The 278,215-nt window shown below is 44.1% G+C and overlaps 2 protein-coding genes across 2 annotated transcripts; both read right to left on the reverse strand.

Annotated features, from left to right (window-relative positions):
• Positions 1-46,195: 46,195 nt before the first annotated feature.
• Positions 46,196-135,090, reverse strand: LOC120855629 (glutamate receptor ionotropic, NMDA 2A). The gene is made up of 5 exons (XM_040230174.1): positions 134,865-135,090; positions 122,722-122,882; positions 95,672-95,859; positions 63,413-63,651; positions 46,196-57,583 (listed from the first exon to the last, which is right to left on the reverse strand). Exons 1-5 carry the CDS (start codon positions 134,982-134,984, stop codon positions 55,784-55,786), a joined length of 2,508 nt encoding a protein of 835 aa, XP_040086108.1. The 5' UTR covers positions 134,985-135,090; the 3' UTR covers positions 46,196-55,783.
• Positions 135,091-138,632: 3,542 nt separating this feature from the next.
• On the reverse strand, positions 138,633-242,834 carry LOC120882428 (glutamate receptor ionotropic, NMDA 2A-like). The gene is made up of 7 exons (XM_040266431.1): positions 242,808-242,834; positions 236,886-237,478; positions 194,770-194,884; positions 154,652-154,857; positions 145,300-145,468; positions 145,062-145,215; positions 138,633-138,793 (listed from the first exon to the last, which is right to left on the reverse strand). Exons 1-7 carry the CDS (start codon positions 242,832-242,834, stop codon positions 138,633-138,635), a joined length of 1,425 nt encoding a protein of 474 aa, XP_040122365.1.
• Positions 242,835-278,215: the final 35,381 nt, after the last annotated feature.

The raw sequence follows: 278,215 nt of genomic DNA on the forward strand, positions 1-278,215 counted from the left end.
GTTTGGGGAAGGATGGAGGAAGGGGTAGTTAGAGAGTTTAGGATGGACAGGTACCCACTGCTATATTTAAAATGGATAACCAACAAGGACCTACTGTACAGCACATGGCACTCTGCTCAGTGTTATGTGACAGCTTGGATGGGAGGGGAGTTTAGGGGAGAATGGATACATGTATATGTATGGCTGAGTCCCTTTGCTGTTCAACTTGAAACTCACATTTTTAATCTGCTATACTCCAATATGACTTCCCTGATAGCTCAGTTGGTAAAGAATCCACCTGCAGTGCAGGAGACCCCAGTTCAATTCCTGGGTCAGGAATGTCTGCTGGAGAAGGGATAGGCTACCCACTCTAGTATTCCTGGCCTTCCCTTGTGGCTCAGCTGGTAAAGAATCTGCCTGCAATGTGGGAGACCTAGGTTCAATCCCTGGGTTGGAAAGATCCCTGGGAGAAGGGAAAAGCTACCCACTGCAGTATTTTGGCCTGGAGAATTCCATGGACGGTACAGTCCGTGGGGTTGCAAAGAGATACTTCAATATGGGCTTCTCAGGTGATGCTGGTGGTAAAGAATCTACTTGCCAATGCAGAAGACATAGGGAAGGTAAGAGATTCAGGTTCAGTTCCTGGAGTGGGAAGATCCCCTGGAGGAGGAAATGGTACCTCACTCCAGTATTCTTGCCTGGAGAATCCCACTGACAGAGGAGCCTGGTGGACTACAATCCAGTGGGTCACAGAGAGTCAGACACAACTGAAGCGCACATGCATTGGGTATATTCCCCATATTATAAATATGCCCTTGTTGCTTATTGTATACATAATAGTTTGTACTTCTTGATACTCTTACCCCTAAATTGCCCCTTATTTCATTTCCATTCAGTTGCTCAATTGTGTCTGACTCTTTGCAGCCCCATGGACTGCAGCACGCCAGGCTTCCCTGTTCATCACCAACTCCCAGAACTTGCTCAAATTCATGTCCATTGAGTCAGTGATACCATCCAACCAACTCATCCTCTGTCATCCCCTTCTCCTCCCACCTTCCATTTTTCCCAGCATCAGGGTCTTTTCCAATGAGTCAGTTCTTCGCATCAGGTGGCCAAAGTATTGGAGCTTCAGCTTCAGCATCAGTCCTTTCAGTGAAAATTCAGGACTGATTTCCTTTAGGATGGACTGGTTGGATCTCCTTGCAGTCCAAGGGACTGTCAAGAGTCTTCTCCAACACACAGTTCAAAAGCATCAATTCTTCAGTGCTCAGCTTTCTTTATAGTGCAGCTCTCACATCCATTCATGATTACTGTATGTAAATTGCCCCTCCCCCTTTATAAATTGGGCTTCCCTGTTGGCTCAGAAGATAAAGAATCTGCTTGCCATGTGGGAGACCCAGATTTAATCCCTGGGTCGGGAAGATCCCCTGGAGAAGGAAATGGCAACCTACTCTAGTATTCTTGCCTGGAGAATCCCATGGACCAAGCAGCTTGGTAGGTTATAGTCCATGGGGTCACAAAGAGTCAGACATGATTAAGTGACTAACATTTTCACTTTATAAATTATGATTTTGACCATATCTCTTGTATAATGCTTTTGGTAATGATTTCTTAAAAAATGCTTAATTTTTCAGTTTATGTAGATTCAATTTTTACCACTTCAAGTGGAATTTGGAAATATCACTGCCTTACAGGCCTTTCCCCCTTCCTCTTTATGTTGATATTCTCTCATGTGTGGTTAAGATGGTAAAGAATCTGCCTGCAATGCAGGAGACCCTGGTTCGGTCCCTGGGTGGGGAAGATCCCTTGGAGAAGAGAATGGCTACCCACTCCAGTATGCTTTCCTGGAGAATCCCATGGACAGAGGAGCTTGGCAGGTTATAGTCCATGGGGTCACAAAGAGTTGGGCAAGACTGAGTGACTAATATACACACATATTATATTTACACACATCAAAAATCCCACTAGACAATGTTATTACATTTGCTTTTGCTAAATCTGTTTTAAAGAACTCAAGAGAAAAAGAGTAGTCTATTATTTACCCAGATTCTCACCATTTCTGTTGTTCTTCCTTTGCTACCAATATTCCAGATTTCTTTTTGCTGTAGTTTCCTTTAGCCCAAAGAGTTTCCTTTAGCATTAGCAATTCTTTTAGAAAAGATCTGCTGGCAACAAATTCTCTTATTTTCCCTCTTAGGAGAATGTCTTTATTTTACCTTAATTCTTGTTGGATGTTCTCTCTGTACATCAAACTGAGTTTGATGGTTCTTATTTTTGGCACATTAAAAATATTATTCTACTTTTCTTTTGACTTTTATTGTTTCTGATGAGAAATTCATAGACATTTAAGTTGTTCCCTTATAAATAATATACATTTTTCTCCTTTGACCGCATTCAAGATTTTTCTTTGTCTTTAATTTTCTGAAGTTTGACCATGGTATCTGTCTATGAAGTTTTATTCTTTTTGAGGTTCACCAAGCCTGGGTACATTTATGTGGGGGGGGGGCAAAGTTTTCAACAATTATTATTTTAAATATATTTTTCCACTCCATACTCTTTCTTTCATTCTTTATGACATGAATATTAACTTTTCAGTATTGTCTCTGAGACTGTGTTTTTTAAAAATCTTTCTTTTTCTTGTTCAGATTGGATAATTTCTACTGATCTGTCTCAAAGTTCACTGACTGACCTTCCTTATTTTCATGCTATTGCCTTCTTCCAGTGAGTTTGTCTATTTTTATTACTGTATTTTTTCAGTTCTAAAATTTCCATTTGGTTCGTTTCAGTATCTTTTGTTTCTTTGTTGACACTTTTAATTGTTTCATTCATTTCAAGAATGTGTGTCTAATAGAACATTTTTTGCCGCGGATGCTTTCACATCTTTCTCGTGTGTGTGTGCTTAGTTGTGTCCGACTCTTTGCAACCCCATGAACTGTAGCCTGCCAAGCTCCTCTGTCCATTGGATTCTCCAGGCAAGAATGCTGGAGTGGGTAACCATTCCCTTCTCCAGGGGATCTTCCTAACCCAGGGACTGAGCATGGATCTCCTGCATGGCAGGCAGATTCTTTACTATCTGAACTACAAGGGAAGTCCTAGAAATGTCCCTAGAACCCAACTTAAAGGACTGCTCCTGGAGTTCTCTCTGTCTTCACTGATGCTCACATCTTGGTTTGGCTCCAAGCTAAGCAATTCCAGAGGAGAAAAATGCTAAAGTTATCGATGACTCAGTGGCACTTCCAAAGACATAGTCTGTCCGCCAATCTGCTGGCTACTTTTTGCTTTTCATAGTTCTCAAAACCTGGTTCTTACATTATTCCTGGGCTTTACCACTCTGTTTAGCCAGAGAGGCAGGGTACTGTGTGCTTACCCCATCTTACCTAGAATTGGAAGAGTCTGCCTATTTTTACAGCAAGGCAATAGGCTTACACACGAGAAATGGCTAAGAGCTAATTCATTAAAGTCAGAGTGACTCAAATTTGAAACCCTGTTCTTACTTTACAGATTTGTCCAAATAACATGAAATATGTATTATCTCCTTCTAGGAGGGCTTCCATAAGTTAAATAAATTCCTTAAGAGCATACAGCTGGTGATTAGCATAAGCAGAATGTAAGCCCAGTTTGTGCTTGTGCTAGGGCCCATTTTTCTCCCAGCATGAGCTGATATCATATAATCATTTTATTACCTGCAAGCATAAAGCTTATGCTCTCCTTTCTCAGATAATGGTGATTGATGGCAGCCCTTTAAGGCTGGAATTGGATCATCAAGTCCCAATACAATTTTGTTCAATAAAACAATAAAAACCTAAGACAATTCATTGCTTTCTAAGCCTTTGTTCTTTCACAGTGATTTGTGAGGGGGATCACCACCTTCTCTGGCTTTCTGCCTTATCCTTTGAAAACACAGCTGCCTTAGAATCCTGACCCATCACTCCAATTTTGCAGATAACCATTTCGTGAAAGAGAAAGAACTGAAGCTACTCATGCCAAATGCAGTGAACATACTTAAGGTAAAAACAATCCATTCTGTACTTGTGAAAATGAGGGACCTATAGCTGGCAGCTGAGACCCAGAGAAGGACTCAGCTAATTCTATGCCCTTTACCTCTGGAAGGCATCAGGCCAGTAGTTTGGCTCCTTTTGGAGCCAAAGGATCTAATAAATATCGGTCAGTTTTAGGAGAAAACGTTTAATTCACCCAAGCATCTTCCTGACCCACTGGAATAGCTCAGTGACTTGGTACCTTTTCATCTGGTGTCAGAAAAGTCCTATTATATTCAGGCTACAGAGAAAAGAGTGATAAAGATGACTAAAGAACTATGAATGGAAAGTGCTAATGTTATTACAGAACAGAGTGGGGTTCTGAAGTCTTCAGCTGTTAATGAGTTTTTAAATCACAAAGGCAAAGGATAGAGCCCTAAAATAAAATCAGGAGACTGCCTCAGGTTGGATTCTTTTTTTTTTTCACTTTCTTATTTATTTATTTATAATTTTTACTTTACAATTCTGTATTGGTTTTGTTGGTGGTGTTAGAAACCCACTTAAGTTGGTTTTAAGTTAAAAAGTAGAACAAAAATGTATGGGGTGGGGAGGGAGGTTTAGGATGGGGGGGCACATGTATACCTATGGCTGATTTATGTTGATATATAGCAAAAACCAGGACAATATTGCAAAGTAATTACCCTCCAATTAAAATAAATAATTTAAAAACAGCCTAATAACCAAAAAAATGTATTATCTTAGGTCTCTTCAAATTCTAGGAGTTTTACTGGTTTCAGGCATAGCTCCATCAAGGTGCTCAGCAACATCAGAAGTCTCTTTCTACAGACTTTTCTCTCTGTTGGATTTATTCTCAAGATAACTATCTGCATATAATGGGAGATGGTCACCAGCAGCTCCTGACTCCCACCCTAGCTCTTTAACAACCTTATCAGCAAGATGAAAGCAAAAGTGTTAGTTGTTCAGTCATGTCTGACTCTTTGCAACCCCAAGGACTGTAGCCCACCAGGGTCCTCTGTCCATAGAATTCTCCAGGCAAGAATACTGGCATGGGTTGCCATTCCCTTCTCCAGGGGATCTACCTGCCCTAGAGATTGAACCCACGTCTCCTGCATTGCAGGCATATTCCGTACTGTCTGAGCCACGGGGGAAGCCCAATCAGAAAGATAGCATGCCTTTCTTAATAATTCCAGAGAAAGTTTTAAGGCAGATTCTCACTGACTCTTATGGACTTAACTTGAGTTATATGCCTACTTTTAACCATCACTCCGGTCATGAAGTTGCATTTCTCTCATTGTGTTCTTAGTTGCTCAGTCATGTCCAACTCTTAGAGACCCTATGGACTGCAGCCTGCCAGCCTCCTCTGTTCATGGGATTTTCCAGGCAAGAATACTGGGGTGGTTGCCATTTTCTTCTCCAGGGGATCTTCCCGACCCAGGGATTGAACCCGGGTCTCCCGTGTCTCCTGCATTGCAGGTAGATTCTTTACCCAGTGAGCCACAGCATATATCGTTTGATCATTTTTGTAGATACCTAGGAAGGACCAGGGAGGAGGCAGTGGCGCCCCACACCAGTACTCTTGCCTGGAAAATCCCATGGATGGAGGAGCCTGGAAGGCTGCAGTCCATGGGGTCACTAAGAGTTGGACATGACTGAGCGACTTCACTTTCTCTTTTTACCTTCATACATTGGAGAAGGAAATGGCAACCCATTCCAGTGTTCTTGCCTGGAGAATCCGAGGGACGGGGGAGCCTCAGGGGCTGCCGTATATGGGGTCGAACAGAGTCAGACACGACTGAAGTGACTTAGCAGCAGTAGCAGCAGGAAGGACCAGGTCAATATGAATGGAAATCATATATCTGATAAAAGGTTCATTTCAAAAATATAACTTCCATCTTTAGAGTGGACACTAATCATTTTCTTGATAGCTTCTGTACTGATTTTTTTCTTCACATTTTAAAAATTGACCAATTAGAACTGAATGCCAGAGGTTGCCAGTCTTTTTCCTTTCTTTCTTTAATTTTGTATTAGAATGTTTATATCCCAGCTTGTCCCAAACAGTATTTGAGTCAGGTATGAAAGATATATACAATATTTCAAGTAGAATAAATTATAACCAATTAATTAAAATATCTTCCCAACCCAGGGATTGAACTCAGGTCTCCCACATTGCAGGCAGATTCTTTACCATCTGAGCCACCAGGGATGCCCATAATACTGGAATGGGTAGTCTATCCCTTCTCCAGGGGATCTTCCAGACCCAGGAATTGAACCAGGGTCTCCTGCATTGCAGACGGATTCTGTACCAGCTGAGCTACCAGGGAAGCCCCAATTAATTAAAATGTCCAAACAGAAAATACCCCAACAAGATAAAGAATAAATGGAGGGAAAACCAGGAGCAAGATTTGTTACACAAAATCTATATACCAAGGAATCCTAGAGGTTTGCTGGAGATGGATCACAAATTTGCTTCTGTACCTCCTAGCATCTAGAGGAGGCAAAGACAATTAGTTATGAGTTTCATGTCTATACATAGAAGCAAACAGTGGTGAAGGCCATCAACCAAGTACAAACTGAGTACAAGGCTTCTACAGGAATGACCTCATCTAATCCTCACAACAAAATGCAAGCCAAGTATTATCTTCTGAGTTTTAAAATGAAAGAGGTGCTCAAGCTGAGAGCTGAGAGTTGGAAAGTGGTAAGGATGGGGACTTCTCTGGTGGTCCAGTGGCTAAGACTCTGTGATCCCAATGCAGGGAACCCAGGTTCAATCCCTGGTCAGGGAACTAAATCTCACATGGTGAAATTAAGAGTTTGCAGGCTACAACTCAAGATCCCGCATGATGCACCTAAGACCCAGTGCAGCCAAATAAATAAAAATAAATATTTTTAAAAATATTAAAAAAAAGAAAGTGGTAAAGATGAAATTCACATCCAGGTCTGGTCTCTCACTGCACTTCTTTACCATCAGCTGCCCTGGAAAAGTATAACTGTCTCTCGTACTGAAAAGCAGAAAGAATTTCTCAGAGGGCTGTTCAGAGGGAGGGCCCTGTATTAAGGAATGAGTGTAGCTGTCAATAACAGCTTTTGAGCAAACACAGAAACAGTTTACAGGTTATTTCTCATCTGGTTCCTAAATGCAAGCAGATGGCATCGTGCCAAAGTAAAGTTTGGCAAGAAGGCATCCTACAGGGAGAATATCCAAGACATGACAGGTCATCGCTATTTTATTCTTTAAACATGCTGATGTAAAAGCACTCCAACAGAGAGACTTCTGGTCCACAGCGCTGTCATGGAGGCCCTGGCAATCTGAGTCCACGTTCTACCTCTGGCATCTGACTAATGAACTCCTAAGAGGTCAGCTCTGCTTCGGTTAACACCTGCCGGGAGGTAATGAGCTGCAGCTTGGACCAAAGTTAATTACCCAGGTTAGAGGCAGAGGGAGGCTGGGCTGAACCCATTTTAGCCAGACACAGAGCTGTCAAGAACAGGAACGAGACGCGCGTTTGCAAGGAACCTGCAAAGGGGAAGTAGGAACAGTGTGACGTGTTTGGGAGGCTGTGAATTTCAATCAAGCACAACCTTAATTAGGACTGAAACAGCTAAAAAAAAAATTTCTCATGTACTCCCATAAGTACCAGGAATGCCCATCACTATCTCAGCCTGATCCTAGAACCTGGTACTCTTCAATCATTTACCATTTATTTATGAAACATCCTCATTGTGGCAGGGCCAGGCTCTGCCAACCAGATTGGATCCTGCTCTTGTGACGTTTGCTTCTAGGATGTCTGAGCTCTGTCCCTCCACTGGACAGCTGAGGGAAAAGACCTCAGGAGAGTGGATGGAAATGAAGGAGTCCCAGCTTACTGAGTGCCAAATGCTTGACATCCATAAACCTCTAGGCCCCAAATTCTGGGACGAGGGACTAGCTGGTCTGTTGCTGGGTAGCTAAGGCTGAAATTGGAATCCGGTTCTGTCTGGCTGTAAACCCCAATTCATTCCACAGCATCTCACTGCTCTTTGACTAGACCAACAAGAGAGCTAGTCATCCATCCCATTCCTGCATTGAAAATGCCTCTCTGGGACTAATTGTAATGTTTCCCTTTCTTAGGAGAATCTCAAATGAAATAAATTATCTCCCCTTTGTTATACAAATATGACACGGTACTCACATACTAGCAGCTACTCTTATACCAACCTTGATTATTCAAACCCCTAGTGAGGAGTAGAGATTGAACCAGCAATCTTGATATCAAAATATGATAGAGGATCCAAAATGAGGTTGTCAATATAGCTCAAAGCAAACTCTAGCCCCTGAGGTCTGAGTTGGAGGTAAATTACATCACACTTTGCAAGCAACAGAAGAAGGAGATGAGAAGAAGCTTGAGGAAGCAGATAGGAGAAGGGGCAACTGACAGCCCCACCATGGAGGACACAGAAAACCTTGAAAAGCAGATGGACTTCAGAAAGCTCATTATTCCTAAAAGCCAGCCCACTCAGCCCTGGATATTTCTAAAACCTCACAATATCATTGAACGTGATGAAGTTCCCAGAGGTGACTGCGTGCTGAAGAATATTAATAAGGCAGGGTTACCTGGATAGAACATTATTTGTATCAAGGTTCAATGTTAGTAAAACAGGATTGGTATGAGAGAAAATCTTGATTTTTTTTTCCATGCAATTTCCCCTCCTACTGACCAAAATTCTGGTAGATATTTAAAATTATCTTAAAGAAAATGGCCATGAATGCCCATAAACTAACATAATGAATTTTGGTTTTATTTCTTTGGGTATGTCTATGGTCCCAACTAATTGCTTTAAAATACTTCTTTTATTTCCATTTCTCTTGAGATAGGTGCTAAGGGCCATTGATTATGAAACTTACAGACCAACAAGGCATCTTCAAAGCAGATCGATGAATGGTATGGTGGTGTCGTAAACTTTGGAAGGATCAGAGGTCACTTCGGATCCCTTTTGTTACATAAGTTGCCATAGTGATGAGAACCAAGGCTGGAAGGAGACTGGATACTAACAATCACAGTTACCATTTCTAGGGAACTTACAACATGACAGGCATGACGCTTTCACCTTTAACCTTCAGAAGGAGCCCATGGTCTGCTTTTTGCAGATGAGGAAACTGAGACAAAGAAAGTTAAGTAACTTACACAAAGTCCATGATCTAGAGAATGACCTGAATTCAAATCTAGGTGGTCTAGGTCCAGAACTGTTACTGACCCATTAATATCTGCTGCCTGGAAAAGGTGGTGAAATTCGAAGATGCTCACAAGACGAATGCATCAGTCAGTTCAGTTCAGTCGCTCAGTCGTGTCTGACTCTGCGACCTTTCTAGCTCCTGTTACAGGATAAATATTCAGTAAGCCTGTCCCATCTTTTGGAAACCAATGTGGTCTCTTATAAAGTTACCCTGGGACCATGAAGGGATAGTCATTAGAGAGTGGCGCCAAGTACACACAATATTTTGAGATGTGAAGAAAAGCTGGATTCTTCCTTCCTAACCTGTTTTGAAGGCAAGAAGCCAGGAAGGCAGAAATCTGTGGGGTTGAGGGAAGGATAAGAGAGAAGAGGGCAACAGAGGATGAAATGGTTGGATAGCATCACTGATTCAATGGACATGAATTTGAGCAAACTCTGGGAGACAGTGGAGGGCAGGGGAGCCTGGCATGTTGTAGTTCATGGGGTCGTAAATAGTCTGATATGACCTAGTAGCTGAACAACAACAAGGAGAGAAAAGAATGTCTTTTGGTTCCATAATAAGTACCTGTAGGCATCCCAAAACCATATATAGAAGTTCACAGATATCATCCTTCTCTATAACACAGTATCCAATTATTCAAGATCTGGTCAAAGATAATAAATTACCATTTGACCCAGCCATTCCACATATCGGTATTTATTCAAAAGAAATAAAAGTGTTATCCAGACTTGTAGACACATGTTCCTAACAGCTTCATATGCAACAGACCTGAAGCAGAAACACCCAGCTGGGGTTGTGGAGTGAGTGGAAGTGACTGGATAAACACATATGATACAATGCTGTGATAATAAAAGGTAATGAACTTTTGGCACTTCTCTGGTGGTCCAGTGGCTAAGACTCTGAGCTCCCAAGGCAGCGGTCTGGGATTTGATCCCTGGTCAGGAAACTAGATTCTGCATGAGTATGAAAGTGTTAGTTACTTCCATTGTATCTGAGTCTTTGTGACCCCATGGACTGTAGCTCACCAGGCTCCTCTGTCCTTGGGATTCTCCAGGCAAGAATACTGGAGTGGGTTGCCACGCCCTCCTCTAGGGGAATCTTCTTGATCCAGGGATCAAACCCAGGTCTCCTGCCTTGCAAGCAGATTCTTTAGCTTCTGAGCCACCAGGGAAGATCCCACATGCCACAACTACAACTTAGCACAGCCAGATAAATAAATAAATATTTCCTTTTAAAAATAAAGATAATGAACTTTTGATATCTTCAACAATGATGAATCTCAAAAACAAATATGCCAAGTGAAAGAAGTCAGACAAAAAAAAAAAAAGAGCATACATTGTATGATTCTGTTGATCTAATATCCTGGAAAATGCAAGCCAACCTATAAAGACTGAAAGCTGACCCATGTCTTCCTGGGGATGGGAAGGGGTGGGGTGGAGGGAATTGTCAAGGGACAAGAGGAATTTTGGCAGGGGAGTGCTTTCTTATTTAACTTCTGATGGAGGGAACTATTTGTGCCAGACAAGAAGTCATGAAACCCAGGGGTATGACAACAGAACTTTAACTCAGAAAGACTAGATTAGAGGAAGGAGGCACATAGAAGAAATAAATAAAACAAAACTAAGCAACCAGATGGGCTTCCCAGGTGGCATGCATGGTAAAGAACTCGCCTGCCAATGCAGGAGACCTATGAGACTCGGGTTCGATCCCTGGGTTGGAAAGATCCCCTGGAGGAGGGCACAGCAACCCACTCTAGTGTTCTTGCCTGGAGAATCCCACAGACAGAGGATCCTGGCAGGCTCCAGTCTGTAGGGTTGCACAGAGTTGGACACAACTGAAGCGACTTAGCATGCACAAGAGACCGGACAGAAGGAACTGCTGTGATCTGGCTGCAGGTGCTGCAGGTGGTATTAAGCTGGTGGCCATGAGGAACCAGGGGTGAAGACAGAAGTCAAGGAACAGAGTCAGGTGTGGGCAGTGAGCAGTCCGCTGAGGACTGGAGACTAAGGTGCAGTGGGTGCAAACTGGAAGAGACCTGTGGTTCAGAAGTTTCCACTGACACTCTTCAGAGCCAGGGAGAACTAGGTCAGGAGAAGCTCTGGCCAGCAGACACACAGCTTCTGCAAGGAGCTTTGGTTTTCCTCTCCACAATGGAATGTCTGTGTCCCTTAACAGGGCAGGGTAGGCTACCCAGGATCACCTGGGCCGGGAGAAACCCCAAACGTCACCAGTAATTCAACCCCCATGCTCCTCTTCCGGTTAATTCCACAGCCTCTTCATCACTCAGTATTCACGGCTCAGAAATCCCCCAAAGTCTCCTCCCACTCGCCTGCCCCGGGAGCAATCTGTGTAACGAACACTGCTTTTCTTCCTTGAGAAAGTCTCCTTTGCAAAGTGCTTGCGACGCTACCAGCTACTCCCCAGAAATGAAAGAGACCAAGGGGGCAGGCTGTGTGCATACGTGCCGAGTCCCTTCAAGTCATGTGCCGTGCTTTGCGATCCCGTGGACTGGAGCCCACCAGGCTCCTCTGTCCATGGAATGCTCCAGGTAAGAACACTGGAGCTCGGAAGCCACGCCCTCCTCCAGGGGATCTTCCGCACTCAGGGATCGAACCTGCGTTTCTTACGGCTCCTGCATTGGCAGGTGAGTTCTCTGCCACTAATACCACCTGGGAAGCCCTAGAGGAGCAGGCTGGGGGCATCCAATACCCTTGGTAACCAACCACTCCTAGGCCCCTGGAAGAGAACAGAAACTCTATATACCTTATGGCCCCATCTCCATAGGAAAGAAACTCTCTAGGCAGTTTGCTTTCTAAAGCTACGATGTTACAGAGATGTCTCAGTAAAGAAGGGCAACCAGTTCTAATGAAGTGGGGACTGACGTGGACCTCACGCCTGACAGCAGATTGGGTTTGTCAAGTGAAGCCGGGTGACCATCATGCTTGTTATGCCTACTGCCAGGAAAAGAGTTTGCCCTCCTTTCTTGGGCTCTTAGAGCTAGAAAAGGTTTTTTTAGCATCATTCAGTAGACCTCGGACTTGGCCTCAGTCCATGAGGTCGCAAAGAGTTGGACACGACAGAGCGATGGAGGACACATTCACACATCCAGGAAGTTGTTGCTGTTTGCTGTTGTTTTTCAGCATTTGGAAATATTTAAGGCTTTTAAGCCAGAGCAGATTTGGAGTAAAGGGTAGAAAAGAGCCCTTGTTTTCTCTCTGATATTATAGTAGAGCCTCCTTCAGAGAAGTAAAATGGCAACAATTTGGTGGCCAGCATCAAGGGCAGGGCACCTCCATCTGGTTGAAATTGTTTTCCAGCTTATAACCAGAAAATTAGCACATGCTTAGTCTGGCTGGGACATAATTCTCTTTAATAATCGGTTTCCCTTGGCACCTCTGAGCAGCTTATTGGAGAGAAAAATCGAAGGTGCCAAAGGAAGACTGTGGTTTTATGGGTTCTGGCTTCTCAGACATGAGAAAGTGATAAAGGGAGCTAAGACTAGAAGAGCTGTTTATCCAATTTACAGAGAAGAAGCTGCAGCCTGCGAAGCTGCCAGAACTACACAGTGGATAAGGAGCCAGGGCTGGGATTTGAACCCCATACACTGTGGTCTCCAAATCCAGGTTTTTTTTTTTTTTCGGCTACTTAGGGATCTATTTATTGACTCTCCTATTCCTGAGGATCATTGTCTAGCTGTGTTGTATTTATCTCTGCACACATGTAAACCTGGCCAGTGAGTCTTGAAGTCTAAGTGGACTGGGGGTGGACTATGGGAAAGAGAAGTCTATGGAGAAGAAAGACAGCAGACATTTACAACCTCTTTTCTAACCGTGGGCTGCATTGCCTTTATGCAATGCCTGGAATTGTAGCAGCCTTCTTGAGGCTGTGAGATAAGAATAAACCCTGCCTGATGATGGCATTTCAGAAAGAGGAAAAGAACATGAACATTTGTCACTAGGCACATTAGTTTCTCAACCATGGAGAAACCTAGAAGATCCCCTATCCTTGGGTGATGGAAAATAGACTAGATCTGTGCCCTATGACTACCAGTACAATAACTTTGAAAGGAAAACTACAGAAGCCAGAGAATGCCAAGGACTGGCAGGAGCTACTAGAAGCTAGGAGAGAAGCCTGCAACAGATTCTCCTTCAGAGCCTCCTGAGGAAACCAAGCCTACTGACACCTTGACTTTGGGTTTCTTACCTACATTTCTGTTGTTTTAGGGCATCATAATTGTGGTAACTTGTTAGGGCAGCCCAGGAAATGAATACAGAAATCATGACTCAATTGACTCAAAGAGCTGCCATTGTTTTGGTCTGAATTGGGCTACATGTTGGCACCCCATCCAGCTCCTGAGGAATCAAGCCAGATTCTTCTGAGCTTGTCCTTTCTCTGGAAACATCTGCCTCTCAACTCTGAATATTCTAGGAAATGTACAAGAGACCATCATTGTGTTGCAATTCAATACACTTGAATTCACTCCACTTGAAAAGATTACATCTGTATGTTTGAAAATTCTGTTCAATTGTTGAGCGTGTTTTGGCATCCATTCTTGCACCGAGCTCAAATTATCTTTATGGTATTATCAAAATTCAACAGTAGCATTAATTGTGCTGGGTCCAACTCTAATGGCTTCAAATAATTATTAGCAATTGCTCATTATCTCTTTTGGAAATCCTAAATATATACCTATTTTTTAAGACATTCAGTCACTGGGGCTGGAAAGGATACAGATTTCCATTCTTGGGCTAACATAAAACAGGGCATTATTCAGGAAAGTTAAAGTCTGTGGGTGGGTGGATGCCAATTTGGAATATTGATTGTTTTGATGGATAGGCTAAGCCTTGTTGGGATATCAAGCCTCCACTTTCATATGTGAGGCTCAAAATAAGATGTGGGGTGTGAAGAAGAAACTGTTTCACTTTGTTCTCTAGGTCATCTAAGTCTCTCTCTTTCCACTCATTTCTCAGATCCCCATCATCTTGTATTAATGCCTTAAAACATTTGAGTGATCTTGACTGGTCTGAGTCTATGGTTGGTTGACCAGTTGGCTGGGGCTGGTAGATCTAGGATAACCTCGCTCATATGCCTGGATGTTGGCTGGGGTGGAGGGTGAGCCGAATGATGTCATCCATCATTCAGCAAGCTGGCTTGGCCTTGTTCACATGGCACCTGGTGAGTTTCCAAGAACAAGAGTGGAACACACAAGACATCCTGAGACCTCAGCTGGGAACCAGCAGAGTTAATCCCACCACACCCTAGTGACTAAAGAGAATGCTGGGGCGAGACCATATTTATGGACTTTATGGACTTTCAACCAATCAATTTCTACTTTTTAAAAGAAAAGGTTCATTTATTTATTTAGGCTGCACTGGTCTTTGTTGCTGTGTGTGGGCGGGGGTGGAGAAGCAGACCCTTCCCTCTTGATCAGAGAAACTGCAAGGCCACATTGCAAAGTTATGGATGCCAGGAGTGATGAAGACTTGGAGACACTTTTGAACTCAGTCTAGCATACATGTGTGTTGTAGATAAAGAAATCACAGGACTTCCCTGATGGCTCAGTGGTTAAGAATCTGCCTGCCAGTGCAAGGGACACCGGTTCAATCCCTGATCCAGGAAGATCCCACATGCCTCAGAGCAACTAAACCCATATGCCACAGCTATTGAGCCTCTGTTCTAGAGTCTACACTCTGCAAAAGGAGAAGCCACCACAATGAGAAGCTTGTGCACTGCAACGAAGAATAGCTTCCACTCATGGCAACTAGAGAAAGCCTGCACACATAACAAAGACCCAGCCTAGCAATAAATAAATAAATAAATTTTTTAAAGTAGAAATTGAAAAAAAAAATTCCAGAGCTCAAGCGTGGGAACACTACATCATCAGTGGGCACACTACTTCCCTTTATCAGCCCCCTGGGCAGTATCAGGCTTCCCTGGTGGCTCAGCAGTAAAGAATCAGCCTGCAGTGCAGGAGCCAGGGGGGACACAGGTTTGATCTCTGGGTCAGGAAGATCCCCTGAAGGAGGGCATGGCAACCTACTCCAGATTCTTGCCTGGGAAGTCCCATGGACTGAGCAGCCTGGTGGGCTACAGTCCACAGGGTCACAAAGAGTCAGACATGACTGAAGCAACTTATGTTCTAAAAGAGCCAAACATGACTGAAGCAACTTAGCACCCATGCACACACATGGGCAGCATCATCTTTGCCTGATTGGTTGAAAGTCCTAAAGAAAGCCACTAACTTCATCTGCTCCTGAGTCACTCAGAGTCTGTAAAAATACCTGGGATCTTCTGTGTCTTCTCCTTCTTCTCCTGCTCTCTGATTTCAATTAACTATAGCCAGAGATTCCAGGAGGAGAAGAGGGTGACAGAGGATGAGATGGTTGGAAGGCATCATCAACTCAATGGACATGAGTTTGAGCAAACTCTCAGAGGTAGTGAAGGACAGGGAAACCTGGTAGGCTATAGTCCATAAGGTCACAAGGAGTCGGGCACAACTGAACAACAGCAAGAGCTCCCAGAGCACAGATACCAGCAGCTTCCACAGCAACAGCAAACTTCCATGGATCGGTCCTCCCTTTGCCAAGGTTTTCCTTCCAACTAAGAAGTGATGAACCTCCCCATGCAATTTGAGCACTCCTGCCCTTTCTCCACCCCTTTTTCCAGTTCTGAGAGGGCTGAGGCCGTCTCTTGTGAGAGATGAACACCCAGGTCTATGCTTGCAGCCAGGTGATGGGGTAAACATCTAGACCTAATGTTTGAATTGCACTCATTCTTGCTGCTGCTGGTTGGGAGTCTGTTTTCTTAGGAATCTGCGTGAAAAGGAATCCGGAAAGAGGCGTGGGTCCTGGGGAGGAGGGAGAGAATGGCTTTTTAACTTTAATGAAAGGGAAAAAAATCAATCCATGGAACTAGGGCAGAAGCAGACATTGTGGTTTCTGTTTGCCTAGCCTCAAGTCCTCCATGCCTTCCAGAACTGTAACCTTCCTTTGGGCTTCCCTGGTGGTTCAGTGGTAAAGAATCTGCCTGCCAAGGCAGGAGATGTGGGGAACGCATACCAGGAAACTAACAATTTGAAAATGAGTAATATGGATTCCTCTTTATCCACATGTCCATTTCTCCCCCAAATTTCCACTAACCCAAGCACAGCACAGCACAGAGCCTCACGCAGTGCTGGTGGCCCCTCACTCCTCTCGATTTTGGTTCTTTAGCCCTCCCCCTCGAGAGAAGAGCTACGTACACAAGGGGCATCTCTCTATCTCTTTCTGAAACACACCAATAGCCACAAGCTCATCTTCTACCCCAAATGGCTCTCCAATGCATTATTTCAGACACAAAAAGAAATTCATGGCCAGATCTTAAAGCAATATTTTCTCTTTATATCTTCACAGAAAAATATCAAGTAGGAAATATGCTAACATATTAGTGGTGGTTGGTTGGATTTTAGGTGATTTTTATTCTCTTCCTTAAAAACCATGTTTCTAACTAATTTTCAGTGGAAGATATATTACAGTGTTGCATAAGTATCCCAGAAAAGAAAATAAAGAATAAAACTTCATTTGTAGCCCACATAATGGTTAGGACCATTCTTATAAGACCACTTATTCTTAGACTCACAGAATCTGGGCTTTTCTGACAGTATGTAGGTTCAGGGCTCTGGAAGTGACATCTATGACATCTGAGCCTAGATTCTCTGGAAGGACTACAGGGACACTTTTTCCCGCTAAAGACTGATACTCAGAACTCAGAGAGGTTGAGCAATTTCTGCAAGGTCACACAGACAGCAAGAAGCAGAGCCAAGATTCAGACTCAAAGGTCTGACTCAAGATAATGGTCTTCAACAAGGGCTTAATTTGCAAAATACACTAATGGCTCATATAATTCAGTAACAACAATGACAAAAAAGAATCCAATTGAAAAATGGGCAGAAGACCTAAACAGACATTTCTTTAAAAAAGACATATACCCATGGCTGATTCATGTCAATATATGGCAAAAATCACCACGATATCGTAAGACAATAAGCCTCCAATTATAATAAATAAATAAATTTTAAAAAAGACACAGATGGCCAATTGGCATATGAAAAGATGTTCATTATTACTAATTATTAGAAAATACAAGTCAAAACTACAACACAACACCGCTGAACACTGGTCAGAAAGGCCATCATTAAAAAGTCTGTAAGTAATAAATTTTGAAGAGGGTATAAAGAAAAGGGAATCTTCTTACACTGTTGGTGGGAATGTAACTTGTTGCAGCCACTATGGAGAACAGTATGGAAGTTCCTCAAAAGACTAAAAAATAAGAGTTACCATATGATCCAGCAATTCCACTCCTAGGCATATACCCAGACAAAACTGCAATTCGAAAAGATACATGTACTCCTGTGTTCATAGGAGCACTATTCACAATAGCTAAGACATGGAAGCAAGCTAAGTGTCTATCAACAGATGAATTAATAAAGAAGATGTGGCACATAGACACTATGGAATATTACTCAGCCATATAAGGAGTGAAATAATACCACTTGCAGCAACATAGATGTACCTAGAGATAATTATACTAGCCAAGGGAAGCCAGACAGAGAAAGATAGATACCATATAAAATCATTTACATGCGGAAATCTAAGCTACAACACAAATGAACCTATCTGCAAAACAGAAACAGACTCGCAGGCATAGAGAACAGACTGTGGTTGCCAGGGGGCAGTGGGGTGGGAGAGGGAGGGTCTGAGAGTTTGGGGTTCGCAGGTGCAAACTTGTATGTATAGAATGGATAAATAGCAAGGTCCTGTATAGTACAGGGAGCTATATTCAATAGGCTGTGATAAGCCATAATGGAAAGGAATAGGTAGATAGATAGATAGATAGATAGTTAGCTGAGTCATTTGGCTGTGCCACAGAAATTAATACAGTCTTGTAAATCAATTATACTTTGATAAAATTTTAAAAATAAAGGCAATGGTCTTTTCATTACTATAAATCTCTATCGAGAAAACTTGAAGCTAGAGATTCAACGATCCCAGCCTGTGGAGAGAAAGATACCTGAGGACGCCAGAAAACACTTGGCCAGGTTATCATTTGTGATTTTTGCAGGGTTTCCTGACATGAAGTGTGAGTGTAGAGGCACAGGACAGGCTGCTGGAGGGACTGGCCCCTGCCCACTTCACCCCCTAGCAGCATGCCTGTCCAGCACTTCTGATCACCACCTGAAACATTTCACCTGTGTGGAACGATGCTGAGAATAACCTCCAGAGCAATTACTCCTATCAAATGATGTGGCTGAAACATGGCCTTTTAAAAATGAATGTGATCAGACTCAATTTGGCTATAGTCATTCACGACACTGACTCATCAAACTTTTATTAGAACCAGAGGATGGTCATCATGGTTTTCAGCCTGGGAGTTTATGACCAAGTCCCCCCACCCTGACTCTAGAGCAAAAGCAACCTGAGCTATGGAGGATGTGTCTGCATCCGTGTGCGTATTTGTGAGTGTGTGCTTGATTGAGGGGTCAGGAAGACAGATCCCACACTAGGGAGGGCAGATCATCTCCTCCAACTTCTTCCTTCTAGGTTTGAGCTCTGTTGTATCTAGAAGGCAATTAGTTAAGCATCAAATCTTGAAGTGATAAGACCTTGGTTATGAATAATCATGCTAAAACGGTGATATAATATACATAGCTAAGAAATGAATCAGATTGTCTTGTTCCTTTGATGATTCATTTCACAAGCATTTTTTATATATCTACGTGTGCTGGGCACTGGGTTAGGTGCTGGGTCTCGAGTGGTTACTGAGATAGGATCCTTGCTTTCATAGAGTTTCAAGTCAAGTTCAGGAAAAGAATGAATATATGAGCAAGAACATAGCAGACGGTGATGAGTGACGTGAAGAAAACAAAGCTGGGTGGATGTCAGAGGGGTGGGAGACGGTTGTAGGGGAGGGCTCGGGGAAGCCCCCTCTGCAGAAGTGACTCAGCTAAAGCCTGAAGGAGGAGAATGAATCAGCATGGGGATTTCTGGGAGATGAGTTACAGGGAGACACTGCTATTTACTAGTGTGACCCCAGGAAATTTCTTTAGCCTCACTAGGACTCAGTGTACTCCCTTATGAAATGAAATAATAAAAGGCCATTGTCATGACTGAACACCTTAATCCATATGAAGCACAGTGGGTGGGGCTGAACCATAAGAAACTAATGACATTGTTCTGACCTACAAAACAGCTATTTTTATCCCTCACCTGTATGTCTGTTTAATAAATGACAACTGTTACTACTCATGATTCCTGTTTATTGAGCACTTATTATGTGGTAGGCACCATCCAGTCTACTTTTTTTGGACATGGTCTCTAACCTCTACATTTTAATGAAGAACCCATTCAGTTCAGTTCAGTTCAGTTCAGTCCCTCAGTCCTGTCCACTCTTTGCGACCCCATGAATCGCAGCATGCCAGGCCTCCCTGTCCAGCACCAACTCCCAGAGTTCATTCAAACTCATGTCCATTGAGTCAGTGATGCCATCCAGCCCTCTCATACTCTGTCGTCCCCTTCTCCTCCTGTCCCCAATCCCTCCCAGCATCAGGGTCTTTTCCAATGAGTCAGCTCTTTGCATGAGGTGGCCAAAGTACTGGAGTTTCAGCTTCAGCATCATTCCTTCCAAAGAACACCCAGGGCTGATCTCCTTTAGGATGGACTGGTTGAACCTCCTTGCAGTCCAAGGGACTCTCAAGAGTCTTCTCCAACACCACAGTTCAAAACCATCAATTCTTCAGTGCTCAGCTCTCTTCACAGTCCAGCTCTCACATCCAGACATGACCACTGGAAAAACCATAGCCTTGACTAGATGGACCTTTGTTGGCAAAGTAATGCCTCTGCTTTTGAATATGCTATCTAGGTTGGTCATAACTTTCCTTCCAAGGAGTAAGCGTCTTTTAATTTCATGGCTGCAATCACCATCTGCAGTGATTTTGGGGCCCCCAAAATAAAGTCTGACACTGTTTCCACTGTTTCCCCATCTATTTGCCATGAAGTGATGGGACCAGATGCCATGATCTTAGTTTTCTGAATGTTGAGCTTTAAGCCAACTTTTTCACTCTCCTCTTTCACTTTCATCAAGAGGCTTTTTAGTTCCTCTTCACTTTCTGCCATAAGGGTGGTGTCATCTACATATCTGAGGTTATTGATATTTCTCCCGGCAATCTTGATTCCAACTTGTGCTTCTTCCAGCCCAGCGTTTCTCATGATGTACTCTGCATATAAGTTAAATAAGCAGGGTGACAATATACAGCCTTGACGTACTCCTTTTCCTATTTGGAACCAGTCTGTTGTTCCATGTCCAGTTCTAACTGTTGCTTCCTGACCTGCATATAGGTTTCTCAAGAGGCAGGTCAGGTGGTCTGGTATTCCCATTTCTTTCAGAATTTTCCACAGTTTATTGGGATCCACACAGTCAAAGGCTTTGGCATAGTCAATAAAGCAGAAATAGATGTTTTTCTGGAACTCTCTTGCTTTTTTGATGATCCAGTGGATGTTCGCAATTTGATTTCTGGTTCCTCTGCCTTTTCTAAAACCAACTTGAACATCTGGAAGTTCACGGTTCATGTATTTTTGAAGGCTGGCTTGGAGAATTTTGAGCATTACTTTACTAGTGTGTGAGATGAGTGCAATTGTGCGGTAGTTTGAGCATTCTTTGGCATTGACTTTCTTTGGGATCAGAATGAAAATTGACCTTTTCCAGTCCTGTGGCCACTGCTGAGTTTTCCAAATTTGTTGGCATATTGAGTGCAGCACTTTCACAGCATCATCTTTCAGGATTTGAAACAGCTCAACTGGAATTCCATCACCTCCACTAGCTTTGTTCATAGTGATGTTTTCTAAGGCCCACTTGACTTCACATTCCAGTATGTCTGGCTCTAGGTGAGTGATCACACCATCATGATTATCTGGGTTGCAAAGCTCTTTTTTGTACAGTTCTCCTATGTATTCTTGACACCTCTTCTTAATATCTTCTGCTTCTGTTAGGTCCATTCCATTTCTGTCCTTTATCGAGCCCATCTTTGCATGAAATGTTCCCTTGGTATCTCTAATTTTCTTGAAGAGATTTCTAGTTTCTCCCATTCTGTTGTTTTCCTGTTTTTTGCACTGATTTCTGAGGAAGGCTTTGTTATCTTTCCTTGCTATTCTTTGGAACTCTGCATTCAGATGCCTATATCTTTCCTTTTCTCCTTTGCTTTTCGCTTCTCTTCTTTTCACAGCTATTTGTAAGGCCTCATCAGACAGTCATTTTGCTTTTTTGCATTTCTTTTCCATGGGGATGGTCTTGATCCCTGTCTCCTGTACGATGTCACGAACCTCCGTCCATAGTTCATCAGGCATTCTGTCTATCAGATCTAGTCCCTTAAATCTATTTCTCACTTCCACTGCATAATCATATTCAGTTCAGTTCAGTTCAGTTCAGTCGCTCAGTTGTGTCCGACTCTTTGTGACCCCATGAATCGCAGCACGCCAGGCCTCCCTGTCCAGCACCATCTCCTGGAGTTCACTCAGACTCATGTCCATCGAGTCTGTGATGCCATCCAGCCATCTCATCCTTGGTCATCCCCTTCTCCTCCTGCCCCCAATCCCTCCCAGCATCAGAGTCTTTTCCAATGAGTCAACTCTTCGCATGAGGTGGCCAAAGTACTGGAGTTTCAGCTTTAGCATCATTCCTTCTAAAGAAATCCCAGGGTTGATCTCCTTCAGAATGGACTGGTTGGATCTCCTTGCAGTCCAAGGGACTCTCAAGAGTCTTCTCCAACACCACAGTTCAAAAGCATCAATTCTTTGATGCTTAGCCTTCTTCACAGTCCAACTCTCACATCCATACATGACCACAGGAAAAACCATAGCCTTGACTAGACGGACCTTAGTCGGCAAAGTATCATATTACGAGCTGCATTTTCTTCAAGAAGGAATCAAGGCTCTAAGTGGTGAAGTACCTTGCCCAGGCCCACACAGCCAGTACCTGGGACTGTCTGACCCCAAATCAATGCAGTTTCACCCCACACCCACAGCCTTTGGGATCCCAGTACAGCCAATCTGCCCTGAAGATATGCACTTGAGATTTGTTGAGAAAATGGAAATTGGGCCTTTCTATTTCTGTGATGACCCAGGGTCATCCTAAATCCTAAAGGCATCCGTAGACATCCCATAAACTAATTTTCAAAAAGACATTTAAAAAGGTTAAGGAAGGACTTCCCTGGTGGTCCAGTGGTTAAGACTCCACGCTTCTAATGCAGGGTCTGTGGGTTCAATTCCTGGGCGGGGAACTAAGATCCTACATGCTGTGCAGTGCAGCCTAAATTAAATGTAAAAAAAAATAACTAAAAATAAATGAACATGGGATAGTATCTTTAAAAAAATAAATAAAAATAAATAAAAAAGCTAAGGAGCGTCCTGCAAGTGACACTGTCATATCTGAGCTGGGATTTGTTCAAGGTGAAGAACATGCACGTTTAGTCTGCCAGACTCCTCTGTCCATGGGATTCTCCAGGCAAGAATACTGGAGTGGGTTGTCATTTCCTTCAACAGGGGATCTTCCTAACCCAGGGATTGAATCTGAATCTGTGTCTTCTGTATTGCAGGTGGATTCATTACCTGCTGAGCCATCAGGGAAACCCTGGAGGGCCAAGACAGAAAACCCTAAACAAGCCTTTACATGGAATACCCCTGACATCCACTGGGCAGCTTTAAACAAACTGATACCTGGATCCCACCCCGGGGAATCTGGTTTTGATTAGGGCCTGGATGGATATTTTTTCAAGTTCCCCAGATGATACTATCATGAAGCTAGGTTTGAGAACAATATGTAAACAATATGTAACCAGCAAGCATCTAGCCAGTGCAGCAGGGCGTCAGGGCACGGCAGCTGCTTGGGACATGGGGGGGTTACTCTCTTTAATACACAAGACACCTAGTGCAAAGCCAGACAGTATCAGGACCATCACTCCAGAATGACAGTTACTATCTTCTTTTCTGAACTCTACCCTAAGAGAAAGGTAGCAAGGGGGAAATCAGCATATCCTCCTCAGTTAAGAGCAAGAATACTGACTGTGAACACCTGGATCCCTGCTCTGCTCCTTACTTGCTGTGTGACCATGAGCAGGTTACCAAACCTCTCTGACTTTAATTTTCTTATGTGTAAAATGTGAATATTGAAGCCTTACCCATGAAGGTATTACGCTCTCTGATGGAGATATATATATATATATATATATATGAAATGGCAGAGAAGGCAATGGCACCCCACTCCAGTACTCTTGCCTGGAAAATCCCATGGATGGAGGAGCCTGATAGGCTGCAATCCATGGGGTCGCTAAGAGTCGGACATGACTGAGCGACTTCACTTTCACTTTTCACTTTCATGCATTGGAGAAGGAAATGGCAACCCATTCCAGTGTTCTTGCCTGGAGAATCCCAGGGACGGGGGAGCCTGGTGGGCTGCCTTCTATGGGGTCCACAAAGTCGGACACGACTGAAGTGACTTAGCATTAGCATATGAACTGGCAACCCACTCCAATATTCTTGCCTTGAAGATTTCGTGAACAGAGGAGTCTGGCAGGCTACAGTCCATGGGGTCGCAAAGAGTTGGACACAACTGAATGGCTAAGCACACATACACACCTACACATCACAATATCTAACAGTTCACGAAGTCTGTTCTTTAGTGACCTAATTAGGCTAGTTGTCAATACTGTCTTCGGTTCCCAGGTTAGAACAGGTAAATCAAGTCTTCTAAAATCTCCACTTTGTCAACACACGTGTGAAAGTAGTAAAGCATGTTTTGTGGTGTCTGTATACCTATTTGAGGGACTTTCCTCAAAAGATAGTAACCTAAGGAGAAAGGAACATTATTTAAGACGCAGGTTTCCAATTTCTGTGCAATGGTAAGTTTGAATTGCCCAATCAGAAAAATTCTCTGACAAATATATATTTGTCTATATATAAACAAGTATATAATATTATCATTATCATACATATGTATTTTTATTATATATTTTTATGGTATAAATATAAATAATATATTTATATATTATAAACATATTATAATAAATATATATATATTTGGTAATATGCCTGCTTGATGTCTAGTAAGTATTCAAATACTGATGTTATTTTTAAAAGACAGACAGCAGTAATTATGACGTATTCACTCGCCTAGTTGCTGTGATGGGTAATTTCCTGTGTTATACCCCTTCATCCTTACCACTATCTGGAAGCTGGTAGTCATCTTCATTTTACACATGAGGAAACTGAGGCTCAGGTTGGTTAACTAACTGTCGGGATCACACACACAGGAAATGGTGAAGCTGGAAATAGGACTCAGGCGTGACTTTCTGCTCCACCACTGAGCCTCTCAAAGACTCAGCTTCAAATGTGACAAGGGAAATTACTCCCTGAGCCCAACCAGGTGGGTTAACTGTTCAGCCTCATCTCCCTCAGCAGACGGGGCTCTGCCGGCAGGTTAAGAGCATTTCCATTGCCTTGCTGGACCCCATTTCTGATGTTTCTGAAGGTTTCCAACAATGAAGGTAAAGCCAGAGGACGTCCCTCATTAAAACTCCCTCTCCTGTGTTCCAGGATGGCTCGTCTGCCAGAACCTGATTTAGGCACAGAATCCTGGTGAGTGACAGGGGAAAAGTTCAGAAACATGGGCAAGTTCTAAGATCCATGTGCCTCAGTTGGGAGAGCCTTCAATATGCTTTTTTATTCTTCACTCAAATAAGCTCTTAATTAGAGATTCTGATTCAGTACCTATGGATGGGGCCAGAAATCTGTATTTAAACAGGCACCCCTGGCAATGTAGTGTTCATGGGCTTTACCATGGGAGTGAGCAGTGGGGAGGGAGTCACAGGAAATGCTTGGTGCCATATTTAAAACCTCGACTTTGTTCTCTGTGATCCCAGGGGCTCAGCAATTGCTGGGCCAGTAGTCTCCAGAGACATGTGAGTTGGGAGCCAGTCCCTTGGGGAGCAGCTAAAAGAGTTGGTGTCCTAACCCTTTGATTCTCAGTGACAAGTTGGCAATTAGAGATTCCCACCTGGCTGCATGGCATCCCTGGTGGCTCAGAAGGTAAAGCGTCTGCCTGCAGTGCAGGAGACCTGGGTTCGATCTCTGGGTTGGGAAGATCCTCTGGAGAGGGGAATGGCAACCCACTCCAGTACTCTTGCCTGGAAAAGCCCATGGATGGAGGAGCCTGGTAGGCTACAGTCCATGGGGTCGCAAAGAGTTGGACACGACTGAGTGACTTCAATTCACCTGGTTGTACAGACGTCAGAGTTAGGCCATAAAGCAGGCTGAATGCTGAAGAATTACTGCTTTTGAATTGTGGTGCTGGAGAAGACTCTTGAGAGTCTCCTAGATTGCAAGGAGATCAAACCAATCAATCCTAAAGGAAATCAACCCTGAATGTTCACTGGAAGGACTGGTGCTTGAAGCTGAAGCTCCAAGACTTTGGCCACCTAATGCGAAGAGCTGTCTCATTGGAAAAGACCCTGATGCTGGAAAAGATTGAAGGCAAAAGAAGAGGGTGGCAGAGGATGAGATGGTTAGAGAGCATCACCGACTCAATGGACATGAATTTGAGCAAACTCTGGGAGATAGCAGAGGACAGAGGATCCTGGCATGCTGCAGTTCATGGGGTCACAAAGAGTCGGACACGACTTAGTGACTGACAACAATAATAACAACCTGGTTGTATGGTGTTGAGCTAGGAGTGAGATATGTCTCAGATTTTCCTACCCATTTTGAAGAATTTTCTCAGTTACCCCACTTACAGGAGTCTCTCTAGTAGTTTCTGGATTTCTCCAGAGGGAGCTGATCTGTGCCATAGCCAAAAAAACAAAAAACAGTAGGCATAAGGGCTGAATTCACACCTGGCCCCTATGAGTTGCTCAGTGACAGTTAGTCCCCAGGTTCTGTCTGGGGAGAAAGACAATACATAAACTTTGGGCCAAGTGGCATTTCTTACCTGGTTGTGAGCATATCTTGTCTGCATCACTGTATCTCATCTAGAGGTAGGCACTGCTCAAAAACCTCATTTCAGGTGACTCTGCCAATGCATCCGTTTTCCTTTCCCTGTAGGACGTTTGGAATGGCCAGATGGGCAGAGATGGGGATTCCATATCAGTTCTGGTTTATGAATGTCGACAGGGCTGTTTATTCACTGGGACCATTTTACATACGGCTCTTATAGTCTCATCATCACCATCGAAGTGTTTTCCGAGGTGTTCCACTGAACAGAGTCCTTTGCGCATCCAAATGCTTGTAACTGTGGGCCAGGGTGGTCAGGGCAAAGCAGTTATACGTTCCAGCCACAAGTTCTTCTTCCCCTTCCTTGGACATGCCACACTCCATTTTTCTAGAAGGGCTTTGCACAGGATCTTCTCCATGTCCAAATGGCTGGCTTCACCTTCTTCATCTAGGTAACTCCCGCTCAGTCTTCATGTAATCACAGTGGACTTTCCTGACCTCCTAGCCTAGATCTTGTTGCTTTGCTGTGCCCTATTTGATAACCACATTCTTTCCTTCAGAAGCTTTACCTCACTTTGCAATTGGAGGTCAGTTAGTGAGACTGTTTGGGTCTTTTCCATTAGACCAGGAACTCTTCTCATTTATCATAAAGGCTCCCAAGCCTTATGTGATGTTTGACTCAAAGATATTCAATAAACATCAATGAAAAGAATGAAGGAAGGAAGAAATAAATGAAAGGGGGAGGGGAAAATGGAGGGAGGACAAGAAGGAGGAGAAGGGAGGGGTTAGGTTCATGATGAAAAGAGAAACCCTTAGAACTTGGAAGCAAGGTCCTCTCTCTTTTTCTGTGATCAGAAATTGTCCTTCACGTGTTTGTGTCCTGAGATTGTTGACCCTGGAAAAACTCAAAATGAGTCTTATCATTCATTATCTTGGCTGGTCAGACTGGCATTCAAAAATTGGGTATCAGATGAAGAGAGGACAGGTTTATCATTGATCAAATATCTTTCGTGAGCTGTGTTTGGGGTCAGGCAGTTTGCCCATGGGATGTTCTGACCTCTGCCAGCAGTGTGGCCAGCCTGCTCTTTCAGCACTATCATGCTGCTGCTGCTGCTGCTGCTGCTGCTGTTTAAATGGTTAGTCATGTCCAGCTCTTTGCAACCCCACAGTCTGTAGCAAGCTAGGCTCCTCTGTCCATGGGATTTCCCAGGCAAGAACACTGGAGTGGGTTGCCATTTCATTCTCCAGGAATCTTCCTGACCCAGGGATCGAACCCATGTCTCCTGCACTGGCAGGCAGATTCTTTATCTCTGAGCCACCTGGGAAGCCCAGCAGCACCTACCGTACTGTGTAGTAGTTGTCTGCTTGTCAGTCTTCCCAACTAGACTTCAGGCACTCAGAGCATGAGGACCTTTGTTGAGAGGGTTCCACATTAAACATTGCTATGCGGTAAAGGAATGGAGACCAGATGGCTCTGTCCATGATCCTGCAGGGAAACACATTTGAAAACACAGCAACAATCAGAGTGAAAGAGTCCAGACAAAGAGCTCAGAATTGTTTAGTAAATAAAGGAATAGTGCTCCCTGTAAGCACCCATTATGAAAAAGCTGAGAGTTGAAGAGTTGAAGGTTTTGTCTGTTTGCTTGTTTATCTTTTCTTTTTTTTTTCTTTTTCTTTTTACTAGCACAGGAGAAATGAACAGAGCAGAGAAGGCTGGTAATTCAGTTAAGCTACCACTCACAGAATGTGGAACCAGAGGAAAAAACAGAGCCACACGTTAGATTGAACGCCTATCGCACACCTGAGTATTGGGCTGGGCAGACAGCACAGGGTGGTGAATAGGGTATTGATTCTGCAGTCAGGATGATCTGGGCTCACGATCTGGTTCCACAAGTTCTTAGCTCTGTGATCCTGGACACCGCTACCCCATACGTTGGTTTTCTCAGAAAAGAAGTGAAAAAATATGCCTACTATACTGAGTTGTTGTAAAAATTAATAACTGACAAAGATGCAACGAGCAAAAAGAAATGGATTAAAACAGATGGCAAATGGAAAATGCCTTGCATACTGCAGATTGGGTGCTTTGGGGGAGTCTTTCTGAGAAGAGGACATTTACCTTGTGACCTAGAGAGTGAATAAGAGACAGTGGAGGAGGCAGGAGAGGAATCTTAGACTGTCCAGTGCCCGTTGTGGAGGGTCCAATGCATAATGAAGGCCAAAGTACTCAGAGAGCTGATGGATGGCCAGCATGTCTGGAGTACAGAGCAGAAAAGAGGTATATAGGGACTTTCTTGGTTCAGTGGCTAAAGCTCCGAGCTCCCAGTGCAGGGGGCCTGGGTTCAATCCCTGGCCAGAGAACTAGATTCCATACGCACAACTAAAGATCTCGTGTGCCACAAGGAAGATCAAAGATCTTAAGTGCCGCAACTAAGACCCAGCACAGCCAAATAAATATTTTTGAAAAAAGAAAAGTGGTGTACAATTTAGGCAGAGTTTGAATCACATTGCGCCTTCAAGGTCACTGATGGAGGTGGATTTCATTCCAAGACGATGAATAGGAAATAGATTGAGGATGAAGGCAAGGGTGGAAGCAGAGAGACCACTGCTGTTGCAGTGGTGGAGGTAGAAATGGAGAGAGGTGGACGGAGGGAAGGAGGCAGGGAGGGATGGGTGCGTGGGGTGGGGGCTGAGGGAACCAGGTCAGAGAAGGGCTCTCTGCTTTCTGCTTTGGGCTTGACGGGCAGTGCCACCACCCTCTGCGGTGGGGAAGGCCGCAGGACGAATGACACACTTTAGGACGAGATGAAGATTTTAGTTTGGGGAGTGTTAAGTCTAGATTACAGTTAGACATCCAAATGGAAATGTCAAGTAGGCAAAAAAAAAAAAAATTACAAGTCTGAATCTCTCGAGGGAGATCTAGGCCAGAAATATGAATTTGAGGGTTGTCAGCCTATAGCCTGTGCTGAATGTCACGAGACTGACCAGAGATATAGAATACAGGGAGAAAGAATACCCTGAGGAAAGGAGATTGAGCCTCATGGGTTCTGTAATTACACACACACACACACACACACACACACACACACACACATACACACATACACACATACATGTGTGCATGCACACACACACACCCCATGGATGATGAACTGGGCACAAAGCTGTTTGAATTCTGCCTCTGCCCTTTACAATCTTTGAAATTTTGTGCAAGTTACCCCCACCTCTCTTAACCCCATTTCCCTTATCCACAAAATAGGAGGATGTTATGAGCATTAGAAATGATATGTGCTAATACCCTGGGTATGTCATAAAGGCATACAAATGATAAAAGGCTTGGGGGCCGGTTCTTCTCTGATACCCTCCCCCACCAACTTCCCAGCTTCTGTCCCCAACTCTGCAACTCCTTGATTCATGCCATATGCGTCCCTAATCTCCTTCCAAACCCCCAGCAGCAAAAGGCAGATCACTGATAACTCTCTGTGGGGTTTCTTTGATTTCCGATATTCCTCCACTTTCCTGCCTCCGAGTAATAGCTGGCTCATCTGAACAATCTCCAAACTTCTCAAGTGGAAAAAAAAAAAATAGACTATTCAGGATGAGCCACTTTCTAAGCTGCATGCTAATAAGTGGTATTCTTATTGTTATTATATTTGCTTTCAAATCAGTGAGAAATCTTATTAGCTGGGGTAGATGGGGAACAATATTACCCAGTGGTGTGGAGAAAATGCAAGTTATTCTTAGAAAACCTTTCTTTGGATTAGACCCTGATGTTCACTGGGTAGTCAATGATGTCAGTAGATAATCTGGAGGTGATGTTAGTGGGTGTTGGGGCGGGGCTGCAGGAGACGGAGGAGAGTGAATGGAGAATGATGTGTCTGTGCAGAATAATGCTGGCTATGCCTCCTCCTCACCTCCAACATCCCTCAACCTTTAACCAACATCCTTCCACTATGAGACTTGCACCAGGCACTTCTTAAAACTGCACATGAGGCCAAAGGGAGGGTGATAAACACCTCAGGCTCTGGATCCACATAGATTAGGCTCAACTTTGTTTGTTTTTCCCATTGCCCATGTGACCTTGAGCAAGATAGTAATGACTTTGGGTTTCCATGTACTCATCTGCAGCCTGGGAAAAACAATACCACCTGCCTCAGAGTTGGGTTGTGAGGATTAAATGGGACAATTGTGTAAAAAATTAAGGCCATTAGTGGTAATGTGGTTATAACTCCATAAATGTCCATTTTTACCATCCTTATTTAGTGATCCTCTTATTTTTTAAGGCAGATGCTAATATTACCTCTTTCCCTCTTGCCCTTTTCTCCCAACTTACTCAAACTGAAGCTCAAACAGGTTAGAGGCATTGCAGCACTAGTTACAATAGCCAGGACACAGAAGCAACCTAGAAGTCCATTGACAGAGAAATGGATAAAGAAGATGTGGTACATATATACAACGGAATATTACTTGGCCGTGAAAAAGAATGAATGTGAGTCAGTTGCAGTAAGGTGGATGAACCTAGAGCCGTTACACAGAGTAAGTCAGAAAGAGAAAAAAGAATATCGTCTGTTAACATACCTATATGGAATCTAGAAAAATGGTACTGATCAACCTATTTGAAGGGAAAGGATGGAGGCACAGACTCCATCACTTATAGGGAATGGACTTGTGAACTCAGTAGGGGAAGGAGAGGCAGGACGGATTGAAGGCGTGGCATTGGCATACAGACACTGCCATGTGTAAACCAGATGGCTGGTGGGAAGCTGCTGCAAAACACAGAGAGCTCAGCCTGGCGCTCTGTGATGACCGAGACAGGCAGGGGGGCGGCAGGAGGAACACTCAAGAGGAAGCGGACATGTATAACTATGGCTGATTCGTGCTGTATTGCAGAAACCAACATAACACTGTGAAGCAATTTTCCTCCAATTGGAAAAAAAAAAAAAATGAGGTTGGAGGATGGCTCTGGAGATCCAAAGAGACATGTGTCTTATCTGGGATTTGAATCTTAGTCTCCCCTGTTTGCAAGGCTGGCATTGCTTTTTTCTGCACCCCAAACCTGGAATATGTGACGGAAAACTAGTGACCAAACCTCCAGGGAGACTTGGGACTAACTGAAGGAAAGTATCCTGGGGTGGCCGTGGGTAAGAGGGATGAAAGAACCTGATCACCTGAAGACACACCTGCTGTGTTCAGCAACGCACATTCACACATTCCAAAAATGCTGACTGAACTCCTAGGAGTGCCATGAACTGGGCCAGACACTGAAATGAGTAAAAGGAGACTCAAGAGTCTGCCTTCATGGAGCTGACAACTTAGGGGCAGGGGACTGACGTAATGAAGATAGATAATTGCCAAATATGAATAAATGCAAAAATACAATTGATATCACTTCTACATTGAGGAAGTAGAGAGTCCCTAACACACACACACAAACACACACCCTGGGTCCCTGACCTAGACTGAGGGCTTGGAGGACACTCTCCTGAATAATTATAATTGTTATTATGTAATAATAATGATTAGTGCTTTTACAGCATTTCTACAAGCCAAGGCGCTGCACTTTCTTGTTATGTTTTATGTACCAGTCTCAGAGCAGCTCTATTCTATATTGCTACTAGTGTGTCTATTTTGTTGTTGTTCAGTTGCTAAGTCTTGTCCAACTCTTTGCAACCCCATGGACGGCAGCACGCCAGGCTTCCCTGTCCTTCACTATCTCCCAGAGTTTGCTCTAATTCATGTCCATCAAGTTGGTGATGCTACTGAACCGTCTCATTGTCTGTCGCCCCCTTCTCCTCTTGCCCTCCATCTTTCCCAGCATCAGGGTCTTTTCCATTTTAGAGATGAGGAACTGAGATTCAGAAGGTTTGATTGGTTTGCCCAAGGTCTCACAGCCACAAATGCAGAGCTGTACCAGGCAGTTGGCTCAGAGTCGGTGCTCTTACCCATGCTGAGGTCTGAAGGTTGTGTTGGTTTTAACTGAACAGAGGGAAGAGGCAGAGGACGGCCCACCCAGGATCCCTTTTCCACTAGGAGGACAGAGGGTGCTCAGGACTGAACACAGCTGAGTGGAGCTAGAGCTCAGGGAGCTGGGTGCGCAACCAGAGAGAAAGGTGTAGGTGGACCAGGAATGGCCTCCAGCCCACGGGAGAGGCTTTGATTCTTACCAGAAGAGCCATGGGTATCCATGGAGCAGTTTTAAATGGGGGAGGTCACATGATCTGCATTTATTAAAAGTTCACTCGGGCTGTTTCATGAAGCACAGGTTATCGTTGTTCAGTCGTGAAGTCGGGTCTGACTTAGCGACCCCATGGACTGCAGCATCCAGGCTTCCGCAGGTTGAAAGGCAGCAAAAGAAGTAGTAGGGAGATGGATGCTGAGAGAATTCCATCATGCTGAGATGAGATGTGGATGAGATGAGATGAGATGACGGAGCCTGGACCAGAGAGGGGATGGCAGAGCAGGAGCAAAGCTGATGGATTCCAAAAAAAATCCTTAGGAGGTGAAAGGGCTGTGACTTTGTGATTAGGTGGTGCCGTGGGTGAGAGAGGAGGAGGATTCAATGTGTCCTCGCTGGATCCAGGGCATAGAGAGTGGTTCAGCATATCTGAGACCAGGTTTGAAGGTGAAGGAAGAAGGAGGCATTTGGTCACAGTTTGGGCTCCAAAGTGACTCAGTAGGTTGTAGACTAACTGGGATAAGATCAATTCTTGCAGCTGGGCCTCAATAGCCACTGTTCCAGAACATGATGGAGGTGTTACTTCTGAATACAGCATGTAGAGGGGTCCGAGTCAACTGGAAATACTGTATGAATCAGTCATGTGACGTGGCCGTCCCAACACTCATATACTCTCAGGTTGTGCCCTCAGGCGACACCTGGAGTATGATATTTGCAACCTACCTGTCATACAAACAGGACTTGGCAGAGCCCCACCATGTCGTGATGGCAACCAGGGCCCTGAAGGGAAACATATAGAGATGTCTGAGCGTTTGTTTTGTGTCGAGCTCATTGCATGTAGGCCTGCAAATCTCCTCCTAACCTTCTAATATGATAACCCTGTTGACAAGCAGACGGCAGCTCAGATGTTTAAGTGACTCGTTGAAGGTGGTGCATCTTGTAAGAGACAGACGAGACGTTGTAATTTGGGTCAGCCTGACTCAAGCAGTTACGCTCTGCCCATTATACAGTCTTGTCTCTCAAGACAAAAGATAAAGAGCTGATAAAATAGGAGAATATGTAGCTTTGAAAATAAAAAAACTTGGTGGAACTTGATATTTATTTCCTGATACAGATTCCTCATCTGTGAAATGGGGATAATACTACTACCGACTTCCTAGGGTTATTATTCTAGGAATGAGCAATACCGTGCAGGTAAAGCACAGATCTGGGTCTGACACATAGTCCTCCAGACATGTAAGATTTTATTACCATTATTATTATCTTTATTGTTATTACTGAAAAGGAATTAGGGCTTATCTGATAGCTCAGTTGGTAAAGAATCTGCCTGCAATGTGGGAGACCTACCTGGGTTCGATCCTGTGTTGGAAGATCCCCTGGAGAAGGGAAAGGCTACCCACTCCAGTATTCTTGGGCTTCCCTGGTGGCCCAGCTGGTAAAGAATCCGCCTGCAATATGGGAGACCTGGGTTCGATCCTGAGTTGGGAAGATACTCTTGAGAAGAGAATGGCTACACACTTCAGTATTCTGGCCTGGAGAATTCCATGGACTGTATAGTCAATGGGGTCACAAAGAGTCGGACATGACTGAGTGACTTTCACTTTCACTTTTCACTTTCTGGTGGTCCAGTGGTTAAGAATCTGCCTGCCAGTGCAAGGGACATGGGTTCAATCCCTGGTCTAGGAAATAAGATCCCATATGCTGCAGAGCAATTAAGTCTGCATGCTGCAACTACTGAGTTCACGTGCCCTAAAGTCTGTGCTCTGCAACAAGAGAAGCCATGACAATGAGAAGCCCTCACAACACAACTGTGAAGTAGTCCCACTCATTGTAACTAGAGCCTGTGTGCAGCAATGAAGAGTCCATGTACTGAAAGAAAGACCAGTGCAGACATTAAATAAATAAATCTTAAAAAAAAAAACCCAAAACAGAAAGGGAATTGCACTTAGCTGAGATGAATCCAGACGACAAGATGACAGCAAATAGAGATAAGAAGCTGACTTGTCCCCATGGGGCCAGGGGAGTCGTTCAAATAGGTAGAGCTGACCCACAGTGCAAGGAGCAACTTCAGGAAGTGGTGAGCTGTCCATCACAGGAGGCATGCAAATCTAGGCTACATGCCCACTTATAGAAACAACCCATGAATGGTCTGCTCGATCACACCGAGTTACACAACCTCTGTTGGCCCTTTAAGCTGAAAATCTGATTCTACTTCCCGTACCTGCTCTAAAGTGACAACTTTTGTTGTGACGTGGACTAAATCTAGGGCACCTGTTCCAAAAATAGCCAGCGAGTAAGGCAGGAGGAGGAGATGGGGCTTGTGTCCGTCACCTTCCCTTTGACTCAGTCCTCAAGGATGTCACAAGGGCTGATGAGACACTCTGACCCATCCCTTGACTTTCTGCAGCATCTCACCTTGGGCAGCCTCCTCCCCCCAACTCCATCTGCCCCTGAGAAGCCCAGCTTGTGGCTGTCCCTAGGGGAAGATACCCTAACACTGGCCCAGGTGTGCACCCCAGGAGCACCTGCCCTTCCCCTTTTAAGGCACTGATTCAGAATCTCAGGAAGTTATACCTGTGAAGAATGAAGGATGCCTTAAGAGCTTAAGGCAAATTCACCCTCGAGACCTCTTGAGGCCTCATAGGAGGGCTTAACTGACATTCAGACAAATGAGAGCCCCTCTAAGATAGGGATATTCTATTCAACTTAGCCTCACAGTTTAGTAGGGCCTTGCACATAATACATGCTCAGTAAATATCTAATAAATGAATATTAGGAAAAATGAGCAGGGATTTGATGTAATCTATTTATTCATTTGACAAATATGACATCTACTGGGTTTCAATTCCACTCAGTGTTTCCCATAGAATTTAACACAATTGCTAGTGTGCAGTTATAGGTTTAGAAGAGATCTCCAGGCAAAGAACAGTTCCAAACTTCTTGACTGGAAGGCTATAACTGATACTGAACTTTTTATTTCCAGGGCTTGGATGGATGCAGGATTTGCTCATGTGCAGCAAAAGATGAAGTGAAGTGAAGTCGCTCAGTTGTGTCCGACTCTTTGTGACCCCATGGACTGTAGCCTACCAGGCTCCTCTGTCCATGGGATTTTCCAGGCAATAGTCCTGGAGTGGATTGCCATTTCCTTCTCCAGGGGATCTTCCCAACCCAGGGATTGAACCCGGGTCTCCTGCATTGTAGACAGATGCTTTACCATCTAGTTGGAACACTTTGGATAAATGAAGTCAGACACACTTGGCCTTCTCCTGTGCTCAGCTTTCTCTCTCTCTCTCTCTATACAAACACACACACACACTTAATCTGCTCCCCTTGAGCACGGGTTGAATTTAGTGACTCATTTCCTTCCCATAGACTATGTTGGAAGGGCTGGTGGTTCACTCATGAGACTGTTTTATAGTAGATTTCTCTCTCTGTCTCTGTCTCTCTGTCTGTCTCTCTGGGTGTGTCTCTCTGTCTCTCTCCCTCTCATCACTCACTCTCCCCAGACAAGTCAGATATCATGTTGTAAGCACTCGAGCATCCCTGTGGAGAGACCCACATGTTGAGGAACTGAGGACTTCCCCAGCAATCATGTGAGTGAGCTTGGAGGAGCTCCTCAGCCCCAGGCAAGCCTTCAGATGATGGAACCCTGAGTCATCACCTTGACTGCAACTTCACGAGAGACTCTGAGTCAAAAGCACTCAGCTAAGCTGATATTTAAATCCCTGACCCACTTTGAGGTAGTATGTGTTTGAAGCTATTAAGTTTGGGGGCCATTGGTTTTGTGACAATAGATAAGTGATGTGGTTTTCATTCCCACTGTTGATACAAAATTAGGTAGTAGTCAGAGTCCAATCAGATAAGAGCCACTAGGAGATAGATAATAGATAGAGAGGTAATAGATAGATGATAGATAGAGATAATAGATGATAGTGTGTTGTGTTCAGTTGCTAAATCATGTCCGACTCTTCAACCCCATGAACTGCAGCACACCAGGCTTCCTTGTCCTTCCCTGTCTCCCGAAGTTTAAACTCTTGTCCATTGAGTTGGTGATGCTACCTAACCATCTCATCTCCTGCTGCCCCCTTCTCCTTTGCTTTCAATCTTTCCCAGCATCAGGGTCTTTTCAAATGAATCAGCTCTTCGCATCAGGTGGCCAAAGTATTGGAGTTTCAGCTTCAACATCAGTCCTTCCGGTGAACACCCAGGACTGATCTCCTTTAGGATGGACTGGTTGGATCTCTTTGCAGTCCAAGGGACTCTCAAGAGTTTTCTCCAGCACCACAGTTCAAAAGCATTAATTCTTCAGTGCTCAGCTTTCTTTATAGTCCAACTCTCACATCCATACATGACTACTGGAAAAACCATAGTTTTGGTGGAGATAGATAATAGATAGATATGGAGAAAGATGATAGATTTGACCTTAGACAATTGTGGAAGCTGAGTGAACAGTGTCTGTAAGGTCTTGTCTCCATGTCTGCTGGTGAAGATTGAAGACCCCAGGGAAAGTCACTGGGAGGGGCAGATAGATGTAAAAGGAGAGAGGAAGAACAAGGGCAAAGTGGAACCCATGAGAATGAGCCTGGAACTCACGATGAGAGAACGGAAGCTGTGTTATTTCTCACTGCTTCCCACCTTGACGAGGTCGAGTCCTGCTGGAGAAGCTGATATCCTCGACACATCCTTGGAACTCAACATGCACCTGGATTCGGAACTGAAAAAGCTGAAGGGGGACCCAAGGGATGGCAGAGCAGGTCAGCCAGCGACCCTTCCCCAATGAAATGAGTCAGATAAAAAACATATATGCACTACCCTGAAAACAAATGACTGCTTTCTCCCTCCAAATCTCCCTTCATTTCGCTTGTCAACACCCCCGAATCAGGAAGGTGATACGGTATAAAAGCAACATACTCTCTCAAGTGGTCTCATCCACAGCCTCAGTTTTTTGTGTGTTTTTGAAGTTACCAATGCTATTTCAAACTTTATTTCACAATGTTCATTCGACAAAACTTCCTAAGGTTATATTATGAAAAGAAAGAGAACAACTATTTCAACAAATCCTGAACAATGACAGTCCATCTAAAAGTCTAGCACTTCACATAATAGCCTCAACTGGAAAAGTAAGACAACATTATACAGGGAAAAAATAATCTCCTTTGGCAGAACAAAAAGAAAACAAAAGGAATTTCTTGAATCAACTCAGGTTTTGGACAGACTTGATATGGAAACTTAGCTAGTTCAAAGTACTCAGAGAGCCCATCATTAGTGTATGACCATAGGCAAAACTTGGGTTAGTGTTCTGTGCTTTATACAAAAAAGGAGGAAAATTCATATTAGAAAATGAAATTAATCAACTTTTAAGACTCTACAATGTGTAATAAAAGAACTTAGTTTCAAATAACGTAAGGAGAGTCCCAGAGACTAACAGGTTTATAGACTTATCTTCTAAATGATGTGGGACTGAGCAAAAAGGAAGGTCTTTAATAATTTGAAGTGTGGACAAATAATTAAAAATAGTTAACATTTTAGAGGGTTCCCTTTGTGATAGGCATTTCATTGACAGCCTTATCTCTAATTTCTTAAACCTGAAAAGTAGTAATAATTATTCTCATTTTCATAGATAGATCAACTGTCTTAGAAAGATTAATTACTGTGTTCAAGGTCATAATGGCAGTAATCATTGGAGGCTGGTCTACCTCCAACATCACTGTCTTAAGCCCTATCCTATATGATCACCACCTGTGCTTACACACACGCTTTATGTGGGACGAACATTTGACAATCTTTCACATCCAAAGTTTCAATTATGATCTTTATCTTGGTGACTTCCAAGTTGTCTCTAGTTCAGTTCTTTTCCTGTGCCTCATACAGTTTGTTATCTTAAAAAAAAAAAAAACTAAAACCAACACTTTATTGATGTAGGATTGACATGTAAAGAGCTGTGTATGTTTAAGGTACACAACTCGATGTGTTTGGGGATAAGCTCATACCCATGAAACCATCATCATGGTCAAGGTTATAGATAACCATCACCTCCCAAAGTTGCCTTCTGCCCCTATTATTATTATAAGAATATTTAGCATAAAGTCTATCCTCTTGGGGGGACTTGCCTGGTGGTCCAGTAATTAAGACTCCTCACTCCCAATGCAGGGGGTCTGGGTTTGATCCCTGATCAGGGAACTAGATCCTGTATCATGCAGTGAAGATCCCATGTGCTGCTACTAACATCTGGCACAGCCAAAATCAATTAATTAATTTAAAAAATCTATTCTCTTGGAAAATTTCAAGTATCCAATGCAGTGTTGTTAGCTATAGTTTCTAAGTGTAAAGTAGATCTCAGAATGTATTCATAACTGAGACTTCATATCCTTTGACCAAAGGATATGGTCAAAGGATATCCTTCCAGTCCCCTCTCCCAAACCCACCACTACCACTGGGAGTCAACATTCTATTGTCTGCTTCTGTGAGTTTGACTATTTTAGATTCATATACAAGTGAGAACATCCAGTTTTTGTCTTTCTGTCAGGCTTATTTCACTTAACATAATGTCTTCCGGGTCTATCCATGTTATCACAAATGGCAAGATCTCCTTCCTTTTTAAGGCTGAATAATATTACATTGCATGTGTATATACATATAGACACATGTATCTATATCACATTTTCTTTATCCATTCATTAATCGACAGATATTTGTTTCTGTATTTTGGTTATTCTGAATTCTGTTGTGAATGTGGGATCCAGATATCTCTTCAAGGTCCCGAGTTCAATTTCTTTGGAGATATACACTCAGATGTGTAATCGTTGGATCATATTTCTATTTTTAATTTTTTTGAGGTACCGCCATGCTGCTTTCAATAGTGGCTGCACCAATTTACATTCCTACCAACAAAGGGTGAACCAGGGTTCCCTTTTCTCCACAGTCTGGCCAACACTTGCTATTTCTTGTCTTTTTGATGATATCCATTCTAACAGGTGTGGAGGATGACACCTCGTTGTGGTTTTGATTTGCATCTTCCTGATGGTTAACATTTTTACATGTGCCTGTGGGGTCACAGACAATTATCTTCAAGGAAAACCTCACAGTAAGGGGAAGTAGAGAGACAAAGGGATCAATAACACGCTACAATGGAGAAATGTCCAAAAATCCATGGAAGTCCAGAAGACAGTGCTGCTAACTCTGGGGGAACTGAGAAAAGATTCATGGAGTTGACATGAGCTGGGAGGTGAAAGGTAATTATGCATTTGCCAGATGGTTAAATAATATTCATGAAGAAGTGGAAACAGTAGTTTTTAAGGACAAAGTTTGTTTTGGCTGGATCAGTATCTGTGTGCAAGGAAGTACTGGGAGTTAAGATTAGAGAATTTGTGTCAGCAAGAACAGACCAGAAGGTTCTGGGAATTCCCTGGTGGTCCAGTGGTTAAGAATCAGCCTTGCAGCGCAGGAGACATGGGTTCTATCCCTGGTGGAGACTAAGACCCATGTGCCTTCGAGCAACTAAAGCCATGCGCGTCAACTAGAGAGCCCATGTGCAGCAACTACTGAGCCTGAATGCCACAATTCCAGAGTCTGTGTGCCACAAAGAAAGATCCTACACGATGCACCCAAGATCCTGTGAGCTGCAAATAAGACCCAATGCATCCAATTAACTAATTAAGCAAATATTAAAAAATACAGAACCGACCAGGAAACTGCATGGCAGACATGCCAGCAGGGTTGGTCTTTACATGATCTGGTGATGGGGAGTTATTAAAAGACTTTCAGCTGGGGATGACACAACCAGAATTAAATTTTAGAACAATTCTAGTGGCAGGTATATAGAGAAAGAGTTAAAGGTGGGTCAGTATTGGAGGTGGGGAGACCAGTTATTAGACTGTCACAATAATGCATGTAGGAGAAGATGAGAGATGGAAATCAGACAGTGGGAGCAGGAGGCATGTGGGAGGATATAGACAGGGAGATTAACCAAAACTGGAGGAAGGGGGAAAGAGAGAGGAGTCAAAAGACTGTCATGATTTTGGCCTAGTGAGTGGGAGCTGATGGTGCTCTGCTTTGAGATAGAAAACTCTAGAAGGGAAGCAAGTGCAGGTGGGGGCGAGGGGAGGAGGATGCGTTTGGTTTTGACAATGTTGAGTTTGGGATGCTTTCAAGATATGCAAGAGGCAGCTGAGAATGTGTATGTGTGTTATTATTTTTACTTATCTTTGATGAATCATTGTGGGCTTTGTGACGCTGAGCTTTATCCTTTATGGCCAACATTGAAAACTGCAGAAGGCAATACCAATGCTCACACTTCCTGTAAATATCTCTCCCCTGCAGCTTATGATGTAATATGAGTGGTTAAGATGGTGGGAGAGGATTGGGAAAGATGTAGAATTTGGTTTATGGTTTAACCCATGATTGTGACTTTGGGATGCTCTGGATTATAAAGCCTCCCATGCGTGTTGACTGCACTGAGATGGGCTTGTCTCTCCACACTTCTTATTCTGATGACGTCCGTCCATCTTGAAGTCAGTTCAAATATGCTATGGTTTGCTAAGCCAGCTTGGACCCTGGCTTCTTTAGATTAGTCTGAGTGTACCAGGGAGGCCACAGGCAATCAGTCACCTTCTTGAAACACAGCAAGAGATCTGTGTGTTTTTTTCATTGTGTTTGGTGATGGGGACACAGAGTGGGATCTGGGGAAGAAGGGAATGACTCCTTCTTCCTTCCATCTTATGTTGCACTTTTTTTTTTTTAATTCCTTGGTTCCTGTTTCATTGAAAGGCTGCAAGCAATGGAAAGTAACAAAATTGTTGAGCACATGTGATGCCACTAGCTCCAGGGGCCCAGCCTCTGAACTGGGCACTGGGATGTCTTACCTGCTTAGGAAGAAATGGAAGAGGAGGATGATCTCCTTAAGAATGCAGGGCTGCCTGCAGTACCGCTGAGTTAAGAAGAACAAGGCTGCTGTTTCTTCCTCAGGCAGGAACAAAGACAAAGTGAGAGAAAGGCAAGAGAAAGAAAGAGGAAACTTCCAAAACACCCTGGCATATCAGCGGGTGGTGGGAAGCGGGAGAGAGCTGGACACTTCTTCAAGGCAAATAAAGACTTTCAAACGGAAAGTCATAGCACAGTCTCCTCCTGGCTTCTGCCAGCGTGCAAGCTGAATGGAAGTTTTTTCTAAACCATAGTGCACCAGGCTTTGCATACACAAACTTGGAAATTTTAGCATCTTGAAGTTTCCAGAAACAAAAATGTGAACCTCTTGTCTTTCTGCTGTCTAAGGAGAGTAGTGAAGACTTGGCACGTAAATCTTTGGAGCTTTCAGTACCGCGGAGAGCTCAGAAACAAAGCCAGTGGCCACTTTTCTGCTTCCTTAGTAGAAGTATGGCAAAACCAATACAGTATTGTAAAGTAAAAAAAAAAAAAAAGAAAAAGAAAAAAAAAGAAAGTCCTAATCTATGACCTCTAATTCTTGGACCATTCTCACCTCCAAGGAAAGATACCCTCTATCCCTAGAAAAGAAGAGAAGTCAGATGGTCACTGGAAGTTGTTTTTCTTTGGAGATACCTGGAACACAACTCCAAAGTTTTGGAACTAAAGAAAGTACTGAAGGGGTTATCTTTTGTATGCTATAGTTGACAATGCCTCTGCACATGCCTAGGAAGAGGGCAAAGTTGGAGCTGAAAATCCTCATTTCACAGATATGCATGAGAAGACTATGAAAAGAATCAGAGAGGTGAAGTGAAAAGACAAAAGTCACACAGCAAAGATGTGGCCAAGAACTGAGACTTCCTGGTTCTTCTTTCTGCTTCTTGTTTATTTAAAAACTTTTACTGGCCATTTACAATACGTAAGTCATCAGGAACACAGAGGCAGTTCCTCTTGCACAGGACTCTGTGAGTACTGGAATCTAAGTAATGGTGAACACTAAGTAGAGATGAAAATATCATGGGATGTGAGGTCCAGCTGACATGTGCTCACCTCTGGCCCCAGCTTCACAATGACCTGGTTGTATAGTCTTCGGGAAGTCACTTCAACTCTCTGAACCTTGGTTTCCGAATATGTAAAATGGGTATTATAATCCCTGCTACAACGGAGTGTTTTAAGGATTTAAAAAGAGATTTTTACACAGATGGATTAGTTGAAAGAACTTTAATAAACTGCATCAAAACTCTTGGAAAAAAAGATAACTGATTTCCTCCTCTCCCCCTACTCCATTCCTAGCAGAAGATTACAAGGTCTTCCAAAAGAAATATATTTGGTTTTGTTCTCAGAATGATAGCACATTTGACTGGAAAGTGAGAGATTTTTCCCTCCCACAGGAACAGAACTGTCTGTTAATTAAGTTTGCTTGGCTGTCTGGTCATCTGGCTTTAGCCAGCAGAATCTTGAGGGAGAAAAAAAAAAAAAAGAACTGAACCATTCTGGATAGCCACGTCACTGGCAAAAGCAAATGTCCCAAGTCCCAAGTATAAACTGCCTCCTAATTAGGAAATAATTATGACCCAAAATGGGGCTACATGGATGTAAAGGCATCTCACAAATTGCTGATTAGTTTCATAGCAGCGAGGGTATTTAGTGCCACTTCAGTTAATGGAAAATGTGTTGGAAATGGCCCATCGTTGGCTGATCCAAAAAAAGAGAAAAGGCTCTGGAGTCCCTAGACTCCAAAAACAGGGAATAAGGCAAGAGCAAAGGGAAATGTTTGTCTTTTCTTTTTCTCGGAGTGCGACTACAGTGTAAGAGTTTGGGGGCTTCTCTGGTTGTGCAGTGGTTAAGAATCCGCCTGCCAATGAAAGGGACACAGGTTTGATCCCTGGTCTGAGAAGATCCCACATGACATGGAGCAACTAAGGCCAACTACTGAGCCTGTGTTGTACAGCCCAGGAACCACAGCTACGGACGCCTGCACCTTAGGGCCTGTGTTCCCCAACAAAAAGAGGCAGCGCAATGAGAAGCCTGCACACCACAACCAGGGAGGAACTCCCGCTTGCCACAACTAGAGGACGCCTGTGTGCCAACAACGAAGAGCCGGTGCGGCCCAAAATAATTAAAAATGACAAAGACACAGTTTTCAAAAAAAGAGTTTGGGACTTGGAGTTAAAATGGGGAAGAATTTTGATTTTATTCTGACCGTAATGCGAAGGTACTAAAGACTTGAGACCCGGTGAGGGATGTGGTGCAATTCGTGTCTTCCGTCTGGAGAATGGAGGCAAGGAGGCAAGAGAGGAAGCAGGTACACAGGTTAAAAAGCAGTTGCATTTTCATAAATGGGAGGGTGACAGGGAGGTGGTAGAAGTGGTGAGAAGCAGATGGATTCTGAGTGCAGAGAGATGTTGTGGGGAGGGGGGTGGGAGGGGGGTTCATGTTTGGGAACGCATGTACACCTGTGGTGGATTCATGTCAATCTATGCCAAAACCAATACAGAATTGTAAAGTAAAAATTAAAAATAAATAAATAAATTTAAAAAATAAAAAAAAAAATAAAAGTCACACAGACAGAGTTGGTGGATGGAGTAAGGGATAGGGGGTGGGGGTCAGGAGGAAGAGTGAAGGATGACCAGGAAGTATTTAGCCTGAGATGTCAGGTCAGTAGCAGAGCTGTTTCCTGAGATTGGAAACACTGTGGGAGGATAAGAATTCTATGTGTGTGATGAGGGATGGTTCAATATGCTTTTTCAGATATTTTGGCATTGGATATCTTTAAGACCTCTAGGTGGAGTTACACAATACAGATATGGATATGTAAGTCTAGAATTTATAGGGGAGGCCACACAAATATAAAGATGTGGGACTAATCAGTGGCATTTATAGTCAAAGTAGGTAAGGTGGAGAGCAAGGTAAACCAAGAACAGGTTCCAAGGCACTCCATCTATATGCCCAGCCAGCCACTCACCCAAGCATCAGCCACCCACTCTTCCAATTAGCTCTTCTCCTACCCATCCAAAAAGGCCCACTATGTCAGACGCTGGGCTGGGTGCTAGGACTCAAAGATAAAAAACTATATATTTTCATCTAGAACTGAAAAGCCCTGGAAAATCGTACATTAGGAGAGATAGCACACATTAAAAAGTTCAGTGTGTTTGTGTGTGCTCTCAATTGTGTCTCACGCCTTGCGACCCCATGAACTGTAGCCCACCAGGCTCCTCTGTCCCTGGGATTCTCCAGGCAAGAATACTGGAGTGGGCTGCCATTCCTTCTCCAGGGGATGCTCCCGACCCAGGGACTGAATGCCTGTCTCTTGCATCTCCTGCACTGGCAGGTGGATTCTTCACCACTGGTGCCACCCAAGAAGCCCCAAAATTTTAGTTGTTATTGTTGTTCAGTCACCAAGTCATGTCCAACTCTTTGCGACCCCATGGACTGCAGTACACCAGGCTTCCCCGTCCTTCACCGTCTTCCACAGTTTGCTCAAACTCATGTCCATCAAGTCGGTGATGCCATTCAACCATCTCATCCTCTGTCATCCCCTTCTTCCCCTGCCTTCAATCTTTCTCAGCAACAGGGTCTCTTCCAAAAAGTTTAGTGAAGCCTGCTAAATCATTTGATAGATGTGTGTACAAGGGGCTGAATCATGGAAAAGTCAACTGTTCATTCTGCTGCTGGGGGGAGGTTGGGAAGACTAAGAAGAGGCTTCTGTCAAAGATACAATTGGAAGGAGGATTAAGAGTTGACAAGGAGATGAGCAGGAGGCTAGCATCTCAGGAGGAAAGAAGAGCATGAGCGAAGGCATAGAACCCCCAGAGGTCCTGGGGGCTTGGAGAGGAGCAGAAAAGACTTTAGTTGCAGTATAGCCTAAGGCACGTGGTGGGCAGGGATTTGGTGGGGACTGGGAAGACTGCGTGCTTGCCTGTGGAATTCGGGCTTTACCTGTGGATTCTTTGTTTCAAGCTGAAGATTTGAAGTACAGAAGCAGTGAAGTGAACACAGTCAGATTTTGGTTTTAGAAATGTCATTTGATGTAGAGCTGGGAGTTGTCAAATGAAAATTAAATCTAGATTTAGTCAGGAGAGACTTGATTGAGAAGAATTATTTCAAGGAAAAGAAAGGAACTCTTACAACAGGGGGAAGACTATTGGCATGGGGAGAATGCTGTGACTATAAGATCTGCAAGTGTCTCACGCGTTAGGTAAAAGCAGTGTTTCTTTTGTAGGTGGTGGTAAACAGACCTGGAAAGAACAGGATGTGGGGGCATGAGATGAAGGAGAGGCGGGGGGACTGGACAGAAGTACATCTGAGAATTTGAGGCCAGTCCATTCCTGGGAGGAGGCGGGGAGCTTGCTCTGGCAGGTCAACAAGCAGTTTTGTTTCGATTGATCATTGGGAACAAGAAGGTCAGCTGATCATTTATGAGGAAGACACTGGGAATTTGAAGGGTCTGTGTTTGGCCTTGGAATGGAGAAACAAGCAGACATCTGTGAGTCATATCGAAGGCGTATGGAGAAGGGTGGTTCTTTGCGGTCAGCTGTTGCCTGGGATACGAAAAGGAGAGAGAGGAGGGCTTTAACCATGGTTTGTTTGTTTCTTTTTCCCCCAGAATCATAAGTCACAGGCCTCGGTGAACTTCAGTGTGATCAGAGTCAAGACTGTGAGTATGGAAACTACACAGGAAGATGAGATCCAGGTGAAGGACAGTGGCCAAGCTTGCTGCTAAAATCCTGAAGCTGAGTCCTGGGTTCTTCCCAGTTCCACGCTCTCCTCACCACTCCTCCAATGCGCAGAGGGGCAGGTCAAAATGATTTCCCATTTCTGCAAACACGAAGCCCGTATGAAATGTTCCCAATTCCCACAACCGCAGCAGCAGCAACAAGAACAAAGACCACAACTCCATTTCTCATTTTCATATCAATTGGCAGAAATTATCTTTATTAGAAAAATGAAATTTTCCTGTATTTACATTTTTACACCATATGACTGGGCACTTTTGTTGCCTCGGGAATTATGTACATACCAGTTTGCACACACATTTCAAACCCCATTCCTTAAAACAGTTGATAACACGTTGAACAAAAATAAAAGACATACTACAAGGAGACAACCATAGTATCTACTTCCTCTATCATAGAAAGGTGTTAAGCAAACGTGTAATTCTGTAGCTATGCTTGGAAATATTTAATACAGTTATTAGCACTTCCTCATGCAGTGGATTAAAACATGACAGATATAAACGGTTGCGGTTGGTAAGTGAACATCTTATTCCTGAATGAAGACCAGTGAGTAGAGAACGCAGCTTGCTTTGGGCTCCACCAAACCAGAGATCGAGCCAGTTCTGATGTGGGTTTTCGACTGTGTTTTAATGTAGCTGTGAATGGAAACCCTCTGCATACAGACGTGTAATCCTATCCACGCTGTGTTAAAAGTGAACTCAGACACGGACCTTTCAAGCCGCTTAATTAAATTTCTTTCTTGTGGGTAATGACCAGCTTGTGTATTATTAAGTGAGTCTTAGAACACAAGTGAAAGATGGATAGTTTACCCTCTTTTTCTGTCTGAGAAGGCCATTATTTATGATGTTTATGATCTTCTTATTCAAGCCACCGATTAACTCACCTAATTCTTTCTGAATATCTAGCTTGAAATATATAGACTATACGTAAACATACACACAGACATTCTATTGTGATACACTACATTGACTTATCCCAACTAAATAATTTGGAAAATGTATGCTTTTAAATTTGTTTTAGCAAGGGAATGAATAAGATTAAGATTCAGAGTTAAAAACAACTGATAAAAGAAATCTTTGGGGACCCTCAGGCTTGGAAGGCATCTGAGCCATATCTAGCCATGTAATTAGTTTTTTGAGTAGTTTACTGAATTTTCTATGAAAATATTATTCTAACCTTGTCTCTTATTTGAAAAAAATAAACAATTGACATTCTTTCCCAGGGAAAAAATTTAAGAAACATAAACGTCAGGAGTGCTATATTCATCTTCCCAAACCCATCAAGATTTTCAAAGATGATCAACTGAATATGACCCCAAATAGTCATCTGAATCTTATTAATAAATTTTTGCCCAGGAACATTTACTTAATGGTCATGGCCCCAGAACTGTCTACAAACCTAATAAACTAAAGATTTTCTAAGAAAATAAAATAGGTTTAAAAAGTCAATATAGTTCATTTATTCGGATTAGCTTAACTGAGAACAGAAATAATTCAATAAATCTTAGATGGCTAATGTAGAAACCTCAATCGAATTCAAAAGCTTATGACTGTTCTTCATGGAAAAGCCAACAATGTTTTTTTATATTTCTGGACCTTCACTATTTGCTCAGCTATCAATAGTCTTTGATTTGAGCCCTTTTAAAAGCTTGAAACAGCAAAATGTCAGATCAATGAGAAGCATTTAAAATGCCAAAGACAAACTTATGTTTGCTGGAGAACAATTAACCTTATTAATTTAAAAGGCAGCTGTGGTATTGGCTACGTGTTATATTAATATCCTTTTGAAGGCTCAACTTAAATCCTTCCCAAAGGTGTGAGAGAGAATTAACTGGAGGGGTGATGACCAAGGGTTATGGCTAATGAGGAATGTTCTCAGAATTGCCGGGATGCCAACTCATTGTTTCAGGCATGTGGTAAATAAGAGGGATTTATGAGTGATGACCTTGGTTTTGTCTTGTTTGTTCCTACATACTGCTGACACCTCATTGGAGGAAGTTAATTTGAGAAATGACTCCATTTTCAACAATTTGGTTCCTGCTCCCTAGAGAGTTGTGTGCTTTGAAATACAGCCCCAGTGAAGAGATACCACTGGCCAAATTGTTCTCTTGAGTGTTCTAGTTTACGCAAAGCTCAGCATCCCTGGGAGAATGTTGTCATGCATTGTAGACGCAATAACAGGATCTCAAATAACTATTAAGTAACAATAACCTTTCTGTCTTCAGAGACTTTTTACCACCAACTTGAAATATGTAAAGGGCTAGAGAATTTCTCAGGGACTAGGACAACCTCAAGGCTAAGGTCATTTACCCTTAGGTTAATTGACCCTCTAGAGGTTCTGGGTCACAGAATCCCCCAGATAGACATTCCTTCAAACCACTCAGTTTGCTTTTCTATAAAATGGTTCTACTGTGCCCCACCTCGCAGTAAATATAAATGCCAGAAGAGAGGGGTATGGCTTAGAACATGGGAGAGGGGGCTCAAGAAAGGCTTCAAGGGTCATTGCCTACACAATGCATTATGCCCTACATCTTTTCAGACTCCTAGAAAGCCTGGTGGGAATATTCTGGTGCGACATTCTTTAATGAGACAAACCAAACAAGCACTGCAGTGGTTCAACAGTTATCTTAAAGTCAGTGACCAGGGGAATAACATCTTAATAGCTGGCCCTCAGCCATACTGATTACCAAAGCTCCTGGTCATTTATGCACAAACTCTATTTCTTATTCCGTGTCACACCTCCAAACTCTGTTCTGTCTGCTTGGCAAAGACAATCAACAGAAGGGACAGTCACTCGCAAGCAGTATCCTCTTTCTGAAAATGGGCCGCCATGCGTAGGAAGGCTTTAATGGGGCCACAAGGCAGTGTGTGTGTGTGTGTGTGTGTGTGTGTGTATGTGTGTGTGTGTGCACGCGCGGGCATGTGTGCCTGCACACATGTGAGAGCATATTATTTGCATATGTTAATGGAATTATCCCTGATGTCTACTAAGAAAAAGAAGAGATATTAGGAAGGGGATATTTAATATTAGGCACATGCTAAGTAGAGAAAATAACTCCCCAGGAATCAAAAAAGTAAGTGCTGAGTGCAAGCATACAGGGGAGAGACACAGATAGCGTTCAAGTCTCAGGAGAGGCCAGTGAACAGAGGTGGGATCCTGGGCATTCTCAACACACCCCAAAACAGACACTCATCACCTTCTTCACCACAGAGGCGGAAACTCAAGACAGAGCCCCGGGGACCTCAAAACAACACATCTCTTTTCCAGACTTCTATTCTGACCTCCTCCCCCGGAGGAGATCAGGCACTTCAAGACTATGCCTAATAATAACACGTTTATTAGCAGATTCTTGTGGCTGAATGAGGCTGAAACCAACCCGCATCAGTTTTCTTATCTGTAAAAGGAGAGCAATCCTACTTACATCCCCAGGCTATTTTGAGGATCGCATTCTAGGACGTATCCAGAATACAGTCTACACGCAATGTAGATACATTTTGATATTTCCAAATTCAGGTGCTGAACCAAGGCACGTTCTCAGGATGAACGGAGACCCCCGTGTTTCAGAAATGCACAGGATAGGATGGACAGAGAAAAAAATAAGCCCCTTCTCCACCCCACCATCTTTCTGAAATACACCTTAATTCCTTTTGCTGTCTCATCGTCCCCTTTTCTTTCCAGGCACCTGACGCGTTCTTTTTGGCTAGCCACAACACAGAGGCACTTGGGACTCCACAGGAATTCTCTCTACTTTCCTCCCTGATACATTTTTTACCCTGAACTATCCAAAGTACTCTTCACAAATCAAAAACCAAACCAAACACAAAAGCTTTCAGGAAATAGTCTTTTTTACATCATGGTCTATTTCCCAATTCTTTGAGGACTTTTTCCCCCCAACCTTTTCTTAAAGCACATGTCATAAAGCAGACGTGGAAGGAGGCATGATGTGGCAAGGGCTGGAGAACTGAGAGGACCCAGATCCAAGCCTGCCTGTGCAAAAATCAGAGAAGGGCGAGTCTGTTTACCTGATCAATGCCCCTAGATGTCCTGAGTGCCATCATGGATGGGTATCTCCAGGAACAACTATATTCTCTAAAGGTACTTGGAAGTAAGTCTAGGGAAGGGATTACCTGTTTTGTTTGATCACATACATTTTTATCTCCTGATGAAAACTTCATCATTTCGTTTTTTCGTTTGGTCCGTCTTTTGTCCCAGGGCGCTGAAGCTCTAGAGGGTGCTTATGGGAAGAGGCTGTACTTTCTATTCCCTCTGCCTCTCCTCCATCCCAAATTGGCCCTAAAAGGAGAGTGGATACTTAGTCAGCTTCCATCAGCTAATCAAGGTCCTTTGTTCATCCTTGGCTAACGAGAAATGTAACAATATAACCTCAATGATTACTGCCAGTTTTCATCTTTGGTTTGAGATTTTAAACTATATCCCGTTATCCACTCTTCTCAGGGAATAAGTCCCTGGAAAGAGGTTTCTCTTCTCCGGGACTCTGAGGCAAGGGGTTTTGGGGGAGCTTAAAGGAAGACCAAATTCAAAGAAGGGTGCATGGGTCTGTATAAGGCAAGAGGCAAAGACGGCCAGGTCAGTTCTGTGAGGTTTTCTGGCACTGATCCTAGAGGTGTTCAGGGGAACACTCTTTAGAGAAACCCAGGGATGAGATAGCCTGGAAAGGGGAACCAAGCTAGGACTTGGACCAGGACGTCTTGGGTTCTAGACCTGACTCTGACCCTGTCAACTTGATAGTCTCAAACAGATGACTGCTGCCCCTTCGCAACTTCATTTTCTCTTAATTTTCCCATCTCCTTTCTCCTTGCCCCACAACTTGGTGTAGTTCTATAAGTTCTGTTTTTTTAAGACCCTTGTGGGCAGACACTGTTAGCTGATACTATACTGAGTATTTACGGGCACGGGAAGAGTGTGGGTGGGCAAACAGGAAACGCGCCCTTCAGTGGATTTGCAGAAATCAAGTGCGTGTCCGTAGCAGCACTATCTTCTAGAGTAACAGTGAACAGACTACATCCTGCACCCCTAACCCCAGATATTTTTTTATATAAGAGGCCAAGAACTCCAACACACAAATGCCACTTGGGTTCTGTTATCCTCCCTAGAACTGAGATTATTAAAAAAAAAAAAATAGTGCCCTCTTTACAGAAATATCATCCCATCAATAACCAGAATGGGTTTTCCATGTGTTAATATCCTTATCATCGTTTAAATTTTAACATAAACTTTACATTATATACAACTTTATTTGGATAATACACGTACATGTAAATTGTAGAAAACAAGCATGTATATTATATACATGTGTACCCGAGCATTGATATTCACAGGATAAGTGCATTTGGACATCTCCGATCTCCATCAAGGGCCAAGCTGACCTCATCTGATACAATTAGATAGGAACATACACCAATGTAAAGGGGTTGAATGCGAAAGGGTAACTGCATACTGGGGGAACTTTTCAAGTCAAAACTCCAGGTAACCTTTCATTAAACCCTTCCCACACTGTTTACCAAGAGAAGATGGGGTATCTGGAAAGGTCTTATTTTGTCTCAAGGGAAAATAAACACTGCTTTTGGAATGCAAATTGCCTTGAACTCATATTAAATACCAACCACTGAGTTTAGCTTTCACCTATTAAGTTTGGGGAGTTTTTTGTTGTTGGTTTTCCCCTTGAAGTCCAATTATGTCTGTTCTAGCTGCGCTTCATACAAACAGGCACCATTTCAGAGGCAATTCATGTTCCCCTTTGAAGAATTCATAAACAACAGCTCTACGCAAAGAAACAGTATAGGGTGTGCATAAAGTTAACGAATATATTCAGCTCTTCTGAAAGATATTTAGGTTTCTCAACTTAGTATTTATTTAGGTCTTAAACCCTGCAAAGGATTTCAGTTCAAGGTATTGATTTATATGACAACTGATTATTAAGGCTAGACGTTTTTAGGTTTAAAGGAGATAAATTTTTAATCACCATTTAATTAACACCAACTTTTTGTTTTATTTTTCATTAGCAATTCCATTTGCAAAGAATTCGGGGCATTTGTCATTTCCTGAGAAAGATGCAGAATATTAAATACACATCAGTGGTAGACATATCAAATAGAATAAACAATGTATGAACGCACGACTGCCGTGAGTCTTTTGACTAATTAACTGCCTTGGCTGGAGTCCCATTTAAGTGAAACTATTTCATTTGTAAACAAGGTGTAATTTTATTTTTTCTCCCCTGAAAATAAGTGTGAATTGATTTGACTGAGTTTGCTGCAAAGGATGAATTTTAATGCTTTTGTCGGGAAACCTAAGTACAAACACTTCTCAGGCACCTTAACCAAACAGGGAAGAGAAAACCAGGTACAGGCCATGAGACAGTGCCGACTAAAAGAATGCAATGCGATTTGCAAAGGACACAAGCGTAATGAGTAGGACGACTGTAATCCCACGCCTCTCCTGGAAGCCTCACTGGCAGAAAGGCAAACTCATTGACATCTCACCCTTCAGAGCACTAAAACCTGGGATGGCCTAGGAACCTGCAGATGTAAGGATAATGGAAACAATTTTCCAGAAACCCAAAGGTTGCCCAGAGTAGACCCGGCATCCCAGAAGACTCTCTTCTTACACAGAACATTTTAAGTTGGTTGCACATGTGCACTATGACCTATCTGGGTCCTTCTCAAGTGGAGAAAACCATTAAGAGTTAATTAGCATCACAATGGACACCGGGTCCTACTTTGAGTCAGATGAAACTCAGGCACGCCTTTCAGGTCAGAGATCCTGGATCCTCGGCATCAACAAATCGAAGGCCTCAGAGTTGAGATGTGTCTGAGGAATCTTCTGTAATGGACTCATAGTTCAGGGCATTCCCTGTAATTCTTATCACCTCCTGTCCTGAAGGTGTGATTTACCTCTGGATGTTATACTCCTGCTACTGTTTCCCCAAAGAACTGAAAGACTTGGATGGCCTTCTAATAGCCTGACATCACTATCTTTCAACTGGAAAATGACCATCAATCAGTGTTGGTTGTTTTTTGTTTGAGATCACCACTATTCAGTGTCAATGAATCTATGGAGAAAGGAAATGATGTATTTACTACATAGCATCCAACTCCAGCTACTTCTTTTTTAAAAAAACCCTTTCGCTATTAGAGGAAGGGTATAGTTTTTTCTCTTTTTTGGGCTACATTGCTGTCGATTCTTCCCAAAGCCATATATTTAGTTTCTATACCCAGAGAAGTATGGGGTCAACAGCAGAGCTAATGTTGTAATTAGAAGAAGGCTTTTTGATCTACAGGGTCATTCCGAGTGTAATTCTCACTCTCCCTGGAGATCTCTGCCACCTTTGGCAGCTCCTTGCTTTTGAGGAGACACTAGAGAAAGACATATAGCCTCTTTAGATTGGTGATATACCACGGCTATCTTCTGGGAGACTTCAATTCATTTTGTGTCAAGACATGACACTCTTGTGAGGAAATGGAGGTGATCCTGGCTGGGGGCGTGTAGGTCTGGGAAGCAGTGGAAGGCCAAAGGCAGAACATGGTAAAAGATAACACGATCACAGGTGTGGGTGAGAGTAGAGATTGGAGGGCTATTCCGGGTTCTTTAATCTAGGCTTCTCCCTTGCTGGAGAAGCAAAGCTGCAGCATCCAAGCAATGAAATGCGACATTCAAGTGCGTTCATCTTTGGTACCTTGTCAGCCCCTTCTGCCTGTCCACCTCAAAGACTTTCACTGGCTCCCTCTACCTCTCTCCCACTGACCCTGAACTGCTCAGCAACCACTTTGCATCATTATAGGAATATGGTAGATCAGGTGTCCTAACTCAAAGATGGAGACATTTGATGAGTCCTCAAGCTCTAAGAGAATTACTCCTGGCACCTGCCCACTCACAGGAAAATCACTGCCTACAAGACAGAACACGACAGGACTCTAAGACGCGGGTTAACTTTTCAAGCTGTCATTCTGCCCTCTCCTCCAAGAGCCCAGGGCAAAATGCAGGAGGAAGCCCGGGAATGGTCCAGCTAGTTTGCATTAGCCTAGGGCTTCTGTAACAGGACACCAACACAGATCCAGGGGCTACGCAAATCAGGCGGCTACTTAGCCCAAACATCTCAGGCATATTCATGTATTTAAAACACGCTAATTACTAGATTTGAACTGTATAAAATATGTAATGAATGTTGTTTGTAGTTTTTACCGTGTTTAATTTTTAAACTAGAGAATTCTGTTTTGGTGAAGTGTCGTAATGTAACAACTTGCTTGTCATTTGCAGGGGCACACTGAATGTACAGGGTGCTGTGCTGAGAGCTTCTCGTGTGTCAAGATTCCCCAGCCTCGCCCCACAGTGGACAAAAGTGAGTCTCATTTCCTATCATTTTTGCAGAGGTTTGAGGCGAGTGAGAAGGGAATAATGGAAGTGACTCGGAAATGACAGATGCCTCGAGGAATTTTGCGAGTTCTGTTGGTGCTGGTGAGGCAGTTGGCTTTCAACAGAGCAACTATTTCAGAAGAGAGGAATCACTCGTCCCACTGAAGATTATCCACAATTGGGAGGATGCTCAGGGTAGATACATGAGTGTCTCTCCTGTTTTGAAGGCTGTTGATTTAAGGAGGCTGGAGCGGGGACGCGTGTCCTGCCAAATTGGGTTAAGGAAGATCGCCCTACAGCCACGCTGGCCTTTAGCAAGACAGATGGCATTTTACTTTTTAGAGATCACGGCACACATGTGGCTGCTGGCACGTGCCCCCACATTCACCATGCTGGGAACAGCCACGCACAATTAAATGCCATTCGGGGGACTGAATGAGTGAAGGTTCCTGGAGGCAGGAGGAGAGTAACAGATACTATACAACCCTGAGTCATCACCAGAGGAGGGGGGAAACGCAAACTTACGTACACAGGAGTCTTCGGGATCAACTACAAGGGCCGCTGCATCATAGATGGAAGATCCACACTTACGGTATCGAAGACACATGTGTGTGAGTCTGTGCAGCTCTGAGCAAGACCACCGAAGCCAAGGGTGAGAGAGTGTCTGTGAAATACACAAATGGACATCCAAACAGACTCGTCGCTCTCTGCCTGAGGGTCCTCCTGGGCCTTTTACTCCATGTGTCCTGGAAATGGACTACAAGGAAGCTAGCAGAGTGAACCATAACACGCGGGTTTGCTATCCTTTGGGAGAGCCTGGAGTTCTGGGGTTGGGCCGGGGCCATCATGGGAGGCAGAGCAATAAAGCTGAACCCCTTAAAAAGCTGAACTTCCTAATCTCTGGCACACTCCGTCTCGCTACAGTGCGGATGCATTCTTGTTTTATTTTGTGACAGGTTTACATGCATACCATATTGCTTATTCTGTATCAGAGGAACCGTGAGGCATTTCTGATGAGGAAATTACAGGGTGGGCTGGTCTTAATGGAATTTGGAATATAGGAAATCGTCACATGACCACTGGCATCCGATGCGTCGTTATTGCGACATACCTGGCGGGCATGTCCAGGAGACTCGCCCTGGTGTGGATTGGTTTTTGGTTAAGGACTCACCTATCTGGGCTCTGGTGTGCTCAGCACACACCTCACAAGATTCCTTGAGTGGAAGACTACGGCTTGGAGCCATGTGCAAAAGAACCAACTGAAAAATACCTTCCTAAATCCTCTTCCTCTGGTTAGGGCACTATTGGGGCATCCACCATTTACCCATCCGGACATTGGCCATTAGGTATGTTTTCCCTATAGATATAAACATTAATGGAAGGTTTTAAACATCAGATTCGATACTAGGCATTTTCTTGTACACACGTCTATTGCTGCAGGAGTTTAAAACCCTGGGGGCAGAGTACATATTATTCTTATTTGCAGCATAAGGCATAACATGCTCTGAAATATACACGTCGCTGTGGCCTCTACTGTCCCTGGAACAGTATGACGCCGTCGACCTCAAGGACGAGCGGAGATAGCCGTCGTTCGCAGCCTGAGACGGCAGCGAGTGTTTGTAAGGGTCCGAGGGGCACCTGCCGATCGCTAAGCGTTGGTCATCCCCGTAGGAGTGGAGGAAAGGGTTCTCGGAGGTGTGGTCCGGCAAGAGGGACTTGCTCCGCTTGCCGACCTCCAGGCCCTGGGGGAAAAGGGAACCCTTGTTCCCCGCGAGTTTGCTGGAGGGGACGCTAAAGAGACTCCCGTACAGGTTTCCCTCCAGGAGCCGTTCGCGGTCCTTGAGGCTGATGCTCCGGGAGGGCCTGCTAGGGTCCACCTCCCTGGGTTTGTCGAGGATGTTATCATAGGAGTGCTGCCGGCTGATCCTCAGCTTGTTCTTTTGGAGTTGGAGGGCGCTGTTCGGGGCCCAGTCCTGCTGGTAGACCTCCTCCTGGGCGGCGGGGTTCCCTGTCTCCTGAAGCATCTGGTCCTCGTCGATGTCGTAGAGGTTCCCCATCCGTAGGCAGGCGTCGCACTTGAAGGGGGAGCGCACGGTGAAGTGGCCCGAGTAGGTGGGCAGGTTGGACAGGCAGCTCCGGCAGTGCGTGGAGTTCTGGCGGTACCGGTCGCTGCCCTCGCTGTGCGGGGAGCTCTTGTCTTTCAGGCTGAAGTGCTTGGAGTAGAGTTTGTACGGCTCATTGTTGGGGAGCACGTCCTCATCATGCACGGCGTTCCGGTTGAGGGGCAGCGTGGAATCCCCCTTGCGAAAGCTCTCGCTGCGCTCCTGGTAGGTGTCGGAGAAGTCCACGTTCTCGGGGAGGGCCATGCTTTCCGCGAACGAGGGCGGGTCGAGGTGGAAACTGGGCTCCTTCTCGCCATCGATGGTGTAGATCTTGTCCCTGGGGGAGTTTGCCTTGGTTTTCAGGTAGGAGCGCTCCGCCTCGCTGCAGTCCTTGCGGTACTTGGAGGCCGTGGACCTCTTGAAATTGTCCTTGGCCTTGTGGTTCTTATTGTTGTCTGGCTCCCGGTGGCATGCGGCCCGGCTCGACGTTTCAGAGACGTCCGAGTGGGCCACCTCTTCAGGAAGGTACCGAGGACTCTTCAGGGAGTGGGTCCTGTTCTCCACGGGCCCCTCATCCCTCTGGGAGATGGGGTTCTGGGTCAGGGAGTCTTGGCGGAGCGACTCCATTGATTTCTTCCAAAGCTGCCGGGGCCGGGAATTCCCTTTGGACTCCGTGCTGACGGCCACCTCCACTGTGTTGGGGTTGGACTCATTGAGAGTCAGAGGATGCTGGCCCTGGAACACATAGTTGTTGAGGTTATCCTTGTGCCTGTTGGCCACGAAGGTCTGGAGTTCGTTCATGTTGTCCCCGAAGATGCTGTCTTTCCCCTGGAAGGACCGGTTGTCTGAGTAGACCAGGTTGCCCTTATCTGAAACCATGTCCATGATGAGGGAGCCTCGTTGGATGAAGTCCGCAGCTCTCTTGGGGGAATCCATCCTTGAGGAGTTCATGTTGGACAAGTTGGAGATGTTTTTGGCAGATCGAAGGAGTTTTAACATGTTGCTCTGGGATCCGGTCAGGTTGAAATCCGGAGACTTCTTCTTTTCTTCAATGTGCACTCCGTGAATGCAGCTGTAGATGCCCTGTGGGGAGGAGTGGAAAACACCATTAGCAGCATCGAGGACACAAAACTGTGTCACACCTGAACTCTATCTGCAAAGGAGAGACATAGGCGCCCTGGAGAAACAGTGAAATGCAACCTGAATCCTGATGACGTTCTTAAGTGTATGAGACCAGTGGCAGAGCATCAGACTTCCTTGTCTCTCTCATTTGATTATGATTTACTTAGATTATCAAGATTATCTGACACTTTTGCCAATAGTCATACATGGAATTTGAGGAAAAAATATCCTCTAATCCTCATACAACTGGGCTTCCCAGGTGGCGCAGTAGTAAGAATCTGCCTGCACTGCAGGAGATGTAGGTTTGATCCCTGGGTTGGGAAGATCCCCTGGAGTAGGAAATGGCAACCCACTCCAGTATTCTTGACTGAGAAATCCCATGGACAGAAGAGTCTGGGGGGCTAGAATCCATGGGGTCACAAAGAGTCAGACGCGACTTAGCGACTGAACACCAGCAACAACCTAAACGGAACAATCAGGTCCAGGCTTTAGGGTTTGACCTGGTTCTCCCGAGACTGACAGGGGTCTGGCCGAAGAAGGGGTTTGTGAAAGGGATGTGGAAGCTGCTGCTGACTCTGGGGTAAACTCGTGGGAAGGATGTGTGAGAAGTGTGGACTTGGATGACAGTGGCCCCATTGATCCCCACGGCAGGGATGCCAAGAACCCATAGGGATGCTCATGTAACTGTGACAGCCACCACTGTTTGCCCTCCTGCATCTTTCTTGTTTTCTAGAGACAGTCTCCATTGCGTCAAGGAAGAGTAAACAGCAAAGCTACAGTTGTGTGTTTGAGCATCTCTTCCTCTGACCTCTCCACCCCAGGCTGCAGGATGAAGGCTGCCCAAGATGAGGTGACAGCCCTTCTCACCTTCCTGCAGCTTTTCCTCTAGTCTCCTTCTCTAGGCCCTGAGTGGTCTCTTTCCCTGCCAGGAGGCAGCATCTCCTTTTTGTTTCTGAGGCTGCTGGATGTCAAAATGTACAAACGTGTGTTTCACGTAGAGCAGGGCTTTTGAATCTTGTATGCTAACTTAAGCTTTCCCTGACCAATCCGGTGATGTAATAGTCTCATAAGCTAACCTAGAGGGACTCTGCTATATTGGGTGAAAATCAGTGTGTCTCCTACATGTCTGAATCAGCCAAGATCAGAGCCTTTTCTTCCCGTTGTTAGCACTGTGAGAACATTAGCTTTTACATGTTTTTCTAACTTTGCAATTTTATTTTAATGAGCTTCTGTCTTCCTTTTAGAGATTTTGAGAACTCGCTTCCAACCTCCCCCATCCGAGTGGTATGCTCCCGCCTGTCGAGATGAGCTCGTTGTCTCCATATTTGCAAGAGGCTCTCAGAAGCGGCTGGGGAGCTGAGCTATGTTTCAAGAGCTGGCAGGATGGCGGCTGACTGCTTTTTCTCATCCCTGGTTTCCCCTGGGGCTCACTGGACACAGCTAAGGCAGTTCCCAGGTGCAGATCTGCCTGGCAAAGCCTCGGGAAGGAGTCATCATAATGCGGGCCTGTACCCCAGGTTGGGTTGGTGGGGGTTCTCCAACCGAGTTGACCCATCCTCCGGATGGGCTGATGGGGAGGTGGGGGTGTGTATTACAGAAGGGTGGGAAGAGTCAGAGGCCAGAAGCCCACTGGAAACGAGCCCCAGAGTCAACTGTTATTAGCTCTGCGACCTTGGCTAAGTCACTACATCTTTTTGAGCCTCAAGTCCCACATCTGTAAAATGGGAATCACACTCTTTAAGGTGGATGTCAGGGCAAGATCTGACAGTGCAAGCAGAGCACCTCACGTGGATGGGGCTCTGTGAATGCAAGTGAGTGAGCTGCTCCATCATCCCCATTGTGCCCCTCCTGCTTGTCACCCCTCCCCTCTGTCCTCTCACACAGTGGCCCTATGATCAGAGCCGTAGGACATGGGTGCTACCCTTTACTACTGCACATTAGCTCTGGAAAGTCATTGTGGCTTTCTGATTCCATCTGCTGCCCAAACCCTACCTTGGAAGGCAAATCCCTGGGCTGGGGTTTCTTTCTTCCCTGCAGAGGTTTCCCTTTCCTCCTCTCTAGAATTCACAGACTCCAGCTACCTTTTATGGCTTGTGTAAGTGATATGCCCTCTCGGCCCCACGATGGGTTCAGATGAACGGAGCACTGGAGGCTCAACATGCTGTTCCAGACAACTGGCTCTGTCTATCCTCCAACTCCCAGAGGACCCTGACCACTCGGAACATTCTCAGTGGGACCTGAGCACAATTGTCCTCCTTGGTTCCTTGGCACCTGGGCCTGATGCCTAAAGTTTCTGGTATCCTCTGCTTATTAGTGTCCCCCTAGCCTTCCAATTCATGCATTGAGACCCCAGCTCCCAAAGGTGATGTATTAATAGTGTGGGTGCTTAGGTCATGAGGTCCAAGGTGGGGCCTTTGGCAGAAGCACTTCTTATAAAAGAGACTCACAGAACCCCTTCATTCCTTCAGCACAAGGGGACATCTGCAACATGGAAGAGGGCCCTCACCCCACCATGCTGACCCCCTGCTCTTGGATTTCCAGCTTCCAGAACCATGAGTGTCGTTTTTATTGTCGATGAAGCACTCAGCATGTGGTAATTTGCTAGAGCAGCCGGAATGGCCCAAGACAATTGTTGTTATTTGCTAAGTTGTGTCTGATTCTTTTGCGACCCCATCAACTGTAGCCACCTGAGGCTCCTCTGTCCGTGGAATTCTCCAGGCAAGAATACTGCAGTGGGCTGCCATTTCCTCCCCCAGAGCACCTTCCCGACCCAGGGATCAAACCTGCACCTCCTGCACCGCCTGCACCGGCAGATGGATTCCTTACCACGGAGCCACCTGGGAAGCCCCGGCTAAGACTGTTTATCACTTCCATTCTGTCGTCCCCACTGCAGGTCAGCCAGAAGCTGCCTCAAGCTCCCCTCTGAGCTCTCTGGAAGGATGTCATGGTTTCCACCACCTTTGTCTCTGGCTTTGCTATGTCTCCCATTCCTTACATCTCAGGAGACAACCAAAGCGGTTCTCTTTCCTGATGACAGTGAATATTTTTTTTATAATGAAAGGGACAGTGTTTTGGAGAGGAAACAAAAGTTAAAAGCATCCCACAGAAGAGAGGATGTCTTTTTTGTAAGTCATAATGGACAAAAGTCACAGCTATGGGAGAAGCTTGGTTCTAATGTAAAATAAATGACTCTCTGAGTTCTGGCCTCTGCCCTTGGCCATTGCAAAAGTGCAGGCATCTCAGGTTTGTGTCCCGTGGGACATGGGGTCCCCTCTCCACAAGGGAGGGGGAGATGGAAGTTCAGGTCCTGGCTTGTCACGGACACAACACAGCAAAGCTGCATTGAGTTCCCCCTTCATGCCTGTCCCTCAAGAGGCTCGGAACGGGAGGAGTGGGGGTTTAGTTCATTTCTCAGAATAACAATCCTCACTTGGCTTCCTTAATGGTATCTCGGACAGAAGGAGCGCTCTTTCAAAAACAAGCAGGATTTGCAAGTAAAGGCAATTGTGTGCATTCGCTCATGGCAATCCCAGAGTCATTTAGATATGGAAAGCCTTCAGTAATTGGCAGAGAGAATTAGCTTAAAGTTGGCTTAATACCTAGCTACATGCATGCACATTGTTATTTTTAAACAATCTGTGTGTTTAGATGCCATCAAGCTAATTAGGAAATATGTATTTGCATAGAACTCAAGTTTAGTTGCCACTGAATGGAGAAAATAAATCCTCCTGACTAAGCCTGTGTGTACCTTCTGGATCTCTTAAAACCACCAAACCCCAAGAACACATAAATTCCTCTTTAAATGATTATTTTGTTTTCCCAATAAACATTAGCATCTAAAACTAGATGTGTCTAACTACATATTTTTCACCATGTTTCAAATCTTAATTTGTCCAATTCTTTCAGAGTAAAACAAATTCCAAGGTGAGTAAATGGGAGAAATAGGTAGATAAATAGATGGATGGATAGATGGATAAATGAATGAATGGATGGATAGATGGGTGGACGGATGGATAGATAGATGACATTGATTATCAGATAGATAGATAATATTATATTGCGTTGGAAGATCAGTGAACAATATGTATGTATGTAAAGTGAAAGTGTTTGTGTCAGTTGCGTCTAACTCTGTGACCCCATGGAAGGTAGCCCACCAGGCTCCTCTGTCCATGGCATTCTCCAGGCAAGAATACTGGAGTGGGTTGCCATTTCCTTCTCCAGGGGATCTTCCTGACCCAAGAATTGAACCTGGGTCTCCTACATGGTAGGCAGGTTCTTTACCATCCGAACCACCAGGGAAGCCCCTATACTGTGCTGGAAGATCAGTAAACGATATATGTATATGCTTTTATCTGAGGCAAGTAAGCGACTAGCTTGTGTTGAACATGTAAATATCATTTAGTTGCGTGCATATATATGTGTGTAGTATGATTTGCATCAAATCTCTTATTTTGCTCGTATTTGATGTCTGTTGCTTGGGTAAGACTGTGGGCTCAGGCTGTTACTACACCACCTAGAGTCAGATCCTGGCTCCAGCAAGGCTGAGCGGTGTTGGGTAATTCCTCTAACCTTATAACTGTGAGTTTCCCCAACTCTAGGACCATATCAGTACCAACCTCATAGAAGTGGTTTGTAGGTTAAATGAGATGAAGAGTATAAAGTCCTTCCCTGGTGCCTGGGAAATAAATGTGTCCCCCAGATAGAAGCACTTTCCATGACTGTCATTGTGATGAATGCATCTCACTATGTGTACCTGTGTATGGCCACACACACGTGCCATGCTGTGCAGCACGAAAGGAGACTTCTGCGGCTTGCATGTGAGTGCACTGACTACGGCATGCATACTCTGTGCTACTGTTTATGTCGGGCTGAACGTGTATTTTGTTTTCTGTTTGAAGTGTGTGTGTTTTCTTGTGGTCCTTCAAGCCTCTGTTTCATTTCAGGCTCATACATGTTCCATCATACATGTTGCATCATACGTGTTCTTGTGACTTGTTATCTGTGTACACACATGGTATTGCATCGTGATTCTGTTTGGTCACATGTGATCTCTTTGAAGGCATGCAAACGTTGTAACATGCTGCACAGGAATTTTAATGACGTCCTAGAGCATATCTGGGTGCTCGTCAGGGAGGCCGCAGACTGGCTGTGCTTAGCCCATGTGTTTTGGTGTTTTTTCTAGTTTTCAATGGAATTAGTTACTAGCATTTAAAAATTGAGGGACATCCCTGGTCGTCCAGTGGTAAAGATTCCCCACTTCTGTTGCAGGGGGCACGGGTTTGATCCCTGGTTGGGGAAATAAGATCCTGCCTGGCTCACAGCACAAGCAAACAATTTTAAATAAAAATTGAAAGTTTCCTGTATAATCAGATAGCCATTTCCTCCTATAAAAACTGAAAATTGGCCTTGCCTTCCGCTAAGACCATCCTCCGCAAGAGCAGAGAATGATCATCTCCTTTGGGTTTGACACACTGTCATATTTTACCACAGTCTCCATTGCTCTCTCTCCTTGACACCCAGGCTCAGCTGCTATTTTTCATTCCATTTGTGCTATTTTTCTCAGGCCCGGCCTGCCTTATTCATTCACCTTCCATTTCTGGCTTGCACGGTCATCTGGCTCATGAACACAGAACCCAGTGCCCTTTCCACACATCCAAGAAGGGTTGGTGAGTGAGGGGAGGGTGTACAGACCCCCCACCCCCCGCCCAGGGGTCCCAAAGCACTCTGGGAGCCCCCGTGCTTTTCTGGACCTGCCTGCTGCAGAGAGAAGAAGCCGTTGGGGATACTGACCCTGCTGATGGAGAAGAGCAGGCCCGGCCGGTCGGAGCAGACGCCCGTGAAGCAGAAGCGCAGCTTCCAGTAGAAGAGATGCTCCCAGATGAAGGTGATGAGGCTGAGCGCCATGGCGGCCGCCAGCATGTAGAACACGCCTGCCATGTTGTCGATATCCAGCTGGCTGCTCATCACCTCATTCTTCTCGTTGTGGCAGATCCCCGTGAGCCACAGCGTCTCCAGCTCCTCCATCTCCCCTGGATGGAAGACAAGAGCCACAGGCAGTGAGGAGCAGGGCCCGCGCCACGGGGTGGACACCCCTGCGCTTGGGGCAGACGTGTGTGACTTACAGCTGCACAACCTCAAGGGGAGGGACTGAGCTCTGCATTCACCCCCTGGTCAGCTGAAGATAATGATGGCAACACCTACGTAACATGGTTGCAGGAGGATGAACTGAGATCCTGTCTAGAGAGAATTTGGCGTAGTCCCTGAATCTCTCTCTCTTTTTTTGGTCATTATTATAATGTTCTTCCCACCCTGCTTTGGGCTTCCCTGGTAGCTCAGACAGTAAAGAATCCATCTGTAATGCAGGAAACCTGGGTTCAATCCCTCGATTGAGAAGATCCCCTAGAGGAGGGCATGGCAACCCACTCCAGTATTCTTGCCTGGAGAATCCCATGTACAGAGGAGACTGGTGGGCTACAGTCCATGGGGTTGCAAAGAGTCAGACACGACTGAGTGACTAAGCACACAGCACCCAGCTTTCTGTATCCTCACCCCCAACATCCACCCAAGCCTAGAATGGGATAAGGGATAAGCTGACAGTAGGCAGCAGTGGGAAGACTTGCGTTCTTGTTATGACTCCATCACTGACTAGCTGTGTTACCTCAGAGCCACAGTGATCCTGTCCGTGAAATGGGTAAAATAATAGTGCATACTCCCTCCGGTTCTAGAGAAGATCAAAGGAGCTCACATATGCAAAATTCTTAAATGTAGTGCCTGGCTCATGGTAAGTTCTCCTAAATAGTAGCCTGCAAGGGTTATTGTCCAGGAAGCACCCAGCACAAAGCCTGGTGCACATTTGTACAGGAAGTATACACTAGTCATTTCTTTGTTTAGAGGATCAAAGATTATTCCAAAAAGTCACCTCAAGCAATGCACTTAGGGCACAGAGTGTTCCTTGCAAAGAAACAACTCAATCGCTTCTAAATGGCCCCTTGCAAACTAAATACTTTCCCACTTTGGCAGGCAACTAAAAAAGCAGGTGGGGTTTTCAGTGGGGAAAAAAAAGCGCATTATTTTGTCTCTCTTTTATGTGTATTTTATCCAGTTGCCATTTAGGAGGAAATTCTCTGGTCTAAATGTCTAGTAATTATACTAACTGTCTAGCAATTCACATGGTGCTTAGACTATGATTCAGGCCTTTAAAAGTTATCCTTCAAAAACAGTGAAAATCAAAAAAGATGCCTAGAATGTTAAGTGAAGAGTACGACTAATATTGTATATACATGTGAGCTCTAAGATAGAAAAGATAGAAGTATAGGATTAAGAAATACACATGACTATGTATAAACTATCTTGTGGTCCACAACAAGGATATATTGTATAGCACAGGGGAATGTAGCCATTATTTTGTAATAACTTTAAGTGGAGTATAATCTATAAAAACACTGAATTGCTATTTGTACATTTTAATATAACATTGTAAATCATCTATACTTCAATAAAAAAAAACACTTGCAGAGAAAAAGAAATGCTCAAAATGTCTGATTTTCTTTGAAGAGATTAATCATAATTATTGCCTTCACACTGTTCTCTTTAAGTTTTATGAAATGCGTGTATATTGCTTTCTGTTTGTTCTCACTCCTGAAACACTTGCCTGAACATAGAGACCGAAGGTGCCACTTATTTTTCTTAGACCTTTTGGAGATGTTATAAAGTGTCCTTCTGACCTAGACTGTAATTGTTGAGAGGTCAGCTCATCATGTATTTATCATTACTTTCTGTGCAGTCTATATTTTCTCTCTAATTGCTTTTGAGAATTTCATTCTGTCTTTGTGTGGAATCTAGGTGTGGATATGTTTTATTTGTTCTGCTCTGGACTCTGTGATTCCGTGATTCTTCAATCTGATGACTCATAACTTTAATTTGGGAAGAATTTCACGCATCATTGCTTTGACTATTAACTTTCCCCATCTTTTAAAAAATTAACAGACTTAATTTTAAATTTAGAGAAAAACTGAGCAGAAAGTGGAATCCCCATACAGTCTCTCTTCCCATTCCTCTTGGTTTCCCCTATTAACATCTGGCATTGATGTGATATATTTTTATAACTTATGAGCCAAATGCATTATCATGAACTAAAGTCCATAGTTTATACTGACTACCCTGGTAGCCCAGCAGCTGGTAAAGAATCGCCTGCAATTCAAGAGACCTGGTTCAATTCCTGGGTTGGGACGATCCCCTGGAGAAGGGAACGGCTACCCACTTCACTATTCCTGGGCTCCCCCGGTAGCTCAGCTGGTAAAGAATCCACCTGCAATGTGGGAGACCTGGGTTCGACCCCTGGGTTGGGACGATCCCCAGGAGAAGGGAACGGCTACCTGCTCCAGTATTCTGGCCTGGAGAACTCCATGGACTATTCCATGGGGTCACAAAGAGTGGAACACTACCGGGTGACTTTCACTTCACTTCATTTCACATAGTTTATATAAGGGTTCAATCTTTGTGCTGTACAATTCTCTGGGTTTTGCCAACGCTTAACGTCATGTATCCACCAAGACAGTATCATACAGAACAGTTTCACTGCCTTAAACATCCTCTGTGATCCAGCTGTTTATCCCCCGTCACCCCTCATTCCACCCCCTGGCAACCACTGATCTTCTCTTTCTATAGTTTCGACTTTTCCAGAACATCGTATAATTGGAACCATACACTGTGCAGCCTTTTCAGACATGCTTCTTTCTCTTAACAAGATGCATCGAAAGTTCCTCCGTATCTTTCCCTGGGTTTATAGGCCTCTTCTTTTTATCTCGAAGCCATATTCTACTGCATGGACATATAGTTTGTTTATGCATTCAACTGCTGAAGGATATGGGGCTTCCCAGCTGGCTCAGTGGTTAAAGAATCCGCCTGCAATGCGGGAGACCCAGGAGATGCCGGTTCAATCCCTGGGTGAGGAAGGTCCCCTGGAGAAGGGAATGGCAACCCACTCTAGTATTCTTGCCTGGAAAATCTCATGAACAGAGGAGCCTGGTGGGCTACGGTGCATGGGGTTGCAAAGAGTCGGGCACGACTGAAGCAACTGAGCATGCACGCACGCGCTGAAGGATATCTTGGTTGTTTCCAAGTCTGGACATTTATGAAAGAAACACAAACATTCATGTTTAAGTTTCTATGAGGATATAAGTTTTCAACTCACTTGGGTAAATACCTAAGGGCATTATCAGTGACTATATCGTAAGACTATATCTAGCCTTCATGGAATCTGCCAAACAGTCTTTCAAAATGACTGTACCATTTCACACTCCCATCAGCAATGAGTGAAGCTCCTGTTCATATAATACATCCTCACCAGCTCTGATTTTGTTTTGGATTTTGACCATTCCAATAAGGTGTGTATCACATTGTTTTAATTTGCAAGTCGTTTGCAAATCCTTAACATGATAATCTTATCCTCAGAAAATTTTGTTTAAAATACTCTAGACAGGGACTTCCTGGTGGTCCTGTGTTTGGGACTCCATGCTCCCAATGCAGGGGGCATGGGTTCAATCCCTGGGCAGGGAACTAAGACCCTACATGCCACACAGCTCCTTTAAAAAATCCTAGTAAGGTACTTTTAAATTCTGTTTAAAAATATTCTGGACATTCTCATTCTATCCTCTTGGTTATTAACTTTGTTTTCATGTTTTTCATTCCTTCCTTGTTCTGTCTTGCATTTATCTGATTCCCACAGATCTATTTTCCAGTTCATTTATTCCTTCATTGGTAATATTTGACTTTATGTTTTAATTTTTAATCTATTTTAATTGTGACATTCATTTAGTTCTTTTTAAAATTCTGCCTGTTAATTTTGTCCTAATGCCCTACTCTTCAGTTATGACTTTGAAAACTTTTATACATTTTGGAATTGCAAACCTATATTCTTTCAGATTATTCTCAGCCTCATACCCCGGTTCTCCCCGCCCTCACCCACCATCTGAATTCTCAGGGTTCTGTTCTGTTTGCCATGCATGCTGACTCTCATGGTAGATTACTTCCTTGTGGCATTTGTAACTTTTGATTATGAGCGCATCTTCAGCAAAGCTGTTCTCTCCCTAAGCCCCATGGGGCTCCCAAGCAACCTGGGTTACAGACAAGGCCTTATGGAGGGGCTCTGGGTTTGCTCTTGCCATGGTTCCAGGGGCTTTCAATGTACCAGGTTTTAACTTTTATTGGAGTATAGTTGCTTTACAAAGCTGTGTTTGTTTCTGCTGCACAGCAATGTGAATCAGCCATATGTATACCTATATCCCCTCTTCCTTAGATTTTCTTCCCATTTAGGTCATCACAGAACACTGAGGAGAGTTCCCTAAGCTAGACAGTAGGCTCTCATTAGTTATCTATTTTCCTGATGCTGGGAAACATTGAGGGCAGGAGGAGAAGGGGATCATAGAAGATGAGTTGGTTGGATGGCATCACTGACTCAATGGACATGAGTTTGAGCAAACTCCAGGAGATAGTGAAGGACAAGGAAGCCTGGAGTGTTACAGTCCATGGGGTTACAAAGAGTTGGACACTATTAGCAACTGAACACTGACAGTACATAGTATCAATAGTATATACCTGTCAATCCCGTTAGTATCAATAGTATATACATGTCAATCCGGATCTCCTAATTCATCCACCCTCCCCTTTCCCCACTTGGCGTCCATACGTTTGCTCTCTGCATCTTTGTGTGAAAGAAATCTGACCATTTTACTCCACCATTTAACATACATTTAAACCTCCATACTAACTTGAGTTTTAATCTCTCAGCTTCAAACAGATGTTAACCTCCTTGTACTTCCTTTGCTATGATGGACTGTTTTTTCTAGTCTCCTTTTCACAGACTCCTTGACAGTCTCAGATGGAAGCCGTGGTATCATCTCCTTGCACAGTTCAGGGCCCCCCCGCGGATGTTAAAGCCCCAGGTCCCATCCCTCTTGCCTGTCTCCCTGTCAGCACCGCAGCTGAAGCGTACCATGAGGATTCCCATTCCCCTCTGTATCTGGCACCAAAGGATTTCTCTTCCTTTTGGCCTTGGCTGTGCATTGTGGGCTTGCATATGTGTATGTGTGTACATGCCTATAAGGCTGCATTTTTATGCAGTTTGTAGCATGAAGGGGTCCCACATCAGTTAAGTTTCCATTGTACCACTACCATCTATGCATATATAACTTTTGTGAAAGTGAAAGTGTTAGTCGCTCAGTTGTGTCTGACCCATGGAGCCCTCTGGGCTCCTCTGTCCATGGAATTCTCCAGGAATACTGGAGTGGGTCCTTCTCAAGGGGAATCTTCCTGACCCGGGGTCGTAACCTGTGTCTCCTGCATTGCAGGCAGATTCTTTGTTGTCTGAGCCATCAGGGAAGCCCCATAAATTTTGTAATCATGCTTTTTTGAAAGCATACATGTTTATGGGAGAAAAACTCTTTCTCTCTAACAGTCTCCAGTACTGTGTTCATAAATGTCATGGGACAGTCAGCAATATGACCTCACCATCCATCCAGCACTACCACTGACTCGTCCAAATTCATTGCCTGCTGTATGCTTCAAGATTTACCTGGTGGCTTCCTCCTCTCCCCAAAATACCAATGCCATCCTTCCAAAAATACTGTGTTGTTGACTTTCTCCCTCCTGCTGGAGTTTGTGAGGACTCAGAAATGGGTCTTTTCATTACATTTTGTCAAATTCCCAGCATATCTTCCCTTTGGTATTGTCCCAAGGGTTCCCTGATAGCTCAGGGAAGAACTAAGAATCTGCCTGCAATGCAGGAGAGCCATTTGCCCAGTTTGATTCCGGGGTCAGGAAGATCTGCTGGAGAAGGGACAGGCTACCCACTCCAGTATTCTTGGGCTTCCCTGGTAGCTCAGCTGGTAAAGAATCCACCTGCAATGCGAGAGACCTGGGTTTGATTCCTGGGTTGGGAAGGTCCCCTGGAGAAGGGAAAGGCTACCCACTCAAGTATTCTGGCCTGGAGAATTCCATGAACTGTATAGTCCATGGGGTCGCAAAGAGTCAGACATGACTGAGTGACTTTCACTTTCACTTACTTTTCACTTTCTTGGTAAAGAACCCGCCTGTCAATGCAGTAAACCTGAAAGATGTGGGTTTGATCCCTAGGCCAGGAAGATCCCCTGGAGGAGGGCATGGCAACCCACTCCAGCATTCTCACCTGGAGAACTCCATGGACAGAGGAGCCTGGCAGGCTACAGTCCATTGGGTTGCAAAGAGTTGGACACAACTGAAGGGACTTAGCCCGCACACAAAGAGAGACAGAATGTCTAGAACAGGGTCAGTCTCAGTCGAAGGAATATCATTTTGATTCCTTTCAGGATGTAAATATAAAGATTTTCCCTCGGCCTTTTGCTCAAACACCTCTCTTTGAAATAGGTCAACTTGGTAAACCAGACCCACCTCCTGAAAGGGGGGCAAACACACATTTCTCAACACCAGTTACAACTGGTTCCAGTCATTCTCCAGCCATTCATTTCCTGCCTCGTGGCCTTTTCTACTAGTGCGCTGAACTGTAGTTCAAATACTTTCTAATTTCGTTTTTAATTTACTCAAATATTGTCATCTCCCTGAGGGAGATCAGGAACAACGTTTTACGATTTTGATTATTTCTCAGGCCTGCAGCAGGTAGCAAGCATTGCATCCATATTTTCTGTCTCTTTCCATCTCCAGGCTTAAATTGGGCAGCATTGCAAGTAAAAAAAAAAAAAAAAAAGGTCAGATCTGTTGGGTGAGCTTTTCTGCCACATAAAGAGAGGAAGAGTCAGACATGACTAAGCAATGAACACTTACTTAAAGAGAGGAAATACAAAGCAAAAGGGAGTGGGCTTGAGAGTAAAAGGCTGGAGAGTACATCCTCTGCTTAGGGAAAAGTCCAAATGTCATTTTCTTTCCCCTACCAGGAAGCAGCCTGTGTTGTTCAGTCCATGTCAGTTCAGCCCATTACAAAGAGGCCACAGTCTTTGTCAGTGTGATCTTAGGACATGGAGCTGGTCAATGGGGCAATTAAATGCCTTTTCTGAAGCAGACTTATTCTTGCTGGAAGACAAAAACTAACAGCTCCTGGTGGCAGAGGGAGGTTGCAGAGCTTTGGGTTTGCAGCCAGGGCAACACTTGAAATCCTCTCCCCACCGACAGCACAGCTCCCCACTCCATGACATGGAAAGCCCTCTCTTTCCCTCTCTGTTTCTACATCCAATGACGGGAGGCTCACATGCACTTGAAAATGCCCCTGCAGGCATGGAGGTCATGTCTGTTTCAATGTTCTTGCTGTATCTGACTTCAGGGGAGACGGCACTGCCAACCACGTGCATCCTCTGCTGGTCTCTGAGTTCTGTGCCACCCTAAGGAAGGCTGTGACGTCCTGATCACAGAGCAGGACATCACAGCTTTTTCCCTTTCTCTTCTTCCTTCCTTCTTTCTTTCCTCCTCCCTTCCTTCCTCCCTTTCCCTCTTTCTTTCCTCTCCCTTTCTCTCTTCCAGCTTTCTCCCACCATTGCTAGTTAAAAGGCAGAGTGATAGGGCTTCAAAAGGCAGGAGCCATAAAGATGCAAAATCTAAAAGGGACCACGTGAGAACAATTGAGCTGCATTGTGTGGCATCTGAGACCCTCTCCCATCTTCTTCTTAGATGATGCTGTTGCAAGAGGCTATGTGAAGTATACAGGGCTGGTCAGACGAAAGAGACAGACAGGATGTAGACAGTGAGGCCTCATATACAAACATGGGACTTCTCACATTATCCATCCCCTCACAAAGTCAAAGCCAGGGGTTTCAGATTTGCAAAAGAGAATTAGATGAAAATTCAAGTAGACACCATCCAGCAAATTACAAGGAAGAATGCTTCAGGTAGAAAATAACCTAGAATAAGCTACAAAAGGGATCCCCCTTCCCTGAAGTGTTTAGGGAACGTGTTGAATCACCCTGTAAGGTCTAGACAGTTACAGGAGGTAGAACAAGGGTCAGACTGCCTATGATCAATTCGTCTTCAACACTTACTACCCAGTTGATCTTGGATCTGCTGCTCTGCTTATCTATGCATCCACTCATCCACTCACTGATCTATTTTTCTAGTCTTTCAGTTAACAAAGTTACATAAATTCTGTTCTGTTTCAGGGCATATACTAAGGTTTTCACAAATTAACCCAGGTAACTGCATAGCCACGTAATGTGACTGGGGCCAGGATCACACCCATTTTACAGATGAAGCACAAAGAGGTTAAGGGACTTGCTCAGTCTCTCTGAGATGCAGTTCTGGCACCTACCAAATGCAGCACAACAGTATTTACCTGTAGGAGTTCTACTGGAATTAAGCGAGGATACATGCATGCGGTGCCTGGCACACCTTGATTACTCAGTACCTGTAACCCGATGCTGGGAAAGACTGAAGGCAAAGGGGGCAGCAAAGGATGAGATGGTTAACATCACTGACTCAATGGCTGTAAATCTGAGCAAACTATGGGAGATAGGGAGGGACAGGGAGGCCTGGTGTGCTGCAGTTCATGGAGTCACAAACAGTAGGACGTGACTGAGCAACTGAACAACAACATCAACACATGTTTGGAGACACTGTTATTTCCTGCCTGAAGCCAGGGAGCTGGTGGGTGGGGTGGATCACATAACACTCCCTAGGCCCTTCCAATTCTGGAGTCTATGATTCCAAGACTCTTGAGAGCCCCTTGGGCTGCAAGGAGATCACACTAGTCAATCCTAAAGGAAATCAACTCAGAATATTCACTGGAAGGATTGATGCTGAAGCTCCAATACTTTGGCCACCTGATGTGAAGAGCCAACTCATTGAAAAAGACCCTGATGCTGGGAAAGATTGAAGGCAGGAGAAGGGGATGACAGAGGATGAGATGGTTGGATGGCATCACCTAGTCAATGGACATGAGTTTGAGCAAACTCCAGGAGATAGTGAAGTACAGGGAAGCCTGGCGTGCTGCAGTCCATGGGGTCACAAAGAGTTGGACACGGCTGAGCAACTGAACAACTACAACAACAGCATGATTGCCAGATACATGTCCAGAGGGAAGGCTAAGCCCTCCAGTAAGAACGTGCTGTGTCCAACGTCAGAGAAATCAGTTCCTTCTCTGTCCTCAGACTCATTCTCTGAGCTTCCAGAGGGACTGCAGTTGCCTTTCAGATTAGATTTCATTCTATCCTGCGAAGCTGTCTGAGTGTTAAGGGGATTGCTTCCGGAAAGGATTTCACAGCAGGCAATGTGACTCGCCTTCAGGCAGCCTCAGCATTTCTCCCCTGAGGTCGGTTGTAAAAAGTCCATTTTGAACCTATACCCTTTAGGCTCTGTCTAGGGCCTGAGAATTCGCTGAAGTACATCTTCTGAAATCAGCCCACACATACACCCTCGCAGGCACCCATCTACATATTTTTTTTTCCCTTGGTTTCTGGCCAAAGCACCTGACCCTAGGCAGTGATGGCGCAGAAAGAAACAGCCTGTGCTTTTAGTTTTGGGTCTGATGTTCTGTTTCATTTCCAGTCAAGGAAGCAAATGCTTTGGGGGCCTCTGAGGACCTCACCGGGTCGTGTCTTACTCCCTCACTCATTCATTCACTCACTCGTTCGGCCACTGGAGAAAAGGACGTTTCTAAAGTACTTAGCGTGAGGTCGGTATCTCTGTATTCTCACAGAGACAAATAACACACAGTCTTTGGCCTCTACCAGCTCTGAGTCCTGTGGGAGAGACAGTCATGTAAAGCAGTAATTATGGCAAAATGAGATGATTGAATTTGCATAGGGCTGGAGGCAGCGAGAAACATGGCATGTTTTGAAGTCAGAGAACAGTTCAAAATTGGCAAGGAGAAAGAAGCCATCATAGGAGGCAGCTGAAAGCAGGAGACACATGGATAAGGAGTTTGGGCTGTCCTGGGAACAGTGGGGTCACTGGATGAGACCAGCTGTATGCTTGGTGGACCCAAGATTCTTCACTTACTGCCTATGTTTTTGCAACATGGGTCAGAAACCACATATATGATCAGAAACCACATATAAGATTGGCTGTTACAGGTACGTGTTGTGCTGTGCTCAGTTGCTCAGTCGTGTCCAACTCTTTGCAACCCCATGGATTGTAGCCCGCCAGGCTTCTCTGTCCATGGGGATTCTCCAGGCAAGAATACTGGAGTGGGTTGCCATGCCCTTCTCCAGGGGATCTTCGCAACTCAGGGATCGAACCCAGGTCTCCCACACTGCAGGAGGATTCTTTACCATCTGAGCAAATTTGGACAATAGTGCTATAGCATGCTTTATGGGAAGGTCACCAGTAAATTCTATCCCAGTGATATAACACTGTTAGAGGCCTGCTCTGGTTTCAGGGGCAGGCAGTCCATGCCAACTAAACTCTCCTGCTCCCAGGTTATGTAGTGACTGGGAGATGCCCACCTGCAAGAAATTGCTGATGAGGATCCATTGTGAACTGTCTTTGGTGTCACCACTACCCCAACAATGTGTTTTGGATCTACCAGCTGCACGGTATCATGCTGAACACGTGGCAGTGCCTGTCTTAGGGATCCAGCTCAGAGGTCTCCATCTTCAGGAAGCCTGCCCTGAATGCACAGTGCTATGCATATCAGACTATGGTTTCTCCTTCCATGACATCCTGGATATCTCGTCAATCGAGAACTGCCACTGGGATATAACTGCCACTTGCTTCTAAGTTCTCACCATTGGGAGGTGAGTTTATTCAGGGTGGAGATCTTGTCATATTCTTCCTGTGTCTCTATTCCCTGGCACAGGGCTTGGCACATAGTAGGTGGTTCACAAAACTGTTCACTGTAGATGACACAAGGCTCCTCTCCTACAGCAGCTTGTGTTCTTCTGATCTAAGGATCAGCTGGACCCAGGGAGAGGAAGGAATCTTAGGCAGAGGGCTCAGGAATAGTTTCTGAAACCCAGAAATCAAGGCTGACTCTTGGGGCAAGTCACTTTCAATCAAAGATTGCAGCTATGGTGTCCAGTGGTCCCCTGCAGAGAAACAGCTTCCATCTACAGCTTAAAGATGTCAGGGGTGATGCTGCTGTCAATCCAGTGAGGGTTTGCTGTGAACACCAAGAGGGGAATTGACCCCGTTTCCATGAACACCAAGAGGGGAATTGACCCCGTTTCCATCTTGTTTCATGTCTTGCCCAGGGACCAGGCACTTTGGCTTTCTCAGAAGCCCAAATGGAATTGGAAATGGCAAAAGAACATTTTTCTTTGTAGAAAATCTAGGGCATCCTCATCGGCAGGCTCATGTCCTCAATGAGAATGGATTCAGCCTCTATGAGCTCTGAACTGTGGTTCAGGGGATGAAGAAGGCTTGGGTGGTGGGGGTGGGGTGGGGTTGCTGCAGTGTTGAGACCAAGTCCTCTCCTCACCAGTTGCCCTTGAAGGAAGCTGCTGGTCCAAGCTGGGAGGTGGTCTGTGGCTTTGGAACAGAGTGAGAGCAGCTAGACCATCTGATCACTGACCCTGGGGCCTTGGCTTTATGATTCCATACTCATCTGATCGAAATCTAGATGACCTTGGATCTGGAAATAATGGCATTCCAGAGCCTAGGACTTCCATACCCATGATCTCTAAACTGAACAATTTTGCTGGAGAGGAAAAAAAAGTACCATTGTGGGGAGGAGGGAATAGTACAAGATTCTGAACGCAAATAGACTGAATTTGGAAGATAAATCTCCCTTATTTAAATGTCAGAATATTCCATTTCTGTATAATGCTGAGAAGTCACAAAACCAAAATAAAAATAGGGCTAGGCTTAAATGTACCCAGTTAGAGACAGAGACGGGCTGTCTTTGGCATAAATGTTTCACTACCACCTTCCAACTGAGGTCTCTGCTCTGCGGATGGAGCTCGAGTTTTGCAGAATTCATGGCTGCCTGTCGCCATCTGGCTGGGATTTCATAGGCCACCTGATCAAGTGTGCAAGTTGGAAGCTGGGGAATTTTATGTGCACAGGTGCCCAACCTGTGTCTTCAAAGACGAAAAAGGAAAAAGAAGAGAGAGGACTGGGCAGCTCTATCAAGTGTCAAACAGTATAGATGGTCACAATTTTCCATTAGCCAGTGGAGTTGGTGAGATATAAATCTGTGGTGTAAGACAGCAGAAAAATTGCAAGAAGTCCAGGAACTCCTATGTATACCAAGCTCTTCTGGAGTCAGCTTCACCAGTTTGCCGCACACACAAATAGATGGTCAAGTTGTTATGAATTTAAAGGGGTATGCATTTATAGGCTTAAATGGATTCACAGGATCTTTTTGACACCGCGCATTTTCTCAATCAATAGTTCTCAAAACACTGTGACTCACTGTGTAAGTGTGTGATGACTTTTGAAGATCACAGAGAGATCCTTGTGTTTTAAAAGTCTACGAATGCAAGAAAAAAAAAAAAGGATACAATACTCTTACAACCCGTGCCAAGAAATATCTTCTCTCTTTCGGCAAGTAATATGACATCATTCCCTGTTTTATTGAAGTGTTGTCAATGAGCTATCTGAGCCTATAAAATCCTGATCCCTGATGAAAAGGGATCATCCCCATTGTCCATTTTACCTGCATTTCCCAGCGTTCAGGACATTGCAGAGAGCTTGGTGGAGGGAGGCGCTCAAGACTCAGTTGTGGGTTGAAGGAGAAAGAGAAGGAGAGAGTGAAAAGGAAAGAAAAGAGGAGAGAAAATGGGAGAGCAGAGAGGGAAGAAAGAGGAAAGAGAAGACAAGAAGGGGAGAAATGCGACCTTTAGAGGAAGGACCCTGTGTCTGCAGACAGAGCTATGGCTTCTCTTTCTGTGGAGAGTGGCGGGGGGGTAATGCGGAGGCTGGGCCGTGCCCACCCGCGTTGACGGCAGCCTCCTCTCCCTGTTAGGGGCTTAGCGCTCCTCTGGCTTCCTCGGCCGCATCCCAAGCCTGAAGTGCCAGATGGGGGTGGGCCCACGGCCGGGCATGCCTGGGAGAGTGTGTGGGGTGAGGAGTAGTCAGGTTCAGATTCCAACCCTGGATCAAGAGGGGCAGACGTGAGGGTCCTCTCTCCCCATTCTGCTAACAATGCAACTGGGGCCAGGAAAAAGAAGCTGGGAAAGGACTCTGGGTCTCTCCACTGTTGGCTGTGATCATTCAACAGACTCCAACCACACAGCCCTTGAGGAACGTACTGAGAGTTCAGTTACGCAGGCCCGATTCACCTCTCATATGGAAAGACAGCAACAGAGCATGCAGGGGACGGGGGCAGGATAAACTAGGAGGCTGGGATTAACACAGACACATAACTAAATGTAAAACAGATACTCAACAAGGACCTACGGTATAGCACACACAGGGAGGTCTACTCAACATTCTATAATAACCTATATGGGAAAAGAATCAGTATATGTATATGTATAACTGAGCCACTTTGTCATACACCTGAAACCAACACAACATTGTAAATCAACTATGCATGTGTGTGTGTGTTAAGTCACTGCAGTCGCATCTGACTCTGCGACCCTATGCGACCGACTCTGTGGACTATAGTGAGCCAGGCTTCTCTGTCCATAGGATTCTCCAGGCAAGAATACTGCCATGCCCTCCTCCAGGGGATCTTCCCGATTCAGGGATCGAACTCACATCTCTTATACACCAATATAAACCAAAATTTAAATTAGGAAAATTAGGGAACAATAAAAAAGAAATTAGAGGAGCTGCCTGCACTGCTGGTGAGAATGTAAACTGGTTGTACTTTTTCTCTGAAAACTTTGGAAATATCTGCTGGAGTATATGTACACCCTATGGTCAAGCAATCTTATTCCTTGGTTATTCCTCAACAATTAAGTGCTGACATGCACCAAAAATATGTGCAAGGGTGTTCAAAGCAGACAAAAAATGAGAAATAACACAAATGTCCATCAATAGCAAATGTATAAATAAATTGCAGTAAATCTGTACAATGGAATACCATGCAATAATGAAAAAACAGGTTTCCCTGGTGGCGCAGGTGGTAAAGAATCTGCCCCAGAGAAGGAGACCCAGGTTTGATCCTTGGGTCGGGAAGATCCCCTGAAGAAGGGAATGGCTACCCATTACAGTATTCTTGCCAGGAGAATTCCAAGGACAGCGGAGCCTGGTGGGCTACAGTCCATGGGGTCCCAAAGAATTAGACATGACTGAGTGACTAACACTTTCACCTTTTCAATGAAAAAACAGGAAGCTATTAGTACAGGCAGTAAAATGGATCCATGTCACAAAAGACACAAATGAATATATGTTGCATGACTGCACAATCTATTTGAAGTTCAAAAGAAGGCAAAACCTACCCATGATCATGGGGGCCAGAATGGTGGTTACCTCTGGGGGAGACATTGGCTGGAAGAGGCCATGGGGGAGCTTTCTGGAGGTGCTGGTCATGTTCGAGATCGCAATCTAGAACAGTCATATAAAAAATAATGGGGCACTGACATGCAGCAATACAGTGAAGGTATAGTCCGCCCTCTGTATTTGTGGGTTCCATATTTCTGGATTCAACCAACCAGATTGAAAATTTTTTCAGAAAAAAATTCCAAAAAGTTCCAAAAAGAAAACCTTGGATGTGGAGTGCACCCGCAACTATTTACATAGCATTTACATTGTATTTACAACTATTAACATAGCATTTACGTTGTATTAGGTATTAAAAGTAACCTAGAGATGATTTAAAGTCTATGGGAGAATATGCGTAGTTTATATGCAAATACTACCCATTTTATATACGGGATTTGAGCATCTGTGGATTTGGGTAGCCAATGGGGATCCTGGAAGGAATTCCTCACAGATACCAGGGTTGACTTTATAGTACAGTCCCCAGAAGGAAAAAAAAAGAGTGGCATAGGAGAGGTCTAAGGCATTTTTCCACTTTGGGGGTCAAGAGAGGGAATAACAAGAAAGTGAAAGGAAGCAGATTTTTTAAAGAGGAAAAAAAAATCATTTATAAAGAAATATGAACTTTTTTTTTTTTTTAACAAAGAAAAATATCTTAAAGGATGAAGGGGCACGAGCTATGTTAAATTCTTCCATATTGTTGGAATTGCTTTATAAGAACATGCTTTCCTTTTATAATTTAAGCCAGAGGTCAACAACCTGTTCCTGTAAAGGGCTAATTAGTAAATATTTTCAGCTTTATGAGCCATACGGTCTCTGTCAGAACTATTCACCTCTGCCCTTGCAGCTCTAGAGCAGCTGTAAAAACACACAGTGCGTGAATGGGTGGGATGTATTCCAATAAAACTTTATTTACAAAGACAGACAATGGGCCAATGCGGGCCACGGTTTGCAGGATCCTGATTTAAGCAATCAAAAAAGGAAATAAAATGATTAAAATCATTTATGTGTATAAATATGAACAAGAATAAGGCCCAATTTGACCACTGTTATCATCTATGATACTTATTGGGTACCTACTGCTTGATGGGTATATACCAATTATACTATTTAACTTGGTGAGGTTGGTGCTATTACAATCCCCAATTGAAAGAAGAGGAACTGACACTTAAAAAGGGTAAGTGAATTTCCCAAGGTCATAGAGCTGGTAAAGATCAGTTATATTTGAACCCAAAGCCTTTGTTCTTAACTGGACCTCTAGCTGCTAAATTTATGGCTTTTTGTATGAGATGGTACCACTAATATATAGTAAATGATTAGGATAGACAAAATGTCCATTAAAATTTGTATGTAAAAATAGATATTCTCAAAAGATGAAAAGACAGCTCACTTCCCCCCCCCCCCATTTTTACCAGTATTTGAAGGAATTCAAATTAAGGCAACATTATGCCTTCTAAAATATCAAAATAAATGATAACACTCAATGTTACTAGATAATCATAAAATTGACCCATTGATTCTTAACTGGAACCACTTTTCAGTGGGAACAAACCTTTTGGGCATTAATATGAAACTATAGAATTAAGAATGTTAGAGATGTTTATAGCTATTAATGCTTCAAATTCTACATCTAAGAGCTTGTTACAAATAAACAATCAAAAGAGAAAAAAATGGGTAGAAAGATGTTCATTCCAGCATTATCTACACTAGTAAAGAAAAAAGAAAAAGAAATGTTTAACATTAGGAAAACCATGTAATGAATTATGGTTTAATAATGACTATGACATTTTATGCAAAAATTAAAATAATGGTGAGGATCAGATTATGTAGGTTGGGGTAATTTTATATGTATATTATATTCCTTTTCCAAGTCAAAATGTTTTTAAAAATGTAGACTGAGAGAGATCTGAGGCTACTGTTTAACCATCCCATAAATCCTACTTAAGTTCCTGCAACATCAGTGTTTGACTTACCAGCAAACCATTCATTATGTCTTATTTCACCTCTGATGGCTCTCTTGACATTTGACTCTCCCTGGTTTGAGCGATTCACTGCTTGTCAGGCACAAATTTGGCACCGCTGACCTTGTTCTAATACTGGTGTCAGACTGATACTAAAGACTGCAACTCCGGATCTCAAGAGATCTATTGAGAAATTCACTGTGAACTCACGCAGATGAAAACCCTTGGAGCTCTAACAGAAAGGGAGAATTGATGGTTCTCTAGGATATTTACAGATTTTATCTGTTTCTTCAGTAAGTACCCTTCTGTTATTATTCCAAATATGTCTCCAGTTAAAATTAGGAGGGAGATAAACAAGTCTAATTTTTATGGTACCATCTGGTCACAGGCCAGTGAAGAAGCAGTTAAGCCCTTTATTGCTAATCTACGCTTAGGATCAGCACATTTCTTCCTTTGAAAATATTTCATTTCCAAATGAGTAGTTTTCCCTGGACTTAGTTTTTAGATCATAGGAGACTCAAAGTGACTTAGTGGCTGAGGCATCAAATGGTCGTTAATCATCACCCCTTTGGATGATGCTTTTGAACTGTAGTGTTGGAGAAGACTCTTGAGAGTCCCTTGGACCACAAGGAGATCAAACCAGTCACTCCTAAAGGAAATCAGTCCTGAATATTCACTGGAAGGACTGATGCTGAAGTTGAAGCTCTAATATTTTGGCCACCTGATGCAAAGAGCCAACGCCCTGGAAAAGACCCTGATGCTGGGAAAGATTGAAGGCAGGAGGAAAAGGGGATGACAGAGGATGAGATAGTTGGATGGCATCAACCAACTCAATGGACATGAGTTTGAGCAAGCTCTGGGAGTTGGTGATAGACAGGAAAGCTTGGTGTGCTGCAGTCTATGGGATTTCTAAGATTTGGACATGACTGAGTGACTGAACTGAACTTGGTATATATCATTCAAGCTGGTACTCTGTGTATATGTGAGGTTTGGATGCATATAAACATCACCCACTTGGAGTGAGGAGCATTCATGACAACCATAGGAAAAAATTAGATTCAGTCCATCTGTCAGTAATGGTCTTTGACCACGTGTCCCTAGTGGGTTCCAGTGAGACTGCATCTGCACATTTAAGGAATCAGGATAACCATCACATCCAAACTTGGTTCCAGATATAATTTAATCAATAGAAACACTGACTCATTTTCTGCCTAAATGTGGGTCTTTCAGTCTTGCCTGATTTATTTTTAACTTTGTTATTATGGTCAATACACGAAAATGAAATCTTTAGAAGCAACAGACACTTTCATATCTATTTTATTCCTTTCTGAACCACTACTTCTTCTCACAGTCTAATGCAGTATCTCCTTTTTGTAGTCAGTGTGCAGGCTGATGCTTACAAGTTCCACACCACTTCTTCCTCGGGTTTGCACAATCATCAAGGTTTCTACAGATGGAAGCCTAACTAAGAGCTTTGAGAGAAGAAGGATGAATAAAACATAAGAGCCAACATCCAATTTCATAGACTCCAAATTGGTGGGATCTGTTGACTACTGATAGTGATAACCAGTATTTGCCAATCAAAGAATAAGAGGCTTCTACATGCTAAATATTGTTATTCTAAAGAGTGGTTCTTAAGTAATTAGCCTCCAATTAAAATAAATTAAAATAAATAAAAATTGAAAATAAAGAGTGGTTCGTAAAAAAGGAGTGAAATTGAGTCATTAGTAGAGACATGAATGGACCTAGAGACTGCCATGCAGAGTGAAGTAAGTCAGAAAAACAAATAGTGTATCAGTTCAGTTCAGTCACTCAGTCATGTCTGACTCTTTGCGACCCCATGAATTGCAACATGCCAGGCCTCCCTGTCCATCACCATCTCCTGGAGTTCACTCAAATTCACGTCCATTGAGTTGGTGATGCCATCCAGCCAACTCATCCTCTGTTGTCCCCTTTTCCTCCTGCCCCCAATCCCTCCCAGCATCAGAATCTTTTCCAATGAGTCAACTCTTCGCATGAGGTGGCCAAAATACTGGAGTTTCAGCTTCAGCATCATTCCTTCCAAAGAAATCCCAGGACTGATCTCCTTTGGAATGGACTGGTTGGATCTCCTTGCAGTCCAAGGGACTCTCAAGAGTCTTCTCCAACACCACAGTTCAAAAGCATCAATTCTTCAGCACTCAGCTTTCTTTACAGTCCAACTGTCACATCCATACATGACTACTGGAAAAACCATAGCCTTGACTAGATGGACCTTAGTCGGCAAAGTAACGTCTCTGCTTTTGAATATGCTGTCTAGGTTGGTCATAATTTTCTTCCAAGGAGTAAGCGTCTTTTAATTTCATGGCTGCAATCACCATCTGCAGTGATTTTGGAGCCCCCCAAAATAAAGTCTGATACTGTTTCCACTGTTTCCCCATCTATTTGCCATGAAGTGATGGGACCAGATGCCATGATCTTAGTTTTCTGAATGTTGAGCTTTAAGCCAACTTTTTCACTCTCCTCTTTCACTTTCATCAAGAGGCTTTTTAGTTCCTCTTCACTTTCTGCCATAAAGGTGGTGTCATCTGCATATCTGAGGTTATTGATATTTCTCCCAGCAATCTTAATTCCAGCTTGTGTTTCTTCCAGCCCAGCCTTTCTCATGATGTACTCTGCATATAAGTTAAATAAGCAGGGTGACAATATACAGCCTTGACGTACTCCTTTTCCTATTTGGAACTAGTCTGTTGTTCCATGTCCAGTTCTAACTGTTGCTTCCTGACCTGCATATAGGTTTCTCAAGAGGCCAGTCAGGTGGTCTGGTATTCCCATCTCTTTCAGAATAGTGTATATTAACACATATGTGGGATCTAGAAAAATTGTATGTGCTTAGTTGCTCAGTCATGTCTGACTCTTTGTGACCCCAGGGACTGTAGCCCTCCAGGCACTTCTGTCCATGCGGGTTCTCCAGGCAAGAATACTGGAGTGGGTTGCCATGCCCTCCTCCAGGGGATCTTTCCAACCCTGGGATCGAACCCAGGTCTCCCTACTCAGTGATCTGAGGTAACCTAAGTGGGAAGAAAACCCAAAAAAGGGGATTATTCAGACATGCAGGCATATGCATACATATAGCTTACTCCACTTTGCTGTACAGCAGAAATTAACGCAGTATTGTAAAGCAATTAAACTCCAATAGAAATTAATTTTAAAAAGAAATTATAAAGAAAATCTTATTTCTATTTACAAAGGCTATGCAAATATATTGTAATAACTCAAAATCAACAAAAAATTCTTAGAATTAAAAAATAATAAAGAGTGGTTCTTAGTTTTATTGTGTATTAGAATCACTAGAGAAGATGTAAAAATGCCCTGAAGGGTGAATAATTAGGAAGCTGCACCAGGCTCCTCTGTCCATGGAATTCTCCAGGCAAGACTACTGGAGTGGGTTGCCATTTCCTCCTCCAGAGGATCTTCCCAACTCAGGGACTGAACTTGGGTCTGCCACATTGCAGGCAGATTCTTTACTGTCTGAGCCCCCAGGAAAGCCTGCTTTCAACATCTCCCTAACTGAGTCTGATGAACACAGAAGTGCCCAAAGTGTCTTTCAAAGTAAGGTAACTATCGATGGCAAGATGGCAAAACCTTTCCTCATTTTTACGTCCCACCACCTGGGTTTAGAAGCTGCTCAGTTATTTTTTGTTTGATGTATGTCTACAGGGAGACTGAATGAATGGGCAAATGTGTGAATAAGGTGAGGGGTTTTGTTAACAGCACCCAGCCCCTGCTCACTTGATTACGGAGTTTGTGATTTACAGAGTGGCTTTGCTTAGCCTAAACTGTGATTTCCACCTTTGAAGTCTCAATTTGATTAAAATACGTTTAGCAAGGAACAATAACTTTCTGAAATGCTGGGGATTATGCAGCTCCGAGGAGCTCTGTGGGGAACAAGCAATTCCAGCAAGCATGTTGGTCTTTGTGAACCTAGAGAGGCTGCTCGGCAAGCCTGTATCGGGGCCAAACATCTGACTCCTCTTAATTACATTCTGTCCTTGTTTCATTCCTTCTCATCTCTTGCTTTTGGGTCCTAGTTTTCCCCAAACTGCCAGGGTTGAATGATCTCAAAAATTAGGCTGAGCCTGTTCCCATGGTGCTGGGGCCCAAGGCATGGACAAGTCTCCTTCCCCTTGGAAAGATGGAAAAAACAGAGATCACTTTCTCTCCCACCCTCAAGCTCTGTTGCTAAGTTATTTAGTCCAGTATCACCTGCAGGCAACTTATCCTTCAGTCAAAGAGGAAGGAACAGAGGCTGGCTACTGACCTGCGTGCGTGCTTGCATGCTCAGTCATGTCAGACTCTTTGGGACCCCATGGACTGTAGCCTGCCAGACTCCTCTGTCTGTGGAATTCTCCAGGCAAGAATACTGGAGTGGGTTGCCATGACCTCTTCTAGGGGATCTTCCTGACCCTGGGATCAAACCTGCATCTCCTGCATCGCAGGCAGATTCTTTACCCACTGAGCCACCTGGGAAGCCCGGCTACTGACTTATGTGCTTTTAAACCACATAGGTCAGTAGCCCCTTCCCAGATGGGAACGCTTGCTGAATGAGATGTCTGGGAGGGTAACAGCAGACAAAGGAGACACGATGTTACATAATGGTTCAAATGAAGACCCTAGAGCCTACTTGCCCAGGTTGGATCAGCCACTTACTATAGCTTGACACATGACTCAAACTTTCTGTGACTCAGTTTCCTTATCTGTAGGCAGATACTTATAGTCATAATTCATGGCATTTAATAACTGTGAGAACTGCATGAAATTAATACATATAAAGATGGATTATCTTATGACCCATAGTTGCCCCTCTGTGAATGTTGCTGCTGCTACTGCTGCTAAGTTGCTTCAGTTGTGTCCGACTCTGTGGGACCCCATAGATGGCAGCCCACCAGGCTCCCCCGTCTGTTGTTAAAAACTTCGATAAAAATAACACTAATGATGGTAGCTTTGAATGACTTCCCTTTCAACACGTGGAAAACTGTCTCTTCCCCATGCAAGTAGCTCCTCAGAGCCTCCCCCCACCAAACCCCCCATCCTCATTTTGGCTTTTATCTCTTTAAACGGACTGAGGCTGCTGGTTGACATAGGGTGTTGCTGAGTCATCTGAGGACACCGGGACCTATGTCACGAAGAGCTGCTGGCAGGGGAGGCCCGCAGGAAACAGATTAGACTTCTCTCAGGCAGGAGTGAGTCAGCCGGGGGCCTGCGCCCGGCTCCACCATGGAGCCCAGAGCGGGCAGTGTATGGCTCCCAGCTCCTTCAGCGTCGTCTGCAATGTGCGTAACTGCTCAGTTGATCAAGCCAGGCTGCGCTGTAGATGCAGGAGGCGTGTTACCTGACTAGTCCCCTGAGCACACTTCTCTCTGATCCTTCCTCTCCCCTTCTGCCTTTCTGTACCCCTCGTTCTCTCCTCCTCCTCTCTCCCCATCTCTTCTTCCATCCTTCTCCTCCTCATATATCCCTGTCTCTCTTTCCTATCTGCCCCTTCTTTCTTCCTTGCTCCATCTGGATCTTTCCCCTTTCCTTAGAAGAAGTGGACAACCTACAATATCAAGTCTTTGCCTCCCTTGTCTTCCTCCAGACAGTCTAAGGCCAGGGTCATCATGCTTTCCCGACAAATGGCCCAACAATAAATATTTGGGGTTGTGCAGATTCAACAACTTCTGTTGCAACAGTGTGACTCTACTGTGGTAGGGGAAACAGCCACAGACAATACCTGAATGAATGGATGTGGCTACGTTTCAATAAAACTGGATTTTCAAAAATAGACAGTAACGCTCCATCTCTATTTACCTCCTTGATCACAAACCACAGACTCACTCAGGATTTACGATCCACTCCAGTTCTAAAATATAATCTTGCTGATTATATTGATCCCAGAAAAGTGCGTTAAAAAGAACAGATGTATTTGACTACTAGAGCACACAAATTAGATAACAGGAGAACTTGCCTGCATGGCAGTGAAAACGTGGGTCAGAGGCTTGGGAAGACTGTCCCCCTGGACAGTGGTTTAGTGATTTCCTCTCTGTGTCTCTTGCCTAGAGATACCTGATGTTCATCCCAAAGAAAATAACATCCTGAACTGAACTTCATCAGAGAAGGTATTTGATGTATGAAGTAAGCCTCACAAAAGTATATCTATGGTATTTTCAAATCCATGCATTCATTTATTCATTCATCCAATAAGTTTTACTTGAGCATCTACTGTGTGTAAAGCTCAGGAATGAGTCCTAGGAGAGAGGAAAGGGCAACAGAATGGACATGAAAGTGCGTGGCCTATGTTGGCGGGAATATAAATTCATGCAGCCCCTAGAGAGAACAGTGTGTGTGTGTGTGTGTGTGTGTGTGTGTTTAGCTGTGTCCAAATCTTTGTGACCCCCTGGACACATAGCCTGCCAAGCTTCTCTACACATGGAATTTTCCAGGCAATATTGGAGTGGGTTGTCATTTTATCTCCAGGGGATCTTCCTGACTCAGGGACTGAAGCTGCATGACTTATATTGGCAGGTGGATTCTTTTACCACTGAGCCACCAGGGAAGCCCATTTGCTTTCATGCTTAACTGAGGAACCTGGAACTCAGAGAAACAGACTGCCATGCAGCTAGGAGTTACAGAACCTTCCGTCACACCCCTTCACTTGTGTCACTTAGTGAAATGGCACACAAATGCTATAAGCATGGAGCTAAAGGAGCTTCCTTTCTCCATGAAAAGAGTTTCATGGAGCTGAAGGCTTCCTGGGTGGCTCAGTGAAAAAAGAAGGTGCCTGCAATGCAGGAGATGCTCAGGAGACCCGGATTTGATTCCTGGATTGGGAAGATTCTCTGGAGAAGGAAATAGCATCCCACTCTAGTATTCTTGCCTGGGAAATCCCATGGGCAGAGGAGCCTGGCAGGCTGCAGTCCGTGGGGTCATAAAAAGTCAGATATGATTGAGTGACTACACAGTAACAACAACTAAAGGGGTTCTAGTTTGTCAGAGCTGCAGTCTTTAAGGAAACCTTCACAGAGGGGTGTGTGGGCTGAAGGATGGGTCAGATATCAGATCAGGAAATGAGTTCAGGAGACGATGGGAGAAGAAACTCTGAATTTAAAGCAGGAGGGTTGCATAAAAGGATCCATGCTTCTGAAAAAAAAAGTCCAACTGATGCAATTTCAGATACTGTAGGCAGATGAGCACGGAAAATACTTAGGAGTGAGGTGGCCTGCAGGGATCTCTTCCACCCACATGGCTGTACCTTCATGGCTTAAGCCAGCCCTAAGAAGATGGGCTGCAAAGCCATGCAGGGATGTATGAGTGATGCTCTCCACCCAAGTTGTGCGGGCATCCAGGTCTCCCCGAGACTCACACATCGGCCCAAAGATATTAAGCTGGGAAGCTTGATGAGGACAATGCTCAGGACATTAGCAACCCGTTCCATGGCTCAGAGCAATTTATGAGAGTCCTAATTAGATACATAGACGACTTCTGCAATCACACAAACACACTCGAGTCTGGCTGGCTGCATGGGGTCCCTCGCCATCAAAAGCCATCCTGTGCGTTCAGTGCAAGAGCTACCAACAAATAAAGGAATCAGGAATGTTAACAGTGAGCCACTCAGAAGCAAGGAGTGGGCATCTCCACTGTCAGCCCCCAGCACTCCGCCCCACTTCCCAGAACTGCGAGCATCTTATCCAGGAAGCTCTAGAGTCGACTGCAGCAAGGTTCCTTAGTAATACTAGAGCAGACGTGTGGTCCCATCTGATTTGTTACCAACTGGATGAGTCTTCAAAACGACTGCTTACAAAGTTGCAGTACCAAAGGGACAAAGGGAACCAATGCAACTGACGTGATATAGATGTGCTCTGGTGAATATTCCATCTATGAACCTACTATGTGCGTCCAAATATGACACACCTGGGGCTCCCCAGGTGGCACCAGTGATAAAGAACCCCTCTGCCAATGCAGGCAGATTAAGAGATGCAGGTTCTATCCCTACGGCAGGAAGATGCCCTGAAGTAGGAGGGCATGGCAATCCACGCCAGAATTCTGGCCTGGAGAATCCCATGGACAAAGGAGCCTGGTGGGCTACAGTCTCCTGTACGGTCTCACAGAGTTGGACACGACTGAAGTGACAGCACGCATGGGGTCACCAGCTAGTTTTAAAAACAAGAGAGTCCCAGCAAAATGGGTTGAGCTGGTCACCTTAGAATACAAGACGAATATACATGCATGTGTCATATCTTTCAAATACTTATATATGATATCTGTATATATCTAATGTAAGTGCAATGGGATATACCTTATAAACTTTATAAAAATATTTGATAAATACATATATTTCATTTTATTTGTTTAATGAACTCAGACTAGACACCAGGGAGAAGTAATGCTTTTCTGAGTTTTAAAAGAAACCAACAACCATGAAAACTGAGCAAAATACAAGAGGAAGATTAAATGCTTTTCAAAGCTAAATATATGACTTGTAGCTAAAGTAATCTGGCCACTCGTAAGACTTCTCCAGAAACCTAGTTGAGTGGAAAGATGATCAGAGCTGGAGTCAGGCAAACCTGGTTCAATTTGTACCTCTAACGATGAATCTGTACAGGGCGTGGTCCACAGACCAGCATCAGTAGCATCACCTGCAGCTTGTTAGAAGTGCAGACTCTCAGGCTCCCTAGATTGACTGGAACAGAACTTGAATTTTAAAGAGATTACTGGGTGAGTCCTGATTAGGTTAAATTTGAGAAGCTCTGCTATAACTCAAGCTAAGTTGCTTCAGTCATGTCCAACCCTTTGCGACCCTATGGACCATAGCCCTCCAGGCGCCTCTGTCCATGGGAGTCTCCGGGCAAGAATACTGTAGTGGATTACCATGCCCTCCTCCAGTGAATCTTTCTGACCCAGGGATTGAACCCATGTCTCTTATGTCTCCTGCACTATCAGGCAGGTTCTTTACCACTAGTGTTACCTGGGAAGCCCCCTGCTGTAGCTCATGTAACCTAAATGAGCCTCATTTTCCTGCTCTGCAAAATGTAGGTAATAACATCTACTCCAGAACATTGTACAAAGAATTATAAAGATCATTTGTGATGTACTTAGCATGGTGGTGGACCATTGAGTATAGGCTCAAAATCTTGGTTTCCTTCTATTTTCTCAACACCACCTGTTTCTGAATAATGTTACAATATCAACTTGTTCTCCTTGATATATTCTTGCTGGCTTCTATCCTCCAAAAGGGCCTTTAACCTCTTATGATTTTCTTCTGTCTCTTCAAATCCCAGAATCACATAAAGATTACAAAATCCATGAGACTGATAGGGCCTAAGAGACTTTCTGTTCAATCCCTCCTTTGAAGCCAGAAATGCCATTTTTTTAGGTCCCAGACTTACTCATTCTGTACGTTCTCAGTTAGCTGTCACCTCTTAGGTGCTGGGATGATACCCGGGACCCACCAGTTATTTGTTGGCTGCTGGATAAGCTAATGAATGGGGCTTTGGGAACTCTGGCCCATCCTAATCTCTGTCTAAATCTTACTTGTTTTCTTTATGACTTATTCTGTATTTTCATTCCTCTACTAAAAAATAAGATATCTCATATTTCTCCTTGACTACTCTCTCATCTTACTCAAGACACCAACATGTGTGTGTGTGTGTATGTGCGTGCGTGCATGCGTGTTCGTGTGCATGTGTGTGCGTGTGTGCATGTGTGTGTGTCTGTGTGTGTAGGCTTCCCAGGTGGTGTGAGTGGTAAGGAATCCACCTGCCAATGCAGGAGACCCAAGAGATGCCAGTTCGATTGCTGGGTTTGGATGATTCCCTGGAGTAGGAAATGGCAACCTGCTCCAGTATTCTTGTCTGGAAAATTCCATGGATAGAGGAGCCTGGTGGGCTACAGTTCATGGGGCCACAAAGAGTTGTGCACAACTGAGCGACTGAGCCCATACATATATAAACATGAATATATGGTATATATTAACATATATACATGAATTATTACAAATATGTTCATATTTTGAAATTAGACATTTTAATTCCACCCATTGCCAATCAACTGGATGGTAAGCTCCTTGAAGGAAGGATTTCTTCTTGGAACCTCAGTGCCTAGGGATGTGTGTTTCTCAGTAAACAATAGGTATTGATGATAGATGCTGAAAAGTATCTTTGAGTGTCCCCAAGTGAACCCCCAGGTGGTGCTAGTGGTAAAGAACCCACCTGCCAATGCAGGAGACATAAGAAATGCGGGTTTGGTCCCTGGGTCAGGAAGATCCCCTGGAGAAGGGCATGGCCAACCATTCTAGCACTTTTGCCTGGAGAATCCCATAGGCAGAGGAGCTGCGGGCTACAGTCCACGGGGTCTCACAGAGTTGGACACGACCGAAGCAACTTAGCACGCCTGCACGCGTGCAGGTGCACGCCACTCTTTCAGAAAGGACACAACAGTCAGGCAGGAAAAGGAGGGTAAGGTCTTCCTGGGATCCTCTGTAGCTCTTACGGGAGATTGGCGGGCCTTTCCTAGGGAAATGCTTGGTAGGCTTCACATAAGAGGTTCCCCCAATAACCAAACACTCTACTCAAAAGGTTATATTTACACAGCTCATTAGGAAAATTTTTAATACTTTTGACACTCATTAGACTCGTAATCGTCCACCGAAGCTACTCTATAACAAGAGATAAACACTCCATTCCAGGGGATGAATAATAATTAGGGACCGCTCAGCACTCTGCTCTTTCCAGGTCTAATTTTGGAGTCTAATTAATCCTGCCGAAGCTGCATAAGATAAGTGAAATATTTATGCAGCTGTGTTAATTCATGTATTTACTCCTAGAGAGACATTCAGAATTGGACGTGGCTTTCCGGGAAGATTATCTCAAGACGCCCCCTGGAGCCACGCCATTTTCTCTCCCGTGGCTTGGCCTCCAGATGGTCTCTGAAGATGAAGCTGTGAAGACACATCCCCCAATCCACACAGTCTGACCAGGAAAGCCCTGGACTGGGACAGAAAATGCCTCTAAGGATCTAGACATTCTGTTAAAACAGGGAACAGCTCTTTGGTTTAACTGGATGCCTCTATTAAACGTTTATTTGCAACAGAGGGGAGGTTTCTGTTCAGAATGGCATTTCCATGATGCTAACTTGACCATGTTATCACCAATATGACACTAAAAATGCTTTTTTGAATCCTTGAGCTGTGGATGGACAACAATAATGTGGGGAGGGGATGAGGAGGGGAGGAAGAGAGGAGGAAGGGGAGGGGACAATGATGATGATGGTGGTGGTGATGATGGCATTTACTGAATCATTTCTATTTCCAGGTGGCTGTTTAAATAGAACTTTTCATTTTATCTTCATGACAACCTTATCTGGTAAATATTTCTGTACTCAATTGCAGATGAATAAACTGAGGCTAAAAAAATTTAACCTTTTCACAGAAGCATTTGGAAATGGGACAATAGCTATCATCCAATATATACTAAATTACTTCTTCTTCAAGGGTCTATGGGCTTCCCAGATGGTGCTAGTGGTAAAGACCCTGTCTGCACAGGCAGGAGATGCTGGTCTGGAAGATCCCCTGGAGGAGGAAATGGCAACCCACTGCAGCATTCTTGCCTGGGAAATCCCACGGACAGAGGAGCCTGGTGGGCTACAGTCCACGGGGTTGCAAAGAGTCAGATATGACTGAGTGTGCAAGAGCACACACATACGCATGTACACACACACAGGTATCTATACATCTCAAGCATCTAATTAGCAAACTTTGACAGGCGTTCTGGAGAATTAAGTGAAACAAAAGTCTGAAATGATTGACCCTCATCAACCGTAAGTCCCCTTAAAGAAGAGGCTTCGCCACTTACTCACTAACGAATGATAAGCCGGCGGAGCTGCTGTTTCATTCTCCATAAAATCATCATAGGCAATATTTAACTTTATAAAGTTGTGATGAATATTCAACTAAAGAACACATGTAACACATCCGGTGTGGTGACTGGCATATCCTATTCCCCAAATATGTTGCTATTTCATAAAAGATGCCGCAGAAGTGACAGCAGTGGTAGGTAGGTGTAGAGTTAGAACCGACAGATTTGACAGCTACCCGTCATATTTAGAAGTTTCCTGTCAAATGAAATACATCCTGACACTAACCATTCATCCATGTGTGTATGTATCCATCCAGACCTTCAGTGACCAGTTACTTGTTATGTTCAAGATTCTGTGGCTTTTACTGCTGGGAACGAGACCCTCGTCAGCGGGGTAGTTCACACCACGGGGAGGTGCTTAGGTGACCACCGTGGCAGATGGATGCTTCACTGCCCTGTGCACACACGCCTGGTCGTCTGACTCCAAAACTCCTCTTTACAAGGCCGAGCATACTCCAGAGCAGCGGTCCCAACCGTTTTGGCACCAAGGACCAGTTTCACAGAAGACAATCTCTCTATGGATGGGGGGTGGGAAATGGTTTCGGGATAACTCGAGCACATTAAATCTATTGCGCATTTTATTTCTATTATGACTACATCAGCTCCACCTCAGATCATCATTAGACCGCAGAGGTTGGCACCCCTGCTCCAGAGTATACTTTGGGCTTGGCCATAGGACTTGCTTCGGACAGAAGGGTGTTAGCAGATGTGAATGTGGCAAAGGTAGCCAACAAGGACCTGCTGTAGAGCACAGGGAACTCTGCTCAATACTTGGAAGAAAGTCTTGGTCGCTCAGTCATCTCTGACTCTTGGCAACACCAAGAACTACAGCCCCCCAGGCTCCTCTGTCCATGGAACTCTCCAGGCAAGCATACTGGAATGGGTTGCCATTCCCTTCTCCAGGGGATCTTCCCAACTCAGGGACTGATCCAGGGTCTCCTTGCATTGCAAGCAGATTCCTTACCGTCTGAGCCACCAGGGAAGCCCAAGCAATATTATGTAACAACCTAAATGGGAAAAGAATTCAAAAAAGAATAGACACATGTATCTGTAGAACCGAATCACTCTGCTATACATCTGACACTCACAGAGCTCTGCTGACCCAACTATGTGCTGTGCTGTACTCTGCTCAGGCGCTTTAGTCGTGTCCGACTCTTTGTGACCCCACGGACTGTAGCCCTCCAGGCTCCTCTGTCCATGGGATTCTGCAGGCCAGAATCTGGAGTGGGTAGCTGTTCCCTCCTCCAGATCTTCCCAACCCAAAGATCAAACCTAGATCTCCTGCATTGTAGGCAGATTCTTTACCTTCTGAGACACCAAGGAAGCCCATAAATACTGGAGTGGGTTGCCATGCCCTCTTCCAGGGGATCTTCCCGACCCAGGAACCCATATCTCCAGCATCTCCTGAACTGCAGGCAGGTACTGCAACTATACTCCCATATAAAAGAAAAAAATTAAAAAAAGAAAGCTGAGACTTGAAATGTGGCTGCTCAGGTGGGTGTTTTCTCCTGTGCCTCCAACACAGCCAGGAAAAGAGCTTCTCCCAGCTAGCTGCTGCCCTTTCAGCCTGAGACCCAGAATAAACACGGATGGAACAAAGACCACAGAGATGATCCCTGGGCTTGCAGCAGCAGGAGATGGAGCCACCATGGCCCAAGGCAAGCTTTCCCACTCCACCTGTGCTCCCACAAGCAAAATAAGTGCCAATTGTCATGTTCTTCCAAGATGTCACAGCAATAACTGGGCAACACAGCTACACGTCACTAGGACACAGCAGAGGACATGGGTGTTGATCTGATTGAAAGGTACCAATGCCCTAGATAGAATCCAAAGATTCAGATGCTCTCATTTGGGAGTTAAATATAAAACACATTTAGGTTTCTTGATGACACTCTGAGAACCTAAGTTAAACCTTAAATCTGGGAGTAGAAGGTGTAAGGCATTATGCCCTTTGCTCAAGTTTACACCAACCGTACACACAAACCTCTCTCTTTCAACACTGTGTTTGGCCACAGTGGTTGACGGACCGTCCTCCCCAGCCCTGGACAAGAGCAGCATGTCTCGGCATGTGTGCATGCTCAGTCGCTTCAGCTGTGTCCGACTCTTTGTGATCCTTTGGATTGTAGCCCAGCAGGCTCCTCTGTGCATGGGATTCTCTAGGCAAGAATACTGGAGTAGGTTGCCATCTCCTACTCCAGGGGATCTTCCTGACCCAGGGATCAAACCCAAGGTTCTTCTATCTCCCTCATTGACAGGCAGGTTCTTTATTTCTAGTGCCACCTGCGAAGCCCTGCATTTTCTGGAACCGTCTCCAAATATAGCCTCCGCCCATTCTTGAATGCAGCTTCTGGCCTATGCCCTGAACTTCTGTTTCCTACTCATACGTACTCGTTTTTAGGGTTCACCTGCCATCTCTGCTGCTTTTGCTTTTCCCATCTCAGTGTTGGCAAGTCCAAGCAGAACCAGCATGCCATGTGAGCCAGGACAGGATTCTAAAACCATGTCCTGGAGCAATGGGCTATGTTGAAATCCCCAACTAAAAGCAGAGATGGACAGAAGGAAATGCTGCTGGAGAGAGTCAGTCCAGTTAGCTGGAAGCTCCAGAAACACCCTCATTCCATTAGACTGCAAGCCCATGAGGGTGGAAGTGGTCTTTTTTCAGGATAGGCAGCCAAGGGATGGATTGTAGTGGAAACCCATAGGATTTCTGCTAATTCTTCCCTGTATAGCGATCACCTCTCCTTCATCTCCCCATAGGAAAATAGTAGGAGCTGTCGTGTTAGGACAACGTAACCCTACCCTTTATTTACTCCTGAGGGGTCCAGGAAAGAGCCTTTGACCCAATTGATCGGGAATCTTTCCTCTGGAATTTGAAATTTAGAATTTGGAAAATAGAGACTGGGACTTATTACAGCTTAGTTGTGTGATGTCACTGCTCTAGAAATAGTGATGGACAGGGGAGCCTGGTGTGCTGGTTGGACACTGAGTGTGACTGTGTTCAGAGATTTAGCAACTGAACAACAAGTGCTCTAGAGCAGAGCTTCCCCCTTAACCCTGATACTGCAAACGTGTGAAAGTCAAAGCTGCTCAGGCGTGTCCGACTCTTTGTGACCCCATGGACTGTAGTTCACCAGGCTCCTCTGTCCATGGGACTCTCCAGGCAAGAACACTGAAGTGGGTCACCATGCCCTCCTCCAGGGGATCTTCCTGACCCAGGGATCCAACCTGGGTCCCCTGTGTTGCAGGAAGATTCTTTACTGTATGCTTAGGGTCAGATAATTCTATGTTTTGAGATTTTTTTGGAGGGGGGGCTATCCTGAGCATTGAAAGATGCCAGCACCCCTCACCCCTGGCCTCTACCCACCAAATGCTGGTATCAAATAACCTCCTTGTTATGACAATCAAAAATATCTCCAGACGCAGCCAAATATCCCCAAGAGGATGAAATTCCTGCCCCGCACTGAGAAGCACTCCTTCAGAGAGAGGACCCATGAATTCCTGTTGCTGAGGCCCCAGGGCTGCCCTGGTTCCTGTTTTTCCCTCTGAACTTATTTGCTCAACTCTTTCCTAAATTCACTGAGCTAGACACTTCTGCATCCTTAAAATAAACTCCTTTTAATTGACTTAGTTGTCTGTAATTGGTTTCCATTATAAGCAACCTAAAGAACCGTGGTACCATGTGGTCAGCACTCAGTAAATACATATAGTGAGCCAAGTCATTACCCAAAAAGCCACTGGAAAGCCAGTTAGGAAGCAGAGGGTGTGAGGGTCTCCAGTCCCCTGGAAGTAGGGGAAGTCAACCAGAGTCTTACCATCACCCACAAACTGGAGCAGGGCCAGGTCAATCTGCCTCTTCCATGGTGAACCCTTCTGGAGGGCGATCCCATAACCAGTGGTAGCAAAGATGTACCCACTCCCAATGGTCACCAGCTTGCAGCCTTCATCCCTCCCAGCCTTGTAATTCAAGACAGCAGCGTCGTAGATGAAAGCATCCAGTTTCCTGCAACGACAAGAAGCCAGGGAGTCAAGGCGATGGTGAGGTACCATCTTGGGGCCCATCTCCCGAGGCCTGATCCAGCATTGCACACTTCCCTATCACCCAGGAGATGATGACTCATGACTGCTCCATCCTGTCATCATAAAAGGATCTATTTTTAATGAGGAGATAAAAGCCAAAACCTTTTCTCCCCGAGTTACAAGAGACAGCTAAATAAAGACATGAAGAATCCTTATGCCCAAGTGAGTAAACAGTTGAGTTTGCTGGTTGCTAAGTGTTTGCCATCAGCACTCCCAACAGTGTAGAATGGTGGCCTATTTAGAGAGGTTTGCGTTGGAACAAAACAAACAATTAACGGACAGGAGAATCTGGTGGCTGCATGTAGGAAGCAGAGATTAAACAGGAATGATGCCCCTTCCTGCACAAAGAGACAAGTTTACTATTCATTTCTATTACAAAAATTATTATATCATAATTTTTAGAAGCCCAAATAATGTAGAAAATATTAAGATTGCAGTTAAAATTGCCTATAATTCTGTAACTCAGAAGCAATCTCTATTAATGTATTTGTGAACAAACTTCCGAATTTTGTATGCATTTGCATACACACACACACACGTCTTTGAAAACAGGGGCTGGTAACTTCTTTTGTAAAGACACTATAATAAATAGTTTAGGCTTAGTCTCTAATGCAACTATTCAACTCTGCTGCTGTAGCACGTTATAGGCCGAATTGTGCTTTCTCATAATTCATATGTTGAAGTCCTAAGCCCCAGTATCTCTGAATATGAGCTTATTTGGAGATGGGGTCATTGCAGATGTGATTAATTAAGGCGAGATCATACTGGAGCAAGGTGGGCTCCTAACCCAATACCACTGGTGTCCTGATAAAAAGAAGGAATTTGGAGAGAACAAACTTATGTGGCCAAGGGGAAGAATGGGGAGAAGGGATAGTTAGGGAGTTTGGAATGTGTATGCACACACTGCTGTATTTTAAGTGAACAGCCAACAAGGACCTACAGTGTAGCACAGGGAACTCTGCTCGATGTTATGTGGCAGCCTGGATGGGGGGGAATTTGGGAAAGAATGTGTGTTAGAGGTTCAGTTGTGTTTGACTTTTTGCAACCCCATGGACTGTAGCCTACCAGGCTCCTCTGTCCTCAGGATTTCCCAGGAAAGAACTCTGGAGTGGGTTGTTATTCCCTTCTCCAGGGGCTCTTCCCAATGCATAGATCTGAACCCTGCATTGAGGGTGGATTCTTTACCATCTGAGCCACCAGGGGAGAATCAGTTCAGTCAGTCAGTTCAGTCGCTCAGTTGTGTCTGACTCTTTGCGACCCCATGAATTGCAGCACGCAGGCCTCTCTGTCCATTACCAACTCCTGGAGTTTACCCAAATTCATTTCCATCAAGTTGGTGATGCCATCCAGTCATCTCATCCTCTGTCGTCCCCTTCTCTTCCTGCCCCCAATCCCTCCCAGCATCAGGGGTTTTTCCAATGAGTCAACTCTTCGCATGAAGTGGCCAAAGTATTGGAGTTTCAGCTTCAGCATCAGTCCTTCCAATAAACACCCAGGGTCGAACAGATATATGTATATGTACGGCTGAGTCCCTGGCTATCCACCTGAAACTATTACAATATTGTTAATCGGTTAGACCCCAGTACAAAATAAAGTTTTTAAAAAGCAAAAAGAAGGAATTTGGACACAGACGTGCTCATAGGGAGACTGTCAAGGGAAGGTTGGAGTTATGCTGCCACAAGCCTAGGAACCACCAGAGGCCAGAAGACCCTTCTGGTGCCTTCAGAGGGGGCACAGCCCTATGGATAACCTTGATCTTGGCCTTCCAGCCTCCAGAAATACGAGACAAAAAAAAATTCCGATTGCTTAAGCTTCTCAGTTTGTGATGTTTTGTTATCAAAATCCTAGGAAACTATACATAGTATGAGAGCAGCCATCGATAATACATAAATGAAGGAGTTCAACTCTGTCCCAATAAAAGGTTATTTACATGAAATAGCCTGGCCCATGGGACATTAGTTTGCCAACACTGTTTCACTCTCCAAAATATAAACGATGCCATGCAAACCATTTTACCAATGGCTTTCTTCTCTTATTTCATCCCACACACAGTGAATGTGCTTCTATGTCAATAAACAGAGCACTCTTTTTAATTTTTTGGTACATTTATTTTTATTGAGGTATAACTTATATGAAATAAAGCGCTGGATAAATTTTTACATATGTGTACATCCTTGAAATCATCACACACATCAAGATAGAAAGCAACATCACCATCATCTCAAAAGTTCTGTTAGCCTCTCCCAGTCAGCACCCTCCAAAAAGCAAGCATCCGGTAATCCTCTCAAAGATATTGTTGCTGCTGTTTAGTTGCTAAGTTGCGTACGACTCTTTCTGACCCTATGAACTGCAGCACGCCAGGCTCCTCTGTCTTCCACTGTCTCCTGAAGATTGCTCAGTTTTACGTCCTTTGAGTCTATGGACTCAGAGCTATCTAACCATCTCATCCTCTGCAGGCCTCTTCTTTTGCCTTTGATCTTTCCCAGCATCAGGGTCTTTTCCAATGAGTCTGCTCTTCGCATCAGGTGGCCAGTTTTGGAGCTTCAGCATCAGTCCTTCCAATGAATATTCAGGTTTGATTTCCTTTAGGATGGACTGGTTTGATCTCCTTGCTATTCAAGGACTCTCAAGAGTCTTCTCCAACATTGCAGTTCAAAAGCATCAATTCTTTGGTATCCAGCCCTCTTTATGGACCAACTCTCACATCTGTACATGACTACTGGAAAAACCATAGCTTTACCACACGGACCTTTGTTGGCCAAGTGATGTTTCTGCTTTTCAATACCCTGTCTAGATTTTGTTGTGGACCACATTTTGTCAGAACTCTTCACAGTGGAAGGACTGATGTTGAAGCTGAAACTCCAATACTTTGGCCACCTGATGTGAAGAACTGACTCATTTGAAAAGACCCTGATGCTAGGAAAGATTGAGGGCAGCAGGAGAAGGGACAACAGAGGATGAGATGGTTGGATGGCATCACTGACTCAATGGACATGGGTTTGGGTGGACTCCAGGAGTTGGTGATGGACAGGGAGGCCTGACGTGCTGCAGTCCATAGGGTCGCAAAGAGTCAGACACGATGGAGCAAATGAACTAAACTGAACTGAGCTTCACTGTGACCCATCCATCTTGGGTGGCCCTTCACAGCATGGCTTATGGCTTCTATGAGTTACACAAGCCCCTTCACCTTGACAAAGCTGTGATTCATGAAGGGGTTCAAAGACATGGCTGTGCCTAATTCATGACCTACATACCTATTAGTGGGCATGTATGTTTCTTCCTATTTTTTAAGTTATTTAAGAAGGCTGAAATGATCAATCACCCTTGAAAACAGGGATGGCAGTATAAACTCTAAAGTAGCAAGAAAAGTCAGTTGAGGAGTACTCAACTTCCTGACACTTTTTCAGCTTTACTGCCCTTCTCTCCTTAACAAGAAGACATAAAACAGTGAAGCAAAGAAAAATGAAAGTGGCAGCAAGAGCATGTAAAATGCTGTATCCTCCCAGAGACAAGTGTGGAAGGGCTCCCTGTGGGAACAAAACTATTTGGAAGGTTTACAGCTATGTTCTTCATTTTAATTTTTTTTGTTTCTGTAATGGCTAGAGATGGGGCCGAACTACAGGACATGTCTCACTAACAGACTCTGAAGCTTTCATCTCAGGGCTGTAGGGTTGGAGACTCGGTTTTATACTCTGAGACTATTAAAAGGGCATCAGATGATCCAAGCGGAAGAGTGGGAAAAACTGGGTGTCATCAACGGTGATGATGAACACAACTGACAAACCAAGAGGAAACAGCCTTTCTGGAGAGCCAGCAATGCTACTGTGGTTCAGGTGCTCGGTTGCATCCAACTCTTTGTGACCCCATGGACTGCAGCATGCCAGGTTTCCCTGTCCACCATTTTCCAGAGTTTGCTCAAACTCATTTTCATTGAGTCAATGATGTCATTCAACCATCTCATCCTCTGTTGCCCTCTTCTCCTCCTGCCCTCAATCTTTCCCAGCATCAGAGTCTTTTCTAATGAGTTGGCTTCTCCCATCAGGTGGCCAGAGTATTGGAGCTTCAGCTTCAGGATCAGTCCTTCCAATGAATATTCAGGGTTGATTTCCTTTAGGATTGACTGGTTTGATCTCCTTGTAGTCCAAGGGACTCACTCTCAAGAGTTCGCCAACACCACAGTTTGAAAGCATCAATTCTTCACTGCTCAGCCTTCTTTATGGTCCAGAATGTGGACCATACAGTCCAACTCTCACATCCGCACATGACTACTGGGAAAACCATAGTTTTGACAATATGGACCTCTGTCAGAAAAGTAATGTCTCTGCTTTTTAATATGCTGTCTAGCTTTGTCATGGCTTTTCTTCCAAGGAGCGTGTGTCTTTTAATTTCATGGCTGCAGTCACCATCTGCAGTGATTTTGGAGCCCAAGAAAATAAATTCTGCCTCTGTTTCCACTGTTTCCCCATATATTTGCCACGAATTGATGGAACCAGGTGCCATGATCTTAGTTTTTTGAATGTTGAGATTTAAGCCAACTTTTTCACTCTCCTCTTTCACCTTTATCAAGAGGCTCTTTAGTTCCTCTTCACTTTCTGCTGTAAGGGTGGTGTTATCTGTGTATCTGAGGTTATTGATATTTCTCCCAGCAATCTTGATTCCAGCTTGTCCTTCATCCAACCCAGCATATTGCATGATGTACTCTGCATAGAAGTTAAATAAGCAGGGTGACAATATACAGCCTTGATTTACTCATTTCCCAATGTTGAACCAGTCTATTGTTCCATGTCCAGTTCTAATTGTTGCTTCTTGACCTGCATACAGGTTTCTCTGAGACCCATGGATGTTGTGGGGGTGGGGGGTGTAGTTGTTAAAGGTTGATTTGTGCATGATGGCAGGAGGGCTTGTGACAGGAGCCATGGAGGAACAGGTGGAAGGGATCTATGTTCTTTGTCTACATTTGGGTGATAGCATCACCTCAGGAAAGTCACTTACTTCTTTTGCACTGCTGGTTTGTCATCTGTGAGATGAGGCTGACATTGTGGTCCTGTGGAACTGTGGAATTCTACAATTCTGAAACCTGAGTCATCTCTGTCACTCCGAATAGGGAAACTGAGACTTAGCATAACATGTGTCCTGGGGTCTTTGGGACAAATGGATGGCATGTATCGTCTTAATGAAGGTGGAGTGCTTGCAACTCCAACGCTTTATGTTGCCATGGGGACGCTAAGAACCTGGGTTTTATTGAAACTTTCTAAGACTCACCCATCTCTCTCACCTCATTTCTTCAAAAAGCAAACACAAATAAACGCCTAGGTGTGTACAAGGGTATTCATATATTAAGGCCATTTGTTGGTATTCATAGGGTGAAAGTCCTCCCCATCCTGCTAACCCACCACATGCTGATACATTTCTGGAATGGAAATTAAATCTGTACCTGGCCCCCGTATGAGAGCTGTTTAAATTAGTATTTTATGGAGAGGCACAGATTTCTGCAAATCATTACCATATTTCATGACAAGTCTTGAGCTGAGCAAAAAACAGCTGGATAAGCGCAAAGAAAAGGGGGAAGTTTACTTGGAAAATGAAGCTTGCAAAAGCAAGATATCATCAAGTCAGAGGGAGGACACCTGCAAAAGACACAGTTAATTCTGAGCAAAGTGATCACACGTGGGCACCTCTGGGTGGACTGGCACCGGTACCCTCAGAGGTCTCAGGGTCACGTCAGAACCAAAGTGAGGACAACACGTGAAGGAAACCACAGGGCTACGTGACTTTGATTTCTGTCCCTCATGGAGGATTCTAGAGAGCTGGAGTCTAAATGCACTGGTCACAGATACCTGCATGTTCAAAAACATCTGAGGGCTTACACAGTACCCCCGATAGACATGGCCACTGTTTGTACAACGCTCGACAAAAGCGCCGTTATTTTACATGCATTGTCCCAGTGGGGCCTCACAAATGCCCAGTAGGGAGATTTATTATTATTATTTATTTTATTTTCTTGTGTTGTTTATGAGCAGATGAGATTTCAAGAGGCTAAGGAATTGTAGTGCTGGAGAAAGCCTGAGAGTCCCCTGGACAGCAAGGAGACCAAACCAGTCAGTTCTAAGGGAAATTGACCCTGAATATTCACTGGAAGGACTGATGCTGAAGCTGAATCTCCAATACTTTGGACACCTGATGGGAAGAGCTGACTCATTGGAAAAGACCCTGATGCTGGGAAAGATTGAGGGCAGGAGGAGAAGGGCACAGCAGAGGATGAGATGGTTGGATGGCATCACTGACTCAATGGACATGAACTTGGGTGAACTCCGGGAGATGGTGAGGGACAGGGAGGCCTGGCATGCTAGAGTCCACGGGGTCACAAAGAGTAGGACACAACTTAGTGACTGAATAGCAACGAAAGACTGCCTGAAGCTCACCAGCAATATCTCCAAACTTTGTACAGGAAGTTCCCTACAAAGGAACCTTCAAGTACGAACTTTCAAAGATGCTAACATGCATTCCATCAATGTTAAGCATGAGTGAAACTGCAGCTTACCCTCCATCTACTATTGCTGAATATCCTTCAGCTCTGCCATCTCCCACCTCCTTTCTCTCCTCCAGTCAGTGACTCTTCTTGCCTGTTTGCTCCATGCCAGCCCCTGTATGCCAGCCCTGTTGTATTGAACTACTGTACTTTTCAAGGTACTGTGCCGTAACATTAAAAATGCTTTCTCTATTTTTTGTGCCTGTTTTTTAATGTATTATTTGCATGAATAGTATTATAAACCTATTATAGTACAGTACAATATAGCTGACATGTTAGTTGGGTGCCTAAGCTAACTCTGTTGGACTCAGGAGCAAATTGGACTTATGAACACACTCTCGGAATGGAACTCAATTGTAAGTAGGGGACTTACTGCACACACACTCTCTATAGCAGCACTGTCCAGGAGAAGTTTCTACAGTGATGGAAATACTCCAAATCTGTGCTATGACTATTGAGCACTTCACATGCGGTTACTGCAACTGAGGACCCGAGGTGTCCATTTTATTTTGTTTCATTAAATCAGATTCCAGTATAAATGGCCATACATGGTCGGGGGCTGCAGAAGTGGCTCCCAGTGGGCGGGGGAGGTGGGGCCCTGCCTCTCCTGGCTCCAACTCAGAGACCTGTGCCTTTGATCTCCTTCCCACTGAAGGGAAAATGTTCCCGTTTTAAAAAGAAAAGATGTAAAACTTGCTGACATCCTCCAGCTCGGGCTTTGTGGTCAAAGCCTTTGAACAAGGCCCCTGTGTTTCTCAGCCTTCTTCTTCTCCCTGTAAAGCGGGGCAGACACGAGCTGCCCTCTGAAGGCCACTGGGAATAAAGGGAGGTTATGTAAGGAGATGTGTGTGCAGAGCCAACACTGATGGATCCTTCTGCATTCAGATTTTCCAGCAGAGGGGCTTACAACGTTCATGCATTGTGCAGGACAAACCCGGTCCTGAATACTTTATAGACATTATCTTGTTTCATTTACTTCTAACTGAGTAAAGTTGGATGCACGCCTGCCATCCCTGTGGAATGAGGAAACGGAGGCCCTGAAAGGTAAAGTGAGGGACATGGCAGGCCAGCTTATGTAAGGCACTTGGGCTTAACACAGCCTGATGACAAAGGCCACAGACATAACCACTGGGACCACATTATCCATAGACTGTGGAGTAAATGGAAGCAGCTCTCTTACTTATGAAATTCAGGCTGGGGGTCACAGCTCGACGTGAAGCCCACTGTGATGAAAAAAGGGAAAGGATCAGACCAGAGTCATTGGGGTTTTAAAAGATCTGGTGGGTGGTTCAGTTTCATCTGTCTCTTTCCCAGGAGATGGTCAGCCATGTGATGTCTGGAGTCACCTCCAGAGGAGACATCTCTTGCCCCCAACACATCTTAAACCTACTTGTGTGGGAGTCGTTTAGGCATAGATGGCCATAGCTTCTTGTTGAGGGTGGAGCGTCAGAAAGAGAAGCCCAACTGAGACCAAAAGCACTGGGGGGATTGGAACTGTGATGGTAGGAGAGAGAGAGGCATGTTAGGCTGCACTGTGGTAACTGGCAGCTCTGGGGATGAAACAACACGGACATTAGAGGCGGGCACTGGAGGAAGAACCCCTCAGAACGCAGAGCCGTGGCTGGAAGCCTCAGGCCTCACAGAGAGGAGCCGGTGATGTTTTTCTGCTTGGTTTTTTCTTCCCTTGCTTTTTTTTTCTCTTAATTTACTCATTTACTTATTTTTGTGGTGGGTCTTTGTTGCTGCGCAGGCTTTGCTCTGGTTCTGGCAAGCGGGAGCTACTCTGCTGCAGTGCACGGGCTTCTCATTGCAGTGGCTTCTCTCGTTGCAGAGCACAGGAGCTTGGGCATGCGGGTTCCCGCAGTTGCGCCACGTGGGTTCAGAAGTTGCGGCTCCTGGCTCTAGAGCGCAGGCTCAGTAGTCGTGCACCGGCTTAGCTGTTCCGCAGCATGTGGGATCTTCCCAGACAAGGGATCAAACCTGTGTCTTCTGCGTTGGCAGGCGGATTCTTTACCACCAAGCTACCAAGGACGCTTTTCTTTTCCTGCTTTTAAAGCGGAGATGTCTACGGCCCTGCTATCCCTGCTGCTGCTGCTGCTGCTGCTAAGTCACTTCAGTCGTGTCCGACTCTGTGCAACCCCATAGACGGCAGCCCACCAGGCTTCACTGTCCCTGGGATTCTCCAGGCAAGAACACTGGAGTGGGTTGCCATTTCCTTCTCCAATGCATGAAAGTGCAAAGTGAACGTGAAGTTGCTCAGTCGTGTCCAACTCTTCGAGACCCCATGGAGTGCAGCCCACCAGGCTCCTCCGTCCATGGGATTTTCCAGGCAAGAGTACTAGAGTGGGATGCCATTGCCTGCTACCCCAGCTCCTGCCAATCCACAAGGCTGTCACTGGCTCGGTGCTTCTCCCACTTAGGGGCGGGGGAGGCTCAAAGATCCCGTCTGAGAACGATGATGGGGACAGAGTGCCTGCCAGGCCCACCTCTGCTCCCTACGGAAGGGTGAGCTCTTCTCCAAACATTTGTGACAAATGAACCAACGCCTTGGCTCGCCGGTGCGAGGGCTGGAACACAACCAGAGCCTGAAGAGTCATGCTGTGCGGTGCTGGCTGTGGGGCATCCCCACCCCGTGCCAGGCATCACCGAGGCTGTGTGGGTGCTGTCATCCTCTCCCCATCACCCGCGGTCCTCAAGGAAAGCAAATGATTAAAAATGACAGTGACTCCGAGCGAGAGGGGGAAATAAGACCTCCTCTCTGCAAATTTGCAAAGAGTAAAGGAGAACTCTCACATGGGTCCCATGCTACTTTCACCCAGTGGCTTCCTGCCGCATTTTTGACAGCTTTGAGGAGCTGCTGTGGCTTCCTCCAGCGTGTAGATCTGACTCTGTTACTTCAGCGGGTCTCTCTTGTAGCTACACGATGGCCTGAACTCCCGGCCCTAAGACTGTCTGCCAGCCAAGCAGACTTGCCCTTGCAAAATGCGAGACCGTGGCCTCCAGTCACCGCATGGCTCCTTTGGGGAAAGGGGCTTGTACTGTCAAGGGGCTTGACATTTCCTCATCAAAAGTTTCCGGTTTTAGCTCATCATCTCCTTGTGCATGTTTTCAGAGGCTCTCTGGGGGGTCTCAGCACATTTAAAGGCTAATTATACAGTTAAAGTTAATTATTCATTCATTAACATTCAAGAAGTCTTTAACTTAGACACTGACTTGTTCTGATGAATTAATGGAACCAGAACGTGTGTATATGTGTGTTGTGTGCGTGTATGTTTTGGAGGTCTAGTGCAAAGCATTAGTGAGACTTGGGCATCTCTTGGATGGTAACTGGTTGTATTTTGGGGTGGGGGCTCATCAAAGCCTTCTTAGGAAGAGGAGCACGGCAGTCAGCAGTTCAGGCAGGTCAGCAGGACGAATGTGGGACAGTGGAGGGGGCTCAGGTCTGCCTCGGCCAGCGCTACGGATGAGAGCAGGTTATGGGACCTCTCTGAGCTTTGGTTTTCTCATCTGTAAGATAGGGGAATAGCAGCTCTTTCATGGGGCTGGATAGTTCTTGTTTAGTCGCTCAGTTGTGTCTAAATCTTTATGACCCCATGGATCACAGCACTCCAGGCCTCCCTGTCCTTCACCATCTCCCCAAGTTTGCTCAGACTCATGTCCATTGAGTCAGTGATCCATCCAACCATCTCATCCTCTGTCGTCCCCTTCTCCTCCTGCCCTCAGTCTTTCCCAGCATCAGGGTCTTTTCCAATGAGTCAGCTCTTCGCATCAGGTGACCAAAGTATTGGAGCTTCAGCATCAGTCCTTCCAACGAATATGCAGGGTTGATTTCCTTGGATACTGGATGGACGAAAATGGGAGTGAAGGTGTTTTGGAAACTGTGTTCGCTGGTACGAATCCAGGGGACGGCTGGGGCAGGGGTGACATACGTAAGCAGAGAAGCCATGGTGTGCAAATCACCATCAAAGCATCCAGACTCAGCACTACCAGTGGGTGAGGTGCATTCACGGGCCCAAGAAGAGGTACCCTTGATGCACGGCAGCCTTTGGAAGTGTCTGCTTGGGCAAGGGACACTCAATACATACAGAGACTGTACCTGCCATCAGCATGGGATGGTCTGAAATAGATTTTAGGAAAATGACCCAGAATCACATTTTGAAGTTTATGTGTACAAACTTTGAAGTCAGAATTATACCAACCTTGATGCCTTTTCACTAAGGAAGCATTTTTCAGAGCAAACTCCATTAAGCTAATTTAATTCCTAGATCAATGCCTCGCGTAGCATAGTTGAATTATTTCCAATTTTTTTTTTTTAGAAACTATTTTCACTGGGATCAATTCCTTTGTGTTGCAATTTTACAAGGATTTGATTCATTGATCAGTGTTTGGACTGTAACAAATTTTACTAATTTATAACTTCTGCCATCTTGAGCTTTCTCTAATGGGGATGGTGGCCATCAAGTCCAATTCTCCTGGGTCAAAATTGCGCAGAGAGGCAAAGTTGGCCAAGAAGATTTGAGTCATTTATGGATTTGCAGTCAATAACAAATTTCACCCTGTGTGCTTTTTGCTGCTGTCAGTTTAATTTGTGTTGATTAATTCTTCCAGTAATATTCACTGTGAATTGGGTAAAAAAGACGGATGGTGACTATTTTTTAACTGAGAACATTCTGAGTAGTATTGTAAGATTGAGACAGAGAGAAGCAGAGAAGGAGGAAGAAAACAAGGGAGGGGGAAAACACAGATGGAAATAGGCACCAAGGAAAATGGGAAGACAGGGAGAGAAGACAGGAAAGAACAGCAAAGAGAGTGAGGGAGAGATAGAGGAGGAGAGAGTGGTTAAGACAGAGAGGGAGAGAGTGAAAAGAGGGAGACAGGCCTACAAGAAGAGACTCAGAAATGAGAGGGAGGGAGAAGGGAGGCCATGAGAGGGGAAAGAGAGAGAAAGAAGAAGGAAAGGAGCAAACAAGGAGGGAAGGAAAGGAGGAGGGGAGAAAGAGGGGGAGAGAGTTCAGCTCAGTCCAGTAGCTCAGTCATGTCTGACTCTTTGCCCCATGGACCACAGCATGCCAGACCTCGCTGTCCATCACCAACTCCCAGAGTTGACTCAAACTCACCTCCACAAAGTCAGTGATGCCATCCAACCATCTCATCCTCTGTCGTCCCCTTCTCCTCCCACCCTCAATCTTTCCCAGCATCAGGGTCTTTTCCAATGAGTCAACTCTTTGCATGAGTTGGCCAAAGTATTAGAGTTTCAGCTTCAACTCAGTCCTTCCAATGAACACTCAGGACTGATCTTCTTTAGGATGGACGGGTTGGATCTCCTTGCAGTCCAAGGGACTCTCAAGAGTCTTGGGAGAGAGGGTGGAGAAAGGGAGAAACAGCGGAAAGGAAGCAGGGCAAACAGTTTGCCTACTAACAACCTCACAAACAGGACAAGATTAAAATGATACATCAAACCCCCTCTTCTTCATTACTGCTGAATTTAACAAACTAACCTTATCCAAGATATTGGTAGATCATGTACTGCAACCTTTTGATTTTTCAGGAGAGAAAACCAAAGCCCAGAGGAGGTCTCTTCCCTGGGTGTCCCACAGCATCAGAGCTTCCAGACCCGTCTACCACCTGCCAATGCAATGCGCCTTCAGGGCCAGGCTGTCACTGGCTTCCGGAATCAGAGCACCTATCCTCAGGTTGGGTATGGAGTCAGAGAAGCACCACTGTGGGGCGTTGGGTGAGTCTGTGCTCAGACCGAAGCCTTGACTTCCCCATCTGACCAGAAGGAAAACAATCTCTTGCCTCTCTGTGGTTGTACTCTGATTGAAGGAAGGAATGACTATAAACTTGCTTGAGGGATTATAAAACACTATGCAAAAGCTATTCCTTCTTCATGCTACCGCTCATGCTCTGACCCGGGAAAAGTATTGATTCCTGCCGACACGTCAGTCTTTTCTGTAGTTTCTTAGTAGATATTCTTCAAGGGTTGGGATCAGAGTAACCCAACTACTGCAAAAGTTCCATGGTGCACAGCACAGTATTTAAAACGCTCATATTACAAAGAATGTTTTCTGTTACAGACTTTTCCTGAATGTTTACTGTGTGTCAGACACTGCTCTCTGCCTGCCTGTCTCATTTAACCCTTACAATGGTTCTAAGTGCAGGTTCCTAAGGTATGGTTCCTAGGTGAAGGAATCATAGTTAGCATTATTTTATAAACAAAAACCCTGAGGTCTATGAAGTCAATTAGCTTGTCTAAAGTCCCACAGCTGACCGTCAGCAGAGAGGGAATTCGAATCCAGGATGCTTGGCTCTTAAGCATCACCACACACTCCTGGTAAAGACGGTGATCCTGCTGAACTTGTCACATACCAGGACTGAAAGACAGGGACTCTCAAAGGCCAGAAAATATATGACAGTGAGAGACTGGGGAAAGAATCAATGAAAGCCTATTATGCGTCTGATACAGTGCCGGGATTTTCCCTAAGTCAATTCATTCAATCCTCAAAAGTGTTCTGAATGTGTGTGTTCAATCCTGTCTGACTGTTTGTGATCCAAAGGACTGTAGCCCACCAGGTACCTAAGTCCATGGGATCTTCCAGGCAAGAATACTGGAGTGGGTAGCTATTTCCTCCAGGATTTGGAAGATGTGGGAAATAGCCTCAGAGAGGTTATTTAAATTTCCAGAAGTCACACAGCTGGTAATTAGCAGAGTAAGACAATAAAGCTAGGTATTTCTCAATTCAAGGTCAATGCTCTGAATCATGGGGTCATTCAGAAAATAAATAAGTCAATCAATCAGCTGAATAAGACTAACCTTCTCTAGAAAGTAGAAATATTCTGACCCAGAAATCATACTTCTTGAGATCATTCCTAAAGAATGACTTGCCAAAGCACACAGACACCTCATCATGGATTTTAACATGACCATACTACCAAGAGCCCCCCAGAGGGAACTAATATAATAAACTGTGCTATATGCAAACCATGGAATTCTTTCTAGCCATCGAAGAGAATGAAGGCAAAAGACACCTATGGACATGGAAGGCACTTCAAAACATTATTAACTGAAAAACCAAACTGTGCCTTACTTCACAGAGTTTGAAAGCACCCCACAGAAATAAAATTTTATAATTATATGTGAACACATAAATGTTTGCAAATGCATCCGACAAAGGTCTGGGAGAAATGGCATGTATATCAAAGACAGCACACTGCTTACCTGCAGGGAGTGGGGGTGATTGGAATTGGGACACAGTCAGATGGATGCTTATTTATCTGCATTTTTTACCAGCAAGAAATCTTCTTTTGTGAGAAGTGATAGAGCACAGTGATTAACAGCAGAGATGCTAGAGCCACTTCAAATCCCATCTCTGAAGCTCACCAGCAAGAGACTTAAGCTGTGCATGGCAGTGTGTGCATACACGCTCATTCACTCCGTTGTGTCCGACTCTTTGCGACCCTGTGGACTGTAGCTTGCCAGGCTCCTCTGTCCGTGAGATTTCCCAGGCAAGAATACTGAAGTGGGTAGCTATTTCCTCCAGGATTTGGAAGATGTGGGAAAAAGGCTCAGACAGGTTGTTTAAATTTCCTTAAAAATTTAGGAGTGGGTTGCCATGTCCTTCTCCAGGTGATCTTCCCGACCCAGGGATTGAACCTGCGTCTCCTGCACTGAAGGTGGAGTTTTTACTTCTAAGCCACTTGGGAAGCCCACACGCAGTGCAGGGGAGCCAAATTTGCCATCCCAAATGGTGTCTCTTTGGCATGAGGACTAAGTTAGGCTGATTATTTTTAAGAAACAAGAGACTCAGGAGATGTTTCTTTTTACCTCCTCCTTAACTGCCTGAAGAATTTAGATGACGGGCTTGTTCCCAGAATAGAGCTACCACCAGAGCTGTCTGCAAAGAACATGGGTTTACTCTGTTTAGGGAGACAGAACAGGGGTTAAAGATCAGTGTGTCCCACCGTCTCCCGTGGCCCGGCAAATTTATTTCCCAAACATCTGCTTTTCCATCTCCTTGTCATTTGCCTTCCTCTCCTGGGAAGCCCCAACCCGCCCGTCTCCAACATCCTCTTTTTGTCTTTTGCTGAGGATGGTAGGTGAGGCTTGGGCTCTTTGGGTGAGTTAGCCAGTTCTCCTGTGTCTCTCCCACATACATATTATTAAAATTTTGTTTGACTTTTTCCCGCTAACCTGTCTCACGTCAATTTAATTCTTTGACCAGCCAGGAAAACACTAGAAGAGTCGGGAAACATTTCTCCCCCTCCCATGCCTGACGATCATTTCTCTGTGCACCCAGTGCAGATTGGATATGCCAATCCTCGTGGGGCGGCTGTGAAATTAAATGAAGAATTATAGGTAAGTGCTTATAAGAGCATCTGGCAGAGAGAGAGAACAACTAAGCATTTGAGATGAGGAAGCAGGGATGGAAACTAGCCAACATAATAATCGCATTGCCCAGGGGTGGGGTAGTTTACATGCAAGAACCCGTATTGTACCCTTCTCCACTGAGCATCATCGGGGTGACACTCCCAAGCACATACTGGATGGAGGCCTCCCCCGCAGACCCCAGACCCCAGACGAGAGCCTTCTGTGGCAGTGTTCATGTCAGACACCAACAGAGGATGGTGTTGGGAAAACCACACTGGTGCCCAGGTGAGTGTGGTGGGTTGAATAGTGTCCCTCCCTCAAATTCACATCCATCAGAACCTCAGAATGCAACCTTACTGGGAAGTTGGGTCTTTGTAGATGTAATTAGTTAAGGCTCTCCAGAAAAAATCATCCTGGGTTTAGGTGGGCCCTAAATCCGATGACTTAGAAGCATCCCTCGTAAGAAGAGGAGACACATGGAGGTCACACGGAGGAACCAGGTCACATGGAGACAGAAGCAGAGATCTGAATGATGGTGCCCAAGTGAAGAGCCACCAGAAATGAGAAGAGACAAGGACAATTCTCCCCCAGGATCTTTGGAGGGAGTGTGACCTTGCTGACATTTGGCTTTTAGACTTGTGGACTCAAGAGCTGGAAGAGATATGTTTCTGTTGTTTCAAGCCCCCAAGTTTGTGGTTATTTATTACAGCAATGCTAGGGAACAGCCACCGCAGGGAAACCCGAGGAGTGGTGCCTGAGTTTCTATTGCTCCTCAATCTGCGTTTCTCTCGATGGAAGGAGGGCAGAGGCCACTGTCTGGGCCCCAGGCACTCACCACGGGGTGTGGACAGCATCTTCCGACCTATGCTAAGAACTAACCTGGCAGCTGGAAAACTCACACTTCCTCCCACTCCTGCTAGAAAGAGCAAGAGGACACACAGAGCTGATGCATTAACATGGAGACCATTTTAGCACCTGGGTCAGTGGGAGCTTGTTCACAGTTTTCACAGTGGAGAGAGAGGAAGCATACTACCAAGATTTTCCAAATCTGAGCCCCTGATGGGCAGGAGCATCAGCTTCTCTGGTCCTAGCCCTCATATCTCATGACAAAAGTGAGGTTCAGCACTTCCCGGAATCATTCACTTGTCAGGACAAGCAGAGAGGTAGACATCAAGGATAGAAGGAGATGCTGGGCTGAGTCTGAGTGCCAGCACTGTCGCTCACTTAACTTTTGGACAAGTTGCTTCTGCTCCTTGAGCCTCAATTTCACCTTCCATAAAATGGAGAGAACTCCCGTTTGGCAGAGTTGAATCAGGGTGAAATGAGATGTCATATCTGAAGTTTGAGTTCGGTAACTCAACTGTGTGAGTTTGGCAACCAATCAGGAGAGCTGATCCCTAAGGAGACAAGGAGATGGAATCTGCCAGGAAGCTCCTGCTCATTCAGTCGCCCCAGGAAGAATTTCCTAACCATGTGGCTCCCAATATAAGGAATGCATCCTTTGCTCAGCTGGCTTTTCTCTGTGAGCTCATTTCTTTTCTCCATTTCAGTGGAAGGAGAAATATTGACCATTTTAAAAGCAGCACTAACACTTTCAAAGAGAGGAAGAGACATTTTAAAGCATGGACAAAATTAGTTCTGAGTTTTTATAACAGTGAGCAATCAGAAACAGGCTAACTGTGCACTGTTCTAGAAATGTTCATATTTAGTGTTTTAAGTCATGACTCAAAGCGTGGGCTCTGGAGCAAGTGTGACCGCAGATAAGCTCTTTAACCTTCCTGGTGCCTACTTCCTCAACTGTAAATGCAAATCGTGATCATTGTTGCCTCCCAGGGGTGTTATGAGGTTTAAATAAGACACTTCAGGCAATGCATTCAGAATGGTACCTGGCACACAGGTAAATAATATCCTTTAGTTGGAAATACCTTGCTTGGTTTCCAAAACAATTCAGGTAGGTTATTCAAACTGCAGTAGAAGAAGTTTTCAGCATATGGAGAAAGCAATTTGAGTGAACTGAATTCTGAGATGGAAAAGCAGGTAAGGCCTTAGGGAAAGTCAGAAAGCAGATATTCACGCCATAAGCTCTCTTCAGTTGCTAACGGAAGATCATAAATTAAGCTCTGAGTTATGTAGAAGCTCAAGCAAAAAGAGCGCTATGAGGAATTACAGGACTTGCTGTCCATGAGATAAAAGCACCTTACAGCAAAGAAAAACAATGTTGTTCACAGCACAGAAGTCTGAGACATGATGTAGAATGACAGTCTGAACAAACTGGTACAGTAACAGCATCAGCCAGCTCTCTGAAATAACTGTTTTCTTGGAGGGCCCTCCAGTGCCAGACAGTGTACGATGAAAACACACAGCAATAAAAGTTAAATTAATTAATCTTTTTCTAACTCAGTAAAATAGCACCTCCTCATTAAATGTGATAATTGTCAGACACAACTGTATAGATTCAACTGAGAAAAGCCAAACAGGTTTGCAAGGACACCGGTTCAATGTATATAAACTATGAACATGTGGACAAATGCCCGATGAACATGTGGACAAATGCCTGAAGGAAATGCAAGAAGAACTGAATAATTATGTTCAGAAAAACACTGTTTCCTTCTTACTACAAGTAACACGTTTGTTGCAGAAAAATGTGTTAAGTAAAAGAGGATAGAAAGCCCACAATCTTCATCAACTACAATATCTCTCATAATGTTTGATGTATTTCATTTTAGTCTCCTTTCTGCCTCTTTCTCTTCTCTGAATTTACAGAATTCGGATCCCATTTTATTCAACTCTTCCCCCATTAAAAATTTTTTTAATACTTTATGGGTGGTCGTGAATGTCCCTTAATATAGTTTTAATGGAGTTTAATAAGAAATAATTTCAAGAACAAAAAAGATTTCTCTGCTTTCTTGAGTTTTTATTAAGGGTAAAATTGCTAACTCTCTGATGTGGTAGCAATTATTTTTGAGCTTTATTTGCCGTGTGGGGGTGGACCTCAGAAACCAGGTCACTGTCGATCCTATTTTCTCTGGAGACTGTGCTATTTCATTTAGGAGAACAGCTCACCAAACCCTGAGATCTATGCCTGTTTTCTAACTCAGCAGCTGGAAAGGAACCCTCTGAGTGGGATTCTGCTTGACTGGTAAAATATAGCTAATAAAATATGCTCAGATGACACCCTTAAAAGAACTTGCTCTGTGTGGCAACTCCACATCAATGAGGATACTCATGCCTTCCTGGTCTACTTTTGCCCTGGCAATTTTGAGCATCCCTGGACCAGTTTCTTCTGAGATGGAAAGGAGGATGCTGGGATCTCATCAACTCTCAGATTGTCAACTGACACATATATGTTATATAGTATCTGCATATTAAACATCATATTAAATATATGTACATATACATATCGTGTTGTTGCTATTGTTCAGTCACTAAGTTGCATCGGACTCTTTGTGACCCCATGGGCTGTAGCATGCCAGGCCTTCCTGTCTCTCACCATCTCTGGCAGTTTGCCCAAGTTCATGTCCATTAAGTCGGTGATGCCATCCAACCAACTCATCTGCTGTTGCCCCCACTCCTCCTGCCCTCAATCTTTCCCAGCATCAGGGTCTTTTCCAGTGAATCTGCTCTTAGTATCTGGTGGCCAAAGTATTGGAGATTCAGCTTCAGCATGAGTTCTTCCAGTGAGTATTCAGGGCTGATTTTCTCCAGGACTGACTAGTTTGATCTCCTTGCTGTCCAAGAGACTCTCAAGAGTCTTCTCCAGTATTCTACTTACAATACATATTGTAGGGGAGCAAAATTTACCACTCCAAAATATCTCTTTGGCATGTAGATCATTTCAAGCTGAAACAATCAAGGCCCAAAAGACTCAGGAAGAAACTGTGACGTTCCTCCTAACTGCCTAAGAGAAAGACGGAGGGCCTGTCCCAGATTATAGCTATCAGCAAAGACGTCTGCAGAGGACATGGGCTAAGTGTGGTCAGGGAAATTCTAAGCTGGGCCTAGAGGTGAGAGTGTACTCCATTGATTCTGCTGGCCCAGCAAACATTTATTTGTCAAACATTTGCTTTTTTATCTCATGGCAATTGCCTTCCCACCCTTTAAGTTTCAAACCACTACCCTCAACACCTTCTTTTGTCTTTAGCTGAAAATGGTATTTAAGGTGAGTCTTTGGCCATTTTGGTGAGTTACTTGGTTTTCCCAGCTCTCTCCAAGGTTTCAGTTCAGTTCAGTTCAGTCGCTCAGTCATGTCCAACTCTTTGAGACCCCATGGACTGCAGCACGCCAGACCTCCCTGTCCATCACTAACTCCCGGAGTTGACTCAAACTCATGTCCATTGAGCCAATGATGCCATCCAACCATTTTATCCTCTGTCGTCCCCTTCTCCTCCCACCCTCAATCTTTCCCAGCATCAGGGTTTACATGTTATTAAACTTCCGTTTGACTTTCTCCTGTTAATCTGTCTCATGTCAATTTAGTTCTTAGATTAGCCACAAGAATCTAGAAAGGAGGCACATTTCTTCCTCCACAACAATATAATACAGAACTTTGTTCTTCAATTTTCCTTTCAACTCTAATCTCATATATCCAATTGCCTCGCTGGCATTGACAAGTCAGGAAGCAAGCCTAACTCTTACAGTCAATAACTCTACAGTGTGAAGTACTTAGTTAACTAGCCTGTTGGGTAATTCGTTAACCTTGTAGAGCCTTAGGTTCTTCATCTCTTTAAGTACCCAGCTCATAGGAGTAATAGTACTCAGCTCATAGCAGTAAGAGTACCCAACTCACAGGAGCAACAGTACTCAGCTCATAGGAGTAAGAGTACCCAGCTCATAACAGTAAGAGTACCAGCTCATAGCAGTAAGACTACCAGCTCATAGCAATAGTAGTACCCAGCTCAGAGAAATAATAGTACCCCTGAGTAACAGTAGTAATGGTACCCAGCTCACTGGCATCTTCTGAGGATGAAATGAGATTATGCACGTGAAGTGCTTGGAGCCGCATCTCACAGATGGCTAGGTTTCAATCAATGCAAAGATGAACTATCATGAGTTGTCCCAAAGGCACTTTCAGCTTACCTCCTGCAAACCTAAACGTGTGTTTCTCCATGCCTCTGTTCTTTCTGAACCCTTCCTCTTCTCGGTCCTGTCCACTCCAGACAGAACAGCAGTTCTCAGTACTCAATGAATTAACCTTGCAAAGCCCAGGGACTGCCTGTACCTGAGTCACCAGCAGTGCCAATAAAAACAGGGTCTCCTGACCCCCACAGGCTTGGAGGTGCTGGCCCTAGCACAGGGACGCAATGTTTGCCTTTCCTATGAAAATGCTGCTAATGCTTGCAAAGAGATGTGACCATCCTCTGGCTTTTAGTATACGGACGCCTCACAGTTTGGGTCTTTCCAATTCTTCTTCCAAACTACTCAATGTAAGAGAAGCCAAAAGATGTGTGTCTGCTTCCCAACATTGTCGGACTGGAAATGAAATCAGCAAAGGGACTGGGGAGGGGGCCTAACTGATGCTTCTAAAGGAAACTGGGACTTTTCCATAAATTTATATACTCATAATTGGACATGAAAGTCGGTTAAGATAAGAAAACATAAACCATCCCACTATGTCTTCAAATATTAGGCTCTTCAGAGTCGTAAGAACGTAGATTGTTTAATTTAAATCTGGCGTAAGTGCTATGCTTGCAGTTTTGCCTACTTGCCAAAACCACTTGGAGAACATTGGCTTCTGATGACTGAACGTTTATAAATCTAAATCTGTCTCCACTCATTTCAGCCTCAGCTCCCTCTTCTAAAGCACATGGGCCCCACGTTTGATTACTGTACATCAGAGTCACCTGAAGAACTTGTTAAAGCATTCAGATTCCCAAGCACGGGATCTGGAATTCGAATGCAGATCCGGAATTTGAATCTCCACATTCCAGAGATTCAGGTTCTGTTGGCTTAGTGGGGCTCAGGAATTCACATTTTTATTAGCATCCCTACTGACTCAGGTGGGCTTCCCAGGTGGCTCAAGAGTAAAGAATCTGCCTGCCAATGCAGGAAACACGGGTGTGGGTTGGGAAGATCCCAGGGGAGAAAATGGCAACCCATTCCAGTATTCTTGCCTGGAGAGTTCCAAGGACAGAGGAGCCTGGCGGGCTACAGTCTACGGGGTCACAAAAGAGTTGGACACGACTTAGTGATTAAACGACAACAACTGATTCAGACCCTATTGGTCTGGAAACCCAGGGTCATGAAATGCTCATCCACTTTTGGTTCAGGAGACCCCCACGTGTCAGAACAGAGCTGTTCCTGAAAACCCCATCTGTCAATGTCTGCAGATCAACCCTATTTTCTCACTGATTTGCTTGATATTTTCTGGATGTTTTATCTCCATTTATTATACATTTCAATAAACCATGACACTTAAAAAACTTAGTTTCAAATGACACAACAACTTAGTTTCAAGTTTCTGTGCCCCAAGACTCTTAAAGTGATTCTGGATTGTGAAGACAAGCTACATGTTTAGATTAGCAGGCCTACTCTTTATATGCATAATGTATTTATTGAACTTGCAAACAGTAGTTCTCAGATGTTACCTTGTATCAAAATCACCTTGGAGCAGCAGGATGCTTGTTAAAATGCAAATCCAAAATCTCTGCCATTAAAGAGAAGGTCTTGCGTTAGTCCCAAACCTTGCATTTTTACAAGGAACCATTCGATTCAGGTGGGCCTCCCTGGTTGCTCAGTCAGTAAAGAATGTGCCTGCAATGCAAGAGATCCGGATTTGATCCCCGGGCTGGGAAGATCCCCTGGAGAAGGCAAATCGCAACCCACTCCAGTATTCCTGCCTGGAGAAGTCCGTGGACAGAGGAGCCTCATGGACTACAGTCCATGGGATTGCAAAGAGTCGGACACGACTGAGCGACTAGCACAGACACACATTTGATTTAGGTAGAGTTGGTTCCCTGGCCAGGGTTGGAGACACCCAGCTGTGAAGAGTTATTCTAAATCCTTTCTGCAAAACTGACAGCCGTTTATAATTGTGGTTTGTCTGGATTTTGCATTTTGGAAAGTGCTAAAGAAGTATTCAAGTTGCTGACACAAGTAAAAGAATCTCAGAATTATTCAGAGACTGAAGAACCCAGCCCTTTTACTCTTTAGATGGGGAAATTGAGGCTCAGGGACGTGACATGACTTGTCCAAGGTCACAGCTCGCTAATGATAGAGCCCAGACTCAGACTGAGCTGGGACTCTTATTTAACCATAATCCAAAGTCCCTCTTGTGTTCCAGACTCTTCTAGTAAGTTACAGTTCATAAAGGAGCCTCCCCGTTTCATTGACCCTGCTGTATATGTACTTATAATCACTAAAGCACAGATGTCAGTGAGACTTGTGAGGGTGGGACCCAACAGCTGAGCTACTTGCTCTGGGTTTTCTAAGCCAAGCCTCACTGGATTTTAGCATATTGGGGGTAGCATAAAGGGAATATCCTGAAATCCAACAATCCAGAAGCACATAGGGCACCTCCCTGTACTTTTTGAGAAGAGAAACTTCTAGAGATGCTATACATAGTGCAGGAAGGGAATGTCTATTTTTTTTAAAGCTGGGGTTTATTATTATCATTATTACATGGGGAGTTTATTATTCCTTAAACTGTATATCCTCATGATATTTACTCTTATAAAATAATTTCATAATACATTTCCTATTTTAAAGTAATGTATTTCAAAATGAAAAATTTTTAAAGAAAATGGAATGGGAAAGGGAAAAGGCAACTCAGTGTGGAGAAGTGGACACCAGAAAGACAGAAGTCTCATGATGGGATGAGCAGACATGGTCAACACACAGAGGCTGTCAGACCTTGGTGCAGTTTGGTGATGACAGTTCTCAAATTTAGTTCTCATAATCATCTGAGGAGTTGCAGTCATCTTTGTGACCCCAAGGACTGCAGCCTGCCAGGCTCCTCTATCCATGGAATTCTTCAGGAAAGAATACTAGAATGGATACCCACCTCCCTTCTCCAGGGGATCTTCCTGACCCAGGGATTGAACCCAGGTCTCCTGCATTGCAGGTAGTTTGTTTACCATCTGAGCCACCAGGGAAGGTCCTCTTATACTTCAGCCCAAGAAAAATTCCAAATATTAAAAATGCAACCAAAATAGAAGAGGATAAAACTATTTTATATCTGAGTGAAAAGGAGTTTTGAACTACAACTCAAAATCAGTGACTATACAAAATATAAATCTCCACAGGAAAAAAAATTATCTGCAAGCTCAAAAGATAAAGTAACAACAACAGAAAACTGGGACAAACATTTGTAATCATACCACAGATAAAGGGCTCATTTCTCTAATAGATAAATTAATAAGAAAAGATCATCAAAACAAGAGAAAAAAATAATGAATGTTTTCAAAAAAGTAATTGCAAAAGGTTTTTAATTACATTTGGCAAAAAAAGTCATGAATAATAAAAATGGTGCAAATTTAAATGCTGGCACATATTTTACCTATTATCTTTGCAAAATTTTCAAAGACTGATGACATGCTGTGTTGACAAAGACTTTGGGGAGACAGGTACGTTTATACAGCAGGGGGTAAAGGTGAATTTCCTCGGGAGGGAAATTTGTCAATGTTTGTCAAAATCCCAGCTATGTGTGTAGTCTTTCACTCAGCAATCCGAGAAATTTCTCCTACAATGGATGTATGTGATGCACATGTAAGAATATTCACTGCAGTATTGTCTGCAGCAACAACAAAATGATATCCTAAATATCCATCAGTAGGGGACTGATGAAATGTTATATGGTACACTCACACAACGAAAAAGACTATAAATTTGTTAAAAAAAAAAAAGTCTCTGCAGCTGTTTATGCTTTGATAGAGAAAGATCTGGAAGGATACACAGGAAAAGCAGTAAACGTGATTACTGGGTAAGGGTAAAGGGTACTGGGGCTTCCCAGGTGACGGTATAGCGGTAAAGATCATGCCTGCCGATCCAGGAGATGTAGGAGACACGGGTTTGATCCCTGGGTCAGGAAGATCCCCTGGAGGAGGAACTCGTAACCCACTCCAGTATTCTTGCCTGGGGAATCCCATGGACAGAGGAGCACGGTGGGTTACAGTCCATGGAGTCGCAAAGAGTCACGTGACTGAAGCAACTTAGCACGCATGCACAGAGGATACTAGGCAAAAAAGGCACAGTGTGGAAGGAAGGCTCTCCACTGTTTAATTTTTTATTTTTGAATTGTGTAAATGAACTATCTATTCAAAATTTGATTTAAATAATTATCTGAGAAGCCTGTTAAACATATAAGTAATTTCCCCTAATATTAACTCCACTGAGACAGAATCTCCAAGTATAAGCAGGAGTGCCCTCACCTATAACAGTGTGTGTAGTTATTTCTTTAAAAAAAAAAAAAAGGCACACCCTTTTAGCTCTAGTTTCTGAGTTTACAGTAACAATGTCATGCATTCTCCTCTCTGGAGATTGAATGCAGAGTAAACTCACCATCTGCCCAAGTTTGCTAAGATGGATGTTATAATCATTATATGGCTTCCTGAGAACAATTCATACAATTTATGGCCAGGGATGGTTTGTATATCTCTACACTTTTTTGTTTGCATTATTTTAAAAAAAATTGAAAAAGAAAAAGAAAAAAAAAAAACTATTTTGTTCTCTGGGTAACAGATAGATGAAGAGAAGACCAGTCAGCCTTCAACCATTGTTTCTAACTATTGTCCTGACATTTATCCTCATGGTCTGTTCAGAATAACAGTATATATTGATGAAAATACCACAGTGGAAACAAACAAATAAAAACTCATGCCTATGGCTAAGCTGGAAAGTCATAAAAAATTTGTCTTTTCTGATATCTACCAAAAGTGAACATCCCACATTCTACAGTTTGGCAATTCCAATGTTAGGTATATAACAAGGAAAATGTATCCACTTGTGCAACAAAAGACATGTAGGAAAAAGCCCTAAGGAGCTTGACTCATAATAGCCCCACGTGGAACACCAGCCCAGCGCCCATCACGGTTAGCAGAGATGTACGCATTGTGGTATGTCCCCACACCAAAAATTCTGCAGAGCAACAAGACTGAAAGAGCCAGAAAGACATGCAGTGACCCCACTAACAGAATGGTGAGCCAGAGAAAGGGCAATCCAGAAAGAAAACGTGATTTTGTTATATGTTAGAATAACAGGGCAAAAGAATCTACGGTTTTAGAAGTGAGGATCGTAGATGGAAGATAGTACAGTAAGTCCCCTACGTACGAACAAGTTCCATTCTGAGAGTGAGTTCAGTAAGTCCAATTTGTTTGTAAGTCCAACAAAGTTAGCTTAGTCCCCAGCTAACTCAATTGGCTATATAGTACTGTACTGTAATAGGTTTATAATACTTTTCACACAAATAATGCATAAAAAACAAACAAGCACAAAAAATAAAGAAAACATTTCTAATCTTACTGGACAGTACCTTGAAAAGTACTGTAGTCCAGGACAACAGCTGGCATACAGGGGCTGGCATCGAGTGAACAGGCAAGAAAAGTTACTGACTGGAGGAGGGAGAGGAGGTGGGAGATGGGAGAGCTGAAGGATCTGGGTAGTTAGGTCAGTGGGACAAAGTCATCAAGCTGCATATTTAACACTTGTACATTTTTTGAATTTTTGTTATGCCTTTCAGTAAGTTTTTTAAAAGTCATGAACAGTGTGTGAATGAGTTTTGGATAAGTAACAAGCTCAACTTCTAAATAAATGCTCTCCCAGCCCCTGTTGAGATACCAACAAATCCCTAAGGAGACTGAAAGACAAAATGCCATTGGCCTTATTTCCTGGAAATGATGCAGAGATCTGGGCATGATGCAGAGGGGTCCCTCCGCCCCACCAGAAAAAAAGAAGCAGCAAGACCTTCTCAATGCCTGGCAGAACAGCCAAGGGAAAGAGGCTGTGTGTTAATCCGCAAGGAGAATACACTGCATCCCATTTTACTTGTCAGAATTCCTGACAGCTGAGAGGGTACATGTAAGTTAATTTTCTGGATAAGCAAAAATTTCCTCTTTAAACAATCCCACCATTTAAAACAAAATTATTTTTAATGGAACCCTTTCAAAAACACATTTCACACATCACTGACTTTTCAAAAAGTTGAAGAGTCCACGGAATAGAATTTAACCTTTACACCAAATAACACTAGCAATTAGGTCCCATTTCAGTGCCAGGCACTATCTGAAATGCCTTACAGTAAATTTCCTCTTAATCCTCATAAAACCCCTAAGAATTAGGTCTTATTATTATTCCCACTTCACATATGAGACCGAGGGCAATTGATTAATTGTCTGAGGTCATAAAACAGGTCTTCTGTTTACAGCCTCAGTTATTTCGCATCTGCTAGCTTCCACAATGCCAACAGGTAGATGAGAATGTTCACTGTGCCTCTAGAGAGACTGAGTTCTCACTGCTTTTCTCTCCATATTTCCTTTCTCCTTCCTCAGTGTGACACTCTTCTACAGAAGGCTACACCTCATAAACTCCTACCTAAAATCAGATAAAAATTGATAGCACTTTGTTTTCACCACTTTATATGAATTCCACCTCCTTAGATCTTCCTATGGCTAAAATAATCCCACTGAATTGGGCCAACTTCTTTATCAGTTTAAGAGATCCCACTGGTTCTCTGCATTTCAAAGTGTCCTGGATTTGCTTTTTGCTTAGCACAACTCAGAAGGAAGGCTTGGATTCTCATCAGATTAACAAAAAGCCGCCCTCAGCGGGGGGCTTCCTTGACCTCCAACTCTTGAAAAAGTACAACACGGAAGCAGATAAGCACCAAGGCACACAGTCATTATCTGTAAGGCATGTGGACAGGCAGGCCTGCAGAGCAAAGGAAAAACCATCCTTACCCTGTTTTCAAGCTGACCAAGGCATCCTCGACTCCCTTCTGATTAAACTTGGTCATGTACTGGTGCATGTAGGGGTAGTTGTTCCGGATGTTTCTCTCCGTACTGCCGTTGGGCACCGTGCCAAATCGAAAGGGCGGGGAATAGTCATGAGGTCTCTGAAACTGCAGAGAGACAGAGAGAGAGAAAGCAGGAGGAGAAAGAAGAGTCAGCCATCCTCTGCCATGTGTCAGGAGTCAAACATCGGCACGCGTTAGCGCAGGACAGAAGAAACCCATTCATTTTTGTGCTTCCTTTCTGCTTAATCACACCTTCCAGTTGTCTGGGAGCTCCAGGAAGTCAGAAACAGAGTCTGTCTTGTTCCTCACTGTTCCCTGGAGCCCACCATAGGGCCCAGCTGGGTGTGCAGTAGATGCCTGTTGGATGGAATTTTAGAGAGACTGGCCTAGTGGTAGGGACACAGGGAGAACGCAGGAAATGCTAGTTGAGCTGGAGTTAATGTATGACGTTAGTTCATTCATCAGCTTTACAGTGACATTTTCTGAGATCCTCACCAATCACTCCCATCTCTGGACTCCATTTACAATTCCTTCCAATACATTCCATCAGAAGATGATGAAGAGGAGCAGAATTTGCCATCCCCAAATACCCTGGGATTTCTTTGGAAGGAATGATGCTGAAGTTGAAACTCCAGTACTTTGGCCACCTCATGCGAAGAGTTGACTCATTGGAAAAGGGGGCAGGAGGAGAAGGGGACGACCGAGGATGAGATGGCTGGATGGCATCACTGACTCAATGGACGCGAGTCTGAGTGAACTCCGGGAGTTGGTGATGGACAGGGAGGCCTGGTGTGCTGTGATTCATGGGGTCGTAAAGAGTCGGACACGACTGAGCGACTGAATTGAACTGAACTGAACTGAAATATGCTCCTCTGGCATACGGATTTTTGAGGGGCTGGTTATTTATTTTTTTTTTAAGATACAGCAGACACAGGAGAAACTCTGAAAACTGAGTCCAAGTTAACCTTTTTGGAAGAAGCAAAAATCTTACATTTATAAGGGTGTCTTCCTCTCTGTAACCTGGAAGAGGATGATGACTAAATCTCTAAAACTCTTATCAGTGGAGAAGGCAGTGACTTAACTCTGTATCACGACCATACCCTTGCTTACTGTGCTTTTCCTGGTCACCTCCTGGAACTGACCTTCCTTCCCCCCTGCCACACATCCCCAACCCCCACCACCCTGCATCTTTCTTATGTCTTCAGCTGAGGGTAGAATTTAAGCTGGTGGTTTGGGCTATTTTAGGGAGTTACTCAGTTTTCTTGGGTCTCTCCCATATATATATAGGAGGTATACATGTTTTTCTCCAGTTAATCTGTCATTTGTTTTTTCTTTATGGGGATTGGAGGTCTCAACCAAGAACCTAGAAGGGTAGAGGGACAGTCATTTTTCTTCCCTTACAATGATTCTATGTTATCATTTACTCATTCTCTAGCCATTCATTCATCTACTCATGCATGCAGGCAGGCAGTACTTATCGAGGGTCTAACACATTCCAGGGGCTTCCCTCGTGGCTCAGTGGTAAAGAATCTGCCTATCAATGGCAGAGACACAGATTTGGTCCCTGGGATGGGAAAATCCCCCGGAGAGGGAAATGGCAACACATTCCAGTATTCTTGCCTGGGAAATCCCATGGACAGATGATCCTGGAGGCTACAGTGCACGGAGTCACAAAAGAGTCAGGCACAAGTTAGCAACTGAAACAACAACAACCCATCCCAGGCACAACGGCAGGCTCCATGAAGGTTTCTTGAGCCGGAGTCCATACTAACCTCAGCTTCCCGGGCATACCCATGTCCAGTGTGGCTCCTGAGTCTCTCTAACGGCTCACTGTCCATGCTTCCCTCATCTTCCCTGATTGGCTGAGACTGGCTGTTCAGAACAGTCCTCCCCAAGATGTCCCACTTTGATCACGTGGTTATTTTTTTCACTCTATTTATGCTGTGTGTTACATCAACTTATTTTCATATGTTTAATCATCCACACATTCTTTGGATAAATTTCGTTTGGTCATGACATATCACTCTTTTTATATGCTCCTGCTTGACTTGGGTTGCTAGTATCTTGGTGAGGATTTTTGCATCAATATTTTAAAAAGACGTAAAGAACAAACGTATGGACACCAAGGAGGATGCGGAGGGTGGGATGGATTGGGATTGACATATATACAGTACTATGTATGAAACAGATGACTAATGAGAACCTACTGCACAGCACAGGGAACTCTGCTCCATGCTCTGTGGTAACCTAAATGGGAAGGAGATCCAGGGAAGAGGGGATGTATGTATACGTAGAGCTGATTCACTCTGCTGTGCAGGAGAAGCTAACACAACATTATAAAGCTCGCGCTAAGTTGCTCAGTCCTGTCTGACTCTTTGTGACCCCATGGACTGCAGCTCGCCAGGCTCCTCTGCCCATGGAATTTATCAGGCAAGAATACTAGTGTGGGGTGCCATTTCCTACTCCAGGGGACCTTCCCGACCCAGGGATCAAACCCACGTCTCCCATCTCCTGCATTTAACCTCCTGCCGGCAGGTTCTTTACCATTGGGTCACCTGGGAAGACCCAAAGCAACTATACTCCAATTAAAAAAAAAAAGACATTGGCCCATCATTTTTTTTTTCCTTGTAATATCTTTGTTTACTTTAGTATCAAGGAAAAATACTGGCTTCATAGAATAAGTTAGGAAGTGTTCCCTTACTCTCTATTTTTCTGAAGAGTTTAAGAAGGATTGGTGTTAATTCTTCTTTAAACTGGTAAAATTTACCAGTGAAACTGTCTTTTCCTGAATTTTTCCATTCTTTAAATTTTTTTTTTTATTGAAGTGGAGTTGATTTACAATATTGTGTGAGCTTCTGGTATACAGCAAAGTGATTCAGTCATATATACATATTCTTTTCCATTATAGTTTATTACAAGATGTTGAACACAGTTCCCTGTGCTATACAGAGGGACTTGCTGTTTATGTTTGACATACAGTAGTTTGTATCTGCTAATCCCAAGCTCCTAATTTATCCCTCCCCCAGATATGCCAATTTGGCATGTGAATTATTTTGAGCTGAAGGCATTCAAGATCCCGTGGGCTCAAGAGAAACTTTTCCCCCTTCCCTTAAAGAATTTAAATTGGGGGCCTTGCCCGTAAGAAGAATGATTATCAGCAATAACATTTTATGACCTATGACAGGCAAACATTTAATTACTGAACATCTGCTCTTCTCATCATCCTGTGAATCACCCACCTCCCTCTACAGCCCCAGGCTCCTACTCTGCTCCTTAGCTTGGGATGGCACTTCATCCTGATTTTATCTTTCTGTCTCTGAACCTCTCATGTAAGGCGGCGGTGGGTAGGAGGGGGTTCCTGTGCATTCAAAATTAAATTAGATTTTCTCCTGTTGGTCTGTCTCATGTTAACTTAATTCTAAGACCAGGCAGAAGAATCCAGAAGGAGAGAGAAAGGTTTTCTTCCTCTCTGGCATCTGCTCACATCTTCAGTATTTGGGATAATCTAATCAGATTAGGCATCCTGAGATCTGGGTCTAAGTCCTGGAAATACAGTTAAAAATCTAGAGACAGCACAAGGCGATGGTTAATAAGTGTGAGCCCAGCTTCACAGGTTCCAAAATCAGTCCCTTTCAGACTGTGGAGTCTTTGTGAAGTCACTTCCCTTCCTACTGTTTCCACTTACTTCCTGTCTGCAGAGTAGGAAACTCATCAGTACTTCCCTCTTGGGGTCAATGGGAAGATCTAAAATTACAGTGCTTGTCAAGTAATAAGAATAGTGTCTAGAACAGAAGAAGCATTCACAAAATAAAACTGTTCATAGCTAGTGGTAGTGGGAAGATGCTGTATAACACAGGGCGCCAGCCTGGGGCTCTGTGATGACACAGAGGGCTGGGATGAGGGGGTGGGAGGGAGGCTCAAAATAGAGGGGATCTATATATATAATTACAGCTGATTGGTCTTGTTGCAAGGCAGGAATCAACACAGCATTATAAAGCAATTATCTTCCAATTAAAAACAAATTTTAAAACTTTTAAATAAAAAAAAAGCTCTTATTTTTTCATTTCTACCATCATCCTGGGCAAAAAAAAATGTAACCTGGACCTCATTTTTCTATGAAATATGGAATTCTGGAGTCAGAAAGTGATGATAATATGACTTAACACTTCTTGAGGACTCGGCTGGGGCCAGTAATGTGCCAAGAACGTTAACAAATATTGGCTCATTTAATACAACAACCCTGTGTGTGTGTTAGTCGCTCAGTCTTGTCTGACTCTTTGAGACCACATGGACTGTAGCCCGCCAGGCTCCTCTGTCCATGGAATTCTCCAGGCAAGAATACTGGAGTGGGTTGCCATTCCCTTCTCCAGGGGATTTTCTTGACTCAGGGATTGAACTCAGGTCTCCTACATGGGCAGGCAGATTCTTTACCACCTGACCCACCAGGGAAGCCCTAAAACAACTATGCCAGGAAACTAACCTTCAAGACTTGGTTCCACAGATGAGGAAACCAAGGCTCAGAGAGGTCACATGACCTTCTCGAGATCGTTGTTGCTGTTCAGTCGCTAAGTCATGTCTGACTCTTTGTGATCCCATGGACTGCAGCACACCAGGCTTCCCTATTCTTCACCATTTCCCAGTTTGCTCAAACACAGGTCCATTGAGTCTATGATGCCATCCAACTATCTCATCCTCTGTTGTCCCCTTCTCCTCCTGCCCCCAATCTTTCCCAGCATCAGTGTCTTTTCCAATGAGTTGGCTTGTCACATCAGGTAGCCAAAGTGTTCTTAAGATTACACTCCTTGTAAGCAGTCCTAAGGTCTGTACTCTATCATTCCTCCGGGACCCTCACTAGTGATCTCTCCTCTTTTAGAGGTGAGGACCTTGAAACTCAGGAGGAAGGACAGCCAGTGAACCTCTGGCAGCACCAGCACTGGGGTCCAGAGGTCTCTCAGAGTCCCAGGCCAGCACGTCTTCCACGGAACTGAGAGCTGCCCAAGGAAGCATCCAAGTTTACTCCAGGGTGAGGCCCATGGAAACCATTATTCCTTTTTCCAGACTCATATTTCATTTCACTGTTAATTAAAATTTCCAGCTGCAGATCGTTCCCCTTCAATTAGGCATGCTGCTGCCTAATAAGCAGCCGTAACTGGATTGGGGGGATGTGGCCATACATTCTCCAAATGAGATCCTCCTGCTGGGAGCCTTGCATTGGGAGTGTGTGTGTGTGTGTGTGTGTGTGTAGACAACAGAATGCTCTTTGCACTCACTCAGGCAAGTGGCGTCACAACCCATCACCTTGGAGGGGGAGGCACTACCCCAGCACAATCCCACGGCCTTTGGTTTGCAGAACAATAGAGAGAGGGAGTCCACCTCGGGGATAAATTTCTACACTTCTCTGGTCTTGACTGTACCATCACCCACTCTAAACTCAGCCTGGCACCCAGATGGAGGAAGCTTTTCCTGCTCAAATAAAGGTTGTCAAACTTTTGAAAGCATGACTCATGACACATCTTCCATCTCTGCCCTGCACACACAGACACATACCACATCACAGCACACTTTCTACCTGGGATTATCCTCTAGTGTCAGCCATGGTGAACTACCTTTTTAACGGCCACATTCTGTAAATTAAGGTCATGACTCCCTAAAGCATCCTGACCTACAGTGTGACAAATAGCTAGGGGCAAGGATGACTCTTGCAGGAAGCCCAGGGCCTAGTGTTAAGGGCACACTCTGTGTTTCTTCAGTTCAGTTCTGTCCCTCATTTGTGTCTGACTCTTTGCGACCCCATGGACTGCAGCACATCAGGCTTCCCTGTCCATCACCAACTCCTGGAGCTTGCTCAAACTCACGTCCATCGAGTCGGCGATGCCATCCAACCATCTTGTCCTCAGTTGTCCCCTTCTCCTCCTACCTTCAAAATTCCCCAGCATCAGGGTCTTTTCCAATAAGTCAGTTCTTTGCATCAGGTGGCCAAAGTATTGGAGTTTTGGCTTCAGCATCAGTCCTTCCAATAAATATTCAGGACTGATTTCCTTTAGGATTGACTGGTTGGATCTCCTTGCAGTCCAAGGGACTCTCAAGAGTCTTCTCCAACACCAGAGTTCAAAAGCATCAATTCTTCGGCACTCAGCTTTCTTCACAGTCCATCTCTCACATCCATACATGACTACGGGAAAAACCATAGCTTTGACGAGATGGACCTTTGTCAGCAAAGTAATGTCTCTGCTTTTTAATATGCTGTCTAGGTTGGTTGTAACTTTTTTTCCAAGGAGCAACTGTATTTAAATTTCATGGCTGCAATCACCATCTGAAGTGATTTTGGAGCCCCCCAAAATAAAGTCTGACACTGTTTCCATTGTTTCCCCATCTATTTGCCATGAAGTGATGGGACTGGATGTCATGATCTTAGTTTTTTGAAAGTTGAGCTTTAAGCCAACTTTTTCACTCTCCTCTTTCACTTTCATGAAGAGACTCTTTAGTTCTTCTCTTTCTGCCATAAAGGTGGTGTCATCTGTGTATCTGAGGTTGTTGCTATTTCTCCTGGCAACCTTGATTCCAGCTTGTGCTTCATCCAGCCCTGCTTTTCCCATGATGTACTCTGTATGTGTTTCTTACAGGAATGGATTTCCAAGGTAACTTTCTTCCAGAGAGTTCAGAGTGAAGAAGAAACAAATGTGGGCTCCAGCCCAGGGTAGTGCAGAGGTCTGCTCCATCAATAAGATCACATGTGTTCATGCTAAGTTGCTTCAGTCCTGTCTGACTCTTTGCGACCCTGTGGACTGTAGCCTGCCAGGTTCCTCTGTCCATTGGATTTCTCAGACAAGAATACTGGAGTGGGTTACTATTTCCTATTTCAGAGGATCTTCCCAATCCAGGGAGCGAACCCGTGTCTCTGTGTCTCCTGCACTGGCAGGTGGATTCTTTACCACTGAGCCACCTGGGAAGCCACATGCTTCCGGATGTAGCACCAAACTGTCCTGGCCCTTAAGAGGAAGGAGAGGCTCAGAGGCCTCCATTCAACCAGTGAGGGTGGTGAACGAGGCTCACCCCGCATGACTCCATGAGAACACATTCATGGGCTCATCCACAAGGTCCAGCCCCCAAGTCCCTCTGTCGCTGTTGGTGCAATAACATTCCAGACCCCGGAAAGGAGGGATGGTTCGAGTCAGGCAATGGTGATAGTCAAGAGGAGGGGGAGGAGAAGAAGCAGACGGGAGAGGCAGCAGAGAGGGGCTGGAGGAATGGCAAGGCAGGGAAGAAAGAACATTTATAACAGGATTACCTGCCATGTACCAGGCACGGTGTGAGGATTATCCCTAATCCTATCAACCTTGCCAGAATGGTATTAAACCCCTCTATCAGGAAATTAGGCCATGGGGAGACGGACACTCTGAAGGCCATACAACTACTATATGGCAGGCCAGGATTTGAACCTAGATTCATTTGACCCCTATGGTGTTGCTTTCTCCACTACAGCAATCTGTCTCCCAGAGACAGATTTCAGCAACCACGGTAACACTCAACATTTTGAAAAGGGTCGCCACCAACATTCCCATTTCTTTAATAATTTCGAGGGGCATGAATTCCTCTATGTATAATTTAACCCCAAGGTCATCTGAGCACACCATGGTCTCCAACAGCAAGCACTTATACTGCAAATGGTTGAAAAGTATTATAAACCTGAGTTGTTACATAGATACTCACGATTAAAACAAACAAACAAAAAATACACTTGCATACAGTATTAAAATAAATTGATTCAATATATATTTTTATTTTGCAGACTTTCTTGGTGTATTTGCCATTAATCTTCTGGGAGCACTTAGCTTATTTACTCCAGGAATTTTGCTGTTTATTTAATTGTATCAAACAGTTAATTAAAAGAGCTATCCGCTTGCTGCTAACGCTCTGAGCATGGAAGCTGAGCCGTGTCTCATGAGGATACAGTATCTGTTACTAGGTGTTTCCAAGTCAGAGAAGGTCAGTGGAATTATTAGTGGTTCTAATTAGTTTTCCCACAAGCAGTCATGTTATTAGACCTAAAACTAGGTAGCAAGAGACTTTTTTTCCTCCTTGCTGTTGAAAATAGCATCAAAAAGTAAAATATTCTGCCAACTACTTAAAAAAAAATGTTTATTTAGTTTACTTGGCTGTGCCAGGTCTCAGTTGTGGCATGTAGGATCCAGCTCCCTGACCAGGGGTTGAACCTGAGCCCCCTCCACTGGGAGCACAGCCACTGGACCACCAAGCAGTCTCTGCATGTCCCACTCTTTGCAACCCCATGGACTGTGGCCCACCAGGCTCCCCTGTCCCTGGGATTCTCCAGGCAAGAAGACTGGAGCAGGTTGCCCTTCCCTCCTCCAGGGCATCTTCCCAACCCAGGGGTCCAAACTACGTCTCCTTCAGCTCCACTACTGAGCTGCCAGGGAAGTCCAAAGAAGTCCCTACAGATTATTAATACTTTCTTGAAAAATCTTCTCATCCAGAACATGGTTTCCCACCGCTTCCGATGTTCCTCTGGTCACTTATTCTAGGCACTGTACATTTGCTCCCATATATGATGTAATTGGATCTGTAGAGGATTTCATTGGCTATGGGGAACATTCTCATTGGCAGCTTCCTTTTATCCTCAGAGCACCTATGACTACCAAATGTTCAGAGAGAAGCTAGGAGGCGCAGCAAGGTTACACAACAATAAAGGCATCACATAGCTGGTACATGGCAGAGAGGAAAGGAAACCCAACTTTCTCGACTCCAAGTAGATGGCTTTCTCTGCTGCCCCCAGGTACACTTTAGGTGAGCCATACACTTAAGGTGAGCCAAGGAATTGAGTGAACGTGATTTATGAAGGAAGGGCTCCAGGAGAAATTAGGAAGGATACAGGGGAAGGAGGTTAGGGAAGGGGAGGAAGCCAGACAAGGGTGGTGACTATGGGCAACGTCTTAACATCAGCCTGAACCCAAAGGGAGCTCGAGAGTAAACTGCACCTTGGAGGTTTCCCCCTGGTTAGTCATTGGTTACAGGAAGGTCGATGCTTTCTAACTGTGGTGTTGGAGAAGACTCTTGAGAGTCCCTCAGACTGCAAGGAGATCAAACCAGTCCATCCTAAAGGAAATCAACCCTGAATATTTATTGGAAGGACTGATGCTAACATTAAAGCTCTGATACTCTGGCCACCTGATATGAAGAGCCAACTTACTGGAAAAAACCCTGATGCTGGGAAAGATTGAGGGCAGGAGGAGAAGGGGGCGATAGAGGAAGAGATGGTTGGATGGCATCACAGACTCGGTGGACATGAGTTTGAGCAAATTCCAGGAGAAGGTGAAGGACAGGGAACCCTGGTGTGCTATAGTCCATGGGGTCACAAAGAGTCAGACATGACTTAGTGACTGAACAACAACAATAATATCTAGGCATGCACCGTTTTGCTGCTGTAAGATAATCACCCTCTGAAGGTCCCTGAGCCTTCATCAGCAAAGGTGAGGCTGGGCACAGAATCGGGTAAGGGATCCAAGGAGCCCCAGGGGGGTGCCCGTAGGCCCAACACACCATGCCTTTCTCACTCAGTTGGCAAGCGTGCGTTGGGCATCCACTCAGTGCCACAGAACCTTGCCACCCCTTCCCCCAAGTCTATTTTAATCTCATCAGGATTCTCTCCTTTACAGCACTTACTCCTGCCTGGAATTTCCTTGACCATCACATTTACTCAGGTGCTGTTTATTTCTTCCTACTGGAATTTAAGTTTCACAGGAGCACAAGCCCAGGCTGCCAAGTTGACCATGGGGACCAGGAAGGCTCTCCCAAGAGGTGGTAATTCCCCTAAAACCTGGAAGTTCAGGAGGAGTCGTCCATGAGAATAAAAGGGGGAAGAACATTCCAGGCAGAGGACCTGAGAAGTGCAAGGGCACTGTGGTGGAAACACACTTGGATGCCTAAGGGACAGAGAGGGGGCCTCCGCGAGCGAGAGGGAGGGGGCACATGGGGATGGGCCAGCTAGCGCAGGGCGTTGTCACAATGAGGACAGTGGCATTCACTCAAGAGGCATTCCTGACGGGGAGCCATCAGAGGCCAACGACTCCCGAGGGTGATGGTGCCTCTGCGAAGGTGACTCACCCCAGCACCCCCGCCCCCCACCATCTCGCTGATGACAGGCCTCTCTGCACTTCGTTCAACCATCCTGTAAGTCACGGATAAGCTGTTAAAGGCTCTTCATGGGCTGATTTTCTATTCAGCGGTCTGCTGATGAATGCCGAAAGGATATATGTAGCCTTATGCCAACAAGACACGATAGTGAGATTTTATAAAGAGGCAAATTATACTCGCACACAAGACAGAAAATCTTTGCAACACAGCAAATCCCCACACTGCTGAGCTTAGCAAATCAGGGTCTGCTTCCTGAGACTAAAATTTCAATAGAAGGACGTACCCAGTTTACCTCCTTTCTTCCTCCCTGTGCATTTCTGAGTAGCTACTCAGAGAAGGCAATGGCACCTCACTCCAGTACTCTTGCCTGGAAAATCCCATGGACGGAGGAGCCTGGTAGGCTGTAGTCCATGAGGTCGCTAAGAGTCAGACACGACTGAGCGACTTCACTTTCACTTTTCACTTTCATGCATTGGAGAAGGACATGGCAACCCACTCCAGTGTTCTTGCCCAGAGAACCCCAGAGATGGGGGAGCCTGGTGGGCAACTTAGCAGCAGCAGCAACTCACACCCCACAGCCCTCGTTACATGGCACTGGGGAACGGAGAGAGCAGGTGTTAACATTCCTGTCTCCCTGGTGGTGGGAAGCACAGACACACACGAGGGAGGCCTGGAGCTGTGTCTGAGTAAATGGAACCAGTGGGAAGTGAAAAATCGGTCCTGTATTCGTTTTGCATCCCTTGAAGAAATTTCAGGTGAGTCAGGAGTGCCGGCGATGGGCTGATTGGTTATGTGGTGAAAAGGAGCTGTCAGTTTCGTATCTGGGCAGGGCCCAGAGAAGGGCCTCGCTGGTTGCTCAGCAGTAAAGAATCCGCCTGCCAGTGCAGGAGACTTCCCTGAGCCACGAAGATCCCCTGGAGGAGTAAATGGCTACCTGCTCCAGTATTCTTGCCTGGAGAATCCCATGGACAGAGGAGCCTGGTGGGCTACAATGAGGTCACAAAGAGTCAGACTCGACTGAACACATGTGCAGGGCTTAGAAAGGATTTCTGTTCTCAAGTCAGAGATGACAAATCCAAGGCAAGGAGCATGAGAGACTCATAAAAGTCACAGAACTGGGAGGTACCTATAGCCGAGAGCTTCACCCAAGATTCCCCTGGTCCAAGGTTAATGGATCTTCCTCACCATCGTCCTCTCCGTGAGAAGACGAGTGAAGTTGCTCAGTCATGTTGGACTCTTTGCGATCCCATGGACTGTAGCCCACCAGGCTCCTCCGTCCATGGAATTTTCCAGGCAAGAGTACTGGAGTGGGTTGCCATTTCCTTCTCCAGGGGATCTTCCCGATTCAGGGATCAAACCCAGGTCTCCCACATTGCAGGCAGATGCTTTGCCACCTGAGCCACCAGGGAAGCCTCTGCCCTAAGCTGTGATGTGAGTCACGGAGATCGGAAAGCATCATGAACACAATCGTGTAAATATGAGGGATGATACTGGGGAAACTATGTTCCCAAATTAGATCTGGACTTTTTAAGACTCAGGAGAGCTAAGCTTAAGCTTCTGTTCCTGAAAGCTTTCAAAATATGCCCAATGGAGTTAAGAGGCAAAGAAAAGCCCCCTAGGTTTGTGCTTTAGAGTTGCTGATTTGGGTGGTGGGAGCCTGATTTGCTTCCTCTGTTGTTCAGTTGCTCAGTTGTGTCCCACTCTTTGCGACCCCTTGGACTGCAGCATGACAGGCTTCCCTGTCCTTCACCATCTCCCGGAGTTTCCTCAAACTCAGGTCCATTGAGTCAGTGATGCCATCCAACCATCTCATTCCTAGTGGCCCCCCTCTCCTCATGCCCTCAGTTGGCTCTTGGAAAACTCACAGGAAAACATCCTCTGAGCGGGGAACACTTAATATTAACTCCTCAGGCAGAGACGAAAGCAAAGTGACCTTACCTTTTTGTCACTGAGGCCAGTCACTTGGTCCACAAACTCCTCCTGGATCATGAAAGCGGCCAGGTTGGCTGTGTAGCTGGCCAGGAAGATGACAGCAAAGAAGGCCCACACGGACACCATGATCTTGCTGGTGGTCCCTTTAGGATTCTGGACAGGCACAGAGTTGTTGAACACCAGGCCCCAGAGGAGCCAAATAGCTTTTCCAATCGTAAAAGAAGGCCCATGGGGTGCTGCAAATGACAGGAAGGACATTCTCAGGACATCCTCAAAACACACACTGGGGAGCATGCACTGGCCCCAGCAACCCTGAAGGCTGTCAGAAGACAAGTGTATCTCATCACTATCCCAGGACCACAACCACGAGTTCTTTTTTCTCTAAAAATTAGCTTTCTTCCCACATTTCTGTATTGCTGACTTTTTTTCCACATTTCTTAAAAGAAAAGGAAAGAAAGGAAGACAGACAGAGAGGAAGGGAGGAAGGTAGAGGAGGGAAAAAAGAAGGAAGGGAAGAAGCAAGAAAGAAAGGAAGGAAGGAGGAAGGGAAGAAAGAAATTTATGAAGGAAGGGAGGGAGGGAGGAAGGAAAGAACGAAGAGAAAATGGTTATGAAAATGCAGGCTTGAATTAGAAGTAGTGTTATGACCTGTTTTAAATGTGGATTTGATTTGATTTCCTTTTAGGGGGTACACGGACGGCCTTACAAAAAAAAACATGTGTGTATGGGCTGATTCGGTATGCATGGGTTGTGATATTGTATAAGAACCATGCAGTTCAGAGGGACTGATGTTTGATATTCTAATCTGATTGTCCCTAGCAATGGCTCCTGTTCAAACTCAGATGTAAGATGTGCACAATGTAGAAATTAAACCAAACTAAAACGCTCTCCAAATGGAGACATTAAGGAACAGAACAATAGCGCTTAATTCTCCTAACACTTCACAGATGGGAGACATTTGGTTGCAGGGTCATTGAAAATGAACTCTGATATCACAGCACTTCTTCTCCCTCTGCGTATTCTTAAGATTCTTAAGTGTTCCTTGCCACAGACTTAACTAAAGAGGCAGAACAATATGCCAGAATTTATTGGGGAGGAGAATATGCAGGCTGTAAAACACACGTTAGAGCTTTCAAGTTGTTTTTGTGCAAGGGAGAAAAAAATCCATTTATGCCCTCATTTCATGGGGAAGAGAGTCTTCCTTTAACAGAAGGTTAATTTTTATGTCATTTAAGTAAATGAAGATATGAATGATCTACTTAGACTTTAGTTGGCGATGCACGTGGAGTGGGCAATAAATAAGAGGCAGAAGTGAATCCAGATTGATGGAAGTTATGAAGTTCTGGGCAGAGAGCCTAGCTAAGAATCAGGCTTTCGGTACATGGAGGGCAAACTCAGACTACAGCAATACTTACAATATCCATATACAACACATTGAAGAGAAGGCAACTAATTCTATTATCCTCAACCTCAAGCTTTCTGCTTTCTCTTTGCCTCATTTTACGAGCTTCTGGGCTTATACCCAAGAGGCTTAGAACTCTTTGCAAAAAATAATTAGAGTCGATCCAGTCAACTCCATGAACTACTTAATTTTATTAGGGTTGCCTGTTGATCAGAAGTGACGTCTATTTGGGAATCAGAAATGGGCAGTTGCAGGGTAGCTGTCCAAGACATTTAGGAATTCCTGATTAAGTAGACTGTTCCTGAATCATATAATTCCCACCCCCCCACCCCCGCCAAAGGACTGAAATGTAACAGAAAACTATTTTGTGCAAGGAAATAAGTAGCTGTGATTTCCTGAGAGTTTCTACATGTGGATGAGCAGAAAACAAAAAGCCTCCAGGTGATGGAAGGGCTGGGGAATTTGCATGCTAGATTCCTTCCTTCACAACAGTGTGTGCTTTGGCCAAAGGAGAATGTATTGTACATGATGGCCTTTGGGTAGTTTATTATTAATATCTTCCAAAATACGTTTCAAACGTGTCCATTCACCTCCATCTCCGTCATCTCCACCCAAGCCCAAACCACTGTAATTCTTTCTCTTGGAAACTGACACCACCTTCCTTAACTAGCCTCCTTCTTTCCACATCATCTCGATAGATGTTCTTCAGTCACTCAGTTGTGTCTGACTCTGGAACCCAAGAACTGGGCAGCTTATATTGACAGATAATAACTTTGCTGGATAGCAACTGACCTTTCTGCACTATACAGGTGTCTAGTCTGCCTTTTCCCTGCCACTGTGTTTTGAAGAAAGTCTGAAATGCTTACCACTGACTCTGTGTTATACCACTGTCTACCTCACTTACGTTTTTTCTGTTTCTTGGGCAGGTCAAGATTGATCCTGTGCCAAAGACTTTGTATCTGCTAAGACACAAGACTTTGTAAAGCCTGCATGGAAGGCTTTTCCCTCAGTTTTTCATAGGTTGGAATCCTCATCCTTCAGGTCTCAACTCAAGCATCATCCCTTCCTGAAGCTCTGTCCTTCTTGACCATCACATTTAAGATGTGCTCAAATCCCATCATTTTCCCCCCGTCCTCTTGAAATTTACTACAATCTGTGATTATTCATGTATGCAGTTGACATATTATCTCCACAACTAACTTTATCAGTTCCCCAAGGATCAGAAACTCTCTATCCAACTTATCACATTACCCTCCTGCTCCAGTACCAGGCACTCAATAAATAATCATCAAATAAATGCATGAATTCATACACAACACAAACTCTGATTTTGCAAACGTAAACATCTACTCTCCTGCCATATTATCACCCATAGAAAACTGCCTCAGGACCCAGTCTGTTGGAAAGCTTCTTACTAGGTTAATTACATTACCTGCTTAGTGAAAGACTGGCAACTCTCCCACTTAAACACAACATGATTATTTAGGGCATTTTTACTCTGTTTGGTTGATGGGAGGTGATTTATGTGGTAATCACCACTCTTCAATGGTTAAGAAGTGGGAGGACTTCAATAAAACTGAGTTCCCAATAGATCCCCATGACCTTTTGGCTGTTTTCAACATTGAATCTTCCTAGTGGAAAGAACATATGCCAAAGTGCCTTGTTTTTTTAATAACTGTACCTTGAAGATCTTCTATCTTCCATCATCTAAAGTCATTTTTCAGGAAACAGATTTGGTCTTGGCATCCTTCTGATACCATTTACTTAGAATATGTTGTGCATTGAGAAAAATTCACTCAAAATCGTGTGCTGTGTTTATGCATAAGGCTCAGGTGTGAGCCTCTTAATAAGTTATAGCCAATGAATGCATCCCAATTCAATTTTCTGCTTACTGATTGCCACTTTATCAAGTACTAATGCACGAAAGTCAGGCATTTTCAAGAAGAAAATGTAACCAGGGAAAATCACCATTTTATCATTATATTTATCACCAAACGAATGAGAGCACAATTCAGAAGTTTAAAGAATGTTCTTAACCCAGATTCTATAAAACCATTTTCTTTGGATAGACTGAAGTTGAGACTCAATAGTGGTTTTAACATTTCTTTTGATGCACATTTTGAAAGCTAATTGCCAGAAAAAACTGCTTCAAATAAGCTTTCTCAACAAATACCAGCAGTATTTACCTAACAACTACTGACTCCACAGTATAGCAAGCTTAAAAATGTCTCATGTTTTAAGTCTTGTCCTTCTTTTCCACTGAAGGGACTAACCCATACCTGTTGGCATTGCACATAGAATTAATGATACAGCATCATTAAGGATCATGTGTTCTAAATCTGAAATCTTCACTGAAAGTCAATTAAATGGCATCAACTTTGAATCACGCATATGAAGGCAGCCTCACCTTTCCCTTTGGCTAGGCTTCTGTTGTATCCAACAGGACTGAAGTATTCAAAGACGAAGACAGCTATGGCAGAGACAATGAGCAGCATCACAAACATCATCACCCAGACGGAGGCGCTGAATGGTTCTGCAGATAAAAGAAGCCAGAGGGATGGAGACATGATCAGTTATGCGATCAGTTATTCCTCCTCACAACCCGGGCAAGCAGGAAGTCTCGAGGTCCATTTTCAGATTCACTGAGAAACCCACTCTGGTATGAAGTTCATCTTTCAAAAGAAGCTGTCATTCTGTCCTGTTTGACCCTTGGTGACCCCAGGGGTTGTAGCCCACTAGGCTCCTCTAACCATGGGATTCTCCAGGCAAGAATGCTGGAGTGGGTTGTCATTTCCTCCTCCAGGGGATCTTCCTGACCCAGGGATTGAACATGCATCTCCTGCATTGGCAGGCAGATTCTTTACCACTGAGACACCTAGGAAGCCCTTGTCATTGCTTATTCATACATTTAAATCATTCTCTACAAAATACTTGAGGTATTTTATAAGACTGCATACAATAGGATAAAAATAGAGAAGAGCGTATGACATTTTACAAACCAGGTCAAGGATAATAAAAACAAAATAGAATGATAAAACCAAAGGAGAAAGTGAAAATGCAGATAAAGGGGCCACAGGGTCATAGGTAATTATAGCATCATCCAGGGAACCAAAGCTAAAGAGAAAAAAGACTAGACTCGACTAGTCAACCATAACACTTCTGCAAACCAGCATGAGTTTTATTTTCATTTTTATCTTAACACACTGGAGGGATGATGTGTGGGGAATCCCAGAAGTAAAGGGAGAATTATAACCTGCAAGAAAAGGTCATAAAATTATGGGAGTGACAAGAATATTGGAAAGTCATAGTCTGCCCCCTCTGCTATTACTCTCTTCCTTTTACCTTCTGCTTCAGACAGATGAGATCTCTACAATTCAAAAATCTTGTTGAGGTTGGTAATTGGATTCAATGCAATTGAAAAGTCATTTGAGGATATTACAGTCACACGATAATTCAATGAGAACATATAACTTAAAGATAGAGGCAATGAGGTAGTAGATGGATGGATGGTTATTTCCCCTAAAAATAGTTTTCATCAGTTCATTTTCATGTGGGTGTCTCAGAAGGATAGGGCGAGACACAGGGTTCTAAATCTCAGATCATTTTAGAAAGGTAGGAGATATTATATAAAATAAAGTAACGTTTTTATTAAAACTGAATAAGAATATGAAACTGAGCTGAGTGGAGCCATTTTATCCACGTATGACATAGATTTGCTAGAAAATCAACTGAGAATAACATTTTTTAAACGAACATAGCTTTACCTGATCGCATTTGGGAAAAAACTGCTCTTGGATGCCAATGAACTTAGAATTTTTTTATCATGAGCAAATATTTTCTAAGAATAAAATATAAAAAGCACAGTAATACCTCTGGAATAATAGACATTTTATTATTTTTGAATTTTTTTCTGATGAAGCTAGTAATAATAATAAAGAACTAGGTTGATAGCAGGCCACCATTTTATTAAAGTCTGTGATTACTTAACACAGATCATCACAAATTCCAATGTAATGAGCTTATAATATATAATAAAAAGTTAATATGTCTGAAGCTTTGACTATATTGAATAATTTTAAAACCTGAAGGGATAATTTGTAATGCAGTTTGATAGGGCAAATACATTAAGAAGCAATAGGTACAAACACAACTTACTTGACTTAAATAAACAAAATGAGCTCAAAGAAATTAATAAGACTATAACTGAAATTAATCTTATTTTTAACTTGAGTACAAATCACATCATGTCCCTGAAATCAAAGCAATTTGGTAATGAGGTTTATTCAAAAAGGAAGAGACATACATGAAAAATTAGGAGGTTAAAAATTACTTAATATTCAAGAATAGAGATGTTAAAGTAATTCTCCAAGTTGGATGTGCTAAGGGCATAGTGTGTCTTACCAGAGGAGAATCATTGTAATGAATAAAGGAGAATACACGTGTAAAGTATTTGGTGGTGTGTTTTGCACTGTGTATGCTCAGTGGCTTCAGTTGTCCCCGACTCTGTGTGACCCCATGGGCCATAGCCTGCCAGGCTCCTCTCTCCATGGGATTTTCAGGCAGGAATACTGGAGTGGGGAGCCATGCCCTCCCCTAGGGGATCTTCCCGACCCAGAGATCAAACCCAAATCTTCTGTATTGCACGAAGATTCTTTACCACTGAGCCATCAGGGAAGCCTTTGAACACTGTGTACACATAGCAAATGGAATAGCTGCTTGGTTCCATGGTGAAAGACAGAATTGGTGGTGGTGGGTGCGGTGGGGTGCTGTCCAGGGTCCTGAAAAAGGAATACTAGTTTAAAACGTTGGTGTTTATTTGCTAAGACGTCTCACATAACTCACTGGAGCGTCTCACAAAACTCAAGAAACTAGTTTACTCAGTATGCCGCTGCTGCTGCTAAGTCACTTCATTCGTGTCCGACTCTGTGTGACCCCATAGACGGCAGCCCACCGGGCTCCTCCATCCCTGGGATTCTCCAGGCGAGAACACTGGAGTGGGTTGCCATTTATTTACCCATTAATCACAAGGAATGTTAAAAGGTATGAATCAACGGCCAGATGGAAAGATATATAGGACAAGGTCTGGGGAAAGAGCGTGGAGTTTCTATGCCCTCTCTAGGCACACTGCTCTCCCCACACTTTCACATGCTCACCAACCTAGTAGCTGTCCCTTTGGATTTTTATGGAACCTTCATTACATAGCTGTGCATGGGCTCACTCACTAAGTCATGTCCAACTCTTTGGGACCCCATAGACTGTAGCCTGCCAGGTTCCTCTGTCCACGGGATTCTCTGGGCAAGAATACTGGAGTGGATTTCCATTTCTTTCTCCAGGGGATCTTCCTGGCCCAGGGATTGAACCCCTGCATTGCAGGCACATTCTTTCCCACTCAGCCACCAGGGAAACTCAGTTTAAAACATGCATGTTTATTAATCTAATAACTCCTTTTCTCTGAGGACATTATTAAAAATATTAGGAGAAATCCTCCCTGAATTCTTATATTCACAGGGCAGAATCTGAAAGACTGCGGTGAACTTCACGGGGCACCTGATATGTCCCAATCACTAACTGTTCAGAAAATCAGATGGAAAATGATCAAAAAGCTTATCCCAGATGTTTTCTCACTTCGAAGTGACATCTGTCACTTGATTAATGAACATGACAGATTCTGCTGTAGAATTCTGGTTTCAGGTGCCCATGAAGGGATGGCCATTTCCAGACACCACACACACACACACACACACTCTCACACACTCACACACCACAACAAAGCAAATCATTAGAGCAATGGTGGGGCTTCCCAAGTGGCACTAGTGGTAAAGAATCTGCCCGCCAATGCAGGAGATGCAAGAGATGTGCGTTTGATCCTTAATCCCTGGTGTAGGCAACTCACTCCAGTATTCTTGCCTGGAGAATGCCATGGACAGAGGAGCCTGGCAGCTACAGCCCATGGGGCCACGAAGAGTTGGACTTGACTGAGTGGCTGAGCACACATGGGAGCCATGAGCTGCCATCTGTCGGGTCTACGATGTGACCCAGAAATCTTTTGAGATACCTCTGGATTACTTTCTCTACTGGCTTAAAACAGATTCAACATCTGTCTGTGAAGGAACTTTAATCCAGAAGAGACTCCAGCTCAGTATGTCTGGGGATCGAAGATGCTAACCTTCTTGGAAAGTCTTTAGAGCTAACTGAATGGAAACATTGCGAGAGATGTCATCTTTGTCCTTGAAGAGTCACTGGTTACATTTTCACACAAAAGCTCAGAGGCATTACCTACAAGTGTTTCCGATGTGAGTTAATGGAGTTTTCGGAGGAGAGAGAATAGGAAATAATGAAGAGCAATGCAATCAGATTGCGAATGTTTGGCTCTTCCAGATGACTGAGCCAGTGAATGGAAAAATGTAGCTTAGCATGGTTCATTATGACTTTCAAAACCTGCAGATAATGACCGTAAATGAGGGGGTGCAAGTCAATCAAATAGGGATGCAATTTGTGACTAGGAAGAATATTAAGCCTACTGTGTAAAAATGGCATTGAAAACAGATTCATCTGCTTACAATTTATCTTTTAAGGTGCAGTAGGAAGAGTGGGGTGGAAAAGAGGTTTATTTAAGTTGAGCAAAAATACTTGACTTTTACGGAAATGTTCTACTAATGCAGGTAAAGATAAAAATCTAGCGAAACTGGGTTGAGGCCAGATTCAATGTCAGTGACCCATATTTACAAGACAAGTCAGTTGACATATTTTTTTTGCCTCTTTGATTGAAGTGGATCAAAATTTCTCTGTAGCTCACTAAGGAGATGAATGGATAGTTTGTGATAAGAAACAGATCTCTTTCCATTTCTTTCATGACATCCCTTCCTCCAACCCTTTCTTAACCACTAGGGCCAAAGATTTCTGTTAAAGGATCCGATAAGGAGTGACTAGGGGTGACTAACGTGAGCGTATATCTGATAACTACGAACAGTCTGCTCATGGTGTCAATGTCAGTGAGTAGTATTTTTCATGATACAGTGAGGCTCCTTTATTAAGATATGGGCATCACTAGCCATATCAGAAAGTGAAAAAGTGTTAGTAGCTCAGTGATGTTCAACTCTTTGTGATCCCATGGACTACAGCCCACCAGACTCCTCTGTCCATGGAATTCTCCAGGCAAGAATACTGGAGTGGGTTGCCATTCCCTTCTCCAGGGACCTTCCCGACCCAGGGATCAAACTCCTGCTTTCTGCATTGCAGGCAGATTCTTTACTGTCTGATCCATATCAGACACAGGCCCAAAAGGAACCTAATGAGGTGTGTATTTGTCAAGGTCCATGTTACTCCAACAAAGGTTACAAAAACTGAGGTGACTGCAAAATCAAATCCAGTGAGTGGTAAGGATTTGAACAGCTTAAATGGATTATCAAAAATGAAAACAGTAAATCCGTATGTGTCTGTGAGTCAGGCAGTATCCAAAATCCTGTTAGTCAATATTTCACTCAAGAGAATGAAGCACAGATGCTAACACCACATATCAATAAAGACAGTGGAAGGGTAAGATTAGGGGCTTGGGGCTAGTGTCCACAAATTGGTCCTAGTCTGCATTTCAGTTCTCTAATAAAGCTTTTTTTTTTGGAAAAAATGTAAGAAATTCACTTAACCCTCGAAAGTGAAGTGGAAGTGTTAGTGTCCAGCTCTTTGTGATCCCGTGGACTGTAAGCCCACCAGGCTCCTCTGTCCATGGAATTCTCCAGGCAAGAGTGCTGGAGTGGGTAGCCGTGCCCTTCTCCAGAGAATCTTCCCGACCCAGGGATCGAACCTGGGTCTCCTGCACTGCAGGTGGATTCTTTACTGTGTGAGTCACCGGGAAAGCCCACTTGACCCTAATCTGTTTTCTCTTTCTCATGCGGTTTTCTTAGGGCATCAGTGTTTGTCTCAACCTTTCCAGATTTGGAAGGTTATATGGGAATGCCAAGGGGAAGTTAATCTGAACCCTATGATCTTCAAGACAGCCACTCTCAAAACCTATTTATGATGACAAAACATTCAGCACAATGATTTCCTTTAAAGAAAATATTTAAACTGCTTGGCTCCGTCCCATGCAGTTTCATCTACACCAGCCAGGCTACTGAATGCATAGGTGCTAAAGAAAACTAGATGATAGAAAAAAATTGGAACTACCTTGGTTTAAAAAGCACAAACCGTTTATGTAAAAACACAAATTTATGAGGTAGTTAAAAGGAGAGTAAGAAGAATTTCCTCCCTTATAAACCATTCAACTTTAAAGGATAGTCACGTTTAAAATATGATTCCATTAATTTTAAAATGGTATATCCTCTTCAGACCGCTTCTGTTTTGTTTGTCAGAGTCCTGGTATAAATCAGCGCACCGTCGTCATTATTTTTACCCTCACATCCAGTAAATAAATGACTGTCATTCTAATGAGGGATGGAGGATGGATATGTGGCTGCTAAATAAAAGTTTATGAGCTGACTTAAATTAACTGTGGGCCGACAGGTTTATTTTTTAAATACTTTCAAGGCTCTAAGCAATATATCTCCTAATCTATATTCTACACTGTCAAGGGCAGTATCGGAATATGTGATTGTATTTTTAGCGGCTATTTCCAAGTTAAAGATAAATGAAAGATGTTAACCGGGGGGAAAATCGGGATAATTCAAATGCAAGATGCTTTCAATATGCTCATGTGGTTAAATGGAATTGAACAAGGTCCTAACTGGTCCTGTCATTTGAGCAAACAAGACAGAATAGCTGTGACTCCTGACAGGAAGGCAACAGTGGCTACCAAGTTCACATACCTAGAAAAGCAGAAGGTGAGACGGTGCCGTTACTTCTGGAAACCATGACGCTGATTCCTGTCTCCACGAAGGGCACAGAGAAATCCACCACTTCGGAACGTTCCTCGTTGATGGTGAGTGAGCCGACAGCCATGACCGCCCGATGGTAGACCACCTGGACAGAAGGCCAAAAAAAGAACCATCTTTACCTATCCTTCCCACCGTCCCTGAGGGCCCAGGGGATGAAAAGGTGACTTACCTCCCCAATCATCCCGTTCCACACGTTGTTCACTTTTTTGCCATGCTTCCCATTGGTCACCAGGTAAAGGTCATAGGTGAACTTCACCGTTCTGGAAAGCTTCTTGAGGATATCAATGCAGAACCCTTTGCAGCATTTTTTAACGTTCATGCCTTCGTTGGTCGAATTGCTGTAGAGAAAATCCCAGGACGGTAGAGGATGAGTAGTGGAAAATGTGTTCATGGTCATTATCTACACTGTACTGCTATTTTTCACGTGGAAAATTGAGGCTTACAATGAGGAAGTGGCTTTTGCAAGGACAAGCAGTAGGTTTATGACAGCAGAAGTAGAAAGTGTTCTTAATGATGACAGTAATTGTGACAACATGTAATGTTTACTGAGTATTTATTGTTTGCTAGGCACTGTGATAAATGCTTTATATTAATTCTTGGATTAATCTTCATGACATTTCTCTTAATTAGGTAGTATTCAGATCCCCATTATACAGATGAGAATTACTACCTCTTATTTTTTAAAGCTTGTAAGACATCAAACCTCTTTAGATCAGTTTAGTCATCTGATCTAAACTGAATTCTTTAAAAAAAAAAACCAGTGGAAAATGGAGGAGAGAAAGACTTGAAATTATCAGAGAAAGAAGAGTTTTGCCTTATTCTTTTGCTAAAGATAGAGGTTAGCAACCAAAGGGGAGAAAAATGGGTGCCTTACCTCCTTAGGAAAGGCACTTTCCTTGCTGAAGAAAACTAGGAATTCTCAGCTAAGAATCAGGAGACCCGGGGTCTACTCTGTGCCCATCTATCAACTTAATGTTTCTTGATTGCGTCATATGTCAAATGAAGGCTCATTCATAACATTTTCCCTACATGGCAGGAAGGGTAAACAGTGACTCTATTAAATAGCAATGCCCTTCATCAGGAAAAAGCCCTATTAAAATACAGAAGGCATTGCTGTCTTAAAACCTATCAAAACCTACCCAGGTTATACTCATGGCTTCGTACCAGCCACTGTGCTTTATTTACTTGACCAAGTCATCCTCAAAGGACACCCACAGAAAAACCAGAAATGCTTTTAAAAGGGGAGGAAACTGAGGTCTTCCTAATTGATAATAGAAACTATTTAAACAACTCATGTGGGAAGATCAAGACCTCTCTGGGCAATGCAATTGGTTCCACTTTGCTCTGGGGCATTCCATTCGCACGGAAGCGTGACACATGCGTATCCCGGGATCCACGCTGCCTGAATATTCCATTGTTGGCACATCTAAGTACTAAAATGAACTATTGCTGAAGCACTAAAATGATGTTTACAGAATTCTAACAGCATAATAGGAAAATACTTATGTTTCCATATCACATGAGAAAAGTAGGTTACACAGTGATACATACAGAATAGTCAAAGCGATATAAAAACAAATGAGCTTACGATGTAGTTGGATGGAAAAACAATGAAATAGGAAGCAGAGCTATTTTTGAATGGTAAGACATGTCTTTCTTTTTTCATACTTTTAGCCCTCCCCCCAAAGTTGTCTGGAGTGAGTATATACCATATACATAATTGGCTAACCACACACACATATTAAGCACTATTGGTATACATCTATATCCAAGAATATGGATAGATTTGACAGTCTAACTTTGAGTAATGGAAGTGAGTTGCAGAATGAAACCTTCCCCATCCCCAGTGTTTTTTTAATCTCAGGGTCACAGATCACCTATACTAAATTGCTCTGTTCACCACTGCCCCTGCCAATCCTGTTTTTGAGTTCTGCTCAACTGACTTGCATCTGCCAGCCAGGACCACCACAGAGACCTCACTCTCCAGCCTTGAGGCTGGACAACGTGCTCGGGCCCTGCTGCCCTCAGCCTGGGGGCTGGGGGAGGCCACACCGCATATATTTACAGATGATGGATGGTTGGGGGACTTAATTCTGTAATACAACAGGAAGTAGGGACCTTTCCTCTCCCACCGATTTCTCAGAGCAGAAAGGGTCAAGCTGGAGTTTGACTGCCATAAATACAGAAGCATGTCCTATGTACATTCAGTTAATGGCATGTCCAAATATGATTTTCTTCTTGGTATCTATGGCTCTTGGAAAAACATGCCCATATCAAATTCTCTGTTTTTCTCTTTGGGCACTATAGGCTGTGCATCAGTACCTCTTTAGCACCTCTTTCCATCTGTATGCCCTTCATTCTCTGCTTCTTCCCTTATTGTATTACTGTCTTTTCCTTCACCTGGGACAATCTGGACAGGAGTTAAGGTTTAAGGTTCAAGGTCACAGCCATATCAGGGCCTCACTGCTTCTTTGACCTCACTGGGAACCTCAGTCAGTCTCTAAGCTAATTATTCCCCAAGTTCCCTAACACTTAGTGCATTCTAGATGCCAGTGGTCACTGATGTATTTTCACCCCACAAGCACCCCTGAGTAGCTACTCCCTGTAAAGACAGGGAATGAGATCCTGGGGACGCGGAGTGAAAAAGACAAGCAGAAAGTGCACTAGTTGGGTTGAACATGGAAACGATGCACACACAGACCACACTGGGGACTTGCACTGGTTCTATCACAGACCTTGTGTGTATGTGGAGGAGGCGTGACAACGACCCAGACATCTGAGAATCTCTGTTCTCTGCCATTACCCAGAAGACAGGGAGACTCAGCAGAACATATACAGGGAGAGGCATCCAATAAATCATCAGTTCTCAGCTCTGCCATTTCCCAGTGTGGCCAGTGGCTGTGCCTTGCAAGTCAGACAGAGTTGCAAGTCCTGGGTCTGCCCTTAACAAGCATGGAAATTCAGACGGGCCTCTTCATTCACAGACTTTGATTTACATACTCGTACATGGAGAAAGCTGATACCTGCCTTACATAATAGTTGGAAAAATTAAATAAAGGGTCTAAAGTACCTCTCACATAAGTGATTGGAAATACAGTCCCTCTCTTCTCACCAATGATTTGACAGTTTAGGGGATTAATTGGCAGTATAGCCATTTAATAGAAAGATATATCCATCTGAATGCAGAGTTCCAAAGAATAGCAAGGAGAGATAAGAAGGCCTTCCTCAGTGATCAATGCAAAGATATAGAGGAAAACAACAGAATGGGACAGACTAGAGAGCTCTTTAAGAAAATTAGAGATATCAAGGGAACATTTCATGCAAAGATGGGCACAATAAAGGACAGAGACAGTATGGCCTTAACAGAAGCAGAAGATACTAAGAAGAGGTGGCAAGAATACACAGAAGAACTATACAAAGAAGATCTTAATGACCCAGATAACCATGATAGTGTGATCACTCACCTAGAGCCAGACATCCTGGAGTGCAGTCAAGTGGGCCTTAGGAAGTATCACTATGAACAAAGCTAGTGGAGGTGACAGAATTCCAGCTGAGCCATTTCAAATCAGCAACTTATGCAGCTCAATTCCAGAAAAATAAATGACCCAATCAAAAAATGGGCCAAAGAGCTAAATAGACACTTCTCCAAGGAAGACATACGAATGGCTAACAAACACATGAAAAGATGTTCAACATCACTCATTATCAGAGAAATGAAAATCAAGACCCCAGTGAGGTACCATTTCACACCAGTCAGAATGGCTGCAGTCCAAAAGTCTACAAGCAATAAATGCTGGAGAGGATGTGGAGAAAAGGGAACCCTCTTACACTGTTGGTAGGAATGCAAACTAGTACAGCCACTATGGAGAACAGTGTGGAGATTCCTTAAAAAACTGGAAATAGAACTGCCTTATGACCCAGCAATCCCACTGCTGGGCATACACACTGAGGAAACCAGAATGGAAAGAGACACGTGTACCCCAATGTTCATCGCAGCACTGTTTATAATAGCCAGGACATGGAAGCAACCTAGATGTCCATCAGCAGATGAATGGATAAGAAAGCTGTGGTACATATACACAATGGAGTATTTCTCAGCCATTAAAAAGAATACATTTGAATCTGTTCTAATGAAGTGGATGAAACTGGAGCCTATTATACAGAGTGAAGTAAGCCAGAAAGAAAAACATCAATACAGTATACTAATGCATATATATGGAATTTAGAAAGATGGTAATGATAACCCTGTATGTGAGAGAGCAAAAGAGACACAGATGAATAGAACAGACTTTTGGACTCTGTGGGAGAGGGAGAAGGTGGGATGATTTGGGAGAATGGCATTGAAACATGTATACTATCATGTAAGAAACGAATTGCTAGTCTATGTTCGATACAGGATACAGGATGCTTGGGGCTGGTGCACTGGGATGACCCAGAGAGATGATATGAGGAGGGTGGTGGGAGGGGAGTTCAGGATTGGGAACTCATGTACACCCGTGGTGGATTTATGTTAAAGTATGGCAAAACCAATACAGTATTGTAAAGTTAAAAAAAAAAAAGAGAGATAAAAAAAAAAAGATGATGCTATGAAAGTGCTGCACTCAATAAGCCAGCTAATTCGGAAAACTCAGCAGTGGCCACAGAACTGGAAAAGACCAGTTTTCATTGTAAACCCAAAGAAGGGCAATGCCAAAGAATGTTCAAACTATCGCATAATTGCACTCATCTCACATGCTAGCAAAGTAATGCTCACAATTCTACAAGCCAAGCTTCAATAGTATGTGAACCAAGAACTTCCAGATGTTCAAGCTGGATTTAGAAAAGGCAGAGGAACCAGAGATTAGATTGCCAACATACACTGGATCACAGAAAAAGCAAGAATTTCCAAAAAAACTTCTGTTTCATTGACTACACTAAAGCCTTTGACTGTGTAGATCACAACAAACTGTGTAAAATTCTTAAAGAGATGGGAATACCAGACCACCTTACCTGCCTCCTGAGAAACCTGTATGGAGGTCAAGAGCCAAACATGGAAAAATGGACTGGTTCCAAATTGGGAAAGGAGTATGTTAAGGCTGTATATTGTCACCCTGCTTATTTAACTTATATGTAAACTACATCATGCGAAATGCTGGGCTGGATGAAGCACAAGCTGGGATCAAGATTTCTGGGACAAATATCAACCTCAGATATGAAGATGACACCACGCTTATGGCAGAAAGTGAAGAGGAACTTAACAGCCTCCTGATGAAAGTGAAAGAGGAGAGTGAAAAAGTGGCTTAAAACTCAACATTCAGAAAACTAAGATCATGGCATCTGGTCCCATCACTTTATGGCAAATAGATGGAGAAACAATGGAAACAGTGAGAGACTTTACTTTCTTGGGCTCCAAAATCACTGCAGATGGTGACCGCAGCTATGAAATTAAAAAATGCTTGCTCCTTGGAAGAAAAGCTATGACAAACCTAGACAGCATATTAAAAAGCAGAGACATTATTTTGCTGACAAAAGTGTCTAGTCAAAGCTATGGTTTTACCAGTAGTCATGTATGGATGTGAGAGTTGGACCATAAAGAAGGCTGAATGCCAAAGAATTGATGCTTTTGAACTGTGGTATTGGAGAAGACTCGAGAGTCCCCTAGACTGTAAGGAGATCAAACCAGTCCATCCTAAAGGAAATCAATCTTGAATATTCATTGGAAGGACTGATTCTGAAGCTGAAGCTCTAATACTGGCCATCAAATGTGAAGAGCTGACTCACTGAAAGAGACCCTGATGCTGGGAAAGAAGGAAGGCAGGAGTAGAAGGGGACAACAGAGGATGAGATGTCTTGGATGGCATCACTGACTCAATGGAGATGAATTTAGGCAAGCTCTGGGAGATGGTGAAGGATAGGAAAGCCTAGCATGTTGCAGTCCATGGTATTGCAAAGAGTCGGACACAACTAAGCTATTGAGCAACAACAAATAGCCATTTATCCCTACATATCAAATTAGATAATTGTTCCTCAATTTTCTATTCGTGTCTTAACACTCAACTAAAGCAGATTAGAAGAAAAGTCTGGTTTCTCAGCTCATTTCCTACTACCTGATTTTTTAGAAGACTGATCTGTGTCCTCAAGATCCCACCATTTACCAGAAGTGATAGACAAAGAGCTTTCCCTGAAAGAATATCTCCAAGAAAAATGAACACAATCATGTTGTATAATGGGAGTTCTCAATGGAACCAATCACCCTGCCTCAAAGATGCTATCTTTAGGAAATGCAATTGATTTAATCTGTGTTACAGTGGGATTAATGGATCCTAGTTATTTTCTATTGCTTTCAGGTAAATCAAAGACGCCTAGAAGCACAGCAAGCTTCTTACGTCACCAAGTGGGAAAAGAAAAATTGCAAGCCACCACCTTGCACACCACCACAAAATGTGAATTTGAACCAGTTAGTCGGTTTATACTGTTCAGTTGAAAAGTCGATTCTTTTAAAGACAGTAATATATCTGTAGGCTCATTTCCTCTAGACCATGTGTCTCAGGACTTGGTGATCTACTGTTTTCAGCTCCAAGGCTTCTGATTTTAGACTTTAAACTGCAATGATTGAGTGTGAAGCATAAGAGGCCGGGCCTGATTGGCCTTACTGAAGCAGACGAGATATTGTTATCATAAAGGAGGTGCCCCAGTGGGGTTATACTCTTTGCTTCATGTCAGCTACTCTGCTTTCTTCATTTGCACAAGTTCAAAGACCCAGTTCATCTGACCATCTGCTCAAAGAACACCCACCGAAGTCATAACCTCCTTTGTCAACTTTCCCACATAATCCCTTCTATTGGGTTCATTTGGGTTTTTTCCATGGAAACACTCTACCGAACTTTTTGGCCGATCCAATATCATTCCCCCCACCCCCTATCCCAAGCTCATCACTTGCAAGTACTCCCTTCTGTTTCCCAAACTCGCCCATCTCTCTCTTCCCTCAAGGCCTTTTGCACCTGTCCCTCTACCTGGCTGGCTCTTCCTCGTTCATCACGTGCTTGGCTGCTTCTCCTCCCTTATATGTCACCGTGAGTCTTACCTGTGTGAGCTAAAGGAGCCCCACATACCTCCAGTGACTCTCTGATGCCACCACCTTACATCTTTCACAGGGTTTATCCTAATGTAGAGCTGCTCTGTTTCCTTATTGGCTGAGTTTTTTGTTTTTGTTTTTGTTTTTTTTTTTAACACTTGTGCAGGCCTTGACTGCAAGATTTGTCCTTGTTTACTGATGCATCTCCCATGCCCAGCACGGTGACTAACACAGAAACTATGCTTCATGAGTATTTATTTATTGACTAATCTATTCAGAATTTCAACCCAGAAGAGGCTGATGACGCCAAAAAAAGCCGATGATTACTTACTGAATAATCCATTCAGAATTTCAGCCCCAGAAAGGTTACTCATTGATAAAAATTTCTCCAAACCAAAATGCGCCTTCATCGTACATTTAGCAATCATATTTAAAAAAAATTATCTTTATCCAAAGCACTGAGCCGTGGGGATTTGCATCTCGTATAATAATAACTGAGGTTGGAATTTGGCAGGTGGGAGGAAAAGTATCCATTCCCTCCTCAGTTCAAGCGTCACCAACACTGTGTGTCACGTTCTGTGCTTGTCACTGAGGACACAGATTAATACGCCACGTTCCCTATATTTAGACAGCTAATGACAGTGAAAGTAACAGTTGCTCAGTCATGTCCATCTTTTTTTCGACCCCATGGACTTTAGGGAATTCCATGGAATTCTCCAGGCAAGAATACTGGAGTGGGTTGCCATTCCCTTCTCGAGGGGATCTTCCTGACCCAGAGATCGAACCCAGGTCTCCTGCATTGCGGGCAGATTCATTACTGTCTGAGTCACCAGAGAAGCTAATACTCTGGGGAAAACATGGACACACTTTAAACCACAAAAACAAGTGAGACATAAACAAGAGAGAGCTACAGACTGAATGTTTATGTTCCTCTCAAATTCCTATATTGAAACCCTGATCCCCGCTGTGATGCTATCTGGAGGTGGGACTTTGGGGAGGTAATTAGGTCATGAGAGTGGAGCCTTCATAAATGGAAGCAGTGCCCTGATAAGAAGCAGTGGGTAAGAAGAAGACAGCCACGTGCAAACAAGAGGGTCCCCATCAGACACCAGACCTGCTGGCACCTTGAGCATGGACTTTCTAGCCTCCAGAACTGTAAGGCTGTTATTTAAGCCACTCTTTCGTGGTAATTCATCACAGCATCCTGAGTGAATTAAGAGACAGAGGCAGAGGCAGTACTGTGGAAGTAGGGAGAACTAACCCAACTTGGGGAGGAAGTGCTTAAGACTTGAAGGACAAGCCAGGATTTTCCAGGGGAAAGAAGGCAATCGCAAAATGCTCAGAAAAAAAAAAAAAAAGATTTCCATCCAATTACAGGCTTTATCCTTTTGTGAATTCCCCACCAGGGTGGTATTTGTGTTTATGTTTGCATTACAAAGACTATAATCAGCATCTTGGACTCAGCCATGAAACTTTACAAGTCTCCAAAGGGTTTATAGATTAGGGAGAGCCCTTTGCCAGAGGCTCTGATTTAACTGTCAATTTCTCTTTAATCATAATAAAAGAAGAAACAACTTTGATGTGATGCTGGCTTTGCTGCTGATGACCAAGGAGACCTCCAGGAGAGCATTTCCACCTGGTTGACATCAGAAAGTCACTTGGAAGGGAGATGTTAACCCCAATATGGGCAGAAGTTTTGAAAATACTGAGGAGTGTGGATCTGGAAACTAGAAAGGAGGTGGAAGGAAGTGGAAGGTATGGTTTGGGGGAGGGAGCAACCAGAAAAGTACAAAAGAAATAATTATTTTAGGAAGGACTGAAGGGGAGGGTTGATTCACCATATGGTTAAGAATATGGCAGTGGAGTCAGATGGCCCAGTGCTTGAGTTCTGTCTCTCTCACTTACTAGCTGAGTGGCTTTGAATGTGCTTCTTAGTCTTCCAGTAAACTCAGCTTTTATGGTGTTTAAAATGGGCAAAACCACACACCCCTTATTACTGTTGTTGGACATGAAATGAATGCAAACGAGCTGGTGTAGTTCTAGTCTTTTAAAAAAATCTATTCTTATCTAATCTAATCTTATCTATTATAATAAAGTATGTTTTATATTACATTTCATTATTATTTTAGAGATATTGTTCTCTTGGTATCTCTAATTTCCTTGAAGAGATCTCTGGTTTTCCCCATTCCATTGTTTTCCTCTGTTTCTTTGCACTGTTCACGTAGAAAGGCTTTCTTATCTCTCCTTGCTAGTCTTAGGGACTCTGCGTTCACTTGGGTATATCTTTCCCCTTCTCCCTTGCTTTTTGCTTCTCTTCCTTTCTCAGCTATCTGTGGGGTGGCAAAGAGTCAGACATGACTTAGCGATGGAACAACAACAAGAGGTATTGTTGTTATCAGTGATACAGGCTATTGTAAAGGATTGGGCACGATTGGGCACGTTCAACCCACCGTACCCCCAGACTCACTTGATCTTGACAAACTTCCGGCACGGCACGGTGTTCCTCACACACGTCTCCGTCAGCGGGTCAATGTCTTCCACGATGACAAAGGGGGCCTCCTCGAGGGTGACGATGCTCAGATGGTTGTCGTCCGGCTCACAGTCGGAGAAGGACTTGTACCTGGGCCACACGGCGTGCCTCAGGCTCAAGGTCTGGTTCTCCCACTTGCCCACCTGCGGCAAAAAGACAGAGACACACTTGTGCTTTCCTGCACCATCGGCTTCTCGAAGGAGGAGTCCTCCCCCAGAAGAGGCACGGGATAAGAAGTCTACCATCCTCGGGGCTTTTCCATTACCTGCCTCAACACATACATCTGTTGTACACTATACACTAAGAGAGTTGGGGATAAAGGGGAAAGCAACCCTATGCCCTGGCCTCTCCCCAGACTGAGTAAATACAGGGCTGGAGATGAAGTACAGATGCTGTTAGAGCTCCCCAGCTGACTGTAATGTCCCCCCAGTGCTCAGGACCACTGATGTCATGAAATCAGCAAACAGGCTTCCCTGGTGGTCCAGTGGTTAAGAATCTGCAGGCCGGGGTTCGGGGAGACAAGGATGGGTTCCATCCCTGCTCCAGGACGATCCCACATACCATGAAGGAACTAAGCCCGTGCGCCACAGCTACTGAGCCTGGGCTCTAGGGCCTGGGAGCTGCAACTATGGAAGCTTGTGCACCTCGGATGCTCAGCAACAAGAAAAGCCATGGCAATGAGAAATCCGAGCACTGCAACTAGAGAGCAGGCCCCGCTTGCTGCACCTAGAGAAAAGCTCGCACAGCAGTGAAGACCCAGCATGGCCAAAAATAGCCCAAAAGGAAAAAGAAAAAAGCAGGGACTTTTCCAGTTAGAGAGGTCTGGACTTAAATCCCCAACTCTTGCCAGTTGCTAGCTGTACAACCCCAGGCAGGCTCTTAATCACGATGAACATCTGTTTTCTCATCTGTAAATAGACACAATTCCACCTACTTTATAAGGATGTCATGGGAATGAAACAAGGCATTTTGAGAAAAGCCTACAGCCCGATGCCTCGCAGGTATTAGGGACTGTGTAAACTCTTCCTGTAAGTATAGAAGAGAGACAGCAAGAGGGAGAGAAATTTAACAAGTGCTAAGAAAGAGAGAGAGAGGAAAAGGAAGAAGAAGTCCAAGAGCAAAAGGGAGGGAGGTCTGGTGGGAGGATGAGAGGCTCCCTTCAAGCTCAGATGGGGTTCTATTTAAGTTGCAAATCAGGTGAGCTTTTATCAATCAGGCACAGAGTGGAGACTTTTGCTGCTTAGAGAGCTGTCAAAACAGAATCGATTGTGTTCCCTCCCTGCAGCAGCCGGCATCTTAGCGAAATCAAATTGAAGGCTGTATGTTTTGAAGCGTAATGTTATTTGACAGCTTATTGGCACTCTTCGCATACACACGGGGGGGAAAGCTGCCCCCAGCTTCTCACTTTCTCCTTCCTACTCCTGCTCCCACATGCAACTGCTTGACACCGCAGGTCAGTGCTTTATTTGTAGCATCAACCTCAAGGAAAAAGACCTCGTCTGAAGAGCTAAGTGCCAAGAGTCCGGGCTTGTCTCTGTTGACGTGACCCTCTCATCTCTCCTCCTGTAATGTGAGTGTCACCAGAAATGAATTTCAGGCCCTTAAAGAGAATTCAGACACACTGGACACCAGGAGAGGTGACGGGGTGTCGGGAGAGAAGGCAATCAGTCTGTTCTCAGAGATGACTTCAGCATCTGGACTGGAAAATGTTTGCTGCTTGTCGAGAAATGTGCCACGTGGCCAATTACAAAACTGCCCAGCTTCACGAATACCTTCCTTTTTAAGTTACGGAAGGCAGTAGAGTAATTTGGACAAATAAACACATTCATCGCCTCATGCTGTGATGTGTAACACAGGATAGAGAGAAAATGGAGCCCATCAAATCTGTCATTCATTCAACACAGATTTATTGAACGCTGGCTGGGTGCTGGCATGTGCCTGAGAACAATGAGGGACACAACTGATCACTTCCCTGCCTGCGAAGCCAACAATAATAAATATGCAAATAGATGAAGAGATATTCAGGCTCTTCCTTTTGGAATATGCTACATCCATCCCTTTCTTTTCCATCTTTCTTAGAAAACTCAAACATAACCTTTAAGAGACTGGGTAGTTCAGTGGCCAAGACGATGGCTTTTGGAGTCAAACGGAACTAAATGCTGATCCTGGCTTCACCCATTAGCTAAGCAGCCTTGAAAAAGTGGCTTAACCTTTCTGAGCTTTGCTTTACCTGTAGAATGTGGATGGACACAGCATATGCTTTCAGGACTATAGTGAGATTTGAATGAGCCAAAAATACACATGAAGCGCTTAGCACAGAATTTCCTTAGCATGTAACATACATGACAGATACTATTATGTTATTATTGTGGTTGTGCTAAGTTGCTGCTGACTCTTTGTGACCCTATGGGCTATAGGCTTCTCTGTCCATGGGATTCTCCAGGCAAGAATACTGGAGTGGCTTGCCATGCCCTCCTCCAGGGAACCGTCCTGACCCAGGGATTAAACCCATATCTCTTACAATCCCCTGCATTGGCAGGCAGGTTCTTTACCACTAGCACCACCTGGGAAGTTAGCATGTAAGATATAGCTCAAATATGACTTAATTTGCAAAGGCATTCCCGTGTTCCCTGGTAATATAGAACATTGCTCCCAGCTCCCCCATAGCATTTGATGCTATAATTATAACAATGTCACTTCTGAACACTTCTATATGCTAAGGAAATATGCCAATATTACCACTTTGTTTAATCCCCACAAATCCCATATGATCAAGATTATTACTCCAACACCACAGTTCAGGAAACTAAAGCACAGAGAAGTTATGCAACCTGCCCAAACTTGCACAGCTTTTTAAGTGGTGGAACCAGAGCTATACCATGGAATCGTCTGAATCCAAAGGCATTTTCCCACTAGTGCTCCGAGTAATTGATCTGCAGTAATCATGTTATTGCTCCAAGATCCTCTCTTCCTTGCAGACACAACTCCTAAAATCCCAAGGTAACACACACAAATAGAGGCAAAGCCCGTCGAGTTAGCAGAATCTTCGGTGACGTCACTTACCACATCACATACTCATACCGTGGGAGGCAGGCAAAAGTTCCAGCCCAAGGCTGACTCACGGAGAGACAGGCTACAAAGGTTTATGAGTCCCTGGAGTGCAGTAACTTCTGAGATCTTCTCTAAGTTCCTCCCTTCCTTCCCAACACATCTAAGTAAGCACCCATGGGTCAGCCAAGGAGGGTGGAAATATGCGGTGGGTGGAAAACTTGATCTGGAGTTGAAGCTGCTGTGTCAACATTGCCCTGGATCCTGAGAGCTTGCACCTCCTTCTCGGAGTCTGATGGGCTCCTGTTCCAAACACCAAAAATCTCAACTCTTAAGATTTTTTCTAGCAGACTGGGGAGAAACAGACAACCTTCACTTTCCCCTCCTATATTCCTATTTACAAAGGGCTGTAACTGAGTTTGGGGTTTGTATACAGGTTTAATAGAGATTTATTTACTCTGTAAATATTTACTGAGTGGCTTCTAGGTGCCAAGCACTGTACTAGGCACCAAGGATACTGTAGTGCAAACAGCAATATTTTTACTTGCATTGAATTTTTAGGCTAATTGGGAAGACACACATGAGTCAAATAATCATACAAGAATATATACATGCAAACTAGGAGGAAAAAAATAAAATATGGGTCTAAGATTGGAAAGAGTGAGAAAGAAATCCCAGAAGGCTTCCCCAAGGAGATGGTACTTAAGCTGAGATTGGAAATCCAAGATGAAAGGATGAAAGGATGGAGGGGGGGCACTCCAGGCAGGCAGGGGCCAGATGATGTGAAGCCCTGTAGGTCCTATTAAAGAGTTGAGATTTACCCTGAGAGTTAATCTAATCTGCTATCTGGAACAGAGAAGAAATGTCCAAACATAATCTACCTAAAAGTGGAAGCTCTTTACTTCATTCATTTTTTCTCTTTTTTTTTTTATGATGGAAAAATTTTAACTCATACAAAAGTAAAATAGTAGAATGGATCTCCATCTTCCCATTATCTAGCTTCATTCATGACCAACTCATGGCCAATCCTGTCTCATTTATACTCCCAGCCACTCCTCCCATATAATACTGAAGGAAATCCCAGACATCATAACATTTCATTTACAAATCCTTAATTTGATTGAAACATCTAAATTTCCGTTTGCCTAACAATATTATACCTTCACAATCTATATATTTGTGTCTATGTTTTTTTAATTTAAATTTATTTATTTTAATTGGAGGCTAATTACAATATTGTATTGGTTTTGCCATACATCAACATGAATCCGCCACAAGTGTACACGTGTTCCCCATCCTGAACCCTCCTCCCATATCCCTCCCCGTACCATCCCTCTGTGTCTATGTTTCATTCATTAGATGGTGACACCTCAGTCTAGCAGGTGTGTATATATATTGGGTTGGCCAAAAGGTTTGTTCTGGTTTCTCCATAAGAAGGTATAAAAAATATAACAAACATTTTGGCCAACCCAATATATTATATAAATATATGCATGTTAATTGGTTTTTAGGTCTACAGCTTCTAACTCAGGGCCTGGCACAAAGGATTTAAGGGATAGCTGGTGATGGAAAGAATGGACATAGCGTGTGGCAGAGTGTGTAACATTAGATCACAGTAGTTTGTATCGGTTAACCCCCCCAGACTCCTAATTTCTTGCCTTTCCTCTTTGGTAAATTTGTTTCCTATGTCTGTGAGTCTATTTCTGCTTTGTAGATAAGTTCATTTGTATCATTTTCTTTTTAGATTGCACATATGAGTGATAGGCTGTTTGTCCTTCTCTGATTTACTTCACTTAGTGTGATAATAGCTAGGTCCAGAGATTAATAAGCACTATTCTTAGCACTTGGGGCTTCCCTGGTGGCTCAGATGGTAAAGAATCTGCCCGCAATGTGGAAGACCTGGGCTCAGTCCCTGGGTTGGGAAAATCCCCTGGAGAAGGGAACGACTACCCATTCCAGTATTCTTACCTGGAGAATTCTATGGACAAAGGAGCCTGGTGGGTTACAGTCCATGGGGTCACAATGAGTCAGACATGACTGAGAGACTAACATTTTCATTTTCATTCTTAGCACTGTTTTAATTCTTATAAACACCATATACACGAGAAAAAGGTGTGGGCAGATGATTTTTATCTCTTTCATGAATTTTTTTTGGTACTTGAAAACAGTCCCAAATTAACCCAAATAGGTTGTATGGGACAAGGAAAAAAAAAATCTTTATTTTCAAAATAAACTGAATTTTGGTGATAAACCTTTAAACATTTTCAGCAAATAAACTGAAGTTTTGAGGACAAAGAAAAATAATTAACCTTTAATGGAGAAAAGCGATCTTGTTAACAGAAGTATAGAAAAGGAAGATTAACTTTGCAATGATTTTTTTAACCATTCTTATTAATAAAACTTAAATGCTGTGCTTTTAGAAACCTAATTGCTCTTCAGCTCCTAAAAGGAGCTGTTTAGTGAAAGGGCAGTGATTACTTATCAAAATGTTCAGCCAAGATTTTCTCAGAGAAAAGATAATTTCATCTCCAGAAACTGTCATAAGTTAGTATTCATCCCTTCCTATCTGGGTAAATCCATGGAAGTGTCACAGAGGCTGCAAAAGGCTGGAAGAAATGAGGTTAATAGATATTCGAGACTCTCCTTTCAAAGAGGTGAGACTGATTGTATTGGATCTATTCATGAAATGCTTTTTGTTGTTGAGTCACTAAATCCTGTTCAACTCTTTGTGACCCCATGGACTGCAGCACACCAGGCTTCCATCCTTCACTCTCCCAGAGTTTGCTCAAACTTATGTCCATTGAGTCAGTGATGTCATCCAACCATCTCATCTTCTGTCACCCCTTCTCCTGCCCTCCATCTTTCCCAGCTTCAGGGTCTTTTTCAATGAATCATTTCACTCACTTCCAATGAAATGCTTACAAGAGACAATTAAAATCACCTGACAACTGGTCTCTCCCAAGCCACCCCTAAAAATGTACACCTAAACACCCAAATCATAGATCTATCTCTACTCAAACCCTTCCATGACACGTACTGCCCACAGAATCAAATCCAGTCTCCTCTTATGTTAATGGACCCCACAGTATAGACCCCATCAACCCCAGTACTCTCTCTTTCTATCACTTTTTCCATCTCTCTTTTGTACACCCTATACATGGTGGTGGTTTAGTTGCTAAGTCATGTCCGACTCTTTGCGACCCCATGCACTGTGGCCTGCCAGGCTCCTCTGTCGATGGAACTTTCCAGGCAAGAATATTGAAGTGGGTTGCCATTTCCTTCTCCAGAGGATCTTCCGGACCCAGGAATCAAACCCAGGTCTCCTGCATTGCAGGTGGATTCCTGAACTGCAGGTAGATTCCTGCATTGCAGGTGGATTCTTTACCAACTGAGCTACGAAGGAAGACCTCACACTCTATACATACCCTCACACTAAAATGTATACGTGTTACATCTTCAAACACAGATACTCTAACACCTACAAATATTCACACATGTACGTATGTATATATGTGGGTACAGTTGACCCTTGATCAACGTGGGGTTTAGGAGCACTGACTGTTCGTGCAGGCAGTGAGGATATGGCCCTCCATATCCATGGTTCCTTTATATCTGCAGATTCAACCCCTGGGGACTGTGCAGTAAGTACTACAGTAATTCACTACTGAAAAAATTCATAGAAGTGGATCCACCCAGTTCAAACTCATGCTATTCGGACTCTTTGCGACCCCATGGACTACAGCCTGCCAGGCTCCTCTGTCCATGGGATTCTCCAGGCAAGAATACTTACTGGAGAGGGTAGCCATTCTCTTCTCCAGGGGATCTTCCCGACCCAGGGATTGAACCCAGGTCTCCTGCATTGCAGGCAGTTTCTTTACTGTCTGAGCCACCAGGGTGTGTATGTATGTACATATACATAATATATATCATACACTTCACACATATCATATACTTATACATCTACGCATACAGCTACACTCATACCTACTTGAATTCGCTATGCACACATGTACAACTCACCTCCACATACCTGTATAATGACACACACACACATACCTGACACACACCTCCACTCTCACTTACAACACTAAGCCACAATGACACGTACACTTTTTACTTCTCACCACACACACCCTGCATGACACCCATGGCCCTTCTTTGCCTCCACTACCTCTTCTGCCTGAAATCCATCTCCGTATCATCTCCACTGACTGAGATCCTGTCCATTCTTTCCACTTCCAGCTTAAACACCACTGCTCCCCTGCAGCCTAGTTCTCCAGCCAGAGTGCATTTTTGAACATTCTTTCTCCCTTGAATTCTCTCGCGTGTTCATTCATAAGCTCAGCACATGTGCATCCAGGGCTCTGCACTATGGCAGACTCTGCAGGAGGCTCTGGGGCTGCAGCTGAGACTAACCCAGACCTGGTTCTTGTCCTCAGACTTTCCTGTCTGTTGAGAAGAGGAGCTGGGGTAGACTGGACCTCATGAGTTAACATGAGATCATGAATGCAATAACTCCCATGCTGGGGTAGGCACAGGATGTCACTGGAGCAGAGTACATCCTGCTCTGCAAGGAAACCAAAGATGCTCCTACAGGAAGTGACTTCCAGCCATGAGCCAGAGCAGCAGAGTTGGTGCGTGGCTTGTTCTAGAGTTCCACCTTTGTTCTCAGGGTGAGGGAAGAGCGTAGCAGGAAGGAGATGGGTACTGTAAGAAGACTTTTAACTGGGGGAGGGATAAAACCAGTCTGATGTATTAGGACACTTCTTTTCAAGGCAGTGCAGAGAAAGGGGTTGTGCCTAGAAGATTCTGAATGGAGTCACTGGTCAGGAGGCAGTTAACCTGGAGAAACCTGATATAGGGCCATATCGAAGTGGAGGGGGCGGGGCTTGCATGGACTGTCAGGACCCCCAATTGGTGGAATCAATACAACTTAGAGACCAACTGTATGACTGCTTGCAGGTGGGGAGCAAGGGTTCAGTTTGCCCTGAATTATAGAATATCTGACCCAACCAGACTTTCCTACCTCCTGACCCACATCAGCTATAGTACAGTGCTTACCACAGGCCGGTTCAATAAATATTTGCTGAACTGAACTCGATTCAGACTGTAGCACAGCATCAATTTTTACTTAAAATTCGAAGTTAAAAGAGGAAACTTGCCTGTTTACTCAGATCCTCTCCTTGGAGAGAAGACAATAGGGATTGCAAAATTAAAAACCAGAGAAGAAATTTATTAAAACCGATGATGAAAGCAGAGTTCACATTGCCTGGGCTCCAGCTTGACTGGCCCCAGTGAGCTCACTGGGTGATATCATAACCAGGTGGGGGAAGAAGCCTTAAAGCGAACACTTCACATGTGCAGAAACACCAGAAGACATTTCACTCTGGGTAATAAGCAGTGATTTACTCCCAAGCTGGAGAAAATGTGAGGAACTAACTCTTCAGGAAGATGAATTTAAGGAGAAAAACAGAGCAAACAGGAGGCCAATTTCTCTCCACCTGAAATATAAAGTATTCCAAAGGACATAAGATTAATGTCCATGAAGGGTATTTAAAATGACTTAATGTCCATATTTAGCATAAACAGTATCATCAATTACCATCACACCCATGGAAATCTAACACACAAGTGAGCTGATAGCATGGTTGCTGCTGCTGCTGCTGCTGCTGCTGCTAATTTGCTTCAGTTGTGTCCGACTCTGTGGGACCCCAGAGATGGCAGCCCACCAGGCTCCTCCGTCCCTGGGATTCTCCAAGCAAGAACACTGGAATGGGGTGCCATTTCCTTCTCCAAATATACACACTGCTGCTGCTGCTAAGTCGCTTCAGTCGTGTCCTACTCTGTGCAACCCCATAGACGGCAGCGCACCAGGCTCCCCCGTCCCTGGGATCCTCCAGGCAAGAACACTGGAGTGGGTTTCCATTTCCTTCTCCAATGCATGAAAGTGAAGTCGCTCAGTCGTGTCCGACTCTTCATGACCCCATGACTGCAGCCCACCAGGCTCCTCCGTCCATGGGACTTTCCAGGCAAGAGTACTGGAGTGGGTGATAGAACGGTTACACATGAGTAATTCTGTGTCTTCGGCTGCTGCTTGAAACCAAAAGCAGACCTGAATTTGATTGATCTGGAAACTTCACAGCAAAGATGTCGGAGCCACAACTGTGACCTGATACCAAATTGAAATAAGTTCTATTTGGAGTCTAGCAGTTTGTTTGTGAATCGATTCAATCTATGGTTCCTTCAAGACAGCAGGAGTCTGTGAAACTAGATGTCACTTTGGACCCCAGCTTTCCACTGCACCCTACAGTCAAACCAGTTTCTACAAGGAAACTGCTGAAAAGCAGGTGTGGACCAAACCTACTTTGTCCTCAGATAGCCACTGGCAGAGTGAAAATAAGAACTGCTTTTCAGGTGCTGAAGTAAAGCACCTGCTTCCTTGGAATTCATGGTCTTAAATGCAATCACTAAAGGTTTTTGGATTATGAAACTTTAGCAGGAATAAGAACCTCTCCTTGGGGGCTGATTAAGAATGCAGACTCTATGTATACACTACTATGTATAAACTAGATCACTAATGAGGACCTACTGCACAGCACAGAGAGCTCCACTCAGTGCTCTGTGGTGACCTAAATGGAAAGGAAATCCAAAAGAGAGGGGATACACGCGTACATAGCTGAGTCACTTTGCTGTACAGCAGAAACTAACCCAACATTGTAAAGCAACTACACTCCAGTAAAAACTAATTAAAGACACCAAAATCAAGAACTTACTTATAGCACAGGGAACTCTACTTAATATTAACAACCTATATGGGAAAAGAATCTGAAAAAGAATATATATATACATGTATACAAAACTGAATCACGGTGCTATATACCTGAAACTAACACAACATAGCAAATCAACCATACGCTAATATAAAATAAAAATTTAAATTAAAACAAAAAGAATGCAAACTCCAAGGAGAAGGAGGGAGGAGGGATAAATTAGGAGTATGGGATTAACAGATACACACTGTTTCATATAAAATAAACAACAAGGATTTACTGTGTAGCCCAGGGAACTATATTCAGTATCCTGTAATAATCTATAATGGAAAAGAATCTGAAAATGTACATATATATGTATGTGCAACTGAATCACTCTATTGCATATCTGAAACTAATACAGTATTGTAAATTAATTATACTTCAATTAAAATGAGTGAATGAATGCACTCTCGTAGATCTCTGGAGTCTGCATCAGTAGATGTGGGATGAGGGAGGCCCTGGAACCTAACTTTTTAACCAGGATCCCAGGTCATTCTGTTCTAGGTGATCTAAGGACCACATTTTGAGAAGCCCCTAAAGGACTTCCCTGGTGGCTCAGACGGTAAAGTGTCTGTCTACGATGCAGGAGACCTGGGTTCCATCCCTGGGTCGGGAAGATCCGCTGGAGAAGGAAATGGCAATCCACTCCAGTACTATTGCCTGGAAAATCCCATGGACAGAGGAGGCTGGTAGGCTACAGTCCATGGGGTCACAAAGAGTCGGACACGACTGAGTGACTTCACTTTAAAGGATCATACCTGTGACTACCGGTAGGATTAAATACAGCATACAGAAAAGGAGAAAGTCTGTCTTCCTGGGTTTCTTATGTCACCAGTAGCAACTGCCAGCAGATCTAAATGAGTTTAATCAGCTATTAGAGCCTTAATTAAATTCCTCTCAGTTGAAATTTCAGAATTGCTTAATTGTTATACAGCTCACATTGGAGCAGTTGATTTTTTTTTTCTCCTATAACAACTATTCTCAGGATAATCTAATATCTTTATGGATAACAGCATCAGCTGTCTTAGGACTTAGCACTGAACTGGTAATTCAAAACGTGTTTTGATCGCTGTGATTTCCATGAACAACCTGCCAACTTGCTGCTTCCATTCTCCTCCTGAGGTTCAGCCAACACGAGAAGAGCTCAAGGCTGGTTAAACCTTACATTTAAAGGTCTCTGGAACAAGGAGCCTCCATATTCTTCAGAAGTCCATTTATTATCTTCAGTTCTCCAAAGTGCCTGTTCCCAGGTTCCTGGGGATGGAGATAAGTTCTACTTCTTTGTTTTTACTTTTTAAAAAATTTATGTATTTTTATTAGTTGATTTTAATTGAAGAATAATTACTTTATAATATTGTGGTGCTTTTTTGCCATCCATTGCCGTGAATCAGTAAAATTCATTTATTTTTAATTGGAGGATAGTTGCTTTACAATATTGTGTTGGTTTCTGCCATACAGCAACATGAATCAGCCATAGGTATACAGATGTGCCCTCCCTCTACAACCTCCCTCCCACCTCCCACCCCCTCCACCCCTCTAGGTTGTCACAGAGGCCTGGGTTGAGCTCCCTGCATCATACAGCAAATTCCCACTGGCTATCTATCTTACACGTAGTAGTGTACATGTTTCCTAGGCTACTCTCTCAATCCGTCCCTCTCTCTCTTCCCCCACTGTGCGCATGAGTCTGCTCTCCACGTCTGCGTCTGCACTGCTGCCCTGCAAATAGGTTTATCAGTACAATCGTTCCAGACTCCTGCATGCTTTTAAAAGGGGTGTGTCCTGGTCATTAAACAGTTAAGAGTGTTTTCTTTCTCTTCTTTGGGTTCACCTAGGAATGACTTAACATTAGAGATTTGAAAAACCAGCAAAAAATAAAAAGGAGGCCTCTCTCACCATTATTAATACTAATTAATTTTTGAGCCCTCTCCTGGGAGTCCTTCAGTGTGAAACTTCTGTATCAGCCAGCCCTCCAACAGGCTGTAATAATAATTACTAAATAATTAAAAAGTATAATAACTGGCATGTCTTGAGGCACGGTGATCACCCTAACATGGACTTTCTCATTTTACCCTCAGAACTCTGTATGGAAAAGGACGTCAGTAAGTCCATTTTACAGACTGGGAAACTGGGAGCTGATGTGACTCACCCAAGATCAAAAAAACCAGTGAGAGCACATGGAGGCTGAGCTCAGGCCATCGGACTTAATCGCCTACTCCATCACTGCAGCTCGACATTCCCCAGGGTGCCATCAGATATGGTCTGGGAGATGTTAAGGCAAACAAGGGGCAAAGGGGGGACATTCTGTGGATGAAATGGAAAGACCTCACTGCAGGCAGTGATACCCTGGGGAGCTGGGACACCTGAGCTCAGCCTCTCCACATGCACAGCCTGTCTCCTTTAGAGAGGGGCAAGGTGTTCTTTTCTCGTGAAATACAGGTGGAAAGGAGACAACAGCCAGGGACGGCTGCCATGTGGTTTTCTTTCATATTTGCCGATTTCCTCGGTGTTCTCGTGACTTGATTCTTCTAAGGATCTTGAGTTCCACCCTGGAACATGCCTCTGACACACCAGCTCCTCTGTTTTCTCCCCACTGTGACATAACGCCCTGTATACCACGTAGGTATTTAAAAGAGTCACTCTGTGTGACTCTAGGTCTGCAGAAACAGCTTAGAAGGAGATGTGAAGGAAAATGGGACAATCGCAGAATGTGGAGTTGGGGAAAATAAGCACCCAATATTGGACAAGAACTTGGCCTAAGATCAGTCTTCTATTATAGCAGCCGTGATAACCGCGAATATTATTTGACACCTTTGCAAAGACAATTTGGAAGCATGGAAAAGGTTTTTCTTTTGACCTTCTAAGGTACTTCTGGGTAAATTTCAAAGATCAGGGTAGTTTCTACTTGTAAGATAAATGAAATGCCATTTGCAATCTGGCAGAGTAAATAGCTCTTCTTTGAATATTTACTTGAAGGATATTTAGCAGCTTTTGGTTCCCTTGGCAGAGTTGCCAGTAAGAGTTAGGAGGTGTTAGAAAGTGAAAAGTGTTAGTTGCTCAGTTGTGTCCAACTCTTTGTGACTCCATGGACTGTAACCCACCAGTCTCCTCTGTCCATGGGATTCTCCAGGGAAGAATACTAGAGTTGGTTGCCATTTTCTCCTCCAGGGTATCTTTCTGACCTAGGGATTGAAGTGGGGTCTCCTGCATTGCAGGCAGAGTCTTTACCACCTGAGCCATCAGATAAGCTCAGGAGGTGTTAGGAGCCCTTCAAAACTGGGCTGATAGCTTAGAGGGGCCCGCATTGCTTGGGATTCGCAAGTCATTCTCACCAGCCTGAAAATTATGACTAGGCTGGATATGAATACAAACATGACTCTTCCTCTTACTCTTGAACAACTTTTTTTTTCCCCATGAAAACCTCGCAAAGTGGTAAAAAAAAAGGGGGGGGGGTAGGGCTTGTGTTTAACAGCTTCTAAAAGGAGATAAAGTGAAAGCTTCTCAGTAGTGCCCAACTCTTTGCAACCCCCGGGACTGTAGCCAGCCAGGCTCCTCTGTCCATGGGGTTCTTCAGGCAAGAACAGTGGAGAGGCTTGCCACTTCCTCCTCCAGGGACTGAACTTGGGTCTCCTGCATTGCAGGCGGATTCTTTACCCCTGAGCCACCAGGAAGCCCTAAAAGGAGATAAGTTTCAGGTAATTAAGTCACAGGCTGAGGAAGCAAGAGACCTTAATGCATCAAACCTGACTTAAGGGATAAGACAGGCCAAAGACTCATGGTTTTCCTCACTCAGCATTATGTAAAGAAGCCAATTCCATTTGGATCTCAGCCTGAACACTCAAAGTTAACCTCATTGACAGTGCCTGCAGAGTTTTAAAATAAGGTTATAAGACCTGGGGGTATCAATCAGTGGCAAAGCATTTCATCCCCTCGCCCGTGAAAAGTTCTTGGCTTGGAAAAGTTGACGGGTTTGGAACATCTGGTGTCAGATCCCCGATGGGCATTGGTTCTTTCATATCTGGGGCAAGATAATAAATTTAAGTCTTTGAGATGGACATCTTCCTTCTTCTAAACGAAAGGGCGAGCCAGGGGTTGGTGCCTGAGGCCCTTCTGGTTATTACCAAGATGCTAACGAAAGCCATCCCTGTGATGAAATGCACACAGATGAGAATTTCAATTCACCTTAAATAAGATGGTATTTTCACAATCGTTTTTCTTAGTGCAGCTCTGGCCCCAAACTACTTTGCTCCAGGCTTTTCTGAACCCTAAAGTATTCCAGGGAGAGGATCCTTTGAAATACTAAAGCCAACAGAAGATTTAATGGTGAGGAAACAGTAATAAGCTTAACCACAGCTTTGCCCACTGTTAAAAACATGATTATTAGAAGGCAGTGAGGGAGATGAGGATCCCCTTGGGATGGACCAGATAAGACTCACTCTATTTAGTAAACTGAGCCTCAGTAGCCCTCCACTGTCAATCCCATTTCATCCAAACCAATTATCCCCATCTTGGACACTAATTAACAATGCCAGAATCCGGCACAGTTACTTGGATGAAATGAGAATCTCGGTGACCATCCAGGGAGCTAGTGGCATTCCTTATCGAATCCTACTGGCAAACTCACAGTTCAAAAGAACCCTAGACTTGAAGTCAGAAGACTCAAAGTCAAGTTCCATGATGATACTTCTGAGCCATGTCATGCTAATGAAATAAAAACTTTTCAGATTCACACACATTGTAGCCAAAGGTAGAAGCCCAAGTTGCTTGATGATTCTGAGTGTTCACAACCAACACGCAAAGCTGTTTTCTAGGCTTTTGATCAGTTAGGGTTGGATGACATTGATCCATTGGTTAATTCACTCAGTAAATGATGTTTACTGAGAGCTTACTATGTACCACACACTGTCTTAGCACTGGTGATACAGCAGTAAGTGGACTCTGAACTGGTGGTCAGCCAACTCAGACCCCAGGGCCAATAGTTTTTGTACAGCCTGTGAGCTAAGGATGGATATTATATATTTAAGTGGTCAAAAACAATGAAAAGAATAATATTCTGTGATGTGAAAATGATATGAGATCTGAATTTCCATGTCCATAAATAAAGTCTGATTGGAGTATGGCCAAGTTCATTTTTCCTATATGCTGTTTACAGTTGCTTTCCCACTAAATCAGCAGAATTTGAGTTCTTGCCATACATACAGCATGGCCCGCCAAGCCTGAAATATTTACTAGCTGTCTTTTGCATAAAGTGTTTACCAAGCCCTGATCTAAGTCTCTGTCTGTAAGTGACCTGACTACTAATAGGGAAAATACAATGCAATACAATGCTCTCAGAATTAGTTATAAACGAAAAGAGAAAATGACAGGTACTGAGAAAGGAAAGGTGAAACAAACACAGCGGGGAGAATCGGAAATGGAAGGGCAGATCTGAAGAGGGAGGGGAGACACTGCGAAAGGAGCAGCCATTGAGAGAGGCTGGAGAGCTGGCAGAGGAGTTGGATAATCAGCATGGAGAGACAAGACTTCTTGGTTGAATGAAGACTGTGGACAAAAGCATAGCAAGGGAGCTTAAGGGACATGTTTGTAGACTAGGAAGCTGCCCCAATGGGATGAAACACACAGTATACACAGGGGATGAGAGAGAAAGAGGAATGAAAGGATACAGTGGGACAAGATTATAGAAACCCCTGGATACTGGGCTGAAATTGCTACATTCAAACTGCGGTCTGGTTGCTTTTGAGTTCAAAATGGCAATTGGCCTTGGGAATCCCTTGGTGACTTAGCACCGGAGATAGTACTGGTGATTTCACACATGTGTGGCTGGTATTTATGGCTTTCCACATCTTTCGGCATTGTCCTCTTTTCAAATGATTGCACCATTTGCTTCATAAATATGTTCTTATTTGCCAGACTATCTGGATAAAATTAGAGGTCAGTTTATTGACCTCTTCTCCACCGGCCACCTCTAGTGCATTTGAGCCACTCATTCCCACGAGGGGAAATTCACTTAGAAATGCTTGACTTCACTGATCCTCAATTTAGATAAACCCACAGTGCTCTCACGCTGCTGTTCTCATGCCTCTTTTCCAGCATCACTTGGCCATGGTCCCAGGGTCCTCTCTTTTCTGTCCATTGATCTACTCACTCGAGACTTTACCTCCTCCCCATTCCAATGCAGACCTCTTCATCTACATCAATAGACATTCTGCCACTTCCACAGCTATCATGCCCCTCTTTGTCTTCCTGTCACACCTGCCCAGCACCACCTTTCACCAATTCAGTCAACCCAGCCACTTCCCCCTCTGTAGATCACTCTGTAAACCAAAATATAGAGGTGGAGAACATCACATAACTGCAGAGACCCTTTTGAATGTAAGGATTCCCTCCCTGACCAGCAGTTCTTTTTCCTTTTTCTGCCTGGCTATCTTCCATTCCCTGGGAACTATTTCAAACCTTCACACCTGCCCACGAGGGACTGCAACTCCTCCAGCTCCATCCTCACTCCCAGCTGATGAATCTGCCTCTGATTTCACAGTCTATGGATGACCCATAAACCCCACAAGCTTACCTGTCTCTGCACACCTGTCATCCTTCACCCCTCCTCCACTGATGACAGGGAACTCTTTCCTACTAATCACATCAGCTGTGACCTGGACACACTCCTGCACCAATCTCTCCTCTGAAACAGGCCTCATCAAGGTTGCTAGTGACTTTCTCATCATGAAAGCCAACAGGTGCATCCACTTGATGTTGAAAGTCACTCCCATTTTCCTTGAGTCCCCTGCCCTAGACAGGCACGATCCTCCCCTTTCTGGGTGAGTCCCCACCTCTTTGACTTCCCCAGCTCTGCCAAAATCCAAGCCCCTCTTTCTCTGCACACATTTCACACTCCCTGCCCCTCCCTCCTGCCCTCACACCTCTTGTTCAGGCATCTATTACTCACTCTTCAGTTATCATCTCTATGTTGACCTTTCTCAGACATGGCTGTCTTTCACCAGCTCCTCTTCATAGCGTCCAGGAGAGCTCAAACTCTATTAATAGAGCCAGAGCAGAACTCATCATCTTACCTTTAGTGATTTTATTTTATTTTTTAAAAAAGCACAATATTTTCCCCCATGTGCCAAATATGAGTTCTTGAAATCTCAGCCCTGGAAACAGTCCTTAATTCACCCCTCTCCCTCCACGTCCATTTATGTGAAATCAATTGCCAAACCCTGAGAGTTCTAATATTTGAATATTTCCCCTCGTCCACTTCTTTCCTAAGTCAGACCACCCCTCAGTCTTGGTCTTCGCCTCTCTCTGGTTCCTGCCACCGTCTCCAGACTGCTCCCCAACCCTGCCAGACGCACGCCTTCCAGCCTCTCCTCCCCGCTGCAACCCAAGCCATCACTCCAAACATCCCTGCATATATGACCAATCCAGTCTCTCCCTTAAAGCCTTTGGATAGTTTTTCTCTACACTCGAAATCAAGTGAACATGCCTGACCATGCCCCAAATGACCCAGTGCATCCCTAGGCATCTCTAGTTCTCTGCCTTCATGCCAGCCTCCTTTCTGATGGCCAAATCCCACACATGGACTGCTGAATCCCATAGAACTAATCCTAGGCTTCCAAGTACATCAAGCTCCTGTCTCAGAGACAGGTATCCACACATGCTCCTCACGCTGCACACACACACACAAAATGGCACCCTTCAATTTGCCCTTCAGAACTCAACTTAGAGAATAGCTCTTCTGGGAAGCAGATCCTGATGATCCCAGAAAACTGGCCAGGTGACCACCTTGTTTGTCTCAGAGTGTTATGAGTACCTGCACGCTCACCTGCCTGCCCAGCAGACCCACTGAGCATGGGCACTGTGTTCCGTTGCCTTAGTATCCCTTACACCCAGTCCGGGGCCTCTTACAGAGTAGATACGTAAATGTTAATTAAGTAGACAACTGAATAAGTCAATATCCCAACATGCCCACCATAACCATGATCCTCCTGTAATAACTTGTCAACTTTATTTGGCTTCTTCTGGTCATATGTACTGAAAATAATGTGGTCGGACTTGGCTGAACTTGAGCCTGCATATATCTGCTCTTATGCTCACTAGCTGTGCGACCTTGGCTGTGTTTACTTGTTTACTTCCTGGGCCTTAGTTTCCTCCTCTGTAAAGTGGGTATGGTAGGAGTAATCATATCGTATGACTGTTGTGAGAATTAAATAAAACCAGACCTAAAGAACAATTATGACTCTGTGTGCCACTTGGCCACTGCTGCTCAACCAGTGCTGGGTGTTTCAGTATACACAGGGCTCTTGTGGGAATTACATGAGTTGCTTATGGGAAACTCCCAGCCTGGCCCATAGTAGGTATTCAGTCAAGGTTAGTTCGCCCCCGTCTACAATGTGCAGGTACTCTTCAAGTTGAAGCTAACCCCTAAATTTAGGGCACAGACTGTATCTTTAGAATAGGAGAGAGCAAGACATTAATTTTACCAAAACTCCAAGCCCAGGTGTTCTATACCAAGATAACCCTTTGGAAATGCACTTGCTTTTTTCCCCCAAAGGGAAACAGATATGTTCTTCACCTACTCTAGATAGAACTGATATTGCCTATTAATATAATTCTGTGCACAGAATTCCTGCCAAAAGCAGCCCAGTGTTATTTTAGCTCTAGCAATAAATCCAGAGGCCTGACAATTATTTTTAATTCCATTTGCTGGTTTGAGGTTCTGCAGAATTAATGCATACCATTAATTTTGTAACTATAAATGTAACCCAAGCCTTCTTGGATCCTTATGCCCCAAAATACAACCTTATGAATGTACTTTTGAATTCTCAGCTGATGAAGAAGCTGTGTTGGAATGAAAAAGAAAAGACATATAAAATGGAAATTTCAGATAAACTTCCAAGACATACTTGGAACAATCATCCTGGCCAAAGTGCTGAATGTTACTGTGAGGTTAATAATATAAAATCCCCAGAATTTATATAGCTCTTTGTGGGTTACAAGTTGCTATTTATTATCTCATTTCATTTGACCTTTATTGCAGTCATATGAAGGTAGAGGAGATGTTGTTACAATTTTTCAGAGCCATAAACTACTGATCATTCAAGTAACATGGGCCAGAAGAGGACAGCAGATGCGTGAAAGAAGTAGAGACAGTTTTCTGATGGTGGCCCAGGACTTGCTTAATGGTCTGCGTTTTAGTATTCAACTCCTTGTGTGGGACTCAAACAGAAAACAAAGGGACAATGATTCGTTAGTATGTTTACCTTTGAACCTGGAGCCCAGCTCATTTGAGAAAAGAGAATACCAGCAATAGGTTTTCAGAAACCCACTCAAAATGCATAAAAAACCCCAAACCTGGTAATTGTCATTAAAGAATCCATATTGCACTTTGCATAATAATTCCCATTTGTTAAACTCTTTCCACTGTGTACCAGGCCCTTTGCTGGCTGTTTTACACACATTATTTATAATTTCTCAAGTTATGAAGTGGCTGGGTGACCATGCTGCAATTAATTCACTTCTCCGGCCTCAATTTTCTCATCTGTAAAATAAAAATCATTATGAAAGCTACCATTTAGGGCTCTGGTGAACATAAATTCTGATAATGTATGTAATATGCTTGGCTCAGGGCCTGTGGCATAGTCACTGCTCAGAAATCGTGAGGCTCTGTGCTTTCATTATCTGAAATCATGTCAGAAAAACAAACTGTGTGCTTTTCTCACTTGCATCCTCGACCTCCGGCAGCACTGGGTGACATCCCTGCATTTTAGAATTCAATTGAGGAAGATAATAGAGGTCTGCCTACAATGCGGGAGACCTGGGTTCGATCCCTGGGTTGGGAAGATCCTCTGGAGAAGGAAATGGCAACCCACTCCAGTACTCTTGCCTGGAAAATCCCATGGATGGAGGAGCCTGGTAGGCTATCGTCTATGGGGTCTCAAAGAGTCGGATGACTGAGAGACTTCACTCGCTCACTCAGTAGTCAAAGCATGGGTTTCAGAATCAGATAAATGGGAGAGGGTCAAAACTCAGTTCAGATTCTTGGATATTACCTGTCTGCTGTATTATTTAGTTTTCTCATTTATAGAATAGGATGACAACAGTACCCATCTCATTAGGTTCTGTGTGAATTAAGAAAGATCTTATACTTAAAGCTCTTTCTGACATGCAAGAAGCATTTAATAAATGGTAGCATTAATATCCTCACAGAAACTCCATGAGGTGAGTAGTACCACTGGCTCCATTTTACTGATGGCGAAACTGATCAATCTGAGAAATACAAGGAATGACAACTTTTCAGCATTGACTTGGGTCTCACAACTATCAGCTCCTTTTTATTGTTGTTGTTTAGTTGCTAAGCTGTGTCCAACTCTTTGCAATCCCATGAACTGTAGCCCACCAGGCTCCATGGGGTTCTCGAGGCAAGAATACTAGAGTGGGTTACCATTTTCTTCTCCAGGGGATCTTCCCAACCCAGAGATCAAACCTGTGTCTTCTGCACTGGCAGGTAGATTCTTTATCACTGAGCCACCAGGAAAGTCTATCAGCTCCTGTAAAGTTGATCAAATACTCCACTCTCCTAAACGTCTCAGCTACCAAGCAGTGCCAGGCTCACCCAGGGGCATCAGGCCTTGTCTGCTGACCGTGGTGCTGACCTTGCTTTGCCTGCCTGGACCACTTACTCCCTTACCTTTGGACACGGATTCAGGATTTGGGCTCTGGATTAGACACATCTTTGTCTCCAACTTCTGTCCTGATTGATTTTATAGTATAACTGGACGGGTGTCCCACATTTCTGAATCCTCATCCATTTTCTATGAGATGACAATTTCTGAACGCAAAGGTCAGGGTGTCATTTTGATAATGAAACCTAAATCCTACGTGGATTCAAGGCACCAACTCGAATGTTTCTGTGGACAGAGATGTGTACAGTCCCTGCCAAGGAACCCTGATCAAGCATCTTACCCCATCTCAACGTCTGCTTCTCTTTTACCTCTAAAATGAGGTAAATGTTCCCGCTTTTCCTCTAAGTAGGGTGGGTGTTAAGATCTCCATCCAAATCAGATTCTTGCCCTCCTTTTCTACCATCTAACTGCCTATGCTTCAGACACACTTTAATTGTGGAAAGAAAAAAGATATGCCATCAGCTATAATTTGCTGCACACATAGAGGTCATTATGATGAAAAGAGATACAAAGAATCAGAGACAGCTCAGATTGTCTCTTTCAACTTTAAAGTTAAACATAATATAACCAAGGGGACACTGGTTTCTTCAAGTCATTGTAAAACTTCTTCCAAGTGAGTAAGGGTTGACTCTTGTCTTTTCTCACTGTCAGTGTTTTTCTCCCTCATGTGCATTCCCAGTGGAGTCTTTATGTGCACAAGGAGAGAAATCAAGATGGTTCTGTCCCTATCTCCTTCCTCCTCAAACAGGTCCCTTCTGTCTTTCTTTCTAATCTGCAGAATTATAACACAAATGGAAGGGAAATAGACCCCAGGAACTCTATAGACATGATGGCTCAGATGGTAACACCTGCAGTGCTGGAGACCTGGGTTTGATCCCTGGGATGGGAAGATCCCTTGGAGGAGGGCATGGCAATCGACTCCAGTATTCTTGTCTGGGAAATCCCATGGACAGAGGAGCCTGGTGGGCTACAGTCAATGGGGTCTCAAAGAGTTGGACATGACTGAGCGACTAAGCACACAGCATAGATATGATTGCAATGAGTTTTTAAAAATATTTTCAAAAGACAACAGCTACAGATAATAAATGTATGATGGAGTAATAAGGGATGAATATGCAGCATATTGCAAGAGTAGGGGGTGACTGATAGCTTTAGATTTGCAGAAGAATGTTAACTGGTTTTGCACAAAGATGCAAGAGACTGATTACATGGCAGATTTGCACACAGCTCAGTGGAATGTTATGGGCTAAGTTGAGGAAGAGAAGCCTGGTTCAGTGGAGAATCTCATACCTGTATCAGACCATCATGCACACACTGAAAGCAGGCATGGATGGGGGCTCCCAAGGTAGGTGTCCATAATCATAGCAATGCCAACCTTCACTATCACTGCACAAGTAACCCCATCTACCATCCAGTGTCATCAAAATAAAATAGACTTTATCATCTGACGGACTTGAGCTGCAATCTAGAAGTTGCCATTTACTGACTCTGTAACCTTGGGCAAGTCATCAATTCTTTCAGAGCCTCGTTTGCTTTATATATAAATTGGGGAAAGGATGATAGTACTCATGTTGAATATCTGTTAAAATGGTGTCAAGTAATGGATGTAAAGCCCTCCCAAGGTGGTGACAGTGGTAAAGAATCCACCTGCCAGTGCAGGAGATGCAAGTGATATGGGTTCGATTCCTGGGTTGGGAAGACAACCTGCAGTAGGAAATGGCAACTCATGCCAGTGTTCTTGCCTGGAGAATTCTATGGACAGAGCAGTCTGGCGGGCTACATCCATGGGGTCACAAAGAGTTGGACATGACTGAGTCCAACACACACACACAAGCTATAACTAGGACACAGAAATTATATTTTTTAATTCATCTATAAGCAGACATTTATTTTATAGACAAGAATAACTGATAACAAAGATGAAGAAAGTCTTGAGTGTGTCATACAGTGAAGTCAGAAATAGAAAAACAAATATCATATATTAATATATATATGTGGAATCTAGGAAAGATGGTATAGATGGTCTTTGCAAAGCAGAAATAGAGAACAAACTTATGGATTCCAAAGGGGAAAGGAAGCCATGGGAGAAATTGGGAGATTGGGACTGACATATATATATATACTATTAATACTAGGTATAAAATAGATAATTAATGAGAACATGCTGTACTTTGTATTCTTTATTATTGATTATTTTATAAAATGCGGGCGAAGATCTCAAGGTAACAGCCGATTTTCTTGTCTTCAGAGAGTAGAAAGCACAGTAAGTCTTCCACAGTTTTGAGAGCTACCCTGGGAATATTCAGTCTTTATTCTGCCTCTCTCTCTGGTCCAACCCAGGCTCCAAAGCCAAGAAAAACAGCATCGTGGAAAGTGCTGCCAGTAACACAGATGAGAAAACCAAAGTGTGGCTACAGAAGGCAGCCTGACACAGCCACTTGTAGCCAGAAGCAGATTGCTGGGGTAGTACGCTTCACTGTTCTGCCTCTTTTCTCACAGACAAATGTCAGTCCTGTCTGCACCATCACTGTGCAAATGGGGGATATAACAAAAATGACAGACACACTGCTCAGAAAGTAGAGAGTGGGTCCAGACAACAAATCATGGAGGTCTGGTAGCTGTAGGTGGGTGGGAAGCCATCCAGGGACAGCTAGCTAATTGGATAAATTGTGAAATCAAGAAAAAATGAGGAGCCTCGAATGCTGGTGATTCAGTTAATAAAAGGGATCAAATGACTCTCACCCTTTGGATAAGGCTTCTTCATCCTTTAGGACTCATGACACGTGTTAGCTCTTTCAAGGAAGCTTCTTCTCATCCCCCTCTTAACACCCAGGCTGGGGAGATGTCCTGGAGTGTCCTGGGCTTACTGCTACTATTAGCACTCACCTACAGTGTAACTGAAAGTTCATTTCTCTGTCTCTCCAGCTAGACTGTGAGTTTCTTGAGGGCAGGGATATTGTATTATTCATTTTGGCTTCATCTACACCTGCCATTGGCCTGGTACAGAGTGGATACAAGGTAAACAGATCAGTAGTTGGTAAGTGGTGGGTTTGAGAGTGGTTGACCAGATGAATGGATGAAAGATGGCTGGTCAGACTCAGATGGGTTGATGGATGGATGAATGGATGGACAAATGGATGGCTTATTAGGTGAGTGTTCACTGGATGATTGGCTGGGTGGACAGATAAATAGACATACAGTTCAATCATATCAGACACTCATTGTTAATAATTAATATCTCTTGAGAGTCCCTTGTACTGCAAGATATCAAACCAGTAGATCCTAAAGGAAATCAACCCTGAATATTCACTGGAAGGACTGATGCTAAAGCTGAAGCTTCAATCCTTTGGCCACCTGATGTTAAGAGCCCACTCACTGGAAAAGACCCTGATGCTGGCAAAGACTGAAGGCAAAAGGAGAAGGGGGTGACAAAGGCTGAGATGGTTGGCTGGCATTACCGACTCGATGGACGTGAATTTGAGCCAACTCTAGGAGACAGTGAAGAGCGGGAGAACCTGGCATGCTGCAGTCCATGGGGCTGCAAAGAAATGGACACTACTTCGTGACTGAACAACAAAAACGACAAAGGAATAAGCTCTGAGTCTGCTTAAAGAAACTCTCATTCCTTCCTTCCACTCAGTGTCCAAGGCAGATAACACTGCCAAGAGGCTCTAGGTCCTTTATGAAAATCCCCATCATTAATCCTAGAAGCTGTGTCAAGTATCGAATGAGCACCAGACTAGGAGACCCACAAGACCTAAACTTGAATATTTTCTCAGCTACTGAGAAAATGCCACCAAATATCTCCAAATCTTCCCTACTCAACAGTTACAGAATACTTCATAGGATTATCATTGTCGCTCAAGTAGAAGGGTAAATATAAAGCCAATGTTGTAAGGGTCAGCTTATAATAGATGCTCAGGAGATGCTTACTATTTATCTGCATTATATTCAGAAGATGACTAATGTGAATCTTCTTATGCTTACAAACTTATTTTAGAAATAGTCCATCTTTTCCACAAATGAAAGTTCTCTTGGAGCACCAATAGAGCAAACAGATAAAACCTTACCATCTCTGCTTAAAGCTGTATTCTGTCTCATTAACTCCAATCTACTCAGAGGCCCTTGCAGTACTCTGAAAGAATGTAGCATTCCAGGGAACATAGTTTAAAAAAAAAAACAACTTTCCCCAAATAAAGGAGGAAGTCTATTCTATGCTCTGCAGTGTTGACTAAAGCCTGGTGTCCATTCTCTTGTTCTCTCTCTTCTTTCACCGTCCGTCCGTCTCTTTCCCCTCTATGACAGGACCTCAGGGCTTTGCATTCATCTACAACACAGATGAGTTGATGACCCAGTCCGAAAATAAAAATGGTTTTCATCTGTCTGTACAGGAGTTTCTAGAAATACTTCTGAGAGGCTGTTTGAATAATTTACTTATCTGAGATCATTTCAATAATCTATTCACTCATTTTCATAATTGATGGCAATGGCAAATGATCAAGGGTATGGCTTTTGTCTTACATTTATATCATCTGTCAGCTTAAAAATGCCCCATCACCCTCAGACAGCTTCCTTATCAAGCTGAATTTGTGAATTGGGTAGAGATGGATACTGCAGATGACATACTGGTTAATTCTAGCTCTATCATAATACTGCCTAGGTTCAAATTCTGCCTTCACTACTATATGACCTTGGGCAAGTCATTCATCCCATGCAGCTATCAATTTCTCCCCTATACAGTGGAGCTCTAATGATAACTTGGAAAGCAAGGAGATCAAACCAGTCAGTCTTAAAGGAAATCAACACTGAATATTCTTTGGAAATACGCTGGCCACCTGATGTGAACAGCTGACTCATTGGAACAGACCCTGATGCTTGGAAAGACTGAATGCAGAAGAAGAAGAGGGAGATAGAGGATGAGATGGTTGGATGGCATCACCGATTCAATGGGTATGAACTTGGGCAAACTCCAGGAGATGGTGAGGGAAAGGGAAGCCTGGCATGCTGCAGTCCATGGGGTCTCAAAGAGTCACACACACAACTTGGTGACTGAACAACAACAATAACTGGAGCTGGCATTTACTGATCACCTACTATGGGCTTCCCTGGTGGTTTAGATGGTAAAGAATCTGCTGCCTGCAATGCAGAAGACCTGGGTTCAGTCCCTGGGTTGGAAAGATCTCCTGGAGAAGGGAATGGCTACGCACTCCAGTATTCTTGCCTCGAGAACCCCGTGGCCAGAGATGACTGGAGGGCTATAGTCCATGGAGTTGCAAAGAGTCAGACACGATTGAGCGATTTCACTTTACTATATGCCAGTCAGTGTTTGAAGCACCTGATATATTATTTTGTTTAACTTTCCCAACAACTCTTTGAGGTAAGTACTATTATCACCTTCCTTCTACATATGAGACAAAATGCAGGGGATGTTGTGATATTTAAGTGAAATAAGACACTCTGCATGGTGTCTGGCAAATAACAGGCACTCAGACTAATGGCACCTGCTGTCTCCTTGATCCTCGCATCAATTAAGAGCACCATCATTATCATGACCATCATCGTTAATCATCTTTACCAATATTCTTATCAATGCACGTTCCCCTAGAGATGTCTTTTCTATGAACTACTTTAAAAAAATTTTTAGAAATCTAGAAAACTATTCGAATAGTTCAGGCCCTGTGCTTTTTGGAGTTGGACTTATGTTACAACTGCAAAAAGAGAAAGAAAGAAAAATTAACCACGCAAGGCAGAACCGCACGCATGCACACAAGAAGATGACATCACTCGTTTCACTTTGATGTGTTAATTTGCTAGACACCTACTGTCTTCTCCCCACTGTGACCTAACGCACTGTATACCACATAGGTATTCAAAAGAGTCACTGTGTATGACTCTAGGGAAGTCAGAGGATAATTTTAAATCTTTTGTAATGGCTAAACTTTCCCTCTCAGGGGCTCACATCATTTGAGAAACTTAATGACTATTATATAAGGAAACAAATGAAATTTTATACAGCTTCTGCTAAGGTAGTGATATTACAAAACCCATCTTACAAAAGGGCACTTAACATTAGCTGTGGATTTTTGGAGAATAAAGGAAATACAGAGAAAGGGAAAGAGGGGGAGAAGGAGAGATGAACTATGTCACTTACAGGTTCATGGCATGTCACTTGCATGACAAATTTCTTCTGGAAATACTCAGTCCAGAAATGCCAAACCCCAAACCCATGCCTAAAAAAGAATTCACTTTAATCTGACTGACTTCTCTCTTTCATGAACCTCTCAGCAAATCACCCAGTCAATGCTATGTGCTTTCAGTTCTGTTTCTGGAATTTCTCAGATGCCACTGCCAATGCTCCCGCTCACACCCACATTCCCTTTAACCTGAGCTACTTAAATAGCCCCTTAGAAAATTTCCCAAAGACTCATGCCAATCACCGCTTCATTTTTAAAGAAGTAGTTTAGTTTATGTCTAAGGGAGTAGGCTGTGGGGTTCATATCCTGGCTTTGCAACTTACTAGCTCTGTCATCTTGAGCAAGTTCCTGAATTTCTCAGGGTCTTATCCCCTACCTGGGGTTTCCCTGGTGGCTCAGATGGTAAAGAGTCTGCCTGAAATGCAGAGACCCAGGGTTGGATTCCTGAGTCAGGAAGATCCCGTGGAGAAGGAAATGGCAACCCACTCCGGTATTCTTGCCTGGAAGATCCCATGGATGGAGGAGCCTGGTAGGTTCCAGTGCATGGGGTTGCAGAGTCAGACACAACTGAGCAACTAACGCTTATCCCCTACATATATAAAAGAGAACAGTAGCATCTGCACCATAGTGTTTATCTGAGGATTAGGTAAGTTAATATATTTGAACGCTTAGCACCCTGCATGGTATATCATCAGTACTGAACAAGTGTTAGCTATTACTATTATTTTTATGTTGTTCTCCCATTTGGCTCCTCAACAACACTCCCAAGATGACTCCCCAAAATAAAACCCCACAGCCTATAATTCAAATTCCAGCATGGTCCTTCATTCCGATACTTTCCCTTTGAACAATTTGTATTCATTTTCTATTGTCATGTAACAGATTACCTCAAACATAGCCACTTGAGACAATGCCCCTTTATTACCTCTCAGTTCTGTAGGTCAGAAGTTCGGCCAGGCTCAGCCGGGTTCTCTGCTAGGGATCTCATGGGGCCAAAACCAAGCTGTGAGCCAGCTGGGCTCATAGCTGCAGGATCTGGGAAAAATGCACTTCCAGACTCGCTCAGGTCATTGGCAGAGTTCAGTTCTAGAGGTTGTAGGACTGAAGTTCTTGTTTCCTTGCTGGCTGTCGGCCAGAGTCTAAACTCAGCTCCTAGTGGTCATTGGCGTTCCCTGTCATGTGGCCCCCTCAACCCTCAAATCCAGCAGTCAGACCATTCCTGCTTGGGCTCAAATCTCTCTGACTTCTGCTATTAGTTTCAGAAAACTCTCTACTTTTAAAAGGCTTATGTAATTAGGTTAGGCTCACCCTGCTAACAGTCCTTTCGATGAACTCAGAATCAACTGAAAAACTTCTTTTGCTACCTAACATAACAATCACAAAAGGTATGTCTCATCATATTCACTTTCCAAGAGAGGATCACAGAAGAGCGAGGGCCATTGGGAGTCATTCTTAGAATCCTGCCTACCATACAAGGCAGAATGCTTCAAACTCACTGAACTCTTCCTCAAATGAGCCTTGAGCATGCTTGCCTCTGGACTTTGGCTTTTGATGGTCCTTCTTCATGGAAGAGCCTCCTTATACATGTCTAGAAGGTCTAATCTGAGACCTTGTTCAAATGAGAAGCTCTCTGTATGGATGCCCTTGACCCTCTTGCTTATACATAACAGATCCCTTTTATAAATACCATAGACTTTTAGATTAGGGCATCTTCTGTGGCACATTTCATATTGTCTTGCAGTTATGAGCATCTTCTCATGCCCTATGACCCTCTAATGCTGGTCTATGTCTCACTGCATCCCTCAACAGGGACTTGCACATAGTAGGTACTCAGGAAATTTTGTTTGATGGAATGAATGTGTGACTAAATGAGGTTTATATACTCCAAATTCAACCACCTCTATTTAAGGGAGATGCTTTTAACTGAAAAAATCAATCACTTAATTACTCAATATTTATGGAAGACACACCAGGTGACAGGAACTGTACTACATCCATAAACACCATTTTACTTGGCATTGTTACTGTCCCACTCAGCAGAGATTACAATTGGTGCAACAAGACACCACTTTTCTTATTTCCTTTTCTTCTGCACCACTGCTCTTAAACACTGCTACTAAGCAGTGTATTCCAAAATAAGACAGACATACAAAGGCTAAGAAGCAGGAAGCCTTGATAACTAGGATGACCTGGATCAAACCACTTTTTTTCAGGACGACAAAGAGTAAATTCATGTCCTAAAGTAGTAGTTCTACACTTTTAATGGGTATCACTAGGGGAGCTTATGACAAAGCAGAATCAGAAACGATTCTTCCGCAGGTTTGAGGTAGTGCTAGTATTTTGACATCTTTTCCACGGTGACTCTGATATGGCTACTCTGATATGGCTACTCTGATATGGCTATGGGATTTTATTCAGTCATCTTTGGGTGTTCTGTTGAAGAGCTTGAGATGCAAGAACAACATAGAAATATAAAAAAATAACCAAAATAATAACAGTACCACACTTGTAAGCTGACCATATTAAAAGATGTTCCTCATTTGGAAAGGTCCATAAGAAAGTTCTTTCATTCTTGTATCCATTCTACAAATAGTTACTGAGTCTCAGCTACTGAGTGCCAGAGATAGAATGGCAAAGGAAAAACCTGAAGATGAACAGTATTCCTTCAATGCTTGTCAGAGCCAGAACTCACGGCTTCATCAATGCACCACCATAGTTTTTCTAAGCAAAGGGAGCACATAGGAGAAGGCATAACATATTCCTGGCCGCATATAGGATATGTAAACAACACACTTCAGTTTTAACAATTCGCACAATTGCTCTATCAATTGTCATTTACTGGTGTCTTCTCAATTACAATTTTCCTCCATGATTTCTTCAACATAATCATTGGAGTATGTGTGTGCATATGCCAAGCATAATGTCTCCATATATACTTCCGTCTTTTAGCAGGATGAACCTTTTGGCAGGTAATTGATACTGCACATACACGCACACACACACACAAGCACACACACACACAAGCAAACACACACATTAGAAATGTGCATGTGAACCGTGAGACTCACTCAGCCATCTACGTTAAATGTGATGGGACAGTGATAGAGGGGTAGTGGAAACAGAATGATTTAGGAGGGAGGGAGTTACAACTTTTTATAATTAGCAAGCCCGTCATGAAAGAACTGCACCCCATGTACACATCATTGTGGGTGATAAGCCTCGATAGAGCTGGTATCACAACGATATGCCACAGCCAGAATGGGGGATCAATCTAAGCTTTTCCTAAGATCTCCTTTATCATATCTGTACTAGGAATTCTTTAACTGTCATCTGCTTCGTTATGCATGAGATTCAGAGGCAGGGTACAATTCCCTACTTCAAGGAGCCAGATTGGAAGGTGGGACGTCAGTAGAATGAAAAAGAAAGAGCACCTGTGAGATGAGATAAATGCTGATACCCCAGGTTCCAACTGGTTCCAACTGAGTGGAACTTGCTGCATCCAGTGAGAATAAGGAGGTGGTGTCACTCTACGGATGGGAGGAACTCCCTTCATTTCCCCTCTAAAATATCCCTTCCCACTACCCGTTATTGAGTATGATGTAAGTATTAGGAATGCAGTCTGTGGGGTCAGGCAAGCCTCCATTCACATCCTGCTTCCGTCACATGCAGGATCTGAACCTAGTTCCTGGCCTCCCCGAACCTGAATTTCCATTTATGAGGCAAGGAAAAGAATACCTATTGTAGATGAGGTGTTGAAATGACTAAAGGAGATCATGGATACAAACTGCTCAGCACAGTTCTTGATATAGAGTAGATCTTAGTAAATACTGGCTGAAGTCAGCATTCTCAGCAGATTGTAGAGAGGCCCTTGTAGGCACTGAAACAGTGCTTCATGGTGCAACTGAAGAAACACGTGGAGGGAACAGACCTTTCCCTGGTGGGGCTCACAGTCCAGGTGAAGATGGATGTGCAAGCAAGCAATTACAATGTAAGCTGTTAACACTCTTAGGGGCTAGTATGTAGGTTAGTACAAAGCGGAAAGGACTCAACTCACTTTGGATTATCCAGACGGGGTGTCCTTGGCAAAAAGAGGAAAATGTTCAAATAGATAGGGTCTGAGACAGAGAATGAGCAGATAACAAGCAAATATAAGGGCTTGGGAGATCTTAAGAGGATAAGAATGAAGCTTTCTGTGATGGGACCCAGGAGAATAACCACATTTGGGAGAGGAAGATGATGACTTTGGTATTGAACAAGATAAAAGTTGGAGGGCTATAGGCTGTCCATGTTAGGGTGTCCAGGTGGCAAGTCTGGTAGACCAGGAGATATCTGGGCTGGAGACAAAGGCCTGGGAGTTATCACAGTGAGAAAAGCAGCTGAGACCAAGGGCACCAAAAAGAATGCAGACAGAGTGGTCAGATTAAAGGGGGCAGTGGATGCATGAGAGATGGGAGACAGACCCTCAGTTTAAGAAGAGGTAATCATGGGTCTCCCTTCTGTCTTCTGGGGCATCTCTATTGTCCTCAATTAGCTTCCCTGGTGGCTCAGATGGTAAAGAATCTGCCTTCAGTGCAGGAGACCAGGGTTCGATCTCTGGGTCAGAAAGATGCCCTGAAGAAGGGAATGGCTACCCATTTTAGTGTTCTTGCCTGAGAAATCCCATGGACAGAGAAGCCTGGTGGACTACAGTCTGTGGGGTCGCAAAGAGTCGTACACGAATGAGTACACACACATAAAGCTTGTCTGTGTGTATGTTACATTGATATGCACACATATTTTCATTTTAAATCTGGTATAACCCTAAAATGGTAAACGGAATTATTTCCAAAGGATTTTTTCAAGTAGTTAATAAGAAAGTGATTCAATGTGGAGAAATCTAATCTATTACTCAATGTCCCCACCCTCAAGAAGACTTCCCAACTAACCAAGTCAAGTCCACCCCTTTCTCTCTGGAGATGGCTCGATCATGAGCTACTTGGGGAGAGGGGGTGGTTTCCTACCTATCTTGTCCTGCACCCTGGTGCAGATGAAATGTTGGCCACCAAGTTGGCCCACAGAGGGTACCGGCCCAGGCTGCCAATTGGCTTGTATCCAGGATATTATTTTTAAGCACCTTTGGGCTCCAGTACTCTGGCCACCTGATGTGAAGAGCCAACTCATTGGAAAAGACCCTGATGCTATGAAGATTGAGAGTGGGATGAAAAGGGGACCACAGAGGACAAAATTGGTGGGATGGCACAACCAACTCAATAAACAGGAGTTTCAGCAAACTCCAGGAGATAGTGAAGGACAGGGAAGCCTGGCATGCTGCAGTCCATGGAGTCACAGTAGGACACAACTGAGCGACTGAACAACAACTCGGAAGGCTTGAACTCATTATGCTCCAATGCAGAGCAAAGCCATTGGAAAGGGGGAGAGAAGCAAAGGGCGTGGAGGTTCCAGTGTGCTGGAAGGAAGCCTGCTCAACCCTGAGCTCCGTGTCTGCTGAACACAAGCAGGCTGTGCAAGGCATTGGAACCGTCCACCCCTGCTGCACACAAAGGCCCAGCAGAAAGCCAGTGCCCCTCTAAGGGCTTGTCATGTTGTCCAAGACACCCTCATTACACGCTGCTGCTTCCAGGGACGCTACTGGATGACCTCGGAGATGAAAAGAAATCTCCTCTGAGTCCCAGACTAACAGCTACCCCTTTCTGCAGGCCTTTCCCTTTGCTGACCTGCCTTATCAGACGATGCTGCTGGGGAGGGCTGGCAGGGTAACATGACGGGTATTTACCTGCTCCATTGGCTTCCTCTTTCTTCAAGACAGAAGCACAAGGAGCTATTTCTGAAGCACTGGATCCCCTGAGCGCCGAGGGAACAGAGCATCTACAGGAAGCATTTGTACATTCTAAGCTCGACTCGGCAGCAATTCCCCGAGCTGCCTTTTTCTTTGGGAAATTGCTATATTTCAACAGAAATTTGAAGGAGGACACACAAACTATTAAAAAGGTTTTTTGTTTTTTTTTCTGTAGATGGAAATGGAGTCTGTCAAGGGCAGCCTTCTTTTATGCAGTGTTATCAACTGCACTGCAGTGACCTCCCTTGTAAACACACTTCCTGGCAAACAAGCCAGGTCCAAAGGCAGCAAGGAGAATTCACAGGTGTGAGCCGAGCCTGACCCAGGACTGGTGAAATCTGACCAACGAGAATGATTTTACAGCTCCGAGAGTGATCCTCCGATTGTGTAACTTCAAAAGGTGGAAAAATAACCCCCAAGTGTAAACACCAAAGGCAGACAGACAGGCTTGACTTCTCTACCTCCCATAATGGATAAGAAAAAAAAGTAAGTTGCATTTTGACTTTCCATTTGCAAAAGGAAAGAGAGGCCAGAATTTGAGGGATGAATAAAAGAAAGTGAGGCTTCAGGAAAGCATTACAGGAAAGAAAAATAAAAAGCATGTTCAAAGTCTCAGATGCATAAAGGAACCAGCTCAGACATGGAGATGTGCGCCACTTAGGACGGTGGGCTATAGGGTACATCAGAGGAAGAGTGGAGCTAACTCCTGGGGACAGAATCCAACGCTCTCCTGAAGCATCACCAAAATGCACAAAACCCCACCCCATCCCTCTCCACACACACTAGAATCTAAGTTCAGTGAATCAGAAATTGCTTTGTGTCTGTTCTGTTCACTGACAGATTCCAGGCACCAAGAATGGCACCTGGCACACACACCAGGCCCTGAATAAACATTTGTGGAAGGGATGAACAAACCAAGTTGTCACTCAGAGCTTGGGCGTACCACCTAAAGGAAATATTGTGCAACTGTTCAATTAACAACAGTTATTGTTGTCATCTATAGTACTCATGTCATGGAGTTGAGTATGAAAATTCAGTAAACATCGGTAATTAATTGTACAGGGTATCTCAGTTTGAATGGCTTCAAAACATATCTTTTAATTAAGATACAATGGCATGCAGTAAAATAATCAAATCTTTTGTGGTGGCTTGATGGATTTTGACAAATGTTCGCGACAGGGAATATTGTTATAACACTAGAAAGTTGCCTGTGCATTTTTCCTATTAATTTTCTCCTCCATAAAAACAACCATCATTCTGATGTGTGCATGCTAAGTCGCTTGTGTCTGACTCTGTGTGATCCTGTGGATTATAGCCCGCCAGGCTCCTCGGTCCATGGGATTCTCCAGGCAAGAATCCTGGAGTGGGTTGCCATGCCCTCCTCCAGGCATCTTCTGATATCTGACCCCACAGACTAGTGTTGTCTCTCCTTGAACTTCATACAAATGAAAGATGATATACAGTATCATCTTCTGTGTCTGGCTTCTTTTGTTCAACACAATGCTTCTGCAATTCATCCACATTGTTGTGGGTATTACAAGCTCACAACTTATTCATGTGTAGCAATCCATTTTATGGGTTTCCCTGATAGCTCAGTTGATAAAGAATCTGCCTGCAATGCAGGAGACTCTGGTTCAATTCCTGGGTCAGGAAGATCTGCTGGAGAAGGGATAGGATATCCACTCCAATATTCTTGGGCTTCCCTTGTGGCTCAACTGGTAAAGAATCCGCCTGCAATGTGGGAGACCTGGGTTCAGTCCCTGGGTTGGGAAGATCCCCTGGCGATGGGAAAGGCTACCTACTCGAGTATTATGGCCTGGAGAATTCCATGGACTGAGCAACTTTCATTTTCAATCCATTTTATGAATATATATATAATGTATTTACCTTGTTGAATATATATATTCATATATATATAATGTATACATCCTTGTTGATGAATCTTTGATTTCTTCCTGATGTTTTGCTATTATGAATGTCTTTCACAAATATTACTTTGGGGGTATATTTTTACATGTCTTTGCAGTAAATACCTAGGAGTGGAATTGCTGGATCATACCTAGGAGTGCTGGATCATACTGTTAGTCACTCAGTCATGTCCAGCTCTTGTGACCCCATGGACTGTATCCCACCAGGCTCCTCTGTCCATGGAATTCTCCAGGCAAAAACACTAGAGTGAGTTGCTGGAGTGAATTGCTGGACCATAAGCACTTCCCTGGTGGCTCAGATGGTAAAGAATCCACCTGCAGTGCAAGAGACCTGGGTTTAATACCTGGTTGGGAAGATCCCCTGGAGGAGGGCAACCGACTCTAGTATTCTTGGCTGGAGAATCCCCACGGACAGAGGAGCCTGGTGGGCTACGGTCCATGGGGTCACAAAGAGTCAGCCATGACTGAGTGGCCAAACCACCACATGTTCTTAACAACACTTGGTATTGTTGGTCCTTTTCATTTTAGCCAAGCAGGGGGTATGAAGTGGTAGCTCACTGTGGTTTTAATTTGCATGTCTCTGATTATCATGGGTGTTAAGCATGTTTTCATGTATTTAATGGCCATTTGACTAAATTTTTTTTTGTAAAATTCCTAAGTCAATCTCCCATTTTAATTGTGTTGATTTTCTTTTTATTATTGATTTATAGGAGTTCTTTATATATTCTGGATATGAGTCCTTTGATTCAGATAATTTTTTAAAATATTTTTTCTGAATGTGTGGCTTGCCTTTTTCACTTTCTAACAGTGTCTATACATGGGCAAAAGTTTTAAATTTTGATGGAATCCAGTTTATTACTTTTACTGTATGCTTTCTTATAGCTCAAAAATATCTTCCTATATGAAAATTTTTTCTTATAGAAATTTTACATTTAAGTCTGAAATTTATTTTAAGTTTTTGTGTATAGTATGAACTGAGTCAAGGTTGCTTTTTGTTTGTTTTGCTTTAATTTTTTTTCTCACTAAGACTATCCAGTTGACCTAGCAGCACTTATTAAATAGGCTTTCCTTTCTCCCATTGTTATAATTATTCCTCAAAAATCATTTGAATATATATTTATGAACCTATTTTCATTATCTCATCATTATACAAGATATTAGCTATAGAATTTTCATAGATAACTTTGATCAGATTGAGGAATGGCCCTTGTTTATCAAGAATGGATATTGGTACGTACACTACCACGTGTAACACAGATAGCTAGTGGGAAGCAGCTGTACAGCCCAGGGAGCTCAGCTCGGTGCCCACTGATGACCTAGGGGGGTAGGATGAGAGGGTGGGAGGAAGGCTTATGAGGGAGGGATACACATACACATATGGCTGGTCCATGATGTTGTACAAAGAAACCAACACAGCACTGTAAGGCAATTATATTCCAGTAAAAAAAAAATGGATATTGGATTTTGTCCAATGCTTTGTCTGCATCTATTGAGATGATTATATAATTTTCTCCTTATTATGTCAATATGGCAAATTATATTGATTTATTTTTTGATGTTAAACCAATTTTGCATTCCTAGAATAAACCCCACTTATCCATAATGCAGTTTCCTTTTCCAATATATTGCTGAACTACAATTACTAAAATACTGAAAATCTCTGGGTAGATTTGCATTATTTCTTTTAAAAATATTTGATAGATAGAATTTACAGTGAAGCCATTTAGGCCTGAAGTTTTGTTTTTTAAATGGGAAGGGTTTTAGTTTTGAATCAAATTTCTCAGGAACTATTCAGATTGTCTTTTGGCTTTGTTGATTTTCTTTATACTTTATGTTCTACTTTGTTGATTTTTACGCTTATCATATTCTTTTTCTACTTCATTTGGGTTTAGTTTGCTCTATTTTTTATCTAGTGCCTTAATGTAGAAGCTTAAATCACTGACTTTACAATTTCCTTTTTATAAAATTATAAGCATAGAAAGCTATGGATTTCCCTGTTAGCATGTCACCAACTTTATTCTTCAAATTTTGATATGTTGAGCTTTCACTGTTGTGTTTTAGTTGCTAAGTCACGTCCAACTCTTTTGTGACTCCGTGTACTGTAGCCCACCGGGCTCCTCTGTCCATGGGATTACCTAGGCAAGAATACTAGAGCGACCTGCCTTTTCTTTCTTCAGGCAGTCTTCCCGACCCAAGAATCGAACCAGTGTCTCCTGCATATCTTCTTATCATTAATTTTTATTTCAATGCTGCTATGGTCAAAGAATGCACTGGGCATATTTTAACCCTTTTAAACAGACTTATTTTAGGCTCCAGCATATAGTCTACTTTGGTCACTGTTTCAAGTCCACTGGAAGGAATGGGAACTTGGTAGCTCCTGGATGTAGCAGCACAAACTCCGAAGCTTCCTCTTCATCATCCCCTTGCAGGAATCTGTCACTGGCCCCCTACTCCAAAGTCAATGCTTCTGTTTGCACAGTCTTGTCTTCTGATCCTAGTTAAGTATTATATGACTTCCACACTATATCCCATGTCTTCCTACCCCTAGGTCTGATGCGCCAAGTGAAGACAAATCTGGGGCTGCTAAAGTGGTTCAGAGACACAGCACTGCTTGTCCAAAAAGATGTGATAACAATATAGTCCTTTTTCCTTTTCATTATCTTTTATCCTGCTTTCCATGCAATTTTGTGATGACTAATTTGGCTCAGATCATGAACTCCTTATTGCCAAATTCAGACTTAAATTGAAGAAAGTGGGGAAAACCACTAGACCATTCAGGTATGACCTAAATCAAATCCCTGATGATTATACAGTGGAAATGAGAAATCGATTTAAGGGTCCAGATCTGACAGAGTGCCTGATGAACTATGGGCGGAGGTTCGTGACATTGTACAGGAGACAGGGATCAAGACCATCCCCATGGAAAAGAAATGCAAAAAAGCAAAATGGCTGTCTGGGGAGGCCTTACAAATAGCTGTGAAAAGAAGAGAAGCGAAAAGCAAAGGAGAAAAGGAAAGATATAAGCATCTGAATGGAGAGTTCCAAAGAATAGCAAGGAGAGATAAGAAAGCCTTCCTCAGCGATCAATGCAAAGAAATAGAGGAAAACAACAGAATGGGAAAGACTAGAGATCTCTTCAAGAAAATTAGAGATACCAAGGGAACATTTCGTGCAAAGATGGGCTCAATAAAGGACAAAAATGGTATGGACCTAACAGAAGCAGAAGATATTAAGAAGAGGTGGCAAGAATACACGAAAGAAGTGTACAAAAAAAAGAGCTTCACAACCCAGATAATCACAATGGTGTGATCACTCACCTAGAGCTAGACATCCTAGAATGTGAAGTTAAGTGGGCCTTAGAAAGCATCACTACGAACAAAGCTAGTGGAGGTGATGGTATTCCAGTGGAGCTATTTCAAATCCTGAAAGATGATGCTGTGAAAGTGCTGTGCTCAATATGCCAGCAAATTTGGAAAACTCAGCAGTGGCCACAGGACTGGAAAAGGTCAGTTTTCATTCCAATCTCAAAGAAAGGCAATGCCAAAGAATGTTCAAACTACCACACAATTGCACTCATCTCACATGCTAGTAAAGTAATGCTCAAAATTCTCCAAGCCAGGCTTCAGCAATATGTGAACCGTGAACTTCCTGATATTCAAGCTGGTTTTAGAAAAGGCAGAGGTACTGGATCAAATTGCTAACATCTGCTGGATCATGGAAAAAGCAAGAGAGTTCCAGAAAAACATCTATTTCTGCTTTATTGACTATGCCAAAGCCTTTGACTGTGTGGATCACAATAAACTGTGGAAAATTCTGAATGAGATGGGAATACCAGACCACCTGACCTGCCTCTTGAGAAATCTGTATGCAGGTCAGGAAGCAACAGTTAGAACTGGATATGGAACAACAGACTGGTTCCAAATATGAAAAGGAGTACATCAAGGCTATATATTGTCACCCTGCTTATTTAACTTATATGCAGAGTACCTTATGAGAAACGCTGGACTGGAGGAAGCACAAGCTGGAAACAAGATTGCCGGGAGAAATATCAATAACCTCAGATACGCAGATGACACCACCCTTATGGCAGAAACTGAAGAGGAACTAAAAAGCCTCTTGATGAAAATGAAAGAGGAGAGTGAAAAAGTTGGCTTAAAGCTCAACATTCAGAAAACGAAGATCATGGCATGTGGTCCCATCTCTTCATGGCAAATAGATGGGGAAACAGTGGAAACAGTGTCAGATTTTATTTTGGGGGGCTCCAAAATCACTGAAGATGGTGACTGCAGCCATGAAATTAAAAAGATGCTTACTCCTTGGAAGGAAAGTTATGACCAACTTAGATAGCATATTCAAAAGCAGAGACATTACTTTGCCAACAAAGGTCCGTCTAGTCAAGGCTATGGTTTTTCCTGTGGTCATGTATGGATGTGAGAGTTGGACTGTGAAGAAAGGTGAGCGCCGAAGAATTGATCCTTTTGAACTGTGGTGTTGGAGAAGACTCTTGAGAGTCCCTTGAACTGCAAGGAGATCCAACCAGTCCATTCTGAAGGAGATCAGTCCTGGGATTTCTTTGGAAGGAATGATGCTAAAGCTGAAACTCCAATACTTTGGCCACCTGATGTGAAGAGTTGACTCATTGGAAAAGACTCTGATGCTGGGAGGGATTGGGGGCAGGAGGAGAAGGGGACAACAGAGGATGAGTTGGCTGGATGGCATCACCGACTCGATGGACATGAGTTTGAGTGAACTCCGGGAGTTGGTGATGGACAGGGAGGCTTGGCATGCTGTGATTCATGCGGTCACAAAGAGTCAGACACAACTGAGTGACTGAACTGAACTGAACTGAATTTGAGAGCTGAGAGTTGAGTTATGGGGGAAGAGGAATGTCACTGGGCCAGATGTTGCCACTATACTCACAGGGTCATCTCCAAACTCCCTGTGAAGTCTCTCCTCTCTGACTCAGGACACAGTTTGTGTGGTATGTTAGATAAGCTTTTCCTGTACACTGAGTTTTTATATTTTTTAATAGTTAACATACATGCACTGGAAAATGTGCTTTACAAGAAACAGAACATCCCTCTCCAACCCATGACTTGAAGAATGGATACGTTTAAGTTTTAGAATTGATTGGATTCAAAGCAAAAGACCAAACAAATTAAAATATAGGGGGTTCACTCATAGGGCCAAATGTGTGACTACGGTACCAAGTTATGAGGCTTAGACAAACTGGTGTGATCACACCATAGAGTCAATACTTGCTCCTTTAATGATGCGAACCAAACTTCACTGACTTTAAATTATTCCAAGTCTTTCCAGGATGCTTCCTACTCAGATCTGTGAACCCACTGCAGAGAGCAACACACAACTGCCTTAGTTCACCCAGGGAAAGCACCTCCATTGTGCCTGACAGTATCTGTCTGTCTTGTTCCCAATGGGGCCCTGAGATGGCATCTGGAGGCGCTCAGGGGGACACGCTTTGGGGAAAGGAGGCGTGTGAGCCCGCTTGTTGCCCATCCTCTCCTGCCTCCCCTGTATTCAGCACTTGGAAGGATGCTCACCTTTTCCCATTCACGGTCCTTGTTCAGCACGATGACCACCAGTCTGGGATGCACCTGGTAGCCTTCCTCAGTGAAGGACAAGTCTTTGCCATCCCACGTCACATTGACCATAAATCTGGAGAAAGGAAGAGAGAAAGACAAATGTTTAGGGAAAAATCTAAGAGGTTTCAGACAAATGAGTGGATGCCACCATCCGTGTAACACTGAGAAGGTGTGAACTCTTTGCCAGCAGCCTCTACATGTGGAAGCATCAGTATCTGTGCAGGCTCTGCTAATCTCCATGTACTCTTTTCCATGAGCCTGTAATCACTCCCAGACTCCCATAACTGGTTGCAATTAACAGATGAGTTGGAACATTTTTGTTCTGTCAGACTACAGACCTTTGTTCAATGATATTCTAACAAGAGGCTCTGAAAGCATCTTAAGCTACTCTAAAGGAAACTGCTTGCTCACAAGCCACATGGTATACAACATCAAAGAAATGATATCCCATTAATTCATTATTTGTTCAACTAATATTTATTAAATATTTGCTACATGCCAGCAATCAGCTAGTTGGCTGGGGATAAACAAGAAAACAGACATGATCCCTGCTCTCCAAAGCTTATAGTCTAAGAGAGAGGACAGGTATTAATTAGTTAATCACAGATATATGACCAGTGTTGGGCTTCCCAAGTGGCTCAGTGGTAAAGAAACTGTCCGCAATGCAGGACACGTGGGTTTGATCCCTGGGTCAGGAAGATACCCTGAAGAAGGAAATGGCAACCCACTCTAGTATTCTTGCCTGGGAAATCCCATGGACAGAAGGGCCTGGTGGGCTGCAGTCCATGGGGTTGCAAAGATTCAGACATGAATTTTTAACTAAACAACAACAGATGACAAGTGTTACGATGGTGGGGGTAGGGGTGTATGTGCTCCATGAAAGTGAAACGGGGCTCAGACCAGGTTCTTAAAAGGAAGTGCAGCTTGACCTGAAGAATGAGGCAGCATTAACTAGATAAGAAAAGACATAGCACACTCCAAGCAAAAGGGGCAGCATGGGTAAAGGTCCTGTGGTAGTGCTTACCGAGGACTGAGTGCAAACCAGTGAGGCTGAAGCAGAGAGCCAAGGGGCTGTGGGGTGTGGTGTGGGTGAAAAGGTGAATGGGGCAGACAGTGCAAAGCTTTTCAGGCCATTTAGGGAGTTCTGTCTTTGCTTTAAAACAATAGAAGGACATTGAAGATTTTAACCAGTGATATAAACAGACTTGAAGGCTGTGTAGAGAACAGGCTTGCAGAGGACCACAGTGAGTATGGGAGACCAATTACAGTGCTCTTATTAATCCAGGTTAGCGATGATGCTGGCTTTGACCCCAAAAGAGGAGGAGAAGGAAGAGCGGGAGCCGTGACACACAGGACCAAGTGGAGAAGCTTTAAGCAAGTATTTTGGGATAGGTCAGATGTGAGGGTGGAGGAGAGAAGCGTCATGAACGGGTCTTCAGTGTCTGCCCTGTACAACATTCGTCAGTTATCTTTATCACAAGGGAGGCTTGTCTGTCTCACAATACTCCGTCTCCAACCCTCCTTCCTCAAAACCACTTGCCTGTAGCCAGGCTCTCCAACCCTCCTTCCTCAAAACCACTTGCCTATAGCCAGGCTCAGCGCTGACATGAAGCAAGACAGGATTTGGGAGGGAAGGTTCTCAGGGATTCACATTTCCTTTTCAGCTTGAGAAAACTGTGACATTGTTAAAGATGTCCAAAAAACGTAGCACTTAGCAGATAGTCAGCAAATGCAGTATGGTGGTTAAAAGCAATCACCACCCCCAGAAAGGCAGGGTATCTCAAAGCTGCAGCATTTTCTTGCTTTCTATTCCCTTAACAACAAAAGCAGCTAAAGAAGTAAAATACTAAGGAAGAGGACTAGACTATAAAAACAGTTCCACGTAGAGTGACTGGCCTGATTGAGCACATGTCTGCCCCTGGGCAGCCACAGTGCACAAGACCCGACTGTGTCCTCTGGGGAAAGACTCAGGTCTCCAAGGTGAAGAAAGTGGGGGAAAGGCAAAGAACATTTCTGTGTATCCATTCAAAGGCCTCTTTGAGTCCTAAAAAATCATGTTTTTCAAGAAAAGTTAATGGCATGAAGATAATTCTCGCTACTTACTGTTAAACAAGCAGAAAAGAAGATAAAAATAGGGTTCGTCTATGCATGGAAAGATTCCAGGTACTTTCTATTTTCTTTTGTGTTATCTTTGTACTCTTGAAATTTTCTGCAAATACTTTTTATTTTTAACAAAGATACTCTTTGTTTAAACACAGAAAAAAAAATCAAACACTGCTATTCTGGAAGAGGCAAAAAGCAATCACCATCTTATTTAGTACATCTGATCATTTCTTAGGAAGATAATTTACGGATTCAACAACTGTTTACTGGATGTCTATCATGTGCCAGGCCTTACAGCGAGTCCTATAAATACAGAAATAGAAAACACAGTGTCCATCCCATCCCTTCCATTCTCACAATTCAGTGACATAGACACACAAACGTTGCTAGCACATAGAAGGCCACTTGTGTTCTGGTGCTCTGTAAATAGGAGAAGTCATGAGAACGTAGAGGGAGGGTCTCTAATGTGAGCTCCATGACGTAGGGAGGGCTTCCAGGGGAATCTTCAGGAGTGAAGGGGTTGACGAGAGGTGGGGAAGAATATTCAGAGCAGAGGAGTTATCTTCAACAAAAAAGAGTCAGCAAAGGAAGTGACACGTGCTACGGGACATAGGAAATAGCTTAGTTAGAACAACAGGCAGTGGGGATGCATCCACAGAGCGTCTCTGAAGCCAGATCATAGGGGCCTTAAGTGTCTGGATTTTGTTCAGAAGGACGTGAGGATCATGGAAGATTTTGAGGGGGGGTGTGAGTCACTGTACATAGGAAACTGCAAAGCCAAGGGTGTAGACCCATGAAACATCATGATGGGACACTGCCCATGGAGTTTCAGCATAAAAACTACAAAGCCCACTAGTGGACTTCATCTGGGCTGGCAAAAAAAGTCCATCACCAAGTCACTCCGTATCTGCAGTCTAAAACTCACAGGCCAGCTTTTTCACTGAGGGGTTTTTGCTTGTTTAAAATATAATCCAATAAGCTCTCAAGCCAAGTTTTGATTATACAATAACTTGAGGTAACTAGAGCTCGGGTTCAGTCTACCTAATGCCCCAAAGGTAAGTGAAACTGAGAAATTTAGTCCATCAACAAGAGGTTTGGAAATACCCAGCTCGTTCCGTGTTTGGAAAAGGCGGACCAGCAGACGAATCCTTTGGGTTTGACTTGGACACCTGGCCCAGGGGAGAGCCATTCACAGGGTTATGTTGTGTGAATGGATGTCGCTGTCACCGCTTTAATCGAGGAGCTGGCATGCCCTGTTGAGCACCTGCTCTTCTTCCGATTTGCCAGTTGAATGTACTTAAATCTCTCTTCTTTCATTCCCCACTTCTGTTTCCCCCACTTGTTCCCTTGCCTCCCATTTTGTAGTGAAATCAGATGGAATTAGCAGGGACATTATTTAGATGCAATTTCTCTTCTTCAGATTATATGGAAACAACTGTATGGAAATTCTAACACTCCGATTGTTCTGTGTTCCTTTAAGATTCAATATTCTGGGCCAATGAGTCCATATCAGTGTTCATATTATCTACCTTCCTTCCTTCCTTCCTTCCTTTCTAGCTTTCTTCCTATTAAGAGTCTTCTGTCCCTTGGGAGGGGAAAATGCTCTCTAACAGAATTTCTTTTGCTCAATAGTAATTTCATTATGAAGTTGGTAGGGAACAAGTACCAATTACCTTCAATCCCACCATCCAATTTCTAGGAAGGACAATCCATATTTCCACAGGCTTTCTTCCCACTTAAACTTACTCTAAAGAAAAATTCTTTACCCAGGGAAAAACCATTCTACACCCCACCACTTGGTCCCCATTAACACCTGCTGGGCACTTGTATTAAACAGTAAAATCTTATCACTGTTTTATCTCTTGAAAATTGATTACAAACTTTTAGTGACCAGATACAGTATCAGAAACTCTGGCTGCTGCTAAGCTTTGAATTACATCTTCGATATTTCCGTCAGGAGCAATAAACGCATGAGGACATGCTGGCAAAACGTGGATGTGGGGAAGGCTCTGATGGCTTGCAGAGGAGCCATTTTTGTATTATTATTGTCCGTTGATTGTGAGGTGCTGTTTTTAATCAGTGACACACAACAGAAAATACGTAAATTGCGTGATGCACGTACATCCAAGTCTCTTCTGGTACCTACAGCTTCAGGCGTATGAAGCTGAGGTCTCAGGTGAAAGAAACATTTCTGTCGCTTGTATTTTGTGCCCTATGAATGGCTGGCGTATGTGGGTCAGAAATAACATGGAAAAACATGGTGGACTGTTTTTCCTACATCATCACTACAAAAAAAATTGGGTCAGAATTAAGTTCTTTCACGATCTGCTTTAAACAGTAGTCACCAACTACAGGTGGCTGTGGAGCATTTGAAATGTGGTTAGTGTGAATAGAAATGTACCAAAAAGGCATAACAAAACTGGATTTGGAAGACTTTGTATGAAAAAAAAAAGTATAAAATCTCATGAATAAATTTATATTGATTTTATGTTGCAATATTTTTAGACAGGTTGATTGCAATAAGATACATTATTAAAACTAATTTCATCTTCTTTTTACTTATTCGAAGTGCTACCAGATAATTTAAGATGATAAATGGCTTACATTATATTTCTATTGGACAACTATTCAGGACCGTCTTCAGTGTTTTGTCTTGTTTTCTTAACCAGCAGATCCATCATGAAGGCAGGGACATCTTCTGCCTTGTTTTGTATTTTATTTCTAGTGCTGAACAGAGTGCCTGGCACATAGGAGGTGCTAAAACAAACAGGTGCAGAATGAATAAAAGAATGAATTGCTATCTAGCAATTGCTGGGATCAAACCCTGCCTCTGCTGCTCCCCAGCTTCATCTCTTAGGGTTGTATATTTAAAATTCTCCAAGCTTCCAATTTCCTTCTTTGTAAAAACAGATCAGGTTAAACCATATGAACTAACCGTGATGGCTTCGTGTGGTTTAACCTAACAGATCCCTAACACCCAGGTTTGTGAGTGGGATTAGCAATAGTTCATAGAAAAATATCCAGTCCAATTTCTGGTACGCAGATGTTGCCTAACCTTTACATAAAGCTTCCATGCATTTTTAAAAATAGTTTTCTACCCTGACATATTTCCTAACACACTGCCCCAAACGCAGCCTTGTTGTTAGTCCCTGTAAAGCCATGCTTATTGCTGCCATTCCATCCACTCATTACCAGAGTGCTTTCTTTTTGTCAAAAGCCAACCATACAATATCTGCTTTTCTCTTTCTGACTTACTTCACTCTGTATGACAGATTCTTGGTCCATCCACATATTAAGGCATATATGTGGAATCTAGAAAAATGGTACAGATGAACATATTTCCAGGGCAGGAGTAGAGACACAGATGTAGAGAACAGACTTGTGGCTCCAGTGGGGGAAGGAGAGGGCAGGATGGAGTGGGAGACTAGGATTGACATACATACACTACCATGTGTAGAACAGATAGCTGGTGGGAGCTGCTGTCCCACATGGGGAGCTCAGCTCGGCGCTCTGTGATGACCGAGAGGGTGGGATGGGGTGGCTGGGCAGGAAGGAGGCCCAAGAGGGAGGGGACATATGTACACTTACAGTTGACTCACATCTTTGTACAGCAGAAACTAACACAACATTGTAAAGCAATTATACCCCAATTAAAAAAAGAAAGAAAAAAAAATGCCATCTGTATATGCATCGTGTCCAACTCTTTGTGACCCCATGGACTGTAGCCCACCAAGTTCCTCTGTCCATGGGATTCTCCAGGCAAGAATACTGGAGTGGGCTGCCATTTCCTCCTCCAGGGGATCTTCCTGACCCAGGGATCTAACCCGAGTCTCTTATGTCTCCTACATTAGCAGGCAAGTTCTTTACTGCTAGTGCCACCTGAGAAGGCCAATTAAAAAAAAGAAAAAATCCAAATATGTGCTGCATAAGCTTTTACCTATTACTTAAAATGTCTCCTTCCTCCAGATTTCTATTTTCTCTCTTTTGCCTCGTAACTCTCCTTTAACTTCCCAAATCTGATTGTTTGCAATGTTCTCTAGACATATTTATTACTCACTATTTCCCTTCAGACTTTAATTCCCTTACAGTTTCATAAATGCCACCATAACCCATTCAGTGTGTCTCAATTTTCAGTTAATTTTCCATCTGCTTTGCTATTTCCCTTGTTCCCCGGGCCTTTCCCCAAATCGCACTATCCCTTAAATGCCTACTCAGACTGCTATGGGTGTCACCATTTTTTTTTCATTTGTCAGCTAATTTACATGTTTTGGAAAACAGAGTCACTGTTTTCTTTAACCTTTTTTCAGTTCTCAAGACACTCTCATTTTTACAAAATGCTTTGGCTCTTTCCAGAGTCCTCCTGGTGGTTTGAAATCCCTTCCACGTGGATGCCTTTCTCAGCACCTTCTTATCCTCCATTAACCCTTCCCTTATGGGCATGAATCCTCTCTTTAGAGCAAACCCGTGGAGCTTTTATCACTTTTAATTCCCATCTCCTGCCCCACGTCTGCCTCAAATACATCCTCACACCATTTCCTTTCAGCGAGTCTCTAGATGAGTGTGCTTTCCTCTTTGCCCGGTGCTCAGTCTCATATACTCATTGGTGATTTCCGGTTTCCCTTGAATGATTACCAAAGGCATGACCACAGAGCTGAAACTTAAATGTCAGGACTGAAATATAATAACTCCAACACAGAGATCTGCATAATCCAGGCCAGCAAGGCATTCAAAACGGGCTCAGAAACTACAGCATTATGAAAATGCAAAAGAATAAAATAAAAAACTGGGTTAAAAAAAGAGTGAGTATTTACTCTTTCTCAAATTCCATTGTGGCCAAATTAAAAAAGAAAAAAACAACATATTAATGTTAGTTGTCGGCTAAGCAATACTAATTTTTAAAAAATTAGAACAGGAGTGGCAAGCTCCAAAAAGGCAGGAATGTTTCTTTTGATCACTGAGATTCAAAAACACCTTAGAGTGTCTTGCAGTACAAGCTTAAACATATTTGTTGAATAAAGGAACAAATGAATGAGTGGCCATAGGCCACTGAGATCATGTTCATTCAATGTTTATTTTCTGTGCAACTGTAGAGAGGCAATTCTGCAAGACGACTGCTTAGTTTGGGAATCAGAAAGCTTGGGGTTAGAATGCAGTTCTGTGGCTTCCAATCCCAGGTAAGTCTCCTAAATTCTCAGAGCATCCATTTCCTCTTCTGTAAAAGTGAAGTTATAATGGCCACATCTCTGTGTAATCACAGGGCTTACATTAGATGAAATTTAACGAGAGAAGGTATATAATGTGACCAGCAGAGTGTTTGGCACATAATGGTGTCTGGTAAATGATGACAGCGGGGGTAGCAGTGGTTGTCATGGTTTCACATAATTATCTTCTCTCCTTCTAAATTTTGAAATTAAAGGGCTTTCTCTGAGATGCTGGAGGATCATTTGGGCTGCTAATCCCTGTTTCTGAAGGGAGGCAATGAACCCTCCAGGTCCCTACCCCAGGCTAATCTGATTGCTCAGAGCTCCAGGTACCCTTGGACTGGATTATGGTGCAAGGGTGCTGACCCAGACGCCAGCCTGCCCTTCATGTCTCTTGGGCTTCCTGTCTCTGCTTGGTGAGCATACCTGAGCCAAAGGCGATTTTTGAGGACATGCCCCACCTACTGTCTTTTGAATATAACTTCTAAGTCTAAAACATGGAGTAAGTTAGGGCAAAGTTTTCTCTGTAAGTGTGACTATTCTATTCATCCCTTCAGTAGACAACATGCCTGACCCATCTGGCTAAAAGTCACTTAGGGCTGCCCAACTCTTTGCAATCCCAGGGACTGCAGCACAACCAGGCCCCTCTGTCCTCCACTATCTCCTGGAGTTTGCTCAATTCATGTCCATTGAGTCAGTGATGCTATCTAACCATCTCATCCTCTGCTACCCCCTTCTCCTTTTACCTTCCATCTTTTCTAGCATCAGGGTCTCTTCCAAAGAGTCAGCTCTTCACATCAGGTGGCCAAAGTACTAGAGCTTCTGCTAGAAGAACAAAGCAGTAAATCCTAAAGGAAGTCAACCCTGAATGTTCACTGGAAGGACTGGTGCTGAAGCTGAAGCTCCAATACTTAGGATCTAATATGTATGCTCTAACTCTACTTTATCAGGAGTTGTTGGAAGACTGAGGGTCCATTAACAAAGCTGTTCTCGGGATCTCTTGCTCCTTATATGTGTGGTTCTTTCAGGAACCTGGTGGAGGATATGGAAGTTCTGGATAGTATTTTGCAACACTATCAAAATAGTACCAAGTATGTCACCATGAACCCCTCATGACTCTGCCTCATCTAAGCATTTGGAACTGACAGGCACAGGGGTCAGTGGATCCAGTCCTTTCAAAGAGCATCTATTCCAAGAGAGCCAGACAAAAGCAGGCCAAGTGACCAGCAGTTTCTACAAGCTTCCTAGATCACCTGTGTCTCTGCTGTCAGATTATTCAGGACCTCAAACAGGCAGATGTACATGCATACTGACTCCTCATCTTCCCCAAAGATGCAGAATGGATCAATTCAAAGTGTGAATTTACCCAAGAATCTCTGGGTATCCCTCATCCTAGAACCTAGGCCCCATGAGAAGGGGAATTTTCTCTTTTGTTCTCTGCTGTATCCTCCTTTCAGAACCCAGAACAGTGGCTGGCATGGAGAAGCTGCTCAGTACCTATTAACGAGGAAGGAAAAGTTGTTGAGGTAACAAAGGCAGAGGAGAAAGGTGGGGTCAGATTGAGGGGCTTCTGAGCCTCCATCATCTTGTGAGCCCATCTCTCGTAGTAAATGTCTTTCTCTATATAAATATCTTGCTAGTTCTGTTTCTCTGGAGAACCCTGACTAATGCAACATGATACTACCATCTGCCAGAAGAACTGTGAAAATAAAACACCAATCTGTGATAAATGTGATGCAAAAAGGGCCCCCGTGTTACTCATCACCTGCACAACTTTATCTTTGGGCTACAAAGTCCTTGAGGACAAGAGTTCATAACTCAGTACTTTGAACTCTAGGAACATTGTCATGTAGAGGGAAGAGCAGATTAGGGATTTGCAAGCTGCAGTTGAGTTTTTAAATGCACCATGATTGATGCTGTACCTTCAAGCAATTCATCCAGCTCCCAGGAGTGAGTTTCCCCTCACTCCTGTGTCAATGGGGAAACCACTGCTGTGTTAGTCTGCTCATGCTGCTATAACAAAACACCACACACCGGGTGCCTCAAACAACAAGCACTTATTTCTCATGGCTCTGGAGACTGAAGTCCAAGGTCAAGCCTGGACAGATACAAGTTCTGATGAGGATCCTCTTCCCAGTTTACACACCACTTTGTTGTGTCCTCACATGGCCGAAGAGTTGGATCTCTTGTTTCCTCTTCTTTTTTCAGGACACTAATTCCATCATGAGGGCCCCACCCTCACTACCTCATCTAACCCGAATTTCTTCCCAAAGGCTCCGCCTCCAAATAACATCACACTGGAGTTCATCATAACTGCAGCATGTGAATTTTGGGAGAATGCAAACTTTCAGTGCAGAGCAATTACACAAAGTTAATGAAAAGTTTCATGGTGGTGGGGCTAAGAGGTAGGATTGACATAAGTGTAACCGTTTACATCACCGTAGACGTTTATTGTTCATAAACAGTATGACATAAACCATTTATTGTTCATAAATGGTATGAACAACTATGCTAGTTTTCCCAGAACTGAGAGATTTCCTGGGGGAGGGACCATTCAGTGCTAAAACCAGGACCTTAAGTCATGGATCAAAAATTAAGAGTTTGGTCCAGTAAGCAACACCTCAAAAGCACCAATAAATAATTATAAAAAAAAAAAAAAAAAAAAAGCACATCTATAGAAAGGTTTCAAATTCATTTACCAAATACATAATCAATTTAAACAAATACTGAGTAACCATTATATGCCAGCAACATGCAGGAGATAAAATGGTAAGTAAAAAACACGTGGTCCTTCCCGTGAAGTTACTTAGAGTTTAGCAAAAAAGCAGGTATTATACAATAATCCGAATAAATGGTAATATATCCGCAACTAAAGTACCTGATGCTATAGGAACTTTAACAGGGGATCTAATCTCTCAGAATACTGATTATTCTTCCATTATTCCATCTCTACTTGCTTTTTTTTTTTTTCAGTGAAAACACCAAGTTAACTTCTCTGAAAGACTAAAAAATTCTCACGCTTTCCATCAACATACATACACTACCATGTGTAAAATAGATAGCTAGTAGGAACACAAGGTAGAGCGCAGGGAGCTTGATTTGGTGCTCTGTGATGACCTAGAGGGGTAGGGGAGTTGAGAGGGGATATATGTATACACATAGCTGATTCATGTCCTTGTACAGCAGAAAATAGCATAGCACTGTAAAGCAATTATTTGCCAGGAAAAAAAAAAAAAGAACTCTCATGCTTTCCAGGTATAAAATTGGACAGGTAACATCAAGAACTAAAATAGACTAGATGCAAGATTATTGAGAATGGTGAAAATCCCAGCTAAAGGCATTCAACAAATTATTTTAAAAATAATATTGTAAATGAAATATAGCACATCTGCTAACCATTCATTTGAACTCTCTGTTCTAAATGTAAACTTATGAATATTCATATTCCTTCCTCTAGCAAAAACCCTGCTTCCTTCCGTGCCAGTACAGCTCACAAGATCACATCCTTTGGAGGGTGGCTTACTGACACACGATGAGCCCCCTTATTTTGAAAAACACTAACCCCCGCCCCCACCACTATAGACACCAGAACATTTACTCTTCTCTTCTCCTTTGACCATAAAAAAATAGATCTGGTGGGAGAGGGAAGTGCACCTGATCCAAGCTGGAACCATCAGATTCTCTCACCTAGGAATCTGAAAATTTATAGCTGAGACAGAGACCAGAAATTATTCAATCTGGTCCAAGGTGATAGTAACTTTGTTTCATCAGTAAATGTAGGCTTACCTCCTGACCTTTCCAAACCTTGGCTTCTCAACATTTACCTTGATTTTTCAAGAGACTCCAGTAAAGTCCCAGTGGATCCCCAATAGATTTTCGATCATTCATTATCTCATTTTGTTTAAATTAAGCTGCTGCTGCTGCTGCTAAGTCGCTTCAGTCGTGTCCGACTCTGTGCAACCCCACAGACGGCAGCCCACCAGGCTCCCCCATCCCTGGGATCCTCCAGGCAAGAACACTGGAGTGGGTTGCCATTTCCTTCTCTAATGCAGGAAAGTGAAAAGTGAAAGTGAAGTTGCTCAGTCCTGTCCAACTCTTATTGACCCCATAGACTGCAGCCTACCAGGCTCCTCCACCCATGGGAGTTCCCAGGCAAGAGGACTGGAGTGGGTTGCCATTGCCTTCTCCAGTAAATTAAGCTAGTCAGAATTAATTTCTGTTCAGTTCAGTTCAGTCACTCAGTTGTGTCCAGCTCTTTGCGACCCCATAAATCGCAGCAAGCCAGGCCTCCCTGTCCATCACCAACTCCCAGAGTTCACTCAAACTCACGTCCATCAAGCCAGTGATTCCATCCAGCCATTTCATCCTCTGTCGTCCCCTTTTTCTCCTGCCCCCAATTCCTCCCAGCATCAGAGTCTTTTCCAATGAGTCAACTCTTTGCATGAGGTGGCCAAAGTACTGGAGTTTCAGCTTTAGCATCATTCCTTCCAAAGAACACCCAGGGCTGATCTCCTTTAGAATGGACTGGTTGGATCTCCTTGCACTTATTACTTAAACACTTTAAATAAATATTCTGCTCCTACCCGGGCTATTGAAGGATCTTACTTGGTCTCTTGACTCCCTGTATATCATCCCTTACACTCATAGTAAGCCTACCTGACAGATAAATGTTCTGAAATTTCAGTTTCTGTTATATGTACCTCTGCACAAAAGCTTGAAGTGGCTCCCTAATGTCCAAAACTAAAATGCACGCTCCTTAGTCAACTTTAGCTTTCAACCTTCCTTCTTAAAAACTGTTCTTTATCGACCCTGCTCTGGAGCAGACTCAAATGACTCGTGATGTCTTTGTGAATTTCCACTCCTTGGTTATTATTCCTATATCTTCTTTTACTGAGAAAACAGTAAGAGCTATTGTTTCTCCCTACGGCTGTTTCTTGATAGTATGTCTTCCCCTACCTGACCATTCCTCTACTTGACCAACAGGAGTATCTCTGGACACAGTGATTCGTTCAGGGATTGGCACGTGACTCAAGCTCATCCAATCAGAATCTTTCTCTGGGAATTTTCTGTTGAAACTAGAGAAAATACCCACTCTTTTGACTTAAGGAGATACAGTGACAAAAGTATGTGAACCCATACCTATTTAAATGATGCTCTTCCCCATCTCATTAGGATGAAACAATGAGCCATAACAGAGAACAAGGAGAGAGAAAGAGGAAAAGAATGAGAGAGAAAGAGACAGACAGACAGAGATTTGAAGACATCATTTGAGCCTAAATTAAGATTTGGCAGGTAAGTCATACACCCCGTATTCTTTCCAGTTGAAAAGACCAATTCATCTTGTTTAATTAAATTTATTTTATTTTATTAAAAAATTAATTTGACTTAATAAATTTTAATCAATTATATTTATTTTATTAATTAATATTATTCATTAAATTTATTTCAAATCAATTATTTAGAAATAAAATTAATCAATACATTTATTTATGAATAAATTTAATAAGTAAATTCATTTATTTTAAAAAATTTTTGGTCCCTTTGCACTGCATGCAGGATCCAGTTTCCTGACCAGAGATTGAACCCGTACCCTCTGCATTGGAAGCATAGAGTCTTAATCACTGGAATGTGAGAGAAGTTCCTATTCTATTTTTTCTGAGCTTAATGAGAATCGGTTTTCTATCATTTAAAGTCATTAAAGTCTCAATGAGTACAAAGATTTTTCTCCCCTGAATATTCACATATTCATACCCCTGAAAAAAAACAGCACAGAGTTCACCTCCTCTCAAAATGTTCACTGATTCTGTAGGAGGGTCCCCTATACCCTCCTCAGAACTCCCATCACTTCTCCGCAGCTCCCTTCTCCAGCTTGGGGTTTGCAGAGCTTTCCACATACATATGCATCATCTTACTGTGAACATTCCACATCCATCCATCCATCCTTGGCTGGATGCTAAATTCCTGGGGACCAGGGGCCGTGTCTGAGCTGCTGCTGCATGCCATGCACCCTGAGCACAGGTGATCAGTGGCCATTTGCTGAATGAACAGGACCAGGTTTTCATCTGGCCAGAGCTGGAGCCCTCAGTAGCACAGAGAATGTCCCGGTGTGCTGGGTGACACCTCACGCCCATCAGGACAGAGTTAAATACGTCCTGGCCTAAATAGCGGTCTACATGCTGCCTCATCTCATAATGAAACTTGACAGCCCTGTGTAAATCCAGCAGTAATAATGTTTCACATCCTGCCATGGATTTCTGGTGTGGAAATGTGCCCCCTGGTAAACTCAGCTCCACAGTCCTGTCCTGCCCCGATAGTCATATTTTCGTCTGTAACTGCTAGATCACTTTCTTGGTGGAGAAGAAAATCATGTATTTACCTCCTAAAGAGCAAAGAATTGCTGTTTCAACGATGGCTGGATTTTTTTTTTTCTATAAATAATAGAAAGAATACAGCTCTTTCTTTCTATAGCTCCTCTTCCTATTCACTTTCCACTTTAAAGGATTCATTTTACAACTCCAGGAAGATAATTGTGGGGAGAGTAAAAAGAAGAAGAGGAAACATAAGAGTAGGAAGGGGGGAATGAAGGAAGAGAAGTTAGAGAGAAGGAAAGGCATGGGGAAGGGAGGGAAAGGCAGACAAATAAGAGAGTGGGCAGAGAAGCCTGGGAGAGGGAGGGGGCTGTTCCCTCCCACTTGAATAAGAAAATGAAACGGAGTTTGAAGCAGAGCGGGGCTCTTCGGGAAAGCTGGAAAGGGCGGTGTGGGAGGGAGAGAGAGAGGGAAAAAGAGAACCCACAGTAGCGCAGGGAACTCTACTCAATGCTCTGTGATGACCTCAGTGGGAAGGGAATCTTTTAAAAGGGGGATATATGTATACATAGAGCTGATTCACTTTGTCACACAGCAGAAACTAACGCAACGTTGTAAAGCATCTATACTCCAATTTAAAGAAAAAGAAAAAAGAGAAGATGGATGGAGTCTGGAGCTGGTGCACAGGAAGCAGGAAAGGGCCCCATGCTGTGCCTTGGCACCACGCCCTCCCTGGTGACATTGGAAAAGTAGGTCAATTTCAGACCTGGCTGGGAGATGAATGGTCAGCCAGGAACAAGTGGTGGGAAGCGAGGGTGTTGAGTGAGACGCTGACCTACCCACAGGACCCAGGAAATGGGGCACCTCCCTGGGATAACAGGGAGAATGAAAGCCAGTTCTGGACCTGCTGTGCCCAATAGACCTTCCCCCCAGGATGGAAATTCATACATCTGTGATGTGCGTGGCGGCAGCTGTTCGTCACCTGGCACTACTGAGCTGAGCGCTTGAAATGTGGAGAGTGTGACTGGAGAACTGAATTTTCCATTTTATTTTATTTTAATTAGCTTAAATTTAAATAGCCACATGCGACCCGCATCTGCCAGTGTTGGACAGCTCGAGTCTGGGAGCCTTGTGAATCACATTGAGGAAGGAATTGGTCGCCAAGAGGAACCAGGAGGCTGTTTTCCCAAACGCCCTAAGTGCACACTTCAGGTGGCACACAGATGTATTTCGATAAGTGCATAGGATAACTTTGTTTGTAGAATCAAATTTGTTTATTTTAACATATATCTGAAAGTGGAACTAGCACCTCAGACCCCTTATTTCATAGATATCATTGCTTAGGAAGAAACTGCAGTGACATTTTATCTCTAAAAAAGTAAATCGATGTGAAGAAGTACTATGTGAAAAATATCACAGAGGGCTTAGAGATATGAAAAAGGTAATAAACATATTCATATAAATGGAATCATACAGTACGTGACCTTTCCATGTCTGGCTTCTTTCTCTTAGCATCCTGTCTTTAAGGTTCATCCTTGATGTAGCTTTAATTAGTATTCATTCCTTTCTGGCTGAATAATATTCCATTGTATGGACATACATATTAAGCTTATCCATCCTTCTGTTGATGGACATTCGTTCACACCTTTTGGTTACTGTGAGTATTGATGCTATGAACGTTCAGGTACAAGTTTTTTTTGAATATTGTTTTAAATTCTTTAGGGATACATAACTAGGAGAGGAATTGTCTGGGGTAATGCAAAAGACAGAAGAACTACTGATCTGTGGAATCACTATCTGGTACTAGAGAGTCATGATGTCTGAAAAACACTTTGAATGTACTTATCACTACTGAATTATATAGTTTAAAATGGTTAAGATGATAAATTTTATGTTATATAAATTTTATAAATATAAATTGTATGCTATATTATATAAATTTTGTTATATGTATTTTAATATTATAAAAAAATTTTTTTAATAACAAAGAGGGACTACCCTGGCGGTCCAGTGGTTAACACTTTGCCTTCCAATGCAGGGGGTGCAGGTTCTGTCCTTGTTCTAAGATCCCACATGCCTTGTGGTCAAGGGGCCAAAACATAGAACAGAAACAAATATTGTAAAGAATTCAATGAAGTCTCAAAACACCATGTTTTTAAAAAATATATAAGAAGTAGCCTGAATTGGGATATGAGGTTTATCAGGGATCCCAGAGTTTTTTTGATCTGAACTTCTATCCAAGAATCATTTCTATGACCTCTCTGATAGAAAGGTCAGCCTAGACACAAAGGGCACAAGAGTAAACAGGTGCTGGGCTTACTTGCTCAGTCACGTCCGACTCTGTGCAACCCATTGGACTGCAACCCGCCAGGCTCCTGCATTCATGGGGATTCTCCAGGCAAGAACACTGGAGTGGGTAGCCTATCCCTTCTCCAGGGGATCTTCCCGATCTAGGAATCAGAACGGGGTCTCCCACATTGCAGGTGGATTCCTTACCAACTGAGCTGCCAGGGAAGCCTAAATAAACAAGTGTGACTACATCAAACAGAAAGCTTCTTCACAGCAAAAATATTGAAAAAAGACATAACCTAAGGAAAGGGAGAAAAATCTTTGAAAACTATATACCATATAAGGGGTTAGTGTAGACAGAATACAAGAAATTCACACAACTCAACAGGAAAAGGACTAATAATCTGGTTTTTAATGAGCAAAGGACTTGAATAGATAGTTTTCCAAAGGAGATATAGTCAACAGGTACAGGCAAAGATGCTGAACGCCACTAATCACAAGGGAAATGCAAATCAAAACCACAATGAGACATCACCTCATACCTTTTAGAATGGTTCTTACCAAAAAGATAAAAAGACAAGCGATAACAACTGTTGGCAAGAACGTGGCGAAAGGGGAGACTTGGGAATTCACATTCCTCGTGGGATGTGAATTGGTTCAACAGTAATCCCACTTTCAGGTTAAATTCTAAGGAAAGAGGATCTGGAATGGGGTATCTTCCCTCCCGAGTTCACTGCAGTATTATTCACAACAGCCAAGACAGAAACAACCTCAGTACCCATCTGAGGCTGGGAAAGATTGAGGGCAAGAGGAGAGGGGATGACAGAAAGTGAGATGGCTGGATGGCATCACTGACTCAATGCACAGGAGTCTGAGCGAACTCCAGGAGGCAGCGAAGGACAGGGAAGCCTGGCGTGCTGCAGTTGATGGGGTCACAAACGGTCGGACATGACTTAGCGACTGAACAACAGCAACAATTCATCCACAGATGTGTGGGTTAACAAATGTGACACACACAATAGAATATTAATCAGTCATCAAAAAGAAAACTCTTCCACTGATAAAAAAAAAAAATGGATGGACCTGGAGGGCATTGTGCTAAGTGAATTAAGTCAGACAGACAAAGACAAATACCATATGACCTCACTTTACATATGGAACCAAAAAAATGAAAACCAAGCCCATAGATTACAGAGAACAGATTGGTCATTGTCAAGGCAGGGGGTGGGGAGTGGGGCAAAATGGGTGAAAGGGGGTCAACATTACAGATTTCCAGTTATAAAACAAATAAGTCAGGCAAATGTATAGCATGGTGATTATAGTTAATAATGTACTATCTGAAAGTTGCTAAGACATAAATCCTAAACATTCTCATCACTATGTATGGTGATGGATCTTCACTAGACTTATTATGATGATCATTTTGCAATATATACAAATATCAGATCATTTTGTTGTACACCTGAAGCTAATATAATATATATCAATTATATCTCAATTAAGAAAATATTCATCTCATACGGCTGCTGTATTAAAAGAACAATACACAGAAATCACTTTATACAGATCCTGGAACATAATAACTGAAGAATAAACATGACTTATCACTGGTATGTGAAAAGTAAAATTGTGAGTTGCTCAGCTGCGTCTTGGAGAAGGCAATGGCACCCCACTCCAGCACTCTTGCCTGGAAAATCCCATGGATGGAGGAGCCTGGTAGGCCAGAGTCCATGGGGTCGCTGAGTCGGACACGACTGAGCAACTTCACTTTCACTTTTCACTTTCATGCACTGGAGAAGGAGATGGCAACCCACTCCAGTATTCTTGCCTGGAGAATCCCAGGGACGGGGGAGCCTGGTGGGCTGCCGTCTATGGGGTCGCACAGAGTCGGACACGACTGAAGCGACTTAGCAGCAGCAGCAGCAGTTGCGTCTGACTCACTGTGACCCCATGGACTGCAGCTCACCAGGCTCCTCTGTCCATTGAATTCTGCAGATAAGAATACATTCATAAGAAACAGTGGGTTGCCATTCCATTCTCCAGGGAATCTTCCTGACCCAGGGATCAAACCCTGGTCTCCTGCATTGCAAGCAGATTCTCTGCTATCTGAGCCATTCAGTTCACTTCACTTCAGTCGCTTAGCCATGTCCAACTCTGTGGTCCCATAGACTGCAGCGTGCCAGGCCTCCCTGTCCATCACCAACTTCCAGAGTTTGCTCAAACTCATCTCCATTGAGTCGGTGATGCCAACCAACCATCTCATCTGCTGTCGTCCCCTTCTCCTCCTGCCTTCAATCTTTCCAGCATCAGGGTCTTTTCCAATGAGTCGGTGCTTAGCATCAGGTAGCCAAAGTATTGGAGTTTCAGCTTCAGCATCAGTCCTTCCAATGAATATTAAGAACAGATTTCCTTTAGGATGGACTGATCTCCTTGCAGTCCAAGGGACGCTCAAGAGTCTTCTCCAACACCACAGTTCAAAAGCATGCTCAGCTTTCTTTATAGTCTGCCTCTCACATCCATACATGACTACTGGAAAAACCATAGCTTTGACTAGATGGATCTTTGTTGGTAAAGTTATGTCTCTGCTTTTTAACAGGCTGTCTAGGTTTTAAGGGGCACAGTTAAGGGGAGGATCTGAGCCAAGGACCAAGGCTACTGAACTCCACATCTAGAGGGCAGCAGTGGCTGTACTCTTCAGCACAAGTGGATGGAAGATTCTAAGGCAAAGAAATCAATGGACCCAAACAGTCTCCACATAGAAGGGTTTTAAGGTTATTTATCTAAACTGATGAACTGCCTCCCTCCACACTTGACCCCAGCACACACCGCAGAACCCCTTCCTGACAGATAGCTGCCCATCTATTGGGAGGTCCCAGTCAGTGTCTGAGTGCCATCTCCCCAATTCCTAGGAAGGTCCCTTTCACTGACAGCTCTGAGTTTAGTGAAGTCTTCCTTCCACAGAGCCAGAAGTATTTCCTTGAAACTTCAACCTGCTGGAACTACTTCCCCACTGTAACCAAAGGAGACTGCAAAACTTTAAAACTCCGAAGACAAATACTGTATCTCCCTTGGAAGTCCCTTCTGTGGGATCTCCAGCCATTGCTCATGTATATTAGGTATGAATACTCCTTTCCATTCCAAAGGACACCTGTAGATTCTTCTGTCTTTTCCCCAGACAGAATATGGGATTTTCAGAATATGATCAGAATGAAATCTTATCCCAGGAACATTTATATAAAGATTGACAGGCATTCAGCTACAAGGTAGGCAAACCTGTATTTCATGTCAAAGAAATCATCAAACCCAGTGTCTTTATGTTTCCCTTTACATAGGAATCCTTATTGATGATATCCAACTGGGGGTTCGACACGTGCCACGCACAGTGCTGGGTGCTAAACATAAGTCACTGAATTTCACACCCCAACTGTTTTGCAACGAAGCCGCTAATACAATCAAGAGTTCACATGTTTCAGAAATTGGGTCTCATATCCCAGAGAGGCAGAGAAGGAAATGGCACTCCACTCCAGTACTCTTGCCTGGAAAATCCCATGGACGGAGGAGCCTGGTAGGCCGCAGTCCATGGGGTCGCTAAGAGTCGGACACAACTGAGCAACTTCACTTTCACTTTTCACCTTCATGCATTGGAGAAGGAAATGGTAACCCACTCCAGTGTTCTTGTCTGGAGAATCCCAGGGACAGGGGAGCCTGGTGGGCTGCCGTCTATGGGGTCACACAGAGTCGGACACGACTGAAGTGACTTAGCATAGCATAGCATAGCATAGCCTCCCAGAAAGGAGCTCTATTCTATGCTTCACTTGCACTTCACTCATTAAAAAAAGCCCTTTAGTAAGAGCTATCTGATGAACAAGCCCCCCTCCCCACCTTTTTTTAAGCTTTGCCTTTAACTAAGATGTTACGTTTGCATTTCCCATCTCAGTCCTCAAAGCCTGCCAAGCATGAGGAAGACAGATCACATCAGTGCGGGCTTGAAGTCTGAGAAAACACTGTCTCCATCTCTTCTCTAGGAGGGCTATTGCATTTCATCCAATGGGGTTCTTTCTACTTGCAGCTGATTTTCAAAAGAAAAAGAGAAAGGGAAAAAATTACAAGAATTCATTCTTTGGGGGGCAGTGGAACCAAGTGTTTGGAAAGAATTTAGAACAGAGGCTCCTGAGAACCTATGATTTATAAGAAAAGTAGAAAGTCATTCTTGGTCCAAAAGATAATGCATTTCTGACATTAACATAAAATCAGAGGCTAATTTCTTCTAGTGGAAGTAGAGTCAGGAATCAAAAATGCCAAGTCATCATTAACAAATGGCAAATTTGGGGGTGGGATGGGGAGGAAGATGGGAGGGAGTTTCAAAAGGGGGGGGATATATGTACACCTGTGACTGATTCATGCTGCGGTTTAACAGAAAATAGCAAAATTCTGTAAAGCAATTATCCCTCAATAAAAAATAAATTAATTTTTTAAAATGGCAAGTTTTAGTATTTCTCTTCTTGACAGAAACACCTAGAAAGACAGTAAAACTTTAGAGAACTGCCAGTTTCCAACATGCTGGCAGCCAAACCCAGCAGAAGCACCAAGAGAGGCAGACCCAAGCCAGCCCAACAGGGGTACCATTTGGCAAATGAACAGCCTGCCACCATACTCGTTTCTATTTCAGACAACAGGAATGTCCAACTCCGTCTGGTAGAGCTAACTCAACCAGCTGTGTGGCTGACAGGTCTGCACCTGCCTTGGATAGCAGATCTGGCTTCTGAACAGCATAAAAGCACAGTGGAGCATTCTCCCCAAGTCCAAGTTCAGGAACCAGCTCCAGCGCATATGATCACAGTGGCACAGAAGTTAGGTTCACTGACGATGTACAAAGGGACCCAGAAGGGGCTTTCAGACCCAAACTGAGGGAGGAGTCGGTGAACTGAACTTGCCATCAACGTTGGATTAGCTCCATCACCAGGATGTGTCTGTAGCAGTCAGATCAGCCCCCAAAGATGCAAAGCCTCAATCGGAAGCTAGAGCATCACACAGCAAAGGCGGCTAAGCGGCAGGACTGCCAACAGTGACGCTTCCCACATGCAGGGAGGTGCATATGTTTCCATTTATTTGCATCCTATTGACTATGCAAAATTCTTAATAAGGCCAGTGGAAGAAGCTGAAGCTGACAGCAAAGCAGAAGTCAGGAAAATAGAAATTGACTGGTTACGGAACACATCAAAATTGGGAAGCTGGAATTGAGTCTACTGCCCTTAATAACAGCAAACCCCTGCCTTAGGAAGAATGGCATGGACTCAGGCAACCATCCAAACATTCTGATAAAATAGAAAATACACACGAACGCATGTTTCTACTAGGACAGCAGCTCTGCAGTCTGATTATTTATTATCAAAGCAAGTGCTCCAATTATTGACTTCCCTATGCCTATGTGGTAAGAATATAATGGTATCCTGTTCCTAAAACTTCTAGTTTCTTTTTTTTTTAACCAAGAGTCACCAAGAGGACAGTCACAAATAGAAGTGTGCTCAACACGGTCACTAGTGTAACTCCTACACAATGCAAGGTAAGTGGGGTGACAAACACTAAATTTGGAGTCAAACTGTTAGGGTTTGTGAACTCTTTCTCTGTGAAACTTGCTGGTTAGGTAAACTGGGGTAAGTGGTTACTATACCTCTTTAAGCCTCACCTTCCTTATCTGCTAAATGGAGACAATAGTAGAGACTACTTTATGGAGTTGTCGTGAGGGTTCAATTGATTGATAAATAGAAAGAATAGAGCACAGTGTGCCAGGTAGGCCCCAGGCACATGATGGGTGCTTATGATTGTTGAACTAGTTATTAATCAATATCTTCACTTCTTCCCTGAGATTGTTGAGAGACACAAAAGAATATCACGTCTCCCAACCTTCAGCAACCTTTATCTTCTGGGTCTGGAAGCCTAAGCATCGAGCCAATATCTTTGTGTGATTTGACTATATCATATCACCTCTATGAACATTATTATCTTTATCTCTTAAAGGAGAATAATCTCACTTGACTCAGGGTCATTATGAGGTTTCAAGGCCATTCTGTATTTAAATCCAAAAAGCTCTATGCAATACTATTGTATCAACAATAAGTATCCATTATGCTGTTATGTGGAAGGGGAACCATATAAAATGATGGTCCTGTTAGCCATAGAGCCTTCCACAGAGCCCAAGCTTCATGGCAAGTCCCTGGGAAAAGTCAAAGGTGCAAGTGAAAGGGAAGGTGTCAGTCACCCAGTTGTGCCTGACTCATTGCGACCCCATGGACTGTCGCCTGCCAGGCTCCTCTGTCCATGGAATTCTCCAGGCAAGAATACTGGAGTGGGTTGCCATTCCCATCTCCAGGGGAATCTTCCCAACCCAGGGATTGAACCTGGATCTTCTGCATTGCAGGTGGATTCTTCACCACTGAGCCACCAGGAAAGTCAAAGAGTACTGGAGTGGGTAGCCTATCCCTTCTCCAGTGGATCTTCCTGACCCAGGAATTGAACTGGGTTCTCCTGCATTGCAGGTGGATTTTCACCATCTGAGCCACCGGGGATGTCCAAGAGTACATTACATCAAAGTGTCATCTAGCTTCTCATGCAGGCCAAGAGGCTAAGAGTGGGAGCTTCTCCTACACCTTGACGTGGCAGGCATTTGTGAATTGAGGTCTTCTCATTCTTCCTTATTTTCAACACCTCCAGGTGGAAAAGAAGGTTCTAAGGTGAAGCCATTCAGGATGAAGAGGCACAACTTGAAGCTGGGGCCATGGCAGGATGAGAGCCACGTGCCTTCTGCTGTGTGGGACTAACAGGCACCTTGTGCTCCAGGGGGAGCCAGCTCTGACAGGGGATGGCTCAGGTCAACAAACGCTGTCCACCGCCAGCTCTTGTTCCATCAGCCTCCCTTTGGCAATCTCATGTAGGCCACTCCCCCACATGCCTCATATGGAAGCCTTCAACTATCTCCTCCAGCTTTAACAGGATGACAGGGTTAGTTAGATGATGTCCCAGAGGACTTCTCTTCTGGAGGATTATGCGGCTGACATGAGGCAGTGACCAGCCCCGCTTGGACAGCCACTGCTCCATGGCTTTTCTCACCCTTTGAACACTCAGTGATGGCCCCTTTCTTCAAAAGGGTGTGACCTAGTGGTCAGGAAGATATGAAACTGTGGCCCAGCAGGATAACATCTGTTTTCTCATTTCCATATGAACACCAAAGTCTTTCCCGTCTCAGGGACTTTGCAAGCTCTGTTCCCTTTGCCCAGCATGGCTCCCCGTGGTTCTCTGCACATCTAGTCCTTCATTCTCCACGAAGGGGCATTCTCTCTGCATGCTGCATAGAGAAGTGCAGCTCCCAGCCTTGATGCTCTCCATCTCAGTGCCTCCTGTCTCTCTTCTGCAGCCACAGAGACGTGTGATGATTTTCTTTATTTGACTCCCTTCTCATTGTTGTCTGCACTCCCTAGTAGACTGCAACCTCCTGAAGACTGGGCAAACTCTTGTATTCACTGGCGTATCCTGTGCAGGACTGACACTGAACCCCAGATAAACTCTTCCCGTCAATGAATGAATGCAACGGTGACTCTTGGCCATTAATGGTGTGACTCTGAAAAGGTCACTTAAGTTTCCTGAATCTCAATTTTCTCATATATAAAATGAAGATATTGATTACCTTTTAAGTGCTTAGAGCACTGGGCGTGGGAGGCACTGTTACTCTTCTGCATCAATTTTCAGATGCCCAATTTGTACATTTTATCGTTTTTGAAATAAAGATTATTTTTACAATTGTTGGAGTCTTAGATTACATAAAATATGGTGACATTTCATTCTTATGTAGAACTCAAGCTCTTCTTAAATTGAAAAAAAATCCTCTGGAATAAACATGGTTATGTGGCTTTGTCTATTTACTATTTAGGAGCAAGTTAGCATCAATACTAACATATTCTACTCCACAATTTCACCACTTCCTCCTTCTCATTTACTCCCTATGGACTGCTCCTCCCCACTCTCTTAGTTAATGAGAACGCCTTTCTAAATGTTTAAAAGTCTATTTTTCTTTCAAAAGCCCCAGGGAGTTAGAATAATGTAACTCACTTAATTAATATATGCAGAGCAACCCTGCCATCTAGGTGGCATTTTTGTTACTCTTTTTTCTTGATCATTCTGAGCACTATATTACTGTACAAGGACTAACATGCATAGGTCACTTAGCATGTATTAGACATTGAGCCCAGTGCTTTCCATGGCTTATGTAATTCTCACAAACTCCCCACTCTGAGTGGGAACTAGCATCATCTCTACATTACAGATGACAAAAATGAGGTCCAGATGTACTTTAGTTACCTGCTTGATGTTCCACGGCTAATGAGTGGCAGAAAAATCTAGAATCTGATTTCAAGGTCTGTGGGATTTATTAGATTGGAATCCTCCAAAGGCTACAAACATTATGTGCTCAGTTGCTCAGTCCTGTCTGACTCTTTGTGACCCCAAGAACTCCCAGGCTCCTCTGTCCATGGGATTTTCCAGGCAAGAATACTGGAGTGGGTTGCCATAACAAAGCACAGATTATGCCCATTAAGGAGTTTTCTGCCTGGAAGTAGAGTCACAGTTGTCTCGGTAAAACAATCTAAGATTTTTAATGATAATATCTCCTTGTTGTTCAAATTCAGCTGTATTAAAGGCAACCACATTAAAGGATATGATACATCAACTATTTAGCATAATATTACACATTAGCTGCCAAATATGAATATTTATAAAAGTTCTTTTAGTTGTAATTAGCAGAAACCAACTTGAACCAACTCAAACCACTAAGGAAGTCTGGTGGTTAATATCTGAAAATATTAACGATAGAATGGACTTAAGGCATAGTTTGATCATGCTCTGGCTTGTTCGCTATACTCTACTTCTCTTGTTCTGGCCCATGTGTGAGTTACCATTATCATCTACCTGATTTCTTCCATAGTAAAACAAACAAACAAACAAACAAAACCCCCAGCAGCAGAAATTCCAGGCCTTACATCTGCAGACTTGCCATATATTGAATAGTCCTGGAGTTAGACCAACTTAGATCACATGTTCATTCCTGAACCAATTGCGATAGCGAGATGGATGGGATTATTTTTAAAGAGCAGTGGCCAAATAGGGCCCATGCATCACAGCCTACATAATGGGGAAGGAGAAAAATGGAACCCGGGAAATCACCTTATGTTCCACACTAAGCAAAGCTTGTTTCTAATAGGAAATGAAATGGCACAGGACAAAGAAAAAGCAAATGAGGCTCCAGAAATACCCTGGGCAAGTTCAGGGTTCTCTGTAGCCATCTAGCTCACTCCCCTGCTAAAACTCTCCAATGGCTTCCCATAACTTTTGAAACAAACCCCAAACCTTCACCATGGCCTTTAAGACCTTATGGAGCTTGGTTTGCCCAATTTTCTTCCCATCTCATGTCAATACTAAGTTGACATTATGTGTCTATTTACTTATATTTGGTCTCCTCTCTAGAACAGGAGGTTTAGGTGGGGAGCCCCTGTCTGTTTTGTTCATCACTGCACACGTCTCATACCTATCGTGGGTATGTGACACACACCATGGGTATAAGACACATGAAAAAGTGTTAGTGACTCGGTTGTGTCCAGCTCTTTGTGACCCCATGAGCTGTGGCCCGCCAGACTCCTCTGTCCATGGAATTCTCCAGACGAGAATACTGGAGTGGGCAGCCTTTCCCTTCTCCAGGGGATCTTCCTGACCCAGGGATGGAACCCGAGTCTCCCGCACTGTAGGCAGATTCATTACCATCTGAGCCACCAGCAAAGCCCATCAGACACATACTATGTGTTGACCACATGAGAGAATACACGGATGAAAACAAATGCACGTATGCATGAGTGAACGAACGAACACAGAATGAGACCCAGGCAATCAATAGATGAATATGGGTAACAGACGTCAGGGGACTGTTTTTATTCTGTTTGTTTTGTTTTCACTTAGCCAGCTGAAAACAAACACTTTCTCCCAGTCCTGTGTTCAGAGTTCAGAGTCTTATTTAAGAAATGCTCTGTTTTGAAAGCAGATTAAACTCAAGATCTCTAAATGGTTTAGAGGCATGGATGATGGCTTCCTCCTTATTCTGAGTTTGCCAATAGTTTAGCATTCCTGAATATATGTGAATAGAATACTTTAAAAATCAAGGCAGACAACCCCATTATGACCTGGCATGCACCCAGTGTCGAAATTAAATATTGGCTTCCCTCTTCCTTTCTACCTTTTACTTCCTTCTTTCTGCCTAGTCAGAATTACTGAGACTTCCTTGATGACGTCTTTGCTCAATTCTTCGCTTCTAATTAATATTTACTGGCATTCCTCAGGGAGGCACAAAATCTGAAGGGACTCATTCTAGAACTAATTTAAAGGGAGTTGATGACTCTGCAACTGAGCTTTTGACTTATTCTCATAAAAATTCTCCCAGGAAAGATTAGCTTCTTCCTTTGTTCTCCACTTGCTTTATTCTTGGCAATGCCAAGCATCAATCTCTATGATAATGACAACAATAATAACTGATATTGATGGTGAGGATGTTATTAACATTTTCAGGAAGGTTTTGTGGTTTACAAAATGAAATCCCATACATCCGCGTTTTTGTGATAAACTAACCTCTAAGACAAGCGAAATGACTCCTGTACACAATGGGAGAATCTCTGAATGAGCTTGAGGGCACCGGAAGACCTCTAGGGCCTCATGAAAGCATGCCCAGGGTGTCGTCTTTCCCTGCGAGGCCAGACAATCAGAGGATTAGATGCTAAAGTCAGAGAGGCAATCTTGATCCTGATTCTACTATTAAGTGACCCTGGAAAAGCCATTCTCTCTGAGATTTTTTTTCTCACACACAAATGGAAATAATAATACCACTTATTTCACAGAGTTTTTGTGAGAATAAGATAGGATAATGTATGTAAAAATCCTTAGATCCAGTCAAGCACTGTATTACAACGGCATGATTCACTCATTCAACACATATTTAAGTGTCTACAGTATGCTGAGTACTGGGGTATGAAGATATAATGGACAAGGTCCCTGGAGTTCACGGTCACCACCATCACCATCATCATATCATCACCATCACCATCATCACACCATCACCACCATCATCACACTATCACCACCACCATCATCACCACCACCATCACCATCACCACCATCATCACACCATCACCACCACCATCACCACCACCATCATCACCACCACCATCACCATCACCACCATCATCACCACCACCATCATCACCACCACCATCATCACCACCACCATCATCACCACCACCATCACCACCACCACCATCACCACCACCATCACCACTATCACCACCATCACCACCACCACCATCATCACCACCACCACCATCACCATCATCACACCATCACCATCATCACCACCACATGACTATTATTAATCATAAAGGACCTATAAGGAAAGAGGACTGATTCTTTGGAACAACACATCTGGGTCTAAGAGAAAGAAAACTTAGGCTCAGCATGTCCTTGCCATTAGCCAGTCTCTCAATAGTGAAAAATGAACCCTGAGTCTTCCAAGCCTCACTTTCCTCATCTGTAATAAAGCATAGAGAAGTAATTTATAATTTTACTGTTGTAACACCAGTTGAAAATAATTTGTTACAACTAATAATATATTTTATGAATCTGAGCCATAAAGAAGAAAAATTGGATTTGAACCATAGAATTTATGAGATTTAGATAATAAACTGATATTTTCAGCAATGATCCTTAAGAACTGGCATGAGTTCCATCAGACTCCTTCGTTTGCTGTTTGACAAATTTTAGCAGATTGTAGAAAAGCAGGAAACCTACCCCACCCCACCTACCAGAACAAATATTTTCTTCAAGTTTTAAAGGAACATCTACAAATTGGTCCAATTAGATGAGTGGAACTCTCCTTGGATAATTCAGTAAGTCCTTGTCTTGGGAAAGCACTTGGCAGAAACAACTCAAATTCTCACCTGTAAGTTGAACAGAGAAGTAGGTTTATGACCTACGGCCATATAAAATGACCACTTAGTACCAGAGGTGATTCTTCTAAGTGAGATATGAAAACTTTTTATCATCACTCATTTGAATATCTGCCAGTCTTAAGGTTCCTCAAGGTCTTGCTTGGTAATGCTTATAAATAATGATGATTATGATAAAATTAATAAAATAAATACATGACATCTTATGATAAAACACTTAAAGAAACTATGGAGGTAATATGAATAAGTAGTCCAGGTGGAATTGGGCAGGCCCTTCTTGATCTAAAGGTCAGGTCTTGTGTCCAGCTTACCAGCTCCAAATAAGAGGAAGGTTCTGGTACAAGAGGGTGGTGGCTTTCTTGAAACACTTTCACCCATGGATACTTTGAATCTACAGTTATGGAGCAATTCTTTCTGAAATAAATCCAGAAACCAGCTGAGTGACTCCTATACATCAAGTGAATAAGAAAATGCGTGTTTGCTAAGTTGCTTCAGTCATGTCCAACTCTTTGTGACCCTGTGGACTACAGCCCACCAGGCTCCTTGGTCCATGGGATTCTCTAGGCAAGAATACTGGAGTGAGTTGCCATGCCCTCCCTCCAGGGGATCTACCTGACCCAGGGATTGAACTCGCATTTCTTATGTCTCCTGCATTGGCAGGTGGATTCTTTACCACTAGCACCACCTGGGAAGCCCGAACAAGAAAATACCCACTCCACATCCAAATGGGTACAAAAGGCTGAGAAACTTTCTTGTCATATACTCCACCCACAGCACAGTAATACACAGTTAAGAAAGCAGATTCCAGCTTCTCCCTGAAGAGTGAATGGTTTGGAAGCCCAACATGTAGAGCCCCAACTTTTAAGACTTCCAGATAGGAATGTGGGATTATCATTATCAGCTTTTCACAGTTTTCAAGACAAGCTAAAAATATAACTTTTTTGTGAAATCTTACAGGTTTAAAATGTTGGGATTTATTCAACTTTTGAAAAGAGTAAAGACATTCAAGTCAAAAAAGAAATATTGCAACTTCAAGTCAATTTGCAAGCTTTTAAAGGAGTAGCATGCAGACTTCTCTGGTGGCCCAGTGGTTAAGACTCTATGCTTCCAATGCAGGGGACGTAGGTTCGATCCCTGGTCAAGGAACTAAGATCCCACATGCCATGCCAAAAAATAAAAAATAAAGGAGTATAATGGAGTTCAGATAAGGAAAAAAAGATAGATTTGAATTCTGACTTCATTTCATATTAACTGTGTGACCTTGGTCTCTGGGGACCATAACTTATCTAGTCCCCTGTTTCTTTATCTGTAATATGAGTTATGATTTATAATTGACCAGCTGGTAATCTATCCAATGTCTGTTTCCCTCTTCCTCATTCTTAATTGTTGCTGTTGTTCAGTCGCTAAGTTGTGTCCAACTCTTTGTGACCCCACAGACTGCAACATGCCAGGCTTTCTGGTCCTTCACTGTCTCCTGGAGTTTGCTCAAACACATGTCCATTGAGTTGGTGATGCCATCCAACCACCTCATCTTCTGTTACCCCCTTCTCCTTTTGCCCCCAATCTTTCCCTACATCAGTCTTTTTCAATGAGAAATCACGTTTGTTGAGACTTCATGTTTCCTATAAGAATCCATGGAACTTGCAGGAATGGAAGCTTACCCCATCCTAGTTCTGGTTTGTTTTGGTGTGACTTAAATGAAGAAGGGATTGGGGGCAGGAGGAAAAGGGGACGACAGAGGATGAGATGGCTGGATGGCATCACTGACTCAATAGACGTGAGTTTGAGTGAACTCCGGGAGTTGGTGATGGACAGGGAGGCCTTGTGTGCTGCGATTCATGGGGTCCCAAAGAGTCAGACACGACTGAGCGACTGAACTGAACTGAAATGAAGAAGAACTAAAAGAGCCTCTTGATGAAAGTGAAAGAAGAGAGTGAAAAAGCTGGCTTAAAACTCAACATTCAGAAAACAAAGATCATGGCATCTGGTCCCATCACTTCATGGCAAATAGAGGGGAAACAATGGAAACAGTGAGAGACTTTATTTTCTTGGGCTCCAAAATCACTGCAGATGGTGGCTTCAGCCATGAAATTAAAAGGCACTTGCTCCTTGGAAAAAAAGCTATGACCACCCTAGACAGCATACTAAAAACCAGAGACATTACTTTGACGACAAAGTTCTGTCTAGTCAAATCTCTGGTTTTCCCAGTAGTCATGTATGGATGTGAGAGTTGGACCAGAAAGAAAGCTGAGTGCTGAAGAATTGATGCTTTTGAACTGTAGTGTTGGAAAAGACTCTTGAGAGTCCTTTGGACAGCAAGGAGATCAAACCAGTCAGTCCTAAAGGAAATTAGTCCTGAATATTCATTGGAAGGACTGATGCTGAAGTTGAAGCTCCAGTACTTTGGCCACCTGATTCGAAGAACTGACTCTTTGGAAAATACCCTGATTCTGGGAAAGACTGAAGGCAGGAGAAGGGGATGACAGAGGATGAGACAATTGGATGGCTTTACCGACTCGATCGACATGAGTTTGAGCAAGCTCTGGGAGTTTGTGATGGACAGAGAAGCCTGGTGTGCTGCAGTCCATGGGGTCACTAAGAGTTGGACACGACTGAGCGATTGAACTGACTGAACTAGATCCTATTTGACTTCTCAGGGACTGGGTCAGCAGTCCAGAATTATCCTGGTCAGTATACAGCATTTTGATAATGGCTGTTAAAGGTGGGCACAAGATCTAATGCGGTCATGAACAAAGAAGTCATCCAAGGTACTTCTGAAGCAAACTTAAGGTCATGAAGGAGGCAGTCTGAGATCAAGGACTATACTCCTCAAAGAGCAGTCAGGAGATCATAGGGGAAAGAACCAGAAGCTTGACCATACTGCATCTGAAGTCTGCCCTGTCTCTGGGATTCCAATCAAACAACTCAATCACATAACTAATTTTAGTTGATTATTACTTGCGGCAAAAGCATCCTAACTCACACCTAAGGATTAAAGATAATGTATTTATTTTTTTATTTTTTTTAAAATGTTGAATAATATTTTTTTTAATTTATTTTTTATTTTACTTTACAATTCTGTATTGGTTTCGCCATACATTGACATGAATCCACCACGGGTGTACATGTGTTCCCAAACATGAACCCCCCTCCCCACAACATCTCTCTGGGTCATCCCCGCGTACCAGCCCCAAGCGTGCCATATCCTGCATCGGACATAGACTGGCAATTCGATTCTTACATGATATATGTTTTTAAAGTGACTGGTCACACCTAAGGATTAAAGATAATGCATTTAAAGTGGCACATAGGAGGTACTAAATACATGATAGGTTTTATCATTAGAGTATTTCAACATTTCCATTATATCTGATTTTAAAATATATATGCTTCCACCTTACACCTCCCCACATCACCGTTAGTAACCATAAGTTTGTTTTCTATGCCTGTGGGTCTATATTCACTTTGTATCACTTTTCTAGATTTCATATTTGATATCATATTTATCTTTCTCTGTCTCATTTATATCACTTAGTGTGTAATCTCTAGGTCTATCCATGTTGCTGCAGATTGAACGAAAAGGTCCTATTGCATAGCACAGGAAACTATATTCAATATCTTGTAATAGAAATATCTTATAATGGAAAGGAATCTGAAAGGAATATATACATATAACTGAATCACTGTGCTACACACCAGAAATTAATATATCATAGTGAAAGTGAAAGTCGCTCAGTCATGTCCAACTCATTGGGACTCCATGGACTATACAGTCCACGGCATTCTCCAGGCCAGAATACTGGAGTGGGTAGCCTTTCCCTTCTCCAGGGGATCTTCCCAACCCAGGGATCGAACCCAGGTCTCCCACATTGTAGGGAGATTCTTTATCAGCTGAGCCACAGGGGAGGCCCCCAGCACATCATAAATCAACTCTATTTCAACAAATATATCTATGCCTCCATAATGTAACTTAATAAAACTTGAAGTTCCCCTTTTCTCCCCCCTCAACATATAGCAATGTATTAATAAAACTGTTAAGAAGTTCTTTTATTAATAGGGATGGAAAGGAAAAGGAAATGAGCTTGAGTCTCAGGAGAGGGCTCCTCCAACCATGTAGGAAACTGCGTGATATATGTTTATTCCTGTGTTTCAATAGAATTTAATCAGACGAAGCAAACCTGTAAGAACTGGCTATGGGGATGTCGCCAAGAGCACACCAGACCATAAGCAGATCAGCCAGTTCATTCACCAAACTTTGGGGCCTGTGTGGAAATGTGGCTGGCCTCCCCGCCCACTCAGAACCTAGCAAGCATCGCCAAGCTGACAGTGACTCCTTCATCCCTGGGATCCATGCCACGCTTGGAGGCACCAAGAGTCTGCATGGGGGCCTGCAGGCAGGCAGTCACACCTGCAGGCAGGCGGCGTCCACACGGAGGCAATAGAAGGGGGAGGCAGAGGGCAGGGGAAGAGGTCTGTCTAGCTCCCACCTGGAAGGAGTGACAGGGCGGGCTTCTGCCCTACATACCAGGAGGAGGTGCAGTGACAGACACCCTTCCAGGAAAGAAAGCAAAGAACAGCTCATAAATGGACTGGCCCTTCACACTGCACCATACGCTCCTCCCTGCTGGGGGACAGGATTTTTAACTCGTTTTGTGTGGCATCGGATATTTTCCAGATCATGTCAAGAATGAAACAAAGGCAGAGGTTTTTCCCAGCCTCTTCCTGAGTGTGACCTCCTCATTGCTTCGGATCCAAACACTTGGCCCGTCATCTGTGTCATGACTCCAGCCTAGTCAAGTCCTGATTCCCTTTAACTGAAGGCATTTCCTGCTCCGATGATCTTCCAGGCAGTTCATCATGAGATAAATTTTACTTCTTCCATGTATCAATTAAAACTATTGGTGTGTGTGTGTGCACGTGCTAAGTCACTTCAGTCATGTCCAACTCTTTGCGACCCCATGGACTGTAGACTGCCAGGCTCCTCTGTCCACGGGATCCTCCAGGCAAGAATACTAGAGTGGGTTGCCATGCCCTCCTCCAGGGGATCTTCCCCACCCAGGGATCAAACTCGAGTCTCTTATATCTCCTGCATTGGCAGACGAGTTCTTTACCACTAGCGCCACCTGGGAAGTCAAAACTATTGGTATAATTATTTAACCCTCCTAGGTTGTGCTAAGCCCAGGTAGACTAGAAATGGCTATAGACCATAGATCTTTGGAAGGTCTGTGGCTCCTATTGCCATGTCTAAGAGTTGGACATGACTGAGTGACTGCACAACGACAAAGCATAGAGCAGATACTACACAGACACCCACCAGGCTACACGACAAAATCAAGGCTGGAAATGGAGAGTCTCCAAAGGTGGATGGCAGCTGAAATTCACAGCCCAGTTCGTTTCCTCCAGTGTTCTCCTTCCCCTTGGGGGTGATCTACCAATTAATGTTGGAACCTGCTCCCACCTCTGAGTCTTCACTCCCCCCAGGTGATGTCACCCAATTCTGGGGCTTTGACCGCTGTCAGTAAGCTCAAAACCTCCGTGTTGTATTTACAGCCTGAACTCAGACTCTTCTCTCCAATTGCCTCCTTGAGATTGCCATCTGGATGTCTTCAAGGTATGTTCAATTGAACGTGTTTGAAATTAGATGCCATTCCTGGCTCACTCTCCCCCAACTTATTTCTTCTCCAGTTTTGTAAAAGGTACCGCCATCTATTCAGCTGTACAAGTGAAAAAAAATAATATTGTAGCTCTTCTACCACTTCATAGTCATCCATCATGTTTTGTTAATTTTACTTCCAAAACAGGCATAACCCCACCCACTAGTCTCTGAACCCACAGCCTTACAGAGATTCATGTTACGGTCTCATAACTGGTCCCTCTGCTTACACATCAAGACCCCTTGCCCCCAACATACTCTCTGTCACAGGCACCAGAGTACTGAAGATGGTGCTTTTCTTTGCGTTATCTTTTCACAGAAGAGAGCTGCAGCAAATCATTAGTATATGTCACCAAATTAACAAGTTTCAAAAAGAAACCTTGCCTAGTATTCAACCTTGGAGGAAAAAATCAATATATATTTTTGTTGGCAGCCTGGTTCCAGAATCTAAAAATTTGCATCTGATATAAGGCAAATTTGAACAATATTTATGCTTTATGTGTGACCCCAAAACATTTCAAACCTCCTTTCCCTCAAGGTAAAGTTACGGACAATTTCTGATCCTTTCAAGTCGCCAGCATCAGGCTTCCACCATTTGTCGAGCTATTCATTGGATGCCAATTGGAAATGATTGACTTGCACTGCAGGGCTGGCATACGGCACTCCTGACTTCCAGCCAGAAAACAGAGAGGGCCATGTTCCAGGAGAGATGCCACAAACAGAGATGATGCTGAAGAGAGGCTGTTGACTTCGCTCTCCGACTGAATATCCAGGGGGCACAGCCCACCTCTTGTGGGTCCATCAGGCCACAAGAGGTGTTAGATCAAGCTGTGCATTTGGCCCCGGGGAAGGAGGAAAATTAACATCTGCTTGGTGCCAACTCCATCCTAGGTGCTTGGCTAAATATATTACACGGATTTAAATGTTACCTTAATCCTCTGTGGTTGGAATCATCTCTGTATATACTTAGGGAAATGGAGGCTCAAAGATGTTAAATAAGTTGCCAGGGACAACCTTCTCTGAGTCCAGGAAATGGTTTGAACAAAGCACTATCCAGAACCACATTCTACAAAGTCACGTGTCTGTGTGTGCTAAGTCGCTTCAGTCACGTCCTTTTCTTTGCTACCCTGCAGACTGTAGCCCACCAGGCTCCTCTGTCCATGGGATTCTCCAGGTAAGAATAGTGGAGTGGGTTGCCATGCCCTCCTTCAGGGGATTTTCCTGACCCAGGGATCGAACCTGCGTCTCTTATGTCAGCTGCATTGGCAGGCAGGTTCTTTACTACTAGCGCTATCTGGGAAGCCTGCAAAGTCACGTAGCCTTGTGGAATATGCTTTGGGTTTTCAATCTGGCACATGGCTGCAGGATTCTCTCACTGCATATCTCTTTGAGGCTCAGCTTTTTTTCCCCCATCCCTGAGTCCAGACTCCCAATCAGATTTACAGCACAGGCCCAGAGGATGGTCTAGTCTCCTGGGTGCCTGGTGTCACTGACAGAAATGTTTGTTGAGCATATAGTGATCCCACAGATAAATATTTGCAAAGAGTTATCATATTCGCCCAGGGAAGTTATAACTCCGGTCAAGCTCAGAGAATTAACTGAGCAGGCTCCTTTATTGGCATTAAAAAAAGAAACCAACAGTGATAATTCTGATTATCAAATAAAAATATGCCAACCAGGTTCAGCTCAGTCTCTTAATGGGTCACTAAACCAGCAGCTTTTCCTATGGTTATTTTAGAAAGGAAGATTGAAAAAAGTATCAAATGTAACTTGGATATGAGTTAAACTCATTCTCACTTATATATCTTCCTTCCATTTCCCTTCCTGTCAGGGTGATAATTTACAATCTTGTTGCCTCTTAAAGCAGAAACTGGACTTCATAAATCAGGAAGTTAATGTAAAACACATAAGTGGTCAAGCCAGGTATCATTAATTAAAGCCAAATAACTTCCCTCCAATACTAATTCATAACTCACCCAAGAGAAGATTTTTTTGTTGCCTTGGTTTGGGCTATCCATCTACCTGAGTGCTTCTATTTGACTTCCGGTGTAGTAACGTCTCCACCTCCTCCTCCCATAACTGAAATGGGAGCCCTAGGACACAGAGGCATACCTCGATTGGCAAGAAACGAGATTGAAATATACCTCCATTTCTCTCTTTCCTGTCTGTGTACAGCTTGCAGTATAATAAGGAAAAATTAAAGTAATAACAATGATCTTCATCGTCATAAGAAGACAACAATGACTTTACAGTTATCTGTGAACTACCACCTACATGTGGGGCTTCCCTGGTGGCTGGTGGTGAAAGAATCTGCCTCCCAATGCAGGAGACGCAGGTTCGATCCCTGGGTCAGGACGATCCCCTGGAGCAGGAAATGGCAACCCACTCTAGGATGCTTGCCTGGGAAATCCCATGGACAAAGGAGCCTGACGGGCTAAAGTCTATGGTGTCACAAAGGGTTGGGCATGACTTAGCGACTGAATAACAGCTACTACTACGTGCCAGGCACAATGATGAGTGCTTTACTATATACTTCCATGTAATTCTACTACAATACAAAGAAATGACTCCCCCCACCACCTCGCACACACACAGAGGCTTCTTTTTTTAAAACCTGAGTTCAGAGCACTTAATAACTAACACTTGGTAAATATGTGGCTAATTCAAAACCAAGTTGGCAATTACCCTTCTCATGAATTTTTCTCTCCTCCACACTACCCTTCTTCCCACTAGTGGTGTTCTTCACAGCATTCCTCCCAAAGTAATCCTCTGGCAAGAGCACTCAGGTCTTAAAAACACCCTCCATCTCCATTCTATGACCTCCTCCTCAATAAATGTAAAATGTGTCCCCTCCAAAGTGGATGAGGAAACACAAATGTGCACACATTGAATCTATAGTAGTAATCTTTTATCCCAGGAGTAGAAAATGGCAACCCACTCCAGTATTCTTGCCTGGAGAATCCCAAGGATAGAGGAGCCTGATGGGCTACAGTCCATTGGGTCACAAAGAGTTGGACACAACTGAGCGCACACACACACAGAACCATCTACAGATTGCTTTCCATGTGCCAGGCTCTAGGTTAAGAAACAAAACTTTTCTTATCCCTGTGTTACATCTGAGGGAGCAGACTTGGAGGAATCAAACGACCTGCTCAGAGTCTCAGGTCCAGGAGAGTTCAGATCAGAGATCCATACACAGGCAGCCTGGCTCCGGCGCCCACACTCTTAACTGTGATCTCATACCCCTTCCCGGGGCCCCACCTACTAGAAAACCAGAAACATTCTCGGGACAGGAGGGGACAGAGAAGCCTTGGTTCTGTGCCAGTGAAACAGGTAACTGTTTACCTTCACAGCTCCAGGAGTTGCCAGTGATGTGCTCTGTGCTTGGTGAAGGAACAGATGTTTAGCAACTTTGCAGCAGCAAGGCGCAGGTTACATAACATGGTGGAGCTATTTTTGAACTTGGGAAAATGCTGACTGTTCTTTCCCAAGTGCCACCTCTAAAACCAGGAATATTAAACATCAGGAACAGTTCCCCTTTTCCCCACTATTTTTTTCCTGAAACCAGAACAGACACAGGTCCACAGTGGGGTCATTAGCCCAGCAAGCAGTCTTCTATGCCTGGGCCGGCACTGTCAGCAGTGAACAACTGCACAGTATCCTAACTACCCAAACTCTGTGTGCCAGACTAGCAGCAATGTCCATGAGGACCACCAGAGGACGTGCTTAATTAGACCCAAGACGTCAAACTCAACCAGTCAAAGCAGGACCCCCAGTCCCTCGGCACCTCGCCATGAATTCATTGTGTATGACTTTACCTGAACCTCTTCCAAAGCTAGTTTGCACCCTCCTCACTATGGAGTGGGAGTGATAAGAGCTATTTGTTTACAGTTGCTTTGCAAACCAAGACTTTTTCCTCTAGTTGAAAATATAACTTTCAAAGCCTGAAGTGAGAACTCCTAAATCTGGAGTCATGGGCTTGCATTGAATGAGGTGATGGGTCTGAATCAGGATGCAGACACGTGTGTTCTCTGCTAAAAGTGAAAGTGTTAGTCACTCAGTTGTGTCTGACTCTTTACGGCCCCATGGACTGTAGCCCTGCCAGGCTCCTCTGTCCATGGGATTCTCCAGCAATTCCCTTCTTCACAGGATCTTCCCAACCCAGGGATCGAACCCAGGTCTCCTGAATTGCAGGCGGATTCTTTACTGTCTCAGCCACCAGGGAAGCCCGTGTTCTCTGTTACCCAGACTGAAGATTCCTTACTGTCAACAACCCAAATGTCCATCAAAGGGGGATGATTAACTAAAAGATGGAACACATAAAACAGAATACAAAAAAAGCAATGAAGATGAATATGCTAGAATTCTATGTGTCCTCATAGACCATGCTTGAGCCATAAGCATGGCTCATATCAGATACCACTTATATATATTAAAAAGAGCTATCCATTGGGTCTAAGGCTTCCCAGGTGGTGCTCGTGGTAAAGAATCTGCTTGCCAATGCAGGAGATGCAAGTTCAATCCCTGGATTAGAAAGATCCCCTGGAGGAGGAAAAAGAAGCCCACTCCAGTATTCTTGTTTGAAAAATTCCATGGACAAGAGGAGCCTGGCAGGCTCCAGTCCATGGGGTCGCAAAGAGTCGGACATGACTGAGCAACTGAGGGCATACACACATTGGGTCTAAGGTCGTACATGTGTCTACATCAAAATTTCAAAACATGTGCATGGATTTGGTTACATGCCAGAATCACTGTGGTGTTTTTCTGTTTTTCTCTCCTATGGCGAGAAAGGGAGAAAGGAATAAGCGGGACTTCTACCTGATCAGTACTGTGTTATTTCTTTTAAACACCTGAAACAAATACAACATGTTCACTTAGCTCTCTGGCTCAAGTATGGGGGTGGGTGTTTCATCAGACTCAACTTTTTGATACTATTCTCTCCTTTAAAAAAAAAAAAAAAAAAGAGTCCTTGTTACCTAACCCTGGGCTTGGTGGCTCAGATGGTAAAGAGTCTGCTTGCAATGTAGGAGACTCAGGTTCCATCCCTGGGTGGGGAAGGTCCCTTGCAGAAGGGAATGGCTACCCACTCTAGTATTCTTGCCTGGAGAATCCCATGGACAGAGGAGCCTGGCAGGCTACAGTCCATGGGGTTGCAAAGAGTTGGACACAACTGAGTGACTAACACTTCCACTTTTACTTGTTACCTGAGGTTGTCTTTAGACAAATTTCTCCACCTTCATCAGACTGTACATTCTTTAAGTTGTATGCTAATTCATGTATGATTTTGGAGCCTAACGCATGGTTCTCTGGATAGAAGGTGTGATGGATAGAAGACAGAGATACAGTGCCCTTAACCCCTTCCCTAAAAACCACCATCTTGGGACTCTCTCCAGCTGTTCATCCTTACCTTGCCTGGAGAGGTCCTACTCTTTCTGGGATGAGTTTAATAAACACTGGGTTAGTCAGGAAGTGTGGTGAGGACCCCAAACACTTGCCTGAGCGCCACACGTGAACTCTGGCACTCCTTGGGTAGAGAGATGTTTTATTAAACACCAGGCTGGGATGACGGCTCATTGCACTTAATGCATCACTTCTCTGGGGCTGAAATACCACCTACAACATTGCTGCATTCAAAGCATGACTCCTGGAAAGAGCAGGCCAGCCTTTCAGAGCAGTAGAATTTATTTTTTTTAAGGAATTGAATTCAGGGTGGTCACTGGAGAGAGTATTTGACTGTCTTGCCAATTATCCTTCTCAAATTCCTTTTCCTGTATATGTTATATTTCAATTGCCCTACAATTGAGTTATGTTTCCATCAGAATCATACAAATATTCCAGCTGCAGGGCACTTATGATGGAAAGTAAGAATTCATTAGCGCAGCCCTTGTCTTGGGCTGGCAGCAATCCTGACTCTGTAACATGCTCCTATGCTTCACACCAATTTATCTGAGTTCCTTTCTGATACTTGGGCAATTATTTAAAATGCTGAAAGTAGCAATGTAGAAACAAGATTGTTAAAGAGGGAAAGAAGATAGGGGAAGGGAAAACTTCAAAGGACTGATTTCTTAACCTAAACGTTCACTTTTCAGGTAAATGTCAATTTCAGGTAAAATGTTTAAACCACCACACACACACACACACACACACACACACACAAAATCAAGCCCCAGACCAGAAATTATCTCTGAACTGTAGCAGATTTAAAGTCCTAAAACCTTCCAGAGACATTTTAGTGTTACTCTCTCCGTTGAGCCTGACTCTTTGCAATCCCATCAACTGTAGGCTGCCAGGCTCTTTGGTTCATGGAATTCTCTAGGCAAGAATACTAGAGTAGGTAGTGATTTCCTTCTCCAAGGGATCTTCCCGACCCAGGGATCAAACCTGGATCTCCCACATTTCAGGCAGATTCTTTACCATCTGAACCACCAGGGAAGCCTGAGATGTTTTAGAGAGATGTATTATTCTTTGGGTAATAAACTCACAGGATCTGTGGACTGTAATTTCTGATGACCAAAACAATTTCACTGCTCACTCTGACAATCATTAAGTAACTGCCAGGTGCTCAGCATTTGTGCTAAGCAGCACTTTTCATGCATCACCTCATGTAATACTCATGACAACTCCTAGAACATTGGTTCTCAAGGCATGTTCTCCAGATTGACAACATCAGCATCACCAGGAACTTGCTAGAACTGCAAATTCTTGGCACCTAGTCCAGAGGTACTGAATTAGACACTCTGAGCATGGGGCCCTCAATAGGGCTATCCCATGCTTTATTTATCCAATCTTCATAATAATAGAAGTTTATGCTGTGTCAGATTTTTTCCATCAGAAACTAGACACTCTGAGAGCGTCTTGTTTTAACAAGCCCGCCCAGTGACTCTGATGCACGTTAAAGTGTGAGAATCACAGCCTAGAAAGTAGTGTTATTATTACCACTTTGCAACGAACAATGGAGGCCCAGAAAGGCAAAATGACTGTCCGAGTTACATGGAAAGTGGATACGACAAGATTCGAAAGCCAACAAGTTTAACTCCATAGCCCAGTCCCTTCATCACGGTGCTATCCTGCTCATTATCTAAGAAATGAGCATGGATTAAATCAGTCAACATCAGGCAAAAACAAGCACAAGGAACGTAGGAGTGATCCTTCCAAATCTCCACAGCTGAGCCATAACGACAGCCTGCAAAGACAAACAATGCTTCTCAGAAACATAAAATCTAACTTAAATGTCCACGAAGATGGGAGCAGTTCACTAAATTATGACACAGCCACATGAAGGAATACAGCGCAGCTTTAAAAGTGATGCTTGCCAAGATTTCCAACAGCCTACAAAAATACTTAGGACGGACGAAGGGAAGAGACTCACATACAAACTCCAAGACCAGGAGCACCAGTGTGGGCACTTACTTGCCCCAAAGTGTAACATGCTGGTGAGGATGTGGGAAGACGAGTGGTTTCACACGCTGCTAGAGTGAACATAAGTTACACAGTGACTTGGTGGGACAATTTGACAATAGACACTTAAAGTTTAAAATGCACATGTTCCATGACCCCAAAAGTCTACCTCTTGGAAACAACTCTAGAAAGATACTCGTACATGTATATGAAGAGTCAGGTCAGGATGATCATCACTGAAGTTTAGTTTCTAATGGAAAAAATCCGAAACAACATAAATTTCTATTATGAAGATTGGATAAATAAACCATGGGATAGCCCTATTGAACGCAGTATGTAGGTTACAAGAAATGTCAGTATTCCTATATCTACATATTTACATATACACATGCAGATCTCTATGTATATCTGTTCACATGCTTCTGCACATGTATGAATTCATATGTATGGTTACATACATCTGGGCTTCCCTGATGGCTCAGATGGTAAAGAATCTGCCTGCAATGCAGGAGACCCGGGTTCAAGCCCTGGGTGGGGAAGATCTCCTGAAGCGAATGGCTACCCACTCCAGTATTCTTGCCTGGAGAATCCCATGGACAGAGGAGCCTGTACAGTCCATGGGGTCACAGAGTCAGACACAAAGAACAGATGCAAAGAGTGACTGTTAGTCACTCAGTCAATACATACATCTACATATATCCACATGTTTATGTACATGTGTGTATATACACACTGATACACACATATAGACACCTTTATACTTAAGATAGAACTATAGATAGAAGGTGGATAGATAGATAGGCAGATATATAGATCTCAAGCGTAGGTTTCCAAGGTATACTGTTGAGTAAAAAAAGCAAGTTGCAGAAAACCAAGGAAGGATGCTGTTACTTAAAAACAAAAGAACATGAGAAGAGAGGATGAGGGGAGAGGAGAACAAACAAGCAAGCCAGCAAATCCCACAAGCGGACACACAACATCCTCTATTCTCTGCACAGTTCAGCAATGAGCGTGTGTGACTGTTAGTACTGAAACAACCACGACAAAACTCTGGTCCCACTTTGGGGGACAAGCAAAGAGCCCCTCTTACTGGTGCAGCGTGTGCATGGGGGCCTCCGGCTTCTCCGACTGCCCGTAGCAGCTGGCCTTGGCCTCGGGGATGTAGGAGAACTTGTCCAGCATGGAAGACGCGGCCGTGGTCAGGATGCCCAGCCCGTCTCGCACCCTTGCCTCCAGGCTGTAGTCCCAGTCGTCGTAGGAGACAGAAATGAGTCCTGATGGAAACTCTTTGGGGATGAGCTCCGTATTCCCAGAGACCAAGCTGGGGACGATCCAGAAGAAATCGTACCCGGTGAGGCCGAGGGAGCGGGCCTCGCTCAGGATGAGAACCGCCTCGTCTTTAGAACAGTAGAGCAAGATGACGGAAGAGTGGATCTTCTTCAGCTGGACTTGCGTCTTTGCGTCCTCAAAGGATGTGTCCAGCGTGATCACGTTCTGCATGTCCCAGCCCACAAAGCTGTTGTCCACCGTGGTCTTGATGAAGCTGATGAAGTCCCTGTAGCCAGGGAAGATGGTGGTCACCAGGGAGAAGACATGCCAGTCGTAATCCTGCATGATCTTCAGCATGACCGTGGCTTGCTGCTGGATGGATGCTCCAAATTGGAAGAAGGTAGACGTCGGATCCTGCCAAGGGGTGAAAAGAAAGCAAAACAGCAGATGAGGCAGAAGGCAGCTTACATATGACCATCTGTCTTCGTAGCTCCTTCCTAGAAGTGACGGGAAAGAAATCACACGCCTGTTCATTCTCAAACATTCCTGATCACCTACTGTAGGCCACGCTCTGGAATAGATACTGGAAACGCAGAGATGAAGGAGGTCCCTGAACTTGGAGCCCAGAGCCTGTAACAGTGAAGGACATCTGTTAATTTGCCAGCTTCACTGCCTACCAGTTCATCACACCACCAACCCTTTGGGTCCCCAAACACTACCTGACCCCCAGACTCAGGACTGGAAAATGAAGCCGGGAAACAGCATCAGGAGATAGGGGGAGCTTTGTGATGACAGATTCGGAGCACCCGGAGTCCGTCATGTCTGGAGCCAATTACTCTAGACCTGCTGGTTACGTAAGCCACACTTAAACTAATCTGAGCAAGGTTTCGGTCACTTGAACTTTAGATTCCTGTGAAATATGGACTGTGATGAACACCAGGTGGACATCTCTCTGTTCAATCAATAAACATTTGCTGATCACCTGATTACATGGCAACAGCATGTTAGTGCTTGGCACACATGGTCTCTGCCTTCATAGACATGGAATAAAAGTGAGGGAGAGTAACTTCAATGAACTGATTGCTAAGAGAGGCATAAGGAGTCGCTGAAGTTTCAAAAGAGGGAAGCCAGTGGACAGCGTAGTCAGAGGAACCCTGGGGATACATCTTGACTGTTTCAGGAGCTGGAGATAAATGGATGATGGCCTGTGATGTAGGGGGATGAGATGATGTTGAAGAGCTTGGCAGAAACCCTATCACATACAGCCTCAGGAGCCATGTTAGATCTTTGAGCATAACGGTGAGTGCCTGAATGCTTACCCTGGAAAGTGACATGGTTACTTGTGTTGGGTTAAAGGGTCCCTCATAGTCCTAACATCTCCCCAAGTCATGACCCTGATCATAACAGCAAATATCTGTTTAGAAAAAGAACAGGTGAGGCACACAGTTGTGCCATTTCCAAACCCTTAACTAATCAGATTTCTGTGATGATCCTGTGAGGCTGGCACTGTGATTGGAAGGACTGGATGCTGAAGCTCCAATACTTTGGCTATCTGATTTAAAAAGTCAACTCATTGGAAAAGACCCTGATGCTGGGAAAGATTGAGGGCAGGAGGAGAAGCGGGCGACAGAGGATGAGATGGTTGGATGGCATCACCGACTCAATGGACATGAGTTTGAGCAAATTCCGAGAGATGGTGAAGGACAGGGAAGCCTGGAGTGCTGCAGTCCATGGGGTCACAAAGAGTCGGACACAACTGAGCGACTGAACAACAGCAACTGCTGGCAGTGGCAAATGAGCCTCAGGATAGTCCATGACGAGTCAGCATCCAAACTCAGGTTTTGGTTCAACTTCCTGCCCTCCTCCCAAAATACCACCACTGGGATCACTGAAGATGTGTATAAAGTAGGTGCTTAAACCATGTCATGGACCCACTGGCATGGTGTGAAAACGACGACTAAACAGAAAGTATCAATCTGTATTATAGCAAAACAGGGTTTGACAATTGTTGAGATGTATTTTTTTTCTGGGAACTGAACGAATTTTTAGAGGGTCCTTATCATATTGCTGCGATTCATGGGGTCGCAAAGAGTTGGACACGACTGAGCGACTGAACTGAACTGAACTGAACTGTCATATTGCAGCCATGCTTGCATTTTGCATTCTGTACTTACTATGTATGTTTAACACATCCTCAATTGTATGGATACGGTGATTCCATTTCATGCATGTGTGCATATGTGTGTCTGTGAGTAGATGATTCCATTGATGTCTTTCAGAGCAATACTTTGTAGCTGTGCATGTCAAGTCTTTCAACAAGTCTGCATAATTTTCCCTGAGTATGCTCACTGAATAGAAAATTTTATCCAAAAAGGCTAAAAGCTACAGTTCTTAGAAATATCCCCCTTTTCCTAAAGTGCATGGTGTTTGGGGGGATAAATTGAGTGCAGCGTGGCCTGAAGGCAGAGAGAAAAAAACAGAAATAAACGCCTTCTGGGTCCCTTTCAACATTACAGTTCTATGAATTTTACCTAATTAAATCAATTAAATTGGGTAACATATTTAAAGACTTTGGATAATTATCTTTTTCCCTACAGTAGCTTTTGGAGAAATCCAATATTCTTGGATTGACTAATCACTTTAAATCATGCCTCAACAAGGCTGCAAACTGCTTAAGGGCAGAGATTGCTGTCCTCATCTGTGTCCCCGAAACCTGGCAGAAGCCCTGGCACATGATCCATCAGTAAGTGGAGAGTGAGGGAGTGCATGAGGGGACAGATGTGTGAATGCAGCCTAAGAGAAATGTCCTTGATTTAAACACAGCGTGAAAGGGGAGAATTCAGTATCCAAGCCTGCATTTTGCGTGACTCTCAAACGTCATGTCCCCAAAATGAAAGTTTTCCACATCCTCATCTCACTATTTTGAGGAACCACTCCACCATCCAATGCCCAAAATATACCAGTGTATCCTTTATTGATAAAGAGGGCTTCCCTGGTGGCTCAGTGGTAAAGAATTCACCTGCCAAGCAGGAGGTGTGGGTTCGACCCCTGGGTCGGAAGGCTCTCCTGGAGAAGGAAATGGAAACTCACTCCAGTAAGCTTGCCTGCGAAATTCCACGCTCGGAGGAGCCTGGCGAGCTACAGCCCAGGGGGCCGCAGAGAGTTGGACACGTGGGATCTTAGTGCCCTGACTGAGGACCGAACACGTGTCTCTGCACTGCAAGGTGGATTCCCAGCCACTGGACCACCAGAGAAGTCCTGGTAATTCACTCCTGACTTGAGCATCTCAACAATTTGCCTTGTCCATGGCTGCCTGATTGAAATTTCTAAAACACTGCTATAACACATACCTCCCCTCTCCTCTGTAGCCATCGATGGCTCCTGTAGACCTATTACACTCAGTTTAGACCCTCTACTCTACCCCTTCATGCACACCAGTCAGACTTTATAGTTGAAACAGCACGGGCCCTCGGGTCTGTCAGACCTGGGTTCAAGTCCTGGCTCTGCATTAACTGCCACGTGCCTAGTCATCAGTTGCGATCCTTTGGACTGTAGCCCACTTGGCTCCTCTGTCCATGACATTCTCCAGGCAAGAATACTGGAGTAGGTTGGCATTTCCTTCTCCAGGGGATCTTCCAGACGCAGGGATCAAACCCACATCTCCTGCACTGGCAGGTGGATTCTTTACTCGCTGAGCCATGGAGGAAGCACAACCAGCCATGTGACCATGGCTACCTAAACTTCCTGGATCTGATTTCTTTGCCTATGACACAGTAACTGTGAGCACCATCCCACAGGGCTGCTGTGAGGATAAGATGAACCAGCAGGACTAAAAGGCTCATTTAATCCACATCTGAGTTCCGCAGTTCAGGGGCTCCCCTCCTCATCCTCTGTTCTCCCAGTGGTCCCCAACCTTTTTGGCACCAGGGACCAGTTTCGTGGAAGACAATTTCCCCACGGACCAAGGACAGTGGGCATGGTTTGGCGATGATTCAAGTGCATTACATTTATTGTGCACTTTATTTCTAGTGCTATTACGTCAGCTCCACCTCAGATCATTAGGCATTTAGATTCCAGAGACTGGGGACCCCTACTCTAGAGAGACCACATGGACACTGCCAGAAACCTAAGTGGGTCAGATCCTTATTATAAGTAAGAATGGTATCTCCAGGTCTACTGACATGGTAGTTTTGCCTTCCTTCCTCCGTCCAAAACCAGATCATCCAGCCCGTTAATCCTGAGCCCAAGGGGCTGCACGAAGAGAAAGAAGTGATGAATCATGCTTTGGAGAGAAACCGTGGCTAACGTCCTTTAGGGACCTCAAGCACCACTGCCATTTCCATTGGCGTCTGAAACTTAAACTTCCAAAACCACGGCAGACCAAAGGCAATATATACCCCTCGGAGGGATGAAAGCCAGGAGTTATTTGCAAAAGGAGACACAGACATAGAGAACAGACTTTCGGACTCAGTGGGAGGAGAATAGGGTGGGACGATTTGAGAGCATACCATTGAAACATCTATATGGCTAGATGTAAAATAGATAACCAGTGTAAGTTTGACGTATGATGCAGGGCACCCAAAGCCGGGGCTCTGTGACAGCCTGGAGGGATGGCGGGGGGGACTCCCGAGGGAGAGAGGACACATGTGTACCTGTGGCCGATTCATACTGATATATGGCAAAAACCATCACAATAGTGTAAAGTAATTATCCTTCAATTAAATTACATAATTTTTTTAAAAAAGCATAATTGCACAGCGAGGCACTGACAAGGCTTGTGTTTAGCTTTGGGGTTTTCAAAGGTGGCTCTACGGACATGCAGGAGGTGATGGGGGAGTCTGACCACACGCCTGGGACCTAGCATCTGATGTGTGTGCCAAATGGGCCTTTGTTTCAAGGCCCTCCTGCACCTTCTTTCCAATTCCCACCTGGACAGCAAAGGCTGACCCTCCTGCACATCTCTCCTTCCACCATCACTCAGCCTGCCCCTTTCAGGCCCCACAGATCAGCCTGACCAACTCTGGCACCGGCTCCCTCGGCAGCATGCTGCCAGGGGAGAGGAACAGATTTCAGACACCCACTTCGGCTCTGGAGCAAAAGCAGTTCGCTCCCTGAGCTCACGGCTCTATAGAAGCAGAACAAACCGTTTCAAACCCTGAGTCGAGGAGCAGGGAAGTGTGGGATTATGGGTGTCTGCTTTCTACACTGCGTTCCAGTCCTGCCGTGACTGTCATTCTAGAATGCTCCAGACCTCGCTGAGTTCCCGGGGTGAGACCTGACTCCATGGGGATCAAGGTCTGATGCTTAATAGAGTCTAAAACCAACTCTCATTACACGTACCCATTTAGAGGCTATAAAGGACACCCACGCCCATTATCTCTTTGATTCTAACTACTCAAGAGATGAAGTGCTGCCAGTGGTTATAACCCTTGTGGATGGCATTTCTCATAAAGACACAGGGAGAAGGGTAAATGATTTCCCTAAAATCCACACGGCCCCACACTGACAACAGCTAACTTATTGCAAGATGTCATCCAGTGTTTCTTTACACACACCAGTGGCTTTCACTGCTGGCTGCACAGGAGAGTCACTTGGAGAATTAAAAAAAAAGAAAATACCAGTGTTCATGCTCCATGCCAGTCCAGCTGAAACTGAATTTCTGTGACCTGAGTACATGAACGGCAAAGCTGACATATTTGTTTTCCCTCTATCTTCTCTCAGCAGCAGGGTGAGCATTGCTCACGTTTGTATCTTCAAAGCCTAGCGCCATGTCTGACACACAGTAGGGGCCCAATAAATATTTGGTGACAAAAATAAATGAGCAGGAAACACATCCCCAGGAAGCAAGAGAGAACTGGCTGCTGTTGTTAACCCTGAACCCATTTCCATAGCTTATTTTCCTCTGCCTGCCATGTGGTCACCAAAACAAAAAAAGCATAATCTTGCAAAAGACCCAACAAAGATCTTGAAAGACTCCTTGGGAATTTGCTTTCTGCCTGGCTAAGCGCTGATGTCCTCTCTGTTCCTCTTGTTGTGTATCAGCTGAGCTAGTAAGCATATTTTATTTCATTTGTCATGGATGAGAGGAAAGGTAGAAATGTCAAGCTTGAGAAGCCTGAGGATTCTGATGAATAGAATGCTCACATACATGTAAGCTGGATCTGTTTCACTAGAGGATCTCTATTCCTCTCATCATCTGTCTGCTACCTCCTCCATCATCATCATCAGTATCACCGCCATCACCACCTTCTTCAGCATTACCACCCATCCATCCTCACCTTCGTCACCACCTACATCATGGTCATCACCACAACCAATATTTATTCTATATGCAGTTGCTGTTGTGTAGTCGCTAAGTCGTGTCTGACTCTTTTGCGACCCCACGGACTGTAGCCTGCCAGGCTCCTCTGTCCATGGGATTCTCCAGGCAAGAATACTGGAGTGGGTTGCCCTTCCCTTCTCCAGGGGATCTTAACCCAGGGATCAAACCTGTGTCTCCTGAATTGGCAGGTGGGTTCTTTACCACTGAGCCACCTGGGAAGCCCCTCTATATATAATACAATGTGATATGTAGTAGGAAGTATTATTTTTAAAGGTTAAAAACACTGGCTCAGAGAATGTAACTTGCCCAAACCCACAGAACCAGTACATGGCAGAGGCAGGAGTCAAGGCTAGGTGAACCAAATCCAAAATCTGGTTGCTTAGCTACCAGGAAACACTGATTCCAGGTATGCAGAACAGGAGAAAGGCGTGTGTGTGTGTGTGTTGAATACCACCACTAATCTTTCTTGAGGCATCCAACTGGAAATCCCTCAGAAATGGGCAACCAGTAGCAATGACCTCACATCAGGTGTCAATCAGGGTATGCAGGAGAGCAGAACTGAGGGGGGAAGTCACACCCAGGGGCCATTTCCCCAAAGCACACCAGCTCCACCACCCACAAACACGATATCCCACTCCAGGCAGCCTCCACCCATTGGACCGTTCTATGATCTGTGATCTGTCCTTCACTTGGCTCCTCTCAGAAGACACGGACAGGTTGTTCCCTCATTTATGGCTGTAGTCCACCACTTCTCAAGCCAAGCCTCACCCCCATCATCTTTATCACCAAACGGGTTTATTTCATTTTCTTTTCCCTGCCACACCTGCTCATGTTCAGACCCTTGGCAGGTCTCTAACTATACAGAAGGAGCCTCTTATCTAGAGTGCCTACCCTGATCTCCCCTTTCCCCTGCCCACCCTCCACACTGCTGCTGGATCTGTCTCTCTAAAGTTCAAGCTGGACCAGAGCGCCCTCCTCTTTACATTTTTCAGCAGCTCCAATAGCCTTCAGGATAAAGTGGAGACACACACCAACCCCATCACAGTCTGGACTCAAGTGTTTGGGACTCAGGATCTCCATCAGCACCTGTGAGAGGTCAGGGACTCCATGAACACGTGATAAGCTGAATTACTGAGAGAGCTAACTAAGCTAAGTAATGAGTGCTTGTAAAGAAACCCAAAGGAAGTCTTCATACATTCCCCGGTCCATCACGTCCCCAAAACACACCAGCCCCATTCCCCACAGACACAGAATTCCACTCCAAGCAACCTCAGTGGACCATTTTATGATCTGTGCTCTATCTCCCATTTTGCTTTTGTTGGGAGCCAGTCCACCAGCATTTGTCAAAAATAACCTAACAAATCCTTTCTCGGCTCTTTCCTCTCCTCTCTTCAAATTAGAAGTTTAGTGTTAAGTTTCTAGTGAGTGGTGGATTCCCAGCTAGGGTAGATGTGTCCAAGGTAGCTGAAGAATTTTGATTCAGAGACCAGGAGAGGAACACTTGAGTCTGTGCACTAGCCTCTCAGAATAAAGCAGGAAGGATGAGTGTTGGGCAAGATAACTACAAAGAAGAGCACTATGACTTGGGGTGGAGCAAGGAAGGAGCCACGTAAAGCGACTAAGCCTTCACCTGTCTCTTAGCCTGGCTTTCCAATACAGCACCTACTGTCCTCGGGCTTCCCAGGTGGCACTACTGTAAAGAACCGGTCTGCTGATGCAGGAGACATAAGAGACACAGGTTCAATCCCTGGGTTGGGAAGATCCCCTGGAGGAGGAAAAGGCAACTCATTCCAGTATTCCAGCCTGGAGAATCCCCTGGACAGAGAAGTCTGGTGGGCTATGGTCCACAGAGTAGAAAAGACTCAGACACAACTGAAGCAACTTAGCATGTACTGACCACACATGACTATTTACACTGATTCTTAAAATATGAAGTACAATAAAATATCTGGTTTCTCAGTCACTAACCATGTTTTAAGAGGCTCAAAAACCTTCAAAGCTGATGCTCTCCCACCCCTACCAGTCCCATCTCAAAAGATGCTGAATCAGTTGGTCTGGGATGGGGTTCAGAATATATCTAATTCCCTTGGGTAAGTCTAATGTGAAGCCAAGATTGAAAACACAACCCAAGCCTTTAGCATCCAACCCTATAGTTATGTATTAGCTTACCTGGGGAAGGTTTTATACCTTCATATTTCCAGGCTCCATGCCATCTCCACTGAATCTGAGATGATTCAGGATATATATTTACCCCTAAATATGCTAATCCTTTGCCCCCCTGATGCAAAGAGCCAACTCATAGGAAAAGAACCCAATGCTGGGAAAGATTGGAGGCAAAAGGAAAGGGGGGCGGCAGAGGATGAGATGGCCGGACAGCCGTAACTCAATGGACATGAGTGGGCAAACTCTGAGAGATGCTAAAGGACAAGGAAGCCTGGTGTGCTGCAGTCCATGGGGTCGAAGAGAGTGAGACGCCACTTAGCAACTAAACAACAACAAAGTGCATAATGCGCTTGGCACACTGGAGGGGCTCAGTTAAGTCGATTTGGAGTTAGTAGAGGTGGACAGATGGTAACCTTGACCGTGAAGCCTCGTCTCATGTCCACCATGGCCTCCTTACTGCCCCACTTCTGACATATTCCCCCTTTCTGAATTTCCAGCACCATGATCTTTCCAGCCCACCCCTCAGCCCTCTGTGTGGTTGCCTGGGTGCTGAGAAGCACCCGTCTCGCCTGTCCTTCAGACCAGAATTCTCAAGGACAGGAGCTCACGCACTTCTGAGTTCTCATCAACCCCTTGCGTGGCACTGGGCCACGGCTCTGGGAATGAAACAGGGAGTCACATTCCGAGGGTGCAAGGCTGAAAGGGAGCAGAGCCGGAGACCAGTGCTTCATGGACTTGAGTGAGTCTGCGGGTCTACTGCTCAAGGAGGAGATGTCCATCTAGAATCGCCTCTCGTTCATTCAGTGACTATTAACAAACTCCTGCTATGTGCCAGCATTGTTCTAGGGAAGGGAATCAAAGGAAGGAGGCTTCCAAAGTGAAGATCCCCACCCTTAGGAACTTTACATTCTTATGGGAGGAGATGGGCTCCCCTGGTAGCTTGGCTGCTAAAGAATCTGCCTGCAATGTGGGAGACCTGGCTTTGATCCCTGGGTTGGGAAGATCCCCTGGAGGAGGGCATGGCAAACCACTCCAGTATTCTTGCCTGGAGAATCCGCATGGACAGAGGAGCCTGGTGGGCTACAGTCCATGGGGGCTTAGAAAGAGTCGGACATGACTGAGCGATTAAGCACAGCACATGGGAGGAGACAGACAAGGAGAAAGGAAATCAGAGGAGGCAGCAGTTCAAGGGAGGAGGGGAGAGGAGTGCCCTTTTTGATCATCTGGTCTGTTATCCTGGAGCAGATCGAAAGAAAATGAAGGAGGAGTTGTCAGCCAGGCAAAGCTGAGGAGTGGGCTGGAGGTAAGGAGAGCACTCCAAGCAGAAGAAGCCATGTGTACAAAGGTAAGAAAGGGCCTGGAAGGTCAGGGGACAGAAGGAAGATCAGAACAGTTGCAGCTGAATCCGCCGAAAGGGTGGTGAGAAAAGTTAGGACAGGCAGCAGAGCCCACATGATACAGTGAGAGCTCTGAAGATCAGGGCAAGGGGGCTGGATTTAATTCCTAGGTCCATTTTATTCCAAAGAATTCCTCTGCTAAAGGCACCAGTAGTATCTCCTAGCTCGGGAGAGGATCTGGAACTTTGGGGATGTTGGCATTTCATGTGAGCCAGCCCCATTTTTCTCTTTGGAATTCCTACCTGTGCCAGGAGGGGAGCCTCCCTTGAAGATGCAGGAAGGCATGTAACTGCTACATCATTCACTCACCTGGTGCCCTAACCTTGAATAGTGTGGCAAAGACAACCAAGTCTGCTGGGGCCATTCAGAGCTCATCCCACTTCACCATCCAGAGTCAAGCCCTCCCTCTAACAGATACCACAGTGCTAGAGGAGAGACTTCTCAGAGGCATGGAGAGATTATGCCTTGCTTCCAGCTGCAACTAGCTCAGGACAGTCCAGCATCCCCCACGTTCCTCAGAACCATATCCTCACTCTTAGACCAGTCCTGCTCTCCAGATTATTAGCAGGGCTGGCCAAGAAGAGACACCTGCTGAGATTCAGGCCCTTATTTCTATGCAAGGATGCAGCAAAGGCCCAAGCTGGCTTCACCCAGTGCTCTGTCAACCTGCAGGTGACCATCTGACTCAAGCCTTCCAAACAGGGTTGTTAGTGATTATAGATTGTCTGAGGCTGCTGCTGCTGTTAAGTCACTTCAGTCATGCCCGACTCTGTGTGACCCCATAGACAGCAGCCCACCAGGCTCCCCCATCCCTGGGATTCTCCAGGCAAGAACACTGGAGTGGGTTGCCATTTCCTTCTCCAATGCATGAAAGCAAAAAGTGAAAGTGAAGTCACTCAGTTGTATCTGACTCTTTGCGACCCCATGGACTGCAGCCTACCAGGCTCCTCTGTCCATGGGATTTTCCAGGCAAGAGTACTGGAGTGGGGTGCCATCGTCTTCTAGGTCTACCCATTCTCACAGAGAAAACCAGAGGGAAATTCTACCTGATCAGATCACTGAGTCAGGTCTCTAAAGAGCTGATAACAAGAGCATCCTTTTTTGGAGGTCCCAAGTGTAACTGGGCTACTGACCTTTCTCTGTGCACCTAAAGCCATTTTAATTTCAGATTCCTTTTCTTAAAGAAGCATGAGCTTCCCTGAGCCACATCATAGGTAACTGCCATTTGGACTGCTGAGCATCTCTTCTTCCTTTACTGGTCATCGTGAATTTCCACAGGGAGCCATCATTTCCCCTTTCTCAGTCAAACCAACTGACCCACCCAATTCCCTTAGGGCTGGCAATTAATTCATGGGTAGGAACGCATCCTAAGTGGTGCAATCAGAGTGATTCTTGGGATTTGTGGGAGAGCGATTAGAAAGAGTTTCTGTTACTGTTAGACTTAAACCTGTAAGTACATTCAGCCAGAATTTCTGACACCCTTCCCGCCAAGACACAGTATCTTGAGAAGGAAGTCATCAGAGTCAAAGGAAAAACTCAGGGTTAGGACAAGATGGAGATGTGTGACTTGGAGTTACCATGTCGTGCTGAGCACCTTGTTCAAGCCAGACCTGAAGCCTTGTTGTCACTGTGCTGTGCTTAGTTGCTCAGTTGTATCCAGCTCTTTGTGAGCACATGGAATGTGGCCCCCCAGTCTCCTCTATCCATGGGGATTCTCCTGGCAAGAATACTGGAGTGGGTTGCCATGCCCTCCTCCAGGGGAATCTTTCCAACCCAGGGATCAAACCCAGGTCTCCTGCATTGCAGGCAGATTCTTTACCAACTGAGCCACCAGAGAAACCCAAGAGTACTGGACTGGGTAGTCTATCCCTTCTGCAGATGATCTTCTCAAGCCAGGAATCAAACCAGGGTCCCCTGCATTGCAGGCAGATTCTTTACCAGCTGAGCTACACCCATCAGTTCAGTTCAGTTCAGTTCAGTTCAGTTGCTCAGTCATGTCCGACTCTTTGCGACCCCATGAATCACAGCACGCCAGGCCTCCCTGTCCATCACCAACTCCTGGAGTTCACTCAGACTCGCGTCCATCGAGTCCGTGATGCCATCCAGCCATCTCATCCTCTATTGTCCCCTTGTCCTCCTGCCCCCAATCCCTCCAGCATCAAAGTCTTTTCCAGTGAGTCAACTCTTCGCATGAGGTGGCCAAAGTACTGGAGTTTCAGCTTTAGCATCATTCCTTCCAAAGAAATCCCAGGGTTGATCTCCTTCAGAATGGACTGGTTGGATCTCCTTGCAGTCCAAGGGACTCTCAAGAGTCTTTTCCAACACCAAAGTTCAAAAGCATCAATTCTTCGGCGCTCAGCCTTCTTCACAGTCCAACTCTCACATTCATACATGACCACAGGAAAAACCATAGCCTTGACTAGACGGACCTTAGTCAGCAAAGTAATGTCTCTGCTTTTGAATATGCTATCTAAGTTGGTCATAACTTTTCTTCCAAGGAGTAAGCGTCTTTTAATTTCATGGCTGCAGTCACCATCTGCAGTGATTTTGGAGCCCCCAAAAATAAAGTCTGACACTGTTTCCACTGTTTCCCCATCTATTTCCCATGGATTGATGGGACCGGATGCCATGATCTTCGTTTTCTGAATGTTGAGCTTTAAGCCAACTTTTTCATTCTCCTCTTTTACTTTCATCAGGAGGCTTTTTAGTGCCACCTAATTATTTCCTTGGACGTCTGAACAATAGCTACGCTATTTTGGACTTTTAATTGTAGTATTCTCCTTAATACCCAAAGCAGATGTCACAATTAACAATGTCACTGCCTTTCTAGGTAAGAGAAGATGAAAGAATTAGGATGTTGTCCTTGCATGTCCCAGTTAATCGCCAATTAGTGACTTCATTTCACTTAAGCCAATTTGAATTAGCTTTTCTGTCACTGGCAACCAAAGATTCCTGATCATTTTAGGGAAGGGAAAAAATGGAGAATAATGTGATTCATTCTTCACTCATCTTCCAAACTTGGATCAGAAGAATCTGGGCTACAGAGTAGGGCATGTCCCTTTGCCATCCTTCCCTTTTCTGATCCTTGCTTCTTCCCCCGGGGGCAGCCGCCTCTCTCCACATATATCTCTCTTCCTTGCATGAGCTCTTCATCCTTTCTTGATTTGGGGGGGTATTTTGTTTTGTTTTTCTTTCATATGCCACTGAGCTTGGCTTCCTCTCAGTCAGTCTGACAGCCGCGCTGTCATGACCAAGAGGAAAGACGTGACAAGTTGCCACCAATAATAATCGCTTGTCATTATCTGTTTCAGCGAGGAGGAAAAGCAAACAGGTCCCGTTCATTAAGTTCCCGTCTCCGGCTGTCACACACAGAGGGGCTGCCGGGGCACTGAAGTAGGCAGCTTTATTTTGGAAAAAGGAGAATCCCAGGCTTTCCTATGATACTTGGAAGGGGCAGGCTCTGGCGGTAAACATTTTAGTAGAAACATTTTCTTCAAAATGCCCTGATGTTCCCTAAGAAATATCCATTAACAGCTCTGGAATCCAAGCCTTCGGAGGAAATCGCTTCTCCATTTGGGAATCTGGGTGTTTGGGGAGTCTATCTGGCATAGCCACTGATGCCAAATAGACGGAGGGTTCAAGTCTTAGCTCTCTGTCTTGCTAATGTCAGGGTCTTGGGCAACATCCATCTTCTCTCGGAGGCTGCGTTTTCTCATTTTCAAAAGGGAGGGAATTTCAGTCCCTGCTTTCAAGAGGTTGTGGTGATGAGATGACGCACGAACAGTTCTCGGCACATACCGAGAGCTTGATTAATGAGAGCTGGAACCACTGTGGCTGCTGTCATCAGGAAAGAATGAACCACAATGATGACAATGAAGCCCCAAACACTCCAACCCACCAGCGCAGCATTAATGAAAATACAGACAGTTCCCTTGGGGCTCCCCTCTACACGCTTCCTAAATGTCCTAGCATGACACTGTCACTTCAAAGGAGCTCTTACTGTGTGCCAGGCACCAGCTGAGCACAGGTGACAACTCATCCCAGTGTTCAAATGGCAAGGCCTGTGTTCCTGGAGCCCCTTAAGTGCTGGGCAAATCAGGGTGACCCTCTCAGCCAAGCAGAGAAGTCTAAGCGCATTTAATTGTCACACTAACCTTTCAGGAAATGTATTTCTGTTCCCATTTAATAGTGCAGGAAGTTGAGGATATAGAGAAATATGCTTCTTTATTTTAATGAGCATCAGAACCATGGGGGTCTCTTGTTCTGCTGCAGACTCAGACTCTGTGGGTGTGGACTGGGGCATTGCTAACAAGCTCCCAGGTGGCACTGATGCTGCTGGTCAGTGGACTAAGCTTTGAGCAGCAGCGCTGCAGCCGCTGGCCCCATGCCCAAAGTCACCCAGTGTTGGGCAGAACAGAGGTTCAGACCTCCAGGCTGACCCCACAGGAGCCTTCAGCTATGACGCCGGGTGGACTCTGTCTTCCAGGGAAGGAAGAGGAGGGCGTCAGTTGTCTGACATCCTGGCCCCTGTGTGTTTCCATCAGCCTCCTGGCTGAGACAGCCACATGTCACAGCCTGTCGCTCCCATCATCTTATCCGACAAAGTGCTTGCAGGGAGAGGCTGTGAGTCAGAACTTAACTGTGCTGGAAGGAGGGAGGCAGAGGGGCCTGCCCCAGGGAACCGCCCCCTCCCGGGAGCGCGAGGCCACCCAAAGCCAGGGGAGTACAGCGAGGTTGCCATCACCCAGGCGGTGCCCACACCCACCTGCCGGTGTGGGCATGACTTCTCTGGGAAGTCAGCCACCTCCCTACCCTCCGCAGGCTAACCCTGCTGGTCTCACACGAGAGAGGTGGCTGAGTCCCTCTGAGCCTCTCTGTTACCACCTGTAAAATGGGCCCAGTGGGGCTCTGGTTCCCTGGCAGGCTGCCCGGCCACCTGTGGTGCGGTGATGTACAGGTGCCCTGTGAACTGCAGAACAGGGACAGGTGTGCCACCCGTGGCCACAGAGCCAGCCACCGCTGCCTCCTCTCTCCCCTCCTCCCCCGCACCCCCGTGAGCTCCCAGAACACGTGGTCCAGGTCTCGACTCTTGATCTCATCACCAGGTATTCAGGCTGTCTAATGTACATATCTGTCTCCATGCAACTAGATTAATGTAAATTCCTCTACAGGAATTTTCTCTACAGAGCAGCACCCAGGCCAGCTCTTGTACCTGCTGGGGCTAAGAACACAACATGTTAGCTGAAGGTGTAAGTAAGGGAGGGAGGGAGGGAAGGAGGGAAGGAAGGAAGGTAGGAAAGAAAGGAGGAAGTTGTGGGTAAAAGAGAGAATGAAGGAATGAATGGATGGAGTGGGGTGTGGGTGAGACAGGGAATGAGTGAATGAAAGTGTGAGTAAGAGGAAGGGAAGGAATGAAAGAACATTCAGTGAGAAAGAGTGGTTGAGTCGTGGGCGCGTCCTCGGAGTTGGGAGGTGGGGGTTAAGTGGGTGCTGTGGGCGTGGGGGTGTGAGACGAGGGAGCTGGGAAACAAATCTGAGTGTCTGGAGTACAGGAATCAAGCCTCTGCTATCCAAACTCTCATGATCTGAAGGCAGAAAGCAAATGGGGCATAGCAGGGGCACGCAGGGATTGGGCTGGTATTCCATGTTGTCTGCACACCAGCCACTTGCTCGGCAGAACTCAGGAACCAAACAGATCCAGACAAAATGACAACTAAGCCCCTGTATCCAAACCCAGGAACACAGCCTTTCCTTTCCCAATGCCAACCTCACTCCCAACTCCCCTGTTCTGTGCACCCTCCGCACCGCCATCACAGAACTTCAGCAAAAGAAGCCAGGAGTCAAGGACCATCTGCTGTCTGGCTCCATTTATGTGGCTCGTCCACAGCTGGGAAATCCACACACAGAGAGCAAGGTGAGCAGTTGCCGGGAGCTGGGGACAGGAGGGTGGGGCTGCTGATGGGTGACGAAGATTCTGGAAGTGGATAGTGGTTGTATAACACCAAGTAGCTGTCACAGAACTGTGCATTTTAATGTGCATTTAAATCCTAAGCTAGCTGTATTTTATCACAATTTTTAAAAATAGCATACAAATTAATAAAGTAAGCAAGCGGGGCCAGCAGCTGAGGCTGGCTGCTTCTTCTAGGTCCCTTCAGTCTTTCAGCTGGTGTGACAAGGGGTCCTCAGACCTCACAGTCACTTGAGGTGCTGGCCCAGCTGAAAGGAAGGGCCTCCGGGGAGTCCAGAAGGACACAGGTGACCATCCAGGTGTTCCTGCTCTTCCTGGGTATCTGAGGTTCTCCAGCAGCCTCGTGGTCACCAGTCACCCCCGACCTCACAGAACGTATACTTGAGTGGCTGTGATGACATCCTTCTCTCAACAGGGCTGCCAAGCAGGCTTGGTTCTTCCCGTCCTTTAACACACTCAAGCAAGACGTGTAACTGCTCTGCATGGGTACAGATCTGGCAGAATCTCAGGTGGTGGTGGTGACCTGCTGTGGTGGATGGCACACAGGTTTGGGGCGGGAGACACATCTGAGTTCAAACCTCTGTCCTGCAGCCGACCAGCTCTGGGGCCCCGAGATTCCGACTCAGCATCAGCAAGCCTCCACGTCCTCTGCTGTGAGACAGGAAAAGCAATTGCCATCTCCCTGGTGGACTAGATGAGGTCAGGCACGCAGAGCAGCCAGCACAGCGCCTGACCCACAAAGTGGAGGCTAGCTACTGGTTATTTATTCCAAGCTAGTCCCTTATCCCGCATTATCTGATTTAATCATTAGCACAAGCCCGTGGAGTTGGCAGTATTAACGTCAAAGTGAGTTCATTTGAATTCTGTTGGATTCCAAAGCCCTCGCTCTCCACCGTTTGTCACTGTTTGCTTTCTTTCCTCTGCCCAAGGCAGGCTCCTGAGGCATATATTCAAATATTGCCTAAAGATCGCCCCTTCTCAGCACAGTGCTGGCTGCCTCTTCTACGAGTGATGCTTCTACAGCACGAGGATGAGTCCTGAACTGATGCCAACTGATTTAGAATCCCTACCTGCCCCCTTTTCTTGCCTGGAGAATCCCATGGACAGAGGCGCCTGGAGGGCTACGGCCCATGGGGTCACAAAGAGACACGACTCATGCAACTTGGCTCCACACACGCACCTGCCCCATTTCACTCGGGCATAATGCTCTGCTTACTAATCACTTCCCTGTGACGCTAACAGAATACAGAGCTTCCTGGAATGTATGCAGCTCTAGGCATCCGAAGAGCATCAGACTTATCCATCTCTCATGCCCTTGGAGACCCATGGACCAAACACAGAGTCCCAGCAGCCCCTTTCCCGGGGCAACGCTCAGTTCTCCCAGCACGTTTGTGTATGGGCACACAACAAAAAGCAGACATTTGTTTGTTCCCTCTGACAAGGGCTAAGCCAAGATCCACTTGAAGCTCAAAATAAAAAGAGGATGAATTAATTGGGACCAGAGTTCATCGCCACAGCTGAACTCCAAGCACAAAAGGAATTAGGGACGTAAAAAGGGGCGTGGTGTGGAGGGAGAGATTTTAACAGAAAAATGGATGGTTTGAGTGTTTTCTGGAGAAGTGACATAAAAGGGAAAATTGAATGTCAGCCTCTGAAAAGGGTTCCAAATTGCTATCTGAAAGGAGAAAAACACAATTGATGATGGTCCGCTTGTAAGTCTGCTCAGTCCCAGGGCTTCCCCGCTACAGATACACTTGGTGCGGCCTCGGCAGGCTTAGGGAGGTGTGTCCTCTTCAGGGTCACTGGACACATAAGAGACTCCTGCTTCTGGGTGCCAGAGGCAAGAGGAGCCCTGGCACATATCGCCCACTGGCCTTCCAGCCCCCATCAGTACCCTTCACCCTCATGTATTCCATACTTACTGCAACCTCTGTGGAAACCATGAGAAATCAGAAGACAGCTCTCTTCCTTCCCATTTGATACAAAATTGAGGATGGAGGGTGGGGGGCTACTGGCTTCCTAGACTCGCCCAGAGAGAAAGCCATACTTGGTAATAGACCCCCATCATGCTGATGAATGGGGGTCCTCAATTCTTCACTCTGGACTGGCCTTTTTCTTTACAGCTGGTGAGAAGAATCCACTGAAGGATTTTTAGCAGAGATATGACACAATCAGATTTTTGTCTTCTGAAAGGACCACCCTAGCTAAAGCTTGAAGAACAGCTTGGAGTGGGAGGGGCCAAGAATCGAGGCAGGAAGAGCAGGTTAAGCAGCCACAGATGCGATCCCAGACAAAGAGGGAAAGATTCGAACTTGGATCATGGCAATGGAGATAAAGAAGGAGGAGAAAGATTCAAGAGATGTTTAGGAGACAGCTCCTACTGGGTTTGGCAACCAACTGATTGGGTTGGCAGGTTGGGGGTGTGGAGGAAAGGGAGGATTTGAGGAGGCTGGCCCGGTGAATGGCATGTCACTTACAAAGGTGGAGAACAGGCGGGGGCCCTTGCTTTCTTCCTCCCAGGTGTATCCCTGCCACCTAGCGCCGTTCCTAATGCAGAGCAGTGGCTCAGTAAATGTTTGCTGAATGAATGAGTGAGCAAGGTCGGGGAGCAGGTGCTGGAAGGAGAAGGGGGAAACACACACAGGATACAGTTACAATTGGCTGTTTGCGAGCTTCTGTGTAGGGGAGCCTAACAGGCACTGGGATACGCAGGTCTGAAGACAAGAAGGAGGTCAGGGCTGGAGTTTCAGATTCAGGACTTGTCCATCTGCAAGGAGCTGACAGCTGTGGTGACATGGCCTAACCATGTGCTTTGGTTTACTGGATTCTTTTGAATGGGATTAGGAGTCTTGCCGACATGTGTCCATGTAAATTAGGTCCCTGAGTCACACAGAACTAAGGAAGATACTTCTGATTCAGATTCCATCTCCACCCCCAACTTCAAAACAGGCCAGGAAGCTTAGTAGCCTGCACGACCTTTGGGCAGCGATGCCGGGCAGCTTGGGCATCATGCTGACAAATCTCAGACAGGCACCAAGTGCTCGTTCCTACCATGGTTCCCACATCTTTCCCTAATGTTGTCCGTGTCGTCCTAGGAAGGCTGAAGGTTTCCTTGCTCCCACTGGTGATCAACATGCAGAACTATTTCCAGGGGCTGGAATAAGGTGAACACAGAGGTGTGTGCCAGGGGAGTTAAGTACAACAGGTGGGCATTCTTCAAACGTGGCTGACGCTAAAGTGAGGAACTGGAACAGAATCCACGGTCCTTGTTGTCTGTCTTTCATTTTTTTGTTGTTATTGATTTTTGCTCATTTAACTTTCTGAATTTTTAAACCACTTTTAACAATAAGCGACATGATACCCATACTTAAAGCCAAGATGAATAAAGTTTCAGATTCTCAAAGGTTCTATACGAGTTCTGGTTTCTAGGGTGAGCATTTTGGGAAAGTCCCTTTATTTCACTGATCCTCGGTTTCTTCATGGGAATGACAAATAACTTCAGCTTTACCAACTTTCTAGAACTGTACAAAGGACCCGATGCCAAGTATGTCTTTCATTCATTCGTCCTACTGTTTATTCATCTCTGTGCCATGCACCTTGCTGAAGAATGGGGATCCAACGGTGAATAAAAACAGCCAAGGAACCTACGCCTATAGAGCTTATGGTCCAGGTGGGAGACAAGCAGAAATCAAACTGTTACGTGAATGTAAAATTGCTGCTGACATTCGAGATTTGAAGGGAAAGTTTATGGTGCTTTAGGAAGCCACAATGAAGGAAACTGAACAATCTAGATGGTCAGAGATTTCCCTGAGGAAGGGAGGCTGGAGTGCAAGTGACCTAAGCAAGGATGAGAAGAGAGACTTCCTTGGCAGTCCAGTGGTAAAGAACCCTCACTTCCATTGCAGGAGACACAGGTTCGATCCCTGGTTGGGGAACTTTGATCCTGCGTGCCTTGGGGTGTGGTCAAAACAAAACAAACGAAGAGTAGAAGAAAGAGTGCCTCTCATGAAGAGGGAGCTTCCTGTGCAAACGCTCCGTGGTAGAAAGCAAGTGTGAAGGTCTGAAGAAGACATCTGAGCAAAGGTGACAAAGACCCCTTCTCTGCATAAAACATACATTTATTCCTTTATGCATAGATAACAGGATATTACCGTTCTCTTACTTCTCGGTTACCCAGGGATCTTTTCACAGTTTCTTCTTAATCTCTTTCAATAATTCCCTGGCTGCTCATCAGAGGAAAGGTGTTAATTACCTCATTAGTGCTCCTCTGCTTCGCTGTGATCACAAAGCGCTCTTAACTTTCTTCACCCTGGGAATACCCCTGGCTTGTCACTCTGGCCCTGTGTGCTCCCTGCCTTGGCCTGTTCTGAGGTCAGGGGACCAGCATGGCCTGGCTCTAGACCCTTGTTTTACTCCTGGGGGAGCTGAGTTAAACGGACTGCTCAGGGTCAGCTCACAAATGGTAGAACCAGGATTGAATTGCAAACCCAGGGTTGCTTTTGCCACATGACAAGGCCACCACTTGCCCCATGGGCCACCCAAGGAGGAAGAAGCACACCTTAGCATGTGGTTCCAGACACTGTGGCCTCCTATAAGGAACCTTCTTTTTCATACCTCCACTTGTGAAACCCCAAATCACCTCTTGAGACATTATCAGGAACAAAATTGCAATCCACAGCTACACTCTGCTTACACTGGGCAGCCAGAATAGCAGAAATGAGGCAAATAAAAACCCTGAGAATAGTTCCTAGATGAAAGGAGATTACTAGAATGATACAATCATTCCAAGAGATGGGACCAGAATTCTCAACCACAGGGAAGGGGGCAAGGGAGGGGGCAACACTGACTCCTTAACTGGATGATTTAACAACCCAAAGATGACCCATGACAACTCTGAAGGGCTAGGTGGCTCAGCGAGGTAGTTGCTGGGCCTCTTTGAACCTCATCTCAGAACTGCCTGCAGAGCTATGCCTGAGAATATCACCAGAGGCTCTTCCTAGAGGGGCCAGCAACCACACTCTTGGGTTCCAGAGTGTGATATGGGTCACTCTCACGACCAACATCTGCCAAGGAAATGAAGGTCCTCCCAAAGGCCAGGATGGTTCATTTCTTCATAGTGATGATGCATGCTTCTTGTCGAGTCTTTCAGCTTTATTGGGAAGGAAGGACAATAATAAACTACATTAGGATTCCAACTCTGCAACTCCAAGCTGGGTGACCTTGGGCAAGTTGCTTAACCTCTGTTGTGCCTTGGTTTCCTCCTCTGGTAGTGAAGATAACAACTGCATAAAAGATAATCATCTGCATAAAAGACTAAGAGGATTACAGGTGGTGATGATGTAAAAGCACCTGGCATTCAGTGAATTCCCAATACATTTAGTTGTTACTGTAATTGCCATTCTATGGCATCCAGTCCACCCTGAACTCACTACCAAACCCATCTTGTCTGCAAGTTGGCATGCCACAGGGCCATGGCTTACCTTTGCCAAACTGGGCCATGTTGGGCTTCTAAATCTATTTTTGTTGGCAAACTAGACTATAAGTTGCCAAACTAATTATTGATGATCCATCACACCCATCAAAGACCACATGCACACACACACACTCAAATCCAGCCCTCTGCCTCCATGCATTTACTCAGGGTCTTCCAGGGTCCTGTTTCCATAGATTTTTATCTAGAGTCACTGCCTGAGGTATGGCACAGGAGTCTGTTTTTAAAGCAGATTCTCAGTCACCTGGTCCTCAAATTGGCCCTAGGATAGACCAATAGGATGTAAGTATTTTGCCAAAATGAATTATGGAGAATTGCAGTGCATTGGAGGAAGAATATTTGCTATGTCTCAGGTATCAGTTGCATGTCTTAACTTTCATGTCACATTTCAAGCTATGTGAGGGCAGAACTTAAAACTTGAATAGCTCATAATACTATCTCTTCCCCAGCCTCATAGAGTAGGTGCTCAGTGAATATCTAACGCGTAATCTCCCCTCCCACAACAGACCACAAAATCCACCCAGGAATGGCCTCGCTCACTGTTGTACCACCTGCGTGGACATACAGAAAACTTTCAACAGATTTTGCTGAATGAATGAATGAACATAGAGGAGTTGGTACTGAAAAGATATAAAGAGGAAAGAATTGGTGCTAATTTATGTTCATACAGACAAATGTTCAACCTATGCCCCTCAGCATGCATAACTATCTTTCCATTAAGCCACTGAAACACTGCTCAGAGCAGTGCAGTCTGGCTCTGTTCCACCCCGTAAGTACTGTTTCCATTCAAATGTTTGATTTTGAGCATCACAAGGATAAGTAACCATCTGGACCAGAGAAATAGGCTGGATTTGCATTCATCTGCTGCAGTGCTCTGAAATCTGCTTCAAATAATCCGCAGCCCTCTAGAAAACATGTTGTCCAACCTCCCAGGAGATGCACAGGCTAGCTTCATTTGCTCATCCCTGATCCGCCCCCCCCAGCTCTCACCCTGAATCTAGGGTGGGATTACCTGACACTGTATCTCCTCCTATTTCAATTCCTCACGCCCTGCACATGCCCCAGTAAGAGCTCTTAACAGGCTTGCAGCTTCCGGCTGATTCTGAAAATCAAGTGGTGGCACCCAGGTTCTGGAATTCCTTCGATCTATTTGCAGAGCAAGCCTCTTTGGTAAGTAAGTATGCAACCAGCGCTCTTAGCGTGCGCGATCTGAACTCCTCACCTGGGACGGTGTATCCCAGGAGTCCCTGCTCCAATTTGTTACACAGAATTCCTGCTGTGCTAAAACCACGGAGCCCTGGGAGTCTGCAGGGAAACATGGATGCTGTTCTTGTGGTTTTCTTCTTTGATTAATTAGAAAAGCAGCCGCAAACCTAGGAGTCATCCATTAAAGGCACATCATCCAGCAATGTCAATGCTCTAAGGGGGAGACGGTGTGACTTTCTGGTTGGGACCCAACTAACTTGGCTCAAATAGAAGACAGTCAATCCTGCAAGTAAGGAACACAAGCCTCAGAGTACCCCGCACAAAGGAGGGGCTCGACAAATAATGTCGCACAGAAGTAATCCAGAAACATCAGCTGAATGAAATCATCACAACCGCTGAGTCTACACGACCCAGAAAAAAAGTTACATGTAAAAGTAAGGTGTAATTTTGTAGGTGTCCCACGGTCAAACCAGTCAATCCTAAAGGAAATCAACCCTGAATCTACATTGGAAGGACTGATGCTGAGGCTGAACGTCAATACTTTGGCCACCTGATGCTAAGAGCTGACTCCTTGGAAAAGACCCTGATGGTAGGAAAGACTGAAGGCCGGAGGAGAAGGGGGCGACAGTGAGATGGTTAGATACCATCACTGACTCAATGGACATGAATTTGAGCAAACTCTGGGAGATGGTGAAGGACAGGGGAGCTTGGTATGCTGGAGTCCATGGGGTTACAAAGAGTTAGACACAACTTAGTGACTGAACAACAACAACTGTGATCATAGCTTATTAAACAAATAATACACTCTACATAGAAAATCATGCAAGAAGACAACATGCACCAAAATATTAATAGTGATTGTCCTGGGGTGGCGGCACATGAATACCATTATTTTTTCTTCCTTTAGATTTTCTGTATTTCTCAAATTTTCTATAGTTAACTTCTGTGTTTACTTTATAAAGGAAAAATCAGTTAACTTAAAATATAGTCCAGACAGATGGAGGAGACTGTGTTAATATTTATTGGAATCAAGCAACATGTCACTTTTTAACTGCGTGGCTTGGGCTCATTATGACTTGGTCTCAATTTTAGGCTTTATATACTAGGGATAATAATATCTACCATTCAAGCAAGTAGTTGTTGTTTACACGAGATAGTGAACGCAAAATGCTCAGCTCTATAGTGCTTGCTATCACAGTAACCCCCCAACAGATTTTAGGTGGAGAAACACTGGTCATGTATGCATTTATTTAATGGTCCTGCATTAAGTCTCTACTCAGTAACAAGAACCACTTTCTCACTGAAGCTGTAGCCCATGAGGAAGACATTCCAAACCTGAATCAACGGGTACCATTCAGACGTCAAAAAGGAAGCATCTTCCATTGGAGGTCCACCCTCCAGGCTGGGAACTCATCTGATGATACGAGAGGCACAAGTGAACTGCAGCGGTAAAGAGCTTTCTATTCTCAACATTACGATGACTCTCAAAAACATTATGCTAAGTGAAAGAAGCTAGCTATAGAAGAATGCACAACTATATAATCCCTCTTATAACAGTGTAACAGAGAAGAAATTTTATAGAAAGTTCAAGAACAGTTAAAGCTAATCTACGGTGATTGAATTCAGAGCAGAAGTTATGTTGGGGTTGATGGGCAGGAAGAAAAAGTGGAATTTCTGGGGCACTGGAAGTGTTCCACATCTTGACCCTGCATGGTGATCTCACAGAAACACATGGAAAAACTCACTGGGTGTAGCAGGGGAAGGAGAGGGTAGGACAAACTGAGAGAGTGGCCTTGATATATACACACTACCATGTGGAAAAGAGACAGCTATCGAGAAGCTGCTGTATAGCACTCAGCTCAGTGTTCTGTGATAACCTAGAGGGGTGAGATGGGGAGTGGGGGGGAGGTTCAAGAGGGAGGGGATACATGTATACTTATAGCTTATTCACATTGTTGCATGGCAGAAACTAGCACAACATTGTAAAGCAATTATTCTCCAATTAAAAATAAATTAAAAAATAAAAAATTAAAAAATTCACTGAGCATACATGTAAGATTTTTGCATTATATTACATGTAAATTATACCTCTGTAAAGTACTGTTGAAACAATAAAAAGGCTCTTAAACAACTACTGCATGTCTGTTAACTCTCCATCTCTATGTTTATTGCATGCGTGTGTGCTAAGCTGCTTCAGTCGTGTCCGACTCTGGGTGATGCTGCGGACTGTAGCCTACCAGGCTCCTCTGTCCATGGGATTCTCCAGGCAAGACTACTGGAGTAGGTTGCTATTTCCTTCTCCAGGGACTTCTTAGTAGTTAGACAAAAAGGGTTCTTTTGAGGATTTAACGAGATCATGGTGTATTAACTTTCTCTTGCTGCTTTAATGAATTACCACAAACTTGGTGGCTTAAATGATACAAGTTTATTATGCTTAGAGTTTTGAAAGTCAGGGTTGAAAAAAAGAGTCTGCAAGTATTCATTGCTCAGTCATGGCAGACTCTTTGCAAGCGCGTGGACTATAATATAGCCCGCCAGGCTCCCCTGTCCATGGGATTCTCCAGGCAAAAATACTAGAGTGGTTGCCATTCCCTTCTTCAGGGGATCTTCCCAACCCAGGGATCACACCTGGGTCTTTTGCATTGCAGGCAGATTCTTTACCATCTGAGCCACCAGGGAAGCCCCAAAAAAGAGTCTCACCAAACTAAACTCAAAGTGCTGGCAGGGCTGATTCTTTTCTGGAGGCTCCAGGAGAAAACCCCTCCCTTTTCCAATTTCTAAGCTTCTAGAGGCTTTTTGCATTCCTTGGCTCACGGCTCCTTCCTCCACCTTCAAAGCCAGCAGGCTAGCATCTCTCTGATAATTCTCCTGTCTTCACATTTGACTGCAGCTGGGAAAGCCCCCACACTTTTAAAGACTCATGTATTTAAATTGAGCCTATCTGCATAATCCAGAATAATCTCTCCATCTCAAGGTCCTTACCCTGACTCACAACTGCCAAGTTCCTTTTGCCATTAAAGTAACATATTCACAGATGTTAAGACATGGGCATCTTTGCTGAGCCAATTTTCTGCCCACCATACACACTGGTACTTGGCACCATGCCTGGCTTGTACAATAGGTGCCTGGGAGTGGTTACATACTCAGATATTACTATCGTTATTATTACAGCAGATTCAAAGGAGTCTGAGAAGAAAATGCCAGAGCCTCTGGGACCAGGAGGCACACCAATCAGTTGTAAATCCTGAGGATGCTCAGGTCTTAAGGAACTGCTCCAAAAGAGACACACATCTAGAGTTCCCATTTGGACAAAAGTTCCTAAGAAAAACTTTCTCATAAACACTATCTGTTGCATCCTTGTAGGCTGGCAGAACAAACACTGCCTGGCGTGTCAACATCTCCATACCAACAGCTACAACAGATCCCTCTCCTAACCCTCTGCGCCGTATCAACCAGCTGGTCGAGTCTGGCTCCTAACCGGTGGTGGGTGATAAGCGCTCTGTAAATCACTTGCAGAGAACTGGGAACTGGTGGGGTGGAATCAAAAATGTTTCCCAAAGGTTCCCCCAACTTTATTAACACTTGGGTAGCTAGGAAGCCAGAAAATTGAACAGAGTATATTGGGCTGGGCTATGGAATACAAGTTCTTTGGAGGGCTAGTAAACATTCTCCCCCATTTTAACCAGACATTGCAATAGATTTTGACACTGTTTAACATCCCCCTCCCCATCCCCTGTACAACCACCCACACACTGGGTGAGACTGCCATCTCCTTGACAGCAAGAACCTCTCCAAAAAATCAGTGTCAGTCTCCCATGCCTACGTAAGTGTCTGGCCCACAGTCAGGATCTAGGGCTGTGCTGAGCTAAGTCGTTTCAGTCATGGCTGACTCTCTGCGACCCAATGGGCTGTGCCCCAATGGGCTGTCCATGGCATTCTCCAGGCACGAATACCGGAGTGGGTTGCCACGCCCTCCTCCAGGGGGTCTTCCCAATCCCAGGGATCGAACCCACATCTCCCTTATGTCTCCTGCATTGGCAGGCAGGTTCTTTACCACGAGTGCCACCTGGGAAGCTCAGATCTAGTAAGAAGTATTGAAGAATGAATGGGTGAATGAATGAGTGAAATGAAAGAGAATGATGGATGGGAAGATGAAACAAACCTATGTCACAAACCAAGGGTGATATTTAGATTCTAAAGCTGGAAGGGCTCACTGGCCAAACCCACCATGTATCCCATGTCATTTGGCCCCAGAAACACAGCCACCCTCTTTCCTTAAAGCATTGCCTGTGGCTGCTTTTCTGCTACAAGAGCAGAGCAGGCGGCCTCTTTGTCAGCCAAGCCTGAGATATTTACTATTTGGCCTTTTACAGAAAATGTTCACTGACTCCTACTTTACAATATATTATGGTAACTCATCTGAATAATCCTGGGACCTTTTCTATGCAGCTTCATAGGCCCAGAATCTGAATTTTAACCAGTTTCCCAAAGTTTGAGGATCCTTGCACTGAAAGGATAGTGACCTGACTTCACTAGGGCAGTGTTCTAAACATTTAGATTGAACCAGAATCACCCAAAAGGCTTGTTAAAATATAGGTTGTCAGGGCCTGCCCCCAGAGTTTCTGATTCAGTAGAGCTGAGAATGCCCACTCTCTAGGCATTTCCCCAAGAGATGCTGATTTTTGCTGGTCCAGGGAACACACTTTGAGAACCACTGCACAGGGTTACCCAATGGCTATCACTGTTCAGAAATCACTCCCATTGCACATGTTAGTAGTGGATTCTGGGTAGAAAAGGTTCTACTTTTGGAAATTTGGACTGAATTCTTCCTGCAACACTCTGGCAATAAAGAATATAAACCCTGAATGTATTAGGAGTCCAAGGCAGCGAACTGTTGGAGAGAAAGTGACTGTGGCTGAAGTACTTGGTGACTGTGGCTGAAGTATTTTCAGCGGTCCCCAGCCTTCTTGGTACTAGAGACTGGTTGGTAGAAGACACATTTTCCGCAGACCAGGGAAAGGGCAATTGTTTTGGGATGATTCAAGCATGTTAAATTTATTGTGCACTTTATTTCTATTATTATTACATCAGCTCCACCTCAGATCATCAGGCATTAGATCCCAGAGGTTGGAGACTCCAACTTATATGGTATTTCATCACCTACCAAGTTGATCCCCTATCAACTATCTCGTTTAGAGCCCAGAACAGCCTTGTGGGGAAGCATTACCATTACAACATGATCCTTGCCCCAGTTTTTAAGAGAATGAGGCTCAGAGGGGTTACTGACAAAGATGAGTTCTTCCCTCCCCTCCACCCAGCTGTTCAAGGACAGTCTCCCTAATCCTCAACTTGCTTTGTTCTTTCTTCTCTCCTTAGCTACCACCTCTTCTTCCCTGTTGACTCTTTCACATTTGGCCTCAAACATGTCCAAATCTCTTTCTTCCTGAAAATACACCCTTCCTTGGAGACACTGTTTCTTCTTCTAGATAACAATACCATCACTCACCTTCCCTTTTTCTGCCAAAGAGCAAGCAATCCACATTGGCCAATGGGACTGCTCGCCCTCCCTTTTGCCCAAGGAGCCGTCCACTCTCCATGTGTACACCCTCACCTCCTGCTCACTCCTCAGCTATCAGCTGGTCTTAGTCCTCATTCCTCCATGGAAACTGCTCTAGGCAGCACTGTCCAACAAAATATGCAGAGACTTCCCTGGTTGGGTCGGTGACTAAGACTCCATGCTCCCAACTCAGAGGGCCTGGGTTCAATCCCTGGTCAGAGAACTGGATCCTACATGCCACAAGTAAGAGCCACTTTTTTATATTTTATAAATATAAAGACATTTATTTATTCATTTACTTAAATAAGCTTATTTTAAAATATTTATATAAATGTATTTACAAATAATTTATAAACAATTTACAAACAGTTATTTATAAACAAAAGAAAAGCTATGACAAAACTAAAAGTATATTAAAAAGTAGAGACATCACTTTGTTGACAAAAATCTGTATAGTCAAAGCTATTGTTTTTCCAGTAGTCATGTATGGATATGAGAGTTGGAGCATAAAGAAGTCTGTGTGCCCAAGAACTGATGCTTTTGAACTGTGCTGTTGGAAAAGACTCTTGAGAGTCCCTTGGACTACAAGGAGATCAAACCTGTCAATCCTAAAGGAAATCAACTCAGAATATTCATTGGAAGGACTGACTGATGCTTAAACTCCAATACTTTGGCCATCTGATGTGAAGAGCTGACTCATTAGAAAAGACCCTGATGCTGGAAAAGATTGAAGGCAGGAAGAGAAGTGAGTTGACGATCGAGGATGAGATGGTTGGATGGCATCACCGACTCAATGGACATAAGTTTGAGCAAACTCCGGGATATGGTGAAGGACAGGAAAGTCTGGCATGCTGCAGGTCTCAGAGGTGGACATGACTGAGTGACTGAACAACAACAACATAAACAAATATTTTAAAAATACAATGCATGCCACATATGTAATTTCATATCTTATCTTACAAACACGTGGAATCAATTTTAACAATGTATCTTATTCAACCCAATAGATCCAAAACATTATCATTTCAATGAGCAGTTGCTACTGAACAAGAATCTCTGAAGCAGGGCTCAGAATCAGTGTTTTAACAAGCTCTATAGGTGACTGTTATGCAGATTAAAGTTTGAGAGTCATTGCTTTAGGTGGAGCAACTTCAATATCAAAGACATCCATTGAGCTCTTGTTCTCTGTCAAGCAACAGAAGAGTTGATACAGAAAAGGAAGTTCACAGTCTGGGTGAGTACTTTGAGTTCAGCCTTCAGGATGCAACCTCCTGGGCCCCCAGGTCAATCACTTAAGTCTTTTCTCTCCTTTATCACACGATTCCAGAAGAAATGAACCTATAACGTTCATGGTCCAAAGCAACATGTATGTGATACGCAAAATGCTTCTTAGTCCTGGAGTTTGCATGGATTCTTTCCAAGTCTGAAACCAGGAACTATAGCAGTGTTTGGTGCATTGCTCATTAGAGAGGCTGGAACAGAGACCAATGTGGAAAAAATCCTCAACTCTCTTCACCCTGCTAAACTTGGTTTATGCTTTAAAACACGAAATAAAGTGCTCTTGAGATATGTGGATGAAGATATAAGCTGGATGTTCTAAGGAAAAGAACCCTTGAGGATGGCGGAGTCTCACTCAGCTGTTGTGGAGCCCTAGAAAGAATTAATTGAGAGGGAAAACAAATCTGGAATCCAGTTGCGGTTTTGCCTTAACTGATTGTGTGAATTTTTTATTCTTAAATCTTTCCAGTTCAAGAAATATTTATTAAGCATCTCTGATGAGCCAGGCATGAGGCTAGGCTCTGGGGACATGATAAACAAAGCAGTCAAAGTCTCCAGCCTTCACAGGGAGATCACAGCCACTGAGCTCTTGTTGGGAGAAACAATGGATGTTATAAAATATGGTCCCTTCCCCTGGGAAGCTGAGACTAGTTGGTGAGGAAGACAAACAGACCTTATCATTGCAGGACAAAGTGGTAAATACTAAAAGTGTGGATATGGAAAGGTCAGCTTCCCAGGTGGCTCCACCTGCCAATGCAGGAGCCATGGGTTCCATCCCTGGGTCACAAAGATCCCCTAGAGAAGGAAATGGCAACCCACGCCAGCATTTTTGCCTCGGAAATCCCACGGACAGAGGAGCCCAGCAGGCTATGGTCCATGGGGTGGCAAAGAGTTGGCATGACTGAGTGAGCAAATGGAAAGGTCATTCCCTCTGGAAGAGAGAGGAAGACTTTCTCAAGAAGTCAAGGGATTGTGTAGGTAGATAGTTGAGAGAGGCAAGACTGAAGGGAAATTTGAGAAGGGAGGGGACAAGTTAGAAGCTACTTCAGGGGTCCTACAAAGAGATGCTGAGGGCATGAACAAATGGCAAGGTGGTAAAGATGGAGGGGGCAGGCAGGAACAAGTGGGATGAATTAAAGGGGGCTCCACATTTCTTGCCATCCTCCCCACTGCCAGATGGGTCCTTTCTCCTCCTCTTGGATCGAGTTGGCCCTGTGACTGTGCTGTCAATAGAGAGTCCCTGAAATAAAGAATTTACTGGTGGACTTAAAATGAGAATGGAGATGACATAAGAAAGATTCAAAGAACTTCAAGTGAAAGAAATGACTCACTATGACAGAAAGATGCATAAAAATTAGCAAAGTAAAGTATGTGAAAGAGAAAAAAAATGGGATAGAAAAAATACTGAAGAATGATGGCTAAAAACGTCCCAAACTTGGCAAAAGACCAAAATTTACAATTCAAAAAGTTCAGCAGACCCTAAACAGAATATATGTGAAGAACACCATGCTAGGCACATTATAGTCAAACTAATGAAAATCAGAAGATAAATAAAATCTTGACATTAGCAAGAAAAAAATGATACATAACACTGGGCTGGAGGAAGCACAAGCTGGAATCAAGATTGCTGGGAGAAATATCAATAACCTCACATATGCAGATGACAGCACCCTTATGGCAGAAAGTGAAGAACTAAAGAGCCTCTTGATGAAAGTGAAAGAGGAGAGTGAAAAAGTTGGCTTAAAGCTCAACATTCAGAAAATGAAGATCATGGCATCCAGTCCCATCACTTCATGGCAAATAGATGGGGAAACAGTGGCTGACTTTATTTTTCTGGGCTCCAAAATCACTGCAGATGGTGATTGCAGCCATGAAATTCAAAGACACTTACTCCTCGGAAGGAAAGTTATGATCAACCTAGACAGCACATTAAAAAGCAGAGACATTACTTTGCCAACAAAGGTCTGTCTAGTCAAGGCTATGGTTTTTCCAGTGGTCATGTATGGATGTGAGAGTTGGACTGTGAACAAAGCTGAGCACCGAAGAATTGATGCTTTTGAACTGTGGTGTTGGAGAAGACTCTTGAGAGTCCCTTGCACTGTACAGAGATCCAACCAGTCCTTCCTAAAGGAGATCAGTCCTGGGTGTTCATTGGAAGTACTGATGTTGAAACTGAAACTCCAATACTTTGGCCTCCTGATGCGAAGAGCTGACTCATTTGAAAAGACCCTGATGCTGGGAAAAATTGAGGGTAGGAGGAGAAGGGGACGACAGAGGATGATATGGCTGGATGGCATCATCGACTCAATGGACATGGGTTTGGGTGGACTCTGGGAGTTGGTGATGGACAGGGAGGACTGGTGTGCTGCCATTCATGGGGTCTCAAAGAGTTGGACATGACTGAGCGATTGAACTGAACTGATAGACAGAAAATGATTCACAGGCTTAACAAACTATAGTTGATAAAGTCCAGGACACACTGGAATAACATCCTCAAAGTGACGAAAGAAAATTCCTGAATTCTGTATTGGGAGAAAATGCCTCTGGAGAATGAAAGTATTAATAAGTAAAAAGAGTGGATATATCTATATGTATAACGGATACCCTTTGCTATACAGCAGAAACAAGTGCAACATTGTAAATCAACTGTACTCCAGTAAAATTTTTAAAATAAATAAAAATAAGATGAGTCCTGGGTTTTGAAAAACAAAGAATGAAAGCAAGTTAAAGACTTTTCAAATAAAAGAAAACAAAGAGAATTCATTGCCAATAGACCAGTACTTCAAGAAATATCAAAGGAAGTTCTTCACGCTGAAGGGAAATAATACCAGGGGGAAACCTGGATTCTTTCAGGAGCAAATAAAGAGCATTAGAAATGATAAATAGAAATGGTAAACATCTGGATAAGTATAAAAAATTATTTTTCCTCTTAATTTAAAAAATACATATGCATATGGCTGTTTAAAGCAAAAATTCTTCCATTGTCTCCTGCAGTTTTAATGTATGTAGATTCAGTGGATATCATACCACAGCCTAAAAAATGCTGAAGGATGGTAAATGGGCATATCCAGTGAAATGTTTCTACATTTTACGTGAAGTGGTACAATCTTAAACCTACATAGCTTGTGAAAAGCTAAGGATGTTTCATGTAATTCCCAAGGCAATCACTTTAAAAAGGCAAGACATATAGTTGAAACCAATAAGTAAGTTAAAATGGAATTCTAAAATATCCACAAATATTTTTTAAGGTAGGTGTGGCAGGCAGAATGGTCCCCAAAGATACCTGTGCTCCAGTCTCTAGATCCTAGGAATATGTCATTACATTAAAAAAAAAAAGATTGCAGAGTAGTTAAGGACATTAAAACAGAGAGATGAGCTCACTGAACCCAGTGTATCACATATCCTTAAAATCATAGAACTTCCTCTGGCTGAAATCAGAGAGGGGCGGCAGAGGAGTCAGAGTCATAGTCAAAGCCTATAGGTTCAGGACCAGCCATTGCTGGGGACCAACCCCCACCCCAGAGACAGTAAGGAAATGCAAACTTCAGTCTTGCAACCCTGAAGTCTGTGGCCATTTGTTACAGCAACAATAGATAATAGATAACTAATGAGAACCTACTGCATAGCACAGAGAACTCTCCTTAATGCACTATGGTGACCTGAACAGGACAGAAGACCAAAAGGGAGCATATATATGTATAAGGATGGCTGACTCACTTTGCTGTACAGTAGAAACTAACATAAGATTGTAAAGCAACTATTTGTTGTTGTTTAGTCACTAAGTCGTATGAGACTCTTTGCAACCCCACTGACTGTAGCCTGCCATGCTCCTCTGTCCACAGGCTTTCCCAGGCAAGAAGACTGGAGTAGGGTGCCATTTGCTCCTCCAGGGGATCTCCCAGACCCTGGGACTGAACCCATGTCCCCTTCATTGGCAGGTGGATTCTTTACCACTGAGCCCCCTGGGAAGCCCGCATAAAGCAACTATACTTCAATAAAATAATTTTTAAAAAAAACCAATACATAAGACAGAAGAGAAGAATAGAAAGCAGAGGACAATAAAACGATATACCTAATCTACACACATCCATAGTCACATTTATCAGGACTGGACTAAAATGCAAAGATTATCAGAATGGATTAAAAAGAGCAAGACCAACTATTTCCTCTCTTTAAGAGATGAACTTTAAATATAAAGCTACAGACAAATTGAAAGTAAGTTAATGGAGAAAGACAAACCATACAGCCAGTAGACATTAGGAGGCTGGAGCATCCGTAATAGCATCAGATAAAACAGACTTCAAGACAAAAGAGTATTTACCACAGGGACATTTCATGATGATAAAAGGGTCAATTCATCAGGAAGATAGAACATTCGTAAACACGTATGCACGTAATAGTAGAATCCCCAAATAAATGATAGTACTAAAGGGAGAAACAGATACCTCCATAATCAATTTCTCTTCAATCACAGATACCTGCAGTTACTTATTTGCCTATAAATCAACTCAACTTTTAAAATGTAATTAAGCCTTCAATTAAAAATAAATAAATTTCAAAAATGTAATTAAGCTTCTTTAAGGGAGATTTTATAGCTAGCATATGTCACTTACATAAATTATCACCACAAAAATAAAACAAACCATATTCTGAAATCTCAGCCTTGGTGCGTGCCTGCTCTGTGAGTCCACATTCTGTTAGGCTGAGGCCAAACCATTGAAAAGCATTTCATTCACCTGTCACATCCTGAACCCTGGGAAACACTGATGCAACCCAGCTCTCTCATGTGTGCAAAGGAGGAGACTAACTGGTCTCATGTCACAAAAGAAGGGACTGCAGGTCCACTCATCTTCTGATTCTTTGCTAGAACCCACAGGTCCAAAATCCCGAGCCAATTCAGAGAGTTAGGTGTGTATGCGTGTGTGCGCAGTCGCTCAGTCGCTCCCAACTCTTCGCGACCCCATGGACTGCAGCCTGCCAGGCTCCTCCGTCCATAGGATTTCCCAGACAAGAATACTGCAGTGGTTGCCCTTTCCTCCTCCATGGGATTTTCCCAACCCAGGGATCCAACCTGCATCTCTTGGGTCTCCTGCGTTGGCAGGCAGATTCTTTACTATCATACCACCTGGAAAGCCTGGGTGTATATATTATACATATTTTAAATTTTCTGTGTATTATAATGTTTTGGTATCTTAAAAAGCCTTTCTGACTTTTTATGGGAGAGATTGCACCTTCTGGTGCTATCCAATTCTTAGATATGGCAAGGACTTGGGAACATCAAACTTAGTTTGTTTGATGCAAACAAACCAGTCCAGAACCACACAGCCTCTCTTGGGCCCATAAACCCCCGGAGGCAATATTCCTTTGCCAGAATCATCCAAGGACCAGGTGCCATGCAGCTGCACACCATCACTATAGTTTAGAGCCCGCTGAAATTATTCAAATTAGCTAAGCCCAAACTGTTTTACCCTGTCCTGCCTTTCCTGGAAATCCCAATAAATCATCTGCCTTATGCTTTTTGCTCCTCCCAGCTTCTGCTTCCTGACCCAAACCCAGTGGCTCTCCTCCGTTGGACCTGCTCTTTCTCTTGTTTCAAGGGAACCATGAGTAATGAGAGATTTCTTTCAATGGCACTGGCATCCTCATGCTGTCTGTCAGTCACCTTTATAAATTAAGACCCAGACCAGTATGCTGGGAGCAGTCAGCACCCAGGAATATTCCAAGCCACGTCTGTTTGTCCAACAAGACTGACTTCATCAGCAGGAGTTACAAAAACTGGGAGGGAGCGCGTCAATACCAGTAATGGAATTGCAGGCAGGCGCCCCCACGCCCACCCTGCAGGAGCCTCAGGGAGGATGCAGGTCCTCTGAAGTGGCTCAGCTGGCATGCCTTGTAAATTCACCCCTGGGAGGAAAGCCACTATCCATCAGTTGGCCGGCCTGGCACCACACTGGGTGAGGAATGAGATCTCAGAATCCATGTGTTATCAGAGAAAGGCTGCCACAATCGTGGAATACAAAACAGTTCATCTTGCCTAGGCTCCGCTCGCTGTTGTGAATGAACTTTGTCCAATTTCGCCTCTGCTTCCAACAGCTAAGAAGTTAACTCTCTGCATTCCTTAATTGATCACAGGGACTAATCCCTAATCGACCGGTTGGTTACATGGTCCCCATTCAGTGTGCAGCTGGTCTGCAAGACCCCAGTGTCAAAACTTAAACAGATGTGGATTTGAGCCCTGGGTATGTTATTTGCTCATTGGAAAAACCTTGATGCTGGGAAAGACTGAAGGCAAAAGGAGAAGGGGAGGCAGAGGATGAGATGGCGAGGTAGCGTCACTGACATGGACATGAATTTGAGGAAACTGCAGAAGACAGCATTGCAGACCACCTGCCAGGTAACGCACGAAGCCCCTTGTGTCCTGGCGCAGGGACACAGGCTGTGTGCACATTTAGGGGCTCAGAATACAGGACACTGCCCACTGCAGGGCTGAGTGGAAGGCCGATCTCAAGCACATTTTTAGGCAGCTCTGCCAGTGAATTTTAACTAGCCTGGCTAAGCAGAATTTGCCACCTCAATATGTGCCCTTTCGGCATGCAAATTGCTTCCAGCTAAAACAATCAAGGTCCAAAAACTCAAGAAGAATGTTTGACCTTCACCCTAACTGCCTTGCAGGGGCTTCCCTGGTGGCTTAAATGGTAAAGAATCTGCCTACAATGCAGGAGACCTGGGTTGGATCGGTGGGTCAGGAAGATCCCCTGGAGAAGGGAATGGCACCTGCTTCCCACTCCAGTATTCTTGCCTGGAGAATTCCATGGACAGAGGAGCCTGGTGGGCTACAGTCCATGGGGTTGCAAAGAGTTGGACCAACACTTTGGCGCTTCCTTGGTAGCTCAGATGGTAAAGAATCTGCCTGCGGAATCCCATGGACAGAGGAGTCCAGCGGGCTACAATCCATGGGGTTGCAAAGAATTTGACACAACTCAGTGACCAACTGCTAAAAGGATTTAGATAGAGGACTGGTTCAGAAAGAACTATCATCACAGATAACCACATAACTGGTGTATGACAGTTTATGAACTTGGTGTAGAAGACAGGCAGAAACTAACAAGACCATTATTTTTTAACTTTTAAAAATTGTTTACTAGATACAAAAGGGAATTCAAATTTACTCCAAAACCAAATCTAAATAAATACAAAAGGAGGAAAGATTTCAAATGTCAATGGAACACAGAAAGGCGAGTTTCTTAAGCATTTATATCTTTGTGTTCTTTCAAAGTTTAAACTATCATTTTCACATATAGTGTTTTTTAAAAAAATGTTTATTGGAGTATAGTTGCTTTACAATGTTATGTTAGTTTCTGCTACACAGCAAAGTGAATCAGCTATATGGATACATATATCCCTGAAGGCCAGTTTAATCAAAGTACTTTCTGTGTCTCCAGGTGGCCCAGCAAACATTTGTTTCCCAAACATTGATTCTTTTGGATCTTCCTGTAAATTGCCTTCCTCCCCTTTGAAGTCCCAAACCCCTACCCTTGTCCTCTCTCAAATAACACATAAGCCTCAACTGCCTAACTAGGTCCTTTATTCTTATGGAGCCCGCTACCCCTCCCCATACAAATGTAATTAAATTTGGTTTTCTCTTGTTAATGTGTCTCATGTCATTTGATCTTCAGACCAACCAGAAGAAACTGGAAAGAATACAGCAGAATTTTTTCCAACAGTAGCATGTATGCAAATGTGCCCAGTCCCCCTCTGCCCCTCATCAAATGAGTGAGTGCACACACGCACACGCACACGCACGCGCACACACACACACACACACGCTGGAGTTCAGTCTATTGGCTTTCCCTAGGGAAGTAGACTTTGGTGAATACACTCCTCTCTTAACCTCAATCCCAACTCTAAGTAAACTGAAAATCCTTTCTAATTCACAAAACAAGGACATTCTCAATTATGCTGACCCTGGACCTTGACCACAGTAATTAAGGAAAAAAGAGCTCCGGCGAGAACAAGGCAGCGATGGTTTGAGAAGAAAGCCGTGGACTTGGAGTTAGAACTTGGATCCAGGCTCTGCTGCTTCTTAGCTGGGGGAGTTTGCACACATTCTTCACCTTCCTGAGCCTCTTCTGTGCACCATGAAACACCTGGATGCTACATTTCTCAGATGCTACCTTTGTAGGACACTAAGATGCGACAGTATCAGCAAAGCACCAACCACTCACCTTTCAGAGCATCCATGGAGACACTGTGTGCTTCAGGGAATGGAGCTGCAAGGGCCTGGTTCAGCTGCTTGTCTGTGGGAACTTGGGCAGGTCTCCTAACCTTTCTTAGCTACATTGAGCTTATCTGTAGAAAGGTGATTATTACTCCTAGCCAGCCTGGGCTTTTGTAACAGTCATCATGAGTATATGAAGTGCTCCACAGGTCTTCTCCCCCTCCTCTTCCTCCTTCTCTTTCTCCTCCTACAGAAAAGGTCTATACTCAGTGTCAACCTCAGATTTCTCCCACTCGGTGACCCGGGTCAAGCTCACCATGAAAACAGTTGTGAGCAATAGGAACATACCCCAGAAGGCTTTTCATTACTTTTCTCTTTGGAGAAGAGAAGACTGGGGAATCAGCAGCAGGCGTCTCTCAGAGGATGAAAGCAAGTGCTTCCTACTCCAAGCCGCTGAGCCAATGCCGCACCGGAACCGGGGATGTCTTCATCTCTGCTTTGATGACATGATGCGGCTCTGGTTCCCTGTCTCAAATGGCAGATTACTCAGCGAGACAGGGGGAGAGCAGCAGATGGATGTGACAGCAAATTCTGCTACGTGCCCACAGATGCTTGTGAGACATTGAAAAGTTGTACCCACATTTCCCACTCCTACAGCAAAACCTGTGAAGAAGCCCTGACGTCAGCTTGAGGAGCGTGTGGGATCTCGCCTCTTTTCAACCCCAGTCCTTCCCTGCGGTCCTGCCGTGTACGGCGTAAACGGACCTCTCTGGTTGCGAAAAGAGTGAGCAAGAGAAGACTAAGACTAGGACAGGCTTTTGTTTATTTGCCTGGGAAAGGACCAGTCTCATAAAAAGGATCTGAGAGTCTATTCCGTGACTTACTAGTAATGACACCAGAGGACTGCTTTGCTCCTCCCATCTATGAAATGAGAGGACCAATAAGGACAGTCCACGTGGTTACTCTGAAAACCAAATTAGATCAAATATCTTGGGCCTCTCTCCTTCTCACTTACTGTTCGCCAATCACAACCGACCTCGACGGTTTCCAGACCATGATCAGCTTTTTCTGGCCTCAGCATCTTTGTTTGTTTTTTTGCTTTTTTCTTGATTTTTTTTCTTTCGTCAACTTTATTATGAGATACTTGATATACAATGGGCTTCCTACGTGGAACTAGCGGTGGTAGAGAACTCACCTACCAATGCAGGAGATGTAAGAGATGCATGTTTGATCCCGGGGTCGGGAAGATCCCCTGGAGAAGGTCGTGGCAACCCACTCCAGTATTCTTGCCTGGAGAATCCCGTGGTCAAACTTACCAATTTTAAGCACACAGTTTTATAAAGTTTGACAAATACATACAGTATTGTGACAGCAGTTGTAACCGAAAATATTTACATCTATTTCCTTCACCCCAAGTTCTCCCTCGTTCTTTGTGTTCAGCACCTCACCTCTCTGCCTCTGACCCCTGACAATAGTTGATCTGATCTCTGTCACTATTAGCACTTCCCTGGTGCCTCAGATGGTAAAGCGTCTGCCTGCAGTGCAGGAGACCTGGGTTCGATTTCTGGGTTGGGAAGATCCCCTGGAGAAGGCAATGGCACCCCACTCCAGTACTCTTGCCTGGAGAATCCCGTGGACAGAGGAGCCTGGCAGCTACAGTCCACAGGGTCTCAAAGAGTTGGACACGATGAAGTGACTTAGCACACACATACTTATTAATGCCCAAGTTGTTCCATCCCTGGCCAATGGGGACTTCAGGTCGGCTTCTGGGCTTTTTGACCTGCAGTCTTTGTAACTGCTTTGCTCTCTACTCTGAAAGGATGCTCTAGGAAGGATCAGCCCCACACTGTGAAAGAGCCGATTTCCCAGTGGTTTCTCTCAGAGCCAAACAGTATTTAGAAACCAAGATCTGATTCTAGAGTTGCTTATTGCTACTAAGTTGGCTACTACCCTAGAGTACATGTACAGATATTTTAAGTTAAAATACATCATATGTTCATCCCAATACTCTTTATTTAAGTTCAGAATTCAATCTCACAGATCTCTTCTTTCTCTTATGACGAAAGACTCATTCTCCATGTCATCAACATAATTAACTAATTTTCTTTATCCCACACTATACATGTACAAGCCTCAGGAAAAAAAAAACATTATTATTAATACTATTCCTGAAAATACTGAAAACAAGATTTCTTGCTATTCCTTTTGTCCTTAAGGATGCATTCTACCTGGAATATACAAAGTTCTGTTTTAAAGACACTTGTGGGCTTCCCTGGTGGTCTAGTGGTGAGGAATCTTCCAGTTAATGCATGGGACATCACTTTGATGCCTGGTCCAGGAAGATCCCACATGCTGTGGAGCAACTAAGCCTGCGTGCTACAACTATTGAGCGCAGTGCTCCAGAGCCCCGGAGCGACTGCTAGTGAGCCCACACGCCGCGATTACTGAAGCCCATGCACCTAGAGCTGGCGCTCCACAACAAGAGAAGGCACTGCAGTGAGAAATCCATGTTCCACAACTAGAGCGGAGCCCTGCTCACTGCAACTAGAGAAAAGGCCCTCACAGCGAGGCCCAGCACAGCCAGAAATGAATGAATAAATAAAATAAAGTCACTTGGAATAGCTCCTTTCTGTGTGGTTATTGTAAAAATTAGATTTACTTCTTTTACTTTCCTTCTAGTACTTAGGAGTTGCTTTTTAATTTCATTTTTCATAATGAGATAAAATACCTAAACGTCTCTAAAGTCAAATCTATAAAAATAGTATATAGTCAAAGATATCTAGCTTCTATTCCCTGCATCCTCTTTCCTCCTTCCTTCATAGCCACCCCCTGTATTATACATTCATGTGTGCGTGTGTGTGTGTGTGTGTGTGTGTGTGTGTGTGTAGACAGAATGTATGCATGCTCAGTCGCTTCAGTCATGTCCAGCTTTTTGCGACCCCACAGACTGTAGCCTGCCGGTCTCCTCTGTCCATGGGATTCTCCAGGCAAGAATATACTGGAGTGGGTTGCTGTGCCCTTCTCCATGGGATCTTCCTGACCCAGGGATCAAACCTGTGTCTTCTGCATTCTAGGCAGATTCTTTAACTCTGAGCTACCAGGGAAGCCCCAGATAGACAGATTATATAGATAGATAGGCAGGTAAAGACTCTTTCACTATGTAATTGTCTTATTTTTCAGTTTCATTATTCAGGGCATATTTTCACATGTAGGAAGATTCATCTTTATATTTTGAGGGTTATTTTTAAACAATATCTGTTAAAGGTTGAACTGTGTCCCCCACCACACCCCAAGAATCCATGTGTTTAGTCCTAACCCCTATTGCCTTCAGAATGTGACTGTACTTGGAGACAGGATATTTACAGAGGTGATCAAGTTAAAGTGAAGTCACTTGGGGACCCTAATCCAGCATGGCTACATTCTTATGAAAAGATGCTTGGAGACAGACACACACACAGGGAGAGCATCGTGTGAAGATGAAGGAGGAGACAGCTCAAGTGATGCTTCCACAAGCCAAGGAGCACCTGGATTTCTGGATAGGCTTATTCTTG

The sequence above is a fragment of the Oryx dammah genome, unplaced genomic scaffold (assembly GCF_014754425.2).
Source record: "Oryx dammah isolate SB20612 unplaced genomic scaffold, SCBI_Odam_1.1 HiC_scaffold_2, whole genome shotgun sequence".
Lineage (NCBI taxonomy): Eukaryota > Metazoa > Chordata > Mammalia > Artiodactyla > Bovidae > Oryx > Oryx dammah.

Excerpts from the sequence above, each read along its gene's own strand:
- LOC120855629 (XM_040230174.1), bottom strand. The coding sequence starts at position 134,984 with ATGGTGTCCGTGTGGGCCTTCTTTGCTGTCATCTTCCTGGCCAGCTAC. Across the intron at positions 122,883-134,864 it reads CTGGCCTCAGTGACAAAAAG|TTTCAGAGACCTCATGACTA; the intron begins GTAAGGTCACTT and ends GTCTCTCTGCAG. Across the intron at positions 63,652-95,671 it reads GCTCCAGTTTGTGGGTGATG|GGGAGATGGAGGAGCTGGAG; the intron begins GTAAGACTCTGG and ends TCTTCCATCCAG.
- LOC120882428 (XM_040266431.1), bottom strand. The coding sequence starts at position 242,834 with ATGGCGCTAGGCTTTGAAGATACAAAC. Across the intron at positions 237,479-242,807 it reads TAGGCTTTGAAGATACAAAC|GATCCGACGTCTACCTTCTT; the intron begins GTGAGCAATGCT and ends ACCCCTTGGCAG. Across the intron at positions 194,885-236,885 it reads CCCATGCACACGCTGCACCA|ATTTATGGTCAATGTGACGT; the intron begins GTAAGAGGGGCT and ends TCCTTTCTCCAG.